This window comes from Ambystoma mexicanum, chromosome 9 (assembly GCF_040938575.1).
Source record: "Ambystoma mexicanum isolate Mex_15411 chromosome 9, UKY_AmexF1_1, whole genome shotgun sequence".
Lineage (NCBI taxonomy): Eukaryota > Metazoa > Chordata > Amphibia > Caudata > Ambystomatidae > Ambystoma > Ambystoma mexicanum.
The window spans coordinates 352,060,256-352,348,613 of NC_090931.1; the positions used below are offsets into that span (position 1 = coordinate 352,060,256).

At 45.9% G+C, this 288,358-nt stretch overlaps 2 protein-coding genes and 1 long non-coding RNA gene across 3 annotated transcripts; 2 read left to right on the top strand and 1 right to left on the bottom strand.

Annotated features, from left to right (window-relative positions):
• Positions 1-28,064: 28,064 nt before the first annotated feature.
• On the top strand, positions 28,065-204,897 carry LOC138488048 (uncharacterized). Its single transcript, XR_011274586.1, has 4 exons — positions 28,065-28,276; positions 69,507-69,580; positions 203,328-203,502; positions 203,742-204,897. It is a non-coding gene; the product is annotated as an uncharacterized lncRNA (long non-coding RNA).
• LOC138488046 (C-C motif chemokine 4 homolog) lies at positions 147,950-153,796 on the bottom strand. The gene is made up of 3 exons (XM_069614769.1): positions 153,590-153,796; positions 152,790-152,898; positions 147,950-148,669 (listed from the first exon to the last, which is right to left on the bottom strand). Exons 1-3 carry the CDS (start codon positions 153,660-153,662, stop codon positions 148,582-148,584), a joined length of 270 nt encoding a protein of 89 aa, XP_069470870.1. The 5' UTR covers positions 153,663-153,796; the 3' UTR covers positions 147,950-148,581.
• A 20,063-nt stretch (positions 204,898-224,960) lies between the features above and the next one.
• On the top strand, positions 224,961-240,566 carry LOC138488049 (C-C motif chemokine 5-like). Its single transcript, XM_069614771.1, has 3 exons — positions 224,961-225,119; positions 235,682-235,793; positions 237,619-240,566. Exons 1-3 carry the CDS (start codon positions 225,047-225,049, stop codon positions 237,704-237,706), a joined length of 273 nt encoding a protein of 90 aa, XP_069470872.1. The 5' UTR covers positions 224,961-225,046; the 3' UTR covers positions 237,707-240,566.
• Positions 240,567-288,358: the final 47,792 nt, after the last annotated feature.

Below are 288,358 nucleotides of genomic sequence, written 5' to 3' on the forward strand. Positions count from 1 at the left end.
ACGATCACGGCCGTTTCTGAACGGTGCTTTTCTTCATCTGCTTAACTTGGAAAGCAAAGAACTTAGGATACCTGGGATCCTGGGATTTTGTTGGAACAGTGATTTCTGTACTCGGACTAGAGACTGCCACAGTGTACTTAGGCGTCCTCGTGCCGTCGGGTTAGGGTGTGCTTCTTTTTCCTCTGGAAACCAGACCTGTCTCATCTTGCCTCTCTGCTTGGAACTTCCAAAGACTGCACATACTTTAATATGGTAAGCCCGTAAGGGGTTTCTTGTTCTTGGTGCAGCCTGGATTAGGGGAGGGGTCTAGATATGTATTGACTAAGGACAGCATTAGTACTATCGTTTACACATCTTGTCTAACTGTATACTATTGCAAACTACGTTTTTGTTCCGAAAGAGTGGTTGCCCTGCATATGCACATTGTGATTAACCTCGCACTTCGCTTGTAGGTTCACTGTGTTTCCTGCCCTACGCATCTCGTCTTGCCTTCTCGACACCGGCTTCTACGACATTGATCCCGTGGAAACTGTCTCCTATTGCGACACCTGGGTCTCATCTGGTATCCTTTCTTTTCTCTGATTTGCTGCTCTGGTTGTCTGATTACAGGACCAGAGGGGTACATCAGGTGGAAGAACTCGTCCACTACACTACGTGGGCAACTTGGACCCTGACAATGACCCCCAAAGACAGCAAGTAAAAGTCGATGAACATCACTGTCGGTAAGCACCATATGATTAACTGCTTAGAACAGGTATTCTCCACGAAATTAATCTGGATACTGATATCGTTTCAAATTTCTTTTTAAAAAAAAAATATTTATTACTGGCAAGAGAAGGTACAGGGCAACAGGAAAACAGCATGTATTAAGTTAAGCATACTGAGTTCTGACCACAGTGAATAATATGCAGCTCAAGAGGCAGAGGTACGATACAGTGTTACATACATTAGAAATGAGTCATCTTAGATCGATTTGGGTGCATCAGGATCCAAGAGGTAAGAGCGGAAGGCCACCCAGGCGTCGCAAGGTCTGGAAGAGAAGGGAAGGGTAGAAAGATAAAGGTCTTCACATTCTTGGGCCCATGTCAGTGACACCAGGCAGTCTTTCGCGGTGGGAGGGGGTTCTTATCCTTCCATTTTAATAGAATGACTCTCTTAGCGCTCATACATGCTGTATACAGAAAAGCTTGGTGACTTTTACTATGCACAGCTGCCCAGATGCCGAAGAGTACTCCTAGGGGGTTGGGCTCTAATGGGATAGTAAGCACCTTCGAGATTATGGGCCTCTTTACAGGTCGGGTGGTCCGGAATTAACAGTGGCGGTAAACCTGCCGCCACTGTTAATTCCGGACCGCCCGATCCCGAGTCCTGCAGGCGGGAGGTGATCTTCCCGCCAGGTCTGACCTGGCGGGTTGAACCCCTCCCGCCTGCAGGCGGACGTGGAAACACCAGCACCATCACGAGATGGTGCCAGTGTTTCCACTTCCCCATTCCCAATGAGTCCTATTGGACTCAATGGGAATGGGGATTTACACCATTCCGCCTCCGTGACTCCCTGGACACCGGTGCTGTAATGCCCTGGTAATTCCGGGAGTCACGTAGGCGGAATGGTAATACGAGTCCGGTGGTAACCAGGCGGTTTTAGCGCCGCGTTTACCGCCGGACTCGTAATGAGGCCCTATGTCTGTGATTTTAACCCAGAGGTTTCTTAAAAGAGGGCAAGCCCAGAACATGTGTAAATGGTCTGCGGCGGAGTATTGGCATCTTGGGCAGCCCTGAGGTTGTGAATGAGTCATCTTGGACAGCCTAGCTGGTGTATAGTAGAGCCTATTCAGGAGTTTGAACTGCATACATTTAAAACTAAAGTTTAATGAGAGTTTCTGGGTATGCCTACACATTTGTTCCATTGGTCATCTGAGTTCCATGCCTAGTTCGCAGGAAGAAACTTCACGGGCTTACGGGGTGGGGGTCGGTATGGTATCTATTAGCATTTGATATAGTGTGGAGAGGATGGCCCTCATTCCGAGGTTGGTGCTAGCACCAATGCCGTTACCGCCACCGACGTGGTGGTATGGGGATTTACCTGTCCATTCCGCCCTTTGCGGGACCGGTAAATCCCCATTTGAAATGCCATTCCCCATTCCCATTTGAGCCCCCATAGGGCTCAATGGGAAGGGGGAAGGCGGCAATAACGGTACCGCAAATTGCGGTACCGTTATCGACCTCAGTATCCCTTTGCGGGTCCTGTCCTTAACGCCTGCTAAAACCAGGCGTTAAGGAAGGACCCGCAAAGGGACCTCGGAATAGGGTGTAAAGGGATTACCGGCACCGGTGTCATTACCGGTGCCCGGTATCCCTTTGCGCCCGGGTTGTAATGACCCCCGATATGTCTACAGTTTCCCGAGTTTGCAATATAGGCCAGGGAAGCGGTTTCTGGAGGTTCAGTAGGGTAGGAGGGACATTTGGCCAATATAGCTGCCCTCAACCTGTAGTAGTGTAGAAGATCTACAATAGTGTTTTTGTGACCCTGTTCTCATATGGTGGGCGTGATAAATTTGCCTTCGGGGAAGACGTCTGCCAAAGCCCTATAACCCAGTCGTTCCCATCTCATCTGGATAGCATTGTCCCATGTGGGTTTAAGTTGAGGTAATTTCCAAAGGGGAAGCCATTGGTGATAGGGCTTATCCTTGGCAGTGTGGGTGAATAACAAGCACCATGCGTGCAGAGTAGAGGCGACCGGGTCGAACGGGCAGCTATCCTTTTAGCTTTGATCTAGTATTAGTGTTTTTAGATCCGAGTCTGTCGCGGGAAGTGCCTCCAGTTTTACATGTGGGGGGGCAATGTCATTGAGTACCAGAATGTGGCGAACTGGGCTTGGGCAGCAATGCAGTACAGTTGTAGGTTAGGAACAGTGAACCCACCCCTGTCATAATAGTACGTCATATCTAGCCATTTCTTATGCAGCGCACCAGAGTGCCACAGGAATTGCGCGCATGTATAATAGAAAAGTATGTTTTCCCGGCCATAGAGGGACAATAGTGAACATATATAGGAGCTTGGGGAGTATTGTCATCTTGATTAATGATAGTTTAGTGGCAGGGGAGAGTGGGAGGATTTTCTAATTTTGCATTCTAGTTTCTGTAAACGATATGAGTGAGGCGTAGTTGTCTCGTAACATGGAGGAATGGGAGCACGACTCCTCCACCAATCGGTTCGGTGACCATCGTAGAAAAGTAGTTCTGCGGCAGTCCAATGTGCTGTCTGTAAGGAGGAATATTTTGGATTTTGAGAAATTGATTGTGAAGCCTGAGAGTTCTCCTATACGTGTAATATCTACCAATATTGGTGTCAGGTTAGTTAAGGGGTCTCTAAGGTACAATATTACAACGTCCGCATATAAGGAAACAATCTCTGGTGGCTGTGGTATATCCTGATATATTCCGCCATTGGCTTGATGGCTAGAGCAAAGAGAATAGGGGAGAATGGACAGCCCTGTCGAGTTCCCCTCTCGAGTTGAAATGTTGTGGATGTACATGCATTAACCAGAAATTTGTCTTGTGGTTGTGTGTATAAGAGTTTGATGTATCTTAGCATTTGGAGCCGAATCCCATCCTATCCAATGTTGCAAAAACATAGTCCCAAGCGCCATGTCAAATGCCTTTTGGTCGTCTATCATTATGGCCACTGCTTGTGTCCCGGGGTCTATTCTAGCCAATATATTAAATAGCCTAATATTAAGGGCAGTGGACCTTCCTGGGATAAATCCGGCCTGGTCTGGGTGAACCAAATGTGGCATCAATGGGAGTAAGTGATTGACTAGCACTTTCGCATATATTTTGGTATCGCAGTTTATGAGTAACAGGGGTCTGTATGAGCCGCTTCATTGCTAGGTTTATCCGGTTTTAGCATGACTGCGATTAGGGATTCTGTAAGGGCATGCAGATGGAGCGATTCCTCCAAAACCAACAGGAGGATCGGGGATAGTACTGCTGCATACTCCTGGTAGAATGCGGCCGTAAGGCCATCAGGGCCCGGGGCCTTGCTTTCGGGGAGGGCGGAAATAGCCACGTCAATTTTCTCTAGGGTGTTTGGTAGTTCCAACTCTTCCTGGTTTGAGCACTAAGGCAAGATAATGGCATATTTTGGAGGAAATTACGAATGGTCTGTCCATCGCTTGGTTTCGGTGCAGTGTATAACGTGTGGTAAAAGGTGCAAAATACTTCGACAACATCTGTGTTGGACCCCTTATTATTCCCATGCATGTGTATGATGGAGTCCACATGATCTCTGCCGCGCTCAGAGCGAACCTCCCTCGCCAGCGTCCTCCCCGGCCTATCTCCTTCACCGTATTTCCTAGCCACAATCGGATGAGAAAAATATTGGGTTTCTCTCAAAGCAAGGTTCTCAAACCTCTCTAGTTCTGAGCGGGTTTCAGCCAGCAATGCTGGGTCGGAGGTTCTAGAATGTTCTTGTTCAAGGTATTTGAGTGGCCGCTCGGAGTTTTCAAGGTCTCTTCTAATGCATTTAAGTACCCCGGCCTCCCTAGACATCGCCATGCTCCTGATGTATACTTTGAAGGTCTGCCACCTGACGCTGTGAGAAGTATAGCCCGGTGCATCGGTGTCAAAGTAGGTGTCAATGTCAGACTAGATGATCACTCTGAACACCACTTCCAGCAGTGCTGTGGATTTAAACCACCAGGAGTAGCTGGATGGGCCAGTTTTAAATGTTAAGGTTAGCGAGACCGGGGAGTGGTCGGACAGGGTACGGGGGCCAATGATCACCTCAAGCACTTTCCCCATTAGTGAGCCAGAGATAAGAAGAAGATCTATACGGGACGACATGTTGTGTACCGAAAAGTAGAACGTATATTCTCTTGACAGCAGGTGTGTTTGGTTCGCCATACGTCTCTTAGATCGAGTGCCTGCATGACGGATAGTAGTTGGCGACCTGCTCGGGATTGGGGATGAATGGGACTATGTTGGTCTGATCAAGTATATCATCTAGAATAAGGTTCATGTCACCTCCCCATATTAGAGGTAGCCCAGGATACCTGGCTAGGGTGTCTTTGAAATGAGCGAAGAATTCCGGAGAGTTGGTTTTGGGACACTAAGTGTTCATGAGTATGAGCTCTAGGCCTTCATAGATGCTGTGTATTATCAGGAACCTCCCATCTGGGTCTACATGTATGTGTTTGATCACGAATTTCAGAGATTTGCGGACAATCACCATGAACCTCTGGATTGAGAGGAGAATGAGGTAAAGTATCTATTACCGACCCAAGAATTAGCTATATGGCAAAAAGTGTTTTCTTTGGCATGAGTTTCTTGTGTCTGTGGGCATAAGATATTATTTTGCGTGACTTGGTAAAAATTCCCAAACTCCGGATGTTCCAGCTTAGTGTCCTCACCTGTTGTGCCATACCCACCCTAATGGAGCCAGGTCGTCTCTGTCTATGATTGGAGGTGACATTCCCTTGTTGTTTGTGTCCCGGGTACCACTGAGCCCAGCGGCCAGGTTTTACCAGTGATAGAGCACAGCAAGCGCTATTGGTAGCATCTTGCGCAACGCATGCTCTTCATGCCATCGGGGTCGAGTACAGACCCCGTACTCCCATTCACTCCCCCTTCCCTCACTGCCTGCCCCAACCTAGCAGTGTGATTCCCCTCCCCCTCGCTGCCGCCAACCAATCCCCAATGCCAACTGGGCCTCGAGTCTAAAACCAACATACTACTCACAAGCAACTGCAAATGGGAGCACTGTTACCGCACGGCAATGAGCAATAAAGAGGGCATCACGTCCTAACTCTGACAAGTGTGCAAGTGGCGTAACTTACAGAGGGTTAGAATCGGCACATAGCTTTGCATAGGTATAGGCATCAGGTTTTAGCATCAGTGCTCAAGCGGGTTCATAAGAGTCATTCCGCCGGCCCAGCCTCCAGGCTAGCCTCCAGGATTTGCGCCTCTATGAACTTTACTGCTTCACTGAGTACTGTAAAAAAGTAGAGCTTGCCTTCGAATTGTAGTTTTAGGCGGGCTGGAAACAGCATAGCATATATTTCTATCGCACAGAATCTTTTTAACTCTGATAAACTGGCGCCACTCCAGTTGAAAAGGAATCGAGAAGTCGGGGAATATGTGGATAGTTTGAGACCCGAGTCTTAATTCTTTCTTTTCCCGAGCCAGTCAGAGGAGTGCGTCTCTGTCCTGATAGATCAATATTTTTGCTATAATAGGCCTGGGGAAGCCTCCTGGTTTTGGTTTGGGTGAAAGCGCTCGGCTCGCCTATTCCACAGAGAAAAACGGAGAGGGGGCGGGCTCATCCAGTAGGTCCCTGAGAGGATTTTCAACAGCCAGCTCCACATTGCCAGTCACAGCATTTCTCAGAACACCCGCTATCCTAATATTTCTTCAGGAGAGCTATTCAAGGTCATCGCACTTGGCTTTGACTTGCTTCATGTCTTTGGAAAGCGAGGCAACTGTGTCCTGTAGCGTGCGGATACTGTTTTCGTTAGTGCCAATCCTGTCTTCTGTGTCGGTTATCCGGGCCCCCTCATGCGCTAGCAGAGAGCGTATCAAGGCTACACTTGCATTGTTATCATCGAGTTTTTCATGTACGGCTGCAAAGCCCTTCACCATGGCTTCCATCATTCTAGAGAGGTCTGGTACATGCAGGGGCCCCAGGACAAAGTGGGTGGTTCTGGTGGCAGTTTCCAAAATTGGCCTGGATTGTCACGCGGTGCTGCCTTTGCAAACCTGTCCATTGCCCCCGCATTTTTAACCCCACTGGCACCCTTGGTCATATCCGATCGAGGTGGAGCAGTTCAAAGGAGTAGCTTGGCCGCAGGTCCAGTAATTTGATCCCGGTAGCAGGATTTCTTTGGTTGCCGAGATTTAGCAGGTGTTGCAGCAGGAATGGGTTGCCCTTTGTGGGTCCACTCTAGGGGGATGCCGGTGTAGCCCAGGAGGTCCTGCCCGGATCTTATTTGTGGCGAGCCCAGCCCACCAGCCCAGCAGCGTCACTCTTTTCGTGTAGTCTATGGTGGCCCGGGAGGACCGTCCCCTGGGGAGCACGAGGGGCTGGGGCCACCTCTCATCTGGCAAACTGGGCATGGATGGATAGAATTCAGCTCGGGGGGTCACACACTCAGTGGAGGGGTTCACAATGTGATTGGGTCGTGTGGAGGCGACCGTGTTTCCGCCCCTAGCTTCTGGCTGGGAGTTATCTGTTACTCACAGCTGTGTGTGAGTTGTATCGAGCTGTCGTGTGTATTGCACAGAGGTGTTGCTATTCCAGGGCTAACTTTAGTGCATGAGTCTGAAGGTGCAGCACACCGTCCAGCAGGAGGGGGTTGAGACCGGCTGGGCTCAGGTGGTGCAGAGGGCCTCTTCAGGGCCACCGGGGCATTCGCACACCGACCTGCTTCCCAGTGAAGATATCTTGGGGCACTCACAGCGGGGCAATCCGCTGCGAGCCCTAAGTGTGGAGTGCTCCCGAGTTAGGCATTACCTGTGACTGCCCTAAAAGCAGTGTTGAATGACCATGCATTATATAGGTGGTGAAGAGGGAGGGTTAAGGAGCCAGTTTCCTAATTCAGAGAGGTGGAGCGAGGAGGCCCATATCCCAACAATGGACGTTTTGAAATTGTGTGATTATAGCCTAGGGTTGGGGGGGGGTCTCACCTCACGATCAGATGATGTGCAATGTCCTAAGGAGGCTCATCTGATCTGCAGCTGGGTTGTAGATGTTCGCCCAGAGCTCGCATAGCAGAACCAGCCTGTGGTGCAGCGAGTGGCAGTGTCTCCAACAGTGGGGATGGGGTCCTCCCTGCCCCCAGCTATGAGTGTGCGCTGGGAGCACAGGATGTTCATACACCTTACATTTGTTGGTTGACTTAAATAAAGCAAACGCTGGGTCTCAGCATGGGCGGTCTGGTAGTCACAGCCCCGTGGTTGACTCACCTCGTGTCTCTGTTCGGGTTGGAGTAGCTTTAGTGTGTGGGTACCAAGAGGTTCAGGCGAGCAGCGCATCCCAAGAGCACTGCGCAAGTGCGCCACAGTATTGTCGCAATGAAGTTTGGGGTGCTTGGCACTTTCCTGGGGCCGTGGAGGCAAAGGGGACCGCGTCGGAATGTGAAGCAGGCAACCACAACAGGGATATACAGCACAAATATGGAGAATGTTCCCGCCAGGAGACAGCCACCTGGCGGGCATGTCAGATGCAGCGGCAGAGAGCCCGCTCCATTGTCACTGCTCCATCAGGTCCCGGCGGGTCACAGCAAGTGTATGCCTTCAATGGGTGAGGGCTCGGCAATCACAGGCCGCTTCAGAGGTTTGCAGAGGCTGTATCAGTATGTTGTTGGCGCCACTGGGTTGTCAAAGATGCCGCTGTGGGTTCCTCTGGCTCCCTCAAGCTCCGGCCCAGTCCGCCGGATGGTCATAGGTGGGTTTCGGGGCCTTCACTTCCTCATAGGTGTCTGGGTCATAGCAGCATAGCCGGTTGGTCCCACGCAGAGACCCGAGCTCCGAACCCCGGAACGGGAAGAGCCGATTGCATTAGGCACCCTCGGGCAGGCAGGCCACACGGGGAGCTTGCTTTCTCCTCTGCCACAGTCCCAGCATGCAGCCTCTTGATGTTCGATGAGCTTGTAGGGCTCCTCGAGACCCAGGAGTCAGACCAATGCTGCCCACACATTTCAGGAGCCTTATCTAGTTTTTGGTGCTCTGTCCATACATCAGAAGCACCACCTTATCGCCTCGTCTTCTGCCATAGTATGTAGCTGAAGAGCTAAGCAGCCATTTTGTGTGGCTGCTCAATAGAGACCCCCCATCGTTTCCAATTTATAATCAAGTACTGACGTTTAGGCATAACTCTGATGGTGCAATTTGTATTTCTAAAGTTCATTTTCAACCTACTGAAATTCTCTGCAAGTCTTTTCACTCACTGCTAAAATATCTATAATGAGTGTCCACTTGAATTTCAGTCCAAGATAAATCTGTATTAACCGCTGGTTGCTTTATTGTCCTTCTTTGTCATTAGCTGGGTCTGCACACGCTGAAATTCTTCTTCTTGCCTTGCTTCTGGATCGGCAATGGAGGGAGAGCAGGTCTCACCTTTATAGGCCTTCAAATTACCTAGGTGAATCCCAGCTCGTCTCCCTTGGATTTTCACAGCTGAAGGAGTTATATTCTCAAAGCAAAAGGGACCATTAAAATGTGGCTCATGCCACCTTCTAGTAAAATTCTTGATTAGGACTAGGTCTCCAACAAATAACTTAGGGGCTGGTAATAATTTAATTGGGTTGGTTGTTGAATTGTCTTCTGTGTTCTGAGACCAACCCCTGTTGCGCTTAACTTGATCTGAAATGAGAGAAATGCTAGAGGTCATACATGTCAAATAGTGGTGCATCTCATCACTTAATGTTTTAGCTACACTCTGGGCATCACTTCTACTCCTAGATGGATGTATAAGGGGAATTCTCATATGCTACCCTGTCACAAGTTCATGAGGAGTGAGTTGATGATCTGATGTGGCCTGGTAACGAGGGCATATAAGGCTAGAGGTAGGCAATATAGCCATCCCTTCTTCAAAGTCAATTTAATCTTGGCAATCCTTTCTTTAAGGAGGCCGTTGAGTCTCTCACATATCCGTTTGCTTGCAGGTGATAAGCAGAAGAGAACTTGTGTTTTATACTCAATAGAAGCCCTATTTGTTCAAATAGCTCATTGACAAAATGTGGCCCATTGTCGGATGTCAGCACATCACACACACCCCTTTGTGGAAAGACTTTGCGCACTAAAAACTTTGCTGCACAAGTGGCATTAGGGTGTTTACACAGACCTGCCTCGATCCACCTAAAAAAGGGACACAACACCACTAATAGATAACTATATCCATAACATACCTGCAGCATATAGACTTAGACGATATGTAAATGCTGAAATGGACCATTCGGTCAAGGTATCACCCCTCTAATCATGCTCAGTGTATGCCCAGCAGTAAGCTTTTGACACACGATGCAGTTTATCATAAATAATACAACGTGTTCCCACAAATTCAGAATGAACCAGTCATCTGCAATCATAGCAGAAAGACTTTCCCTTGTTACATGCATGGGGTAATGCAGCTTTTCAAGCGCAACCTTCAATAACACTACTGGCATCACCGGCTTTCCAGTACTGTCTTGTCACCATAATGCTTCTATGGTTCTCTGGGGGATAAAGAATGACCACTTTGTTTCCATAATTCCTTCTTTTCCTGTGGTGCACTCCTTTGAATCTCCATTAGTTGGATTATCAGTAATTTATTAAACCCTTCCTGCACTAACATGGTTTTGACTACTTTTTTTTAACATTCTCAGTATCAAAACTCAAAATGTGTGGGGAATATGCAACTCTTTTGGCTTCTTTGTCTGCGGCTTCATTCCCGCAAGAGATCAAATCTGTTTGTTTAGTGTGCGCTGCGCATTTAACAACCGCTATGGCTAATGGAAGTTACAGTGCCTTAATAAGCCTATCCAATAAGGATGCATACTGCACTGGAGTGTCATCTGTGTGGGGGTAGCCCCTCCTCTTCCAACGTGCTTACCCTGCGTGTATGGTTGAAATGACGTAGGCAGAGTCACTGTACACTGTCACTTCCTGTCCTTCGTGTTTCTCGAACATGACAATGTGTGCTACTTATTCTGCCGCTTGCACTGAAAAGTGAGATGGTAGCCTTGCACTTGCTACAACTTCAAATTCTCCATTTAATCTATGTCTCACTACTCCGGCACCTGAATGCCTCTCCCCACTAGTCTGAGCAATTTTTGTAGAACCATCAATCAAAAGAATTTCCCCGCCTGCTAAAGCATTCTCTTTCACGCAGGGTACATCATAATAAAATTCAACACCATTAGCACAATCATGCACATGATCGCCTTCTTCTAGTGGCTCAGCTATAAACATGGCAGGATTCACTATTTTACATCTTACAATTTTAATCATTGGGTTTCAAATTATTACCTCATATGATGAAGCTCTTTGAGATGTCAATGGGCCTTTGGGTTTCTCTAAAACAGAGCATGCTCCACAAAGAGGGTCATAGAGCAGACCATGACAATACTTGTAGATTTCTCAATCACGAACGGAGCAGCAGCCAATGACTGTTCGCAACGAAAGTGTCCTCTCATAACTGGTTCTAAAATCCCACTGTAATATGCTAAAGGTTTGTACCCTAATGTAGTTCTCTGCGTAAGCACTGCTGTCATGACTGCCCTATTTGTGTGCGAAAACAAATAAAATTCCTCAGATTAATTGGGTATTCCTAAAACAGGGACTGTACAAATTGCTTCCTTCAGTTCCTCAAACCCTTCCTCCATTTCTTCAGTCCATTCTATTTATACTTTTTCCACCTGTGCTTTCTTTAGATCTTGCAGAAGTGGTATTATATACATACTATAATCAAACACCAAGGCTCTGACATATTTGCATAACCCCAAAAATGGTTGAATCTGTTTCACTGTTTGGTTTTGAAGTTTCATTATCGCCACGGCTCTTTCAGGTCTCACTTCCTTTCCTTCATGTATTATCAATTGACCTATGTATAACACCTCTTCTTGACAGTATTGCAAGTTCTCCTTGTCTACTTTATATCTCTTGTCAGCTAGAATAGTCATCAACTGAACAGAATCTTGTCTGCACTCATCTTCTGTGGTGCTACAAATTAAAATATCATCTACATACTGTATCACTGCACTCTTAAGATCAATATTGCCTAGATCCATTGGAAGGACTCTATTAAAGGTTGATGGGGACACACAGTACCCTTGGGGCAAACAAGTATGTTTCAGTCAAGTTTGGTGGAACATAAACAACGTCACGTCTTGCAAGTCCTTGTGCAACTGGATTGAGAAAAGCGCATTTTTCAAATCGATCACTGTGAAATATCAAGCTTCCACTGGTATACAACATGGTATCATCGTCGGATTAGGAACTAAAGGAAACTCTGCATCTACAATCTGATTAATCAGTCTCATATCTTGTATAAATCTCCACGAGCCTCCTTTGGATTTCTTAATCAGATACACTGGGGTATTACACGACGATTCCGATGGCACTAGAATTCCTTGTTTCATCAGTGCTGAAATATATATCCTCTTCAGCTTCTCGAGACATGGGGTACTATTTTCCTCGAGGTAAAATCGCTCTTAGCTTAAGCTTTATATTAATTTCCCCTATTCCCTTTAATAAACCTATGTCATAGGGGCATGTGGCCCAAAGGACGCTTAGCGCCTTTTCCAAGCTTTCCTGAAAAAATGCTGGATGTTGTCGTATTATTGCCATTTGCTGTGGAACCTGCCTTTTCTTTATTCTTATACAGTATGTAATGCTCATGACGAACACTACTTCATTGTCTGTTTGGTCTTCCCTGAACATGTCCTCATAGGTTATGTCAGTCAATCTATACCCTTCCTCGAGAGCTATTACTGTTCTCCATGGTCTACCCTCATCATCTACTCCCTCAAGCATTGCCATTTCCTTTCGTACTATGGCGGCTTCCAATTCTATGGGGATAGTCTGTCCCCCTTCTCCATCCATAGGTATTCGCAGTCCTCACAATGTTTCCCATTAAACCAGGTAACCATGTCAGTAGAATGCTCACTCCATACAGATAAATCTCTGGATCTACTGGAATGCCTCGCAGAGCCACTTGCCCTGTAAACTCCATTATCAATTCTCCCAAATTTAAATAGTGTATTCATAGAGCGGAACACACTATTCAGTAAATTAAATTGTCATGTTACATTTTCTCATTAAATCTCTTCCCAAAATGTTGACTGGTGTCTGTTGTGAATATATCAAAAGAACAGACATGTCGCACTCTCCTATAGAGACTGGTAATTAATTAGTAAAAGGAACTTGACTCGTAGCTCAATAGAACGCTTGAGAATTCATTGCAATTCCTGACATTGGATATATTTTCCCTCTCGTATACATGAACGAGTAGCTCAAGTGTCGACTGGAGAAGAAAATGTTTTGCCTCCTATCTTCTCCTCTTGGGGGTCTGGTGTCACAGATAGTACTGAACACATCAAGTCACCCTGTGAGCTGTCCTATTTTGGGCACAGACTCATCCCTGTCCCTGTGAAAGAATTCCCTCCAATCACAGTGACACCTCCGATCCTAGGTGTCGGTACTTGTCCTGTATTTGCATACTGCTGTGTCTTCATGGAGGCTTGTTTCTACTGCGCTTGCAGTGGATTCATTTTCACTCATTCTTGCTACTGCACATACTGCAGTTGCGGAGCTTGCGTCTGATACAAAGTCTGATCTTGGCCAAAGCCTTCCCTAGTCTGTGTGGAGGATAAGCTGTCCCCCTCTTGAAAACATGCCATTTTGCACATTTCCTTGGCTCCCACATACACGTGCAATGTGCCCTGTTATCCCAACCCGTCTGACAAGCCCTCCTTGAGCACTCTGGTTCACATTTTGTGCACCTTGAAACCCACCTTGATTATTTTGAAATCCTCCTCCTCTTCCTCTATAGCCTATACCTCTGCCTCGCCTGCGATGTAGCCATTGCTTCCTGCATTCCCAATCCTTCTCCGCTTGTCAATACTGCCCCGTCCATGGCAAATGTTGACATTTTTTCTGAACTAACGTGGCTCCCTCAATTTTCATATTCTCATCTTTCTTCTTATTTTTCTCTTGTAATAACCAACAATGATGTACTATTGTGAACTGTATCTCAGCCAAAGGCTTTGCTTCCATCCCCACTTATTTCTTAATCTGTCTCTGTACTAGTTCAGGCAACCCCCGACATCAAATGTGGTAAAATAATGCCACTGTATTTTCCCATGGCTCACAATTTTCAAGTTGCAAGTTTCAAGGTGCCATTTCTCCTGAATCTCCTGAAGGTAAGCAATAGGGTCTTCATCTTACGTATCATGATTTCACCCATATATGATGTGTCAGGATACTGTACCCTGAGTGCTCTCCAAACATCTGTTCTACAATTATTAAACAGTGCTCCATCATGCACTGTATTCTGTGTGGTCAAACTTGAATACCCCCTCTTCTCCATATGTCGTCAGCTCTCTCCCAAGAATAGCTGCTAGGAAACCTTTTATGTCCCCTATGGCCAACGTATTTCCTCCTGCCATTTTTTCTAATTCAAATATCCATTTCACAGCGCCGAAGTCAAATTCGGGAGCTTACACCTTAAATTATCCTTGTCCATATGCGACCATGGAATATACTGTGGTCTTGCTCCCCCGTTTTCCAATAAGGAACACTGCATAAATCCTGCCCCACGGTCGGATCCTACTATTAGTGTATCCCTGGCAGACGATCAGCCCTGTCTGTCTCCTTATGGGTAACAACCTTAACCTGCTCACATACGGTGGCGACTCCCCCTTTTCACTGTACGATTGTCCTCAGGGACGCTCAGGATATGCTATGGGATCTGGCATCCAATCCTTAGGTTGTTCCAGATCAGACCATCTCACTTATTTGTCCATTTGCAGGCTTCCTTCAGGGGCACACGCTCCCTCCTCCTACCTCGAGGGTAGACTCTTTTTCCTCATCTGACATGTCTTGTCCCCAACTAGTGTGATTATCATCCCCTTCACCCTTATCCAGATTCAATCTACTTAAAGACAATGCTTGACGTTCATCACTGAACAGGCTTCCCTCCTCTTTTTGTGATCGAGGCATTGGGGACCGATCATCATTCCCTCATGTCTCATACTCACTACGTTCAGGCTCCCTTCCACCACCTCCTCTCCTTCTCTCATCTCTGACTGTCAGTCTGCTATCCAGGAGTGATGTGCCGCCAATGATCTCTGCCTTAATGCCAGTAAGACTGAGATTCTCCTCATCGGTATACCTGCTCCCTCCTTTCCTGTCACTCTCTGGCCGGCCTCTCTTGACCCTCTTCCTGCTCCCACCTGCCAGGCTAAAATCCTCGGGTCATCTTCGACTCCACTCTTTTCTCTACTAATATCTCCGACTTCTCTAAACAGTCGCACTACCCGCTGCACCTCCTCAGAGATATTCTTCCTTTCCTCTCCTTCCCCCAGAAGCTCCCTGTCTCCAGAACCCTGGTTCCCTCTAGGCTGGACTACTGCAACATCCTCTTCCTAAATCGGCCTGCCTCTACTCTCCAACCTCTGAAACTCATCCAAAACAGGACTGTGAGACTTGTCCTTGGCCTCAAGCCCAGGTATCGTATCTCCCCAGGAATAAAAACTCTGCACTGGCTCCCAAGTGGCTGTGAGGATTAAGTTCAAAACCCTCTGCATTATCCACAAGGTCTTCTGGGGCCTGGGGCCTGAATTCCATCAACTCTCTCTTCCTAAATATCTTCCTTCTCAGGCTCTTCACTCATACGCCTCCAACTCCCTCAGAGTCAGTTGGTTCTCCATGCGATGAGTGGGTGGTAGATCTCTTTCTTCTGCTGGGGCTTCCCTCTTGAACAGACTCCCTGCCTCTATGAAACTTGAAGAGAACCATCTCCAGTTCCGCAAGCACCTCAAGACCTTCCTCTTTGCTTCTGCTTTCTCTCCTCCTCTCCCCTGCTGATATACTGGCTGAAACTGCACTGGTTACCTGGCTACCCTCTGAACTCAAGCCCATGTCCCCTCCCCACTAGTTGCACACCTGCACTGCCCCCTGGCAACCCTTGCACTCTGGGACTCTTTCTGTATCTCTACAGCCCCCTTCCAGCACTTGACACCTGATGTCTGCATTTACCCTTTCACTTGCCACCCGCTGGCCACACTTTTATTTATTGGGCCTCATTACGAGTCCGGCGGTAACCGTGGCAGTAAAACCACCTGGTTACCGCCGGACTCGTATTACCATTCCGCCTCCGTGATTCCCGGAATTACCAGGGCATTACAACCCCGGTTTTCCGGGAATCACAGAGGCGGAATGGTGTTAATCCCCATTCCCATTGAGTCGTATAGGACTCAATGGGAATGGGGATCATGACAACACCGGCAGCATCTCGTAATGCTACCGGTGTTTCCTCGTCCGCCTGCAGGCGGGCGGTGTTAAACCCGTGTTAGGCAGAAACCTGTGCAGTTCCCTTTGGGAACACTGCAAAAGATTTAGGACTACAGGTGTAAGTAGTAAACCCAGTTGGTAGCAGTCTGTACCACCCAGATTTACCTGGTAGCTGTGGCTGAGCAGTCAGACTTCCCTCAAGAAGAGTTAGGCAGTATGCAAAGTATATACAATAGGCACTCAGATACAATAATACAAGCAAACACTGACCAGAGCTTTGGTATCAAAGTATATAATTATTTATTTAAAAACACACTGTTTGAAACACTCCAGCACTCTTATTGTAAAACACCCTAAACACAGTTACTATTATAATATATACAACCCTTATTCCTTATCAGATCAGCCTTAGTTTACACCACTTATTTCCATACAGAGGTGAGCGCTTAACTATAGATGGCACTCCAATAAGTTTATGAAGAAGGGAGGGAAAAAGACAGAATATGGAAAGGTACACCACTCTAAGATTTAGGAACACTATTAGCAAGGCAGAAGAGCAAAAGTCACTTGTGAGCCAAAGTCCATAGGCTGGGCCCCCTCTTAGAGAGAGCAGAGCACAAATGCGCCCAAGATCACACAGTTACACTAGGCTTAGAAAGTCTTGCAGAGAGTTCGAAAAGAGTTTAGAGAGGCTCAGAAAAGTTTAGCCAGGGTGTCCCAGGCTAACCCAGGTTCGAAAGCCGGGGGCTAAATCTACCCCGTACAGTCGGTGGCAAGGGAAGCCAGGCGGGACACAGTACCTTAAGTGGGAAGGCTCCTCCAGAGGTGGGAGTTGTTCCTGGCAGCGGGTGCAAGTCTCGTCGTCGTCCAGGGGAAGAGTAGATCTCGACTTGGAGGAAAGATGAAGGTCGTTGCACTGCCAGGGAAGAAACCAGCCACAGAGTTTTCCGGTTAAAGGTATTACCCTTTATTTCGCGGTCGTGGTAAAACGTAGTATTCCGGTTGCCGGGGTGCTTAGCACAGGCAAGGCGGCCACGAGATGCATCGGGAAGGCGAAAAGACGGTGAAACTAGTTATCCCCACCAGTCAAAGGAAGAAGACTCTCCGGCAGGAGATCTCCTCCGTCGTTGGGAAAAGTGGTGAGACGGTCCAGCAGGGCACCACCAGTGGTGTCGTCGTGGCAGGTCGGCTCAGCTTCTCCCTCGTCGGATTCTTAGGTCCTGTGGCGACTTCTGAAGTTACAGTCCCCAAAGCCCTGCTTTTATGCAGAAAACCCTGATTCACTCAGCCTAGCTGTCACTCAAACATGCTAAGTGGTTTGGGCCAATCAGGACAGAGTGCGACTTGAGTTGCCTAGGCAACTCAGCCCAGGGTGCCTAAATCCCCCTCCACCCCTCCTAAGTACCCCAGACAGAGTGGCACCACTTTTGAGGGCTTCTGTGGAGAAGCCCGCCAAAAAGTGGAACAAATGGCTCGACTTGGGTTGGAGTCACAGAAGGGAACACAAACGCCATTTTAGAACTGAGTTTTGGCAAAAAATACCAACCAGAGAATTAATAATAATTAAATAAACCGGCGGTATGTTCGAGGCTATCGTAATTAAATAAATAAAGATTGTAGCCTCGAACAATGGGAAAATCCCATAGAGAAATATTTGCGGTTGAATATAAAAAGGAGTATCCACTGCCACCAGCCAAAACTCGATCAGGGGGGACGGAGACGTGCCCCCTAGACTAACAGACCCCGGGGAAATCGAATTGCCCCAGCCAGTACTTCCACAATATGATGGTTTGTACTGGTTCTGTTCAGAATTCAAGACTAGTAAAGTCAATGGTGACTTTACATGCCCTGGGAGACAGTAGTCAGTCCCAGGGTATGGAGTCTATACTGGGGGGTCTCCATGACACCCCTGTGTTACTGCACTGAGGGTGCTGTGTAACTCACATCACAAAAACACATGAAGCCCTATGGAGTAAAAGACCCCATAGCCCATTAAACACATCTAGAGTTAAAAGAAACACACTCAAATCATGCCCACGAGTGAGGGTAAAAGAGTCCCACTCTTGGCAGGAGAAAAAATAAACCCCAAAAAATCCAGCAAAGCTGCTGGGGGACTCACTAGGTTAGGAAATTCAGCCTAAACAGAGAATTCTCCCTAACAACCCGCCAGGTCAGACCTGGCGGGAACATCACCTCCCGCCTGCAGGAGTTGTGATCGCCCGGCATGGAAACAACGGTGGCGGCTGGTTTACCGCCACCGTTGTTTCCATACCGGGCGATTTGTAATGAGGCCCATTGTCTTTCATTTATTTTATTGTTTATTTTATTTATTGTCTTTTATTTATTTTATCGTTATCCTATGTACTGCTCTTCACCCTACCTCTTTTCCCCCACACTTTTCCCTTCCCCCTCCACTTGCGTAATCTCAATGTCACCTGGCCTAGTAAGATAGTTGTCTCTGTCTTCCCTCTGTTCCCCCTCCCTCGCCTTGTCGCGCCTTGAAACACTTGTGTATAGGTGCGTTATAAATTCAACATCATATCATATCATATAATTTCTTCTCAACTGTTGATATACCTTTCGATCCTTTCTCTGATGCGTTCCGCATCAAATTTTTCTTCTTCTAATGCAACTTTAGATGCCCCTGGCGTTGTTTCCTTTATCGGAAGGAACTCTTTTATTCTATCCCATCGTATTTCTGGACTTGGCCCTACTGGTGCCTTACGAGTGAGACTGGTATCAAGAACTTGTTGCCTCCTTTTTCGTTCCATTTCTTCTTCTAGCTCTCTTTGCTTTCTCGCATACTTTCTAATGCTTTCTTCCTCTTGCCTTCATTCTTCTCCCTCCTTATTCCTTACCTTCTTTCCTCTTCTTCCCTTTGTCTCTGTAATCCTTTGTCCCTTAGTCTTTGCGCTTCCTCCTCTTCTTTCTTCCTTTCCTGTCTATCTCTTTCGTCTATCACTCTTGTCTATTGTCACACTTTCTTTGTTCTTCTGCCTATTCTTCTTTTCTCTCGTGCTCCTCCTGATATATCTGTCCAGGTTGCTCTCTGCTCTTCCTTTTCTGGTCATCTTCTCTCAATCTCTTCTCTCGTTCTTCTTGTTCTTCCTTGCCTTCTCTTTGCTTAACTTCCTCGCTATTTTTCCCACCTATTTTAAGTAATATCTGTCCTCCCATCCATTGGTTCTGCACAAGCGATATCTCATCAGCTTTATCCTTCTCTCCTTTCCATCTCTTAATTTCCCTATCTATTTCTGTTGACAATTTTGAACGTTGACTCCTTTCTTCTTATCTTGTTTGATCTTATAGATCTCTTCTTTTCTCTTATTCTCCTCTGGACTATCATCACTATTGTAAGTTGGGGGTTTGCGCGTATATCGGATTACTATACACCGTCGCAGCTTTCAACTCCTTTAAAGGGTACAACCCTATTTCTTCCATGCTAGCACTTTTTACTTCGGGCGAGGTAAGGGGAGCTGAAAGCTCAAAACCTTCCTCCTGTCGCTGACTAAGCATCCACTCCTCAGGTGGAGGGTCTTCTCTTTCTTCCTGGTACATTTTCCAGAGCTCTAAAATTGCTAATCTTTTCTCAAATTACTTCCCCGTGTATGCAGTCCAAATAATCGAACCAACTCAGGAAGATTGCAAAGGTTGCTGTTTACTGACAATTATCTAAAACAGGGAGGTTACAACAGACATCAACGGAAGTTTGCTCAGTTCTCGACAAATTTCACATAAAAACATCCTTATATGCAAAACATACATCAGCAGTGACGTCACACTACGTAGAAAATAAGAAAAACTACAACTGATTATAATTGGTTCAAGGGGAACATCTAAGTATACTTTCTTCAAGGACTGGGATTGTGATTGGCTGTCTACTGTCAGGTGGACAACTTATGCCGACCTATAAAACATGTCATCTTCAACACTATTAAGTACACGGTTTATCATTGGTCCTCAAACTATAAGGCCCTTCGTTATACAGCCCTCTTCAATTAATTGGCATGCTCGTACCAGGTCTGGAACATTTGGTTCACTTTGCAGCACATAAGCTCATACCCAGGTCCCAGGAGGTGGACTTGACTTTAGCTTCCCACCCAATCAGCCCAACAGCTCTCATCACCCATGCCTTCTACCATGCAGATTGTCTTTGAACTTGGCCTTGAAAAGTATCCTTGTCTGTGAGAATATATGGGAGCACAGGCTTTCACTATCGTTGTTCTAGGACTCCAAGCTCAACTCTATTTCCATCCTCAGGTCACGTGACAGGAGACGACGATTTGGTCTATTCTGCAGCATTTAAATGTCTTAAATGTTGCCCTTTAATATGGGATGATTCATCCTTCTAACGTTTATTGCTTTCAAGAATAGCTAACCAACCTTGGCTACTTCTGTTTTGATGCCAGGCCAGACAGCCTCACCAGACTCTTCCACAATTTCAGCTTATTCTTGCTGCGACACACATTTTGGTCTTTCCTCTCCATGGGTTCTGGCTTACTAAAATTCATGACAACGATGTCCAGCTTCTATATAATGGCGGCTTCGGCTGCAGTCTATTCACTACGTATAGCCAGCTTCTATAATCACTTAGTCTACTTGCATTTCTACATCTGTACAATTATTTAACGGTTGCATTTCTGTAGCACTTTGCATGCGTACAATCTTCTTTTCTAAATATGAAAGTTTGCTCGATTCTTAACTTCATCATCAGTTTCTGTAAAGTACATACATTCTCTTCAGTCAGTATTCTTAGTGCGTCACGCTCGTCTCTTGTAACGTCACTAACTTCTCTTTTTCACTCTTTTCATATTCCTTCAGGGAGTTCCTCCGGAAACGTACTGAAATGTCGCCCCATTTGTGCACCCCCGCAGTCACTGCGACTTTGAGGGTGCAGAAAATACTGACTCCCATTACTGCACCCAAGCAGAGCGGGGGTTGCAGGGGTGTCTCCTGCTCTCCTTAGGCGCAGTAACGTGAGTCAGGGGTTGCAGGGGTGTCCTCCGCTTACCTTTGTGGTAAGCGAGGGACAAGAAAGTAAAAAAAGAAAAAAAAAAAGAAAAAAGCCCCCTGCGGCATCAACTCCGACCCACGCAAGTGGAAGGAACCAATGCTGCAGGGATAGCGGGGAGTTGGCGGCGCACACAGAAGTGTGTGCTGCAAAGGTAAGCAGGGTTGCGGGGGTGGGGTGAAGGGTATGCAGGCTGGAGGAAGTAGGTGAAGTGATCTATTTCATCACTGCGCTGCGCTGTAATTGGCATCAACATTTTCATCGGCGCAGTTACTGGCGGTGCAGTAATCACATAGATTTGTTCCTCCCTCAGATTGTCGTCTCTTCGGGGATACATTCGATAGGGTTTTCTCAGTGGATACCTTTTCTCAAATACTCACTGCGGTATTGGCACAACTGCTTGTGTCAACATGGCACAGTCTCTGACTTCCAACATATAGGAGGCAGGGGGGTGGGATTTCTTGCAGAGGCATGCAGCTGCCCCTCTACAAAATGATGAACATGAAAGGTTTGAGTGTTTTTATAAATAAAGACAGGTCCCCTTTGGGATCCCAAATAAATACACATTGGTGTCTGTGTCTCAAGGAGGAGTCGGGTAAGGATTCAGGGCGTAGCGCATCTCCTGTTAACAGAAATTTTATTTTCCAGGTGCGGTGCTCCTCCCTATCCAGCTGGCCTGCGGGGTGTGGGGTTGTTGGTTCCTGTGGAGACTGCCCCTGGTCTGGAGTGAAGGAGGGGCACACCCTTTCCTGGACCAGGGCTATAAATCAGTGGCAACATATCCATAACTAGGTGATAAATCGTGTGAACTGAAACAATAGGCCAAACGTGGAGCAAGGGATTCAAAGAAGTTGGCCTCTGTGTAACCGCACAACACATGTGGTGAATAGCAACCGCTATCCGGAATGGAACAGGCTGTGCACAGGAAGCAGTTCTACTGCCCATTTAATGAAATCATGAAAGCAATGACAGAGGCAAGCAAGAGGCAATCATCTCACAAAACAGAAAACAATGTCCATTGTATATAAGGGGAGGATCAGAAACTGAGCTTGAGAGTAAAGAAACAGAGGCAAAGTTACTCGCCCTCAATGAGGAACAATGGAGGGGGCCCAAACTGCACTGTGTGATGTGTGTGGATGGAAATGACATTAAGCTATCAATTAATTCAGGCTCGGCGCTTATATTCACCCCTCTGTGGCATCAGGAATAAATGGTGGGTCAAGACGAAGTGTAATGAAGACAGTTACGTTGCAGCGAAGGTGTTCAGAGGACCTTGTGCTGACCTACTCAGCTACAAAATGGGCGTTATATAGTTTAAATGAAGAGTGGCTCCAGGGATCGTGCACATGGTGGAAGTGTGACCAACCATATGTAAGATGACAGGAGCAAGGGAAACTCAAAATAAGACTTGCATTTTTGTATCGCAAAGCAGGACATGAGAGTTGCCATGGAGACCTGGGAAGGCATAATGAACAAATGTAGTCTGCTGTTCAATCCTGGGGTGGGATACGTTAAGGGATATACCCACAAGATATGTGTGATGCATTGCCATGTGCAAGGGTTTGATGGACACTTTTTCTACTGACCTGAGACCGGTCTGGACTCCAGGCATTGCCTAAACCTAATGCCTCATGATCTCCCTTCGGCTCACGCGCAGCTTGGAAGCAGTAAACACAAAGCAGATAGAGCTTCCTGGTTCCTGCTCTTGCGCAGTAAAGCCAAGCATCACCATCTCACTGGCCCAGGCCATGATAATGTGCAGGGATGTGCCAGATCATCCCCTTGGCACAGTTGGCCCTGCTGTTCCCCAGTATCCATCCCCAATTGGCCATGCTAGTATAGGGAACCAAACAGCCCCGGCCGTGCATGGCCCATTGGGCATGCAAACTGGGGAACTATATTTGTGATAGGGAAACCACGTGTCCCGACACACTAAAACCAGCACAGACGCACGTCCTCAGCTGCAGCAAGCACCTGACAATGCGCTCAATGTTTTCAATTGCCTGGCTTTGCTCTTCGATAATATGTGGAGGGTCAGTGCCGCTCTAGCCCACTATGAAAAAGCCACCCATGCTTCTTAATGTGCAAGATATGGCGTATTAATACATGTGCCATATTTACAAACTGACATTTTAAAATGTGGTCAATACGGGGAAAGGTACAATGTGACCCTCGAAGTGCTGTTGACTGATTCAGGCTCAGTGCTTACAGTCATCCCTCTGTGACATCACAAAATAATGGTGGGGCAAGACAGACGAATTATAATGATAACAGTTACATATAGCTTGTTTCAAGTTGCTGACATTATACCTCTCAAAGAAAAATGCAAATTCATGCCGGGCACAGTGGTCTACCTGGGGTATACCAGAAGCGATTAGACCAAAGGTGGATCTCCTGAAAGCAATTTCTGATGCTCCACCTCCAGACATGAAGGAAAAACTAAAATCATTCATGGGACTTTCATAATGTATTATTCACAACGCACCACATACTTTGCAGAAAAAGATGGATGATTGCATATACTGCTAAAGAAAGGCTCTGGGTGCAACTTGAAGCTGACCAAGAGAGAACATTTGCCGGGCTGAAATCACAAACTGTGCATACTCCATGTCTCAAGCCCTTTGAGCTCAAGCTGGGCAATTAAATTGCAGTACACACTAGTTCATCATGGAGTCAGTGTCACCCTTATGTAGAGGACTACATGGGCAGACAATGTTGTGATCTTTGTTTGAATCCAAAAGACTGCTCAAGGCAAAGCATAATTATTCTGCGATAGAGAATTAAATGTCAGCTTGTTGGTGGGCCTTCAAGACATACATCGGGGACAGGAAGTTAGTTCACATTTCACAGTACCCTTCCCCTAAGGATCACAGCTCTCAAGAAACCAGGTGTCAGTGTCGCATAGTTGTCTCAAACCTGGCACTGCTCTTACTTGAGTGCTTGGGAAAATAAGTACTCTGCACTTCATTTGAAAAGAGATTTGTTTGAAAAGGCCTCAGTGCTTCAACACGTGTCCTTTGGAGAACATAATGCCAAACTTGGTTCACAACACAGAGTTTTACACGCTAGAAGGCATTAGCAACTCCACCTCATCTTCTCTTGTTATTTCACTGATTGTCCTTTATAACTATTGATGCTAATGATTATGGGGGTAGAGGGTGTCTTTTAAAGCCTGCCCCCCTCACAGCTATCATCTTGCAGATCAACTTCCACCATTGAAATAAAGTAGGTGTGGTGAGTTGACTGACCACCCTATCCTGACATGTGGAGGATGCAAGACAACAAAGACAGAGCTGGTTCTGCTGCTGCATGCCCTGCCTCCCAGAGGGTGGATGAGGAGGGATCCCATTGGCTCTCTGTCATTCCAGAGGCACAGTCATTTCACCACGGAGGCCATACTGTGGGATAGTGACCTGGAGGATTTAAACTCCCAGAGAACCTTACTAAGGGATCTCGAAGGTCCAGGAACCAGATCAACAAAGACTTCTGGGAGCCTTTAGAGTTTGAAAGTCATGGAGACAAAACGTTTGAATCTCACCTGAGAGATGGAGACAAAGCTCTATAAGGATGGGGTGCTTAGCGCTCCAGTGCTCACACATGGTATGATGTCCAGTAAAGCGGAGACTTTGCAGAATGCCACAGATCCACATACCTGGATGCAAGGAAATCCAGTATGATGCTGCATGATGCAGAGACAGTTGAAGCCCTGCTGACCAGCGATGAAGACCATCTTGTAATAATCCAAGTCTATGTTGATTTTCTAAAATCGATAGAGATTAGCCAATCAGTTCCAACAGGCATGTGGAATATCAGGAGCACTGTTAGAAACCTAAACACAGCCTAAGGTCTATAAAAAGTTCTGGGACGGTTCAGTAGATGGGAACAACCCAAACCATGCAAATATGTTCTCCCTTGATATAAGGGGAGGATCAGAGACTGAGAAAAGTGACAATGAAAACTGTCTGGAAGGAGGCAGTTTCAAACCTGGTAGAGGATCAAAGGAGCCAGACAGCAGAAAATGCAGTCCTAGTGGCCCTACAGAGGGAAGCAGACCACAGTGATTGAAACCAATCTCTCAAATGTTTTGGGGTATTTGAGTGTCAAAGGAAGAGGCTATGGTAAAGCCTAAGAGGAGGAACTTGAGAAGCCATTAACATGGGAGAAGTCTTCAGGGACACTGAGGGAGGAAGGCAACCCAACGAAGGCCAGCCTCTGAGTAGCTCTGCAAGATCCTTCCCAGGGGACATCTTTTCCATCTGTGTTGTATTAGGTTTGGGGAGGACTTTTGAAAAATAGGTATTATAAACTTTATGCTGGCCAAGCCTTGGACATTTGTGTAATAGCGTAGTGTAACTCAGAAGCTAAGAGCTTGCTATGATTTGACTTTTATAACTTATCTTTTGCCATTTCTTTTGGATGTTATTTATATAACAGTGTGTCCCAAGGAAAGAAGACTTGTCGAAATAGTTTATAACTTTATTTTGAAGGAGAGCTGACTGAGAAGTTGGATGCTGTGAAGAAAATCCCAGTTAGTGCTGATGCACCCTTTACACTGTTTGCTCTGGATTAATCCTTATCAGTTGTAGGAATAACCCTAGTTTGTATAGGCGTGTATCCAACCCTTATTGGAACACCATAAGTGAGCACCACATGTGTCTTTGCTCGGCCTTGCCATATAGGCCATTTGAAAGTAAGTAGGAAGCAAACAGATATATTATATACTATCGGATCTACGTTAAAAAACTAAAACAAAAAGCTGGAATTACAAAATTGTAAAGTCCACTGGTTCGCATTTTATGAGTTGAGCTTTTCGGATTTCGGTTGTTTGTCCACCACCGGGCATCTAATGTAGGCAGGGGACACCCCCGCAACCCCAGCAACACATAATACCGAACTGGAGGAGCGGGGGACAACCCTGCAATCCCTGATGCCCTTGTTCAGTATTATGGGATTCAATCTTTTATACCAGGCCGTATACGCACTAAGTGTGCATTCAACCATTTCTTCCCTCTATTTTGGGGTAAACCCATAATATCTATATCCGGAGTCTCATATGTCGATCTGGAGGAATTGCTACAGGTGAGGATTCCTTTAAATATGTGAAATACCTTCTGCCAGAGACAGGAGATATATCCAACTTTTTCCCTCCAAAGTCATACTACGATGGTGTGAACATTCTTTTAGTCTCTTCTTTTTTATGGCACTTCTGTGCTCTTATTTTGTCCCAGTGTTTCCTCTCTCATATCTGGAGAGCCTTGTTGAGGTTGGGAACCCTGTTCATTTTAGAAGATGGGGGGCTGGGTCTCAGGGTAAGAATGTGTGTGTTTATGGGGCTTTTGCACACGCCCAGCCAGTTAACAATGCACTGGTATCCTTAGAGAAATAAATAAATGCCTGACCTGATTTGTAGCTTGTTCAGACAGGCATGTATTACAGAGGTTCAAGCCGCCTGCATGCTGCAGTCTTCAGTGTTTGAAGCTCCCCCTGGTAATAATGCCAAACTCGAGTACTGCTTGCATTAACGGTGCAGTAACAGGGAGGGTGGGCATGATTTGGAGCTATTCAGACCCAGTAGTTATTCCCCATTTTAAAGTCCCATCGGACTCCATTGTGGAAATGCAATATTATACCAAGGGTAATGCTTCATCCATGCCTGCATTTGTTTGGCAGTTGTTACCGTTACACAAAACTGACAGACTTTAAAGAGTTTTGGTACTAAAACTCATAGATTGGAGATTAAACAGTTGGTATTTTCAAATGCTTCCTGTTTTACCACTTCTTCTAAACCAGTAATTATGCCCTCCGTTTCCTTCTCAGCTTCACTTGCTTTACTTTACATGTTCACTGTAGTTCTTCTGAGCTGTGGTAGATTTGTGTCCTCCTATTTAACACCATCATCTGTATGCAATTGTGGTGCTACTGCCTAGGGGTCTGGTTTCTCTCACCCCGCCTTGGAGTATGGTTTCTCTTACCCCACTTTGGGATCTGGTTTCTCTCACCCCACCTTGAATCTGGTTTCTCTCCCCCACCTTGGAGTCTGGTTTCTCTTACCCCACCTTTGGGTCTGGTTTCTGTCACCGCGCCTTGGGGCTGGTTTCTCTCACCCCACTTTGGGGTCTGGTTTCTCTCACCCCACCTTGAATCTGGTTTCTCTCCCCCACCTTGGAGTCTGGTTTCTGTCACCGTGCCTTGGGGCAGGTTTCTCTCACCCCGCCCAGGGGTCTGGTTTCTCTACCCTCGCCTTGAGGTCTCGTTTCTTTCAATCGGCCTTGAGGTCCGTCTCCAGTAGTGATCTCTTGGCTTTTACCTCGCCCTAGGTCTCACACCCCATTATGGGGTCTCGAATGGCCTTTCTGCCCACCGCCTGACTAATTGGAGTGACTGCATCCTTTGTCTCTGTGAGGTGCTCCTCTGAGCAGGTGGTCTAGTAAGCCAACGCGGCTCCTCTTATCTGGTTTCCTCCTGGTGTTCCGTTTCTGATGGAGCTGGCACTCCCTTCCTGCTGTCTTCCTGTGGGGTTTTGGTTCCTCGTTGTGCCTCTCCTTTGCCGCTCGGGCATCATCCGCTACTTAAGACTCTCCTGGGCTGTGTTTCTCTGGTCCGTGTCTCAACAGGGTTACTGAGCATTCTGCGGGTTTGTCTACGTCACGATCTGCCTCCCAGGAGGGGGTCTCTTCTCCTTTGCAGTTCCGTCAGCTACTATACTCCCATGTAGTAATGCTGATTGGGTCTTTATCCTGCATACAACCAGGGGGTGGGCGTATTCTCTGCTCTCTTTTCTTAGGTGTGAACTGTGCCCTAACAGGGTCAGAATCTATACAAGCTGTTAGTGTGAGAAATTACAAGATATTACACAGTGTAACTCCCATTTAACCAACAAAACTATTGCTGTTTAGTGAGTGCCTGTCCTCTAATGGGGGGAGGGGCTAGTCAAGCTTGGCAGGCTCACTTGCTTAGTCCCAGAGAGGGTGGCACCCCCTTGCGAGAGGGGAACGAGTTGTGGTCTGAGTTGGCAAAAGGTCAGGGAGTGTCGAAAGCGGCTGCTGTGCGAGCTTGTGTAACTACAGTGCGGCTTGAGGCGTTCATGCTTTTCATCCATTCCTCTATAAGTTTCTCACTGCAAAGGCACTGGCTTCATCTTGCTTTGGAGACGAGACGACTTTCGTGAGAATCCTGCCTTGTGTGTGGACCTTGTCGGTGGATCTAGTATCTAGTATCCAGTATCCAGTATCTAGCGTCCAGTGCCGGAGGTACCGCAGGGGCGAGAAGCGAGCTGGTAAGCTTACTTGTAATCAATTAAGGTCCATGAGGCTCATCATGTAACTTCAAAGAGACAGAGCTGTTGGTGTCCCGAGGGTAGCTTCTGGATAACGGGCTGCATGGCAGTAGGTGCAATTAGCACCCTACCGAGAGCACCTGGAGTAAGATAGCCTCTCTGGGCCTGTGACAAATTGACAAACTATTGTGAAGGTGACTGAATGCTGCACTCGGTTTTCTGTGGGTTTTTAAGTACTGCAGCTTTAGTTGTGTGTGTGTTTGTCACCTTTCACTTTCAGAGACTGTGGGGATCGGACCCTTTGATCCAAGAGGATAATTGTTCTTTTTTTTTAGAATGCTGGCAAAAAAAATAAGCGATATCGGCTTATAAGTGAAACCACGGCACCTAAGACCAGCCCTAATAGCGTTGTGTCACTTCAACCCAAACAGATCATGATCAGCTCTAGGAAAGCGAACATTTCAGCTCCCCCCCCCCCCCCAAGTCCCTGGGAATGTAGACACGGGCACACCAGCTCCAGGGGTCGGGCTTGAATAGCACCAAAAAAGAGGAACTAACACCACCATAATGGATTGCGGTTTATTAGGTTCAGTGTTGTCCCAAGGGGAGCAAGATGCCAATACTTCCATCTTTGAAGCATGCGCGAGTCTCGAGAGTGAAATCCAGGTAATTGAAGCGATAAGCACTTTAGTGTGTCTCCCGCCTTATTTAGAACCCAAGAGATGGCGGTGGAGGTACTATGTGATATTTTGCAATTGGATGCAGTCAATTCTGCGGAGATCCTGGGACAAGGTGCAAATCACTTACAATCACATGAGGTGAGCGATTCAAGTATGCACAACTTTTCTGAAATTGGTGAGAGCTCGCTAGCGCCACTGAATCTAGTTCTCCAGTCTTTTATCCGCTTATATGATACTTTGGCGTATGAAGTGAGAATGAATTCAGGCCTAATAATGGAAATTAGGTCACTCCTGCAGAATGCGGCAATGAACAAGGAGAGTAACCTGAAGTTGTTGCATATCAATGTAGCTAGTGTACTTCCGGTTGGAAGTCCTGCAGTCCTTATGAGTTCAGTACACGAGATGAACGATGAAGAGGAGGTGCAGCTTGCCAGTGTAAGGTTAGGTGATTTAGCGGAAAACAGTGTCGGAACTGCGATCCCAGTAATGAGAAAGAAAAGTGAGAACATGAAAGCAGAGCTAAAAACTAGGAGGAACGGCTCCTGAATATTTTTGAGGAAAATGATGGGCGTAGCAAATAGGTTAGCTCACCCCAAGGCACTTGATAAATCCTTCGACAATTTGCAAGGAACTAGTGGCGCCTTTTCAATAAAGGAAGTGAAAACCAACGACCCTCAGAGGATTAAAACCTTGAACTCCAGTCTCCCTTCTTTTCCACTTTCTTCTGTATGTGAACACAATAAAACAAAGACTAAGAAACCGCCTTAAGGTGGCAGGGGTGCTTCTTCTAGAGTCACTCAGGATGGGGAAGACAAGGTTCAGAAAGTAAACCAGAATGTACTGCAGGGCGAAAGTTTGTCAAAACGTTTGCAGAATACCTCCCTGGCCTTGGAGAAATATCAGAGTAATTACCCACCGGGACAATTGTCCTCAAAGAAAACCAGCCAGAGGGGCCACAGTTATGAAGCCGTTCAGAGGAGTCAAAGAATATGTACTCAACTCCTGCAAAAAAGTGTCCGATAGTCAAGAATAAGAGCCAGATTCTGATCTTTGAATCGGTTTTTGAGGCATTTTCCTCTAAATCATCAAAGACTGCTGGGTATCATGTCAACTATCCCTGATTTAAGTGCCATGTCGTTGACGGATCTACATTTTTTTCATTTATATGACAGAGATTGCTTGGCAAAGCGTGCTGTCCAATTCCAATCAAAAATGATTGAGACGTTAGTGTTCAGAAAGCAGGAAGAGTTTCTTTTGAATTAATTTGAGTGTTATCAAGCAGACTGTGCTGAGGCCACTTCTAAAATTCATCAGCATCCTAAGATCACCATCAGGCGTTACTTTAATCAGGATCAAAGGTCGTATGTGCCCCATGAATTTGAAAATCCGAGTTGGGGCTGGCTCTTGTGGGAACCCTACCCACTACAACAGGCAGACGACCAGGTTTCTAGGGTCTCCTCTCAAATTATAAGTTGGAATTCACGGGGCTATAACTCATTTACGACCAATGTTGAGAAGCTGTTTCTAGACACTTACGATGTGACATTACTTCAAGAGACGTGGCTTAGGATCAATCCCATTTGGGGCGGGTTTCTACTTAACTCGTCTCTGGCAAAGAAAGGCCCAAAAGGGAAACCAATGGGTGGCCTCCTTTCTGCTGTGAAAATAAAAATGTTTTGGCATCTCAAGCAAATACCTGTTAGTTCTGATGCTTTTCTAGCTACAACGATTTACAATATCAATGAACGTAACAAACAGTTATGCTGATTATTAATGTACATTTCAATCCCACAACAAAGGATGTGGATATGGTAATACACGAGATGGAAAAACCTTTAATAACATGGTTTGCAGATTACCCAACTGGCTCTGTAATTGTAGCAGGGGACTGTAACTGCAATTACTTGATTGGAGATGGGGCTGGGATAATCTAGACGATCTGTCCGGGGTCACTCAACTCACCCTCCTGTCGAGCAGAGCCAGTTGTGGGAAAATATAGTCAAATTTTCTGTCCAGATGGACTTTTGTTCAAGCAAACCAACTCTTTGGTGGGGCTTTTGGAGATGTCCACTTCGTCTAATGTTTTCTCCACTTCCATTATTGATTACATTTTTCTTAAGAATTTTGAGGTAGAAGAGGCGTTAGAGTCTGATATAGTATAGACTACATTAAGTGACCATGCGTTGTTACATCTAGCAGTGGGCTGTTCGCTCACATGGGAGCTTCCAGAGATCTCAAATGTGGGGTCAGTAATGGTATCAGTTCTGGGGAATAGGGTTGCTCAGTATAGCACCAATCTTAATTTAGTTAATTTAGATCTTTCTGTGTGGTTGGATAATCTATCTACATGTGACAAGCTTCTATATTCCGACTCTAAGAATTTCCTGGAAATTTTCTTGAAATTGGGCAAACGAAGGAATGAAACTCCTCTATTCCAACCTAAGATTTCTGCATCAGGAAAAGAACAGAATTATGATAGGGAAATTCAAAAACGAAAATCCCAAATTACAAGGGAAATTAGACAGCTCTTGAAATGCCCATTAAGAGAGTGGGAGGAAAAAGAAAGGGGGGGGGGGGGAGGTTGAAGCAGCAGTTTAGAACTTGGTGTTCAGTACACCATATGGGGAAATATATATAAAAAAATCAAGATATTGTGAGGAAAATTACCACGCACGATACTTGTGGAATCTGGTGGATTCTCAACAACAAGGGCAACAATCAGTCCCTCCACCAGTCCTTGGGAGTATAAGAAGTGGCCTGGGTTGAGGATTTTATAGGAAAATAGGAAGACATGCATGCCAACGAGCAGGGCTCAATCACAGTGAATACTCTGGTGGCCTTGTGCCTAGAGCCGTTCTTTGATCGGGCAGACATAGAGCTCACGATAAACAAATTAAAAAATTCTAGAGCATCTGGATGGCGTACCAAAATGGGATTATTAAAAGCAATCCCGCTCTTTGGTCGGATGTTATATACCATCTATTTACCAATATTATTAATGATCGCATCTGCCCAGCCTCCTGGTCTTCCTCAACGCTTATTCCAATCTTTAAAAAGGGGAGAGAGAGAGAACCCGGCCTGCTATAGACCAATTTCATTGACCGACGCTACATCAAAGATATTCTCTACACTACTTCTTGGTGAACTCACACAGTGGGCTGAGGGCACCAAGGTCCTAAGCCCTTTACAAAGGGGTTTTAGGAGAGGCAGTGGAACAGCAGTTAGTGGTATTACTCTAACTGCCTGTCAGACATTGGTCCTCCGACAGGGCGATCATTGTATGTGGCCACTATAGATCTGTTGGGCACTTTTGACAATATAAATATTTCAAGACTCTGGTTTAAGTTATCTAACTGGGGGATAGACCTAGATCTCCTGTCTTTGATCCAACTTCAGTATTCTGATAACTCAAGCAAGTTAAGTCTAAGCAGGCTGGGAGAATGATCACCTAAGATTGTCAACGGGAGGATAGCTCAAGGGCAATGCACTAGCCTTGGAAGCAAGACGACCAGGGCAACACAGGTTCAATCCCAGCTCTGTGCTTTGAAACCTCTGGGTATTAAGCGTGGTACAAATAACCAATTATAATAATTGTAATTAAGATCCCTCTAAAGAGAGGTGTTCATCAAGGGTGCATGGTCGCCCCTATATTATTTAACCTATACCTTGCAGATTTATGGGCAAAGAGTATAGAATGGGGTGGGTATGTCCCTAGCTTGTTACATTTGAAACTAAGGTGCCTCACGTACACAGATGATCTATTGTTTATGGATTATTCTCAATTGGAATTACAGCAGCAATTTAAATAATGACCTACAGATAAACCCGAGCAAATCATATGTAATGATCTCCTCAACTCGCAAGAACACAAAGGTCCTCATCACGAGTTTGACCTGAGCCTTTAAATGTGGCGGTAACACTATAACCGCCGCATTTAAGTGCTGGCCAAATCACGGGTTGGGTGGAAAATGGCATTTTTACCTCCAGGTTTTTTCTGGAGGCAAAAATGACAATTTTCGGGCCGTTTTTGGCACTATTACGACCGGTGCGATTACCGCCGGCAGTAATAATGCTCCCCAGCCCCATTGAGGATTTAACGCCCTGCGCACCTCATGATCGGAAGCAAATTGCACCGGACCGAGTTGCGGTTGCGCTATTACCATTGGCCGGTATCACAGTGGTCTTACCTGGTCTGGGGGTCACTACGAGCTTACCTGTTCAGCTCCCAGGGCCCAACAACCCTCCCCCTGTAACAAACGGAGGACTCAACCAAGGGCAAGTTAAAACTGTTGTTGATTCCAAAAACTGACAGGGATCATTAAGGACTCCAAATCTCCAGAGTCACCGCTCCCAAGCCTGTGTCAGGCCGTTTTGTTGCAAAGTAGCGTCACAATATAGGCCCTTCCCGAAAAACCTATCACTCTTTCTGGTTGGGTGATCGGAGTGTTATACCTTATAGATTGCGCCTATGAATCTTAGTTGATTGGCCCTCACATGTCAGGTGGCTGGCTTGCCCCTTCCCCAAAAATGATCTATTACATTGCTGTAGGGTCACAGGATTACCATTGGTCCTTGCCCTCTGCCATCCACCCCGGGATTTCTGTCCCCTGATTGGCTGGAACTTGTCTCTCCAGGCCTGGGACCCAGCTCTGTTCTCAGCGCTCGGTGCACCTCTTCAAGGTGATGGGAATTACTATGGACCTCATTACGGGTCCGGCGGTAAACCAGCAGGGTCAAAACTGTGAGGCAAAGCAGCTTGGGCAGGCAGACTTGTAGTTTGCCGGTCCGGATACAAGGGTGCTGGTGAGCTTAACGGCACCCTTGTTTCCATTTCGGCAACATTGTAATGGGGCCCAATGTGTTCCCAATGTATCTGTTAGCAGTACCACTTTTGCCTGTGAGAGTGCCCTCAATGTTCCAATGTTGTTAACAAGTTTATATGTCACTTCATGTCTGTGTTGCCGAGAACTGTTCCTCTTCCCACCGCAAGTGAATAACCATTATCTAGCTCGTCTCCATCACATGAATGAGGACCATGAAATCAAGCTCTCTGGTCTTCAATTTATGAGGATTTATTCTGTTTTTCTGCAGATGTCCCTTGTTCTTTTAGGCTTGGAATGTGTTGCTAGTCTCTGACCTTGGCTGCAAGCCCTGGCCTGCTGTTCTGTGCAACCTAGTTCTCCTTACCCTCATCTCTGGTCCTGCGGCTTGTGGCCTTATGTGATCCTTGTTATACTTGTATTATGATTTCTACGTCTCTATACCATGGAATATTTTCCATAGGCTAGTCGTAATTGGTCCTTCATGGCTCCTTATGTGATCCTGTACTTCTTATGGTTAGTTGCAATAAGCAACTGCACGCTTGCTCTGCATCTCTTTGTTGCCTTGTGTTCAGCGTTTCTGCACTTGGCTAATGAAAACAATAATAAAAGCTTTTGATAGTATGTATATGTATCTGTCCTCTATATACAGAACTGTGTAAGCATGTCTGCGAGTGTACTTCGTGACTAACGTGGCTATGTCGTGGTGTGAGTAATGACATCAGCACACTGGTTTCTCGGCATTAGTCAATGTCATCCATCGAGGCATTTGGGTCCATGACCACACTTGAAGCACCTGTATCCATAAAGACACTGGGCCTCATTATAAATTTGCCGGTCCGAAAATAACAGTGCCAGTAAGCATAACGGCACCGCTGTTTCCGAAACGGCAAACTACAAGTCTGCCTGCAGAGCAGCTTTGCCTGACAGGTCTGACCCTGCCGAGCGCAGCGGCCATGGTAGGCAGACTTGTCACGGGAGCACTGGCACCGTTATTAATGGTGCCGGTGCTCCTGTGTCCCCATTCCCATAGAGTCCAATAGGACTCTATGGGAATGGGGATTAACAAAATTGCCAGCGCCAGACTTGCTGGCTGACGGACTTGGATAGCCCAGTGGCACCGGGAAGTCAGGCACCAGTAATTCATTCCGAGTCTGGCAGCAACCCGCTGGTAGCACCAGCAGGGTTACCGCCGGACTCAGAATGAGGCCCATTGGGCCTCATTATAAGTTTGCCGGTTCAGAAACAACGGTGCCGGTAAGCCTACCAACACCATTGTTTCGAGACCAGCAAACTACAAGTCTGCCTGAAGGAGCCGCTGTGTCCAACAGGTCTGACCCTGCCAGGCACAGCAGCCATGGTAGGCAAACTTGTTACAGGATCACTAGCACCTTTGTTAATGGTGCCGGGGCTCCCGTGTCCCCATTCCCATAGAGTCCTAATGGACTCTATGGGAATGGGGATTAATGAAATTGCCGGCACCTGACTTCCCAGTCCCCAGACTTGGAATAGCCCGGTGGCACCGGGAAGTCAGATGCTGGTAATTTATTCTGAGTCCGGCAGGGTTACCTCCGGACTCGGAATGAGGCTGATTGATTGGATAAGGTTTGAATGGCTGTTTGAGAGAATATCTTTACACATACGTGTCAGTCACTGGTCCTCCTGGGGCTTCTTGCATTTTTGACTCTTCAGGCCATCATGTTCATGGGGGTTTGCAGGGGTATTCCAGGGACCCTCTCTTCAGTCCCCCCTTTGGTCGACCTGTCGACCAAACCTCCATACTTGGTCACTCTAGCTTTGGGTAGCCAAATCTTCGTTACTCCTCCAAGATGTCCATAGTAATTTGCATGGTCATCGAAACTCCAGGTCATATAGCTACAGTCTCCCTCCAGGTTGAACTATGCCCATTTTCCCCAATATCTGTTGTTGTCAAAGGGATTGTCGAATGTTACCATCTCAGTTGGGAATAGTGGACATTCCTTTAACCTTGCTCTCAGGTTATTTCTTTCTTCTACTATCATGTCTTTTTCTTCTTCCATGTTCACATCTACTAATAAATTCATCCCTATTGTCTTCTCTGTAATTTTGCGATATTGTGTAATGCATATCTTGACCACACACAGTCCCACTAGTACTAGTATTAATGCTCCTAGTAGTACTTTCAGTCCATCTGCTAACAATGTTGGCATCCATGACCATATGTATGACAACCAGCTGTGGTCCTTTCCTGTTCCTTTGGCTTCCTCCTCCATCTTGGCATGCATCTTCGATAACCTTGTCACTGCTTCTGTCAGTGTGCCATTCTCTCTGTCATTTGCAGGCACGAACGTGCAACAGTAATTGCTGATCTTGGCGCAAACGCCTCCTTCCATTGCTATGAAAAGCTCTAGAACATATCTGTTCTGGAGTGCTATTAACCTTACTTCTTGGATCTCTTCTTTTATCGCACTGAAGCCATTTAGTGTAGAGTTTATCTTTTGCATCAGCTTCCATTTTGTTATCTGCAACCTTTTTGCATATGTATATGTCTCTATATGTCTGTACAGCTGGAACTACTGACGCCAAAAACATCTCTGTCCTGCTGAACAACTTGTGCTCAGGTGGTACGTCGTCAGTGCTGCTTCCGATTTTGATGAGAAATAGTTGTCACTTTTCACTCTACTCACTTCTATTGACCGTTTCTTTCTTCCCTTTTCTTTCAATTCTATTGATCTGTTCTTTCTCTTGTTAGTATCTATTTTAGGGAAGTTGCCTACCTTCACATCCTTCTGTGGCACTACCACTGCTGGCATATTGATGTGCACCAACAAGCAAACTCCTCCCCAGTTGGGTGGCAGCTTTTCGATGGCATTGGATCTACATGCCCAATAGTGATCCATTAATACTGCCGTGCCAACCTTCATTACTGAATGCTTTTCTGTGTACCTAAACTCTGTTTTCTCCAACCTTTACTGCACTGTCATTCTGGTAACATAATGCTGGTTTCTTCAGTGGCATTTTGGGCATTGGTCCAGCTTCATTGTCCATCCAGGTCAGCAACTTGGTGCTTGAATCCCATTCTTTCAGGCACTTGTTGTTTTCTCATTGCACTGTGGTTACCGGTGCTTGTACTAGGGTGTATGCTTTATTTCCTACTAATCCCTCTTCCCATCCTTCTGCTGTGTATACTTGGCCATACACAAGCATTTGGGGCCTTTCCCAACATCCTGCTTCCCCTCCTATTTGCTTGACCTCCCCTCTTTGGGCAGGGTAATTCCTTCAGTGTTATTGTTTTTGTCTCCCCTTTCTGTGGGCCGTCAGTTATGTATTGTATAGCCTGGTCTAACTAGCAATAATTGCTCATCATGTGAAGAGTCTTTATATAGCTGTCTTCATAGGGGAACGTTGCCTTGGATATCCATCTCAATGTTGCTGTTTTCCCTTGGAATCTTTCTCAGGCTGTAACCATGGATAGGTACATATGTCATTGTGCTCTTGCTGCTGGTATTTCAGTTGCTACAAACGTTCTGGAGGCAACCATGGCATAGGGGATTAGTGAACAGACATAGCAGCTCTACCCAGTGGTTCCTTTACATGCTTGCACCACATATTGTTAGACACTCAAGTAGTATCAGTGAGATACAGGTCCACCCCTCCCATGTCTGTATGAGCACTGCGCTTACATCTCCTTATTGTGCCTACAGTGCTCCCCTGTCCACCTGACATGGTCGTTCCACCTGCTGAGGTCGGGGTAAAGTTATTTCTTTTTTTAATAACTGTCTCCATTACCTATGCTGCTTGGATCCTGTTGCAGCTTGAGCTTGATGATATAAATTGTCTGCCTGAAATGCGCAAAACTGAGCGTTAATGTATTAGTATTAAGTTAATTCAAACCCTGTGGACCATGTAGTCTGTCATGGCAAAAATGAATAGTTGTTCCCACACAGCTTTAATTGTAGGGTGTCTGAGGACTGCAAGGACAGATGGTTTTCCTCTTTCTAGTTGTTGGTAAACTTGGGCCAGGTATGCTATGAAGGCATGGAAATACACATTAGGATCCAGTCTGCAAGATCTGTTGGATCTTCTAACAAATTGGACAAATTGGCCTTGGAATGTTTCAGGATGGGAATCAGTGGGAAGCATGGAAGAAATGCAATAAACACAATCGCACTTTCATGATGAATTTGTGTGGAAAGAAAAATAGCAAACAGACAGTGTACCCTCACTCTGGATGTGTAGGAAGTCCTTGCCCTAACTCTGCTGCCCGTGAGCTAGTAACCATTCGGTGTCCTTGGCTCGGTAGTGCTGATGCTGAATGATTAGTTTGCTCTTCTTGCAGAGGATCGTTGACCCTGTCTATGTCAGTGCTACGAGAGGCCACTGTTTTGTAGAGCTTGATGTCACTGAGCTTATTCCAAATGTTTTTCCCGACTAGTTTAACTGCTCTCTCAGTCACAATTTCTACCACATGTCGGTTGGTAAACCGTGGGGCACCCCACTTGCGGGAAAGGTTTAGCAGGACAACTTGATCCCCTGGGTACAACAGTGGCTGCTTAAGTAAGTCCTCATTGTTCTCGTCGCTGTCGATCTCTTCTATGGCTTCAGGCCTCTCCTGTTGTCTTTGCAGCTGGCGAGAAATAAAAGAGGGACTAGCAATCAAGGAAGTTGTAAACTCATGCATTTCCTGACTCAGTACATCAGCCACATTTTCAGCATCCTTTATTGCCATAGTGGGAGGAGCCACGGTAGTCACATGTGCCATCCTGTCACCGCCCCATGTGGGGTTAAATGGTGGTCGGACTCAGGCTTATTCCGCAGTGCGAACAAGGCTACAGGAAGGCAATGCAGCCAGTTTTTGTTCAAAGTCTTTTTAGTTTTGGCTATAGCTCCTTTAAGCAAGCCATTGAGGTGTTCATGTACCCCATACGCTTGTGGTGATAGACACAGGAGAATCTGTGTTGGATACCGAGCGAAGTTGTAAATGCAGGAACATCACATTGACGAAGTGAGGGCCATTGTCAGACCGCTGAACCTCACACACGCCCCATCATGAGAATATCTCCCGGATCAGGAATTTCCCTGCTCTAAGGGCAGCAGAATTTCAGAACAAGGACCGGCCTTGATCCAACAGGAATATGGACACACAACCACTATCATGTAGCGGTACCCTTGGCAGACTTGGATCATATCAACATAGTCAACGTGTAGGTGTTGGAATGGACCCACTGGGGGAGGTATGGCTCTTCTCACTACCCTTAATGTATGCCCTACAGTATATTGTTTACACTCTAAAGTATTAATCATGAATTTGGCCACATGTTTCCGCCAAGTTAGGACAGAACCATGTTTCTCCAATATGAGCTGCAAGCACCTCCTTTCCTGTGTGGGTTGGATAGTGCTGTGTGCAATAATGCAAGTGGCATAACCACCATCCCTGTGTTGTTTTGCTGCCATAGGGCGGCTGTTGGAGCACTGTACCTCCCCTCCTAAGCCACAGTTCCTTTTCCTCCCTGGGCGCAACTCCCTGCAGCTCCATAATCTGTATCACTAGTAATATGTTGTACCCCTCTTTTAGTATCATAGTTCTTGCGTAATCGCGCACGTGCGACAAAGCCTCCATTTCTAAAATGTCCCCAAAGTAGGGGGCACCTTTTTCCTTCGCATTTGCTGCTTCCTTGCCCCTGGAGATAGGATCCTCCCCTTTTGTGTGTGCTTGGAATTTCACTATTGCTATTCGCTCTGGGAGATCTATGACCTCTACAAATCTGCCCAATAGAAGTGCATGCTGCATTGGTGACCCATCAGCATGCCTGAAGCCCCTCCTCATCCACTGTGACAACCCAGAATGCACTCTGGATGTCACATAGGCTGAATAGAAGTAAATTGTCCCTTCCTTCCCCTTGCTGCGCTCCATAGCCATTATTAAGGCCACTAATTCTGCTGCTTGTGCTGAGTAATGTGACTGCAGGCGTGCGCTCATCACTACCTTGCTTGTCCCGTCCTCTCTCAGTCTCACAACTGCTGTCCCAGTATGTCTTTCCCCAGTCATTTGGTCACTTGTTGAAGACCCTTCAATATAGAGCACGTCTCCCCCCTCAAGTGCGTTCTCCTATACCTTGCAAGTGTCATTGAATTCTTCTAGGTTTGCTGTGCAGTCGTGTGCATAATCACCCTTCTGTAAAACGTCAGCGAGAAAGGTTGCTGGGTTGACAAGTCGCATTTCACTATCTTGAGACCTGGGTTGGATAATAACACCTCGTACCCTGAAACCCTCTGTGTTGTCAGTGTGCTCTTTGGTCTTTCCAGTATTGCAAAACGAGCATGCTCCACAGAGAGAGTGGTACTAGATCCCATGGTAATACTTGCTGATTTGTCCTCTGCGAATGCGGCTGCAGTCAATGCATGTTTGCATGGATACTGTCCTCTCATCACTGGGTCTAATTTCCCACTGTAACAGACTAGTGGCTTGTGCCACAGGCTGTTCTTCTGTGTTAGTACTGCAGTCATAAATACTCCATCGGAGTGTGAGAATAGGAAGAATTCCTTTTAATAATCTGGGATCCCTAACACTGGAGCTGTGCATATTGCTTCCTTCAGTTCATTAATTGCCTCAGTCATAGCTCTTGTTCACTGTATTATCTTCTCCCCTCTCTGTGCTTCGTTCTGTGCGCTCAATAAGGGCCTAGTGTAAGTGCTGTAATTGAATCCCCATGTCCTGCAGAATTAAATTGTCATAAAAACTGCTCCATCATCTCTCTGACTATTGTGGGTTTTGCTGTCCTGCGTATTGTCTCGGCCCTCTCTGGTGTCACTTATCGGCCATTTTGGGAGATCACCTGTCCAATGTGTAACACTTCTGTCTGGCAATATTGTAGTTTGGCCTTGTCCACCTTGGATCCCTTTTCTGCTAGTACTGTCAGCATGTGTACTTAGTCATTTCTACACTGCTCTTCTGTTTTGCTACAAATCAATATATGATCTACGTACTGTATAACCGTGCTCTCATCTGTACGTTGCCTAAGTTCATTTGGAGTACCCTGTTGAATATGGAAGGTGATTGACAATACCCTTGAGGATGTCTTGTATGTTTCCACTTCTTAGAAATGAAGTTAAGTCCTATGAGTCTGGGTGTAATGGTATAGAGAAGAATGCATTCTTCAAATCTATGGCTGTGAAGAAGGCAGCTTCCGTGGGGATGCAACACAGAACCGTCGCCGGGTTAGGAACTAATCAATATTCTGCTTCTACAATATGGTCAAGAGGGCGCAAGTCCTGAATGAAACGCTATGACCCGCTGTCACCTTTTTGACAGAGTACACAGCCATGTTGCATAGGGATTCGGATGGCACTAGGATGCCCTACTTCACCAGTGCTGCAATGGTCTCATAGATACCTTTGTCTGCCTCTCTTGAAAGTGGGTATTGTTTAACGCGTGGTAAAATGGCTCCTGGCTTCAGTTTTATCTTCACTGCTCCTATCCTCTTCAGGAGCCCCATATCATAGGGACTTGTGGTCCATATGATGATGGGGACCTTTGCTAAATCCTCCTCGAGAAAGGTTGGCAGTCCTTTCAGTGCCATCACCATTCTCTATGGTACCTTTCTGTAATGTAACCTCACCCAATATGTGATGCTCATTTTGAACACCATCTCATGATATTTTCTGTTGTCTTTGAATAGTTATTCGTCTGTGATTGTAGTCAATCTGTACCCTTCCGCTATGGTGATCACTGCTCAGCATGGTCGCCCTGTGTCATCTGTCCCATGCACTGCTATCCACAATCACTCCCTCTAATTCTAGTGGCACTTTCGTCCCTTCCTTCTCATCTAGTGATATCTCTGGCCTGAATAAATACTCTTTTGCAAGGCAGCACATTTTCCCCTGAATCCCTGGAAGCCATGCTATTATTATTTCTGTCCCATATTGGAACAGCTCCTCCTCCACTCGCATCTCCTCTGTACTCTTTGTCCACAATAAGATTGAATGATTTCCCTCACATTTAGAAGGTGTGTGCCTTGTGTGCAGCACACTATGCCCTTGTGAGTGAATGAAATGGTCATGTTAAGTCTGCTCGGTTTAAGAGAGGAGGGAGTAACCCTGATACAAATTGTTTACCAATATAGAAAAAAGACTCCACGTCTCGTTAGGTTGGGTAAGAAGTTCACTAGATAGTGGGATACACATGTCACATATAATCACATCAACATTATAGGAATTTTATGGGCATGCATGGAGAATTAAACCAACTTGCACTTAAATATTGACAAAATCTAACATCTTTAATGTACAATTATAAAAAACAATGTAATAACACATAAAAACACATTACAAAACATCCCAAAGTGACAAGTGCAATATTTGATAAGGTGTAGTGGATATATCACTGATGTCTCACTGTGCAAAATGCAAAAATAATATGTACACACCTAGTAGTGATATCAATTTAAATACAATTTTATACAGCAGTCTTTTCTGAAAGAGCAGAATTTCAGTCAATCAATTTGAAAACCACACAAATAAAAAAGGAAAAGGCAAGGAAATTAAGGATAGGATACAGAGTACCACAATTCAAGAAGTAACTCTATAGTTGGTGCGTTAGTACTCTAATGCCTTGTTGACAACAAGTGTGGTTTTAAATACCACGCACAACACTTTGTTTTAGTGTAGAATAATACCTTACATGTTTCGTTCCTACACAAATTAACATGATTACAGGAACTTCTTCAGGGCTATAACATTTCCAAAGCATAGATTGATATTTGATGGTTGCAAGGGTAGCCAACACTGGGTTAGAGAGTGTCCCGTGAGTCTGTTGATATGTGACAACACTGGTATGTGTCCCGCGTGGAAAGGTTGTAATGAAACTAATTCCACCTGCTCTTCTCTGGTTAGTAGAGTAGTGAGCGTCTAGGCCAAACCTAAGTATACAAAACAGAAGAAAGGGACCGAATTAACAATGGTCACCATTCTAAAGACCCATGATATCAATTATACATGGTATATTAGGCGCTTACCGTATCTTAGTCACGCTAAAGCGTCCTCAGTGGGTGAGATTAGTCACTACGTTAAAGTCACCACTTCTCCCTGTGGACATACATAAAAGACAAAGCACGTACTGTAATCTGTCTATTTTATCAGTTATACAAAAACACATAGATCTTAAAGCACATCAACAGTTAGGGTATGCTTAAAGGCTCTTATGCACTTACTGTTGGTTCAGTGTGGCTTCAATCCCAACAGAAGATGAAAAGGTGTAGAGAATGGGATGAAGTATAGCTCGCCTATAGCAAGAGGGAAAAGAGAGGGAGACAAATGCATATGTTCTAGCTAACGACATGACGGGTCTATGTCTGGATGTTATATAAAGATATAGATGTCAATTATAACCATCGAATAATCAAGCGTCATCCGTTAGCATCGATAAACCTATTTCAGGTGTAAGCTAAGTGTGGTTCTATATATAAAACATGACCTTTGAACATTCCCAATGGTTAGAACAGTCGGAGGCCCGCGTGATTCTAGGTAAATAGGCACTCCGTGATTGATAATTAAGGTTCACGTATCAGGCGGCAATGTTGTGTACTTATGCCATTAGAGATTGAAGTTCTCATACGTTCTCATGCTCCCGATTCAAAAGAAAAGCGTGCGGTCCTGTACGTAGTATGACCCACCAAGGAATAGTTGCATGTGATAAATATATACAAAGTCATACTACCAACACAGTACGCCATTCAAATAATTTGTACCTCTTGGTTACATATAACCGCAGCGTAAGTTGATTTAATAGCAATTCAGTCGTCAGAGGATACAGCCTCAGTCAATTTACCGTAATTCTACAGTCGTGTGGGGGACGGGGCGTAGACGCGGATCTGCTCTTGTGCAACCGCAAAGGTCTGAGTACCATAGTTACTGGGATAAACCTATCGCGTGACATCTTGACTAGCGCATGCACAATCAGCTCGATAGGATCATAGAGATAAAAAAAATGGACTAATCGAACCCTATTTTAGTAGGTCGCCATATCGGTTGGAGTACCACTATCGTAAACTAAATGAATCACAGGGGAATGTGGTAAGTACAGTAAAACCGACATGTCGGTAATTCGTAATGACGGGGAAAGAAAAGTGCAAATTACATACACAAGTGGGTGACGAGGATACTTAAGAATATTTATTCAAAATTAGTGTCTCAATACTGTGTGCAAGTAAAAGCACTCCATCGAGTGGTGTTTACTTATGTGTCATATACAAAAACCCAGATGTGTGACAGGAATATAGGGCCTCATTACGACTCAGGCGGTAAGGGTTTTACGGTGGCGTAAACAGCGCCGACCCTTACCGCCTGAGTACGAGGTCCCTTAGCGCCATGGAGGTTTTAACACCTGCTTTTAGCAGGTGTTAAAATCCATGGCGCTAAGGGACCATGGAGTTAATTACGCCACCGTAATTTACGGTGGCGTAATTAACGCCTTCCCCACTCCCATTATGCCCTATGGGGCAAAATGGGAATGGGGAAGGGTAAATGGGTAAATGGGGATTTACCGCCCCGCCAAGGTTGGAATGGGGCGGTAAATCCGCCAACCACCATGGCGTAAATGTAGTTTACGCCATGGTGGTAAAGTCACGGCCCAGGCGGTAACTTACCGCCTGGGTCGTAATGAGGCCCATAGTGTTTGTTTCAAAAGGTGGACGATTACACGTCAGACTGTAGTGGTACCCTCAGATTGACCATTGAGCAAGCAGGGGTATTTAGTAGAGGATTCAGAATAGTGGACAGGTACAACAGAAGTACCAATGCACTATGCACGGACCTCAAGCATGTGGAGTGCTCTATTGACTCAACCAAAATATCCTTATTAGGTTATAAACACGCTCCAGTCGATGTTTTCATTTAGACCCATGAGGTGACTTTTCGTCAAGAAGATCATCTTCTGTTCTTGTATACTGAGGATTTGTTTACTGTTACAAGTGCTGCCAGAATGACCAATTTTCATCACCACTGTCCACCTTAATTCTTCAGGTTTGTGGCCCACACTGTTAAAGTGTCCACTCAGGAGTGCATTTAGAGTGTTATTTCTTATGCAACTTTTGTGTTCCCCTATTCTAATCTTTATTTTTCTTTCTGTTTTGCCAATATATAGTCTGTCACAAGGGCACCAGATCGCATAAACTACCATCGTAGAATTGCAATTGCTCAGAGATCTTTGTTCCCACAATTTAGGTAATCCTAAATCGATCTGCTTGGTCCTTTTGGTTTGTGAGCAGCACCTACACTGTCCACATAGACTATGATCAGTGGTTTTGGGTAAGCCCCATTCTTCAGTAAGGGTAGTTTGAATAGGTTTGATAAACACATTGTTCCTAGTTGTCAGCTCTTTTAGGTTTTTACATCTCTTAAAAGCACATTTTGGTTTTGACAGTGGACAGTCGCCTTCTTCGAAAACATGCCAATTCTGTTTTATGATCTTGGTAATTTCATTTGTTAAGGGACTGTACGTGCTGACAAACACTAAGTTGTCATCATGTTCTTTTTTCTGTTTATACTCCAACAGGGAATCTCTGTTCTTGTTTGAGGCCCTTTTGAAGGATTGTCTGATTATTCTTCTGGGGTAACCTCTGTTAACCAGGTTCGACTGTAGATGATTGGCTTCATGCACAAATTCCTCCTTAGTGCTACTATTCCTCTTCAATCTCAGGAATTGGCCAAACGGCAAATTTTGTCTGGTATGCTTTGGGTGAAAACTAGAATATAAAAGCAGTGAGCTCTTGTCAGTGTCTTTGTGGAATGGTTTTACTTCTAGTACTGCTTCAGTTTTGTTAACATAGATAGTCAAATCTAGAAAATGAATCTCATCTTGGCTTTTGGTGTTAGTACATTTTAAGAATGGATTTTGTGCATTCAGCCATGTTATGAACAATTCATACACAACATCATTACCTGACCATATCATGATGATATCATCTATCAACCTCTTCCACAGTTTTATGTATTGTCTGTAGGGGTTGGTTTGATTCAGTATCACATTAGTTTTAATTGTTTCTACATACAAATTAGCCAAGGTAGGGGCCACCGCTGAGCCCATCGCTGTACCATGTATCTGTTTGAAAAATTTTCCATTGAACACAAAGTAGTTTTCACAAAGAGCCATTTCTGTACACTACAGAATAAATGAGTTTGGTGTTCTCCGGTTTGTCTGGAATTTAACAATTTTTCTTCAATCATATTCAGAGTTTCTGCTTGTGGAATTTTAGTGTACAGTGAGACCACATCCAAACTTACTAGTGCATCATTTGTCTCGATCTTAAACCGTTCGACTATTCTAATGACTTCAGTAGTGTCCTGTATAAACAACATCATTTGTTTCACATAGGGACTCAAGTAGCGATCGGCAAATTTAGATGGCGGTTCTAGGAGGGAACCTGTGCCTGAGACTATTGGTCTACCTGGAGGGTTAATTAAAGTTTTATGACTTTTGGGTAGAGTATAAAACTTTGGCACATTTGGTTGAGGAGGCATTAGACATTCTGCTTCTTGTTTAGAGATCCAGTTTCTGCCTTTCTGCAGATGGCCCCTTGTCGTTTTAGGCTTTGAATGTGTTGCTTGTCTCTGACCTTAGCTGCAAGCCCTGGCCTGCTGTTCTATGCAGCCTTGTTCTGCTTTCCCTCATGACTCATCCTGCAGCTTGTGGCCTTATGTGAGCCTCCTTAAACAGGTATTATGATTTCTACGTCTCTATACATGGTATGTTTTCCATGGGTTAGTCGTATTTGGTCCTTCCAGGCTCCTTATGTGATCCTGTAGTTCCATAAGGTTAGTTGCCATAAGCATCTGCAAGCTTGCTCTGTATCTCTTTGTTGCCATGTATTGAGTGTTTCTGCACTTGGCTAACAATAAAAATAATAAAAGCTTTTGACAGTATGTATATATATATCTATCCTCTATTAACAGAACTGTATAAGTATGTTCTTTGTGTGTTCATGTGTGTGTTTGTGTAACGTTGTACATGGCTGAAGCACCTGTATCCATAAAGTCATTGATTGGATAAGGTTTGAATGGCTGTCTGAGAGAATATCTTTCTGCGTACGTGTCAGTCACTGGTCCTCCTGGGGGCTGGCCGAATAGTGAGTGGCTTTGTGCGTTTTTGACTCTTTGGGTCGTCATGTTCATGGTGTTGAGGCGGGCTATTCCAGGGACCCTCTCTTCAACCTGGAAACTGGATAACACTTTGTTTAAAAGAGCTAATTCATTCTGCTACCTGGGATTCACTATCTCAGTACGTAAGCATCGAGAATACCTGGTAACTCGATTAGATGAAAAAATCTGCTCATGCACTTCACTTTTGATGACCATAAATACTAAATTGTGTGCATTCTCCTTAACACCATTTATTGAGTTCTATAAAGTGAAGGTCTCACCAATTGTTCTTTATGGGTGCGAACTCCTAAATATTAGCGACAAGATGTTTTCAATGTTCTTGAATCCAGAATTCTTAAATTCCAGTATCAGTTCCAGTAAGTATCATCAGACTGGAACTGGGTCTGATCACCTGGTGCGCTCAAATCTACCAGGAGAGCACTCTCTTTGATGGGTAATTTTGAATGTGCAGGTGACTCTGCACTTGGATTCTGCCCCATGGCTTAATTGCCAACGGGTTCCATTCCATATTTAAAATAAGTTGGGAAACGAGTCAATAGGATGAGAGAAGAATTAGAGCTGACAGGGCTAGAGGCAGATGTAGTATTGAAGAGGAAGATCAAAACCTGGGATGGAATCATGAATCTACAAGATCTAGGTAGATTAATATTCTTTTCTTTTAAAGAGTTGTATTTTGTGCCTATAACGGTTCCCAGGGGTTATCTAGCGAAATGTCCATCTGCTAAAATTTGGCATTGGTATCTAAAGTTCACATTACAGTATATGCCCACTATGGAATATATGGGCCCCATGTTAGGTAGTCCAATGGATTTAAGAACGTGTAGAGTATGTGACACAGGGGCTATCGAAAATGTATTCCATCTTGTGATGAGTTGTCAGTTTTTCCTTGATCTGAGAATCAGGAGATTTGGCAGACTTTTACATTTGACATTGCAGATCCTATCGCAGGACCTGTGGTGCAGATTTATGACCACTTCTCAAACCTCACTCATTATTGCTTTGGTTAGAGTGTTAATGTTATTTTTATGGAACTAACAAAGGTATCATAACAATGTATTCAGGATCTGGTGTGCATAAACGCCACTCCTTTGGTTAATCATTATGGACAAGTAAGATAAAAACTTACTTGACCTTAGTGTAATAGAAATTGGTCTGTTTTTCTCTATTTTCTACTATCAGTATGGGGACTCTGCTTTATGTGTTTGCCCTGTTTCCTCTACTAATAATCGTTTTTTCTTTTTTCTTTTTTAATTTGTTCTTTTAACATTATTGTATGCTTAAAATTAAAATAAAAAAGAACGTGTCACCTATGCAGGTGTTCATCCACGTTTCAATACTGCCAATGCAGATAGGCTTAGCCTTTGCCGGCTTGTAATTTGTGTCCACATTTATCATAATTTGAATGTTGTTGGCATAGGTTTGGAATGGCTCACTGAAAGATTCAATGAGCATGGGGAGGGACTTCTTATATATGTTAAAAGAAGCTAGTACAGTCTTTCTTACAGGAAAAAAATGTAATCTATTCAAGATAGGGCTGCAGATTTCCATTGTAAGTGGTGGATCAGGGTGGAGAAGCCCACAACTGTTCTACGTTGTAGCTCGTTATTCCACCAAAATCAGTAAATCAACCCAGCCACCATCAGTTCTTCATAATATCCAGTTTATTTTGGCAAAAGTTTAAAAAGAGAAAAACACAACACGGAGCGACGCATTTCACAGCGGCCTTGCCGCTTGTTCACACACAAAGTAAAGCACACCGAGTGACACTTTTAACATCCAACAGTGAACTCTATGGTTAGTCTCCATTGTCCTTTTTTGCTTTAAAATGTTTCCCAGTTTAACATAACTCAAACTTTCTGATGGTTAATGGCGGCGGCCATTTTGTAAGAGGTCATTAATGCATATACATACATCTCTGATCAATGCCTCACCAGATCTTTCATGTATATGCAATTTATCAATCATTTCTTAGTGTACAAATGTATCTATTTCGCAGTCAAGGTGCAAATACAAAGGACAACCCGATTGCTTTTTAGGGAAACATCATTTCATAGGTTTATAAGTTTTGTCAAATGCTACGTGCATAGATTTCTTTGTTTTTCACCTTTTAGCCTTTGCACGCACATGATTGCGAAATCAATAGGAAATGCAAATGCTTAAATTCATTATTCAACTGTCGTGCTCTTCTTTCAATTGGGCCAAATACTGCAATAACATCCCCAAATTTTGGTATGTTTAAAGTGCATAATGCATAGCTTAAACACCTACCATTTAATTAATTCACATTTTACCCAGATGATCAAAAAAAGCCCAACATTTCATTAACAAATACGTTTGATAAAGTCCTTTGTGCATATATTTCTTAGCTGCCATAATTTGTGCCTCTATCCATACTTTAAGCGGAATTGGTAAAACATATATATATATATATTTATATATATAAGCAAATGCACATATTCGTTATTCAACTGTCGCACACTTCAAGTGTAACCAAGTACAACAATCATATGCGCAAGTTTTAAAATATTTAAAGTGCACAGTGCATAGTTTATACGGATGTCACCCAAATATTGCACATTGACATGTGTATTTGCAGATACTGCCCTATATTGCACCTTATAAATTGCCTGGTAGAAGCAAGAAAAAGTATACTGTCCAAATAAAACTATTTTGTTCTGCATATTTAAGATCTCTAAAACCGAGCCATGTTAAATTTAAACAGTAAAGTGCTTAGTGCTTACCATTGTATCATCTGTCCATCTCTATAGGACTATTCTTCTAATGAGATATATCACGTTAGCGGCCGTGTAGTTATGATTAATTTGCTAACCCATTGGAAGATCACTTTTTCAGAAGCTTCTAACTTCGCTCCCCATGGACGGAAAGTTGGGCGAGGTTTCGTGGAGGGGAGGAAACGTTATAGGGGGGGTCCCAAAAGATTTTTTTTTCCATAGACTGAATGGGGAAAAACTTTGCGCACGGCTACAGGCTGAACGGCTGGATGGATTTTGACCAAATGTGTGTCAGGAGCGGGGGCTTGGTTCGGAAAGCGTGCTTTTGTGTATTTGGTGGACATCCAACCAGTACTTTTGTTGCAAAGAACTGAAATGTACGTCTTAAAAAATTAGTGATATCTGGCTCCGCTCCACAGACCCATTTCCCTGTTCACTCCACGGACAAAAGTCTCATTGGCTTGCGGTACGTCATGATCTCGGCGAACATTGGACTCGGCCGGTGGATGGCTGGAGGGAAGCGTGCCATGCGTCAATGTTTTTGGGAAATGCTGCCATGGTGTATCGGAGGATAGTGTTGTGATGTGTGTGCCAAGCTCCTAAGGCATTGTGTGCATCACTGGGGCTCTTATACGTAACATTGTGCCCAGTAAAATTAGTGATATCTGGCTCCGCTCCGGCATCCCATTTCCCTGTTCGCTGCGCAGTGAAAAGTTTGATTGCACTGCAGTGTGCAGTGACGTGATGTACACCCTAAGTTTTCGATAACGGCAGCATGTTGTATCCAAGGACAATGCAGCGGTGAAAGGGTCTAGAAAACATATGTTACGGCTTCTGGTGGTGGAAAGAAGGGATGGAAAGGGTGGGGGAGTGAGAAGTGGTTCATCGGATGTATCTCATTAGAAGAAGACGGTGGTGTGCCAGCGGTATCCGTGCATAGTACTCCAATTCGCGGTTACCTCAACAGGCAATAACCTTGTGTGGTGATTGCAGGCAGCCTTCATTATGGCATGGTAGCTCCAGCAGCAATCTCTTTCTGTGATGAGTGGTGGCAGGCTGATTTGCAGAAGGGGAGTGCACGCAAAAGTATGTCCACTGGTAGAAAATGAATGTCCACTGGTTGCAAGTAGGTTTGCCACTTTCACTTTGTGTGTGTAGTTTGGCAGCCATGCATACATTGTTGGTTCCATGGGTGTGGTGATTGTTAGAACATCCTGCAGTTGTCGGTGCATGGCTGGAGATGCTGCAGTGAGCAGTACTGCAGCATGTCGAGTGGTTGCAGTTTTGAAATACTGTCCATGTAGAAGAGGGTACGGTTGAAGTGGATGCAATATGTGCATGGGAAGTCTGCATTGCGCAGATTAGTATGTTTTGTACTGCACTCTGCACTATTTCTTGTATGCAGTTACTTCTTATAGTTGTCGCTGCATGGGAGGAGATGCTGCAGTGAGCAGTCCTGCAGTGTGTCTACTGGGTGCAGTGCTGGAATAGTGTCCATATACAAGAGGGTACGGTTGAACTGGTTCTTATATGTGCTTGGGTAGTCTGCATTGCGCAGATTAGTAAGTGTTGTAGGGCACTATGCAATATTGGTTCTATGCGCTTACTAGAGTGTTGGGAGCAGCACCACTGTTGTCAAGAGTTTGTTGTTTGGTTGCCAATAATAGCATGCTTTGTGAATGGAAGTGGGTAGGGGTGCGAAACACTGTGGCATGTTTGTGGATTATGGTAACTGGAACATGTCTGCTTGCATCTCTGTATTATGGTGCGGCAGCCTATGTTGCCTTTGCGAATTCTGGCACATGGCCACATGTTCGACTGCATGGCTCTTTTATGTTGTGGTGGGTGTGGGCAAGGCCTAGACTGTTGGGTGCATGGCCGAAGGCCGTAGTCCGTATGCCATGCACCCAAGAGCCTAGGCCTTCACCACAGGCACCACAACATAATGCAGGCATGCAGTTGTCCCTCTATATGTATTTGAAGTGGGTGACCTTTACACATTGGTTGTGGAGGACATTGTAGACTTGGTAGAAGAGCAGAAGTGAGCTGCTATGCCTACAATAGCATATGCTGTGGATCATTGCACCTGTAGCACATTAGGGAGCCACATGTGCCCATTTGTGTTTGCTATGGCTAGGCCCTTATAAGACCTTTGCTTTAGGAAGTGCTTTAAGATATTGCGTCATGAAAGGAAGTGTTCAGCATCACACATGTAAAATATGGACAAAGTACACAGTCACCTACATACCATTCAGCACAATCAATGTTATGCAGCCATGCATGCAAATATGTGGCCAGGGTGAAAGCTGGCAGGCTCAATTGCAGATGGGTAGTGCATTGCACATAACATGAGTATTTAAACATAGGGTGTACTATGGTGTATTGTGTGTGGTGAGGGGCTAGCGCCTTGGATGCATAGCTGGAGTGGAAAGGGAAGAAGGACTGTCCCTGCTTTACTGGGGTGCGGTCCTCGCTGTAGCTGGGAAAACGCACGTGCCTTTAAAGCATGGTGGCCATGGAAATGGAACTGTGGGTATTAGCCAATCAGGTGTCGAGGGTGTGGCTCACAGGCAGTGGCGGTACTATTTTTCCCCATTACTCTGTGTAGTGCGGGTGGAAGGCAGAGATGGAGAGACGCAGAGTGCTAATAGTGGGTGATACCTTTGTGCGAGATCTGTACAGTTATGCCACACAAAGAGGCATGGCTGCTAATTTTGTGTTGGAAGGAGTGGAGGTTTCTGGGACACTGTCTATAAGGGCAATTTCGGCAGTATTGTTGACCTTTGCAGCAGATGTGTGGTCTCTGTTGGTACTGTTGATGTTGTTGTGCTGCATTATGGAGCTGTACATTTGGGGTACATGTTGTGTGGACGTTTACTGCGTCGTCTAAAGTTGATGGAAGAAGTGATGCAGATTTTTCCCACTGCAAAGGTAGTTTTCTCAAGCATACCACCAAGAGAAGCATGGGATAATTCTGGTGTAATTTGTTCCCAGCCAGAGGTCGGAAGGTGTTTCATTAACAGAAGCATGTGTCAATTTATGTCCACTGCTGGGATGTTCTCCACTGACTATGACATCATTAATGAGTGAAATTTGCACTGGTTCCATGCAAATGGGATTTTTTTGACCAACGTTGGCAATGCGGTTTTGTTTTACACTGTGCAAAAAGTGTTTAAGACAATCCTGTAACAATGTAAGGAACCAAACAAAATGAAACTCAGATAAAGAGCAAAAACATAAAAAGGTTCTTTGTAAGCATGAAAAAAACAAAAGAAACAAAAAAAACATCTTTTCTGAGGGACCACCAAAGACCCAATCCCCTAACCTTTTTCACATTTCTTTCCCCACTCCCCCCTTCCTCGTACGAAAACACAGCGGATTCCACTGTAGTTTCCGCATTACATATGCCACATCTGGCCCTTTTCAGGATGGTAGCCATAGAAATGGGACTGTGGAAGGGAAGGTATTGCTCAATAAGGTTTCTGGTTGTGGTGTGCATGGAAAAACTGTGGTAGACGGTCTCTTTGTACAGAGAAATGCAGAAGGCTATGGTGGAAGTGTGCAAGGTAAGGGGCAGGCATCCTGTTTGTATGCATGCACTGTACGTACTTGTTTGAAGTGGCTAACATACATTTCATGTTGCTTTTGTGCGATAATTTTTAATAAGATTGTAGTAAGTGGGGTGCTGTGGAAAACAATTCTGTGCAGTGTACAAGGTAAGTGGCAGGCATCCTATTGTAATGAATGCATTGCGTGTATGATAGGATATGATATGATGTGATATTGTATGATATGCCATTTACAATTCGCATATACACAAGTTTTGGAAGGCGCAACGAGGCAAGGGACCGGGGAACAGAGGGGAGACAGAGACAACAAACCTACTAGGGTAGGTGTCACTCAGATCGCCCAAATGCATGGGGAGGGGGAGGAGAAAGTGCAGTACATGGGAAGAAGAAAAAAGACAATAAGTAAACATACGGCCCGATGGTGGCAAGTGAAAGGATAAGTGCAGACATCAGATGGTTGTGGAACTGTTAGGGGTACATAAAACAGTCCCCAAGTGAGGGGTTTGCCAGAAAGTCAGTTCAGGGGTGTGAGCGGTGGGGAGATGGCCTGGGGCTGAGATCAGAGTGTGACCAAGTAACCAGTGCAGAATCAGTTTCCGTCAGGAAGTCTGCAAGGGAGAGTAGGAGGAAAAGCAGATGGAAAGAGAAAAGTTTTGAGATGCTTCCGGAAATGGCGACGGTTCTCCCCAAGTTTTAGGGGGGCAGGGAGGCTGTTTCAGAGGGAGGCCCCAGCCGAAGAAAGAGATCTACCACCAACTGGTTGCTTGCAGAAGCCAGTGACCTGAGGGAGTTGGAGGGGGATGAGGGAAGAGCTTGAGCACAGAGAAATTTAGGAAGTGAGAGTTTCAGGTATTGCTGCCCCAGGGCCCAGAAGGCCTTGTGCATAATGCAGAGTGTTTTGACCTTATTCCTCGCAGCTACTGGGAGCCAGTGCACACATTTCCATCCGAGAGTGATACGATCCCTACGCTTGAGCCCGAGGACAAGGCGCGCAGTCCTCGTCCTCTTCTGGTTGAGTGGCAGAGGGCGGAGAGTAGAAACAGGCAGATTTAGACCGAGGCTGTTGCAATAGTCCAGCCTACAGAGAACCACAGCTGTGGAGACATTGAGCTTTTCGGACCTTGCTTTAAGTTGGTAACATACATTCAGTGTTGGTTTTGGTGCCATAATTTTACTATTTATGTAGCTGATGGGCTATTGTGAAAGGAAATTCGTAGTACTGTCAAAAGGAAAGAAGAGAGTTCCTGTTTCGATATTCCAATGGGTGATATGGGTAAATGGAAACGTTGCAAGCATATACAATTGAAGTGCAACTTGATGGCAGTGAATGGGAGAAAAAACCAGTAACATTTTTAAGAACGTAATGGGCGCTCAGTGGCAGATACCGTGCACACAGGCACTTATAACAGAGCTGTAAACATACTGCACAAAAAGTACTCGCTTTGTGGTGATGGGTGCTCAAGCGGATGAATGTTGATGCACAAATCTTGCATTCTTTTACTGAACTTTCTACTGGACATGCTTTCCAATGCCACTACAGTTGGAGGCTGAATTTGTAATGGTACATATGAGGTGTTGTACAAAACTGACAGTGTTAGTTGGTAACGTCTCGGATACCATTGGTGGATGGGTGTTTGACTATTTAACAGTACCCAATGAAGTAGTGATGGACAAAAAATTGTGGAAAGGGATGAAGGACTGCTCCTGCTTTACTGGGGCACGGCCCTCGCGGTACTTGGGGAAACGCACGTGCCACATTCTGCACTTCTCACAATGCTGGCCAATGGAAATGGGACTGTGAGGATTTCCAATCAGGTACTCAGAGTGTGCGTCACAGGAACGGGCGGCAATGTTTTTTTTCATTACTCTGTGTTGTGAGGCTGGCAGAGATGGAGAGACGTGGGTGATGCCTTTGTGCTAGATCTGTTCCAGTATGCCATCAAAAGAGGCTTTTATGGCAATTTCGATTTGGAGGGAGTGGAGGCTTTTTTTCCGCTATTTTTACATGTTGTGGTCGTGCACTACGGATGCTTCCATTTGCAAACTATAAGTGTTTCCTTAAAAAATTCTATATATCAATGCAATTTTTGGCAAGAAAGAGAACGTATGATCTGTATGGCGATATCTGTGTTTATCTTCCTGGTTCTGTGTTAAGTAACGTTTTAACGTAAATGATAACAAAACACGTTTGGGAACGATGCCCACAAATGTAATAAAAACAGGTGGCGCAGATCGTTGGGACAAATTACATCAGCTTCAGGTGAGGCCTATCTGTATTGGTGCCGCAAGGGAGTTTGAATTTAGGGCGACACATCAACTGTTAACAGTAGCACAAGATCACTGCACCCAACCCGTTGTTTTCACATTAATGTAAGTGACTAAAAGTAAGGTAAGATGCATAGAAATACTTTTATAATTAATCACAGTATGCTTAACAGGAGATGCCCGTACGATCAGAACAATGACATTTTTGAGCGCACTTCCCCTTTCATTTCACAAAGAATGTGTCACTGTGCTGTACTTCCAACCAACACATGACAATTTGCCTTTAACTTCACAATGCAAACACAATCTACAGATAGAACCTATTTTTCACCTATGGAAATATCACCATATCATCTACATTCCAATCCCTACTCTAAAAATCCCTCTTCACTCAACAAATAACTCCAAACATGTTTCCTCAACTCCCCACCAAACACAGAGAAAGAAATAAAGATTTCTCATGCATTACAATGTACAACAAACACAATCTGTGCCCGCAATGTTACATCAATAGAAAGTACCATTTCCATTCAATGTTATTGTTTCACTGTGTTCCAAAAGATGTACACTTCCTATACAGTATGTGTACTCACTATACACAAATTACTGCAATACTTCTTTCCAATAGCCAAATTCCATTGCTGTACACATATTATTACAATGCTTATAGCCATGCACCCAAGAGTCTAGGGACTAGCCACAACCACCACAGCATAATAGGGCCATGCACCCAAGAATCTGACCAATGGTGACAACCCACACACATAAGCTAGGTGCCTAGATAAATTATTACTGTTATGGCATTATGACAGTGCAGTAGATGTGCTAGTGCCTAGATTCTTGTGAGCAGAGCCCATCTGTAACCATCCTCATATCATCTACATTCCACTCACTTACCCTAATGAAGCCTCCCTGAATTCATCAAACAAGCAGCCCAGCAATCCTGTCCGCAGACTACCGCTGTGTCCGCGGGCTGCTGCTCCCCAAACGGTCTTCTTCCACCTAAACAAATACATCATATCAACCATCTTTCACTCCCCCACCCTTCCCAGCCCCTTTTCCAAACACCAAATACCCTAAAACATGTTTCCCAGCCCTGTCCCCCACTGCGCTATCCACTGATATCTCTGAATACAACATGGCACCGTTTTGGGAAAATGTGAGGCACATCACGCTTTCCTCCAGCCAATCAGTGGGCACGTTGCATGTCCGCGGACATCACGCGTCGCCCGGACCAATCAGAGATCTGTTTGCAGACCGAACAGGGAAGTGGGTCCGCAAAGTGGAGGCAGATATCACAATTGTTTTGGCACCTACATTTTGCCTGTTTTAAAAAAAAACTACTGGACGGATTTCCACCAAATTTATAAAAGCACGCTTTCAGGACCAAGCCGCCGCTCCTGCCGCACATTTGGTGAAAATTTGTGCTGCGGTTTGGGCTGTAATCGTGAGCAAAATATTTTTTTCATTCATTCTATGGAACAAAATAATTTGTGACCTCCCCTATAACTTTGAACCCCCCCTTGACGAAACCTCACCAAACTTGCCAAATAAATTCAGAGTGGGGCTTATACTTTTTTTGCAAAGTTTGGTGAGGTTTCGTCCAGGGGGAGCGAAGTCATAAGCCACCCAAAAAGTGCTCTTCCTATGGGTTTAGCAACTTAACCATAACTACACGGCCGCTATCGCAGGCCGTGTAATATATATATATTTGTGAAAGTGTGTTTGTATGTTCGGGGCTAGCTCCAGCACCTTAACAGTTGATGGGCTGAAATGTTGTCCCACGGTCAGCATACCAGTATGGGTTGTACTGGCTATAGTGAAATTTGGCCAACCCCACTCATTCGCCCTGCACAGGGCAGTGTCCGGACCTGTGCTCTCAGTATAGTTGATTTCGGGAGATTGCCGATTTTGTGATTGTTGGCTCCAGTCCCACAACAGTTAGTGGGCTGAAGTTTTGGCCCGAGGTCAGCATACCAGTCTGGTGTGTACTGGCGATGGTGAAATCTGACCAAACCAACCCATTTGTCCTGGTCAGGGTGGGGTCCGTCCCTGTGCTATCTGTATAGGCAATTTCGGGAGATTATCGATTTTGCGACTTCTCCAGAAATAGGAAGTTAGGAGTTAGGACACAAGGTTGACTACCAGTCTGGTGTGTACTGGGAATAGTGAAATTTGAACATTTTGCGATTTTTCAAAAATATGAAGTTATGATACAATAATACATAAACAAGGCTATAGCAGAACCCAACATGCATGTCAGCTACTACAGACCAGTGCAACGCCATGTGGTACCGCTAGTATATATATATAGAAAAACAGTCTCAGCATATATATATATATATGTTGAGACTGTTTTTCTTACAGTCTAGGTGAGAGGCACTCCCCCACTCTTGGAAGAATCACCAGGAAACCAGTATTCTGTAAAGAAATGTCCTCTTCATTTTACAGACCATGCACAACACATGACTGTCAATTGTGGTGCTCCATAATGTATGGCCCCAATTATACATACCTTTTAGTTAAACGTCTTTAGCAACGGTTCAGGAGAGAATTTAATAAAATCTTTTGTCATGTGAAGGGAAAGAGTCAGCGTGTTCCGGAGTTGGGTTTCTTCATTGTAGAAGGGCCAACCACCAGAACTTTGTGCCAAGTTTACTGAAACGAAACATGCTTTGTGTAGCCAACATTAGGCATCTGGCATTGTAAACAGTGATCTCCAAGTTCTACTAAGGTTGCTGCCACAGGCTTTACACCCAGAGATACTTCTTAACATCTGTTCACAGCTCATTATCAAATCTTAACTTATTCATCCGGTTAAGGCTGAAACCACCCAAAATATATTCTGTGACTCATCATATCCTGTGCACCACTCGCTCCTCTTGTAGTTTGCAGACTGAGTGCAGGTGATGGTCTGCAGCTCATGCTCCTACCACCTACCCTCGATTTCCTGAGCAGCTGAAGCTGCCAGTTTTAGCTCTCTCCACTGTGCAGAGTTTCTGCCATCACATCATCTCTGTCTTTCCACTTTCAAACCTTCCACCTGATTACTCAGTAAATTCTACCTTCTCGAGAATTCCCCAGTTGTCTGGCAATACATAAGTAATGCAGGCAAGTAGTTCATTCTACCATGACCTCACACAATTATTCAGCTTTTCTGAGAGCTCAAGCCCAGACCTGAAGCTGTCATGAAGAAGCACAGACTCCTGGGTGTGCCAACACACATTCACAATTTTATTTATTTATTTATTCATAAGGCGCTGTAGCCCACAGGCATCAGGGCTCACCAAAACATAAGCACAAGGCAACAAACAGAATACAGACGGGACAAAGAAGCCTAAAGAAGTGGTTAGACCCAGTAAAGGGTTATTGAAATAAGACACTTTTCATCTTGCAACATAATCTGAGAGTATTTATGGCCTAGTTTAGCCTTAGATTGAGATAGACCAAACATCAGCAACTCAGTTTTGTTGCCATTAAGACACATCCAATTGGTATTCATCCAGGACTCAATCGAAGAATATATGTACTTCAGGGTGTAGTCACTGGATAGTTCCAGCACCAGTTGGGTGTAATCGGCATAATTAGAAAAAAGACCCCATATCTTCCAGAATGCTACACAAGGGCCTGATGTAAAGATTGAAAAGTATGGGAGACATGAATGCTCCCTGAAGAACACCACAGGAAATGAAGGCTTGAGAGATCTAAAAGGATTAATAGACCAGTATGACGCCTGTCGATAATACTTAACATATGGGTCTGGTGGTCTAGCAAGGCTGTTTCGGTGCTATGAAAGGTCTATATCCCGACTCTCTGGGGATCAAAATATTAGAGGATTCCGGCAATTGAGATGTAGCAATTTTGTCAAGGATCTTCAACAAGATGTTACAGTTAGTGAGAGCCTCAGATTACCAGCCTCCATAGGGTCCAGGCCTGATTTCATCATCTGCAACCACCTTAATGTCTTCCGGCACTTGTTTCTGATGAAACAATGAGTTGACTAGTCTAACAAGAAATCGGCAAATATCTCTTTATTAATGAGAATTCGTTTTTGGTGGAATCACATTTTCTGGACAGGAGGCAGGATGCATTGTAGACAAGAATTTGACCATATCGCAGATCGAGACAGAATGAACGTCAAAGTGCTGCTGTCCTACCCGGGAGGATTTCATGATAAAAGGGGGGGTCAGGCGGATGTATTGACAAAAAATGCTTGATCTTAGCACAAGCTTTCAAGATCTTAGTTAAAAAGGCAAGCTGAACTCTGGTACAATCCTGATCAGTAGGGAATACAGTTGTCAGCAGAGCTTTTGGAAACTCCAGGTGATTAAGGATCTCAAAAAGCTTTTTGGAGTTGCTATTCACCTCATCTATCTGATTATTAAGCAAAAATTATTTTGTTTCCAGAATAGCAACTCAGTAGACTTTCTTGAGAGCCTTACAGTTATTCTTATTTGCATCAGTAGGGTCTTTTAGCCACCTATCCCCTGCCTTTATTTTATCCCTTTACAATAAACAAAGTAATTGAGTGAACCATTTTTTATTACCTGGATTCTTTCTAATCAATTTGGGCTTAAGCAGGGCCACTGTGTCAAGCATTTGAGACATAACAGAATTGAAGATCGTAACCAAGTTAGCTGGGGGATCCGAATAATTTGAGGAAAGCACAACCTGATCAATACAGGTCTAAGGATCCATCAAGCAAAGTTTATTAATGTTTCGGCTAGACCCTTTCGTTAAAGGATTTTTGACATTAGGGGGAAGATCATGCAACTGAATCTGAAAGACAATCGCATAATGATCAGACCATGTACATGGAGTGGTGTTGTTAATGTGCACATCAAGGTTTTTAGCAGCAACCCAATCAAGAGTATTACCTTTAGCTATGGTGGGATCGCTGTTGGCCACAAAAAAGTCTATTTTATTTAAGGCTGCAACAAGTGTGGAAGCCTCTTTATCAGACTTGTGATTTAGCCAGCGATTAAAGTCACCAACTAGTAAGGTGGAACAGTTTGGGACATTGAAGTCTCCTAAAGCCACTAGGAGATCATCATTGAATCTAGGCATATCAACATAGGGTCTATAGATTAGGATAAAGTTCAGACAACTACAAAGATTGGGAGTAATTTTTAATTGAAGAATTCTAATAGTTTGACAAGCGCTAGGAGCCAGGAAAGATGTTAGATGTTTTTAAGCAATAATTGCCACAGCCCCACCATGTTCCAGAGCGCAGTTCTGGCAGGTACTGGTGTGTCCATCAGGAGTTGCAAGTGAGATCGTAAGGCCACTGGTATCTGTAATCCAGGTCTCAGTTAGGAAAAGCATGTCTAAATCTGACTCTTAGATATAATCATGCATGTTGATGGCATGCTTATTAAGTGACCTGGTATTCAGTAAGGCACATTTTAGGGTCTGTGATTGGGTGGTGCCCAAAGATTCAGACCGACATCAATTTTCAGAGATTGATCATCTGAATAGGGAAGAGTCTGAGAAGCCATTTTAAGTTCCCAGCTGAGACTTGGAAGTAAGGTCATAGGTTCAGAAAGAGAATTCCCAGTTGACCGGCAGAACCTGTATCTCGTGAAGACAAAGAAGTTGCCAAAGAGGGGGATTTGTCCTCATGGAAAAAGCTGGTATGAGAAATGGAGGAAACAAAATCTGCATCAATTTTATTAGGTGGGCTAGAAGTCAAAATCTCTGGAGTAGCTCCAGAATTATATAAAATAGCCCCTGGGACAGGATCAGTGCAACATTTCTTGTCAGTGGACATAGTGAGCCTGGTTCAAGTAAACAAGAGAAATTTGATTCTGGCACCAGAGACGAAGGATAATCAACTATCAGGGTTAAATATTTTTGTACTAAGGCCATATGTCCAGCTTTTTGTGCGGCTAGCAGGAGATTTAAGTCACATGGCAAGTCCATGCTGAAACAAAGTAACCAGATAATAAACTTAGTTGAAACAAGTACATATGGAGATATGCTAATAAAGGCAAGCTGCGCTAATATGGTAACGCAAATTAGTAAATATGCCTAGATCGATACATAAAGCCACTAGCTTACTAAGTACCTTCATAGACCTCAGGACGGACTAAAAAAACTGTTGCCACAATGCTATGGTCGGGCGCGGTGAGGACCGGCTTGACACAGAAGTGCCTGACGTTTACAGAAATAGTAACCCAGGCAAGCTGGGAAATGTAGTCACATGAGCTGGAATCCTATGCTCAACGTGATACGGAGAGTGTTTTTTCTCTCAGCAGATTTACCAACAAATAAGGCAGAAGGGCTCCACACAAAAGCACATTTCCACATGCAATTCAAAGTATGCAAAAGCAGTCAAATATCAAGAACAGGAGCAAGTGCTTACTCAAACAGGCAAGACGATCGTAAAAACAGGAGCTTTCTACTTTATACCAGCGGAGACCGGCTTGACACAGAAGCGCCAGCGCTAACGCGCTTGACATTTCCAGAAATAGTAACACAGGCAAACTGGGAAATGTAGTCAAATGAGCTGGAGCCTTATGCTCAACAGTTACGGAGAGTGCGTTTTCTCTCAGCAGATTTACAAACAAATATGGCAGAAGGGCTACACACAAAAGTACACTACCACACGCATTCAAAGTCTGAAAAATCAGTCAAACATCAAGAGCAGAAGCAGGTGCTTACTCAAACAGGTAAGACAGTGCGCATAATGATTAAAACAATAATAATAATATGTGTAGGGGCACACCACATGCTGTACTAGATGAAAGATGTAATTATGTTTTCAATCCACCTTATCTTTCACCTAGAGCAGAAAGAAGGGTGCAGTGCCTAGACCCTGACACACAAATGTACCCGCACTCTCTCTCTGTGGCCAGTAATATTAAAATGCACATGCCAATGGTGGCAGCAGCTTTTGCTGCCAGTTGGGTGGGTGGCCGCTGAGGGGGCCCTGAAATTTCATTCAAGGTGAGAGGCCAGAGGTTGCAGATGAGTATTTTTAATGAACAGGCAATGCCAGCTGCCATAAATGAATGTGTGTGGCCTAGCTTTTGGCAATGTAGATCTCCCCCTGAGGCATTTTTTAAAATAATGTTTTGAAATGGAACATTTTACAGCTCAGGTTTTGAGATAATTTTGTAAAAATACATGCAATTTGCATTTGGTTCTCTATAACACATGAGAAAATCCAGTAGATCCATGTTTACCACATTTACATGTCTGTCATTGGCCGCAGCATATGCCAGCAGTGTCATTGCAAGTCATGTTTAGGCAGCAACCACCTCAATATATGCCAGCATTTCCACTCTAAATCACTTTCATGAAGCTCTAGGCACAGTCTCTGCCAGTATTGTCACTGTAAACAAATCACTTTCATGAAGCTGTGCCAACAGTCTATGCCAGTATGGTCACTAAGGAAAATCACTTTCAAGAAGCTGTGCTGGCTATGTAAGTCAGTATGCCAGTGCCAACAATTATGCAAATATAGTCACTGTTGTAAAGCAACACTTTTGTGAAGCTGCAGCAACAGTCTTTGCCAGTAAGTCACTACTGCAAATCACCTTCATTAATCTGTGGCCACAATCATGCCTGTGATGGTCACTGTAAATGGGCCTCATTCCGACCCTGGCGTTAACCAAGGCGCTATTAGCGCCTTGGTTGACGCCGTTATCTTTCCGACTACGCCATGGTGAATGGCGGAATTACCGCCCCATTCCAAGGTTGGCGGGGTCGGTAATTCCCCATTCACCAAGGGCCCTTCCCCATTCCCATTTTTGCCCCATAGGGCTCAATGGGAATGGGGAAGGCGCTAATTACGGCACCGTAAATTACGGTGCCGTAATTAGCTCCTAGGTCCCCTTGCGGGTTGGTTTTTTAACGCCTGCAAAAAGCAGATGTTAAGTACCAACCCGCAAAGGGAACTCGGAGTAGGGCGGTAAGGGTTTAAAGGCACCGGTCTCGTTAACGGTGACAGTTAACCCTTACCGCCCGACTCGGAATGACCACCAATGTCTTTCATGAATCTGCAAACACAATTCATATCAATAATGGTCACTATAAACAAATCACATGAACCCCTCTGGTCCAAACTCTGCATGCCAAACACATGGATTCATCACTCTTGCACACGGCACGGCACAAACCCCAGTCTGACACAGACATTCGCTCACACAAACGCACATACACATGTGCATAAATATTCCAAACATTTCACAGACACACAGTGTAATACAATAAAACAGTCTTGCAACTGTACAGCTGCTCACGTGCACAAATATTCCAAACATTGCACAGGCACACAGTGGGCCTCATTAGGACTCTGGCCGTCCCGTAATGAACAGTGCCGGTAAGGGACCGGCACCGTTCATTACGGGCTGCCCTATCCCGAGGTCTGCAGTGGGACCCGCTAGCAGTAGAGGGTGCTAAAAACGGGCCCGTTATTAACGGGCCAGTTGTTAGCACCCTCCCCATTCCCATTGAGCCCATGGGGGCTGAAATGGGAATGGGGAAGTATCGGGTCCTGGTCCCGCAAAAGGGATTTACCGGGCTTTCCAAGGTCAGAATGGCCCAGTAAGTCCCCTTTCGCAGGACCCGAACCTGGAACCCAGTATGGAGGCACCCATGCCCTTATTAAGGGCATGGGTGCCTCCATACTCGTAATGAGGCCCATTGTAATACATTCAAACATGCACGCAAATACATATACTTTTCTATGTTAATATTCAACTTACCTTGGTTCACAAACTGCACTGCTACTGCTTCAGCGGTGTCTCGAAGTTTCAGCTGGGTATAGCCAGCTTTGTGGCATGATGCTCCAGAAGCAGTCAGCCCTAGCATGGGTGTGTGGGTTCTTGGTTGATAAGCAACAATCAATGTATGTGGAACCAGAGCTGCTGAGCTGCCAAATAAATTGAGCGTTTTAATTTTTAAGGCAGAGTTTTAGCACCCTGACTTTAGAAATAAATCTAAAGTCTGGTCTATTTTTGATTCAAATATTAATTTGAATCAGTCCGATACATTTTGAACAATCTGGAAGTACAATTCCCTTAGCCATTATATTATAGAAAATGTAGATACAAGTGTTCCCTTCCATACCTGAAGGCTCCACACGAATCAATCACTAAATAATAGATGGATGCATGTTAACACCCCCCAACCCCATGTACAGCAACGTCTGAAACAGTTACTTGTGGAAAATTAATGTAGGTCACCGATCTTAATAGACACAAATTTTTTCGTTATTGCATTGTAGTGTGGAGACTAAAAGGTACAATTTTAATCTAGCTACTTTGCTGGAGTGCCTTCTAATCTTTTTGCAGATAAGCATTATCTGTTGTGAACTCTTGCTGTTTCAGAGGGGATCAATGTGTTTATTGTCAGGTTGGTTTATGATCTGATTTCGTGCTTTGCAAGTCATCTTTAAAGAGCACACAGGACTACTATGGGCCTCATTACACGGAATGCGGTAGACCATGGTGCTATTAGCACCATGGTTGCCGTCGGTACCATACCGGTACCACCATGGAGAAAAGGGGAATTACCATCCCATTCCAAAGTTGGCGGGGCGGTAATTCCCCCTTTCTCCATGGCCCTTCCCCATTCCCATTTTTGCCCCATAGGGCTCAATGGGAATGGAGAAGGGGTTAATTACGGTACCGCAAATTGCGGTACCGTAATTAGCACCAAGGTCCCTTTGCGGGGCCCAATTTTAACGGCTGGTCTACACCAGCTGTTAAGGTCGGGTCCCGCAAAGGGACCTCGTAGTAAGGCGGTAAGGGTTTACTGGTACCGGTGCCTTTACCCGTACCAGTAAACCCTTACCGCCTACCGTGTAATGAGGCCCTATATCTTTTGAAAGACAACTATGCAGATTGCATTCAATGTTGTCATTAACTTAAAGATAGGATGTGAGGAGATATAGGAGGTCATTATGTGTATGGCAATATTTCCGGGGGGGAATACTTCATACTCATTTACAGTTACTATCACTTATATAAGCTGTGCATTTGCCTGATTACAAGTGGTGGTCAGATGGTGTCGCCCCCATTCATGGCATCCCACATGATTCCATTGCAGTTGTGGTGAAATTACCACAGATGATATTTACACCTACAGTAATTCTTCCAGTTTTTGGATGTAAAGTGGAGAAAATCAAACACTTCTACCGAAGTGCTAGAGATATTTCCCCCTACTTTTCCTCCAAATGCATAGTATGGCACTTTGCTAAAAGTGGCAATAATGCGTTACTGCCACATTTATCCAGCACCATACCACCATAACATTCCAGCTTCTTCCCTTGACCAAAGAATGTGACTCTAGCCAAATCACGGTGCCTCGCTGTGCCTTATTTTCATAATGTGACAAAATGGTTATTACCTCAAAGGGATTCTTTCAGGTATATATAGCGCTTTCCACAGCATGAAATATCTCTTATGTCATTTGCAGCTCCATCAATATTGAGCTATGGTTCTCTGCTCCTAAATTAAGTAAAGCAGGGGCACCACAATGCTGGTAATGTTGAGGAGACATGAAAGGGTATGAATTAGACTGAGATACACCCCAGCTGTCACCGTCATATATAACTATTGAAAGTATATACAAATGTGCTGGTTAACAGCTCGCTATGCTTTCTTTTTAGTTGAGTACACTGCATACGCATAGGGCTCAATGGGAAGTTGGAAGGTGTCAAATTGCGGTACCGTTATTGATTCCGGTATCCCTTAACGGGTCCCGTCCATAACGCCTGGTAAAACCAGTAAAACCAGGCGTTAAGGGAGGGACCCGCTAAGGGACCTCGGAATAGGGCGCAAAGGGATTACCGGCACCGGTGTCATTAACGGTGCCCGGTATCCTTTTGCGCCCACCTCAGAATGAAGCCCAATATCTTGGAGTGAGAGAGACTTTGGAGCTAAACATAGATTGCTGTCAACCGAGCATTGTGCGCCGGTGGCTGCAAATTCCCTGAAGCTCTCTGCCATAAAACAGATCCAACTTGATAATAGGCTTTTCAGGGGAACAAAGAGTACTAAACGTAATGCAGCCTTTCAAAAGCATGTAGTTTTCGTAATTGTAATTGGTTATTTACAACGTGCTTAATACCCAGAGGTTTCTAAGGTCAGACCTGGGGATCGAACCTGTGTTGCTCTGCATCATCTTGACTCAAAAGCACTTGAGATATCCTCCCGAGACATGCAATGAAGTGGTGAAAGAGTTTTAGAAGTCAGTGTTTGTTCAAGGAGTGTGCCAGGAGCCCTTACTAGCCCATTTTCGACATGCTGCAATCTCATTGGTAAATACTTTAGTAAGCCGAAATGTATTACATTATAGAAATATAATATGGATCAAACAAGGGTGTTCGCTCTTTGGATCTTGTGGATAAAAAATTACTTTAAAAGACGTTTTTGAAATGACTTACTTGCTGAAAACACAACCCCACTTCTTTTTTTATTTGTAGAATACCAGTGAGCTGGCTGTCAAAAATTACTCCCAGGTCTGACACTTTTTCAGATGGTTGGAGACAGACAGGATCCCAGGGCTTAAGGCCAAAAGGAGAAGTTGCAAGAGGTCACCTTAAGCCTGCCCAGAAGGATCTCAGTTTTTTGAGTTGTTGTAGGAAGAGTGGGCATTTCCGTCCAGATGTAAAACAATCTGGGTTTCGTCAGTGTAGGTGTGAAATGGTGTTGCCAAAAGAGTGAAGGACTGTCATGCCTGTGCCATGGGCGCATCCATTTACGCTCAATTTGGACTATATATTTATCATTTACTTACAACAGACTCTTACTTTGGGAACTTTATTTCCCATTTGCGAGACTTTGGTGCTTTATTATTATTTCCAACAAACTACGCATACCATAATGCACCTGGCTACAAGCATCGATTCCTGGCTGTTCCTATTGGTTATCAAAGGAACTACACCCCCCAGAAGTCCTAGAGACTTGCCCTGCTTCCACCAGCCCAGGAACAGAAAGGGAGGTGGCCGATTGCCTGCAGGTGTGCTTAGCCAGGTGCAACCAATTAGCCTGCCTCTGTGCTGGGCTAGGCAGTATAAAGGCTGCTGCCTGCAGTGGCTCAGCCTCTTGCATCTGAGAGTCCTTCCTCCACCTTTTGCGTCTTCCGACGGATCTTGTATGCTGTTTACCTTCTCTCCTGCTTGGACCCTGCCTTGTTGCTTGCTCCACCCTGCTGCCTCCAGCCATAGCCTTCCAGGCTCCCTGCCTCACAGCCCTGCTCCTTTGGGCTCTCCACACTGCAGCTGATCACGCTCTGCTGCCTTCCAGCCTCCGCCCTTGCCCTGCCGGGCTCTCCACATTGCAGCCGATCACGCTCTGCTGCCTTCCAGCCTCCGCCCTTGCCCTGCCGGGCTCTCCACATTGCAGCCGATCACGCTCTGCTGCCTTCCAGCCTCCGCCCTTACCCTGCCGGGCTCTCCACATTGCAGCCGATCACGCTCTGCTGCCTTCCAGCCTCCGCCCTTGCCCTGCCGGGCTCTCCACATTGCAGCCGATCACGCTCTGCTGCCTTCCAGCCTCCGCCCTTGCCCTGCCGGGCTCTCCACATTGCAGCCGATCACGCTCTGCTGCCTTCCAGCCTCCGCCCTTGCCCTGCCGGGCTCTCCACATTGCAGCCGATCACGCTCTGCTGCCTTCCAGCCTCCGCCCTTGCCCTGCGGGCTCTCTACATTGCAGCTGATCACGCTCTGCTGCCTTCCAGCCTCAGCCCTTGTCCTCTGGGCTCCCTGCTCTGCAGCCTGCCTCACTCCGGCTGCCTTCAGCCCTTGTCTTCTGGGCTCCCTGCTCTGCAGCCTGCCTCACTCCGGCTGCCTTAGCCCTTGTCCTCTGGGCTCCCTGCTCTGCAGCCTACCTCACTCTGGCTACCTACAGCCCTTGTCCTCTGGTTTCCCTGCTCTGCAGCCTACCTCACTCTGGCTACCTACAGCCCTTGTCCTCTGGGCCTTCCTACTTTGCAGCTTATCACGCTCCGCTGCCTACTACCTACCTTTTTCTGCTGGGTTCTCGGCCTAGCAGCCCTCTACAGTCCTCTGCTACCTTCTACGTTCAGCGGCCCTGTCCCTCAGGGTTCACTCCTTACTGCCCGGCCCTTTTTGGGATCCTTGCCGTGCAGTCTGCTTTACTCTGCTGCTCTAAGCCCTTTTCCTCTGGGCTTTCTACCTTACAGTCCCACTCCTGTGGGCTTACTCATTGCTTTCCTGCTCCTCTGAGCTCTCAACCTTGTTCCTTACTGTTCTCTGCTATCCTATCCTGTTACACGACTTTCCCTTCATTTCCTTCTGCTAGTTTGCTATCACCTCCTTCCCTGGATTTGTCTGTAGTATCTTCTCTTGTACTGTTTGTAGACCCTTTTGTACAGAGCTTGACTGTTGGTTCCCATCAGTCAACCTCTGCCCCTTCCCTTGTCTCGTTTCTACATTACAGACACCCATAGCTGCTGTTCCAAGTCATGAGCAAACAGCGTGGGCCTCTGTTATAGCAAACTGTGCAGAAGGCTAGAGTATTTCCAAGGTTCGTGGAATACTCTTTTCCTATATCTGCATACACCCCAAGAGGGTATTCATTCTGTATCTATTCCCTTGCTACTCTTGCCTACTCTTCGTTCTCTTTCCTTTCCGCTGTGTGTGTTCTTGTCTGTCCACTTTATTTGGCACAACCACCCAAACTCTTTCTGGGTGTCCTGTGCCACTCTTAATAGAGTGCCATCCCTGACAAGGACTTTGGAAAGCGGTTCAAGTTAGGGATTAATTGGAAAGGGTAATTTTAAGGGGCTAATAAATAACTTTTTGGGACAAGTGCAGTTAGGCTTTCAATCCTCCAGGGGGTGGTGTGAAAAGTTCGTTTTTGGGGCCTAGTTGAGCCTGGGTAGGAGCTAGAAGGGGCCTGTTAGGGCAATTTGGAAATATTAAGAGGGGTTTTAAAAAAAAAAATGTGTTAGGGTAATAATTATTATAATACTTATATCTTGTAATTATAAGGGGGGCAAGAGGTCGGGGGAACTATTGGCTGGGTGAGTCTGCTGATATGTTTTTGTCCCCACAGTAGGAGCCCTCTAAGAAAAGAGATGAGGAGCATCGGTGTGGACGCCGGACCACAGACGGGCTGTGTGGAAAGAGGTGAGCGGGAAAGGGAATGGTCATCTGCATGGCAGAGAGGGGACACGAGAAGGGGGACGGGAAATTAAGAGTCTGGTGTGCAAGGGGTAAGGAAAGAAGTTGGTGTACAGGTCATTGGAACCTTGAGGGATGAAAAGATAATTTGCTCAGTGGAGGTTCAAACGGACAAGGTGGTGGAGCCATTGGTGCTCGAGGTGCAAGTTGGAAAAGAAAAGGAGGTTGAGTGAAAGGAAAGGGGAAAAAACTGCCATACATGGGTATCACAAAACCTTTGGGGGCGTACTTGATGGCAGCGACCAGGGAGAAGATTCAGGTGGGATTAATTGAAGCTCTGCAGGTTACTGGGAAGACGGCAGATTCATGGTTCACCATAGCAATTGTCAGAAAGAAAATTCTGAGCCTATGCAAGGACATGTCCCTCTATCCAAAGCGGTGGTGATTGACTAGGAAGATCCCATAGTCTACGGTGTCAAAGACTGATGAGAGGTTTACAAGGGCTAGTAATCCCAGACACTGCATTCATCTTCCTGATGCTGGCTGCCATTGAGGCCACTATCTACCCGGTGCCAGCACCGGGTCGCAAGCCTGACTGCCCAGAATGAAGAATTCCCACTGATGCTATGTGGGATAGGAGCAACAGGCTTACTTGAAAACGGAAATCTAGAAATTGATAAAATATTGTCACAGTCTGTGGGGTCAGTGCCCTTCTTTTTAAGAAGTGCAGCACCAATGCATGTTGTAAGGAAGGTGGATGCCCAGTGTTAAGAGATTTATTGATAACATTTATAAAATGTTCTACAACTAACAGTAGCACTGACTTTGCTATTTTTGCACAATAGATATCTCTGGGAGAGCCCGATGGCTTAGATTCACCAAGAAAAGTACCAAACTCAATAAAAGGTCAAGGTAAAAATAGGTCAAATGTGTGGGGGTTAACTAATCAATTTAACCGTTCATAATATCAGGTAACAAACATTTCATTCAAACAGGTTTTGTTAGAGATCTTAACTTTTTCAGAAAAATAATTTGCAATGTTGATGGTTCAATTTCAGCTTCTATGTACGTTTGGACAATTCTTTTGACTCATTACCAGAAGTAAGAATGCTGTCGTTCATTTTAGCTTTTAGCGTTTAGGATTTTTTTGTTATGCTGGTAAAAGAGTTGCTGGAGAAGAAAAAAGGTCATCAGTAGACTTAGTGGTGAGCCATTTCCTTTTGGCTCTGAGCATAAACAGTTTTTTACTCAACCATGAAATGTGTGTACCAGGGCTGTTTGGTTTGGGATTTTTAAATAGCACTTTTTGGGGTTCTAATATTTTAAAAAAACAGGGGAGAGAGTTCTGTCAATCAGATTCCAGGTTTCGGCTGCATCTAGCTTAGGTAGTGTAGGTGTCTCACTGGAGCGTGATAGGAGCGACAATAGAGGTTAAAGACACCACTGGCCATTTCCTGATCTCTTTTTATTGGCTGTTTGATTTTTGAAATTCTGGTCTTGATACTGAAATTAAATTAAAAAGCAATTACTTTGTGATCCGTCAGCCAAAAGGAAGGGGTTGGCTGTCCGTAAATGTTGAGGTATCATAGAATTACTATCTAGGGTATGGCCTTGACATTGATTGACATTTCCCACTTGCTAAATTCATAAAGGACTAAGGTGCTGAGTGCCTACAACAATTGTTTAGTTTTAGGAAGCGCGTTTGTCAAAACAATGACTAAAGTGACCAGTAACACTAAGGCGGGCACCGGAAGTGCTACGTAACTGACAGAAATTCAGTCAATGCTGAATCATGGTCGGGGTCTACATAACATAAGAATAGAGGGGCTGGGCTTGTCTAATATTACAAAAGCTACTAGATGTGTTGAGCAGTTTCTGAGTATTTAATATTCTTTTTTTTGTTTCTTCTTTTCTTTGCTTTATTAAGTACTTATGGTTGTATGAACAGCCTTTTACACTATACATAGCATACAGCACATATTAGCGCATCATAAAACATCACATAAAAACATTTAATAAAATTAGCATACAAAAATTCTATACTAACATTCTACCTATGACGGGGGAGGGGACAGTCATCCAGTCGCTTCATGTATTGGGTAGACTAGTATCTGTATGCAAATACAGTACTACTGCACACCTACCTCAGAAGTATTAATCTGCCTAAATAAAGGACATATTGTTGTGTCTAAATACAAACACTTCCTAGCAAGATCAGCCAGGATACTACTAAAAAAAGCATGCTATTTCTATTCCAATACATTTATAAAGTGAAAACAATCAGTGTAAGGCTTCTTGGGGCTGTTGAAGGGACTATTTGTTAGGCAGAAACCTGTGCAGTTCCCTTAAGGACCACTGCAAATGGCTTAGGATGTCATGATGCCTACCCCCGGGGACCCAGACCAGGTCCAGCAACCCCGGAAGCAGGCATCAAGTTATTTTGAGCAAGCCCAAAAACCCCTGCTAGGGACTGTTTGGGTGCGGTCCTGGCGCCTATGGCGCCAGGCTCATATGGAGAGTCAGTCCTGGCGCCATAGGCGCCAGGCTCATAGAGTAGAACTTACCTAATGCAGACCATGCTGCAAGCTTACCTGATGCAGACCATCTGTCCTGCAGTCCTCAGACACCCTAAAATTAAAGCTGTGTGGGAACAACTATTCATTTTTGCCATGACAGACTACATGGTCCACAGGGTTTGAATAAACTTAATTCTAAAACATTAACGCTCAGTTTTGCGCATTTCAGGCAGACAACTTATATCGTCAAGCTCAAGCTGCACCAGGATCCAAGCAGCATAGGTAATGGAGACAGTTATTAAAAAAAGAAATAGCTTTACCCCGACCTCAGCAGGTGGAACGACCATGTCAGGTGGACAGGGGAGCACTGTAGGCACAGTAAGGAGATGTAAGCGCAGTGCTCATACAGACATGGAGAGGTGGACCTGTATCTCGCTGATACTGCTTGAGTATCTAACAATATGTGGTACAAGCACATGACCAAAGTAGGTAAAAAAAACACTGGGTAGAGCTGTGTCATGATGCCTACCCCCGGGGACCAAGACCAAGTCCAGCAACCCCGGAAGCAGGCATCAAGTTATCCCAAGCAAGCCCAACAACCCCTGCTAGGGGCTATTTGGGTCCAGTCCTGGCGCCTATGGCGCCAGGCTCATATGGAGAGTCAGTCCTGGTGCCATAGGCGCCAGGCTCACAGATTAAAACTTGCCTGATGCAGACCATGCTGTAAACTTACCTGATGCAGACCATGCTGCAAGAGCTCCAAGCCAAAAGAGGCTTGGAAAGGACTACTTTACTTAGGGACTATTTTTTTACTCGGGCCGGGCTGGGGAGGAATACTTACCTGGGACTACTTTGGAGGCTATTTAAACCACACCCGAAGATCAGCACACGCTTTGCGTTATTCTGCATCCAGCAGCGTAACGCTCACCGTGCCTGCAAGTCTGCATCCAGCCTTCTGCCACGCCCGCCTCGAGTTTGAAACTCCTAGAAAAAGGGAGAAAGAAGGAGAAAAGGTTAGAACAAGAGCAATACCTTTGATCCTTACCTAAATTCCCGATCCATCGCGCCTTCGAGCTGGAAGAAAGAAGTTATTTATGCATGTCGCCTCGCCTGCTGCAGCGCCGCGCTGAACTCACCGGCCTTCGCAGCATCTTCACATTCCACCGCATCCTCCTGCATGTTCCCGCCGCACTCCGGCACCTAAGGAGAAGACAAGAACAGCAAGGTGAGCCAAGGGAATACACAGAGGAATATTAGTTACCCCCCATAGACTTACCTGCTTTTACCACCGGGGGTACTATTCCTCTTCACGGGTCGGCGCAGCTTCCACTGCATCTTCGCCGAACCCCGGCCCCTAAGGGGAAACAAAAGGACAGAAAGGTGAAACAAACGGACTATCAAGGGGAACCCTCCTCACCACAATAGACTTACCCGATTTTACCACCAGAGGTATTATTCCCCGAGACTTCATACTTTCTCTCAGCGCCTGAATAAGGGAGAAAGCAACAGGTTACATATTGACAATATTTATCGAACTGTGTTGGAAATACAAATCCTTACCAGAATATTACCGGTTGCCACGAGGAACTTTTCACTAGGGTCAAGCTGCAATCTGCAAGGAATCGGACAAGAGTGAAAGTCAGGCATTTGAACTATTACGAACTACATACTTTTCGGAGTCAATATTGTTCTGGAACTCACCAATTCCTTCGAGCTAGTGAAGCAACTGGTTATCAACGCGCCCCTGCGCTCAATGCAGGATGGAGAGCTCATCTTTTCAAACCATCAGGTGAGACTATAAGAGGGGACATCAAAGGTGATCCGTGAGGGGAACAGCGGGGGTGGGGGGATTTACATTCAACTCCACGGGTGGTTAATTCCCTTTCTCCATTTGCAGAAGAATATTCCTACGGTCCAAGCAAACGAAGCTAGGTAGGCCAGTTCAGTCCGTCATCTCGGCCCTACGCGTCACATTGGTGGAGACCGTAGCTCTCCAGTTCAGATCGATGCCTCTGTGGGAGCCAGGTGAGCCTAACATAGGACTACAGGTGTTGGCAGTAAACCCAATTGGTAGCAGTCTGTACCACCCAGATTTACCTGGTAGCTGTGGGTGAGCAGTCAGACTTCTCTCAAGAAGAGTTAGACAGTATATAGAGTATACAAAATAGGTACAGAGATACAGTAGCAAAAGCAAACACTGACCAGAGCTTTGGTATAAAAGTATATCATTATTTATTTAAAAACACACTTGTAAAATACACTAACACTAATATGGCAAGCAAGTTCAAACACAGTCACTATCAATATATATACATCCCTGATTACTTATTGAACAAGTCTTAGTTAAAACACCACTTATTTGCAGACAGAGGTGAGTGCTTAACCCAAGATGGCACTCCAATAAGTTAGTTAAAAAGGGAGGGAAAAGGCAGAATAAGGAAAGCACACAATACCAACACTTTTGAAAGAACCACAGCAAGGCAAGAAAGGCAGAGTCTACCGTAGAGCAAGAAAGTTCATAGGCCAGGCCCACTCTTGGAGAGAGCAAGGCGGAATGTGTCCAAGATCACACAGTTGAATTATACTTTAAAAGTCTTTGCAGATAGTTCAAAAAGAGTTGGATCAGTTCAGAGAAAGTTAGTTAACAGGTCCCAGGTCACCCCAGGATAGAGAGTCAAGGATTTACGGGACACCTTGAACAGTCTGTTGCAAGGGAGACCAGGCAGGACAGAGTACCTGAAATGGTGAGAAAGCTCCAGCGGGGGCAGTTGTTCCTGGCAGCGGGTGCACGTTGGTGCTTCGTCCAGGGGAAGAGATGATCTTGACGTGGAGGAAAGCTGGAGGTCGTAGCACTGTCAGGGAAGAAACCAGCCGCAGAGTTTCCCGGATAAAAGGTACTACCCTTTATTTCGCAGTAGTGGTGAAGCGTGGCTACCCGGCCGCTGGGGTGCTTGGCATGGGCGATTCGACCACTAGACAATCCTGGAAGGCGAAAAGAGGGTGAACTGGTTATCCCCACCAGTTCAAAGGAAGAAGACTCTCCGGGATGAAGATCTTCTCTGTCGTCGGAAAGTGGTGAGGCGGCTCAGCAGGGCTCCACCGGTGGTGTCGTCGTTGCAGGTCGGCTCAGCTTCTCCCTCTTCGGATTCTTTGGTCCTGTGGCGACTTCTGCGAGTTCCAGTCCCCAAAGCCCTGCTTTTATGCAGAAAACCCCCATTCATCAGTCCTAGCTGTCACTCAAACATGCTAAGTGGTGAGCCGGGCGGTTCACCACTGGGCCAATCACATAAGAGTGCAGAAGCCCGCCAAAAAGTGGAACAAAGGGCTCGACTTGGGTTAGAGTTACAAAAGAGAACAGAGACGCCATTTTGGCACCGAGTTCTGGCAAAAAATCCCAACCGGTGAATTAATATTAATTTAATAAACCGGCGGTATGTTTGAGGCTATGCTAAAAAGTGGTAGCCTCGAACAATGGGAAAATCCCACAGGAATATATTTGCGGTCGAATGTTAAGACGGATTTCTGAACTCTGTCCTGGTGGCGCAGAAGTTCAGAAGGCCAACCTAATTACTTGGAACAGGGTAACCTCTGGACGAGCCAGACCAATCAAGGTAGCGATCGCGGCGGTCAAGACTAAGTCTCAAGAGGGGTGAGGGTGACTGAAAGCCCGCAATGAGCACACAAAGCAAGAGCGCTTACAAACTACTCCAAACAGTTGTTATATCAAAAATATATACACATTTATTTTAAGGCCTTTAAAACAATGACCGTAGCGAGAAAATCACAATATCACAATATTAAACCAACACATACCATATCAACACAATATATATACAAATACGACAGTCGCAAGCGTTATAAGCACGAAATGTGTAATCCACCTGAAAGGGAAGGAAAACAGGCAGTGCGATAATGCTTTAGACTCCGTTCGCCTTCAGAGGCACCTAACTAGATGGAAGTCCGAGCCCTGTGAAGAGTGGAGCCTTGTGCTCAAAGTACCTGCACACGCCGGTGCCAACGGGCAAAAGGAGAAGCTCTTCGGAGGAAGTCAGGCAGTTCAGTATAGTGCACAAAGAAGAAGAACAGGTTCCGCGACTCAAGCGCAGCCTCCACAGCGAGCAGAAGCAGAGCGCGAGTACGGACAAAAGGGTGCTGTTTTTACACAGCGGGGAAAAGCAATGGGCTACTGCAGGAGGGCGACCAGATCCTAGCTATACTACTCACCGGTCCCCCAAGCAAGCAGACCCAGGCTTCTCCACGTTAGTTTCAGCAGCTGGCTGTAACGATCACCTGATTCCCGTAGAGGCGCCGGTCTTGACTGGGCGTATACCGTATCTTCAAAGGTGATGTGTAACACACGGCTGGCTCTTTGGGCTGGACCTCTGTGCACTGTATGTCTGGCTCGAAGGGTAAGATGTCTGCAGATAGAAAATGTGGGATTAATGAACTGGGTTATTGAATGTCTCTCTCTTCTTCCCTTTCTCTTCTCCTGTAGAATCCCAAAGGTTAACACTCTCACCTTAGGTAAGTGAACGCCGTGCTCTCCATCTGCCTCGAGGCAGGGTGCTGTAACCAGTTTCTTCACTGGATAAGGGGAGCAGGCCTCTTGACTTCAGAGGACTGCTGTCCGTCGTTTACTGCACGAACGGTAAGTTTCGAGTAATTCTAATGTCTTTAAAGTCTTTAGTAATGATGTCTCTTGTTTTGCAGGGTTCCGGCGATGGCGGATGGCGGGCTGAAGTGAGTTGAAGATGGAGCCCGTGTGATGAATAGAAGCGCCTGGAAGCACGTAAGTAAGCGCTTGCTGCCTGCTTCAGGATGCGCTCTAACTGTCTTTTTATTTTGCAGGTACAAGTTCGGGGCAGCTGCAGGGTGCCGGAATACCCACTGGGTTAGATGTGGAAAGGAGTAATGGCACGTGAGTATTAAAGTTCCCCAATGTCTTTAAACGCACCTTGTTTTGTCTTTCAGATGCGGGATGCAGCGCCGAAGGCCTCCGGAGCGTGCGAAGAGTTGGTAAGCTTTTGTCTTTCAGATGCTGGAATGCAGAGTGAAGACCTCCGGAGCGCACGAAGAGTAGGTAAGCCTTTGTCTTTCAGATGCCGGAATGCAGCGCGAGGCGTTGGTGACAGCCGATGGACCAGGTAACTGAAGAGCTGTCACTGAAGACCGTAATGCTAACCTGTTCTTTCTTGTCTTTATAGGTGTTGCTGAAGACTGGATTCAGAATGGTAAGCCTTTTTCCTTAGGCCCAGGATCAGATGCAGAAGACACGATGAGCGTTCCAGTGTTCTGAATCTAGGGAGTGGCCCCACCCAACAGGAAAAGTAGTTCCAAACAGAAGAGGATCAGAGACTCAACTGGCAGGCAAGTAAGCAGCATGGTCTGCTGCAGGTAAGTCCACCCAAGCATTATGAGCCCGGCGCTTCCAGCGCTGGGACTGGGCATATTTATGAGCCTGGTGCCACTGGCGCCAGGACTGGGTCCAAAAGGTCCCAATAGAGACTGGTTGGCACTCGGAACCTGGGTTATGGATCTGCTTCCAAGGGACTTGGGAAAACCCTGACCTTTTGGAAGCAGAGATCATGACACTGGCAGGTTCAGAAGAGTCGGGAATGCCTCGTCGTCGTGTAGAGCAAAAAGACGTCCCAATCGAAGAAACCTGCACAGTTTGTTGCCGCAGCAGGACAACGGAGCGGCCGGGTGTATCTGAGCCAAATGTACACTCCTCCCTTCAGACCTGGGAACGCCAAGTGCACGAAGCGTGGGAGAGTGACAAGGACTCAAGATACAACACAACCTGGCGGCGGTTACAGAGCAGGACTCCCTTGTAAACTGGTCAGTCAACTGGATGGCCCAGAGACACTTCCGAAGGCTTACTTGGCAGGAGATGATGAAGCCGCCGGGAATAGCTGTTCCTGCTATTCCAAAGGTCGAAGCACCAGTACAGGCCTTCTGGTTCGATCAAAGGAGGAAAGGGTTTCACAGGACGACAGCAGTGCAAAGGAGGAGTCCTTCAGCGGGTCACCAGCGATTCCTCGGTCCAGCCTCGTGGTTGCAGGATACTTGGCTCCTGTATTCCTTTGTTCGTGAGAACTCAGGAGATCGACATGGTAGTGGTGTTTCCAGCCCCCTCTTATCCACGGTTCCCTTCGCGCCAAAACGGAGGGGAGCCAATGGGAGATCCGCTCATCAACACAAACACCATTCGTGGACCAATCACGGACCACGGTGGTCCCAGGCATTCACACCACCCTAGACTCTCTGGCACCCAGGATGTGTATTGGGACCAGACATCCCAGCCCACACCCTGGAGGCACACAAAAGACATGTAGAAGCCCGCGAAAGCAACCACGTTTCGCGGGAAAGTACATGCCCAAATAAGGAAGGCCCCGGGTCGCTCGACCTGGGGAAGGTGAAGGGAGCAAGACGGTCAGTGGACAGGACAAAGGAGCCTCGTGGTCTGGCCATCTTGGGAGCCAGGCCACCATTTTGGGTTCAGTGCGAAAAACGTGCTCAGAACGCCAAAAGGAGCTCAAAATAAACAAAACGATCGCTGCCACCATTCCAGTCCCTGAATGACTTGCACCGATCAAATACCATCCTAAAAGAGTATCTAGGGCCCGTAGAAGGCTAGAGACCCAAGAGAGCTGTAACTTAGCTTACAGTGCCCTCTTGTGTCATGTTGCGCGAAAGCCGCAACATGATAGAAGAAACTACGGGAAACAGCGTTCCCCCGGTACTGACTGTCTTAAGGGCATGTCAGTTTCCCTGTAAGAAAGGAGCGAAAGCCCAGAGGAGTGCGGCAGAAGGCTGCACTTCTCTGGCAAAGTCAAGAACAAGGTGAAAAACAACAGCAAAAAGTTTAGGGGTTGCCACATGGAAGGAAAATTACCTACAATTATGAAATCTTTCCTAACACTCGCCCCTCCCAGACTATGGACAGGGGGAACTAATCCACCCCTGGATGAGTCTCTTGTTCAGGTTGGTTAAACATTCTGGACAACCCATCAGCATTGCTATGTTGGACACCTGGCCTATGCTCAATAGTGAAGTCGAAGCCTTGTAGATTTATGGACCACCTAAGCAACTTTGGATTCTCCCCCTTCATGTTCATTAGCCACTTTAACGGCTTATGGTCAGTCTGCACAGTGAAGTGGGTCCCATAGAGGTAGGGCCTCAGCTTCCTTAGGGCCCACACAACAGAGAAACATTCTTTCTCTACCGTGGACCATCTGAGCTCTCTGTCCTTAAGCTGGCGACTAATAAAACCGTTAGGGTGTTCCTTACCCTTCTCATCTACTTGTGATAGTACAGCTCCTATCCCAGTGTCAGAGGCGTCCGTCTGCACGATAAAAGGTCTTTGATAATCAGGGGCCCTTAGGACAGGGGCCTGGCACAAGGAATCTTTTAAGCCATTGAAGGCCTTCTCACACTCGTCGTTCCAAGTTACCTTCTTGGGTTTCTTCGGAGTTGTGAGGGCAGTCAGAGGAGCAGCTATGGTGCCATAGTCTGCCACAAAATTGCGGTAATACCCCGTGAGTCCTAAGAAGGCTCTCACTTGGGTTTGCGTAGTGGGGGTAGGCCAGTCTTGTACTGCTTGTACTTTACTGGGTAGAGGCTGTATCCTCCCTCCACCTACTTCATGTCCAAGGTAAACCACTGAGCCTTGTCCAATCTGGCATTTACTAGCCTTTATGGTCAAGTGGGCTTTCTGAAGAGCCTGGAGCACAATCCCGAGGTGTTTCACATGGTCTTCCCAGGTGGCACTGAAAACTGCTATATCGTCCAGATATGCAAGACAGAATTCGTCCAACCCATTCAACACATGATTCACAAGCCTCTGGAAAGTGGCAGGTGCATTCTTCAACCCGAACGGCATTACCCGGAATTGGTAAAGGCCGTCTGGCGTAGAAAATGCTGTCTTCTCCCTGGCATGTTCTGCTAAAGCTATTTGCCAATAGCCAGCAGTGAGGTCAAACGTGCTGAGGTACTTGGAGGCACCCAAAGTATCCACCAGCTCATCTGTTCGAGGCAAGGGGTGGGCATCTGTCTTGGTGACAGCATTCAGAGCCCTGTAATCCACGCAGAACCTCAATTCAGAAGTGCCTGCTTTTGGAACCAACACCACTGGGCTGGACCAAGGACTACTAGAGGGTTCAATCACCCCAAGGTCTAACATCTTGTTGACCTCAGTCTTAATATAAGACCGTACTTTGTCTGACATCCTGTATCCCCTACTTTTGGTAGGTACACTGTCTCCTGTGTCAATGTTATGTTTGCACCAAGGTGTCAAACCAGGGGACTGTGAAAACAGGGGGGAAAACTGCCTAAGCAAACTTTTCACCTCAGCCTGCTGATCAGAAGTCAGGTGAGGGGCCACTCGGACACCCTCAATGGAGCTATCTGAAGGACCGCTTTGGAACAGGTCGGGGAGAGGTTCTGACTCCTCTTCCTCAACGTCTGAAGCCAGTAGCAGTGCTGCGATTTCGACTCTTGGGACAAAAGCCTTCAGCCTATTCACATGGAACACTTTTGGAGCCTGTCCAGGCCTTCCAAGGTCCACTAAATAGTTAACCTCACCCAGGGGCTACACCACTGTGTAAGGGCCTGACCATTTGTCCTGTAAAGCTCGAGGCCTTATGGGATTCATGATCAGGACTTGCTGACCAGGTGTAAAGTTGATGAGGGAAGCTTTCTGGTCGTACCAATGTTTCACCAGCGCTTGCCCTGCCTTCAATTTATCACTAGCCAAGCCCATCAGAAGTACCATCCGTTTTCTGAGCCCTAGCACATAATCAACTACATTGGTAGTAACAGGGGGAGTGGGCATCTCCCATCCCTCTTTGACGATGGCTAAGGGTCCCCGTACGGGATGACCAAACAGAAGTTCGAAGGGGCTGAAGCCAACACCCTCCTGTGGTACCTCTCGGTAGGCAAACAGTAAGCATGGTAAAAGAAGATCCCATTTTCTTCTCTGGGGCTCCTCCAGAGCCCCAATCATGCTCTTTAACGTTCTGTTGAAACGTTCCACCAGACCATTGGTCTGGGGGTGGTATGCAGAAGAGAACTTGTAGGTGACCCCACATTCTTTCCACATAGCCTGCATATACTTCGACATAAAGTTGCTGCCACGATCGGACACAACTTCTTTAGGGAAGCCAACCCTAGTAAAGATGCCGAGTAAAGCTTTTGCAACCGACTTGGCAGTTACAGTCTTCAATGGGATGGCCTCAGGATACCTGGTTGCATGGTCGACCAGCACCAGGATAAACCTATTGCCCGAGGATGTCTGCGGGTCAAGGGGACCAACGATGTCGATCCCTACCCTTTCAAATGGTACCCCCACAACTGGGAGCGGTACCAACGGAGCTTGGATTGTCGCGCCAACCTTACCAGACAACTGGCAGGAGGCACAACTCCTGCAGTGACTTTCTACTTGCACCCCCATCTTGGGCCAGTAGAAGTGCATGGATAACCTTTGCTTGGTCCTCTTCATACCAAGGTGACCAGCAAGGGGAACTTCATGCGCCAACTGCAGGAGGAAGGGCCTAACAGCAAGGGGAACCACCAACCTCCTATGGTCTCCTTCTGTAGACTCTGTGGGCTCACTATACAGGAGTCCACCTTCCCAATAAATCCTATGCGTCCCAGGAGGTTCACCCTCAAGCTGGGAGCAGGCCTGTCTCCTTAGGCCTTCCAGAGATGGGCACTCACGTTGGCCTTTACTGAATTCGTCCCTATCAGGACCTCCTTCAACTAACAAGTCTTTTAGTTCAGGATGATCGTTGGGGTCGAATACTTCAGGCATCGCCACCTCCTCGTCAGGTCCGGGCGATTGACCAACTTCCTCCACCGCAGTGGTAGGCGAGCTCGGGGGAATATTCTCTTTCCCTCGTCTTGACTTGTCGACTCCTTTCGCCTTGGGTTTCCCCTTCGGCTGGGGCGGCTTATTGGACTTGGCCAATGCTGCCCGTGCTTGAGACCGTGTGTAGGGTCTTTCGGCAGTGTCTCCTACGAGCCCTAAAGCTCTGAGATCATTACCCAACAAGACCTTTCCCGGGACGTTTCTCTGAATGCTCACTGGAATCCTGACTGCTGTACCATTTAAAGTAAGATTTACAGGTATTACGGGAAACATACGGAGGGGGCCGTCAGCCAACTTAGTGGGCATCAGAGTAGCTCTGGCAACTTCCTCTGAGTCTACCAAGGTAGAATCCACTACAGTGCGACTGCACCCACTATCCCTAAGAGCTGGAGTATCCACTCCATTGATCAGCACACTGTCTTTAAAGTAGTGCTTGGTATTATCCGGAATCCTAGCATAAGCCTCTGCGACTTTAGGCTCCCAGGAACCCAGGGACACTAAAACTACCTCAGCCTCTATTCCGCTGGGAAATGAGTCTGAGGAGAAGGATGCTCCTGTAAACTCTTCTTCCTCGTAGGAGGAGAAGGCCAGATTAGCGGAGTGGACCCCCAAAGGTCTAACCTTACACCGGGGATCCCCCTTCACGTGGTCAGTTGCTCCACAAGAAAAACAAGCCCCAGTGGGTCTGTTTACGTAGGGAGGCTTATTGTAACCAGAGTTCTGTTTCGGAGGCTGACCTCCACTACCCTGTGAGTTCTCTTGTGTCTTACCCTTGTTTTTCTTTTTGTGGCCCTTTTGGGAAGAAGATTTAGCAGATTCCCCACCCTCCATATCTTTGGACTTTTTCCCTTCCTCCTGCTTACCAGGATGAGTTTTGTCCTTATGGGACACTCGATGTGACACCCATAAGTCTGCTGCAATGGCCAGCTTCTTAGGATCTATCTCCTTCGAATCGGCCAAATGCTGCTTAAGCTCCGGGGAAGAAGAAGCAAAAATGTGTTCCAGCATGACAAGATTTATCATGCCTTCGAAGGTAGAAACCTTATAACCTTCGACCCAGCCAGTTAAGTTTTTCAAAGATTCAGCGACATAAGATACCCAAGTACCACCTTCCTTTTTCTTATACTCTCGAAAACGCTTTAAATATTGGGCCGGAGTCTTCCCAAACTTTAAAATGAGAGTTTGCTTTAACATTGCGAAATCAGCTCGCTCAGCCTTCGACATTTCCATGATGGCACTACAGCCAGAATGGGGCAGTCTACTGAGCAACCACGCAATCTTATCAGCATTGTCAACTTCTTGAACTTCGCATGCATACTCAAACGCATTCAGCCAGTCCATAATGTCATTCCTTTTTTCATACACACTGAGCAGATCTTTCGGAAACCGTGGATGAGAGGAGGCCCCAGACCCATGTCCAGGACCCTTGGACCCATTTGCAACCTGAAGCTTGGCCAGTTCCAACTGGTGATCCCTGTCTTTCTGTTTTTCTGCCTGTTCGATTTTTAGTTTGGCTATGCTGAATTCAAGCTCCTGCTGCCTAAACCGCAGCTCTTGCTTCTTGAATTCAAGCATAGCATCCCCATCAACACTGGCAGAGGAAACATTAGACATCTCGTCCTCACTGTCCTCGTGGTCGCGATGGATCAGTGCAGCGGCAGAACCGTCGGTTCTACCAGTGAGAGCAGCCCCACCACCTTCTGCACTGTCCTCAGAAGTTATAGCGTCAAGCTGCGCTTCTTGCCACGCCACGATTCTTTGGATCATTTCCAATTTCGTGCCTTGAGAGGAAACACCTCTCTCCGCACACATCTTCTTCAATGTTTCTGATTTGGAAGCATTTAAAGTTAACAAGGTATTTGTTTCCATACTGTGTGATAGGACTATGGCCTTTTTAAAGTTATACTACAACAATTCACTACGTGTACTGGTTGGAATAACCTGAAATGCCTTAGTTCGAGCGCAACACTGGATACCTTCAGTCGTATCCCACCGCTGTACACCAATTTGTTAAGATGGATTTCTGAACTCTGTCCTGGTGGCGCAGAAGTTCAGAAGGCCAACCTAATTACTTGGAACAGGGTAACCTCTGGACGAGCCAGACCAATCAAGGTAGCGATCGCGGCGGTCAAGACTAGGTCTCAAGAGGGGTGAGGGTGACTGAAAGCCCGCAATGAGCACACAAAGCAAGAGCGCTTACAAACTACTCCAAACAGTTGTTATATCAAAAATATATACACATTTATTTTAAGGCCTTTAAAACAATGACCGTAGCGAGAAAATCACAATATCACAATATTAAACCAACACATACCATATCAACACAATATATATACAAATACGACAGTCGCAAGCGTTATAAGCACGAAATGTGTAATCCACCTGAAAGGGAAGGAAAACAGGCAGTGCGATAATGCTTTAGACTCCGTTCGCCTTCAGAGGCACCTAACTAGATGGAAGTCCGAGCCCTGTGAAGAGTGGAGCCTTGTGCTCAAAGTACCTGCACACGCCGGTGCCAACGGGCAAAAGGAGAAGCTCTTCGGAGGAAGTCAGGCAGTTCAGTATAGTGCACAAAGAAGAAGAACAGGTTCCGCGACTCAAGCGCAGCCTCCACAGCGAGCAGAAGCAGAGCGCGAGTACGGACAAAAGGGTGCTGTTTTTACACAGCGGGGAAAAGCAATGGGCTACTGCAGGAGGGCGACCAGATCCTAGCTATACTACTCACCGGTCCCCCAAGCAAGCAGACCCAGGCTTCTCCACGTTAGTTTCAGCAGCTGGCAGGTTCAGAAGAGTCGGGAATGCCTCGTCGTCGTGTAGAGCAAAAAGACGTCCCAATCGAAGAAACCTGCACAGTTTGTTGCCGCAGCAGGACAACGGAGCGGCCGGGTGTATCTGAGCCAAATGTACACTCCTCCCTTCAGACCTGGGAACGCCAAGTGCACGAAGCGTGGGAGAGTGACAAGGACTCGAGATACAACACAACCTGGCGGCGGTTACAGAGCAGGACTCCCTTGTAAACTGGTCAGTCAACTGGATGGCCCAGAGACACTTCCGAAGGCTTACTTGGCAGGAGATGATGAAGTCGCCGGGAATAGCTGTTCCTGCTATTCCAAAGGTCGAAGCACCAGTACAGGCCTTCTGGTTCGATCAAAGGAGGAAAGGGTTTCACAGGACGACAGCAGTGCAAAGGAGGAGTCCTTCAGCGGGTCACCAGCGATTCCTCGGTCCAGCCTCGTGGTTGCAGGATACTTGGCTCCTGTATTCCTTCGTTCGTGAGAACTCAGGAGATTGACATGGTAGTGGTGTTTCCAGCCCCCTCTTATCCACGGTTCCCTTCGCGCCAAAACGGAGGGGAGCCAATGGGAGATCCGCTCATCAACACACATACCATTCGTGGACCAATCACGGACCACGGTGGTCCCAGGCATTCACACCACCCTAGACTCTCTGGCACCCAGGATGTGTATTGGGACCAGACATCCCAGCCCACACCCTAGAGGCACACAAACGACATGTAGAAGCCCGCGAAAGCAACCACGTTTCGCGGGAAAGTACATGCCCAAATAAGGAAGGCCCCGGGTCGCTCGACCTGGGGAAGGTGAAGGGAGCAAGACGGTCAGTGGACAGGACAAAGGAGCCTCGTGGTCTGGCCATCTTGGGAGCCAGGCCACCATTTTGGGTTCAGTGCGAAAAACATGCTCAGAACGCCAAAAGGAGCTCAATGACTTGCACCGATCAAATACCATCCTAAAAGAGTATCTAGGGCCCGTAGAAGGCTAGAGACCCATGAGAGCTGTAACTTAGCTTACAGTGCCCTCTTGTGTCATGTTGCGCGAAAGCCGCAACATGATAGAAGAAACTACGGGAAACAGCGTTCCCCGGTACTGACTGTCTTAAGGGCATGTCAGTTACCCCGTAAGAAAGGAGCGAAAGCCCAGAGGAGTGCGGCAGAAGGCTGCACTTCTCTGGCAAAGTCAAGAACAAGGTGAAAAACAACAGCAAAAAGTTTAGGGGTTGCCACATGGAAGGAAAATTACCTACAATTATGAAATCTTTCCTAACATCGAATATAAAAAGTAGTATCCACTGCCAGCAGCCAAAACTCGATCAGGGGGACTGGACAGTGCCCCCTCGAACAACAGACCCAGGGGCAATCAAATTGCCCCTACCAGTACGTCCACAATATGAAGGTTTGTACTGGTTCTGTTCACAATTTAGGACTAATAAAGCCAATGGTGACTTTACATGCCCTGGGAGACAGTAGTCAGTCCCAGGGTATGGAGACTATGTTTGGGGTTCACTATGACACCCCTGTGTTACTGCACGGAGGGTGCTGTGTAACACACATACCAAAAACACATGAAGCCCTATGGGGTAAAAGACCCCATAGCCCATAAAACACATTCAAAGGCAAAGGAACACCTTCAAATCATGTCTAAGAGTGAGAGTAAAAGAGTCTCACTCTTAGCAGGAGGAAAAAAAAATAATAAACCCCAAAAATCCAGCAAAGCTGCTGGGGGACTCACTAGGTTTGGGAAATTAGACTATACAGAGAATTCTCCCTAACACTATTCACTGAAAGATGCCACCCTAGAACAAATGCCACCCATAGGAAGATGAGATTAAACAGAATCAACTAGGTTTATAGTTTAGACAAAGACATTAGATCAAAAGTCGATCTAATAGACAGATGCAGAGAAAAGACCTTCGATCGCTGTCCGGTGAAGGCGCACCTCCACCTCTGGCACTTCTATATGCTTTAAACAGCAATAAATTGCTCGTTGAGGCTCTCAGACCTCGTGAAGCGAGTGAACCAATTCCATAGTTTAGCTTAATAAACAGGTCTGTTTCCATAGAGTGCTTTGTGGACAAGGTACAAGGCCTTGTACTTTTTTATTTTTTTTCTACAGGTATCCCATGTAATCTATGAAGAGGATGAGACACATGGTCTTTCTGCACTAGCCAAATGCAGCCACCCTCTTTTTCAGATTCGCCAAAGCACCAAGAGACCATGCAAGTGGCAGCAGAGCAGTGCATAAAACCCAATAACATAATAACTGGCGTAACATATGGCGCCAATGCAAGATAAGGGCAACACAATACCTATACAACAGACAGACGTAATGACTTTGTCGATGCTTGTTTTAAATACATCTAATAATGCACATGTATATATGGTGGCAAGAGGGCTTCCACACTCAGAACGGAGGGAATCTGTTTTGGGGTGAGTGTATCAGTAACAATTTTCCAGGCTGCACTCCAAGTCTCCCAGAATTTCGCCTACATCTAAAGTGAACATTTGCCTGCTTAACAAAACTGCAACACCAGTTAATACATTTCACTTCCGCTTCTCCCTGCCTTCCTGTTGACCTGCATGTTTTGAGACTCCGTTTCTGCTTTATTTACTGTGCGCTTCCTGATTTTCCCCGCTCTTTTCACTCCTCTGGCAAATTGCAGAGTGAAATATTCAGGGGGATTTCCCATAACGTTTAGGACTTTATCGCTTTCTTTGCTACTTGAGTGGAGCCTGTCGCAGAGAGAATAGCTTGGCAATGGACTGGGGTTCCAGTAAACAGGAACAGAAAGAGCAGTTGCAAAAGGGAAACCGAGAATGAAAGCCCGGGCATTTGCTGAGGACAGGAAGTTCATGAAGTAATTGTGATGTCTACAGCCGCCAGGACGTGGGGGGCGGTAGGAGGCAGAGGGAGGGCCTCGGGCTGAGGCTTACGCTGGCACGCGATGCGCGGGGCCGGCGCGGGACAAAGGACACGACCACTCGCTTGGCTGCTTAAACCCGGACTGGCGTAACCCCGCCAGTTCCGGTGATACCTTTATTTCTCTTACCCACGCACTGTGTCACATGACTTCGTCCGTCAGGACACGTGACACCACATTCCTCCTCAACTTGGAGGCAAATTCACAGTGGCTAACAACAACACTTAGACTAGGTCTTACTTCTGAACAGGCAGGTGTCTCTGCTTCAGTCTTTGACGATGTATTCCGTCCACAACATATCCCTGGAGGCGGGATGACGGCTTGGGTTTTTCTCTCAGACTGTATCGGGTGTTCCTTTCCCGGGGCGGATCTTCGGTGGCGGCCTCCGCTTCAACCTCTTCTTCTTGCGGCGCTTCTGTGCTCCGTTGTGGTGTGGGTCTTTGGGGTGTGCGTGTCACTTCTCCTCTCTGGGGTGACGGGTACTCTTCCCACATTTCGTGGGGCACTTTCCTGAAGTGGGACATGTTCCTGGTTACGGTTTCTTCTCCTCGGGTTGCGGTGACCATGCTATGGTTGGTGGTCTTGACGGTCCATGGGCGAACCTCGAAGTTGAGGGACATCTTCGGCGGTGCCCGGTTCCTGACGAGGACTGTGTCACCCGGGTTCAGTTCTCTGTGGCAGACCCGTCTGGCGATGCTTTCTCGCTCATTGTGTCTTTCCCGCTTTGCATCCATTTCGAGGATGTCCGGATCTGGCGCTGTCCAGTTGGGGTGCACAGGGAGTTCCGCCTGTATTGGTACTCCAAACATGAGGGCAGCCGGGCTGACTCCAGTGGCTGAGTGTGGGGTTTGCCGGTGTGTTTTCAGAAACCGATACACCGTCTTCAACCAGGGGTGTCCTTGTTCTTTGGCAATCCTGATAATTTTGTTCAGTGACCCCATGAAGCGTTCAGCGTCACCATTTGCTTGAGGCCATCTTGGGGTAATTCGTTGATGCTTGACGTTTACTTCTTTGAAAAACTCACGCAGCTCTTGACTGGTGAACGATGGCCCGTTGTCACTTTTTACTTTCCTCGGGATGCCATGTGTGGCGAACATTTTCTCCAGTGTGAGGATGGTGGTTTTGGCGTTGGTCGAAGCTACATGTTCCACTTCGGGGTATCTGCTAAATTCATCAATCACTACTAGCAGGTACCCTTCCCCTGCAATGGTGCAGTGGTCCATGCTGACGGCGTCCCACCGTTTTCGGCTTCGTGGGGCGCTGCTGATTGGTTCTGGGTTTGCTGGTCTCCGTGACGCTTGGCAAGCTGCGCAGGACTCTACGAGCTCGGTTATCCTCTGGTGCATGTTTGGCATCCACATTTGGGATTTTAGGTAGGCTGTTGACTTGACGATCCCCTGATGTCCACTGTGGGCCAGCTTGAGCGCTCTCTCTTCGAGGGATTCGGGCAGTATGATTCTGTTTCCTTTCAATATTACTCCTTCTGGGGCTACTGAGAGTTCGTGTCTGATGCCGAACAGGGCCCTGAGTTTGGTTTGGGCTGTTGCTGTTCGGTGAGTCATTGACATGAGATAGTTTTTCCAATTTCCCGATTGGATGGCAGCGGTCGTGTGTTGCAGGACGGTGTCTTCTTCTGTTTCCTGCACTACTTCCTGCAGTGTCAGGGCCCGCGGTCGGGCACAAGCTACCACATGACAGACGTGCTCGTCTGTTTCTTCCGCATGGTGTTGCTCTTTGTCTGTGGCCGGCCGCGGATGGCGGGACAGGTAGTCTGCCGGGTTGTCCGATCCTGGGCGATATTCTACCTCGATGTTATACGGTTGCAGTTGCAGCATCCACTTCTCTATGCGGGCTGGAGGATGCGGGGCGGAGCCCCGGAATATCGGGACTAGGGGCTTATTGTCGGAGAAGACCTTTGCCTGTTTTCCTAGCAGGTATACCTTGAAATGGCGACACCCCCACAGAATGGCCAGGGCTTCCTTTTCGATGTGCGCGTAGTTCTGTTCGTGCTTTGTGAGAGCTCTGCTGGCAAATGCGATTGGGAATACTCTGCCATCTCTGTCTGTTTGGGTCAGCACTGCTCCCAGGCCAACCGGGCTGGCGTCGACAAGAAGCTCGGTCTGTCGATCTATGTTAAAAAATGCCATGGTGGTGGAGGCAGACAGGGTGTCTTTGCTTAGTTGGAATGCCTGTTGGTGTGCCTCCGTCCACTCCCATTTTTGGTCTTTCTTGGTTAGTTCCCTGAGTGGGCTCGCGATGCTGGCGAGATCGGGAATGAACCGTGAACAGTAGGTGGCCATCCCCATGAAACTTCTCACTTCGGAAGCGGATTGCGGTGGTTCAAATTCTTTTATCTCTTGTACCTTGGAAGGGTCAGGGGACACACCTGCTGCGCTGAATATGTATCCGAAAAAACATAGTTCCTTTTTGTTGAACTCACATTTTTCTGCGTTGAGGGTCAGGCCTGCGTCCTCGAGCCTCTTTAGAACTGCTGCTAAGCGTCGATGGTCTTCGTCCTTGTTCGATGCGTATACTAGGATATCGTCGCTGATGTTGGTGGTCCCTTCGAGCCCTGTGATGACTTTGCGGATTTCGTGCTGGAATACTTCTGCAGCAGACGATATCCCAAAGTTGAGTCTCTTGTACCTCATCAGGCCAAGGTGGGACGAAAATGTTGTAATGTACCTGGATTCTTTGGATAATCTCAGCTGGTGGTAGCCAGACCGGAGGTCGAGTTTGCTGAAGATCGTCGCTCCCGTGAGGTCTACGATGAGTTCGTCAAATGTGGGAGTGACGTGGCGTTCACGGCCGATGGCTATGTTGGGGAGCCTCATGTCGATGCATATTCTTACCCCGTCTGGTTGTTTCGGTTTCTGGGCTACTACCATCGGTGAGACCCACGGGGTTGGTCCAGACGTCCTCTCGATGATCCCTGCGTTTTCGAGCTTGAGTAGTTCCTTTTCTACGGCATCCCTCAGGTGGAATGGGATTCGTCTATGTGATACTGCCTTAGGTTCAATAGTGGGGTCTATGTGGAGCTTGATGGTTCTCCCTTTGAGGCGTCCGATGCCCTGGAACAGCTTCTTATGTCGTCCTAAGAGGTTGTGTAGTTCATCGTGTTGCACACTGAATGCGAAGTGTATCAGCTTCAACTTTTCGGCCGTTTTGCAGCTCAGTAGGGTCTCGCAACCGGCATCTACCACATATATCCGTGCACGGCAGTTGGCGTTATTGTGAGCAAAGTCCGATTTAAACGACCCTTGCACTGGTAGTGGTTTCTTGGATCCATAGGCGTACAGCCTGACTTTCCTCTTGAGGAGTTCTGGTCTTGGGTTGAGTCTGTTGAACGCTGTCACGGGCATGACGTTTACTGTTGCGCCAGTGTCAATGATTACTTTCAGTGGGTCTCCGTTGGAGAGGACAGTGCATGATGGCCTCCTCTTCCGGCGTGATTTGCTTGGGTCAACTGCCGATATTAGGTGTACTCGGTGTACTCGCTTTTTCCCTTTTTTCTTCCTCTCCTTGCCTTGCCTTTCGGGAGAGGAGTCGCTGTCACTGTCGTCGCTGTCGCTCGTGGCTGGGGACCTTTGGGGTTCATCGACTGCTCTGGCTTTGCCTTTCCGCGTGTGTTGGCAGGAGGATCCTCTGGGCGCGAATCTCCTTCGCGGTTCCTGTGTTGGCCGCGGGTCTGGGTCCTTGTCATTCCTGTTCGGCGGGTTCAGGCAGACTGCGGCATAGTGATTCAAACGGTTACATTTCCTGCATGTGGACCCCCACGCAGGGCAGGATTCGCCTTTGTGCCATGGACCTCCGCACCATTTGCAGGCTTGATCTCGTCCTTGTGATGGGTGAGGTCTCTGGTTCTGTTTTGGGCGAGTGCTTTGTTGTCGGGAGATGGCTGCCACGTCTTCCGCGGGTCCGGTTTTGTCTAGCGGTAGTTTCTGGATGGCTGCTTCCATTACCGCCACCTGGTCTTCGGTTTGTTCGCGGAGTCGCGCCATCTCGAGGATGCGGGATAAGCGTACATTTTTCTCTGAGAGTATCGCCCTCCTCAGTTTCTCAGAGGAAATTCCATTGATGATTTGGAGGCGGATGGCGAATTCCTCGTCTGGGAATTCACAGCCTACGGCCATTTCGCGAAGGCGAGCGTGAAATTTGTCCACTGTCTCTTTCTCCCGTTGTCTCGCCATGCAGAAATGGAAGCGCTCGTAGTCCGGGTTGAGGTCAGGTTTGAACATGTTGGTGAGCGCGGTTTCTGCTGCGGCGTAGTTGGCGTCGCTTCCGCGGTTTGGCGTGGCGTTGAATAAGCACAGGGCAGCAGATCCTACATTGAGTAGGAGAAAGTTGCGCATCTTTTTGGGTGCGGTGATATCTCCTGCATCTAGGTGCATCTCAAACTGCTGTAACCATATTTCCCACCTGATGGCAGCTCCATTGGTGAAAGGGTCGAATGGCGGCATGAAGGTTGTTAGCGCGGGGTCAGTGCGCTCGTCAGTGAGGCTCCTCCTTGACGAAGACCAAATGCCGGCCCCTGTTGGGCTAGAGGTCGGGTCTGACATGTTATGCCGCGCAGTGTCTTTGGAGGCTGTGCTGACGTTGGCCTTGTTGCCGCTGTTGGGCAGTGTCTTTGGAGGCTATGCTGCTGTTGGCCTTGTTGCTGCTGTTGGGCCTTGTGTGCTGCAAGGGCGCGTGATCCCACGTGGGGTGTTGTCGGCAGGGCGGGTCGCATATCATGTGTGGGCTTGCAGCTCACATGTGGCATGGGTGCTGCTATTGCCTGTTTCAGCTGCCGGAGCTTTGGAATGCTGCTCTGTGCGCAGCTGATGCGGGTGGATGCCGATGAAAGTGGGCGGGGCCGGCGTCGGTGCTTACCGGCACTCGTGATGCTTTTAGAACGCGGGTCCGTGGATGCGATGGCTCCCTTTGATGTCGGGGCTCGCAAACCACTCACCGCCTCGTCGCCAGTGTGATGTCTACAGCCGCCAGGACGTGGGCGGCGGTAGGAGGCAGAGGGAGGGCCTCGGGCTGAGGCTTACGCTGGCACGCGATGCGCGGGGCCGGCGCGGGACAAAGGACACGACCACTCGCTTGGCTGCTTAAACCCGGACTGGCGTAACCCCGCCAGTTCCGGTGATACCTTTATTTCTCTTACCCACGCACTGTGTCACGTGACTTCGTCCGTCAGGACACGTGACACCACAGTAATGCATGAGTTTTGAAAGTTACGAGGACTGATTATGCAATGGCTTGCAAACAGCAGTGTATACTGAAGATCAGCAGTGCAACATGTGCAACTCAAGGCAATGCATGAACAAACATCATCCCCTGTATAAGAAGAGTCTGGGGAGTAGGAAACCAACTCGGCCTGTGTCAGGGCTTTAAGTGGGCCTTGGCTAGCTCTGGCAGATCCCTGGCAGTCTGCACTTCAAAGCCCCATACATGCAGAGCCTCTGACACAGGCAGATTAGCCAAAGTGCTGCTTCGTCAAAGGGCTGCCTGTAAGTGGCAGCACTTCTGATTGGATGCCTCTTCTTTTTTCGAATCAGAAGCTCTGACACCTGCAGGCAACCCTTTATCCTTGCAGCATCTTGAGTAAAAGGGCCGCCTGCTGGGGGTTAACTCCTCACTCTTAAGAAATAAAAGGAGGGGCCAGGAGCCTCAACTGTCCTTCTGTTTCTTAGTGAGAGGAGCCAGCCCTCAACAGGCATCCCTTTAACCACGTGGCTCCTTGAATGAAAGGGGGTTAGGTCATTTCATTAAGAAACAAAAGAAGAGCTCATACCTTTGGTGCAGCTGGCCTCTCCTTCTATTTCTTAATCCCAGGCTGTAAACCACCCTCCCCCCCCCCCGAGGCAGCCTGCAAGCGAGACTTGCAGTCTGTAATTTAGGAACAAAAAGGAGAGGCTGCTGGAGCCAAGCAATTACCAGGCCACCAGCCCCCTAAGCAGAGGCTCTAGTTACGGTGTGTGGACTAAGTACATGTGGGTGGTGTGACCCACCCACCCCTACTTAGGACAAGCCTCCTAACTAGAACCCCCACTCGATTCTGCCTCCCACTTAAATCACTAGCCTGTGTGAATGTCTGCATTTGAAAAGCCAACCATTTTGGATAATTTATTGGCATAATAAAGGAATTTTCCTACATTTGCAGGACAATGCCATCCTAAACGCAGGTATATACCCAACCTAACTGCTGTTGCCATGTCATGGGCTGGCACTACCATCATTTGCCAGGCAATGCCGTTTGTGAGTGTAACAAAACCAAAAGTTGATGGCAGAAAGGTTTTGAATAAATCATAACCAAAGGCAGAGCTCTGGGCAACCCTCCGGACCATCGTTCTTCGCCTGCCAAGCCAATACAGAAGGGGAAAGACCATATGCAAATCAGGCTTGGTTCCACACTAAAAGGGGCAGTCCAGCTCGAACTGCTAGGCCACATCTCATCTGCACAAGACCACAAGCATCCCGAGACATGTTTTGGGCTTGTTGGGCGTCATCAGTCAGGAGTAGCTTGGGTTTCTAGGCCCAGCAGGCTCAGGACCTAGGTCTGGGCATACCCGTCCCACTTGGGGTGACTAAATCAAAACGAAAGTGGCTGGCTGGAAAGTTTTGAATAATCATAACCACAGGCAGTGCTCTCGGAAACCCTCCAGACCATCATTTTTAACCCTGCCAAACAATTACAAAAGAGACACTACCATCATTTGATGCCTTTCTGGATGAGTGGGCAGGCTGCAGCGTCTCTCTACTTCAGGTGGCATGGGTAACTGCGCAAGTGATGGCAATACTAAGAAAAAGAGTAAATGCTGGCCCAATGTTTTCTGTCCTTATATAATTGGATGAGGGGCATCTACGAAATTTTGAAAGCCTTGGCATGCACCACTGACAACATGTCTTATCACTGAACAGTTCAGGTCATCCATTGGGCACCCTGATGGACAACCAGAACTCAATGCCACTCCTTCCACAATCTCAACTAGTACTAACGTTAGAATGTGAGTGAGAAAAGAGAAAAAACAACCCTTTTCTCTCCCCCCATTGTGTACTCCAGTCAATCCCAATGCCTCTATTATCGTTTGCCACCATATCCCAGTATCTAATTCTATTTCTTCCAATAATTGTTGACTAGTTGGGACCTTCTGCACTATCCAAACTACTTAGTTTCACTTCCATTAATATATATTGAACTTAACCCCAAACTAATTACTATTGGGCCTTCGTCCATATTTGCAGTGCATAATGATAGCAGTGTTTCTAAAAACTCCTACCAGAAACCTATTAATTTGCAGCAAGTTGATAACATGTCTAGTAGTTGAAAACGTGGTGATCTTCTTTAATTTGAATTAAATAGTGTAAAGTAATTAAGCTTCTGAGGTAAATTGTTTCATAAGTTTATGGAGTGATTGTGTGGGATGTTTTCACCCACTCATCCAAGCCCTACAACAGAACTGTGCATTATTGGCAGCGGAAACATCATAATGGCTGCCGGAAAGCATGCTGCTGGCCAGAAATCACCAGAAAGTGCGCAGTGAAAACCTGACAGATAGGCCACCATCCACTTTTGCCTCTGTCAGTGTTAATACAGGAGACCATTGCCAGACCCCATCCTTTGGCTGCACACAGAGCAAAATCAGTGCAAAGGAATACAGAGTTGTTCAAAAATCCATTTTATTTGGTGTCAAAATTGCTAAAATCATGGCTCACAAAACCACCAAAAGGATAGAACTTGGGTGTTCTACATTATTCTACTGCAAGAATCCACATCAGTACAACGGCAGAAAGAATCATATGTTATTAGGACAAAATCCCATGTTAAAGACATTAGATTTAAAGACAGCTGTCAAAAATGGGTGCAATACCGGTGCTCGCCACTGACAGGTGCTGGGGATTTCTAATCCTGACAGGAGAGCTGTCTTGCAGAAGCTAAATATGCCAAAGCAGAGGAGTCTATCAAAATGCCATATAGAGTGCACACATTCATTTAATGTGGAAAAAGACTTGATTAAAGATATGTTGCTTATTTTCAGTTTATGATGTTATATTTTTTTCACAAGGAACTAAGTTGCAATTGATTAGAAGGCAGTCTGATTTAATTAAAAGTTCAAGAGGCCTTCTGTCCCTGGAAAGCCTTCACACCTGGTCTTACCACCAACAGCACAGGATATCACATTGACATGTAAATCAGGAGAGGAGGAGATTTTCTCTGCAGCCTGGAGGAATGAACAATGGGGGCTTTGGGATGAATAGAATATGCTGATTTGAGGTGTAACTGTCAACACTGCTCTGGGAGTAGCAAGACATGTGACCATCTGACTCACCAAGCTTCTAGGGGCGGACCAGACTGGGTTGTGGATTTAATATTTCACCAAATATATGTTTAAGGAAAATGCCTCTAAAATATTGTATCAAGCTGACAGAAATGTACAACTTTGGGATTCTTAATATGACAAATGCCCTCCCAGTTTGAGACTAAGCTGAAATCCGTACGATGTTCTGAGACAAACCCCGGGATTTATTAATATTGTGGGTGCGGTGTTTATGCTAGAAACATAACAACTTATAGTAATATGCTCAGAGAGGGTGTGTACGTCTGTGTAAGATTTGGTGCAAAACCAATCTTGCAAAACCTACCAAAATCGCAAATAAGCTGTCATTTCTGAACCCAAGCTCGTAGAAAGATCAGGGTTGAACAGAGACCTGTCTTTATTAATATGTGATATGTACATGAATTCTCAACAACTTGTGTATCTTGGAAACATGTTTGATTATGAAAAAATGATTTCTAAGTAAAAGCAGAGGGGAGGGATTTCAGCTTCAGCCATAAACATGACACCTGATGACTCATTCTGACTCCCTAATCCTTTCTCCAGTCAGGTAACAGGGAATCCTCTAACCTATCAAATTCTTAGTGGTTTGGGCATAGAAAGTCAGCCTCTACACCCCCTTTGGAAACACATAAAAAGAACTGTGGAGACCCAGATAGGGACACTCACTTTCCACTTCAACTGATTTCTTGCGCAGCACTCTGCCGGACCGGATCCTGACAATATCCAGAAGAACTTAGACTCCAGATAGATCCAGAACAAAGCTCTAGAACCCAGCTCTAGAACCTTAAGCAGGGGCCTAACCCAAAAGCAACCTAACCAAACTATTCAACAGCCTTGCAGTGCTGTTTGTGACTGTCTAGAACCCTGTGCCAGAACCAGATCCAGACCCAGAAAGCAGCGCTGTATCCAGAACCCACTTGATCAAGTCCAAGAGGCCAGACCAGACCGCCGTGCCGTGCTGTGAGCAGAACCAGTGCCTGAGACCGTCCTGTGGCGAGTGAAGTCCAAACCTGACCAGATCGGTGACGGGGCCCATTTCCATTCCATTCCAAAACTAGGAGTGAGTATTTAGTCTAGAACTGTGCATAGTCATCTCGTAGTATAAAGTAATCTTATCCCTTCCATTTCAACCTGTCTAGAACTGCATTTAGAATTTTTTTGTCCATCCTGGTGATTTTAAATCTGTAACGCGCATTTGTCATTCTGAAAGATTGACTTTATTTTTGAAAATCTGCCTCCACAAAAACGTCCATATCGTTTGAACCGCACGTCCTAGAAGCGAAATTTAACTGTCATTTTAAAACTGAGATCCTCAGCTTTCCAACAAACCCAAAACAACATTCCTTATAGTTTTTCCGTAATCGGGATTTATACACGCGGAAAAAGTGCCACGAATTGCAATTTAGCTCCATTGCATTTTCTGTCAAAATAGCTTTCGCTTGCAACTGCTGAAGTCGTTTTCAATCTGATAATCATTCATGAATCCTTGCTAGCGTTGACTTGAACTAATCCAAAGTAGTTATCACTTATCCTGAATCTCCTTTAGTGAATTAAAATCATGTTTAGCATATTTTCACTTCATTGCAATCACATTTAAAAGGATTTTGCCTGCTTTAAAATCAACCCTGTTTTCTCTAAGCTTGCTGGGGGAACTGGAATTGAACTGTATAGTGATTGTATTCTTGAAACCTGTGTGCTCTCAATTCCATCTCTTCATATTGCATAGTGGGGGGGAGTGAGTAATCACAGGGGAAAAAGTGACCATATTATCTTGTGATTGAAAGCATATCAAGTTTATTTCTGTGTTGCAGTCTTTCATATCTTGCATTTCCTTGAAACCATACAAAGTATTCTCTGCTACCTTATCCTTTCTATACCAACTCCTCATTGATTAAAGAGAGTGTGCTATTGTGATATCACCCATTGTTGACCACTATTAAATTCATAAGTGTACTATCAGATATTATTTTGTTCATAAAAGTGTGATATAGATAAATTGTTTAATTTTTCCAATAAACCTTTTAATTTACAAAACAAACCTACTTCTTGGCTCAGTGAGGTCAGGGGGATTCAAAGAGAGGGGAGTTATATAAGGGTTCATCATCCAGATTCAAAGAATTTGATATAAAGAGATATTAATAAGGGCTTCCTCTACAATTGACTTATTTTCCCAGGCATGCACATGTTCCATTGATTTAAACAAATATAAAAGTTTGATGTACTTAAATTGGTGGTGCATAGTACCGATAAAAGCTTCCAAGATTTATAAAGATTTAACAGTGCTTTAACAGTGCCATCTTTTATGAAATCTCCCATTACCTCCACTCCTGCTTCTCTAAGTGACCCAGATAACATGTCACACAGCGCTTCCTGAAAATACAGTGAATTCTGTAATGGCAGATAGAAAAAACATAAATATAAATAGTTACATATCTTTGTCCAAGCACTGAATTAAAGTTCCATACTCTTGCCCTTAACGTAAAAAAAGGGTTGACTGTAATTCTTAGGCGGTATTCACCGGATCAAAGCCCCTGGCATACGATTAGGGTTTTGAAGAAGCACGCTGTATCTGTAATGACAAGTTTGTGTCCCAGGAGATAGGACACCACAAATGAGCACATTGACAGAATGCCATCTAGTGAGGGTGGAACAGCCCAGCCTTGGGTCTCATGCAGGAGGGGGTAACACCTTCCCCATTGAAACAGGAACTTTTCCCAAGAGGTCTCCTAGGAACTGATGCCTCAAAGGCAGCTCTGACATAAAAAGGACACTCTCACAGCAGGCTGCTGACTTTTGGAATCCCTTTGAAATCAGCAGGCGTGGGAACAGTGCAGAATAGGAGTAGCCAGAAAGGAGAGGTGGGATGACAAAAGGATCACACCCTTTTGGGTTCTTTTAGGGCTCACTTCTTTTTCTTGTCCCCTACATCTCCTGCAGGGGTTGGACTGGACCACTTTCAGCAGGCTTGCTTGGTGCCCATCTCCTGTGGCATTTTGCCTTCATGAGGAGAGAGGCAGCCACTCATTCCTCAATTTAGTATTGAACTCTTACAAGGACAAGTAGGATCCACTGGACTTCTTTTGGAAGTAGTTGCCATCTCAAAGTCCTCGGCCAAAGAGGTGAAGACAAAAGGCATCCAAAGCAGAGGAGAGCTCTGCCCCCTAAACATCCCCATGGAACAGAGGTGGTAACTGCTATTGGACCAAGGCCTCACAGCAAACTGAACTGGAATCAGAAAACTGTCCACTGCAGGTGAAGGATCTCCTGTAGGGGCCAGCCAAGATCCCTGAAGGGGGAGTGTAGAACCCAAATTACTCACCTTGTTCTGAAGCCCCTGGATTAGGGCTCCCTGTTGCCCCCAGCTCTAGAAGCAGTGTGAAATCGTATTTCCACGCCTCAAAACATAATTGTGCTGTGCTCAATGCTTTTGAGGCACCATAGAACCGACTGTGCTGATTTTCCACTCTAGATCGCTTCAAACCACTTGCTGCATTTCAGGCCTTACATACACCAGTGTGTCGCATTCCCACAGACCATCTCGAACAACTCAACTGCAGGCTTGACCTTTGGGTGAGCAACTGATTCAAGCAATGACTCAACTTGCTGGAAGCCATCGAATTCGCCATGACAAATACTAACCCAACAGAAGCCATTGTCTGGCCACCGACTCGACTGCTGTTACAACTGTTGGAAGACATTGGGCCTCATTATGACCCTGGCGGCTGCGGTATGAATGGTGCCGGTAAGGTTCATACCGGGACACCACATAACGAGTTTGCTCGCAGGTGGCGGTATGCACGTCTGGTCTGGCCAGACTTGCATACCGGCACCCGCGAGCAGACCAGGATGCTAACAACGGACCCGCCATTAACGGGTCCGTTGTTAGCATCCTCCTCATTCCCGTTGAGCCCTAAGGGGGCTCAAATGGGAACGGGGATGTACCGGTCCGGGTCCCAAAAATGGGAATTACCGGGCCCTCAAAAGTCGGAATGGCCCGGTAACTCCCTTTTTTCGGGACCCGGACACGAGTTTGGAGGTAGCCATGCCGCTAAAAACGGCATGGCTACCTCCAAACTTGTAATGAGGCCCATTGTCTCATTGTCTCGAAAGCCAACTTGTCCCTTTGGGAGCCTTAATCTTCCATCTGACTAGACCCCGACTGCCAGTGACATTGCTTCAACTCTAAATAATTTCACATCGTCTCGACCACAGGTAAAGTGCTAAGAAGGCCATCTGTTCGCTGTCGAGCCCTCAATCCTAGAAATAAGGTACTGTGAAGAGGCTGGGCTACTTTTGGGACCATACTGACTATTAAGCCCTCCTTGTTTACCTTTTTCTTCAGAGAAATATTCTTGAACAGTGACATTGTTGCCAATTGATTGCCTGAACACAACTGCTCATCGGCCCAGAATGCCCTTTTTTCAAAAGTATGCATTCTCTGTGTTTCTTTTACAGGGGTGGGCTTTTCCTGGATTTTCCAGCTAGTTGCTTTGATTAAAAGTTCCTATTTTTAAAGAACCTTTAATTGGACATTATTCTATTTTAGAGCCTTTTGTACTGTTGATGTTAGGGTTTCTGCTCTCATCAGCTCACACCCCTCCTGAAGATATATCCAGCCTTCTAGGTCTGCAAAATGAAAGGAGACAAAGGAGGTAGACCTTTTGGCCTGTGCCTGAAGGGTCTGTTGAAAGTGTGCCAGGGAGGTTGTGGTCGAAAATGGGTGGAGTAGGTAGGAGGGATATTGTGAATTGTTAAAGGGTGGGTGCTAAGGTGTATGGGGGGGTTGAAAGGTGGTCAGATGGGAGATGGTGTTAAACCGTAATTATATAGTGCCTCCTTATATTTAATATTGGCCTAAACCTCTTCACATTACACGGAAAGCAGCGTTGCAAAGTTCAGATTTTTTAATTTTAACTTCCCAGCCATTTTAAGATTCGTCTGCCATTTTGATTTTCACTTGTGTTCCATATTCTAAAATTGTGGTCTGTGTTTTCGTCTTGCAGTCGAGCAGACCGACCTTTGAGTTCTGTTAATGTTTAGGTTGTCTGCGAGCCGACTGTTTAAGCAAAGCAAAGAAACCTTGTGCTTCATATGAACTGCTATTAGAGTGTTGTCTGCGCTCACAAGCCTCATCCTTGTATAAACACTGAAACAATGAAGAGTAAACAACAATTGTATGTTTTAGCTGAACTACATTGTGAGAGATTCTTGAAATAAGGCTTACCGCCTAACCGAGAACCTATACCACCATTGTATTGTCATGGAAATGTAAATTCATGTAATCCTTTGTATAATATTGTAAAAACTGTTATGTGAACTAGGCACGAACTCTAGACCACAAATTATTAACACGAAGAGAGGCTGGACAATACTGTAGGAAATGTATAAAAATACCAGTATTTAGATGTCCAGTACCTCACTCTCCTCACTGTATCGACTGGTACACACTGCGAGGTGTTGGGTCCAGATAGCTATCTGTTTCTTTGTAAACTGTACAGTAATAAAAGATACTTGTATCTTTTTAGCCCCTGATTGGTGTATTTCATTTGTGGTACTCGGCCTCGATAATTCTTTGTTCTTTCAGATGGCACCTGAATAGGGACCCTCAAGTTTGATGCCACCTCGTTGAAGAGAAGACGTGGCTATCGGACCAGGATTGGACAGTGAGAAAAAGGGGGTCCCTTTGTATGAGACGCGATACCGCGACAGCACTGCACGATCCGTTCCCTGGACAGTGAGCACATGGTCCGAGGCGGCATCTTGACGAGGGTCCACATATCGAGGCGGGCAGTTTTGCCGAAATCACCAACCACGAGGGTCCTTTGTCCTTTGTAATCCGATCGGACCTCCTTAGTCCTTTGTAATCAGGTGAGTCATGCCCCGATTCCTAAGTATCCTGATATTTGGTTGCAGTTTTGTACTCGCAAGCACAAACGACGCCAGGTAACACCAGTAATCTGACATGCCTGGAAAATTGTCTGCCTGTTTCAGGGGATTATTCCGCAGAGACAGACAATCTTTGGAATTTGGCCGACCGGCGCCACAGGAGGGGTCGCCAGCATGTACTATGTACTGTAAGTACGGCATTGGTAGTATAGTGTTCAACGATATTTGGCACAGACAAACTACACATGCTTCAGAATTTCACTGGCCAGTCAATGGTAGTTTTGAGATTGCCCGAATAGAATATTTAGAAATTATATTGTTAAAGAAAAAAGCTAGACCTGCAGCATTTGATGTAATTCAGAATTGTAAAAGAGAAGCTATGCAGCAACTTAAGAGTAAAGAGAAGCATTTACGTCGTCATATGTCAAATTCAGACAAAGCATTACTATATGACCAACAAAAACAGTCAGTCTGTTAGAAACCTGGCTTTTCAGCTTGGTGTACAGAAAATATATCCATCTAAAGATTTTAATGTCTCAGATGAACTAATTGATGAACTCTTAAATTAAAATAGGTCTGGTGCCACTGCACCACCTCCTTATGTACCTATTCCTGTTGTCTTACCTCTTCCCGTTGACGCACCTCCTCCCTTAGCAATTCCTGTTCTTCCTGTTGCTCCTCCGCCACCAGTTATTGCTCCTCTTCCTATTATTGTACCTCCACCTTAACTGATTGTTACTATTCCAGTAATTCCATCTTTGTTACCAGCGGTAGTATCTCCACTACCTGCTGTACAGTATATGTCTACTCTCTATTTCCAAGCGGTTCTGCTCCGCTTGTAGCTGATGAAGGGGCGGATGCTGAATCAAAAGTGGGGCTCGAAGTGCAGTTTCTAAAGATAAGAAGGAATTGTATGCCTGGGCTAGGCAATCTATAGAGGAAGGTGAAAAATCTATTGTCTTAGCTATGCTTCTTAATTTAGCAAGTATTCCCGAACAGAATGTCTTTATTGAGGGGATGGGAATACATTTGGCTGTAATGTGGAATAATTTGACGGACATAGACGTCCCACAAAGGTTGAGGGATTTGAATGTTTTAGCTTAGTCAAGGGATTCTGCGGAGAAAGTAAATGAGCATATCGAGAGGGTTTTTGAGTTAAGAAGGGAGTTAGAACGGTTACAGAATGATGAAATAGATGGTGATAGTTTGGACGCTTTTCATGCGCAGAAACAGTTCCTTCCTCCCTGTAAGTCAACAAGTGAAGAGACGCAAATTTGCACGAGAGATGTGCTTAGAAGGATTTTGGATGTGTCGATAGCTCCCATAGAAGTATATGATACATATAGTCAGTATACTCCAGATATGCATAGGAAAGTGTTACAGGTAATGTTAGAATACCTGCAGGATGAGTGTATAAAGAAAAAGATTTGTTGTCCCGCAGAATTGATGATTATTTATAAAAGAGCCTTTGCACCCAATACTGTTTCTACCACTTTAGCGCTCGATCTAGCTTTATTGCTCAACAAGCGTTCAGAGTCGCCTACTACTCAGTTGCCTATGAGAGAGGTTCCTCCAACATTTGTTCCTAAAGTTGAGATTCCAGCTAATGTCGCATCAGGTACAGTAGCTACTACTATTGAAGCTCACTATGTATCACAATTTGTTCACGTCCCGTTCTCTAGACAGGAAGTGAACACTATCAGACAGTCAATTCCAGACATTAGGAAAAATCCAACAGGGTTTTACAAAGAAATAGAATCTGTCTTGCATTCGTCAGTTTTCACTTTGGGTGATATAGACTTGATGTTTCCTGTGATCCTACCTGCTGATTTATGGAAACAAATTAGGACTGTAGATGATCAAGCAGGGTTGGCTGACACATGGGGTAACTTGGTGAGGATAGATGGAGAAAGGAGAGCTGGTTAGAGACCATCACAAGTGATACTGACTTTGCCAGACAGAATAGTAGTGAAACTAAAAACTTTGGTTCCCGACAGAAGGACTGTTTGGGACAAACTCACTGCTTGTACCCAAGGAAAACCTGAAGGTGCTACCGAATTCTTTAATCGGCTCAAACAAGTATTCTCAGATTTTAGCGGACAGGATTTAAGCAACGAGTCAGGGAAAAGATTGTTTGTGGATAAGTTTGTGCATGGATTGTTGCCCGATATTCAGTCACAAACTATGACTTCCGAGAGTGCTTGGCAAGGTAAATCGCAGTCTGAAGTGTTGCAAATGGCTGAATATTACGAAAATAGGGTCAATAATGAAAAAGAGAGGATTGAAAAGAAAAAGGGAGACCTAAAAACCAAAGTATTATTGCAACAAATAGAGGGAACAGAGATGGGAATACACAGTTTCGAGGTCAGTTTGTTCCACAAAGTAATGTGCAGTTGGGTCCTGTACAGGTGAACCAATGTTCTTATTGCAGACAAGAGGGTCATCAGAGAGCACAATGCCTAATCCTTCAGCAAAGGTCGAATAACACATATGGTGTCATGGATAGACGATCCAGAGGCTGCCCTGGGGTAGGGGGTCCTGGTAGAAGCCAGTTCACTAAAAATCCACAGTCATTCTCGCAAGATAATCAGCAACCTAGTATAGATAGCACAAATATTTTCGATAATCCTTCAACTGCCTTTCTTTCTGAAGATCTTGTCTTCGACAATATATTGTGTTGTCTGGACAGTCCGAAGCAGGGTCTGGAACCGACGCCTATTCCCGTCAATCAGAGAGGTCCCTATGTTGAGATGAAGGTGGGGAATAGGAAGCATCTATTTTTGATAGATACAGGAGCACAGAAGTGTTCCATTGTTCATACACGGGTTCCAGACATTCCACTGTCAGGGCAGAATAATGTTTCTGTAGTGTTTTCTGGCACACCAGTGGTTAGTCCGGTTTCTCTGCCGGTACCGATTTCACTGGGGCCATTTACGGATTACTGTCTGTTTCTTTTGACAATGAACTGTGGAGAGAATTTGTTGGGGTTGAATCTGTTGAAGGAATTAAATGCGGTAATTCATTGTTCTTCAGATGGAGTACGTTTGAAGATTTCACCCCAGCAATTTTCTGCCTCACAGTTTTTGACTAGACTTTTACCACTAAAATTTCAGGAAGTTGCGACGTGTTTATGGGCGGTTGACGACAATAATGTTGGTGTTTTGCAAATTGAACCTGTTAAAATTGTTTTGAAACCAGGAGTTAGGTTGCCACATATTCCACAATATAAGATTTCATCTGATGGTGAGCAAGCTTTGAAGAGTATAGTTTCCGATGTTTACATCGTGGAGAAATTGCAGGAAGTTTGTGCAATAGCCCGATTTTACCAGTGTACAAGAAAGGGGATAATGTGATTACTTTTTTGTTTCATTATCGATTTACACGCTATCAATAAGGTCGTTGCTCCGCACTTTCCAATTGTGACTGATGTAACTACGATATTAACAATGATCCCAGTTTGTACTACTCATTTTAGTGTGGTGGATCTTAAGAATGCCTTCTTTAGCATTCCCATTCACGTGGATAGTAGATATTTGTTCGCCTTCACCCTATGGGGATGCTTGTTTACATTTACACATGCACCACAAGGGTACACAGAGAGTACGAGCATTTATAATAGGGCTTTGAAAGAGCAGCTCGACACACTTGAGTTGCCTTCCACTTGCACATTGTTGCAGTACGTTGACGACTTTCTCTTAGCTGCAGACTCAGAAAGTGCTTGCAAAGAGGGTACTGTGTTATTGCTTATTCATCTAGCAGAGCATGGCCATAAGGCTTCATTAAAAAAGTTTCAGTATTGTCGACAGGAGGTCGCCTATTTAGGCTATCTCCTGTCAAAGGAGGGAAGAAGATTGACACCTGAGCGGATAAGAAGCATTTCTAGCATGTCTGGCCCAAATACACAGAAAGAGGTCAGAGCCTTGATAGGAATGGCTTCTTACTGTAGACAGTGGACCCCAAACTTCTGACTAGTGATAAAACCAATGTTGGCATTGACAAAGAAGGGCATTTCTTTGCCACTACCGTGGAACTTGGAACACCAGAAAGCTTTTGATCTGCTCACGACTTCACTGTGTTCAGCACCAGTTTTGGGCACACCAAATTATGATAAGGCCTTCGTGTTGTATGTGCATGAATGTGATGGATGTGCTTTGGCTGTGTTGACGCAAGAACATGGGTGAAGAATAGACTGTGCGGTTATTTTTCCTCCACACTTGATCCTGGTGCATGCGCTTTGCCGAGATGTCTGAGAGCTGTCGCTGCTGCTGCTGTGTCTGTAAAACAAAGTGAGGGTATGGTTTTAGGTCACACTTTAACCGTAATGGTACCCCACTCCGTAGACGTTCTATTAAACAGAACGCAAACGCAACACCTTTCTTCTGCACGATTAACAAGATACAAACTGATTCTATTTGCACCGCATATTCAAATTAAAAGGTGTTGCATATTGAATCCGGCTGAATTGTTACCTCTTGCGCAAGAGATTGCTTGCAGTGACAAAATGTCACATGACTGCCTCTATACCACAGAGCAAGAAACCAAAGGCAGGATTGATCTAAATGATACACCTCTGAATGAACCACAAGGGGAGCTGTTCTGTGATGGCTCCTGGTTTAAACTTCCGGATAGTACATCCACTGCTGCTTATGCCATCACTATACTAGGCATGATTGTGGAAACCAAGAGAATTTTGCATAACTCTGCGCAGGCCGCAGAGATTATCGCACTGACTCGAGCTTGTGAACTTTCCAAAGGGCTTAGAGTAAACATATTTACAGATAGCCAGTATGCCTTTGAGGTGGTTCACAACTTCGGTAGACTATGGGCAGAATGAGGTTTCTTGACCTCACACGGAACAAAAATGCAACATGGCACCTTGATAGTTCAGCTACTTTCAGCACGTGCGCTTCCTGCTCAACTAGCAATCATGAAGTGTGCCGCACATTAGGAGGTAGTAGATGATGTAGGGAGAGGAAATGCTTTTGCTGACAGGATAGCTAAACAGACCGCCACTGATTTTTACTCAGAAATGTATGTCAGGAAAGAAACTATAAATATCTGTACAGTGGATGAAGGGATTGCCTCGATGAAGAATATCCAAGCTGACGCCACTCCAAAGGAACTTAAACAGTGGGCTGAGAGTTTAGCAAGTTTGGATGAGGAAGGTTGTTGGTGGACAACAAAAGGAAAAGATGGATGCTACCCGATGCAGATGTCACTGCCATGGCTACAATGGCTCATGGTCCCACTCAAATATGTGGTAGGAAAATCTGTAAATTGCTGGAACCTGTCTGGGTAAAAGTAAACATTTAAAAGACTGCTGAGCGTTTTGTTCAAAGCTGTATGGTATGCTTACAGCATAATGTGGGGAAAGGTACAACAACACCGAGGGGTAGTTTTGGCCCCCCTCTGTGCCTTTTGAGGTGATTCATTTCGACTTCATCGAGATGGAGCGCTGCTATAACTACAAATATGTCTTAGTAGGGATTTGTGTCTTTAGCAAGGGGGTCAAAGCCTTCCCTGTGAACGATGCCACAGCAATGAAAACGGCAAAAACCATGCTGAAGGAATATTTTCCTAGATTTGGGTTGCCGAGGGTCATCTGGTCGGATAACGGTCCACATTTTATCGCTGCTGTAATCTTGCAAATATGCACAGGATTACAGATCGATAAACGGCTCCATTCGGCTAGACACGCTCAGAGTGCTGGACTTGTAGAATGCCATAATGGTACCTTGAAGAACAAGCTTGCAAATGTCTGTGCCAGCAGTAATCTAAAATGGCCAGACGCCTTACCTATAGCTCTACTGTCCATGCAGACGGCCCCACAGACCAGAACTGGACTCTCCCTGTATGAAATAGTGATGGGAAGGCCAGCTAACATTTGGAACCTACCCAAACCCAGAGCATTGAAAGATGTGGAGCATTTGCTTCTTACTGAATACTGTGACTAGTTAACTAAAACTTGTACTTTATTTATCAACAGGTGCGAGAAGACCCTCCCAGTTAAATACGAGAGGCCAGGTCACCAAATTCGACCAGGCGACTGGGTGCTTATGAAAGTATTTGAAAGAGCATCCAGTCTTGCACCGCGCTGGAGAGGACCGTTCCAGGTCTTGTTGGCCACACAGACTGCTGTACGAGTAGCAGACAGGAGACACTGGATCCATGCGACACACATCAAGAGAATACATTTTCCTTTGCCACTCGACGAAGAAGAAATGAAGGAAACCACTTGTTCTGTTTCCGGTGATCAATCTGTCTCAAACAAAATCAAGGGTGTTTTGGAGATTCTTCCTGAGCCCGTGGGGCCTGGGGAGACCTCTGCTTTGTCTTCAAATTCTTCTTCGGATCTTTTTGCACCCTTGAGCAATCTTGCCTCTGTTTCACCACTTCCATCAGGAAGCAACAACACTCTGTTCGCAGATCACGCCGTACCTGGAGTCTTAAGGTACGATCTGTGTCCACAGCACTAGACTTACAGCACAGCACGGCTGTACCCACGGGAAACAACTGTTGAGCTAGTCCTTTGTCACTCTCTCGCTGAAACATAAGTAAGTGGCTGGGACCGGCAAAGCTATCTTCAATCAAGATACATCACGTGGTCAATAGATCACCAACGAACAAACTTAAGGAGTCCTTCGCAGAAACCTTCCGGAACGAACTTTGAGGAACAATGCTTGTGGCTACTCCTACTCGTACGAAGCAACCAATTGATTGTGTGGCTAACAAAGTCATTCGGCATAAAAATTCATGGGCCTTGAGGACCTATATGTTTTCTCGTAATTTTCTTAATTGGTCTAACAGTAATCATCGCTTTAGGGTTTTGGTATATTGAGGGGGTGAGTCCACTTGAAACTTTGATACCCACTGAGACTGTACCCACTACATCTTCTCCTTTCGTGCATCTGCACACTCTATCTCCTAGGGATTCCCAACACGGACAGAGTTATCACAACAATACACTTTTGTTAATTATGAATGCGACCCATGCAATTTTGAATAGAACTAATAGTTCGATATGTTCGCATTTGCCACAACATGGGGAAAAAGTGTTGGGCTGGTATATTGATCCTTTGCCTTTAACTACTGCATGTTACGCCTCTCTAAGGGCACTATTCTTTGGTCGTTGGATTTATAGCATCTCAGGGAATTTCGATGGGACTAATTTGAACGAGTTTCAAAGGCGAGTCTTGACGCCTCTGGGATGTTCTCTTTTTGCAAATAGGAGCAAGCTTAACGTTGCTTCTATTAGGCCTTCTGTTAGACTTTCTAGACCTTTCCAATCGTTAATCTCTTTCAAGATGGCTCCCGTAGGCAACTGGGATGTTACGCCTCCTTCCTACACTATTAATCACAGCCGCAACTATGTTTCCTTCTGCATACAAAGCAATGGTTCTCAGTCAATGGGTACTTTTGAGGGTTGTACCAATAATGCGAATTTGACTAGTGAGGACAGACCTTTGTATGTAGGTGATCCTGTTTATTTTCTATGCAGTAATGAAGCTTATCCTTGGCTACCTAGAGATTGGCAGGGTACTTGTTATTTGGGTACCTTGCTACCAGGGGTATTTGTAGCTAGCACTCCTGATGTCTCTAGAGCTTGTCCAAGGCCTGACGAGAATGGAGATACTCCTTCACAGGTCATGGGTGATGTAGCAAAATCCTTTGTGCCATTTTGGGGACAGATCATGAATTCTGAGGATATTAGGAGATTGGCAAGAGTATTGGAGAAAACCATCAACCGGACCACTGATATACTCTACAATATGACGTTAGAACAGAAAGCAATTAGACTAGTAGCTCTACAGAACCGGATGGTGTTAGACGTCATCCTGGCTGAGCGTGGTGGAGTATGTAAATTAGTGGGATTTGCTTGTTGTGTTTTCGTACCTGATTCCTCCCCTACCATATTCAAGGCAATACAAAATCTGCACCTCCTAAGTACAGAAGTACATGTTCCCGAGGGAAATTAGGATCTTAGTGCTTGGTTCTGGGGCTCTTTACGGTCTTGGGGATGGAAACTCTTTTCGGCCTCAGTGGTAACCCTTGGTATTCTATTGTTCTGTTGTTGTTGCATACAATGCTTTCCTGCTATATGTTCGATGTTAGGGGGATGTTGTGCACAAACTGTAGGAACATTAGGACAGAAAATACACTCACCTGAGAAGATGACTAAAGTTGTTGTAATGGAGGATATTACTGTTAAGGATTTAATGGCGAATGGCGATCGATATATCTGATGAATGTGATTCAGGATGTACGAACATTGAAACGTGGAGTTGCAAGTAAAGCGAATATTTTTTAGTAAAGCTCTTGGCTTAGGCCAAAAGGAAGGTTTGTTAAACCGTAATTATATAGTGCCTCCTTATATTTAATATTGGCCTAAGCCCCTTCACGTTACACGGAAAACCGTGTTGCAAAGTTCCGATTTTTGAGTTTTAATTTCGCCGCCATTTTAAGATTTGTCCGCCATTGATTTTCACTTGTGTTCCATATTGTAAAATGGTGGTCTGTGTTTTCGTCTTGCAGTCGAGCTGACCGACCTTTGAGTTCTGTTAATGTTTAGGTTGTCTGCGAGCCGACTGTTTAAGCAAAGCAAAGAAACCTTGCGCTTCATATGAACTGCTATTCGAGTGTTGTCTGCTCTCACAACCCTCATCCTTGTATAAACACTGAAATAATGAAGAGTAAACCATGATCGTATGTCTTAGCTGAACTACATTGTGAGAGATTCTTGAAACAAGGCTTACTGCAGATCCGAGAACCTATACCACCATTGTATATTCATGGAAATGTATATTCATGTAATCCTTTGTATAACATTGTAAAAACTGTTATGTGAACTAGGCACGAACTGTAGACCACGAATTATTAACACAAAGAGAGGCTGGACAATATTGTAGGAAATGTAATGCAAGTATTTAGATGTCCAGTACCTCACTCTCCTCACTGTGTCGGCTGGTACACACTGCGAGGTGTTGGGGCCAGATAGCTATCTGTTTCTTTGTAAACTGTACAGTAATAAAAGATACTTGTATCTTTTTAGCCCGTCATTGGTGTATTTCATTTGTGGTACTCAGCCTCAATATTTATTTAATCTTTTAATGGGTGTGAAAGAGGGTGAGGCAGAGTGTGTTGGTGAGTGTCAATGAAAGAGAGGGAGGTAGGGTGGTTGGGTGGGTATGAGAGGCCATGAGGTATACTAAGTGCCCATCTGCCACTCAAAGCAACCGCCTGCTCCTCAAACATCACATCAGAGAGCCACCCTGCATAGTCAGCCCCAACTGCTCGCAGTACAGAAAGGGTTAGGAGAAATTGGGCACAAGTGGATGTTAGGAAAGATTTGTAATTGTAGGTAATTGTCCTTCCATGTGGCAACCCCTAAACTTTTTGCTGTTGTTTTTCACCTTGTTCTTGACTTTGCCAGAGAAGTGCAGCCTTCTGCCGCACTCCTCTGGGCTTTCGCTCCTTTCTTACGGGGAAACTGACATGCCCTTAAGACAGTCAGTACCGGGGAACGCTGTTTCCCGTAGTTTCTTTTATCATGTTGCGGCTTTCGTGCAACATGACACAAGAGGGCACTGTAAGCTAAGTTACAGCTCTCTTGGGTCTCTAGCCTTCTACAGGCCCTAGATACTTGTTTAGGATTGTATCTGATCGGTGCAAGTAATTCAGGGACGGGAATGGTGGCAGCGATCTTTTTTTTGTATTTTGAGCTCCTTTTGGCGTTCTAAGCGTGTTTTCCGCGCTTAACCCAAAATGATGGCCTGGCTCCCAAAATGGCCAGACCACGAGGCTCCTTTGTCCTGTCCGCTGACCGTCTTGCTCCCTTCACCTTCCCCAGGTCGAGCCGACCCGGGGCCTTCCTTATTTGGGCATGTACTTTCCCACGAAACACGGATGCTTTCGCAGGCTTCTACATGTCTTATGTGTGCCTCCAGGGTGTGGGCTGGGATGTCTGGTCCCAATACACATCCTGGGTGCCAGAGAGTCTAGGGTGGTGTGAATGCCTGGGACCACCGTGGTCCGTGATTGGTCCACGAATGGTGTGAGTGTTGATGAGCGGATCTCCCATTGGGTCCCCTCCGTTTTGGCGCGAAGGGAACCGTGGATAAGAGGGGGCTGGAAACACCACTACCATGTCGATCTCCTGAGTTCTCACGAACAAAGGAATACAGGAGCCAAGTATCCTGCAACCACGAGGCTGGACCGAGGAATCGCTGGTGACCCGCTGAAGGACTTCTCCTCTGCACTGCTGTCACCTTGTGAAACCCTTTTCACCTTTGATCGAACCAGAAGGCCTGTACTGGTACTTCGTCCCTTGGAATAGCGGGAACAGCTATTCTCGGCATCTTCACCATCTCCTGCCAGTAAGCCTTCGGAAGCGTCTCTGGGCCATCCAGTTGACTGACCAGCTTACACGGGAGTCTTGCTCTGTAACCGCCGCCAGGTTGTGTAGTATTTCGGGTCCTTGTCAATCTCACACGCTTCGTACACTTGGCGTTCCCAGGTCGGAAGTGAGTAGTGTACATTTGGCTCAGATACACACGGCCGCTCCGTTGCCCTGCTGTGGTAACAAACTGTGCAGGTTTCTTCGATTGGGACGTCTTTTTACTCAACACGACAACGAGGCGTTCCCTGCTCCTCTGAACCTGCCAGCTGCTGAAACTGACGCGGAGAAGCCTGGGTCTGCTTGCATCGGGGACCGGTGAGTAGCATAGCTAGGATCTGGTCGCCCTCCTGCAGGAGCCCATTGCTTTTCCCCGCTGTGTAAAACAGCACCCTTGTCCGTACTCGCGCTCTGCTTCTGCCCACTGTGGAGGCTGCGCTTGAGTCGCGGAACTTGTTCTTCTTCTTTTGTGCACTAAACTGAACTGCCTGATTTCCCCTGAAGAGCTTCTCCTTTTGCCCGTTGGCACCAGCGTGTGCAGGTACTTTTGAGCACAAGGCTCCACTCTTCGCAGGGCTCGGACTTCCATCTAGTTAGGTGCCGCTGAAGGCGAACTGGGTCTAAGCATTATTTCGCACTGCCTGTTTTCCTTCCCTTTTAGGTGGACTACACATTTCGTGCATATAACGCTTGCGACTGTCATATTTGTATATATATTGTGTTGATATGGTATGTGTTGGCTTAGTATTGTGATATTGTGATTTTTTCGCTACGGTCATTGTTTTAAAGGCCTTAAAATAAATGTGTATATATTTTTTATATAACACCTGTTTGGAGTAGTTTGTAAGTGATCTTGCTTTGTGTGCTCATTGCGGGCTTTCAGTCACCCTCACCCCTCTTGAGACCTAGTCTTGACCGCCGCGATCGCTACCTTGATTGGTCTGGCTCGTCCAGAGGTTACCCTGTTCCAAGTAATTAGGTTGGCCTTCTGAACTTCTGCGCCACCAGGACAGAGTTCAGAAATCCGTCTTAACAGTGGACAGGGCAACAAAGGAGATTGAAGGAGTGTAAAAGAGAGAGAGGGAGAGCTAGGTACAGAGATGGAGAGAGAGAGAGAGAGAGAGAGAGAGAGAAGAGAGCAAGAGAGAGGTAGAGAAAGAAATACAATTGGGGGAAAAGTGTGTGGCAAGGGAGGGAGAGTGTGGAGAGTGCAACAATAGGCAGGAAAGGTGGAGCAAACATGCAGGGGAGCGGGCACAAAGAATGGAGTGCATGGCAAGATGGTGGCGCCGGTAATGGAGGGAGTGGGGATGTGTTGGAAAGTGTGTAAATTGATTGGTGTTGGAAAGTGCATGGTGGGTGAAGGGACGGTGTGTTGGAGAGGGTAGTGGGGATGATGAAAGTGGAGAAAGTAAGTGGTAGAAAAGAGAAGAAGGAGTGCAAGGGAAGAGGTAGATTAGGGATGAGAAGAAGGGTCTGGTGAAAGTGTGCTAGGGAGGTTGAGGTTGGAAATGGGAGTGGAGTGGGTAGGTTTGGGAAGGAGGGGCGGGTTGAAGTGGTAAAGGGTGTGTGGTGTGTGTGAGTGGAAGCGGTGTTGAAAGGAGGTGACATAGGAGATGGGTATGAAAGACGGTGAGGTAGAGTGTGTTGGTGAGTTACAAGGAAATAGAGTGAGGTAGGCTGGTTGGGTGGGTAAGAAAGGCAGTGAGGTTGCTAAATGTCCTTGGCTTAGACCATATCATTGTGGAAGTTTAAGGACTACTTAACATGTCAAGCATATGTCATCATTGCATCACCCGTTTGTAGCCTAGAGCAAATGGGAACATTGTACCCGTTTTTATAGGAATATTGCACAACCCCAGAGAGTATCAGCAGCACAGGGGTATTGGCGGACTTTGAAGTGTTCCGTTAGACAAGCGGTGGGTTATACATCATTGTCACATTGTATTGAGCAGAGCCATGAAGACATATGATGCAATGGGGTGTTATGATGGTTCCTTTTTTTATAAGTGTTCATGCCAATTTAAAGGACCAAGTTAGGCACGAGGGTGGCAGTGTCCAGTAGCCAATACTGAAAGGTATCTCTGTGTATCAGTGTTTGCCACACACACGGGTCGTGTATGTGACTGTGACAGTAGAACCACCCCTAACAGAAGGAAAGGCTCATGCACGTGGGGCGTATGTGGGCCAGGAAGAGTGCACGTATCTCCTGGAGAAGCGGTGTCTCTGCCCAAAGGCACCCCTTCAGGCTGTCAGTCCTAGTCTCCAGGCACCCAGGCACACCCCAGGCCCGGGCAGAAGCCTGTCCCTCCAAAACCTGTGCACCTTGCAGTCTCAGGACAATAGAGGACACCACTGCATACTTGCCAACCCTACCGATTTAGGCGGTAGGATACTGCTTTTTAAGCAGTCCTACCGCCTACCGATTTAGTGGCAACAAATACCGATTTCTTTTTAATTTTTTGGCCTAGCTGTCTGAGGCCCGGCACAGCATGATCAGCATCCTCTGGTGTAGGAGGGGGGCAAGCCGGGCAACCTCCTGGGGCGCCATGCCCCCCAGGGTGCCATTAGCCCCACCACGCCAGCTTGGGGGCGTCTTTCAAGGGCTCCCCCGAGCTGGCGTAGCGGGAGAAGACGCGGCATGCAGGGTTTTTATGTAAAAGGCGACCATGGGGCGGGCTAAATGCACCCCTCCACCGCGGGTGCCTTTGACAAAAGGCGCCATTAGCCTCCCACCACGCCAGCTCGGGGAGTCTTTCAAGGGCTCCCCCGAGCTGGCGTGGTGGCAGGTGCCTCATTGTCATTTAATGCACCCGTGGCGGCGGGCTCATTCAATGACAATGGGCTGCTGACGCGCCCTATTCCTATCATTACCTCCTCGCTGGACTATTTTTAAAACTTTAGGATTCCTACAGATTTTTGGTCACAGAATGTTGGCATGTATGCCACTGGGGCCAGTCCAAGACCTGCAGCGTCCGCATGAAAGGCAGAATCACACTTGCTATGCTGCTCATATGGAGGGAAATCTGGGGACGCAGTAGCGGGGCCGAGGTCGCACTAGGAAACTGCATGCACAGCCAGGTAGATTTCTTCAGGCCGGAAATACTGAACACCGTCTTCTGTTGACATTTGTCTCATAAAGCATCAGGTTCCAAGCGCAGTCCATGACTTCCATTCCCCAGGAGCGGATGGAAGATACCAATAACACTTCAATAAATCTATACACATATGTGATCGACACCCTCTACTGATGCCATGTTCAGCAATAATGAAAACATACTTGCTTGTATGTGTTGTAAATGATTTTTTTACATGTTTGTGTATTATGCATGCACTTGTATGGACTGACCTACTGCAAAGCTATCTTGCACGTTGCCTCTTTCTGCACTAGTCAAATGCAGCCACCCTCTTTTTGAGATTCGCCAAAGGCCATGTCGATGCTTGTTTTAAATACATCTAATAATGCACATGTATATATGGTGGCAAGAGGGCTTCCACACTCAGAACGGAGGGAATCTGTTTTGGGGTGAGTGTGTCAGTAGCAATTTTCCAGGCTGCACTCCAAGTCTCCCACAATTTCGCCTACATCTAAAGTGACCAGTTTCCGGCTTAACAAAACTCAACACAAGTTAATACATTTCACTCGTGCTTCCTCCCTGCCTTTATGTTGACTTGCAAGTTTTGAGACTCCGTTCCTGCTTTATTTACTGTGCGCTTCCTGATTTTCCCCGCTCTTTTCACCCCTCTGGCAAACTGCAGGGTGAAATATTCAGTGGGATTTCCCATAACGTTTGGGACTTTATCGCTTACTTTGCTAGTTGAGTGGAGCCTGTCGCAGAGACAATAGCTTGGCAACGGACTTTGGTCTCCAGTAAACAGGAACAGAAAGAGCAGTTGGAAAAGGGAAACCGAGAATGAAAGCCTGGGCATTTGCTGAGGACAGGAAGTTCATGAAGTAATCCATGAATTTAGGAAGTTACGAGGCGCACTTGTGCAACTTCTTGCCAACAGCAGTGTATACTCAAGGCAAAGCACAAACAAGCTAACTTCATCCCCTGTATAAGAATAAACTGGGGAGTAAGAAACCAACTTGGCCTGTATCAGGGCTTTAAGTAGGCCGGGGCTAGCTTGGACAGAACCCTGGCATTCTCCAAAAAGAGCTACTGAGCCGGCACCCTCAAGACTAGCCCCAGATATGGCGATCCCTCAGGCAGGCCATTTAGCCAAAGAGTTGCATGGGCAAAGGGCTGCCCGTAGGTGTCAGCACTTCCGATTAGATGAAAGGAGAGGCATTGGCTGTCGATGAAAGAGAGTGGGGAAGGGTGGTTGGGTGAGTAAGAAAGGAAATGAGATATAAGTGCCCATCTCCCGCTCAGTGCTACCTCCTGCTCCTCAAACCTCACATCAGTGACCCACCCTGCACAGTCAACCCCAAGTGCTCGCAGTAGAGAGTAGGGGTGTATCGGAATTCAGCTTTGAGTAAGTATTAGTCCCAAATCCGGCTGAAAATGAGATATTCATATTCAGCCAAGTACTTTATTAATTATCACTCGAAGCCAAAAATGTTCCTTCAAATACATTAAGTGCTGCTTTTACTGCATGCCTGAAATCATGCAGGCATGTCATGTTTATTCGTTAAAAGGATCATTGAACAAATGCTGCTGTCACATTTGTGATTGAGTCCAGGCAGAGCAGAGGTGTGAAAGTGCAAAGTCGCTGCCCTTCATGTGCTGGGCAGACATACTTTCATCTGGTGGTTTGCTGGGGAGGGGTAAACTGAATCAAAACTCTCAATATTTTTTATGCAAATCTGGTCTCCGCTACATTTTGCAGTTGAAAAACCATTGAGAATGAAGTTGCTATTGAAAATGGTATTTTATTTAGGCGCTTAATGATTTGCTGATGAGAAATCTGAAAGTTGCAGGTACCAATCCCACCAATTGCCAATCCAAATAATGTAATTAAGTTGAATATAGCTGTGCAGAGATCCCACTAAGTTCCAAACCCTGAGTAAAATAGCTCAGGAGGTAGTGTGCCTGCAGCAAAGAACTGTATTCAGCCTGCAAGCTAAGGTTATAAATCAAGTAAGACAGCTCAGTGGGAGGTGTGCCTATGGCAGAGATGTGCTAATATCGAAAGTATAGGTTACAACTCCTGCCCTCCAACTTTCTCATGTTCCCAAAATGAGCTTTTTTGAATTGTGCCAAAGTGACAGATGTTACTAATAAACGTGGCTATCTTTTTTTAACCAATGTGTCCCAGTCTGTGCAGAAGAAATATTCCTCTGAACATTAGAGAGTTAAAAAGAGGGATATTTCTGTAATAAAGACAAGGAGATGCAAGTTTACAATTCAGAAAGATTGGACCAAATGGAGGTACAAGTGAAACAAATAAACAAAATAAGCCTGCACATGGCAATTAAAGATCTGAAAATCAGCACTGCCCCTTCCCTACATGCTTAGCTGAGAACCATGGAGAACTCAGCATTCCCTATATATTTTCAGGCTGGTGTCCTTTGCCATGCCCCAAAACAAAATAAACATACCCCACCCAAAAAAGAAAAAAAAAAATACTATTGTTCAGGAGGAGAGGAATTCACTGACGGGCCTATAGGTCAGCGCTCACCCTCTAGAACTTGTAAGACAAGATAGCTGCACCATGTGAGGACAGGGGTTGCAGGATTTACTTACAACACGACTCAATAATGAGGACTCAGTAAGTTGGCAAAGGGAAGTCTGTTTAATGATAAGTACATCAAACAGAGAAACAAATGGAAATCAGCAGCATTGTGATCACCTGTCTCGCTCCGACTTCCTCGAACTTCAGTTGAACAGAAATTCTTATAGGCAATATTCGTCATCATTGACGTCTAACTCGACAAAAACTCGACATGCAATATAATTGGTTGGGAAAGGTAACTTAAGTATAGGTGCTATATCTGTATATGATAATAGGGCATGCGGATTGGATAACTCTTATCGGGTGGGTGTTTACGCCCATCCCACTACACTACACGTGATTGACATCACTACAAGTACAACATCTTATTGGTTCTACTATCTATAGGACTCCAGATAACTTGGTCCATTGTGATTGGGCAGGTTACACCCCTAGACATAAATCCCCATTTTAATTAGCGGCATGCAGAATGGACACCCAGGTGCCTGGTGTCCCAGGTTTCACCCTGCCTCCCTTCTATCAATCAGTATTTTAGGGCTATGTGTCAATTAGTTGACTGGGTATGGCCTTGAAACTGTAGTCTCTTATCAGGAAACGTTACGGCATCCTCGGGTCCTGGATGACATCAGACAGTGGTACTTCTTCGTGCCTGGCTGGTCACGTGTTAGTTCACCATGAATCTGCTTCAGTTTCCAGCTTGTAGTGCATTTCATTCTAAATTAGACTCTCAGCTCTTCTTTGATCGCGTTGAATCATTTTATAGTGGTATTGATGGTCTGTAATAACTCCCATCTGGTTATCTGCAACCATTTAGCATTCACTCCAACTTGGATGTTGGGCAGGAGTAGTGTTGTGAATACTGTTGAGGTGAGGCTGAACAGCCTGTGTTCGTAAGGGAGCATTATACCGTGGAGAAGTGTGCCCATGTGTGCGGCGTTGGCCGGATCTCTAAGGAAGGTGATGATGTCAACATCTGCAGGCCTCCCCATTATTTCTGGATAGTCTGTGACTAATCTAAACAGGATGTTCTGTAACAGCCGGGTGTCCTCGGGTGATAGGGACATTTGCCCTGTTTGGCTGTGTCCTCATCACAAGTTTGCTTTTGATTTGCAAAGTCTTTGCACCTTCCCGTTGCGTGGATTACCACCAAATGATTTAATATAATCCACATCTGGCTCAGTTGAGCTAGGTTTCTTGGATCTCTGATATAAGTGCGTGTATCAGTTGTTCTCCCGACGAGCACTGGGCATTTCTCGATTATTTGGAAGAACAAATTAAACTTGAGTTCATCAATGTCTATTGGCGTTGGAAGCATTTGTGTCCTCCTCGCTGTGTTCGGGTAGTTCGGCGAAGGCTTCCTTGTTGACAGTCAGCAGTCGCCTGATCACTTTTTTGTTGGCTGGATCTTGAATAAAGTCTGTGACACCGGCTTCTCTCCCTATGAATGACGGATAGGATAACACCACGAGTTGGAAATAGGTGAGTTCATCCCACTTGAGACTTCTGCTGGTATGTACCATACATTCTGTGAAGAAAGTCTATCAGAGTCTTGATTCTTTGTAATACTTGGGCATGACATGCTTTCAAAAGTTCATTTTATCAATGTTGTTGTGGATTTGGATGTGCTTCTCTTTACCCTGCAACTGGGATGTACTGAGTGTTCGTTATGTCCTTATCCCCCTTTGCTTGGGGAACCTGTCCAGTTTTATGCCACAACTTGCATCCGGGTTCTTTGTCTTGGTTTTCCTGCTCATGCATCCTTCTTCTCCTGGATCTTCTCATCATGTGCTGAGGTTCTTCCGCGTTGTCTGTGGTTTCTTTGCTGTTGAATGCAGCTGGAGGGCTCTCACCTACATAATGTTTAATGTAATTTATGAAGATCCATGCCCTTCTGCCCTGGAGCTTGACGGCGGAGGGGGTGCAGTCCTCTACGATGAAAGAGCCATTTAATCTTGGCTCGTCCCACCTCTTCCTGGTAAAGTTCTTCACGAGCACGCTGTCACCAGCGAAGACGAAAGGCGCATGTAGACCTTGTGCGGGGTCAGCTTCAGCACTTCCTGATGTGTTTTGTGCTGCACTGTCCCCTTTTTGCCGTCGCTGCAGCTGGCCTGAAATGACAGAGGCGCTGGATGTCATATAGTTAAGGTACTCCTGGATCTCTGTTCCCAGAACCTCTCTTGTTGGCTGGGCATCACATCTAGCTCTATCTCGGGGGGTAAGAGGGGTCCTCATCCTTCTGCCTGTAACTATCTCGTGCAGCGTAAAATGATGGTCGGAGCCGGATTGGTTCCGAAGTGCATACAATGCCCATGGTAGACAGTGCAGCCATCCCTTTCTTAATGTGAGCTTCAACTTGGCTATCCTCTCCTTTAACAGGCCGTTGAGCCGCTCACATATTCCATTTCCCTCCGGGTGATACGCCGACGAGAACTTGTGCTTTATACCAAGCAAAAAGCTGATCTGTTCGAACACTGCATTAACAAAGTGAGCCCCGTTATCTGATCTCATTACTTCGCACACCCCCCATCTAGGGAACACTTCCCTCACTAGGAATTTGGCAGCATAGGTAGCGTCTGGGTGTGTACAGGGACCTGCTTCTATCCATCTAGAGAATGGACAGACCACCACAATTAAATACCTGTACCCGTTGCACACTTGAATCATGTCGACGTAGTCGATATGAAAGTGCTGGAATGGTCCCTTCAGCCGGGGGATAACTCCTCTCATTACTTTTAATGTGTGCTTAGCGGTGAACTGTTGGCAGATAATGCAGTTCACCATGAAAAAAGCAACACGCTCAGGTAAATTTGGTGTGAACCAGTCTTCTGCGAGCGTTGCAGCAAGATTTTCTTTTGACATATGGATGGTTTAGTGTAGTTGTTCTAATGCTACCTTTAGCAGGGCGACAGGCATCACTGGTTTACCAGTGCTGTCTTGCCTCCACAACCCGTCAGAGGGGTTTAAAGAACACCCTCGATGCTTCCACAAATGTTTCTCTTCCTAAGGTGCCTCCCCTTGGAGTTCCATTAGCTGAGTCTGCCCCATGTTACTATAGGCCTCCGGTGTGGCTCGCACTACCATCATCCTCTCATGGGTACGTGCCACCTCCACGTCCATGATTGTTTCAGTTTTGGATGCCATGCGCTTGGCTTCCATGTCCGCTTCATGGTTTCCACGTGACACGATATCTGTCCCCTTGGTGTGGACGGCGCATTTCACGACCGCTATGCCCACTGGGAGCCGTAGTGCTTTTATCAACCTGTCCAATAAGGCTGCATGTTGCACTGGCGTGACGTCTACTCGGAGGTAGCCCCTCCTTTTCCAGCACGCTAGACCTGCATGTACTGTGGACGTCACATAGGCTGAGTCACTATACACAGTTACTTCCTGGTCTGCATGATTCTCAATGGCGAGTATCAGCGCCAACAGTTCTGCAGCTTGCGCAGAATAGTGAGAGGGTATTCGCGCACTGACGAGTACTTGGAACTCTCCATTCGCTAGGTGTTTTACCACGGCCACGCCTGTATATCTTTGTCCCTCTTCTTGGTCGATTCTCGAAGACCTGTCAATAAAGACGATCTCTCCACTTGCCAGGGCATTTTCCTTTACCCTGGGGATCCCATCATAGAATTCCTCATAGTTCGCGCAGTCGTGTATAGGTTCTCCCTCTGTGACTGGCTCAGCTATGAACGTTGCAGGGTTTACAGTCTTACATCGCACTATTTTGATCGATGGATTAGAGATAATCACCTCATAGGCGGATGGTCTCTGAGATTTCAGTGTGCCCTTTGGTTTCTCTAGTATGGTGAACAGCGAATGTTCAACATACAATGTCATGGAGCACCCCATCACGATGGATGAAGCCTTTTTGATAGCGAATGCGGCAGCTGCTAGATTTTGTTTGCATGGGAAGTGGCCCCTCATGACTGGGTCCAGACTCCTGCTGTAATATGCTAGGGGTTTGTACACAAGCGAGGTTCGCTGCGCGAGCACTGCCGTCATAAGATTACCATCAGAGTGTGAGAACAGGTAGAATTCCTCTGCATAGTTAGGAAAACCCGAGAACTGGGACCTTACAAATTGCCCCCTTAAGTTCTGCAAACCCCTTCTCCATTGCCTCAGTCCTTTCAATTTCTCCTTTTGTTGCCTGGGCTTTCTTCAAAGCCTGAAGCAGGGGCTTGGTATACGAGCTGTAGTCGAAAACCCATGCTCTGACATAATTGGACAGGCCTAAGAAGCTTTGCATTTGTTTTATCGTGAGTGGTTTAGCCGTGTTCATGATAGCTTCAGCCTTTCTGGGGTTACCTTTTTCCCTTCGTGTGAGATTAGCTGGCATATGCACAGCACCTCTCGTTGACAGCATTGTAACTTTTCCTTATCAACTTTGTATCCTTTCTCAGCCAGGGTTGTCAGTAGCTGGACAGAGGCGCGCCTGCATTGTTCCTCAGTGGTGCTGTAGATCAGAATGTCATCCACATACTGCAAAACAACACTGTCTACTGCAATATTGTTTAGGTCCATCTGCAGGACTCTGTTAAAAATGGATGGAGACTCACAGTACCCCTGTGGCAACCTTGTGCTTTTCAGGCGCATTTGTCTGAAAGTAAATGACGTCAGATGTTGAGAGTCATGGTGCAACGGGGTTGAGAAAAACGCATTTTTCAGATCAATCACCATGAATTATCTTGCCTCATTTGGTATGTTGCACAGAATTGTGGATGGATTAGGGACTAGAGGGAATTCGGCTTCAACTATATCGTTTAATGCTCATAAATCTTGGATTAAACGCCAAGACCCTCCCTTTGATTTCTTGACAGGGTAAATAACCGTGTTGCAAGGTGATTCTGACGTCACTAGAATGCCCTGCTCCATCATGGCGGAAATTGTCTTTGCGATCCCCTCATCTGTCTCTCTGGACATGGGATATTGTTGCGCTCGTGGTAAAATTGCTCCTGGTTTCAGTTTAATTTTTACCTCACCTGCCCCCTTCAGGAGGCCCTTCGTCATAGGGCCCTGTAGTCCATACCGTGGCAGGCACTTGGGCCATGTCGTCATCAAAGTATTCTGGACGTATCAGCGCCAACATCATTCTCTGTGGCACCTCCCTTTTGATCATTTTGACCCAAAATGTGAGACTTACTTCCACCCTCGTCTCTTCCAGATCACGGTGTTCTTCGAACAGATCATCATCGGTGACATCAGTCACTCGATACCCTTCTTCGATGGCGATAATAGCACACCATTGTCTGCCTTCGTCATCATATACTTCTACCAATACCACTTTCCCTCGCACTGCTTCAGATTGTATCATTAAGGGAAATACTTGTCCCTCCTCTTCGTGCATAGGTATTCTGGGTCTGAATAAAAACTCATCAGGTGTCCTCATAGTTCTATCTGCGAGGCCTGGCAATCCCGCCATGAGCACCCGCACCCCATATGCAAAGACTTCTGGCTGTAACGGTATAGCTCTCATGGCTATATGTCCGGAGTATGCTCTGATCATTTTGCACACATTTGAATAATGCATTCCTGGAGTGGAGCACACTATACCATTCTCGGTAAACGGGACTGTCATATTCAACTTAGTCATTAAATCCCAACCCAGGATGTTTACTGGGGTCTGACGTGAGTATAATAAGGGTACAGTCATTTCGCGCTCTCCCACAGAGACTGGGAGTGCGTCTGTAAAGGGAACTCTACTGTGAGTTCCTGTGAAACTCTGAGTATCTATGGCCTTGCCGGACAAGGAATACTTGCCTTCTCGTATGCACAAGTGTGTCGCACCCGTGTCAACTAAGAAGGAATATTCTTTACCCCCTATGACGACATTCACCCTAGGTTCCCTATTAGAGTCTGGTGTCACTGATAGGATAGAACACATCAGAGTCCCCCGTGAGCTGTCCTATTTCATATATAAATTCGGCCCACTGTATACTTGTTGATTTCCCCCATCCCCATGGTTGACTCCCCCTCTGGAGCTAGTGCCCTGTGACATTTGCGGTGGTGCCTGCTGGGATTGTCCCTGCAGTACGTTCCCCATGTGCGGGGGTTGAACCACTTGCTGTGCACCTTGCTGCAGGACTGGCGCCTGCTGCTGCACTGTGTGATTTTGTGCAGTGCCCAGCTGCGGGACGGCAGGCTGATTCACCATGCCTGCCCCCATCCCTTGGCTATTTTGCCACATGCCTTGGCTTCTGCATACACGCGCCACATGTCCTGTCATTCCACACAGCCAACACACTGGCAGTGGTCAGGCCATCTGTCCATCTGGCATAGCTGGACTGCCCATCTGCGCGTTCTGAAAGCCATATTGATTATTCTGAAAGCCTCCCTGGTTACCTTGAAACCCACCCTGATTACTCTGCCATCCTCTTCCTCCAAAACCTCTACCCCTCGGGCAAAATCCCGCACTACCCTGGTTATTCCGCGATGGGTTATTCGCTTGCTGCGTGCTTGGTTCAGCTGGGCTTGTCAGCATGGCTCCCTTGAGAGCATACTTTGAGAGTTTCTTTTGCACTAGCTTTGCCTCCTCTCCCTTACGGGTTGCTTCCTTTTTCCGATTCTTTTCTTGCAGCAATCTACAGTAATGTGCAATTGTCAACTGTATTTCGGCCCATGGTTTAGCCTCTATTCCTACTAATTTCTTGAGCTGTTTTTGCACTGGCTCAGGCAACCCTTGGCATAATATATGGTAGAATACAGGGATAGATTTCATCTAACACTCATGCGTTTCGAGCACCCACGTGTCTTGAAAATTCTGGATATCAATCAACAGATCCTCTGACTCTTTCATTTTCCGAGTCATTATAGCCCCCATATCTGACGTGTCTGGATATAGTATTCGCAGCGCTTTCCACACTGTTGCTCTACAGTTATTAAATGGCGCTCCGTCATGGGAGGTGTTAGGGTTACCCTAGGATAGCCTGCCCGTTTCCATACATCATCTGCTCTTTCACCAAGTATGGCAAGTAGGAGGCCCTTAATGTCCCCTATAGCTAAGGTGACACCCCCCGTCATTTTCTCTAACTCATGTATCCACTTTCCGGCTCCCGATGTCAGCATTGGAAGCTTATTTTTTAATTTCTCTCAGTCCATGTGTGGCCATGGAATATATTATGATCTTGCTCCCCCCTATTCTAGCAACGGGAATTGGAATGTGCCGTCTTCCTTTTGCTTCCGCATAGTTCCTCTGTCTACCGCTGGAGTGGCATTTCCGCATTGCCGTCTTCCTGGCAATTCCCTTAATCTGTCTGCATAGGTAGGTGCTGACGCTCCCCTCTGACCATGGGGTGTGCCTTCTTGTCGGCCGGACTGCGCGGCAGACATCGGTGTCCTACTTGTGGACCCGCTAGTGTCTGACCATCATACCCCTCGGCCCCCTGGGAGCCGTTTTTCGCACCGTCTCCCTTCCTCGAGTGCCACATCCTCCGTTTCTCCACCGGAGTCAGATCCTGAATACTCCCAGTTTACACAACTTCTTGCATCTTCTTCGTTCTGCCCAATCTCCAGCCTGTCTAGGGACAGTCCCCTGCTCCCACTACGTTGGGTGACATCCTCAGTGTCATATAGCTGAGTGCTCTCTAAGCGCTCATCTTCCCTTCCCCCTTGGGAAATTAATTCCAGCCCCATCTCGTCATAGATTTTATCAATCGTTTCCCCGATGCTTCTGGTGCCAAAGTCATCTTCAATATTTCTCCCGCTTGTACCTGGTACCACATTGCTTGCAGGAAAGAATTCTTCTATGTCTTCCCATTCTACTGTAGGATTGGGTTTCATGACTTCCGCTCCAAATATTAAAGAGCCCGTGCCCTTTGTCTGCGTTTACGTTTTACTTCCTCGTCTATTTCCTTGCGCTTCCTTGCTTCTTCTCTAGCCTTATCTACTTCCCTCGTTCGTCGATTTCTACGTTCACTTGCCCTTCTAATCTGCTCCTCTTCTCGTCCCTTCGCTCTCTTCTCACGTGTCCTTTGCTCTTCTTCCATCCTTTGCTTAGTCTGTCTATACCGGTCGTAGGCTACCTCTTGTTTGCGATCGAGCTGTTCTCTTGCCCTTCGCGATATAGTTGTTCTCGCCTTAGCCTATCTTTCTTTCTTGTCCTTTCATCCCTGACTTCCATCTCTTTCGCTCTCTCTCTCTCTCTCTCTCCTTTGCGTCTCATCAGACCTCTCCCTTGGCCTCAAATCATCACTTCCTTTTCCATCCAACTTCAGTAATATCTGACCTCTCATCCATTCGTCTTTCACGAATGCTATCTCATCAACTCTACCTTAATTTCCTTTACGTTTATTTCCCTCTTTCTCCTTATCTGGGGGTGCACAGCTCCGTGCCCAATCTTTTCCTTCATCTTTGAATCTCTCTTTGCACCTTGAGACCGCAGAGGCGATATTGTTTTCCTGTTCCTTTCCCTTATTATCGTCACTACTGTATGTAGGCGACTCATATGCGGGGTTGCTATACCCGGTGGCTGCCTTAAATTCTCTTAGTGGGTAAAGCCCCTCTGTTTTACTCCCTTCAATGACTGGCTCGGGCAGGGCTGGTGGCGTGGTAGGCGTCTCACGCCCCTCCATACATACATTTAGTATCCAGTCTGTGGGTGGTTCTTCCACCTTCGTTTCTTCAAACATCTTCCACAATTCTAGAACAGCAAGACGTTTCTCTAGCTTCTTGGCTGTATATGTGGCGTCTAGGAAGGTCGTCATATGCTGTAAAACAGCCTTAGAAAGGGACCCATTCTGTGGCCAAGGCATCAATATTTTGTGGCGGTACCCTTAACCCACTCTGTGCTATACTTCTTCAGCTTAGGTGCATGCTTGTGTAGCTGCTTGCACAAATGCGCAAGCAGGGTAACTTCCTCCATTTTTAATTTCGTCACTAACAGTATTTATACAGTTCTTCAACCTTCCAATAGTATGAGCGAGCACCACATACGCAAACTCCAATCCAATCTTTTCCCGCCAAAATGTATACCAAGAATTTACTCAAAACCCATCAATTGAATGGCGATTCCCTCTTAGTTACAGAATCGCGTAAAGCCAAAATGTATTTCAAACAATCATTAATACAATTACTTTACATTTGACATACAACAAGACACGAATTACAGACACTTGACAGACAAGACGAACACCAGCTGGTCATACGTATACCTGCCTTCTAATCAATACCCCATCATGGGATTTAAATGAACTCCCTTGATGACGTTTTTAAACGTTATCGTAGCCTAATTGTCCCCCCCACTGTGGGCTCTGAGTTCACGTTTCTTCTGACCACTGTATTAAAGCGCAGGAATAAGGCGAATCCTTCGTTTTTATCTCAGGTGCCTCCCTGGTAATCCTTACATTTTTATCTCAGGTGCCTCCCTGGTAATCCTTACGTTTTTTATCTCGGGTGTCCCCCTGGTAACCCCTTGTTTTTCTCTCGGGTGTCCCCCCGGTATCCACTCTTTATCTCTTATGCTTGAGTCATTACCCCCTATATATAAACAGTCTTCTCTACTTCTGACTATTTTAATTTTTCTCCGCCACCCACCGTTACCTTTCCCTTACTGGCTCTAATGCCTACACGACATCTGCCAAAGTAACGAGTTTGTTGTTTCACTCACCGATCGTATCTTTTCCTCTCTGGAACTTCGGGATCACCACCCCTTCCTCTTCCAGCCTTTTAAGGTTTTCGTCTGATTTGCTGCCCGTGGGAATGAGAAGGGTTATGCTTGGAAAGGCGGGTTCCTTCAGACCCACTGCAGATTTTTTATGGACTTACTCTATCATTGTCCACGGGGAGCTTCTCAGTCTACTCAGCCAGAATGGCGAAAGGACTCGTGATATTGCCGAAGGCCCGGAGTTACTTCGTGCCGTCGGTCTAAGGTGTCTTAGTATTATATAATCAATAATTAATGGCCGAAACCATACTCACACTACCAAGTGTTCAGGAGGAGAGGAATTCACTGACGGGCCCATAGGTCAGCGCTCACCCTCTAGAACTTGTAAGACAAGATAGCTGCACCATGTGAGGACAGCGGGGGCAGGATTTACTTACTCCAACATGAATGAGGACTCAGTAAGTTGGCAAAGGGAAGTCTGTTTAATGATAAGTACATCAAACTGAGAAAAAAATTGAAATCAGCAGCATTGCGATCACCTGTCTCGCTCCGACTTCCTCGAACTTCAGTTGAACAGCAATTCTTATAGGCAATATTCGTCATCATTGACTTCTAATTCTACAAAAACTCGACATGCAATATAATTGGTTAGGAAAGGTAACTTAAGTATAGGTGCTATATCTGTATATGATAATAGGGCATGCAGATTGGATAACTCTTATCGGGTGGGCGTCTACGCCCATACCACTACACCACACGTGATTGACGTCACTACAAGTACGACATCTTATTGGTTCTACTATCTACAGGACTCCACATAACTTGGTCCATTGTGATTGGGCAGGTTACACCCCTAGACATAAATCCCCATTTTAATTAGCGGCATGCAGAATGGACACCCAGGTGCCTGGTGTCCCAAGTTTCACCCTGCCTCCCTTCCATCAATCAGTATCTTCGGGCTATGTGTCAATTAGTTGGCTGGGTATGGCCTCGAAACTGTAGTCTCTTATCAGGAAAAGTTATGGCATCCTCGGGTCCTGGATGACATCAGGCAGTGGTACTTCTTCGCACCTGGCTGGTCACGTGTTAGTTCACCATGAATCTGCTTCAGTTTCCAGCTTTTAGTGCATTTAATTCTGTTTCAGCCTTGCCACCTGCATGGGCCCCCCTTATCTTGACCTTCATGAGGCAGGCTGGTATGCTCTGAAGTTTGAGTCTTGTTAGCTGACGCTCTCCTCCCTTTCTCTAGTTGACCTCGATTTCCTAGGCATGAGCCACTCTTTGTTGAGTTTCGATTCCGCTCCTTCTCTTGCCTTTGGCTGGGTTACGAAACTTGGCCTGTCTGGCCTCTGGCAGCCTGGGTACATTTCTGCTTTTACAAAATGGAGTCGCACTAGTATAATGTGCCTTACTGAGATAGATATATGGTTGGCGTTTGCCACTCTATCTTCTACTAAGCATTGCAAGCAGTATCGATATCTTTAGCTTTTTGCGTTCCAACCCTATTTACACACGTTTAATAGGTCGGTTGCTTCCATCTTGTCTCGTAGCAACGTTTCCTCACGTTTTAACATCGTCTCTTCTCTGTGACCATTACATTTATTTTCCTAGTTACTCGCACTGGCGTGCTATTTTCGATAGCTGCTTTTGTTCATTCATGAGTCTGTTCGGGCCCTTGAGTCATTTCCACTGGCCTTCCATTAGGGCTCTTTGGGTCTCTTCATAGACCGTCTGTAGGTACTCTTTGTTTCGTATCAGCGGCTGGTACGGCTGTCTGATAGGGTACCGAGCTGCCCAGGGTTGTCTGGTTATGGGCACTTCAACAGGTATGGATCTTCTGATGTATACTGGGCAGAGTCCCAGTGCAGCTCTTTGTTGGTTCATTTGCTCTTCATAGGTCACATACCTTGGCGAGTATGCTCCTGGTACCTCGAAATGAGGGAAAGGGGTGCAGGCCATGTCTGGGACCTCCTCTACACTATCTATTATTGAAAAGACATTTTTCACATGCCTCCTCCCCACTCAGTACCACAGGTAGAAAGCATGGCTATAGCATCCCAAAGGTTTGTATTCAGTAGCTCGTCAGCCTGGTGCTAATTGATGTAATGGCTAAAGATGGGCAGACCCAATAGGCACATCCCAATCTCCCCTCAAAGTGATAACATACATACATGCATACTATACTTTTGTGCTAGTCTTAGTTACTTGGGCGCTGCCCAACAAGCAACACATATTAATGCTCAAAAATACAAACTGTGCCGTTATTGAAAAGTTTATTTTCTGATAGTGTATTCCTTTTATGGTTTACAATTTTATTTTCTGTAGACAACAAAGAAAAGAAATGCAAAAAAGTATGTAAATTAAAACCACAGTATAAAATATGTATACCCAAAGTGTTTCTCTTGTCTACATAACTGTATTTATTTAAAAGACAACTACTCAGCTCTGTATTCGGCTCCAGACGAATACTTGTGCAACTATTCACTTCAGGCTGACAGTCCTAGTCTCCAGGCACCAAGGCAAACCCCAGGCCCGGCCAGAAGCCTGTCCCTACAAATCCTGTTCACTTTGCAGTCTCAGGACAATAGAGGACACCACTGGGCCCAGTTCAAGACCTGCACCTTCCCCATGAAAGGCAGAAGCACGCTTGCTATGCTGCTCATATGGAGGGAAATCTGGGGACGCAGTAGCGGGCACCAGGTCGCACTAGGAAACTGCATGCACAGTCAGGTATGTGTCTTCATGTCGGAAATACTGCAAACCGTCTTCCTGTTGACATTTATCTCATAAAGCTTCAGGTTCAAGCGCAGTCCATGACTTCCGTTCCCCAGGAGCGGATGGAAGATACCAATAACACTTCAATAAATCTATACACATATGTGATCGACACCCTCTACTGCTGCCATGTTCAGCAATAATGAAAACATACTTGCTAAGAGTGGAGCATCCACAGGTGTTAAACGCCAACCGGCTGGTAAGGGTAATATTCATTCTATAACGTGTCATGAAAAACAAACGGAGGATGCCCTTCGAATCTCTGTGGACTGAACATGGGTTGCTCGTAGAAGAAAAGGGAAGATATTTGCAATTGAAAAGGGCCTTACCGCCCCGCACCCCCAAACACTGCAACCCTTACCTGGCCACTTTCCAGTTGATAAGAACATTTTCTAAGTATCAGTCATACCGGGCTTTGTGGTCAGTGGACTTAAATCTTCTGACGGCTCCGATAACCAGTTAAAAAAGATGAGGATATAGCTCTTTTCCATCAGAAGCCACTATCTCATGGAATTCTTCCACCTCTTGTTAGGAGGGAACATGACTATTTGAAGTATATCCCGTTTTTGAAGAGTTTCCTTTTTCCTGAATAATGGATATGCTCTTGAATGATGAGTATATAATGTTCCTAGCAACATGGTTCTCCTAGGGGTGTAAGCTGCACTTTATAAGCAACAGATAATACAACATAATACAACACTGTATTTAGATTGCATTACACCACTTTTTGGAGAAACCACTTCTTGGGATCTCCAGACTAATGGAAGATGATTTAAGAGGGAGGGGTCACTACAGGCTAGATCAGTTGAATAGGGAGCAGCCCCAAAGGATAGCAAGATGCAATGCAAACTCATCCAGAACAAAGAGGAAGGATGTTGCAAGAGCAAAATGATCTTATTTCTGTCAGATAACCTTCAAGAGACTTTTTGAGGGAAGCATAAAACAAAAGGTCAACATCAGCAAAAGGTAAAGCAAAAAAACTCAAACTCATAGCCAACAAATCAAAACATGTTCTTGTCTTCAAAGTGTTCATAACACTGCTGTTAGACCTGTTAGAAGCTTCAACAACTATGGTCATATTGCAACAGTCTTCATCAATTCCACTGCCTTCACATTCATCTCAGAGTGCACATCAAAGTACTTTATCTTCTCCATCACTGCTTCTATTCAACTGGCCCCACATTTCTCTCAAATACATGGCTTCCTGTTCTCTTCATGCATCCAATAGCCTTCTATTAATGATCCCCCACTTCTGTCCAGCCCATTAGGGGAGCAGGGCATTGTCTATACTTGCTTTATAGAATGGAGTAATCTCCCTCATAACTTTGCTGGATCTGTAGATTCACTCAGTGGAAAAAATACATCTCAATACTTTCTTGTTTCCTACCCTTTGCCACCTCCCATTTCACACTGCAGCCACAGCTACAGTAGCTACAGCAGCAGCAGGAACACCCATTGCTGATGAAAGTGCACTTACAGATTCCTTGACATGACCTTTAGGGCACTGACAATCGAGTGACCATGAAGAACAAAGCCTTGTGAAAGATGCAAAGGGTCAAAGCAAACGTAAACTTTCAAACCTCCCAGCTACTGCAAAGCAAAGAAGAAGAAACAAATACCACTGGTGTTGTGTGCTCTTAAGGTGGTTGAAAAAACCTTGCAGTCTTGGTATAGTCTTTCAAAGCACATAATCAAACTTCATTACATAAACAAACGTGTGGTCAGATATTGTAATGTGCATAAACTTCATTCTGAACAATGAAGAAACAGACATAACAATGGCCAGTGCATTTCGGGCAAAGTCTTTGAAAAACAAAATATAAGCGACAGAAAAGACATGTTGGCGATCCTTCAATGTTATTGACGAAAAATGTATAGTATACAAGTACATGATAACCACATACCTGTATTTATGTGTATAAAACATACAAAATCTGTATTCCTGAGTGTCACAGTCATACCATCAAAACAGCACAATTACCACCTCATGGTATTCAAAACTCTGAAAAATTGGATACCTGGACCACTTAAGAGCCAACTTTAAGTAATACTTTACACACTTGCCGAACAAATTAATTTAAAGTGATAGTCAACTGATCCTATCAGGAAAAATTGCCAAGGAGAGGCCGCCATTTCGAAAAGTAACAGCCATATAAAGCTGGCTTGCAAGTATATTAACGCAAGGACAGCATTGTGCAAATACGGGGATAGGAAAGAAAAAACAAACAGGAATAAGGAGGAAAAAACAAACAGGAATAAGAAGGACAAAGGTAATGAAATACTAGTGGAAATAAATTAATTAGAGAAATAATTAAGAAACAAATTTAAATTAAACAATTACATACACAGCAATTCAAGAGCAAATATATTTCTACTAATAAATAATAAAATGCAAAGGCAACTTGAGTAAAAACATGCAAATATCAATATGTGCTCAAAGAATGTTGTTCTACAGAAGTAGAATTAGCCACGTAGATATAAATTAAACTTTTAAAATCCATAGGTATTACCTATCTCAATGTCCTCATATATCACAACATATATCAGTCCTCATTCATTCCACCTGGTGTGACAGAATCCAATCTGTAGATCCAGTAAGTCTTTCATCATTTCAAATTGTTGCATATGTCATCATGAGGTCCACTTAATGATACAATTTACAGGATTTGGGACAGAATCTGTGAAATGTGATGTTGAGGTTTGTTGAAATCCCTGGCAACTGAAGAATTCGGCTTATTCGTCTGAATGTTCGATTTGTGTTCATTACATCTCAGTTTTGCTTGGTCTAGTGTATTGCCCCCCATAATAAAGATGGCAAGGGCATTCTATAGCATAAATAACATTTGCAGGATTGAAGATAGCAAAATGCCTCAACAGTAAAACAGAGATAACTTAATCCAGAACAGGAATAGCAATTTCATCTTCAAATATTAATGAGTTAATCTATAGCACAACATTAATTACAATCTTTTAGGAGCTAAAAGTGAAAGATGCCACGATTGTCCTCTTGCAAGAAACTCAGATTGTCTATAGTCAAAGGAAAAGTATAAATAGGCAATGGCTAATCAAATCAAACATCTAAGTGCACATCGACTATCAGCGAAAGTTGGGTTCAATAGCCATTCTATACTAATGCATTTCCTTTAACTATAGGCAAAATACATTTATTCCAGAAGAAAAATCGAAGCCTCGTTAGCCTTCAGTACCTCAAACATATTATTTCTCTGATTCACAAAAATCTAAGGACCAACATTATGAAGTCAGTCGCAGATAAACGTAGAGTATGGGCCATCACTGAGCTCAAACTCGATCAGGATTGAGACAGTACTGTGGGGTGTTATAAGGACTGAGCAGAATAGGCCCAAATAAACCTTTGCGACCATTGAGTTTCTGCTGGTGAGAGTGGAGGAGCACTGATAAACCGCTTTTGCAGCGCAGCACCCATCGCGGAAGGGCGGCATGGAAGTGAAGTCACTCATCAGGCAGTGTGGTGGCCAGCCCCCCATGGAAAGGACCATTGAATCTCTCAGGGTGACAGCGCAGGAGGGCTGGTAAGCCTGTTGGTGGCACAGAGTGCTGGCGTGGCAGGGTGGCGTGCAAAGGCAGTGACCAGGCAGTCTACTGGCAAAGACACTGGCGGTAGCATCTGTGCACTGCATTCCAGCTTAACGTTTAAAGATATCCACAGATGTGATTATAAAGAGGTGCGCAAATAGAATTGTCTAAACAATCTAATTAGTCAAAAATGCAATTCACTCTGATTTGCTATTGCATCGATGGTGGCTCTATACTGAGGAAATGGGATAAAGAAAAGCATCAACCACTACATTGCCTCAAAAAATGCTAAATGGTCCATGAAAAACACAGCACCAATGCACAAAGCCAACCCCCCCAAGCGGTGGCGTGGAAGGAGGCATGCAAGGGCAGTCAACTGGCAGAGAGTGTGGTGGCCAGCCACCTGTGGAAAGGACACTTGATTCTCTCATGCTGAGAGTGCAGAGCACTGATAAGCCCCTTTGTGGCACGGAGCACCTTCGCGGATGGGCAGCCTGCAAGGGCAGTCACCTATAAAGTAGTGTGAAAGGAAAGGGCCCTTGAGGCTCAGCTGGTGAGAGCGCAGAAGTGATGATAAGCCCATTTGTGGATGCCCCATCCCCCTTGCAGACCCACACCAAAATGCCCATGTGCCTCTCCCGAACCACATGCAAATACCCCCAACCGACCCCCTCTAAAACCACCCATCCTACCCATCTCATCAAACATTAATTCCCCTTTAAATCAGTTCTCTCAAATATGTTTTATTAGACCCCTTTGCAATGGCATCACTAGGGTTGGTGACACCCAGTGCAGTAATTCATTCTGTCACACCCTCCGGAGGGGTGGTGACACCATGAGATACCGCACCGGGCATCACAGGTGACCCCACTACTTGGAGGCACTCTGGAATTGCCCAGCTCTGCTTTAAAAAATCCTTAGTACACACATAATAAAGGTAAAATAGCTGGCACCTATCTCGGATGGACCAGTTCTGGCAGACTGACTCACATGGGTGCGTGTGGCTACACTTCGCCAAGTAGTATGAAGTACACCTTACGGTGCAGAGATGGACCATTTGAAACGCAACTGGGTCTGGTGGAAAACCACAAAGTTTACATCCCTCAAGTTGTAATATGACCCTAGATCTGAGAAAGTGTGTGTGTGGAGCGGGGGCTGGGAGTTGAAGGAAGGACCTGTAATTAAGGTTCCCCTTTGCACAGCAATGCGGGCATAGCTGCCAAGTGGCACCATGTCCTGCATCACACCTTGACCCAGTCCTGACTTTACATTCTAGGACTTTCTAGCCCCATACATCAGTACACTATCAGATGCTGCAGGCCCCATAATTACTGCTAATCACTTTCTTTGCTCTAGCCTAGCTTTTAAAGCAGAAGCGATTTACACGTCATGGCTCATTTAAGAGACCATTGTTTTGGACAAGGCGTTTCTGTGTTAAGAAATAAAAAGGGCCATTTTTATTCTAAAAGCACACACAAAGTGCTAGTTAGCTGCCTACATTTACACCATCCTCCAGGCCACTTAAAATATATCCCACAGAGTGTTTTTAAACAAACTACATTATTTTCAGATGCTCATATTTAACACACCAAAATAGTTTATTTTTGGTAGCATGTAATACTTTCATCAGACCATATGTAAAGCCTGTATCTGTCGAACATTGAAACACAAACAGGTACGTAACCTTTTCTCACTAAGTCTTGAAAGTACATTTTCAAAATTCCAAGGCCATGTTTTGCATTCTGGTATTTGTAGTCTCCCATTCAAGAAGAGGAGCATAATGCCACAAATGAACAATTTTTGCCTAACATGTTTCTATATGGATTTATATATTTGTGTGAATACCTTACTATGTTGTATGTACTTTTTAAGTCATATTTATAAAAGTAGAGTACTGTTCAAAGCCAAACATGGGTGTAAGGGCAAATGATGAGCAGGCAAGCAAGTCATTTATATATGATTAGAGGTTGCAATTCTGGAGATATTTTCCCTCATTGTGTCCATGTGTTGTTTTTGTCGGGCATAAGTAGAGGATACATGTGGGTGGGCACACTTATTTCAGAGGGTGGCCGCTACCCCACTTGGGTATTTTTGAGTCCGACAAACTTTCCCCAAGTGTCCAGCTACAAGGATTTCACCCAGGTTAGCCAAGTGCAGATGCTTATCCTCAAGACCACATAAAAGTACCATGAAAACACATGTTTCTTACTAGGACGTTGTTTTCTTGGGAATATTTCACTATAGATTGTTGCGATTAAAAAGTGGTCACCTTTTCCACGTTGCCAGCGTAGGTGTAAGGTCATTTTCCAGTGTTGATAAATGTTTTTTAAGTGCCAATGCTCTTTTGTCAGGTGCACTTTCTTCTAAGGGAAAAGGTGTATTCAACTTTAAGATATGTACACTTACTGTGCGTATATTCATAGGTGCCATCTTTTGATTTTTGCTATGGGGCCAGAGGTTTTCCCACCTAGTGTTGCAAGGGAGCCATATCCATCCCATTGTCAAAACACCACATTTTACAGCAGATTTTGTAGTAGCAATGGGAAAAAAAGCCATGATTTACAAGAAGATATAAACAGAACATCTCAGCAACAGTCACCCAACTTGCTCAGTTGCCATTGCAACATTCTGTTTGGGATTCCCTGCATCCCCATCAGTTGTGGCCTGCTCAACCCCCCTCCAATAAAGGATCAGGGGGTAAATTGATGAGGCTCCCTTCACATTTTGATACTACTACAAAATAAAGCCTTACTCCTAATATTGCCACATAGGTAAATGTTAACAGTGACAAATCATAAACTGGATGTCAGATTGTATTTGTCTACTGCCTTAGTAATGGCAACATGTTTTTAATGTAACTGCACGTGATATCTTGTATTAAACACACATTCTGTGAAATAATTTTCAGTAATATCACAGGTCACCATTTATATAATAAGGGGGCCGAGCACATTTTATGCCATCCAGGGCCCCGCAAATACTAGGGACGGCCATGTTCCCCGACTCTAATGCGCCCAGCCTCCTTCATGGGACCCCCTACATGGTGGTATTTAACTGATCAAATGGGCCCTTCGATCAGTTAAATACTACCATCCATTGTTCCGTTTCCTAGCCCTCCATACCTCTCACGTCCAGAAGAAAATGCCCTTTTTAATCTCAGCGACACACGACCACGCAGCTTCGCTTGCTTTTTCAGCCTGGCAGCCGAAGCCTTCAAGGTTCCCGCACACGAAATGTACGAGGTACAAGATGAAGTGCAACGCTACGTGCATGCTAGGGAAAGAAACGTGCCCAAAGTCACGTGAAGAAGAGTAGGTGGGGCCATGGCATGGTCCGTTTCTCTTAACTACCCTCTTTGTCCATGCAAACTGTACAGAGCATGTGCTATTCACAAGGGCAAATGGCAAATACATACATGCCAACATTCTGAAGCAACTGAGAGGGAGATTTCTACAGCGAAATCGGGAGACAACAATTTCGCCATAGAAATGCATTGGGGAAATAATTATTTTAGGCGGGAGAACGTGAAAAATAGCAGTATTTTTCACTAGAAAATCGAGAGTCTCCCGGCTAAATCGGGAGGGTTGGCATGTATGCAAATACCACACATTCTGCACAATTGAAACTGACCCTCTTGTCCTTATAAATTGTATAGAGTGTGTGCATTTATCCTTGCAAATAGACGACCTTTAGCATAGCTCCCAACCTTTTTTTGTCTCGCAGGCGGGTGAAAACACCCGATTTTCTTTTTGGTGGGTGAGAGGCCCATAGAAGTGAATGGGCACCTGAGGGACTTGGCGGGTGATTCATCTGCTTTCAAGGCGGGTGACAGTTGAGAGCTATGCCTTTAGGAAAACGCATGCATCACGGATTTAGGCTGTCGCTGCTTCTTGTCCTTGTGGGGACGATAGCAGTTTCCTTCCCCCAACCACCTATCCCAACTACGATGCCGCAGTATTCAGTCTAGTCTTTCTGCTTCTCAGGGCATGTGCCGGTTGGCGAACCGTCTTCCTGGTTCCTGATACCTGCTCTGGCGGCATCCAGCGTCAGACCTCAGTTGCAACTGCCTATATGCTTTGGTTGTATGTGATTTTAACTAAATAACTACAGAGAAGATGTTTCACCTAAAACAAAATCATTAAATGTTTTTTTATTCTATTTGGGTGGGTCACCACCCAATTCCCCTGTTTCCTGTACAGGCCCCCTCCAATCCCTTTTCCCTATGAGCTTAAACTCAGCCTAACCCCCTCTCCACCCATTTTATCCCCTTACCCCACCCCATGTATATTTTGTAAAATATTCAGTGTTTTTTTCATTGTTTTCGTTCCATTGAAAAATCCCTCTATGTAACTGTGTTCGCTGAAATCACAGGATATCGTGTGCTTCCTGTTGTACTCTTGCTCCCTGTCGTCCTATGCCTTTCCCTATTTCCGACCTCGACACCTGTCTTCATTCTCACTAATCCCTTTGTCTTCCTTCCTTTGCTCCTATTGGCCTTTCTGCTGCAGCCCAAGACCAGGAGAAACCTTTTCCCAGTATTCATGCACTTTTTGAGCTTCTCCTGTTCCTATAGACCACTGGAGCATCTCCATTCCCGGCATTAGCGGTTTTATTTTTTACTCTTTGTTTCTTTTATTCCTGTTGGGTCTTCCAATCTTTCAGTTGCCCCTGGATGTTAGCTGTATTCCAGCACCAGCTGACAGGATGCTGGCAGGGAGATACTGGGCCTCATTACGACCCTGGTCTGGCCAGAAGTGCATACCGGCACCCGCGAGCAGACCAGGATGCTAAAAACGGACTCGTCATTAACAGGTCCATTGTTAGCATCCTCCCCAATCCAATTGAGCCCTATAGGGGCTCAAATGGGAATGGGGACGTACCGGGTCCGGGTTCCGAAAATAGGAATTACCAGGCCTGCAAAAGTCAGAATGGTCCGGTAATTCCCTTTTTTCTGGACCCAGACACGAGTTTGGAGGTAGCCATGCCGGTAATGACGGCATGGCTACCTCCAAACTCGTAATGAGGCCCACTGGCCTTTCCTTCACAAAATGTCCACGCTCTATTCTGAGGTAATGCAGTTCGCTGAGAGTATCGGTCTTCCATTTTAACATTAAGGGCTCTTATCACCTCTGCTTATATAACACTGCCCTTCTATATAGTTTAGAGAAGGTGATCATGCTTTCATCAGATAACTCCTTTGACTTGATTGGAGTCTTAGAAGATGTCTTGACAGTATCTGCAAGGATACACTCTTGGTTCTGGGCATGGAAAGGAGAGGCCTCCTAAAAGGCCACGCTGTTTAAACCTCCCTTATTTAGCAAAAAGCTTCTGGGACTAAAATTGAGGAATGAATGGCGCAAGCAGGTGAGGAGAATACATTATCTATTCGTATTAAGCCCAGGACCGCCCTGTCAAAAAGAAGAGGCTTTAGGCACCAGTCAACCTTCACCTTCTTCTAGAGCAGCAGTGTCTAAAAGAGGGCATTTGCAAGGGTGTGGCCCCTTTTATCCCATCATGAGTGAGAACATGGGCAGCCTTTTCCCCCTTCTTATTCATGGGCTCTGTTAACCCCACTGACCCCATCACACCTAGGACACTTTTTCAACCTCTAGACCAGGATATTTCCAACATGAGCACAGGGCATAGTGCAAGTGGGTCTTATTGTCCATCACTGCCCCAGGGATCTACTTACGAATGCAGCGATGGTGGAGGGCATGCAGAGACTCAATTATTCAGGTTCCACAGGGAGACTGGGAAAAGGATGTCTTTTCTATCCTGTTCTTTGTGGCAAATGCCTCTGGATAATGGTGAAGTTTGATAGACTTGACGAAGTTGATCAGATTCGTCAAGCACATATCTGTCAACATGGAGACAATGCAATTCATCATTCGCTTGGCCGCCAAAGGCCAGTTGCTAGAATCAGTCGATATGGAACACATCTTCTTTAATATACCGATCCTTCAATCCCGCTATCAATATCTGGGGTTTGCATTCCAAAGAGCACAATACCAGTAGCTTCAAAGGTTCTGGCTCCCCTCGTAGGGATGCATCAAAGGCGTGAGATTGCATTTCACCCATGCCTAGATGACTGGCTAACCAGGCCTCCTCACTAGCACATGCCTCGGGGGACACCAGTCAGGTGTGCAGTCTCCTGCACAGGTTCAGGTGGCTCTAACACCACAAAACGTCCTATCAAGTCTCATGTCAGTGTATGGAGGTCAGTTGCGGCTTCTACACTACAGACTGCCCCTGACTAGAGCTCGGAAATTACAGACCCTACTGCACAAAGAGTTAGCAATGGCTCATAGTCCTCGGAGACATGGAGGAAGCAGTTTTTGTAGTACCCTGCCACCAGCAGACCTTTCTCACTGTTAGAAGAATACTTTCTGTGGTGCCTCAACCCCCAATTTATGGTTGATTTGGAAAGGTTTGAGGTCCCAACTTTGGGCCTTTTTGTTTTGAGACTGTATGCTCTTTCCCCACTCTCCCGCTCTCCTTGAGGGACAACCAGTCCATGGTCAAAGAGGCTCTGAGGTTCCGCCGGCCCGACGCTTCTATTTGCCCAAACTCTCTATCCTATTCTACACAGGGTTTCCTATGCATGAAGATAGAGAGGGCATTGCTGATACCAATGGCTCCACATTGGCCTGGAAAGAAATGGTTCACGTTCCTCTTCCACCTTCCCTCTGGTACATTGTCCCTACCCCTAGAAGCATCCACCTCAGGTGGCTAATTCTTCTCTCAATTACATTGAAGCACTTATAGTTGATGGTTAGCCACCGAGTGGATGTTGCTCGATAAAGGAATACTACTATCCAGGGCTCTCCAGCCAATGCCCATCATTGCCGGTTCCTCTCCATGTGGTGTAATAAGTCACACTTGGATCCTCTTTCCTGCATCACGATTCATGTGCTTGAATTGCGACAGGATGGATCCAAATTGAGTCCTTTGAGCGCCTCCTTGAGGCCTAAAATGAGACATTCAGGCCTTCAGGGTCTTCTGCTTGCCATTAGAGACAGTTGAAGTCTTCACAGCCCACCTCCTTAGGCGTTTGTTCCCATTTCCCTACCTTAGACCTTCCTTTGATTCTCAAAGTGATATTTTCCCCTCATTTCATCAAAACGGAAGAGTTAGAAATGGATGGTTTCGAATGAACCACAACCACTGACAATGCTCTCGGCAACCCACCAAACCTTTGTTTTTTAGCCTTCCGTGCCAATGCAGAAGGGGAAAACATTTGGAAATCAGGCATATTGCCATCTAAAAAGAGTCATCCCATTAAAAACTGCAGTGGCACCTCCCTTCTGCAAAATACCACATGCAACCCGACATATTTCTGCTTCATTGGGTTTCATCAGTGAGAGGTAGCTTGGGACTGCCTATACAGCAAGCTCAGGACCCACGTCAAGAATGTCTGTCTCACATAGGGTGCTGGATGATAGGTTACCAATGAGCAAAATCAATCTAAGACACCAGGGATCCAACCACATTAGGGCAAATAATGTATGTAGGACACCAATAAGGCAACCACAGTAAGGAAAACAATATATGTGGAACCCTAGGGATCAACATAGCAGTAAACAATCAATGTATTTGGGAGACCAGGAACAAAACAACTGTAGGACATCAGGGAGCAGAAGCAAAATCGGTCATTCTGGATGAAACCACAGCAGGCTAAACAAGTGATGTGGGACAATGTGGAGCAAGATCAATGTGGGACACCGAGGAGCAAAATGGCAATTTTAACTATTTCATATGGGGCACCAGAAGGAAAAATCACAGTAAGGCAAACAATGTATGATATGATATGTTATTTATAACACCCTTAATACCCAGAGGTTTTAAGTGCTCAGTGTCATTTTGCTTCCAAGGCGAGCACGTTGCCCCTGAGCAATCCTCCCTCCCGAGTTTGTGGAATAGCAAGGAGCACATTCAATAAATTCAACATGGGACTCCAGAGAGCAAACTACAGCAGGGCAAATAACAAAAACAATTTAAAGGGGGCAGGCGTGATCAAAATCACAGTAATCAATACATTTATTTGGGAAACCCGAGAGCAAAATAACTGTGGGACACCAGTGAGCAGAATCAATATGTGGCACCAGCAACCAAACCACTGCAGGGCAAACAAATGATGTAGGACACTAGGTAGAAACTAGGGAGCAAAATCACAGTGGAACAATTAATTCATGTGGAACAAAAAATGTATGTGGTACACCAGGGAGCAAAATCAATTTGGGACACAGAGAGCACCACGCAACTGTTCAGAAAATGTATGTGGGACTCTGGGAAGGCAACTACTATAGGGCAAACAAGTTATGTGGGACACCATGCAGTAAAGTAACTGTGGGACATCAGAGAACCGAATCAGTATGGGGCGACGGGGACCACACCACGGGCAGGCGGAAAATGTTTGTGGGACACCAGGGAGCAATATCAATGTGGGAAGGCACGGATCAAAATGACCGTAGGGTAACTCATTTTATGTAGGGCGCCGGGAAGCATAATCACAGGAAGACAATACATGTATGTGGATAGATAAGGAGCAAAAATCATTGTGTGACACCGAAGAGCACAGGGTAAATAATGCAAACAATGTATGTGTGATAGGAGTGATCAAAATTATTTATGTGTATTACTGAGGAACAACATCAACTGAGGGACAAAAGGGAGCAAACTGTAGCAGGGCACACCATTTTTGTGGAACATCAGGAACTCAAATCAATGTGGGAGTTCAGCTACCAAGATAACTGTGGAACAAAATCACAGTAGGGCAACTATGGTATGTGGAACACCAGCGAGGAAAATCACAGTAAGATGATTTAAATGTGTGGTGCCCCACAGAGAAAAATCCAAGTGAGACCGGGAAGCAGATTCAAGGTGAGACTCCAGGGACGACAGCTCAGAAAAGCTATACATTGTTATGGGACAAAGGGAGCAAAACAAATACAGTGGGATACTAGTGAGCAAAATCACAGTAAGGTAATCAATGTATGTTGGACACCAATGAATAGAGTGATGCTGGGCACCGGGCTAGAAAATCACAATAGGGAAACTAATGTATGTGGGGCATCAAAGGGTAGATCCCAATGAAGTAAGAAATACAACTACAATGTGTTCTTTAGTTTCTTTAGTTGTGTTGCTTTTAGCCTGTCATTACACTGTGATTTGATAGCTGTATTTAGCCTGCCACTACATAGCATGTAATTGATAGTCGCACCTAACCCATTAGTACATTCCTACCTGAACTGCCTTCAATACCAGGTGAACATCTAATGTATTGTGCACTGTGCCGGCCAATAGCTTCACAGTTACCATCGCCTAATGTGCTACCCCTGGGATCCTGAATTCTCAGCCTACCTATCTATACATCACAGTATTTAGTATAACATCCTCTACTTCAGCAGAATGCATTTTCGCACGTCTCTATCAACATACACCCCACTGCTGTTATTACAATTAATACTGGTAACTATGGACCAATTTAAACATATACCCTGCCCGACTCTCCATAGAAACTCTAGGCTTTGCGCTAGACTCTCCACCCTCTACGAACCACAGGTACTACAGGTACCTAGCAAAGCCTACTTGAACCGTCGCACCTTTCCCAAAAACCAGACTAGGAACCCAACGCATCCTAACCCACAATTACCAGCTAGCACCATAACGAAAGAACCCACCCTGGTCACCTCTGACACCAACTGTCTTCCTAAAACAACTTCCATAACAGGAGCACTGATCAATGCTAGATCAGTCGTGGCCCACGCCCCTGAAATAGCCGACCTCCTTACATTAGATAACCTCCTAGCAGTCACAGAAACCTGGCTACATGACGCAGCAGGTCCAGCCCTCTCCCTAGCAATACCCAAGGAGTACCAACTACTAAGACTAGACCGCCAGAACGCCAGAGGTGGTGGCCTAGCCATCATCTCCAAATCCAACCTGAATGTAAGACTAACTACACCGCCCACCCTAAAATCTTGCAAACTCCTCACCGTTAAATTATCCCCTTGCCAAATCCTAACTATCTATCTCATTTACAGGCCACCAGGGTCTTTAGGCCTATTCGAAGAGGAATTATCCAGCCTCTTAGCAAGCAACACAAAAAAGTCATCCCAGACAATAATCCTTGGTGATCTTAACCTAGGTCTTAACGAACCAGATGACAAACAAGTGCAAGTTATTGCCACCATGCTTGAGGGACACAGCCTCACCCAAAAAGTTCTCACCCCCACCCACGACAAAGGGAGAAATATTAGACTGGGTAGCCACTTCTAACTGCCCTACTACTATTACCAAAATTACACCCCAGCCCTGGACTGAGCACTTCCTCATTAATTTCTACTTAACATTCAACAAGATGCTCAGAATTGAAAAAATAATGGCACCATCGGTCCCCCATGATCCAGAAAAAACATCACACCCAACAATATTTTACCCCTGCTCCTCCCAACCATCAATGCCCTGCCAACTGATTGTGACCCAGATACCATAGTCAAAATATACAACGACACCATGGCCATAGCCATGGACACTGTTGCCCCACCGAAGAACTGTAAAAGTAAACAACAATCCCACCTCAATACCTGGATCACCCCCCACCTAAAAGAACTGAGATTGGAACAAAGGAAGCTTGAAACTGTATGGCGACACACCCCTACAGCTGAAAACAAACTTAAACTCAAACTATGCGCTACTAACTACAAGAAAGCAATCATCCAAGCTAAGAAAGACATCTATAACGATAGAATCTCCAATACATGCTCCAATACAAATTATTTGCTATCCTGCGAGAACTTGAATTTCCCATACCAACACCTGACAACGTACCCAAAGACAAGCACTGGTGTACCAATATCCAAAATGCCCTCGCAAATAAAGTGAAAACACTACAATCTAAAATTACTATAAAAAAAGCCTTGCTCCCTCTCAGTGAAACCCCTAGTACTCCGATGCCCACGCCCAAACCTAGCCTAACACCTTTCAAATTCACTAAGTTTCCACCCATGAAACTGAAAAAATCATTGGCTCACTAAAACCTTCCAGTTGCAAAGGTGATTACTGCATGGCCCAGATAATTAAGAATGCCGCCAGAGACCTAGCCCCCTTGGTCACCAAACTCATCAATGCCTCCTTCTCATCTAGCACAGTCCCAAGCAGTTTAAAAGAGTCCTGGGTTCTCCCCTGCTAAAAAAAAAACCTTGGACCCTTGGACCCTTCCATCCCTACCAACTATAGGCCCATCACCACTGTCCTTTTTCTCCTGAAGATAATTGACAGAGTGGCCTATCTCCAAATCCAAAAATACCTGGAAACTAACCAACTCCTTGGCACTCGTCAATCGGGCTTCAGACCTCAGCACGGCACTGAGACCACACTCATAGATCTTAAAGCCCAAATCGACAAGCTCAACGACAAAGGAAACACAGCTATGCTACTCCTCCTTGATCTGTCGGCGGCTTTTGACCTAGTGGACCACGCAGTACTCTGCAAACACCTAGCGTCAGCCGCCCACTTCTCAACTGAAGCTATAGCCTGGGTTCAATCCTTTCTCGACAATAGAAGTATGCAAGTCTTCTCTACATTAGACTCTGCAGACCCTATCCAGACAACATGTGGAGTCCCACAGGGCTCCTGTGTCTCGCCAACGATGTACAATATCTTTACTAAACCTCTATTCGACAAATTGGACAGACTGGGTGTCACCTACACAAATTATGCAGACGACACCCTCATCCCCCTTTCGGGCAATTTCATTACGGATACAGCTTTAGTAAACAAAATTTACACCCTCATTCAGGCATGGATGGCAACCCATGACCTCTGCCTGAATGACGAAAAAAGAGAGATCCTTATTCTAGGCTCACCTAACAACCTAAAAAAACTTGATTCCAACTACAGCTCCTTCAATATCGACGGCAATATAATCCTCGTCGCCAAAGAGGTGAAGACTCTTGGTTTCTACTTGGCCTCCACCTTGTCCCTAAGGAAACAAGTGAACTCCCTGGCCTCATCCACGGCCTATACTGGTAAACGTATCAAAGCATGCAGACCCTTCCTCTCACCAGCTAGCTGCATTATCCGAGCCAATGCACTGATCCTCTCAAAATTGGATTACTGCAATGCACTTTATGCAGGCGCTAACAAATACATCATCAACAAACTTCAAACCTTGCAAAATAACGTGCTCAGAATGGCCCTGAACCTCCCAGTCAGAGAGCACATTTTGAATGTGCGTAGAAACTACAACTGGCTGAAAATTAGCCATAGGATCACCTTCAAAATTGTCACACTAACATTCAAATGCCTGAACAATGCAGCCCCCCCATACCTCAGGGACAGAATAATAAGAAAAACCTCTGCACGACCAACCAGAACAGCCAACTCTTTCTGCCTCCAAACCCTGAGATTCTGACTGAAAAAAACAGGAGGCAACAGCTTCCCTGTGCAAGCAGCTCAGTACTGGAACGCCTTACCAGTTGAACTAAGAAGGGACCAGCCCCACAACAGCTTCATGCACCATACCCGCACCTGGCTCCGACGTAATGACCTTTTAAACCTGAGACCATGTGCATTGTGATCTCTTGCTATACGTACCCCTTCACTCTCACATGTAAACGTACATAATGTATTTACTGTCTATGATATGTTACCCTCTATCCTTACATGTAAAGAAGGTACATAATGTAATTACTGTATATAACATATGACACCTGTAATCTGTAACCTGTAACCAAGTTCTAAGTATTCTTGTTATTCTGTGCGCCCAGCTACCCAAGGGTTTTTTGGCACCCTATAAATAAACAAACAAACATGTGGTACACCAGAAGCAAAATAACAGCAAAGCCAGGCCTTTATGTGAGGCACCAGGGGGCCAGCCACGGTGGGGGGAAACAATGTATGTGGGACAGCGGGGAGCAAACCATAATAGGGTAAATAATTTATATGGGACACCAGGGAGCAAACACATAGTAAACAATGTATGTGGGACATCAGGGAGAAAAGTCAGTGTGGGACACCATGAAGCAAGATCAATGTGGGATACCAGGGAGCAAGATCATGAGGTGCGACGTACAGTGGCAATGCTGCCATACATTCTAAGCGAATCATGCACGTTTGTTGGAAAATGTTCCTGCATGCAGTTGGCGATCTAACATCTTCTGGATGTTTTCATGTAGTACCATACAGATTTAACATTTTGTGGTATGCTACACAATTGTTCAGAAATGGTGTGCAGTAAAATGCATAATTTCAACTGATTATTTTAAACATTTCAAAAAGGGGAAAAACCCTAAACCCTCTTGTTGGTTTGGGCTCCTCCTTGTGTCTCATTACTCCTTGGTCTCCCTTGTTCATTAGTGGGAAATGTAGACACCTCTCCAGTAAAAAAAAGGGAAATGCAGACATCCCTCCAGTGAAAAAAATCCTCAGCCACCGTATGTCGATGGTGGATTGTGAGATGGAGAAAATAAACACATTATTTAGTGGTGATCATTTAATATGCTATGAGGAAGGAGGTTTTCGCACCTACTATAAAGAAAGAACAAATAAACACAATACATGACACAATGAGATTTCTGATGTTTTTTTAAAGGAATCCTTTTTAGTGGATTTTGATATGTGTAGTGACATTTCGGTTAAATCAGAGGCAATTTGAAGTGGTTCTGTTTCTTTTTGGGTGTTTCAGGTAATCTTTTACATAACGGCTTTATGTTTATGTTCTTGTTTTTATTATACTTTGTATATGGTTTTAATTAATTACATTTGATAATAATAAATACAATTAAACTATTGTTCTCCAGTACTCCAATAAATATCTGTTAATCAAGCCCAAAGTGTTTCCTTTCAAGCTGGAATTATTAGTATTGTTAATTCAATTCAGTTTACACCTTCGATCAGGAACATCGCCCCCCAACATCACACTTTTGCCTTTTTCCTGTGTACTTTTGTACCCCTGTGTTTTCTCCACTTTATCTTCTGCCACAGTACACTGGTAATGTTGTGGAACCAAAATTCTGCGTTTTAAGTAAAACATGAACTCAACATGAACACAATAGCCAGTATATGAAATAAATATTTAATATTTTAAAGATAAATATCATAAAAATAAGAAGTGAAAATAATCCCTTGTTTCATATCTTGCCAAAATGCCCTAAACAAATGCACAAATTGCATTTCATATATAATAGGAATATTCACTGAAACATTTACTTACAAACACATGAGGCCAGCTTATTGTTGAAGTTTGATCAATGAATGTATGAATAGTTATAAATTAAAGGAAATGACTTTGGCTTTTTTAACAAAAACAAATATATAATTTAAACAACAAAAGTGCAGTAGACTGGTTTGACATGAGGAAGTGCTGTCTTGAAGGTTTGCTACGTCCAACAACAAATTATCATTGTGAGACTTGCTGTTTCTAGCAGGAAGTGATGTCAACTGGGTTGCTGTTTCCAGCAGGAAGTATTGTCAGCAAGCCTTGCTGTTTTCAGCAGGGAGTGATGTCATAGATATTTGCTGTATCCATCAGGAATTGATGTCATGAAGGTTTGCCACTTCCAGGAGAAAGTGATCATTCTGAGACTTGCTGTTTCCATCAGGAATTGATGTCATGGATTGCTTTCTGACATTGCAATACTCCATGATCCAGATGTCTTCGGGTGGGGTACCAAGGACGGGCATAGCTCTTCTCTCAGTTCTGATTCAAATCATTTACATATCCTTGGACCCAGCTCTGCTTTGGGTCGGCGCACACCTCATGGCCTTTCCTGGTAATGAATCTGTGAGGGACAAGAAAGAGATTAAGGGTTGCAATTATCGCAGCAGCATCCATCAACACCATGAAGCCGCACATAACTGACAAGATAAGAATTAAGAGAATAACACGAAATAATCAAAATAATCACTCCCGGTTCACTGTGAAACCACAGAATGTCACTGTGTCCTCAGCAGCACTCCATTCGGATACCAGAGAAGCGCTCTGTATTCTGAAGTTAAGTCCGCTATGACATCAGGGAGTATAAATGTTTCCTCAGTGCAATTCACTAGGGCTGTACTGGCACCCCCAATCCCCTCCACACCCCCAATTCACCAGAGTACACAGTCAAGCTGTCAGATACAGCATAGGCTATACAGTCCCACGGTTGAAGAGACTAGTGGTTCGATCAAGGATATGAATAACATATTAAACAGCTCACATCTTAAACAGTTTCCATATTTCACAGGTCTGCTTGAGCACATCTCAAGCCAATCACGTAACCACTCCCTATTGACTTGCACCTCACTGAACTAAGTATACCTAACAATAACTAACTTTTTTCGCTCACAGTAGTAACCCTATTACCTGACCAACACTTCTTGTCTGGTCCACCGTCTGCGAGGTCCCACACATCCCAGTAAAAGCAAGTATCTCCCATCTTCCCGAGCTATGGAAATTCCATTCCACAACCCCACCTACTCGTTCTTCCATACCCCTTTCCCTGTCCCCATTTCCCTTTTCACCTCTGCATACCTAGGTCTGGTGACCCTTGCCACGAGTAAAATATGCACAGCAGGCAAGCCTCAGCACTAGGAAGCCACTATGGTACTAAGTGGCCACCCATAAATGACTATTGCATGGCATCAGCAATGCAGAGAAATGTGGTATCTTCAATTCAAAGCCGATATCCAGCATGTGTGGGTTACCCCAGGACTCTGCTCTTGCACCGTGGACTTTCAATACACCCGCTATCCTCCCCCCAAGGACCCAAGTGTTTGACGACTTCCATTTCACCTTTAAGATACATATGCCGATGATGCACAGATCAGATTCCATCTGGATGCCAGGGCCAATACTAACCCTCAACACGTCACTTCCTGCCTGTCTGCGGCCCATAGAAGGGTGTCAGAGAGCGAACTGTGCCTCAACCCCGACAAAAACCTAAATTCTAATTTGTGGCCCATTGAAAGCAAATAATTTACCACACATTTGGCCCATGACCTGATACTATTCTTTACCCTACTGGCAAGTTAAAAAATATAAGCATTATATTCGACCAGAACCTCACATTTTAACAACATATCTCGACTGTGGCTGGTAAGTGTCACTTTCTTCTTGACCTGTTTCGCAAATTGCTACCAGCCCTTGATATAAACTTCAATATCCAAATCACCCAGCCCTGGGAACCTGTAAGATAGACTTCTGTAACAGTCCCCTATTGTGCTCACCCTAGAAGGAAATTGCTTGCTTACAGGCTGGTCAGAATACAGCAACCTGATTAATCCTGGATCTCAGGAACTGGCTACCAGTCGCCTTGTGCATCGAGTTTAAGGCCCTGTGCATTAACAGAAAGCTATTTTGGGATAGTCGGCCCAAAAACCTGTCATGCGGGGACGTCATTTAGGGGTCGCCAGGTGTCGCATCTGCGACCCTTGAGGTCTCCCTTGCTAACCCTAACAAAAAAAGAAAGAACAAAAAAGTGTTTTTTTTTTAAATTGAGGCTCCTGGGCTATGGCCAGCATAATGTGGCTCTTTGTTTCAGGAGTGGTTGGTTTTCTGATAGCTATAGTGGTAAGATAGCTCAGTGGGCTAAGCGCTCACTGCTTCAATGTGTGTGTGATCTTCGAGTTGCAGGTTCAACTCCCATGAAAGTCAACTAAGCCTTTCATCCTGCTCAGGTTGATAAATGAGTAGCAACAAAGGTTGGGTTATATTGTATGTATATGTGTTCTATATGAAGCGCGTAAGGGCTATATAATAACACATTATTATCGTTTGGCCTTGGACGTCTGCTTACATTCACAGTAATTTGGTAATATGGGCCTATACGCACTGATATTAACGATACATATGGTATTCCATTGTTGTATGACATGTATATCACTTTACAGTGATATTGTAACAATATTTTTCGTAGTGTACTTAGAAACAATGCTATGTGATGCAACTTCCTGGTTTGTCAAGGGGTGAAAGGTTGTGCTTCATCGCTTTCCGTGATATCACTTCAGGGTAGCGTCAAATGACATCACTTCCTGTGATGTCATCAGAGGTCAATGGTCGTGTAATGTCACTTCTGCGACCCTGGCATTTTGGTGAAATGACATCCCTGCTGTCATATCGGCCTTCTCAATACTATCCCCAAAGACTCTTGTGTTTCTGAGCTTCCAATACCCTTGTAGCAAACTTGGTAAACGCAAGACAAGTGGGCACAGAAGACTGGCAGTTGCAGGACCTGGGCTATGGAATTTCCTCCCCCGGAGATGTGTCAACATCCTGAATACTCGAAATTCAGGAAACCCCTCAAAACATTCCTGTTCCAGAAGGCCTTCCCAGGGCAATCTTAAACAATATCCCAGCACCTCTACCCACTCTTATAATGCACTTACCTTGATCGCCATTAAATTCTACTGTAAATCCAGGCTGGAAAAATCTATGATAGTGTATCTCTTTCAATCTTGGGGTGCAATTCGCTTGTCCTTTCTAGTACTAGGCTGTTTGCTAGTCACCCTAGCTCTGCCCCATCCCTCTATGTGCTGTACTGCCCCCAACATCTCTCCCCTCCCGTGCTTTTTATGTTTGCTCTAGCGTATCCTGTATACATGTGACGCTTCATGAAACACAGCTAAAACAGTCCGAGAATATTCCATTAACCTCACTTCAACTCCACTATCACTATCACTATCACTGAATATCACTGTATCCTCACTGCAACACTGCTATGACATCACACAATGCCTCTATAACCTCACTGCAATAACACTATAGGCTCAGGGAATATCTCGGTATACCCACTTTGAATCCTCTGTAGGATAAGAGAATTGCATTGCACTGGAGAATATCTCTGTAACCTCGCTATAACTATACAATGGCATCAGAGAATATCACAGTACTGTCCCTTCAACACCATTATGACATGAGAAAATATCTGTGTAGCCTCAAAGCAACGGCAGTATTGCCTCAAATACTATAAATGCACCCTCAGTGCAACTCCACTGAGATTTCAAGCAATAACACAGTATCCTCTATGTAATTCTACGATGATATCCGGGAATGTCATTGTATCTTCACTGCAAGTCCACTCTGACATTAGAAAATATTGCTGTAACATCAGTGCTGCTCCACTATGAAAGCAGAGAGCATCCCTGTATCCACACTGTCTGCCTCATCACAAGTTTGGCGGTAACCCTTAAATGCAGCAGTAACGCTATTAACGCCTCTAATACCGCCGGCAGTAGTAGCACTGGAAATTCCCCATTGGGCCCAATGGGGAATGGGGAATTCCTGCATGGGCACAATGGGGAATGGAGACTTACTGTTCCACCAAACCCGTGATCCAGCGGTAATAGCGCCAGGGGTTTGGTGGTAACGCTAATAGCCCTGGCGGTAATACCGCGGGGGATACTGCCCAACTCGTGATGAGGCCCTATGACAGTGTAGAAAGTCACTGGGTGTACAGTGTCATTCCATGAGACATCAGGAAAGAAGATGGCGTGGGTCATTTTAGTTTGAAGAGTAAATTGCACGGAGGGGACCACATTCATTTACAGTTCGGCCCTCGCCCCACCCCCCACAACCCCCCCCTCGTAATGCTAAGCTTTTCTGACAGAGTGGTAAAAAAAGGTGCACTTTTTTTTCCACTACTTGTAGAAAAACCTGGAATCTGCCTGCTTTTACAAAGTGTAAAAACCAGCTGAACACGGGTTGTTTTAAATAAGAGCTGGGAGCTTCCCAGATGCAGTCACTCCGTGGCTTTACACATTTGTGTCTAAACCGTGGAACTGGTAAAATAAATGCCCGGGTATTTTACCATCAAAGACCAACACTCCGCCCCCACCCCCCGCCCCTCTTTCCCCCTCTCCCCCTCCCGCCCCCACGCCAATCACTCGTTTGCTCTCCAGACACACAAGATACTGTGAACTTACATGACAGCTGGCCTGGGGCACTGGCTGCTGGTGACGAAATAACGTTGCACGTGGCTCTGCGGGACCTTCCGCACGGCGTAGGAGAAGCAGCATTTGGACGGGATACCAGCTGAAGAGAAAGGAAGCGGTTTGTACTTAGTGGCGGACACGTGACTCATCCCTATGCTGTAATAGGGGCGGAGAATCCATCCCCAAATGATACAAACAGACAGAGGTGGGGCAGATGCAAGACCTATTCTCTAACACTTTGCCCCTCCATGCCCCCCCCCCACCCTGGTTCTGTTTCCTTTGATTTAGCATCAATCCTCACTCACCTCTCCCATGACCCAAAATGAAAGTTTACAGCATGGTGATCAGATAATCCCTATCCCATGTAAATAGAACGCCATTTTGCATGTGCTACACATCATTGCTATCAGATGTTTGACTCCAATTTGTTTCATTGAGGTTAACCAAAAACGACAGCAACCAGAGTGCAGTTGATTTTTTTTTAAGACAAGCCCATAGTTAAAAAAAGGTTAAAAAAGGGACTTGTATCAGGGACAGAGTCCGCTGGTCACCCCATCAGTCTTTCAGCCCTACCATTTAACTATGAGACCCTCCTTTGGGCAGGAACAGGAGCAGTTACTCACATGTTAAATGCCTTCATGGAATACAGCCACACAGACACACTCCTCTACTTAGCTGTAGTTCCAGAACAGCAGATTAAGTAAAAGCCTACATTCCTAAATAGAACAACTGTGGGGCAGTTGCTCCTTCCCAAGGTCGTCACTGTATAAAGTGAAAGCATCTGAACTCACCAGGAGCAGCGAGACCCTCATAGCAGAAGGCAGCAAGGACGAGGACGCAGACAGCTGCCAGGGAGATCTTCATGTCTGCTTTGGGTCTTGGACTTAGCTCTGGACGGCAGTGGATCAGTGTGTGAGTTGGCAGCAAACTGATCTATCTGTCTGTCTGTCCTTCTGCCCCTGTATTTATGGGCAGAATGCGGGGCCTTCTCGAGGTGGTGGAATTTTCGGAGGATATGAGATGGAAGGTTTGAGGGTGGAAATACAGAAGTGGGGTGATGTCAGAAACTGTGCACAGTGGGGAGAGCTAAATCCAGCAGCTCGTGCAAACCAGGAAATCCGTGGGAAGGGGGGGCGGAGGGGGGTGTGAGAGTTGCTCTAACTGCAGACATTCGCCTTCACTTACTGTGCACATTTGAAGAGATGCCAGTGGAGGATGTGACGAGGCAACGCATCTATTCTGGGCAGTTTCTGTCTTCCCCCAATGGAGAAGTTAAAATGTGACAAGCTGTGACTGTTGATATAGGCCAACCTAGTGACAGCACTGAACGCAGGCAGCGAAGAGGCGCTGTACTGCTTTTACTGCTAGGGGGACCCAGAGGAGGGCCACACTCATGTGTGAAACTGCAGCTCAGTGAGAGATGACAAAGATATGGTGCAGTCAGAGACATAACCTGGGCACTTGTCCCACATATTATATCATAATACTTGCATATCTCCATTTCGTACCCATGTAATAATAATTTCTGAGGGCTGCTTCTTATTACCCATGGTGTGTGGTGCTCATTTATCGAGCTCGGAAGGATGAAAGGCTGAGTTTGGCCCCTGCGTTTGCAGGATCTGCACGAATGTCAAAGCAGCCTCTACTCGCTGTGCCACTTGACCGGCTGTACTCCTGGAGTCAGAGACACATACTCGGGCTAATCCAAACCTGAGCCGCTTAAGCAGTTCACTCATGCATACCTAACAATGTAAACTAGGTGGGTGTGGCGTAAAAAGAACCTGTACAATTAACACTACAAGAGCTATTTTACAGATGGCCCCATTGCTTCTGGGTCCCTAGGCGAACCATGCCAGTGTTAACCAAGCTTTACATCCAGGTGTCACAAAGCGGTTCCGCCCATTAATTACTTCTGGGTTGCATGCCCGCCGCTAGTAGTTGGCAATATTGGGTTATCATCTGTTCACTCTTGTATCATATGTGGATCATGGCCTGTTGTTGAGGTGTTTAAAGGTCCTTATCTGTGAAAGCTCCCCCCCCTTGTATCGGCTCAAGGGATGCTCAGGATTGAAAGCCCCCCAACTGGGCCCCAAAGGGTAGGATATTGGGGTGCGTTGATTCTGCAAGACCAGTAGTAGCAACTATGAATCCCCTTTTTGAACCACCACATTTTGCTGACAGAGTGAAGGAGAAGAGGGGTGACCCCGTCCATCCGCCCACCGGGCACCATCCTGTAAAACATTGCAGAGCGGTGGTGCCCAGATCCACCACAGCTGCACTGCTCAGGATTGCGATGCCACCCTATTGGGCATGAAGATGGACCAAATATGTCTTTGTCGCCCCACCCCCCCCCCCAAGTTGAGGTGTTCATACCCAGACAGCTGGTGAAGGGCAGATGGTCAAGGGAAAACCTGTCTTTCTGCTCACTGGCTCACCCTCCTATGTGCTCTACAATGAACTCAACATCTAAAGATAGAGCCAGTACTAGAATAGCACCGTAACTAACGTCATGCCAGCTCTAGATTTCCACCTTATATTCTATGGACTATGTACTTAAGACACCCACATAAGCCCTTAGAACGCACTGATAGCCATAGAATTTGGGGCATGTAGATGGTGATATGACCTACAGCTTGTAGTCGCCTGCTTAGACCCCACACTGACCTAGCCATGTAACCCAAACCAGCCATCCATAGGCATTTTTTAATTCCTACCTTAGGCGGGCATTTCATTCAGATCCGTCAACCATAGCCTGCCCTAAACAGCAATGACCTTTATTAGGGATTTCAGAACACTTTCCTACCCCTGTGCTAAACATCTCAAAGAAGTGCTTGACCTACAGCATGTCACTATGCCATAATACTGTCTGGTTATAGTGGGCCTGGATTGTCACACTACACCGACCCCGACCCACACAAACCCTTCATGTAGAATTCCCATGATGCCCTTTCTCCACCTATTGGAATATACAGCAGACCAGCTCTGTATCATTGAACCATATTTTGTTATGCCCTTCAAGCAACTGGTATGAAATCACATCCTCCCATGAATCTTGTTAGAAAAAAAGAATACACATAAATATAGGAAACACGTGCTTCAGGTACATCTGGAAACCACTGTTGTAGATATTTTTGCCCTCACATGAAATCTGGTTTGACCAGTACAAACATTATTTGCTTATCCAACCATAGCATCGCTTGGAAAACTATCCCAAAACACACTATGATGTTTTTACATCCTCACTACTGCAAGGCAGAGAAAGAATTATAGCTAAATAACTTGTACTAAATAATTCAAAATCACAATCATCATCTGCCCTAAAGGATATATACTGATCCACAGGTGCTGTTAAGAACTACAGCTATTTGACCCAAACTACCATGTTTTACCAGGCTGAGAAGTCCATTTCCCTACTACATCCCACTGAAGGGGTCTAATAGATCCAATACACTGATGCAAGACAAGGCACACAACCGGTGGCACTCACCATTGCTTCACTCACACAGGAACTGAATTACACATCAACAAAGAGTCACAACACAACACAGCCCACAAAAACAATAGAGCGCCAAGATTAAGAGGCCAGACACATCTAAATATCCTGAGGATCAGCACCGCGCCACCTGAGAACTGAACAGCCATAAACCTGAAACCACCAGGAAAGACCTCAGACCAAAAACGAAGGCCCCTTTTCCCACCACTCTAATAATTGGAACCATAAATGCCAGGTCAACAAACAGTTATGCTCAAATGTCCACCGCCTCAGCGCTGATTGCAGTGCATTGGCTTCCGGTTAATGCATGAGTTGAATATAACACTCTGCATCCTTTGCAGAGCATTCTGGAACCCTGTTCCATGCTGTTCCATGCTATTCATTCCAGAAGGAAAGGATGTGTCCGATCCTCCAGGTAGGTAAAAAACTCTTATCTCGTTGTTGCAACCGATCGGATAAGAATCATTTCCTCCTCCATTAAAGACTGAAGACTCTTCTTTTTCAAAAGTGCAGTGCACTTGCCTCTTGGGCCTCCTCTGCTCAGAATGAACTGCGCCTGTGCTCAATACACTACCATTCATCACAGCCTTCCTTCCTCACTATTGGATTGCGCTTACTTCCTGCTTTTGTCTTAGTCCTGCACTGACTATTTCCCTCTATTGGTTTGCATTTATTTTTCTTTTGGCTTAACCATCACTTACCATATAATGACATGCTCATATCCCTCTCGTTGCCTGATGTGAATTTCAGTGCTGGAAGATCAGGTGTCCTGCACCCACTCCCCTTTCTTTGGAGGTTCTATAAAGTGACGGTGCTCACAGTTGGTGCCTTATAATTCACCATGTACGGTGTGTACAGATTTTGTGCACTGCCTGGTGAATAGTCTCTTGTAGTTGATCTCTAGAAATGTACTTCTCTGCCCACACTTTAACCTCTTGAATCAATGTTTTAATTGAGATTCCCTGATGAATTGTTGGTCACTTAGTGACTCGTGTATCTCCATATGACTTACTCTGTACTGTAAAAGGAAAAAATGCCACAGACTTCCAGTGAAAATGCACATATGGAGCTTGCAATTTGGTCAAGTACTCCACGTGTAATTACACTTCATCCTCGGATCTTCTTGGAATTCATAAACATGGAATTTCGAACAGATTGTGTCCTTCCACTGATTCATCATCTTAGATATAATCCTTATCCTGCTTTGCAGTCTTGGAAATTTTTCGACAGCAAAGGGCACTGTGTGGCATCGAGTCGTTGTCCCTTGATGGTTACCATTCCTGCGTCCGGACGTGACATCAAGAGTATAAATGGCATGCACTGCATCTGTTTTCTCAGTTCTGTTTTACCACATGCACAGCCCGCTCTCGGAACGGTTCGACTCACCTCAGATATTCTAACTTCGTAATTCTTTGAATTCGCAATGTCTATGCCGAAAACAGGCTTTAAGAGATGTGTGGATTGTGACACGAAGATGTCGATCACTGATCTGCACAGGATATGTCTCTGGTGCCTCGGCAAGGAGCACAAGTTCATAGATTGTGGCTCCTGCCAGTTGATGACCAGCAAGGCCTTAAAAGAGAGCAGATCGAAACTTTCCCTAGGTCTGTCGGTTTCAAAGTCTGCCCTCCACTCCTTTGAAGAGAAAATCTTCCAAAGGTAGCTCTACTGGAGACTAGTCTCCAGAAAGGCCCAAGAAACGTGCCAAACATACCAAGTAGTCGACATCCAGGAGCGATTCCCGTCACTCTTCGTCTCCATCACAAAAGAAGTAGAAGAAATGGCAGCATCATTTCTCATCAATTTTTGCCAAGATTACTACGTTATACCCTTCGGGTATGGACGTTTTGGAAACGCAATGTTCCAGAAGGGTTGATCTCTGATCAATGATGCCTAGAGTACCAAGTATTAGGAAAACATTCTCTTTTAAGCAACTTTCCTTCCATGTTCTATGGACCCCCAAACCTTTTGCTTGTGTTTTATACCTTCTTCTGACTTTTTACAGAGAAATTAAGCCTTCAGCTTCACTGGCCTTGCTAGTTTGTTATGGGGAAATGGACTAGTCCTTCAGACTGTCAGTATTGGGAAACTGTTTCCATTTTGACTTTTGACATGTTACCTGTTTGGGTAACTTTCATATTGCACACAGCATCTTCCAATGCAGTGCAATAGGGATACGTTCTGCATCACCCTAAACGTGCGCCAAAGGGATTTTTGGTTACTTTTAAAGACAAGCTGGTGGCAGCAGTTACATTTTTACAATTTTTGCTATATTTTTAGTTGCCACATTTGCTTTTACAGTGGTTACCTACTAATGGTGGCTAGTGTCCAAAGATGGCCATGCCACAGGGTTCTTCACTTGTTCTTTGGCCATTTTGTTCTTTGGCTTTCTTCCTGCCACCTCAGGTCAGCAGTTCCCTTTTATGGTCAGGCATTTGCCCAGGAAAGCTTCTTTTTTGGCGAGCTAGTGCATGGGGCCTACAGATCGGAAATCATAAAACAAAGAAAGCATTCTATGGGAACAGAATCCTGAACTTTCGTAACCCAAGCAAGGAGCTGCATAGAATCTTTTCTGAATTTAATTCTCCGGGTTGCTCTACCCCCCTCCACCCAACTCCCAATCCCTATGCAATACCTTATCATAACACTTCCACAACATTGCCATCCACAGACATTCTAGCATCCACTCTAAAACAGAAATAATGCCCCCGATATATTCCCTGCCCACCACCCATTCACCGGCCACCACCCATTCCCCGCCCATCAGTTTCTGCTGAAGATCCTTGCCGCCCACCCTCCTCAAAAACATCCTAGTCTCAACCTGTGCAGGCAGTATCACACGCTCAATCCTTAACCACTCGTTATCATCAGTAACTTTCCCTGAAGCCTTAAGAACCTCCTACATCAAACCTCTCCTCAAAAAACCTAATCTCGTCCCACTCCTTCCCCAGAACTACCGGCCCATTTCCAACACCAAACTCATGGACTGCACAGCATACAAGCAACTCTGCCATTTCACCGAAGTCAACAACCTCCTTGAGCCGGCGCAATCTGGCTTCAGACCCCTCTGAGGAACGGAGTCCTCTCTAGTGTCCATTTCGGTTTACATAAAAAGAAAAGCAGATGAAGAAGGATGCTCTGTACTCATCCTCCTTGACCTCTCTTCCGTCTTCGATACCATTGACCACACCATTCTCCTAGACAGGCTACACTCTTTAGGAATCAAAGACACTACCCTCGCTTGGATCGCCTCATTCATCTCTAATCACTCACAAATCATGCCCCTCCACCTTTTCACCTTCTGATCAGTACTGAAAGGGGTCCCACATGAAGCATCCCTATCTACCCTCCTCTTCAACATCTATCTGAACCCTCTCCCCGCACTCATCCGCTCCCACAATCTCACCGGCTACAACTATGCAGACGATACCCAGAACATCCTCAAAATCCCAAAATCACCAGGCTCCAACCACCCAGATCCATCATCATGCCTCTCGGATATTGACTACTGGATGACGACCAACCACCTCATCCTCAATCCTGGGAAAAGAGAAATCCTAGTCTGCGGGAAAACAGAGCTCCTTCCCCAACCCTATTCCCTTGTCTCGCTCCCTAGGCTCACCCCCCTTTAACCCCCTCTCCAGCAACCTCCCCCTCTGTGAAAAACCTTGGATGCACACTGAACATGGACTTATCCCTCTCCCAAACCATCAACTCCATATCCAGAACCTGATTCTTCCACCTACGCATACTCAGGCGTCTCTTCCCATCCCTCACCTATCCTTAAAGTTTCTATGCAATCATCTCCATCACTCTCTGCCGCTTAGATTATGCAAACTGCCTTTAACTCGGCACACCAGCGTTCCAGCTAATGAAACGGAAAAGAATCCAAAACGCAGCGGACCGGTTGCTCATTGGCCTCCCACCCGGAGAACACATCAGCCCTACACTAAGAGTCCTCCACTGGCTCCCTATTGGTCAATGCAACTTTAAAGCCTTGTGCATGAATCACTGTGCCATCAACAACACTGGCCCAGAATTTCCCCAAGACAAACTCAGTTACCACCCATCAGATACTCAAATTCCGTACAGTATCTCTCCTAGTTGTCCCACATTACAACTGCACCAGACTGGGCGGATCCTCCTTCTCAGTTCAAGCACCGATCATGTGGAACTCTATACACCTCCACATCTGCAACATTTCCAATCACTTCACATTCAGAAAGCCCCTCAAAACAAGGTTCTTTCCTTCCCCCTCTTAAAACCTTGAAGCACTCTATACTGTGATACGTGCACAGAAGCACTGGCCCAAACCCGACAACACACCAATCAACCAAACCTCCACGGATGCTGGCAGCGTTCGCAGTGGCACACCGTGATAAACCCAGCCACCCCCCGCCACCCTCAACCCCAGATGATCATGCATCACTCCCCATCCCTCTGGGGCCCCCTCCCAATGCTCAGTGCCCCTGGTAAATAAATACATCTTCCCAGTGAATGAGGCAGTACACTTGACATATGCTGCGGGTTCCATGACATTTTTAGCAGCACACCTCTTCTGTTTATATTTCACTGGTGTCACTTTCTGTGATGCCATCATAATCACATCTCACGTAGTCCACAGCACACCCTAGTGCACACTAAACAGACCATCAAAATCTCCAACTACTAAGACAACCTGTATGCACCTTGGTCCTTGTCCAAACCTTCCAACCCCTGCATAGCAAAATAAATAAGGCGCTTAATTTCAATACCCTCACAGTCAAACATTACCCAAAGTGCTCAGAGGCTGCTTTTGGACACCATAAGCACTACATAAATTACATTATTGATAGAGCACCTACCCCTTTGACCTTTGGATAATGATACCAATGTGAACCAGATATGAATAAATGCTATTAGGAGACCTCATTATCTGTCCCCAAGAGGGGATTCTTAAGATCTGGCCTGAGCTTGTTCACAACGCCCTAAGTGAAGGGAGATTGGAGACAAGACCAGCCCTGGGGCTCATCCTCAATGGTGGCAGTAGAACTTGCAACTTCTTTTCTGTTATCCTGGTCCTTCTCTAAGGACATCATTGAAATGTAGAAAGAAGCGGTTCCATGGCACTTTGCAGCATTTGTGAAACATGCTGACATTCATCATATACACTGCTTTGCATATCATATGCCACAGGATCACCATCATATGCCTGGTGAAATGCCATCATATCTCAGAGAGGAAACAGGGAAAATGAATGTGAGAAGGGATGATAGCTGGTCAAAAACTATCAAGACCATTCAGGGATATTCATCGAGAGACAAAAATCATCTACTTTTATTATTACTATAGTGTAATTGGTTAAATGTAACCTTCTAACACTGCATCAAATGGATACAAAAAACAATTTATATTACATTGCTTAAAATATAATCACATATACATAATTTACAAAAGTCAATTAAATAATTATTTTATACCAACATTCTTTACATACAATTCCCCAATAATTCGCCATATATAATACATGGTAAAATTCAATAAAAGATTATCCCCATTAAATAAAAATTCCCAACATTGACCTGACTCTATATCCTGCCAGCATCTATATGATACACTGCTCCACTATGAAATGAGAAAACTGAAGCCAGTTGTCAACAAATGCTACGAATCTGACTATAAATGTATCGAACAAACAATGGATTATCTTGGTGGGGTATGTATTGATCGTGATCCTGGGTCTGTTAAGCAAGAGAGCAGTGTACATCAGTAGCAGTTATATAGACATGCATAAGATGGTTTGAGGGGAACTGTTCTTACAATATAGCATTTATTGACGGCCTACCATGGTAGGTAGCATTGAATAGTAAAGATAGACTTGATTTTCCTCTGAAGGCAGGAGATCAAACTTTAGAAAGGCAGGCTCTCACAGTGCCCACAAGGGACAAGATAGATTTCCATATGCCCAGCCATGCCAGAAACCAACCATAATCCAACAATACCACTGCACACCACCACACATCAAATACCCGTCCAACCTAACTTCGGCTATGTTCCTCCGAGAGAAAACATGCACAAGGTAAAGGATAGGAAAGTCACTAACAAAACAGAGGAACACATCCAAGAATTGTTTACGGTGAAGAAGCGGACACAAGAAGCACCAAGTAGCCATGGTTTTATTATTCCAATGGCTGCATGCAGCAAACTGTTATTAATATATGATGGAATATAACTTAAGTAAGCCGACCAACAACAAAATCACGGCCTGTGCACGGAATTCAAAGCATAACTCAACAACCATCCAAAAATCACATAATGTGCACAAAGCACATAGGCACAAAAATAACATTATTGCAACTGATGTCAGACTGAAACATAGGAAACTGGGATCCCAACACGTAGCATAACCCTGAGGACACTCACTCAAACACAGCACACACCACTCTAAACATGTCTGAACTAGCAGACATACACCGGCAACACAATTACTGTATACCATGAATCCCCGCACACAAAGAGCAGCCATGCTCGCAAGGCTAAAACAAATTACATGGAACCCCTTCACTCAAAATACATCCATGTGCTTAAAACCACCATAAAACTCTGCACTACCACACTCAAAGTGCACCCAAGGTCATACTAAATACCCAAGATCACATGGTCTCCATGCACTTAAAGTGCTTCCATGTTCGTAAGACCAACATGAAACTCTGAACTACAGCACTCAGGAGCACTCATAGTCATACTTAATTACCAGACGTGAATGCCAAGCAACACTAAAACAAATTGCATGGATTAAGGCATCACTGAAAAGACAACCACCATATCCAACTCCTCGCCCGATCTGTCTCATCCGTCAACCCTGGAATCCTCAAACACACACTCACTACATGCTGCCCTCAGTATTCCACATGCACCCAGCCTCACTTAACACTCAGATACATGGATACTACAATCTGGGACAGATAGTTTTTAATTCACAACATTTTGTACCTGGCCCTAAATTACAACTGTAAGTAAATGACACTGCAAGCTATTATATTGGGAAAATTCACAACTATCATTTTTTGTTGTTGTAAAGAATGACTTCCTTTCAAAATTTTGGAATGTCGGCTGTTGTTCAGTGCATGCTTTTCAAAAATGCATGCAGCCATTTAATAATAGCCGGATGCATGCAACCACCATAATTTATCGACCCAAATGTTTCAGGATTTGCCGAATGTACCATTTCTAGGCTTTAACCTGATTATAGCCAATGCATTTTTCCTCTCACACTCCGCGCTTTAGAATTTGCCAAATGCAAGGCCACACCCCTGCATGCATCTGCTTTCACATACAGCTCTAATGACACTTTGCACAACACTTCTGCCATAAGAATGTAGCTACCTTTCACAACACAAAATGTGAACAGCTACACACATAACTGAATATCCTTACACACTCCCCCCTTCAGCTTATTTCCCTAGTGTACATCTCTCCACCCATGCACAGACCAATTAGACATGGGTGGCTAGCAGAGACACGACCAAGCCCTCGTAACCTTCAATGGCCATTATGGACACACGGATACCAGCACCTCCTATCGTTCCCATACTTCGGACTACGGTCCCTCCGAGGTTGTTTAACCTACAGCACGTTGTGACCATACCCATGCTGAAAGACGTTAGACAAATGACGAAATGAAATGAAAGGACATTTTTGAAGGGCATGTATCTAGATGGTTGTCCTCAGGTTTCTGTTGTTTGCTTATAGTAGTGTGTTGGAGTCCTTGTTTTTGGGCCTCGACTGGTCCTGAGTGTGTGGTGGTGGGACCAGTCAGTTTTTCTGTGAGTGCTCATTAAAGGACATCGTTACATGATTAGGATGTCTACTTGATAAGCTTTGATTAAGTGTTGTTGATTGGGGTGATGTTATGGATGATGATCTAAACAGCAAGCTGATCTGACTAGTCAGGACATAAGGGTATATGTTTTGTTTGAGGTAAATTAATTCAATGTAATTGACTTAGTGGAAATTACTTCGCCAAAACTTCGAAATGTATATGTATTTGAGGGGTAATGCGTAAAAGGGGGGATAGTGAAGGGAAGAGGCGGCATCAAGGGAAACCCCCAAATTATTATTTTTTTATTGACTTTTTTTGCAATGTTGTTGCCACATATGAGGGGATTGGCTGTGAATAGGTTGGTGAAGTCATCAATGAAGGAAGAGATGGGATTAACTGGTCCGTAGATGAGGTTGAAGGGGACACTGTGGGAGATAAGGAGGATTTGCCAGAGAAGGATCCACATGAGCTGTTGGTGGCTACTGCATATCTGCATGAGGGACAGGATGACTTGTGGTTGAGGGTCTGTGTCTGAGCAGAATTCTTTAGTCAGTGGGGGTGAGCATATCCAGGAGCTGTCTTATGGGGGTGTTAGCCAGAATTTACTTATGAAGAATGGGGTTGGCTGTGGGTGGTGGTGATGTCTGTGATCTTGACTGCATGTGAGATCGCCGAGATGGCAATGATAAGCATCAGCTCTTACCCTTAGAACGGGTTCTTGCAGCAGATGCTCTATGATTTGTTTCAAGGTTGTTATGGCTAATGTGGTGTCTGTATTAGTATCAATGTTTGTGTTGTCTGCAATGGCCAGGGGAGTAAGTGTGGTGAGGCACATGGTACATGGCTTACCTTACGGGAGTGATGAAAAGGTCCTGGCCCTTTCCAGGTTATGACAGCAGTTTGCAGGAATTACCTTTGTCTTTGCCCCTTGCTTCACACATCCGGGTGAGAGTTGCTCTGGGATATAACAGATAAGAGGGGCACTGGGGAGGCAGGATAGGCAAAAAGGTTGAGACATTGAATAAGATGCAAAGGCAAGCAGAATTTTGTTGGGCAGTGGGGCAGAGATCACATGACCTTGCTGTATGCACTGCTAAACAACTGTGAAAGAACAAAAACACTTGCAGGCAGATTTGGATGGCAGGGTGGGATGGGTACAAAGGCAAGCATCAACTCCTACTGTGCGAAGCAGAGCTCACATAGCTTGCCCCATTTGCACAGGCTGAATAACTGCAAAATATAAAATTCACGCTGACAGGCAGCTGAGAAGGAAATGGAGGGGCATTAAAGCCAAAAAGATAATGGTAAAGAAGATTGAAATAAAGATAAGCAGAGTTCGGCGGGTGAGCAGGGCAGAAAGCCTGTGGGCTTGAAATACTTGCACAGGGTTATTAAATGCAAACAAAAAGAAGGGTAGAAGGCTGGTTGAGAGTCAAAGGGCAGGACAGGGAAACACCAGGGAACAGGAAAGAGAAACGAAAAGAAGCAGCGATTGGTTGCTGGAGGCAAAGGTCACAATATCTTGCTGCATATGCACTGGCTGCACACCTCCAATAGAAAAAAGACTTGAGGACAGGTTAAGAGTTGAAGGTGGGGGGCGGGGGGTCAAAAGATAAAACAAAACAGGAAAGGAGGGAGAACACGTGCATGTTGAAGATAACTGTAAATACTTAATGTGTTCATTCAATGCTTTGTAATGTGCCACATGTACACAAAGAGCATAAACGTAAGGGTTTGGGAGGTAAGGCAGATGGGAGACTGCAGAACATCCAGAGGAAAGAGGCAGAGTAGAAATGTAAAATTGTATAATGTATAAAAAGTGATGTAAATAACAGCAGATTCCCTTCTTGGTTATAACATTTGTTTTACATTACTTAAAATTAATAAGTGGAACATCAGGTGCTAAGCACATAGGATAGTTGATTGATATCATGCGACTAGAGGTGATGTCTTAAATACCAGTGTTTTTAACACTTTCCTTGACATCAGGTGCCTAGGTTTGATTCATAAATACAGTCAAAGGGTATTTCAATTGGTCTGGCCCAGCCACTGTATTTCTCAAATCTTTCTAATCTTTAAGATGCCTGGGTCATATTGTTTGTGACACTTGCTCGTAAGTCTATTTGTAGTTTATGTATGATGAAGCAATTTGAAAGATAATTTGACCTTCTGCCCAAAACTGCGGTTCTGGTGATGCAGAAGAATGTTAAGATGATTAAGGCTTGAATTGGCAGCCAGTGAAGGTTTTTCAGGGATTTATATACATTGGGCCTCATTCTGACTGTGCCGGTCTGGTAAAAATGGTGGCGGGTGGAACAGCACCCGCCCACAGAGTTACACGGAAGCACCGGCACCGTTATTAACAGTGCAGGTGCTTCCATGGACTCAATGGGAATGGGAATGGGGATTAACAGTTTACCGGCACCTGACTTCCCGGAATGCCAGTAAATATTGCAAGTCCGGTGGCATCCCGCCAGTAGCACCGGCAGGGTTACCGCCAGACTTGTAATGAGGCACATAGTTGTCTTGAATAGATATGAGTTGAGCTGCTTTATTTTGGATGGAAGGAAGGCACACAATCTGTTTCTCAGTGAGCCCTAATAGCCCTGTTTCAATAACACCACAGCTTGACCTATTTGTACTTTGTAATTCAGGTTTAGGACAGAGAGGATCTTGTACAGCATGGCCAGGGAGAAGTTGCATCTGATCACTGTGGCTAAGAGGTGATGTGAGAAGCAAAGTTGTTGAATCAAGCTCTCCCACAGTTTCTTATTTTTGGTCACCTTGATCTGAGCTGGCATTAGGTCTTCAGGTCAAAACCTAGGAATGACTAACAGCAGGCATTACAGCACAATAGGATTTCCATTTTCATTGGGTTAAGGCAAAGCTGGCTTTTGTACAGTCACGATTGTAGAGCTGTGAGGCAAGTGGCAAAGGTTAATGCATTGTATCGTTCAAGTTGTAGTTGTCTTTCATCTGCATACATGTTAGAAGCTGTTTTGAAATTGCCTGGAATTTCTGTTAAGGGGTGAGTGGAAATGTTAAAGAGCCATGGGGAGAGGATGGAGTCCTGCGGTACACCTCACGGGATGGGGAAAGGGCTGGATAAGAAATAACCTGATTTAACAGTAGCAGAATGATCCTTCAGGAACAACACAATTGTAGAGGAGCAGCCTCTGCCCTACTCTCTGGTAACAGACAGGTGACTATGCCATTTAGGGGCCATATCCCACTCCCTGGTCCAATAGTGCAAATATGAGAAGAATTGTGCACTCAGACAACTTTATTATCCATACCCTAAACAGAAACAGTGAGGATAAACATGGTGTGGACGAAGGATGATAGAGTGATGTCATTTCACCTATGACATCATATAGTTGCATAAGAGACAGGCTAAATATGTATTTATTATAGAATAACACAGACATTAGGCCACACTGTGTTTAGATATAAAGGATGTTATTCACACTCAATAGACTCAAAGAAAACTGGTAGTGCTCAAATATATGCAGGAAAGTAGTTCCTTGACAAAAGAAATGTGACCACAGCAGACGTCCATTATCTTAAAATGGACTCTATAGTTTGCCTTTCAAATGAATAAAGGCTTTTTAAGTCTGATAGGAATTTACAAGTGTTTAGAAGTGCTGAGAGCACAGAAATGTAGTGCTGTGTGCATCTCAAGAAAGGGAGTGTCTGGGCAGGAGCCAAGGTACAGTGATGTGGTTGCATCAAATAACAGAATATGTGATTTCCAATGGTGTGACTCAGAAAACAAATCTGGGATACAGTCAGAAATGATAATTAACCAATAGAAAACCAGACGGTTTATTTATGTCTTGAACACAGTGTGCTAAAAAGTCTGAAAACGTCATTTCTAGAAACTTGTTTTGTTCAGTTTTAAGGTTTGCGACATATATATTGTGGTTCAGTAAAATTTGGGAAATTACCAAGGCTTGCTAATTTGCAAAGAAAGTCATGTGTTTCTGGAAGTATTTATGTCAAATGAAAATCAAGTGATGTTTGACCTTTAAGTAAAATGACCAATCAAAACCCCATTGAAATATAAGGTCCATGTTAGCATAAACGATTGTGCAATGTGCTGCCGTTGTATAAAACCCATGGTGTATGTATTACAAAGTTGTGATTTCCTTTTTCAGCTGTAAGAAGCAGTGATTAAATTAAATTTACTCCAAGCTGGTTGTGTATATCCCTCTTTCTCATGATGTATGTCTCCAAGAGGTGGCTGACTGCAGAAGGGTATGTCGGGGAGGAACACTCTGTGTTTACACAATCCAAATCATAGTCACTTCATTGAGCCCCTCCCTGATCCCAGACTTAATAGCAGGATATTGTGGTTCAGAAAGGGGAGTTCAAGAGCAGTGTATGCGTTGGCATGGCAACTTGCCAACACTTGGCGATGACATGGCCTTTGCACCAGCTGAGCATTATTTTTTTCTATTTGCTTGGCTTGGTGTTAAATCCATGTTCTTCCGCCATTCATGCTTTAATGAGTGCACCGATTTCACTGGTAACCACTGCTGCCTATCACACTCTGTGCATGTCCCTGTAAACACACAAACATTCACATGGAGGCAGCGAGCTGCAACATCTGGTGTGTTGCTGTACACAAGTCTTGCAATCTGCGACAGGACCCGTTATGTTCTTAGAGCAGAGCAGATCAGCAGCAGCAGTCGGCTGTTCTGTCCCCTGATTTACACTGTTCTCAATCGAGCACTGACTGTGGAGCTGCCAGCTCTAAAAGTTGGGTCAAAGTTTGCCATTTATCCTCTTACCGACTCTTCATCAAGGAGGTGGCGCTGGGAATATATTTAAACCAAGCTAAGCAGTCCAAATAAAAAAAAAGAAATTGAAACGTCTGTTTCCACTTGATTGGAATTGCATGAAATGTCAAAGGCTATGCCAACTAAAGAAAAGGCATCTTCAAACAGCTGGGAATTTCATCCTTTCAAGAGCCATTTGCCAAGTAAGAAATACGAGTATTGAATTATCCTAGAGACCCCTTATTTTTGATTTTCCTGTGTGCACTCCCCCTTTCCTTTTTGATGTTATTAACTCGGTTTTGTTCATTATAAGCAACACCCTGGTTAAGATCAGAAGCAAATAAACTAACGAATGCTACCAGGCAAAAATGCATTACTTTAATACTGTTTTGATGGGCGAAGGCCCCTCCCTTTTGTAATATTCAACCCCTTGGGGTTTTTCAGTTCCGCATGTTACCCTGCCCCTTCTCAGCTCATGGCGTTTTTTGGTGCCTGCTGCGGGGCTACCACAGCATGGAATTGAGAAGCCGTCTGCCTTATGTCTGTACGTGTTCATTAGCCCAAGCACATGCTGTTAGTTCGATACTGCATCAAAGAACTTCCCATGTTCACAGTGCACCAAATGCGCCCTTAAGTGCACAGCGAAGCGCTATCTTAGTGTGTGCTTCACAAGGTTGTACTAGGAATGTGTTAAGTGGAGTCACACTATTAAATTATTAAATACTTTAAAAAAAAACACTGAAGGTTGGGAGAGTATCGGATTTACGCCAGTCCCACTAGCCCAAACTAACTGCTGTCGGAATGGGGGTTTAGCAATACCAAGTCTGCACCTTTCATTTGAAAGGTTAAAAATAGTGAACCCACCATTACGCGAATTTCAAGTATTTGGGGTTGCAGTTAAAGTAAAAGGGAGATGTGTACGGGGGCAGAGAGAGTAGTGTTGGGGTAACTGGTCACAGTAGCTGAGGCGATGCATAATAATGAGTAGTGAGTTTCCCAGCCATTTGGTTCATTCATAGTTTTCTGAGTAGTGTTAGAGGAGGGTGGGGGCTTGTTAACAGATCTTAAGGTCTAAGGTTCTATTGCTGTAGTGGGGCTGAAGTTACTCCCTACCCCAACTCACTCTACCCCCACCCACCTACCCTACCGCACTCTCTCTACCCACAACATTTCTACCCCACCCACCCTACCCCAACTCTCTCTACCCCCACCAACCCACCATACCCCCACTCACCTGCCCTACACCCACTTTCTCTACCCTGTCCACCCACCCTACCTGCACTCACTCTACCCCCACTCTCCCAGCCTACCCTACTCTAACTCTCTCTATCCCCACACATCACCCTACCCACACTCTTTGTACCCCCACCCACCCTACACCCATCCTCCCTACCCACACTCTCTCTACTCCAACGACCTATCCTACAACCACACACTACCACCACCCACCCTACCCCCACCATCTCTACTTCCCACTCACTGTACCACTACTCTCTGTACCACCATCCACCCTGCCCCACTCTCTCTACCCTCACTCACCCTACCCCCACTCCCTCTACCTCCAACTACCTACCCTACTCTCACTCTCTCTACCCCCACCAGCCCACCCTCCCCCACTCTCTGGACCCACACCCACCCTACCCCCACTCTCTCTACCCTCACCCTCTCTCCCCAGACCTCCTCTCTCTCTACCCCAACATACCCACCCTACTCCCACTCTCTAACCCCACCCAACCTATCCCCACTCTCTCTACTCCCACCCAACCTACCGCCACTCTTTCTACCATCACCTATCCATCCTATTCCCACACTTTCTAACCCCATGAGCCAAACTCAGACTCTCTCCACCCTCACCCACTCTACCCGCACCCAACCAAACCCTCTCTACCCCCACTGACCCTACCAGCTCTCTCTACCCCATCCACCCAGCCCACCAACTCTTTGTAACCCCACCCACCCTACCAACTTTCTCTACCCACACCCACACTACCAACTACCTCTACCCTCGCCACACTGCTCTCACCCTCTCTACCCAATCAACCCACCCCATCCCATATCTCTCTAACCCCATCCACCCACCCTACCCTCTCTCTCTCGCTACCAACACCCATCCTAGCCCCTCTTTCTCTACTCAACCCCGCCACCTACCTTCAACCCCACCACACACCCTACACCCTTTATTCCCCCACCCACCCTACCCATCCTACGTTCTCTATTCCCCCACTCATCCATTTTACCCCTTCCCTATCTCCTCTCCTCCTTCTCACAATCTTGCTTTATTTCCTAGCCTCCCTTTCCCGCTCATATTTTTCTTGCCCATCTTCGATGGCACGCTCTAGCAATGGCTTCCTCCATGCTCTATTCCCCTTCTTATTCTATTGCATCCGACTTTAAAGGATTGCACTCTCCTCGTTGCACCCTGGTGCCTATAAATGCAAAATGCCGAGAACAGCAGTAAATGCCAAAACTATTGCCATTGCCAATGCTTGTTCTAGTATGCTTGTGACACATCTGAGCAGGCAGCCCCTCACCAGTGTTACTACCAACTATGGCTGTTCCCCACAGTGTCAACATACTTGGGATTAAAGCTGTAACTCACACAGACTAAATGGGGTTGATGGATGCACTCACTATGGTAGAAATGCGATTCACAATTACCAGTCAACATTATGCAAAATAACATAACATACGAGATGTGTCTAGAAATGCAACACATGTTCAGGTGCTTCTTTAAACACATAACCAACACAAACATTTTGTAGTGGTTGTTTAGTTGGCAATTGAAACTTATTGACCACTTAGCTGCAAATAAGATAGCAAACCTGCTTTTCTCCTATGGTAAATTGATGAACAAATGCAGGCAAAATCATTACTGAACAGATGAACTTTCCCGTCAAACACTGTTACAAGATCTTTTTCTGTAGGTTGTCAAGACAAGCTCCGCTCTTCGGACAGTTATTGCCCTGGTGTTGGTGCTGCTGGCTTTCCTGATTTTGTCAACACGCCCTCAGGAATACAGCTGTGGCAGTGATTGTGGTTATTGCATAGCAAAGCTGTGCCAATGTCATGCAGACTGACTGAGGCAGTGTGCGGACATGACCAGAAGGGGTCCCCAGCATTGTCACCGTCCAACTTGTCGTTATTCATGAAAATGGATAGCTAGCCCTACCACATCAGTGTGTGTCATCAGGTTCATGAATTACAATGAGCTGGCCCAGGATGCAGAGACGTGTGTTAGTGCGCACTGTTGTTGCTTCTTGCGTAGTTACTACTGACTGATAGACACAATAAAAAAAGGTGCTAAAACGCCACATAATAATCAAACTGAGTCTGAGAAAATAAGGGCTTGGGCTCAAAAAGAAGTGCCACGGCTCACATCACCACAGATTAAGCACTGTCTGGGTAGCACAGGAGTAAGCCTGGCTCCTGGAGGGTTTCCTTTTGATGATGTTCAGGGTGTCAGATAGCAACAGCTGTTGAAACTCTTCAGAACAAGTGTTCAGCCTTTGAGTTTGGGCTGGAGGGTGGAAGTGGCAGTTTCCTTTTAGGATGGAGGAATTGTTTTGGGATCTGAACATTGATTTTCTATTGTCTGCTAACAATTAATGTAAAAGCTACACTTACGAGGTTGAGTGGAAGAAGTTGACCTTGTTGAATATGGTGAACAGTTCTCTGGGTTTATGTAATGCTTGGTCAATTCGCTGGTGGATGAATGAGGATCTTTGGGGTTTATAGTCCCTCTGTGGTTTCTTGCACGATGTATGCATTACCTTTTGTGTAAAATATTCTGGGATTTAATCACTAGAAGAGTGGGTTTCTGCTCCTCTCTTTAAATGTTGAACTAGTTGGCAGTTAAATAATGTATTCTTGGTTCTTGACTGAATTTTCTAGTCATTTGGAAGGAGGGGGATGTGGCAGAATTTATATAGTGTCTGGGTGATACCTTTGTGGAAACAGTATCTCACCTGGGGTGTTCGAGTTTCAATGCTTTAGGGTGAAAAGTCTTCTCTGGTCTGAAGGTAATGGAAGCTGACATTGGGATAGTATGCATTTTGACCCTTAATACTGGGTTATGGAGGTAAGTGTGAATCAGGGAGTGATCAGAACAAAATATTGACATGCCTTGATATCCGAGATGTTGCAATTCTGTATGAGTAGAACACCTCATGCGTGGCGATAAGAGTTGCAGGACCTTAGATTGTTGAGTGAAACCTAATTCTTCCATTGTGACCATCGGGTTGTATGCAGGGGCATTTTCTTTGCTGTTCAACTAGATGTTTTAACACCGCATTATCAAGCTGTTGCTGGCTGAGTTTCCCAGGGTCGATATCAATTTCATCCATTGTGGGAGAAAGTTGGGCAAATGACTTGGGGACGATAGGCAATGATAATGAGTATTCATTTTCTTGGATTATGGTGTAACTTTTGTGTTAGGAGGTCAATGGAAATGAATTCACTGTAATACATGATGTGGCATTTAAAACTATTAGGCTGGATACAATTGATACATAGGTCCTTTTTTCCCTACAAGTTCTTCATCAAAATTTGGGAGTCAATGAGCAGGTGTGTGCCCTAGAGAGCAGTGAAGTCATTCAAGAACCACATTTTCATTGTGATCAGGCATGCCAGCTCCTCTTCTTCGATCATGTGTATTATTTTCAAGGCTTTCTTGTTTTCTGACCTAGCCCTGATTCACCCAATGGGAAGGTTATTTAGGTTGAGGCCTAGGTCCCGTCCTCTGCGGTGTCACCTAGAGATGTGCTGATGGGGTGGTGTAGATGTGGTTCTTTTCTAAGAAGGGTGCGTGAGGTAGACGTACACACGATAGGGGCTGTGGTTGATCAGAAGAGAGGTAGTTAGATATGATGGTGGATCTTGTTGTATCTTGGGTTGTGGTTTGGAATGGCTTTGATGGGTCACTGCTCTGTGCCATTTAGTTCTCACTTGTCCAGCTGGTTAGAATTGTTGTTTTGTCACCTAAGGGTTGGTTTGTCCAAGCAGAAAAGTAGTTGTAGTATCTGTTTTTCTTGGTCTGGATGGAACGTTGGGTGTGTGACAGTGTGATGCTGTGAAGTGTTGATGTCTGCATTCCATGTCAGTGTTCCTAGCCTGTCAGTCAGGGCAGTTACATCTAGCTATCCTGGGTGTGCAATGCTGAGTTCTCTGGCTCCTCGATACCACAGTTGTCTTGAGATAATGATCCTGAAGATTTGAGCGAAGCTTCTCAGGGCTGCAGAGTTAGCTTGGAGTTAGCTTGGATCATTATTAGCCCCTTTCCATTGCAGCTGACTATGTAGTGTTTGGGCATTAGGATATTTTGACTCAATTCTGTGTCCCCCATTGATTACATTAATGGGGACCACCGTAAACATGAGCTGGAGAAGATTCATGCTGCTTTTTACATGTCTGAAAAGGTATATTGGACATTTTACCTCCGTATTAGGTCATACGTATAAGTCTGCAAACAATATACAGGGGAAAACAAATACAAGTCAGCTGTGCATGTCAGCCATCCTGTGTTAAGGTGTCACGATCCTACTCACCTGCCGCCCAGCACCGATACATATGCACTTTCAGAGTCTCTGTTTATGATATACTTGCAAAGTTAAAACCTGCAAACTGCCTCTGCATTTATTTACTTGTTTTACCGCTGCAGTTTTGGACCAATCTAATTTCATGTTCCATTCTGGCTTTTGGGTTAAACCAGCAGATGCATTCTAGTACATGTATGCTGTCCAAAAGGCAGAGGGCTGAAGGAGGCATACTAAATACATGTGTTTGCAGCAAGCTACTAAGAGCTGCAAAGGACCTTATTTCATTCACATGTTCCAAGCTACTGCAGGCTAGGCTGCAGAGAGCTGGAGAGCCCTTAATTAGAAAACACAGCTGCAGGCTACTGAAGCCAGGGCTGGGCTTAATTGAACACAGCTGCCTGAGACTGCAATCAGCTCCACCCTGTTGGCCTGCTGGCTGGGAGGGCCTTTATAAGCTCACTTTGGACAGAAGCAGTTGTCAGTAAACTGCTTCCACTGGGACTTTGTGCTTGTGCTCCTGTTACCAGTTTTTGACATTTCCTGAAAACCCTCATTTTGGCTTTTGAATGCTGTTGCTGTCGCTGCTTGCAGCACCCTCTCCAGGCTGCTTTCATCTTCTGCCCTGCACCTCTGGGCTCCCTGCCTGGCAGCCCTACCTCTCTCCCCTGCCTTCTGCCCTGCTTCTCTGGGCTCCCTGCCTGAAAATCCTGCCACTCTCCTCTACCTCCTGCCCTGCTCCTCTGCGCTCCCTGCCTGGAAGCCCTGCCACTCTCCTCTGCCTTCTGCCCATCTCCACAGGGATCCCTGCCTTGCAGCCTGTCTGTTATTCAAACTTTCTTTGATTTCAAGCTTTTGACTTCTAATACCTTTCGAGACATTCAGTTCTTAACTGTTACCTTTCTGACTTTCTGTAAACACCCTGTTTTCTGTATTTCTGCTTCACAGACTTGTCCTGTTTCTGCCGTGCTTTCCTCTCTTTCTTTCTGCAAACCCAGCCTTTAGAATTGTTCCTGTTTGTTCCTTGCTCACGATATTTCCCGACTTCAGTCCATAGTTCTAGTGCCTGTTCTTAAGTACTCTGAGTTACCTACTTCTTTCAATGCTGCTTTCTACCTGTATTACATCTTGGTCCACTGTTGTGCCTACGCTTTGAATCTGTTCACAATGTGGCCCCTGGGTTGGTCTCTGTTCAGATCAGATAAGGGAATTACTTCTGTTGCCTTCACCTAGTCCGTTGAAGTCTTACCTGCCTCAGTATATGGTCTCCAGTTTTACCCTTGCACTGAGTACAATAGTTTCTTCGGCACGCCTAACTCATGACGCTGCTGTATGACAGTTGTTAAGAGTAATCTTCTGGTACCTACCCCAAGGGCTTTCCCTTAATCCCTGGAGACCCCTTATCATATTCCAGTACACCCTTTATTCTGATCAATTTGTGTTGTCCAGTGTATTTGCTTGTCTTTGCTTTCTCTCTCTCTTTGTTTATAGCCAGCTTCTGCCCCTGCAGTTCCTGTGAATACCTGTTTCAACTAAGATCAGCTTGGTATGTACTCTGTTTCTGTTATATGGTAGCATTGCCTCCGGAATCTCCCCTACTATACAGTGCATAGCCTTTGCCCTGTGCTCCCCGGCCACACTTAAGACATAAGGTCATTCTTAGTAGACTACCTGGCAATGAGATAAGGCATGGACAAAGAATAAATGGATTGGTTGAAATATTGTGTTAGATAGGAGCGTCGACTCCTTTATTTACAATGTGCCTTTCCTCTAGCCAAGGGATCTTTGACACGTATGTGTGATTTCTGTGGATGCTCTTCACAGGTTAATCAGAAAAAAATGAGTTATAACACAGTGCTATTAGGGAGGGACGTGGTTGGACAGGTTAGAACTCGTCTCCTGGCATCCAGTAAGATTGAGCAACTGAAAACCTTTCTCTGGAGAGAGGTTTGGATTGGGTATGTAAATTGGCCAAGAGAGAATTATGTTAGTTCGTTAATACCTTATTTCGGCAAAAATGCCACAAAAGCCAACACATACAATACATAAAAGTACAAAACATCCATAAAAACCAGCCGTGCATTTACGATGAATTTGATAATAACTAAGTGATAAAGCATTCTTCATAAGGTACAGCAAATACATGTCAATACGACTTAATGAAACAATAAAGTAGAAGAAAAGATCATTAATTACAAATAATTTGTTTCAATACACAAACAGCACAGGTTTCTGCAATAACAACAAAGAGTCCTACAAGACTTACGATTACAATATTTTGGTTAAAATTCATAAGAATCTAAGAGTTAAAATTATTAAGGTTGAGCGAGCCCTAACAATTACCCCTACACAGAGAATAATAGAATTTGAAAAACCAGCATTCCTTCATCATGCAAATAACCTTCATATGCCAAACTTAACCAACAGAAATTAGCGAGCACATGTTGACCATCTTCTCCATGCCATGCGTTGATAATTGCCCATTCAATTTGGTTGCAAGACTGTTTAGCAGCAATAGACAATATCATATCCTGAGCAGTAGTTCTAACAGCTCGCATATTGAAAAGATGTTTCAAAGAATGTCTTCTCAAATCTTCATATTGAGGGCAAAACAGGACAAAATGGAACATATCCTCAATTACATCAGAGCAAAAAGAACAAGTAGGCATAACATTAGCGTTACATTTATTCTTAACAGCTACTACAGGAAGAATACCAAGGCGGGCTTTAGTGACCAAGGATCTCATCTGCTTGGGATATATCCTGTCCATATAGTCCTCATAGCCCAGTGTCTGCTTGAGCATCCAATAGTCCAAAAATTATTAGAGTGGGCCAGCTTTGCACAGATTTCATCTTCCCTTGATTTCACCTTCCCATCGCTAACAAGGGTTTTAAACTACTGCAAATTATATCAGGTTTAATCAAGGTGTCACAGAAACCAAGGACTTGAAATTCCTTTTAAAGGTGCTGGCACCATAGCAATTACATGCCTACGTTCTGGGACAGCACATCCATTACAGCCTGCCATAACTTAATAAGATTTTCACCGGTCGACTATCTTGCCGAGTAGTAAATTGGCTTCGCCTTACCAGCCACTTCAATGGTCTGGAGATGTAATTCAAGGCTAGCAGGTAGATTAGGTGCACTAGTGGGTAAACCTAAAAGGTTCTTTAAAAATGTATTTTCCACCACTGCCAAAGCTTAGCTATAGGACCAACCGCAGAGCTCAGCGCTGTAGAGTGCTGCCTGCATAGCTTGAGCTTTATAAGCCTTGGGGGCAACCCTAACCACATTTCCCCCATACTCACCGGTGAATCTAGCTAGAGCACCGTTATACCAAGCCTGTGTGTTCCTTGCTTTGGCAAGCTGCTCATTCCATGTGCAGTTCTCCCGCACTCCGTCACCTAAGTAATCGTAAGTAGACACTTGCTCTACTGGGCCACCTGCTAGGCTAAGTCTTAATCCAGGCTGCTTTTTGAATGTATCCCGCCCTAAGGACCATTGTCTTAGTTTTTTATGTATTGATAGACAGACCATTTATCTTGCAGAATTTAGCAAATGTTTCCAGCTGTCGGCGCAGTCCTACTGGGGTGAGAGAGAGTAGGACTGCGTTGTCCGTAAACATGCCAAAGTACCAAAGTGGGGGCATTCGTCGAGGTCGCTAATAGTTTATCAATTACCGCATTATTGAAAACACAGAGGAGACTGGGAGCCAACACACATCCCTTTCGGACCCCCATTTCTATTCCCACTGTGTCAAATGTAGCACCATCGAGCCCCCAATGAATCGCTGCACCATTCCCTGAATAGAGAGACTTCATTGAGCTAAGTAAACCTATGAGGATGCCCAACTCTTCTAAAATGTCCCATAACCTTACCTTTGACACAGCATCAAATGCTGTCTTTAAATCAATGAAGACGGCAAAAATATGCATTATCTCAGAGTAATGTATTCAGCACACAATAGGCACAACCTCAAACATTGGTCCACTGTGCTAATTCCCCTTTGAAAGCAAGCCTGCATGTGACTCAAAATTCTACCCTTCTCAATCCATCCCTCCAGATGGATTTAAATAGTTTTTGAAAATATTTTGCCCCCAGCATCAAGAAGGGAGATTGGCCTATAGGTAGCTGACTGACTCCTATTCCCCTTCTTGAAAATAGGCACTAGAACTGCCTGAGTCCAAGATAGCGGGACCTTATGCAAGGCTGCATTGAACAGTCATGGTACCCATATCGCAGGTTCGACTACAAAAAGGTCTAACAGGGTCAAGTCCGGGTCAGGGTCCTTGCCTATTTTGGCTCTCAAGCACAAGTCTAACTTCCCCTTACCCAAGACCAATGGGAAGGCTGGTGCACCTGCTTTGACACTACTAGTGTCGTATACACCAATTGATCTTGTCTCTATACAGGTCCTCAAAATATTTGACCCATATGGCTTCTGGAATGGACCACTGCAAGTGGATATGCTCCACTGGCCGACCCCTACCCATAATTTCCCAGACCCTTGTCATATTCTTGGTGTCTGCAGCATGAAGTAAAGAAGCGCAAAGGTCTTCCAAGTACTCTAACTTCGTAGTTTTGTGATTATGCAATAGGTATTCCTTGCTTTGTGTAGTGCCATAACTCCCTCAGTGGCCACTAGTTTGGCCAGCCTTATTAAGGTGCCTTTTGCATGGCAGCAATCGCCATCATACTAAGTGGTTCTACAAAGAGATTGGTTCTTTGTTTTATTGAAGAATCCTGTCAGGTAAATCATTCAGCCCACATGGGCCATTATGTTAGTATCATTCTGTCATCACTCATATCAAATAAAGCTCTCAAGAATTGGCAAGATGGAACTATAGATTTCTAGAAGCAGGACAGCGTGATTCATTTTCTCCCATTTCAATACTTGTTTATAAAGTCCACTGCCTGCCAAAGCCAACTGCGGACCAATGTTCCTGCTCAGCCATTACCCCTAGCATCATACCCCGTAATACTGCAATTATTGGGTAATGATCACTCTCGGCCCAGAGTTGGACGTTAAAGTTATTTACAAGAGACCATGCCTCCAGATTAACCAAGATGTGCCTCATTACAAGTATGCAGGTGCAGAATTAACATGCTGGTAATTCCGTTTATGGCCAGGTTTCCGCACAGGCATACTACAAGTCTGCCGGTGGGGTGGCAGGAATTACCACCAGCCAACAGCTAGAGGTATTTTTGCCACTTCACCAGCAATAAATAGCCGGTATTACCGGCACCAGTATTACGGGTAACAGTAATACCGGCAATCCCCCCATGGAGTCCTATTGGGCTCCATGGAAAGGGGATAAACCACTTGCCAGCACTTACTAATGGCAGAACACGTGTGGGTAACGGTATTACCATGTGGTGGTATCCCTATGGATTTACTGGCGGGATACCACCAAACCTTTAATGAGGTGTTCATGGTAGATGACATTATTAAACATGACACTTCTTCAACATTCTTATATTTCTTTTTTGGTTGAAGGGCCACTAGTTCTCCTATGCCCCAGACACTGTCTTCGTCCTCCAGTAAGTTGGCCTTGATTTCTAAAGGCTCAGACTGGAGGTTAAAATCCCCCATGACTATAATCTTTGGAGGATCATCGCGCTTGGCTCTCCGATTATCGACTCAATCATGCAAATCGATCAAAAGTCTGTTTGATGGGCACTGTTGAGCAGCCAACAAGATGGCTGCTTAGTGAAACTACTCCACAATTGGGCCCGCCTAATCGGTTAATAGTGGCGGTTCTACTAGACAGTTGATGTTGCAATCCTGAGTATAGCATTCCGGAGCAGTGGAGAACGCTCAGCGCAAGCCTGAATGCCAGAGGTGAAACCAAGCGTCTTCTGGGACACAGAGAGCTTGAAGGCGGGATAGCATGAGGAGCCGACGGAGCCTGCAGTGTCTATATCGGGCAGGCAGAGGGACCCAGCTCCTGCGCTGCCCTCTGAATGGAGCAGAAAACGTTAAAACGCCGGATCCTGCGCAGCTTGCTTGAGCTGAGGCCGCGAGCAGCATCTCGACATCTTTTGGAGACCAGGAACCGGGACCAGGACAGCAACGTTGGTGGTACACTCTACCTGGAAGAAGACGGCCTCCATCGGCCGCGGGGGGGAGCACCCACAGAGCACCCACCCTATCTGGTGAGTGTGCCTGCTTGCACACCCCCAGGCTGGGAGAGCCCTGCTGCTGATCCCTGTGCCCCTCCCACTGCTGGACCCATGTGGATGGGCCGAGGGTGGACATCCCGCTCTGCCCTTTCATCAAAGGGTGCCCGGACCTATCTACACCCTCAACCTATAACTTACAGCGGGTGATATGCCCATTACCCAAACTAGCTGGGCGCACTATTGCAGGAATGGTTTGGGGGGTGCTATTGAATACTCACTGCCCGCTGTGGATCTTGGCCCGAGACACACACCTTGGTATCCACACTGCCTGAAGAGTGAGAGGCACAGCTGTGGGAGCTACTCGCCTTGAAGACAATAGGAGTGCTTTTGGCCCTGGACTGTATCCAAGAGGAGGGGCGCTGCTTGACACCTGGGTGTCATACTGGAGTGGTGGCAGAAGTGTGCCTGACTGGGGGTTTCCTTATTCTACCAACCCTGAGCCCCACCCTGTGCATAATTTGAACACCCGCCCTTCATGACCAGGGGCACCAGTGGTGAGAAAAAGTCAGGGGCAGTGGATACTTTTACCGAGGCAACCCCCCATGAGAACCCCCGCCTCTCATCTGGCTCCCAGCTTGAATTGACTCAACCCACAATGGCGTCAACCACGGATCTCACGCACATGATGGAGGCCATGGCGAAGGGCTTTGCTGCAGTACATGAAAAACTGGACAACATCACGGCTAATGTGGCCTCCATGCGATCACAACTGGCAAAGGAGGGGGTGCGCATAACAGAGGTGGAGACAAGGACTGGGGTGACAGAGGACACAGTGCAGGGGCTCCACGTCACTGTGACAAATCTTGCGAAGGAAATAAAGGCAGTCAAAAACAAGTGTGGGGACCTGGAATAACGCTCAAGGAGGAACAACATCCGAAAAGCAGGGGTCCCTGAAGACGCACTAACGGGCGCTATGGAGCAGGTGGTGGAAAACCTCCTTAAAGATCTGCTAGGTGACCCTGTGTTGTCCCCCCTATTCGCAGTTGAGCGAGCACACCAAGCCCTAACCCCCAGACCAAAACTGGGGGCTTTCCCCTGCCGATCATCGCAGAGATCCTTAGCTATAGAGACAGAGACTAACTACTCCGACTCACCAGAGACAAGAAGGAACTGCGCTTAGACTCTAAAACTATCCTATCTTCCCGGACTTTTCACTTTCAGTACAACAGCAGAGGCGACAATTTATTGGGGTCAAGAAAATGCTGCGTGACCGCTGCATACAATACGCAATGCTGTTTCCGGCCAACCTTTTCTCAGCCTGTGCATTCGGAGGGGGGTTAGTTGTTTTTTTGCTAGTTCAAGCACACAACTCTTTCACACCACCTAATAATGGAGAGAACCTCCTTTAACGCCAAACCTCTTAGAGTTGTAGACTCAACATTCAAGCTCCACCCTTCCTCCAGCAGTGACTCCAATTACCAGAATATCATAAGCAACAAAGAAAAAATTAAAATAATAATAAAAGCAGTATAAACGATCCCAGGAATCCGTCTACCCTCCTCGCCCGTAACTCGAGTCCAATAAAATCACCAGTCCTCCAACTTCACACTCCCCACACCCAATGCTGTTGAAACAGTCACTTGAAGTGCTACAGCAATAATGTGGGTAGTAAAAACAATAGAAACAATCCCAGGAGTCCCTGCAAGGCACGCTTGACTGCCTGGGAGGCCCCCAAAGTCTGTCTCCCCCCCTCACCCGCAACTCAAGTCCGATAAAAGCACCAGTTAGAGCCAGTCCTCCTACACCACAGTCCCCACACCCTAGAGCAGTTTGAAAGGCTCTTGAGGTGCTAAAATATTGTTGTGGGTGGCAAAAACTGGAAGCAACTGGCTAAAATAAAAATTATAGTAGTCTGCAAGTTTCGGAGTGCTCGAGTTGGGATTTATAGAATGTTATATATTTGCAAAGCACTCTCGCTGTCTGGTGAGCTTTGTTAAAACCATGGAAGGCATGCAAACTACTAACAGCAAGTCAAAGAAAACAGCTGCGCCAGCTGCACAGAAGGCTATGGATTGTAGTGATTCAAGCAGGGTAATAGTCTTTGAGAGACACCGCATCACAGGATAAGCTCCTCGTCTCCCATGGCTCCAAACAGCCTACGGCTCACAACAGCCACACACCCTTAGGCGCGTGGGCTTTGCTGGCAAGGGCTACCAGGTGGGGTTTGAAGCTCCTAGGGGAGGGGCTGATGTCACTTCTCTCCCAGCTTCTTCTTCCCAAATGCAGCCTACGGGTCACAACAGTTGCATCTGCATGGGCTTCACCAGCAGGGGCTACCAGGTGGGGTTTTAAGCTCCTGGGGGAGGGGCTGATGTCACTTCTTTGCCATCTTCTTCTTCCCAAATGCAGCCTATGGCTCACAACAGCCGCACACCCTTGGCCACATTGCTGTGTGAATGCTGTTTGAATGTGTGAATGTGTGTTTGAATGAGCAGGTAAATGCTGTGTGAATGCGCAAGTAAATGCTGTGTGAATACTTTTTTAGATGAATGCTGTGCGAATGCTGCATGAATGTGTGTTTGAATGAGTGAATGAATGTTTGTGAGCCTGTGTATGGTCATATTGATCCAAAATGATCAGACCAAGAACAAGGCTGGATATCTATGGCTGAGCTATATAGACTTTGAGTCATGATCCAGTCAAATATGTGACCGCCTAGATGGGTTTGATTTCTTATCATTTGGAAGTAGCTTCGATGGGTTTGATTTCTTATCATTTGGGAGAAACCTCGATGGGTTTGATTTCTTATCATTTGGAAGTAGCCTCGATGAGTTTGATTTCTTATCATTTGGGAGAAGCCTCGATGGGTTTGATTTCTTATCATTTGGAAGTAGCCTCGATGGGTTTGATTTCTTATCATTTGGAAGTAGCCTCGATGGGTTTGATTTCTTATCATTTGGAAGTAGCCTCGATGGGTTTGATTTCTTATCATTTGGAAGTAGCCTCGATGGGTTTGATTTCTTATCATTTGGAAGTAGCCTCGATGAGTTTGATTTCTTATCATTTGGGAGAAGCCTCGATGGGTTTGATTTCTTATCATTTGGGAGAAGCCTCGATGAGCTTGATTTCTTATCATTTGGCAGAAGCCTCGATGGGTTTGATTTCTTATCATTTGGGAGAAGCCTCGATGGGTTTGATTTCTTATCATTTGGAAGTAGCTTCGATGGGTTTGATTTCTTATCATTTGGGAGAAACCTCGATGGGTTTGATTTCTTATCATTTGGAAGTAGCCTCGATGAGTTTGATTTCTTATCATTTGGGAGAAGCCTCGATGGGTTTGATTTCTTATCATTTGGGAGAAGCCTCGATAGGCTTGATTTCTTATCATTTGGGAGAAGCCTCGATGGGTTTGATTTCTTATCATTTGGGAGAAGCCTGCCGTTTTGAGGGAGGATAATAATGATTTGGCTTGGGAGTCAGATAAATCTTCGGCCCATAGGTTAGAGTCCCCTAAGGCAATCATTGGGGAATTGGGCTTTGTGACACTATTCAGTAGAGCAAGAAGCTGTTCCTCAAACAGGGGTATGTTTTGGGGAGGTCTATACAGAGGTAAATATAGGCAGAGAGATTTTGGGGGTGATTTTCATTTTTATGAGTACAGTTTCACATCCCTCTATGTTCGGAGTTTTATTATGTGACAATCAAAGTGTTCTTTCATTTCGAGTGCCATACCTCCGACTCATTGCCCAACGCGGTCTATCGTATACATTTTATATCCTGTTGCCACTGAGTCATCCACGGATATCTGGGTGGTGTCACGTAGCCATGTCTCAGTTACTGCTAGCATGTCAGGTGTGTGCACCATAATGTGATTGGCAACCTCTGTCCTGTGTTGAACTAAGGAGCGGGTGTTGAGAAGGGAAATATTTAATAGATTGTTAGATGGATGCTTCTTGGTATCACTATTAAGATCTGGGTTAGTATGGAGGGGCTTAATGCATATTCATGCATTCAAACAGCATTTACTCACTTATTCAAACACATATTCACACATTCAAACAGCATTTACACAGCACATACTCGCTCATTCAAGCACACGCTCACGAATTCAAACAGCATTTTCACAGCACACACTAGTTCATTGAAACACACATTCACGCACTCAAACAGCTTTTATATGCTCATTCAAAGACACATTCACACATTCAAACAGCATTTTCACAGCACATACTCGCTCATTCAAACACATTGACACATTCAAACAGCACTTTCACAGCACATAGTCACTCATTCACACATGCATACATACAACATACTCATACACCAACAAAATTATATTTCAATGTCACTTACCTCCGATCAGCGCTTGTCCGTATGCTGCTTCTGAGGTCCTCTCTGCTCCTGCGCACAAGAATAGAAATCCGGAAGCACAGAGCGCTTCCTGGTTTCTGCACTTGTGTGCAGGAGCCCTGCCTCTGCACTCTTTCAGCAGAGATCGCCGAGGCAGCGGCACGGGACACAAAAGCATCACCAGGGGTCGCAGCTGTGACCTCTAGCAACCCCAAATGACGTCCATGAAGGGGACGCTCCCAGGCAACAATGGCTGCAATGTCTGGGGGAGGAGATCTGTGACGCACATTGGAAATACATGCTACTCCAAATAAAGAAGGTCTCTCTGAATACCAGACTTAAACTAATATATTTCAATTTCATACATCTAGCATACCACATTCTGTCCAGGCTGCACAGCTACTACCCCGAAACACCCGATGAATGTGCCAATGAATGTGCACGATGCAAAACAGGTTCAGCTGACTTTCTGCATCTGGCTTGGGGATGCCCACCAATTGCCGCATTCTGCGGGGAGGTTCTCGCTTAGATCGCTCTCATTGTTGGGGAACAGGTTGGGTTGGAGCCACTGGTGGTTTTGTTAAGATGTGCGAGAGCTCTGCCAAGACATGTACGTTGACTGGCTTGGCTCCTCTTAGTGCCAGCTCGCAGGAGGGTGGCCATGGCATGGTGGAAAGGCCCCCCCACTCAGGTGTCAGCATGGCTAAAAAATGTGGTCTACTGCTACGACCTTGAAGTGGTGTTCATACGCACTATGCCGCTTCATTCCTTCCCTCCTGACATTTCGGAACACTATGTGCAATATCTGCTGTCGTCCGCGGACTCCACCTCTGACGGTGCAGGTTGATAGAACGCTCTATCTGTGATACTGTGGATTATGATAATACTCTCTTGCGTTTCACTGATGAGATATTATGTTGTATTTTGTATGTGCCATTGTTATTATTGTTACATGTTTATGAAAAAAGCAATAAACAAATTGCAAAAAAATATATTTTAGTGTAGGGAGCTTGCTCCCAACATTAATGTATGACAGTGGCTGGATAGAATATGATTTGCACTGTAGTACAGATCCCTTGAAATATGCAGGTCACCTTTGTGAATAAGGTGGCCTGCACATGTCTCAAAGCAACACAAGTTATGGATTTGACCCTAAGTGTTTTCAATAGATAATTTTGGTGTCAGCTGGAAACAAAAAGTTAGCATTGGGTTCAACTCTTGATACCACTGTAATTTAGCATGATTGGGATTTGGGCCAAGACAATCAACATTGCAACCCATAATATGGCAAATCTGAAGAGTAAAAGGCGGTGCTACACTTCTGCATCTGAGAAATGGAAGACTATGAGGGGTGCATGTGTCACTCTCATACCATTACCTACATCCAATAAGTGCATATCCCTACTCCTGGAAATGTAACATCATGCCCCGCATTAAACAGCCCAGGCTTGGTGGAAGGACAGGGGAGGAAGAATTGCAAGTATTGACTCATCATAGATAGATATGTCAGTATTTTCTGAAGGCAAAACCATTTGGGATTTTTAGTGAGATTAGGAGAGAGAGGTGGGCCTCAGGTTGGTCAGACACAGGCTGTATGAGCCTTGTTTCAACGGCAGAGAGTCTGGCATTGGTCTCTAGATTCTCACCTACATTTGCAAAGAGCAACTCCAGGTCAGTCATGTTATGTTATGTTATGTTGACTAATACCGCACACCACTACCACCGAGGGGCAGTCTCCAGGCTCATGAGGCACTCATTTGGAGATGTTTCAACTGGAAAGGGAGTGTCCACAATTGCCAAACCCCAGGTATTGTAAAGGGATCTCAAATGAAAAGAGCCTTGCTCAGAATTGGTCTTTAAGGCCTTGGCACGCGGGAGAAGTCGACATCCAAATGCTAAGTAGGATGATACATTAGCTGCAAAAGTGAAAAGGAAGACAATCTAAAAGAATGCACACAATGCATACAAATATGTACAGAAATCAGACTTTAAAGGTGCTGATATACATGGGGGGGCAATGAACAGATGCAGTGGGATCAGTGACTTTTCTTGCTGCCACTCAGTATGTACTAATCAATACTTCTGAGGGCATGACAAATAACAAAATCCAGACAGCAAAGATTTGTATGAGATGCCCCTTCACTGAACCCCGCCCACAGGCCTGCACTGAGAGGGGGGCATAAGCCTTATGAACATGGGAGATTAAAGTCAGTGTTTTAAATGTTTTCAGTAAGAGGAAGCTCGACAGAAGAGTTATGGATGGAGGTATATGCAGCAGTCATGATATTGACTAGACCTAATTTTATGAATTAGATCTATCTCTCCTGTTAGGTTTTGGCTCATCTGTGCCGCTTTAGAAATACCTAGTGTGGCATAAACTATTGGCATGGATAGTGATAGATGGGAAATGATTATGAAAACACATCCGCTTTAGTGATATGTATTGTTACTGACTTCTGTATGTTTCTAGCATTCTTATGTGCTGAATGGTGAACATTTGGTTGCAACCTTATTGGTATAGAACGTTGCACCAAAGCCCTTAACAAATCTGGACGGTACAAATAAAATGTACAATAACATTACATGGCTGGACATTAAAGGAATGGTTCTCCCAAAAATTTTTATTTAAAAAATAGATAGGCAATATAAAAAAAAAAACGATTGGCATTTTTTTTCTTCAAAGTCCCTATTTAAAATTTTGAGCAATTCAAGCTCAAAGATAGCACATGGGAGCATCCATTTTGTGAAATGGATGCCCGCCGCTGTGCTCGCTTTGGCTTTTGCGGCACTAATGAAGGAAAAGCCAGCCAGCTGTAGTAAACAAAAGCTACCACTGGGTGGCTTTTCCTTCATTGGTGCTGTACACGGAGGACGGGGAACGGAGACTACAGGCAGAAAAGCTGCAGCTGCATCTCGGTAAGTGCTATTTTTTAAATAAAAATAAACACTAGCTGCGTTTTTTTTTCTAAGTTTTCTGGGCTGGAGGAGCGTTGTATTTATGCTTGCGGTAGCTTTTGAAGCGACCGCAAACATAAATACAACGTTATTGTGTTTGAAAACGCTGCAGTTTTTCTTTCTAAGTTTCTCAGGCTCCTCCGGCTCGGAGGAGCCTGAGAAACTCAGAAAGAAAAACCGCAGCGTTTTCAAACACAACTGCGTTGTGTTTCTGCCTGCCGTGGCTATCACTTTGGGTCTCCGGTGCTTCCTCATGGGAGCACCGGAGACCCAAAGTGAAAGCCAAGGCAGGCAGAAACATAACACGGTTGTGTTTACATGCCGTGGTGTTTCTGCTTACAGTTGATTTCCCATTTGGGGCTCTTGGGCTCCCCACGGGGAGCCCTAAAACCACAAATGGGAAAGCAGATTTAGGCAGAAACACAATGCGGCTGTGTTTGAAAACTCTGCGGTTTTTCTTTCTAAGTTTCTCAGGGTCTCCAATGCTCTCCTGGGGGAGCACCGGAGACCCAAAGTGCCGTGGCTATCACTTTGGGTCTCCGGTGCTCCCTCAGGAGAGCACCGGAGACCCAAAGTGAAAGCAAAGGCAGGCAGAAACACAACACGGTTGTGTTTACATGCCACGGTGTTTCTGCCTAAATCTGCTTTCCCGTGGGGAGCCCTAGTGCCCCAAATGGGAAAGCAGATTTAGGCAGAAACACTACGCGGTTGTTTTCCGCAATGCTAAATGCTGCAGTGTTTCTGCCTAAATCTGCTTTCCCATTTGGGGCTTTCCCATTTTAAAGCCCCAAATGGGAAAGCAGATTTAGGCAGAAACACAACGCGGTTGTGTTTGAAAACGCTGCAGTTTTTCTTTCTAAGTTTCTCAGGCTCGGAGGAGCCTGAGAAACTTAGAAAGAAAAACCGCAGCATTTTCAAACACAATAACGTTGTGTTTATGTTTGTGGTCGCTTCAAAAGCTACCGCAAACATAAATACAATGTTTTTAAAGCTGCGGTTTTATTTCTAAGTTTTCCGGGCTCCTCCAGCCCGGAAAACTTAGAAAAAAAAAACGCAGCTAGTGCTTATTTAAAAAAATAAATAAATACCACTTACCGAGATGCAGCTGCAGCTTTTCTGCCTGTAGTCTCCGGTACGCGTCCTCCGAGTCCCGGCACCAATGAAGGAAAAGCCACCCAGTGGTAGCTTTTGTTTACTACAGCTGGCTGGCTTTTCCTTCATTAGTGCCGCAAAAGCAAAAGCCAGCACAGGCGGGCATCCATTTCACAAAATGGATGCGCCCATGTGCTTGCTTTTGTACATATTTTTGCTTGAATTGGTCAAAATATTACATAGGGACTTTGAAAAAAAAATGCCAATCGTTTTTCTTTTATATTGCCTATCTATTTTTGAAATACATTTTTTTGGGCAAACCATTCCTTTAAGAAAAGAGAAGAAAGCTCTTGAGGCGAGTGCAGAACATAGAAAAAGAAAGAGGACATAGAACGGATGTCAAGAGGAATGGTATTCCAAAACTTGTGAGTTAGTAGTGCTAAGGAACTTAACCGAGATTGGGCACATGGATTAGGGGCAGTAAGAAGAAATTGAGGTCCGGAGCATAGAAAGTGGTAAGGTACGTAGAAAGAGAAAAGAGAGGAACGATAGAGAGGGGCCATGCCGTGGAGGCTTTTAAAGTCAAAACATAGAAAGTGAAACAACAGCAGGGATTCAAACGACAGCCATTGAAGGGATGAACATGAGCAATTGAGTCACTAGCAGAGAGTCGAAAGAGAAATCTAACTGAAAAGTTGTAGCTAGATCTAAGTGGTGCAAGCTGATAAGAAGGAAGGCTAAGGAGAAGTGATGAACGGTAGAAAAGATGGGAGATAAACTAAGAGACATGGGTTTGTGCCATGGGAAGAGAGGAAAGAACAGGCGCACCTAATATTATCGAGGTGATGGCGACAAGAGCGGGCAACATCAGACATATGAGCAAAGAAATATCAGGTGGGGTTGAGAATAACTCAATGATTGCGTGCTGAAGGTGAGAATGGGAGAGAAGAGGGAGGCAAAAGAACATAAGGAGGGGCAAAGATGAAGGAATGGAGAGGATGAGTTGAGATGTAAAAAGTGTTCAGACATCCACGATTGGATAGATAAGAGACAGGTTGTCAAAGTGGAATGAATAGTATCTGAGACGGTAGAGAAAGAGAGAGAGGTCTGAGTGATCTGCCTAGAAATGGTGCCATAGGCCGAAGGACGTGATAATGGATAACAGGGGAATTATGTACAGAGAAAAGAGGAGTGGACCCAGGACTGAAATTGAAGAGGAACAATGGGAAAAGACAAACCAGCCTAAGTGACAGAATAAGTGCGATTAGACAAGTCGGAATAAAACCATTTGAGAACAGAACCCCACCGCCTAGGTGAGAAAGCGAACAGAGAAAGATAGTGTGATCAACAGTGTCAAAAGCAGCGGAAGAGTTGAGTAAAATATGAAGTGTTGATTGTTTAGAATATTGAGCTGGTGAGAGGAAATTGCAGTCTTTAACGAAGGGTGGTCCTTAGTTACAAAATGCTGTCCCTCCATTTTAATATAAAGAGTCCCTGATGTGCAGGGCTTGACGCAACAAAGTTTGCTGGTCAAATGTATTTGTTTGAAATATGTACCCATTGTGTTGAAGTACAATAACTGTCACTGTTAGTGGCATGATTTGCATTGCTGTCCTGGCATAGAGTGTATTGGGGAAAGCAAAAGAGAGACTGTTGGAAGGTTTTGAATTAATCATACCTCTGGGTAACGCTAGACGCCATTGTTTTTTAGGCTGCCATGATCTTGCATAAGAGTTACGATCTTCTAGCCATAAACCTTCCGATTTGCTAATGCCACCCAGAGTGCCCTAGGTATGCCAGATGCGGGTCCCGAATAAGCTGCGCCTATGGACCCAAGCTACACCTCCCTAAGGATAGGCCTGAAACATGCCTGGGATGCTTTTGGTCTCGTGTATAAGGAATGTGACCCTGCAGTTTGGGCTGCAATGTCCCTGTTTGGGTGGCTGGTAGGCTGAGAAAAATGGTTCGGAGGGTTGCCTAAGGCAATGGTAGTGGTTATGATTCATTTAACGCCTTCCAGCGATAGGCATTCAGTTTTGCTAATGAAGATTATTTGGGCACTTGAAGATGCTTTGACCTGCAAGACCTTCAACCAATTCTTTGCTTTGCCAGTATTTGTTCTGTTTTCTTTAATTGATGTTATTGATCTGGGAAGTTAAGTAGGTTCTGCTCAGAGGACCCAAGTAAGGTGAGAAATGTTTTTGAAGCTGGTTTCCGCCAGAGCCTGTTTCTGTTTCACTCTATGTGCCAGGAAATGCATGACCTAAAAAACACCACAGGACGTACACACCACAGGGACACAAATCAGCAGACAGCGGCCACCGAAGAAGAGAGAAACATTAACACTTGGCACGACATCAAAGTTTTTCTTTTATCTTGATTCTAGATTGTTCTTAAAGACTCCCTTAAGGCAAACAAACAACACAGATGCCCCACAGATTTTTGAAACGGCTGCCTTTATTTTGAGGCAAGTCCAATTCTACAAAAATACAGCATCCTCTGCCTCTTCTTCCCTTTTCACACTATTTCACCACTTATCAAACCCATGTGTAAATGTGCCATACTTCCTAACACCCTCAAACAACTCCTCCCCTCCCGTAATGGCCAGACCTTCCTCCTCTGACCCCCTAACACAATGTCCATGTCTGAGTGCCAAGTCTTTGGCAAGCTTCGAGGCCACCCTCAACTCTCTCAAACCCATTTAACAAACTTTCTAAAAGTAACATACCTTCTACTGATGCTCTAATAGTATCCAGAGCAATATGCCCAAGTAGTATTTTATCATCCCCATATCAGATGCCTTTGATTAGCTTGAATGTATGGGATTTATACAGTGCCATCCAAGATGGGGAGCAAGAGAACGCTGTACATATAGGTTATATATGAATGGCATAGTTGCCAACATGATCCACCCCACTCTGTAGCTGCTTATGCACTCCTGGTTTTTCTTTGAATTCTGTAGTCTGAGTTTTGTAATGGGAAAAGTGGAACTACAAATCCCACAACGCAAAGAAAACAACAGGACTGGATGAACACCTGCAGAATGGAATGGATCATGTTGGCAACTATAGAATTGTGCAGGGCTAGCAGAGGAGCAATGCTGGGTAGGAGGAACTCTGGAAGGAAGATGCCTGAGGAGAAATTAGGGATGAGTGGCGTGATGAGGGTTTGCGGAGATGTTCTTTGAAGAATAGTTGTCTTCAGGTCTAGGATACAGGGGTGCATAAACCTATATGTTATGTTATGTTATTTTATGTTATGTTATTGAGCATTTGTATAGCACCTTTCACCATTGGTATGAGCACAAAGTGCTGTGGGTTAAATGCCCTCGGGGACTGTAGTCCAGATCAATGTAGAGGGTAGGTTACTGAGTAGTGCTTGGGTGCTAGGAGTGGTGTGGTGGTTGCGTGAGATCAGTAGAATGTGTGCAGCAAGTCCGATTTGACTTGGGATTAGCTGCATTCTGGCCGAGGGGGGGGCACTTGTATGTGTGATTATGTGTGCAGCTAGACCGGTTTTCCTTGGGGTATAGCTGCGTTCTAAAGGTTGTTGAGATGTTGATGGTGTTGTGTAATTATGTGTGCAGCTATGCCAAGTTAATCGAGGGGGTATAGCTGCATTCTATTGTTTGTTGGTGCAGAGGAGAGAGTCAGCATATTGTTATGTGTGGGTATCAGTGCAATTCCAGGAGGTCCCTGTTTCTGTAACGCTCACCTGGTATCCACAGGGACGCCACCCGATCTGGTTGGACTGCTTCCGACCTGAATCCACCTCCCTGGGTTCTCGTTCTACCGAGGATCTAGTCTGGAATACAGGAGTTTTGATTTAGCCCACAATCTCTTCCTTTCTGGGCCCACCTCCCTCGTGAACCCAACGATCCCTTTAGAGCCTTCCTCACCTTGGATTTCGATATGGTGCGCTCTCCGTCCTGCAGTTCTGTGCAGGGGTGCATCGTGGCTGGGGCGCTTCGCCTCTGAGTTACTTCACTGGCGCGGGCCTGTGAGTCCAGACCTGCTGCTACTCAGTTCTTCAGGTAAGTCTATTGTTTTGATAGTTTTCCGTACTTGTAATTGCCCATGTTAATGTCTTTTCATCGCCCTTAGGTGTGGGAGGAATGGTGAAGTCGCCAAGCTGGCTGGGGCTGTGCTTGAGATGGTAAGTGAATGCGCGCATCGCAGCGCTATGTGCGCTTTTGTGATGTGCTAACCTGTGTGATTCTTCTTTACAGGTCGCCGTGATGTTCCGGATGGTAAGCTGCCAAGAAGATGCGGAGCGATGGGTGGATGTTGTCCGAATCGCCGTCGAGTAAGTATGCGGCAGGTTGATGGAAGGCCGGGATGAGAATAAGCCAACAGCGAGTTCCGCTCAGGTAAGCTTGCTTCCGAATTGTTGTTTAAATGTGAAATGCGAACGCTTACTAATGCTGTCTTTCTATTTCTTTCATCCCCAGGTTGTGGTTTCCAGGAGATGTTTGCTGGGATGCTGGAGGTTCAGACACTGGAGTGAACAACACGAGTTGGAGTACTAGCAGGTAAGGATGAATAATGATGTTCTTTTCTTCTTCTCGCAGGTGCAGGCCCAGAATGCAGAGAACAGACTGCGGTGAACATCACGCTGCGAGTGCAGAGCAACTTGAAGCTTGTTCTGCAGCTCGAGCGTGGCTTATATAGTCTGCAGGTATCCCAGGTGCCTTCAGGCCTGACCACACCCAAAGAGGTAGACCGCATGGTTCAGTTCTGTAACTGGACCATGTGGGGGCATCCATGTTGTATTATTGCCATTGAAGGCTCCAGGCCCTCTTCCTGCTATATGAGCCTGGTGCCAAAGGCACCAGGACTGACTCCAAGAGAGTCTTTGGGGGCATGATTGGGCCCTTGGGCCATAAAGGAAAACTGTGATGCGGCCCAGAGGCCCCGAATGCCAGGGCCAGGGGCTATGATCATGACAGTTTCAGATTACCTTCTCGTGTCTGCCAAGGTGACTATTTCTACCTGTTTTAGGGGTTTGCAGCTTTAGTTCTCCTGGAAGCCTTCTCCGTCTGGTATGTTTAATTCTGTTTACCAAGCTTGGCTATATCATTCCAGCTTAAAATGATCATCAGTGTTAAATCAACCAATTTCAAACTTTTACTGGGCCAAGTTATTGCATGACTATGGTCATCCCTGTGTCTAATTGAGTCTGAAATTGCTTATCTGTAAACACTTTCTTGATGTGCAGTTACATCCTGTTCTGTAGGAATTACAAATACATTCCAGATACGGGGACTGGTGCTCAGTAAACCTGAAGGTCCAGCATCAAAACCAGGCCATGTTGTTGGTGCAGTGCCTGTCTGACATTATTACATGCATGGAAGTTTGAGTAATACAGGTCGAATGAATAGTTTGGGTATTGATAACAGGTGACAGCACATCGTTGACACTTGCAGGAGCTTGTTATGCCAGATTCCTCAGCTGATTAAGAGCGTGAAACCTTTATGGTGAAGCAATGCCAAGTCCATCTCTAATCCCAGAGCATAAGTGCTAGTGGGTCAATTTTTTAGGTGCAGTGTATTTGTTTATAGCCAGTGGCTTGGTGATCCCGTACTAGTTTGAGTTGCGAGTTACACTACATTATTGTCCCTTGCGACAGCTGAACGCGCTGGAGAGCTCACCTGATCAGAGAGCGTAGTGCTATATGACCACTGTGTGCTGAATTCAGAGTTACAAATGCAGCAGTGGGCAGGCAGTTGCAGGGGAGAATTATGGGGAGACAGGTGTGCCCTCTAATGCTCTGGACCAGTATGTCATGTGATAAGTATGAACACCTGATGCTGCCAGCAACAAAGGGCAAGCCTGAACTGCTCCTCCACTGGAAATATGCTAAAAGCCCATGGCCACACAGAAGTGTGCAAAGGTCAAGAAGATGCCAGAGAGAGCAGCACACAGGTGCAAATATCACTCCCCTAATCAACAACCAGACCAGACGGAGAGTGGTATGGGTGGGTGGAACGAGTAGGGGGTTGGGAGCATTGGTTGGAAGGGCGGAAAATGAGGATATAGGCATTGCATTTGGAAGAGCATGGGGCGCATAGTACATGGTAGGAGGGACGTTGGAAGCAAAATTCAAGGAATGGAAAGGCATCTGTCCAGCAATACTAGAGGACTTGAACGAGACCGAAGATGATCTATTAAGGAAACCAGATAAAATCAAAAAGAAATTATACACAAGGGACTGGACTGAGGCTCAAGAAGACCTTTGGAGGTATACAAATGATGATGACTTCTGGGCAACCCCTCGCAAACTGAACAAAATATCGAATGACCTCAAATTGTTTCCAAACTGGTATTGGCGAACAATCTACATGCGATTTCGCATGAACATTTTAACCACAGGAGAAATAATACAGGGAAGAAAGAGATCAAGTGGCGAACCTCGATGTAGGCTCTGTGATGACCCAGACACCACAGAATCTTTGAAACATCTCGTTTTAACTTGTCAAGGACTGAGACAAGAACGAGAACACTGCTTGGGGGACAACGTGAGAAAATACATATGAGACATCGACGATTGGTGGATAATCCTGATAGAAGGGGATAAAATAAACATTAACTTAGCTTTGATAAGACTGGTTATAGCAATCTTCAAGAGGTTTGATGAAAGGCCGCATGATGGAAAACAGGCAGAAAATCTACAATAAACTCTGCCAATGGACCATCTAATTAACTAAGATCTTACAGACAATAGCACGTCGAGAACTCGTTGAATCGACTTGGATGTGGTCTCTTCTCTCTTTTCTGTTCATTTTAGGTTAACAAAAATGGACATTTTATGTTTTTTGTTATAGCGGTATGAAACAGGTTAAAGGTTTTCGATTTGTAAACCAATTGACCTGTAATAAAAATAAAAAAAATAAAACATTTTTTATAGATGGAACGAGGGATGTGATGGAGGGGGTATGGTATGGGAGTTTGGTTGGGCAACCCCACAACAGAGCAAATAAAAAGAGATAGCAAGATCCAGCATTAAAGAGGGTGGCAATCATTTAGCGAGTTACAAAGGGCAAGTAGGAACATTTGCAGGTGGGTCAAAGCAGGATGTTTATAGGCATAGGATGACTGACTTGACCTAACTCAGTATATCCGTGGTCAATCTCTCCTTTCCGAGTATTGGCTGATAGGGTCACTTTAGGGATGCCAAGTGGAGCTAAAACTACGGATAGTGGATGATGGCAAATATGTATGACTACACATTTGTCTTGGTGATGTGCTATTACCTTGTGGTATGTTTCTAGCATCGTGATTTGCTGAAAGGGTGAGCAGACTGTGCATGCCTTAGCTGTGATTGGCAGCCTCTGCTATTCATTTAATAGAACGAGTCCCAAGCTTCAGATGCTTGCTCAAACACTGTTTTCACTCACTTCTTATTTTTTTGCAATGTGTACATGTTTTTGCTGTGCTCTGATGCTGGTATCACAATTGAATGTGTGAACTGTATTACTGTTCTTCAGTCGTGGCATGAAGTCTAATGGGTCATTTGGAACTTCAGGTGCATATGACAGCCAAAACAGATTGCTTTGCTGATGTTGGGTTTGCTTTTTTATTTTGTCTATTAGGGGGTGCTGTAAGCACAGTCCATAAAATGACACCATTGGTATGGGAAGAGAAGAGAGATGAGAAATGGGGTGTAAGAATGTACACACAGACTGTGGGTGTTGTTGGAATTTGTACCCACCCACTCACTCTTTCCCCATGGCCATGCTAGTCCCTGTGCCCACTCCCACTCACCACCTGTCCCTGCCCAGCTAAACACACCCTTGTGATCACTTTGAGCTAGCTCTGTGCATTTAAGGCGATGGAATTGGTGTTTTAAGTAGTTTTCTGAAAGGAAATGGCTTAATTTCAGCTGAAAACTAGCTCCTGGTGAAATAAAGTATTAAGCAAGTTTGCCTTCAGCCACTTGATTTATAAGTTATATGTCTGTTCTTACATCTGTTCCTAGCACTCAATTCACCTTAAACACACCATTGGCTAAACCAAAAGTGTTATTCTTCAATAGGTATTATATAGGCATTTGCCAGGAATTGCTGCCAACCTATGGCCTGGTAGCATTATTATGGCAGTACCTGATAAATGCCTTGCCCGCCCACACAAAAGCTAAAATCATTGGCTTTGCCAATTCTTGCTTGTTGATGCTATTGAGCAATGAAGTATGGAGCTCATAAATGTTTGCACAACTGGAGGTTGCAAGCTTCTGTGTTGGTTGCATTCTGCATGTCAGGAAATGTGGGGCCTGAAGAATGCTCCAAAAGATCAACCGCCAATCGTCTTTACCTTTAACCCTGCTTTTACAATCGTCAAACATGTTATCACCTTAAGAGATGCAGGCATAGTTTTAAGGAGAGTATTTGGAGATTGTATCTCAGTGTGATGTTTCCCAAGCCCCATCAAACTATTTTCTATCTATATATATATATATAAAATGCTTAGGTATGTTTCCATACTCAGCTGATGCAATTTATCAGTGTTAGGTTTCCCTCTGATGTCAAACTGGAAAAGTGCACCTCTGCGTGCTCTTCTGCTTCAACAACAGCTATCATTTCAACAAACAGCTAATGCAATTTATCAGTGTTAGGTTGCTCTCTGCTGTAAAAATGGCAAAGTGCACCTCAGTGTGCCCTTTCCGTTCAACAACAGCTATCATTTCAACAAACAGAATGAGCACTGTTCTACATGGTCACATTCCACTATCGCAAACATTCAGAATAATTTCAAGTTAATTCTTTCCAACCCCACCTCTCTTCACACAGGGCACAGCGACTCCAGTTTAAATTCCAGTTTAAATTAATAGTTAATCACTGGCTCAAAGTTTCAGTCTCTAAAGAGCGAAACGCTGTAGGACGAATGACTCCTCATTAGCTAAACCTGAAGGTAGGTGCTGTAATTATGCTACTATGCAATCTTATACCAGCATGGGGACTCTGCAATGGAACAAGGTTGACAATTGCGCGTCTACAAAGACACGTCATAGAGGCCTGTGTAATCGGTGGATTAAACTAAGACACTTTTCTTATCCTGCGCATACCTCTCATTCCATCTGATACAACTATGCCTTTCAAATTCAAAATACGACAGTTTCTTATATGTTTAGCCTTTTCAATGACCATTAATAAGTCACAGTAACTTACGCCCCCTTTCTGGAAGCTATCAGTGGTAATTCGATATTTAACAAGGAGGACAGAAGTAACACTATTAATTACCGGCTGATATTGACCTTTAAGATATGCTAGAACTGCATTTGTTACGCCAGGAACAGCTAGTCATGTTCTATTTGGTTTAGGGACAACCGTTTTGTCTTTTCAGTTAGAGTTGCACAAGGACGGTTTATACAAAAACAATTTCTTTTACGTGATACTTGGAGGCTGATAGGGGAGTTTCAGTGCAGAATACATGAATTAGGCCTGCTGATATAGGGACCCCTCCCTATCACCTACTTCAGAAACATAGAACCTGGAAATCCTAAAAGACCTCATCAAAAAAACAACTTTGTTCTACACATCCTCAGAAGGATACTGCCCTCTTGGAACTTCAGCAAAATATCATCACCAATGCCTAATCCTCTCCAAATTAGAATACTGTAATTCTCTCTATATGGGTCTGTCCTCAGAAAACATAAAACCGCTCCAAATTATCCAAAATAAAACTGCAATATATGTACTAAGCCTCAAGTATTACGACCATATCAAACCAGCTCATAAAAAAACACTCAAGTAATTAACCATCAAAACTAAAAGAGTACTTCAAATCCTAAATATCACCCATGAGACCATCCACTCTTCTCATCCCTCATGCCTCCAATCATTCCTTAAGCTTATCATCCCATGCAGATACCTATGGGTATCACATAATACTAAACTAACACCTCTCAAATGGTGTCACAAAAACATAGAGGTACTTCTCTCACTTCCATTGACTCCACACTATGGAATACACTTACAGACTAAATCTCACACAAACCCAAATGTAACACTTTCAAAAACTATCCAATACTGTTATACTACCAACCTGCAATCGAAAACCTAGCACAGCACCTTCTGCAACCATCATACACCTAACACGTTACCCACATGACTCCACTCCATCCATCATCCGGACATTCCCTTTTCCAACTAAATTAGAACATATCACCATCATGGTGGAAGGCACCCAGAAGAATCTCTTAGTCTTTGCGTCTTACACTGCTGTCCTCCTCTTAGTTTCCCCTTCCTTGAACCTTGCCCCTGACCACCTCTTCCAACAAGACCCCTCCTCTTGCTACCCTACTATGTCCCGTTCAGGTCTTACTGGCACCATCAATGATCTAAGCTCCCTTTCTGCCTACCTTCCCAGTACTGACACAGTCCTCCTCAGAGCCCTTCCCACCTAGACCTTGTAAACGTAGATCCTACAGGAGTTTACCACCTCTTAAGGATTACTATGCTGTCAAATGTGCCATCAATATTAATGATTTCTTTAAATTCTTTAAAGCTGACTTTTTACCCTTAACAGAGAGCTGGTTCTCTAATACTCTACTCTGGTTGTCACCCAGTTTCTTTCTTTATATAAGATTTAGGTCTACAACAGGATGTCCAAAACCGGGAGTGGCATGGCCATGATTTTCCCCTCTTCTGTTTCCACTACTTTTATACACACTACTGTCTCTCTGCTTGCCAATGGCTGGCCAACCCAAACACCTACATCACCTTTATCATCGTGTGTAGACCTTGGCACAGCTAATCTTACACCAAGCAGTTTAATTTTACACGTCTTGCACACTTAGTATTATTTTTTGCTGTTTAACGGATGACATTTTGTAATGTTTTATGAACGATTTTTGATATTCCTAATAAGCATGGATGAATGAATGTCCTCCTTGTGGTCCTGCCTCTTTTTTCACAGAATGAGCAAATTTAATTTCCAACATGCATGCCACTTCGAACATGATTCTGGTGATGGGGAACATTAACATCTGGACTGATTGCCCTAAGAACAGCCATACCACTCCCTTTCTCTTACCCCTGGGACTCTCTTACTGTGTGGATTTGGCCTTCTAGCTTCACCTAGGTGGGAGCCGTACATGGGATGCCATGCTTATTTCATCACAACTGCTCCAGGCAAATACCACAGTAAATAATTCTCTGCAGACCATTATATCCTGCAATCAATGCTGCCCAAAACTGCATACTCTCCATGCCTCATTCCAGGGCTGGTTGTCTATATTCCTGAGACCAATGAACAGTGTCCTCTGCCCTTTCTGAGGAGATCTAGACTAATCACCCCTGTGTTTTCGGGCACACAAGACATCATTTTTCCAACTTCTACCAGTAATGTATATGATCATTAAATGTCTAACCCCGGTTATCAAAATTAATATCATGCTTTGCACAAACAACAATCATTGGTTCAACTATGAAATTGCTCTACTAAATCATTAAAATGGAGCCCTGGCCAGAGATCCTACTGATATAACTGCCTTCTTACTACACTAGAAAGGATATCACTCCTTCATCCATTGGAAAAAGAAATCTGTTCTCCAAGACCGACCTAGCTGAAGCATCAAAGCCATCTCCTGAGCTCATTCCAATTTACAAGGAACTGTGATCCCCACATGAATGTGCCTTGACCCTGACTGACACTCAGGCTATCGCTGATTCCCTTAATTCCTCCTCCACTTAAACAATTGTATTAATGAACCAAACCAGCTCAAGACAGGCCAGTTCATCTGCTCCCCCTGCCCATGATGTCAGAAAACCTGCCCTCTCATCTATTGCTCATACTAATCTGGTTACTATGGTTAAAAAGATGAGAGACTCCTCCGAACAGGTTAACCCATGTACTGCAAAAACGGCCATGGTTAACATCCTTCCCATTCCACCGGCACTTACTACCACTGCACTCCAGGTAAATGCATCACTCCACATCTTCTGAGGAAAATCTACATCTCCTGTCTACATCTCCTGTCTCCTCATAAATCCTTCCCGAGTTTGCAAGGGGGTGCAAAGTGTTGTAGGATCGTCCTTGCCCTCCATAAACTAAGCGGAGCCGGTGACGGCATTACAACCGGTAACTGTGGGCGTTTTGGTGGGGAGACACTGTGACAAGAATACTTTATAGCAAACAGGGTGCGCTTTCACTTTTGCAATAAGATTTAACCTTATCTTGGCTTCGACATGGTAGTGGTCGACCAACTGAATGTACAAGAAAACTAAGTGATTCTCCTGAAATTTTTGGAAGGTTCCAGTTGCAGAGTGTGGCATTTGCGTGGACAAGCTCATTCTTGGCACAATGTATGGCCATAGTGGGCGTGCATTGCTTAGAGTACTGACCTCCCTGGGAAATTACAAACTCAAAGTTTGAGCGTAATGTGCAACTGTGGAGAGCACCTGGTCCCGGACCCAGAGAGTGTGATTTGTTCGAGTGTGTATATCTCAATAGAAATACAAACAACTTCTGGTGTATAAGTGTCTCGGTGTCAGGAGGAGGAAAACACGTGTTTTAGGAGGGTCAGATGTTTTGTGTGGGCTCGCATCCCTCTTGAAAGTCTGAAGAGTGACGTGATGCACCAGGGGAACACTTGAAATGCAGTAGATATTATCGAGGGGTGAGGGGATTGGAGAGGCAATATTTGCCGTGAGGAAAGTAAGTTCGTCCTTCGTGGGAATGCTGGGAAAGGGCCACTTGTAGATAGATGAAAGGCACTCAGAGCTGCAGGCGCCGTGGCCGAATTAATGTTTTTCTGTTTAAAAGCTTATTTTTAACTAAATTCCTGAATGTCAGATGTAGGCCCCATTTTATGCTTTCAGGCTTCAAGCTGTTGCAAAGGGGTTTCATGTGTGCAGTGTGCAATGGCTGCTCGATTTACGTCGCTTGCTAATGGCAACCACTCCACTATATGTGTTATGTCCGCTTTCTGAACCACTCTCCCACCCAGCCCACTGCTATATGTCTGCGACGACATGCATAATCTTTGACAGAGGTAGCAGGCAAACACGTTTTTTCTTCTTCATCTAGTGCTTTATGCAGGATTCCATCTGCTTTTCAGCGCTATAATGAACGATGGAATTACTACCAAAACGCATCAGCAAACCGGGATTAGACCAAGGGCGGTGGGTAGAGGAATCCAGTCTTCACTCTTAGCCAAGAAATACTTGGCTATACCACCCTCAGTGCACGTTGCTGTCTCACTCCCTACTGCTGAATGGTCTGCACTGCACCTTGAAAAGGGTGAGACTAAGGGGGAGGCACATCTGTCCAGTGAAAGAAACAAGAATTGCACAAAAATCCAAACTAAGCAGACCAGAGCCTTCCGTTGTTTAATATTGGTTATCATGTGGCAGAGATGTGTTTTGCTGCCTACTCACTGTCAACTCAGTAGATCAGTGTGTGAGTCTTAATGCTTGTGTGCTTTGTTCTACCATAGTGATAATTCCAGGGCCAATATGCATGCATTAAATAGCTTTAGGGGTGGAGCGAAAATTAAGTTGTCTGTTAAACCCATCCCTTGAAGTTTTCACAAATTGACAAAATTTGGCTTGTCCAAGTGAAATTGACAGTGCTACATGTTTGCCCAATCTGCTATAGATGGATGTCACAGGACCCCTCTTCTATCAACAGCAGATGGTAATGATCTTGTAAGCTCCTAATGTAGGTGGCGACTATTGCCACTGAAAAGCAACAGGACCCTCTGAACAGGGGCAACACTCTATTCCCTCTCTCAAATGTCTGTTTTTCGTCCAATACTTTAACACATTGAAGCCAAAATACCAAAGCACAGTGATTGGTAAAATTGCACCGCAATGGGAGTGATCGAGCAGCTTGGTGGGTGGGTGGTAGAGGTTTTGCGTGTGCGAGTGTCAGTAGAGGATATTGTGTGCACATTGTTGGAAGATGTTGTATGTATGGGGTGTAAGAAGGGTAGGGCCAGAAGGGGAGGTAGTTGGGGAAAAAGAGGAGGACCGGAACCACTGAGTGCCTGATCCCAGTCCTGATCCAGCAACAGCATCAGAAGTAAGCACCTCTTGAGTAAAAAGAATGTTGGTTGACGTCCCTATTAAATAAATATGCTTTTTCTCAGTCAATATGCAAGTTCCCTCTTCCCCGGGCATTCCTGTGAGGACATCTTGCGGTCGATACCCATGTATAATGTGCAATAGACTATTGGCCTAAGCCTACAGCACTATAATTTTATGTATTGTGCTTACAAAGCTGTTTCACCAAAGCATGAAACTATGTAAATAAATGGCCAGTTAGTAACTAGAAAAGCAAGAAGGAAACAAGATAAACAGACCACCAACAAGGGATAATACTTGTGGATGTGGCTTTATTAAATATCTTGATATAGATTTTCAGTTTTGAGAAATCTAATCATTTTTCATTTTTATATGCACAGAGGAAAATTGCTGTTACAGACTTAATGGTAAGCAGTGTGAAACCAAGTGAGATTGTGATGACGGCAAAAAGACAGACGAGCAACTTGGCACGCTACCTGCTGGACTTTGAATGTAGCAAAATGGCAGAAAGTGGAAGATTAACATTGAATTGTCATCGACAAGAAGCTATAAAAGGTACATAAATGCCATTCAGAACATACATGTTTAATATATTTATTTGGAGATTGTACACTGCAAATTGTCTACTGTGCTTCCTTTCATCCATGCATCCCTGTGCCAGGCACATCTTCAGCAAAGTTATAATGCTTGTTGAGCAGTTGAGCACCTCCTTTCAAGATCTATCTGTTGGTTAAATGTTTTTTGCTAGCTCTTTTCAAGCTATCTCTACAGAATTCTTCCTTTTTGTATTTCAGAATTTATCCGTTAAAGCAACGGAAATGGTCTTTGCCGAACTCTCTGCTGTTGAGTACTCAAAAGCACTGCCAAACAAAATTGGGATCGAACGACTGAAGCAGAAGGCACCGACTGCAATTTAAGGAATACAAAATGTGTCTTATTTTTCAAAACATTTAGTTATTACATTATAAAATGCTACCTTGGCTTTTTCAGGGGATCTCACCTGCTGCCTGGGCTTAATCTGCCCCCCTGTCGTGCAGGCCCTCTTGCTCCCTGCGTTGAGGCAGGGTCCCCTCCTCCCCTTTACTCTCTTGCTGCATGGGCCTGTGTGCCTCCCCTTTGTGCCCTGTGCTGGGTCTGCATTTTCCCTCTCCTCTGCTCTCTGGACTAATCCTGGGTCACCCCCTCACTCTTTTGCTCCCTAGGATGGGTCTACGTCACCATCTCCTTTACTCTCTGGGCTGGGTCTGTTTCCCTACCTCCCCCTTGCTCCCTGGGATGGTTCATGCCCCACCTGAGCTCCTTGGGCTGAGTCTGTTGCCCTCCCCCAAACCCCCACCTTGCTTCATGGTCCCGGTTCTGGGTCTCCATCTGACTTCCTTGCTCCCTAGGCTGGTTCTGGTCTCCAGCTGACTCCCCTGGCCTGGGTACCCATCTGGGCTTGTCCCATGCTCCTCCTTCACCCTTGCTCCCTGGGCTGGGTCCCCACCTGACTTTCTTGCTCCCTGGGCTTGCCCTGCGTCTCCATTTGACTCATTGACTGGTTCTGGGTCCCCACCGGACTTCCTTGCTAGCTGGGCTGAGTCTTGATATCTCCTTCACAATTGCTCCCTGGACTGGGTTCTCACCCTGACCTCCTTGCTCTGTGGACTTGTCCTGGGTCTCCACTGGACTCATTGTCTGGTTCTGGGTCCCCACCAGACTTCCTTGCTAGCCGGGCTGAGTCTGGGTACCTCCTTCACAATTTCTCAGTGAGCTAGGTCCCCAGCTGACTCCTTTGCTCTCTGGGCTTAGCCTGGGTCTGCATTTTACCCCCTGGCTGGTATTGTTTTTTTTAATCCACACATGTCCACAAATTGTACAGCACCCAGTTCTGGGATTGCTACAGTCATGCTTGTGTGCTATGTACACAGTTTCAGGTTGAACTTCATTGTGCCTCTTTTAATAAATATAATTGAATAAAAAGCAGTTGTTGGATTTTTAGTGTATTGTTTGGGAATTGGATTGCTTGGATTGTTTAGGGATTGCAATCCACTGCAGATTGCTAATTAACAAATTTCGGGTGTATTATGCCAAAAGGAAGCCAAATGCAATCCACTGAGAACAATTGGATTTTCTGCATTTAAAGAGGATTTAAATGTTTGGGAAAATCCAGTAGTAATGCACTTTCAATCCAGATTTGTTTGGTAGGGCTTGAGTATATGGAGAGCAATGTTCTAGTATCTATTTCAGATGTGGGCACTGGGATTCCTTCTTAGAGTGTCCCTCTTACGTATGTGAGGCGCCATTCAGTAAGTCCAGTTCCTTCAATGGAGAATCGACTCATTTTAGTGTGGATGCGGTCCATTTGCTTCACTGGACTTTTCAGGTTCAGTGCGTGTGATGTCATCCAATTGATTCACTGAACACTTTAAATGCAGTTTGTGCACAGTGCGCTGTATTAACTATGTCTAAAGCAGTTTGCGCACTGTATTAACTATTTGTCCAGCACGGTAAGTGTGCTTTGGAGCTTAAGTGTGATTCGGAGCGCATGGCAGGAAGGGCGGTTACCCTGTTGTAGTTGTAGCTGAAGAACGAGGCTCAGACAACTATGAACCAAGAGCACGTGATGGCGGCCGACTAAAGAGTGTTCCTTCTTTGTTTTTTTGCAGGTACGGTCGGGAAGAGCGGATCCAGTAGGGAACACAGGTACGTGTGGACTGGCCTATAGGGAACTCTGGAGATTTCCCAGTGCGCCACTGCACCCTGGGCCCCGTTTTCTGTGGTACCCCATTCTATTTCCAAATGTTCTCATAGGAAAATGGCTGTGCTTGGTGAAAATGTATAATATAGGGCCACTTTAAACATTATTTCCATGGCCTCTTTTGGTTCCCAGTCCACCGCTGAGCACAGGAGACCAAAGGTGAAGGTAAGGTGTGCACAGAGAAGGTTTGGGCGTGGCTTAAATAGCCTATGCTGATGGTAGGACTGCTGGATTCCTGCAAAGGCTGCTGGGTTTTGTAGTGTGTGCTACTTCACGTGCCCTTTCTCCTCTGCCTCCAGGTCACCATCAATTGTGTCCATGTGATGTGGTGTGAATGTATTCCCTCTAGTGTCTGGTAATGCTTACTGCTTACCCGTGAGCTAGCGAAGGGTGCTTGATGTACAAGTGTGCCTTCAGCAAAATGTGCATGGGGTTCAAGGTGATGAGTAGCAATTGCGGGTGTGCTTTCTGTCCATAAGTGCTGACACATGGATCCTAGGGGTGTGGATCTGACACTGTGTCAGCCGCATAGGGAAGGATTGCTCAACATCAGCTAAGCAAGCTTCAAGTTTTGGCATATGTCTATCAATGTATAAAGAAAACAAAATCGGAGCCATTACACACCCTAACGCCAAGCTCCATTGGGAATGATTCTGTACAGTGCACATTTCAACCGCTTTTGATGCAGGCTTGAAGATTATGATGAAAGAGTATGTTAATAAGTTCAGACAATTGTACTCTCTAGGGCAATGCCAGAGCATATCTCTGTTTACCCAGTCAAAAGCAGTCTTCAAGTCCATAAAGGGGAGACAGATTCTCTCCCTCTTCAGGAAAATCGAATTCACCACCATGTATAAATTCAGAGATTGCTCACTAGTTCCTAAGATTTCCCTAATCCACAGTTGGAATTTAGACAAAAGGTGTTTATGTTATGTTATGCCGAACTTGTAAAGTGCAACTTTTTGCCAATAAAGGCATCTGGCGATAGAGAACTATGAGGAGAGCAACTACAGAACCATTACGAACAATCGGAACAGAAGAGTCTTAAGTTGACGACGAAACAACAAATGGTTATCAGTCGCGTGAAGGGAGCGTGGCAAATAGTTCCAAAGAATTGCCGCAACCACAGAGAGGCCCGACCTCCCACCTACGACCGCTTAAACCTAGGCACCTGAATGAGGTAAGCATGCTCTGATCTTAGAGAACGGGCATGTCTATAAGGCAGGAATTTCTCCTGCAGGAACTCTGCACCCACTCCATAAAAGGCATGGTGGACGATACAGAGAGCCTTAAACTCAATCCGGTGAGCCACCGGCAGCCAGTGCAGATGGTGAAGAACTGGCGAGATGGAAACATGCAGAGGGGTACCAGTTGCAGCCCGCGCTGCAGAATTCTGTTGCACCTGAAGCCTGTTCAAAAGAAAGAGAGGCTGAGCCAAATACAAGGAGTTGCAATAATCGAGCAGTCCAAAAATGGAAACACAGAGATACACTTGCATGAAGGGAAGGACCTTCCGAAGGATCTTAAGTTTGAAATAACCATTTTTGCAGAACATGCTGACCTGGGCTTCTGCCGAGAGAGGTGCAGAGATTTTACAGTCCAGGGCCTTCACCACTGCAACAGGGGTCAGAAGATGACCCTGGGAAGTGGGCCAGAAGGCCTGAGTCCAAAAAGTGATAGATGAAGGGGGCCCAACCACCAGAACTTCTGTTTTGTCAGCATTCAGTTTCAGCCAGTTTGGATTCATCCTCCAGGCAGCGGTGTAGACGAGCGGCTGTGTCTGCTGCTGCCAGGTCGAGATGCATAACAATTTAAATATTGTCGGCGTAAGATGATGAGCATGGCTAAAGGCTGAATGTGGACATTGAACAGAATGGGAGAGAGAGCAGACCCCTGAGGAGCCCCACAAGTGATAGAAATGGGATCTGATTTGAAAGGGACAAAGAGGTAGGGACTGTGAACGGTTATCAAGAAGGATGCAAATCAGGAGGACAGGACCAAGCCAGAAATACCAGTGCTCACCAATCGAAGAAGCAGGATAGATTGGTTAACAGTATCAAAGGCACCTGAGAGATCTGAAAGGATCAGCGCTCCCACCCCGCCCTGATCAGACAGACAAGAAAAGTCATCCACGACTGAGACAAGCACTGACACATTACCTCACCCCGGCCTGAATCCAGATTGAAAAGAATCAAAGAAAGAAGACTTTTCCAGATAGGCAGAAAGTAAACAAGAGACCAATGATTCCAGGAATTTCATAGTAAAAGGTCGTAAAGAAATAGAACAATAGTTTGAAGAGAGAGATGGATCCAGAGAAGGATTTTTTAGAAGAGGGATCACCAAAGCGTGTTTAAGAATAGCTGGGATGGAAGCTGAGAAGAAGGATTGAGAGACCAATGATTCCAGGAGTATCATAGTAAAAGGTCGTAAAGAAATAGAACGATAGTTTGCAGAGAGAGATGGATCCAGAGAAGGATTTTTTAGAAGAGGGATCACCAAAGCGTGTTTAAGAATAGCTGGGATGGAAGCTGAGAAGAAGGATTGATTAGCTGCCCCCGTCACAGCAGGAGCAATGGTCGCAATTGCGGTTTCAGGATGGCTAAAGGGATAGCATCCAATGGCGAAGCTGACCTCATCTTCTGAGTAGCCCTTATAATATTTGTTGGAGAACAAAGTGGAAAAGCTGACAAGCAGGACAGCACATCACTATTAAAAAGACCAGCCTGAATAGAAGGCGGCACAATGGCAGAGGCAATCTCCTGATGAATATTCAGAATTGTATCCATAAAGTATATAGAAAGAGAGTCACATAAGGCTTGTTAGAGGGGGACAAAGGCATCCTCAGTAGCCAAAGAAGACAGAGACCTAACAATCTGATAGAGCTCCTTAGGCTGATTCAGAGCAGCTACATCCCGCTTAGTGAAATGCGAGCGTTTAGCCTCAGAAATCGCTTTACGATATATGGTAAGTGCACTACGAAATGGGGCTCTGAAATCAGCCCGATATCCAGCTCTCCATTTCCGCTCAGCCTGCCTACAAAGGAGCCTGAGCTCAGCCAACAAAGGGGTGAACCAGGGCTCGGTTTAGCATGAGCGCAGACAGGATGGCCTCACAGGGGCTACATTATTGGCCGTCACAGTGAAAATCAAATCTAAAACAGGCCTTCAAGGTCCATGTCAACCAATGAAAAACAAGCATTTGCAATCAGAGCCAATATCTCAGAGGAATTAGCCATGTGCCATTTGCGCCGAGGCAGGCCTTGTGTAGGCCTTGTCACCCTGGTCACTGTCGTATTGAAAGAAAAAGGTACCAAAACGTGGTCAATCCAAAAAACAGTAGGGCGGGGAAAATTATGACAGAAGTATTACCAGCAGAAATAAAGTCCAATGTGTTGCCAAGGCTGTAAGTAGGCTGGGAGACCAACTGGGGCAGGCCTAACTCCTCCATGGCAGCAACAAAAGTCAATGTGGAACGAATGTCTGGGTCATTGGGATGTAAGTAAAAATCTCCAATAATAAGAAAATTAGCCGCCAGCTCAGTAAAGGCCAGGGGGGAAGGTGGAATCAAATGTAGGAGGACAATAGACTGTAAGCACATGAAAGGTTTGTGAGGCTGATCAGCATGGCCTCCATATTAAGAGAGTGCCCAAAAGGCACTGTCGCACAGGTTAGTGAGGATTGATAAATAACTGCTAGACCGCCACCAGGCCATGGCGGACCTCTATGCTGACAAAGAATTGTAGAGTTAGCCAGAAGAGTTTGGACCATATCTGGACCAGATGAATCATTAAGCCAAATTTCCGTGATGAAAACCAAATCAGACTGGTGTTCATGCAATATCTCATAACATTCAGTGCGATAGGCTGGAAGAGAGCCGAACATTCAACATAAAACACTTAAGATGCTGGAGGTTTACAGTAGAAATTCCATACAGTTCCCGGGTCCCACATCAAAGGAGACAAGGAACCTGGTATTTATAGTGGCAAGCAACAATAAATCTGTCCTAGAGTAGTACTTACACAGATTCTTCATGGCAATATCAGCCTGGGCCCGTGGCTCATCCGAGGCCTGGACAAGTACAGGCAGGCTTGCCTTTTAGGTGCCTTTGGTGCGCAATAGGCGCGCCCGCTGCGCTACCTTGACTGCCTGCGCACATAAGTGCTGGCAGGAGGGTCACATGACCGCAGGAGTTATGGCCACAGATAAAAGACTGCTGCTATCAGCAGCTAGTAGACCAAGCTCCAACTGAGCAGTTTAGAGCCCTCAATCAAATAAAATATAAAAAGGCACAAAACGTTGGGGTTAAGGAGAACAAGCAAAATATTCAAATACAGTTAAAACAAACAGCATGCAGCAGAGCTGCAGCTACCTCCTCTGCCCATGATTGCAATTTTGCCGAAATAATCCTACCAAAGATCTTAAACTGAGAGTTAAGCAAAGAGATGGGGCTGTATGACATAGGAAGATCTCTGGGACCCTTCTTATATTTCCAGCTATCCTGAAATGTCCTGCTTGCCAAAAATGTGTTGAAGAAAACGACCAGAACAGGATCCCAAAAGTCAGTAAGGTTTTTAAAAAGGCTGACAGGTATACTGCCCAATTCAGGATGGCGAGCCACATCTTGGGATATTAGTGTCATGACCCTTGCCCCTGGCCCTCACTGGCAAGTCAGCCTTCCAGTTAGGGCCAGGTCAAAGGACTTAAAACCTCATCCAAAACTCTCTTGGAGTCAGTCCTGGTGCCTTTGGCGCCAGGCTCATAACCATCTTGAAGACCAATATTAGAATGGGACTATTTACTTGGGACTATTTAACTTGGGGGGGTTCAGCCAACATGGAGGCACACACATAGCTCAGTTACAAGGAACTGAGCTATGCGGTCTAGTCTTTTGGGTGTGGCAGGCCTGGGACTACGTTACCTGGAATACTTTGTGTGTGGCAGGTGTGTGGCAGGCCTGGGACTATTTTACCTGGACTACTTTACCTGAGACTATTTAAACCACACCCAAACAGCAGAACATGCTTTGCGTTATTCTGCTGTGGGCAGCGTAACGCTCTCCGTTTCCAGTTATTTGATGCCATCTTACTTGAAACCAAGGACCTGCAGAGAGAGAAAGAACACTACAAAACTTTCCTGTAACCTAATCCTGTCTTCAATCCATTGCCGACTTCAGTTCCACTCACCTGAAGGTACGAACTCCATCATCTGGCACCGCATGCATCCTGGAATACCATAACCTGGAAAGAGGAAAAAGAAAGACAGCATTAGTAAGCGTTTACTCACGTTTCCTTCTGAATGAAGAAAGCCACACAATTCTTACCTGGGTAGTCATCTCCTGGTCAGTATCATTGCTGGAACATTATGGCGCTCGGCGAGGAACATTGCAACCTGCAAGGAGAGAAAAGACACAGGTTAGCAATATAAAAGGTGAAACAGCGCCACGCATCGCGCATTACTCACCGGACAGCATCGCGCACACCGCGCTTTCGCCTACCGGCCAATGCTCATCTTCAAACTGCATGACAACACCAAAATACCTTTCCATACCTAAAAGGAAAGAAGTAAGACATTATTATTCGAACTAAGAGGAACATAAGAACTGCTAAGAGGAACATAAGAACTGCTTATAAAGACTGTAAAGCAGCAAACCTATGGAGTCACAGCAGGCCTGGATTCCCACAGGGGGGGCTTGCACCAGTGAAGTAACTTGGTCGCTGCACGCCCCCACATCTATGCGCCCCTGCCATGAGGAGCAGGACGGAGAATCCACCTTCTACAATATTAAGGTGAGGAGAGGGCCCAAGGGGGAGGAAGGAGCTGAGGCCAAGGGAGGTGGGAAAACATAAAGACAATCTGGTATTAAATCCAGCTCTCATATATTGCAGACCCATCTTTAACCAGATGCCTTACCAAAGGACCGGGAGAGGGTTTGAGAGTGCAAATCATTCAACCAGAGCGTAACAGAATGCAAAGCCTCAATAATATTATCCACCTGGGCGTCATGGAGACTTCAGAGACTGACCAGTTAGTTCAGTTGTTGGGACAATTACGCGCTAAAGTACATTCAGCCAGGCAAGAAACTAATGCTCTTAGGAGGGATTTGACTGTTACTAAGGATCGTACCGACGAACTAAGAAGACAATTGCTCCAATCACAGGCAGGACAGACCCCATTGCCTGGTAACATTCCGCCAGCACCTGTACCAACTTCTACCAATCCAGTACAAATAACCCTTGCAGGGGCAGTTCCTTTAGCTCCACCTGAACGATTTACAGGGGACCCCAAGAAGTATGCAACGTTCATGAACCAGTGTCGTCTTCATTTCCTTTGCAGACCTGGGGCTTTTCATAACGACCAAGCGCGGGTTGCTTTTGTTTTGTCATATCTGAGAGGCAGTGCTGCGGATTGGTCAGTACCATTGGTAAGTCAAGATGACCCATTGTTACATGACTTTTGGGGGTTTCCAGATGGAAATGGAAAAACTCTTTGCTCGTCATACCGAAGGCCAAGCATTAGACAATTAACTTTTGTCACTCCGTCAAGGAAGTCAAGACTTGCTTACATATATAGCAACATTTAACAGACTAGTCGTTGAAGCTGGGTGGCCTGAGGAAAAAAGGACCACACTATTTCATCGGGGTCTATGAGGGGAACTAAAGGATGTCCTTGCTCAAGTGGTTAACCCACCTAAAGTATGTGCAGAATTCATCAACCTTGTGGTGCAATTAGATCACAAATTACAAGACCGAAAAGCGGACCGGTTAAGGTTAGACACTCGAGCTGTGGATGTCCGGTCAAAGGATAATGTTCCACATACTTTGGGAAACACGGTAGAACCTATGCAAATCAGAGGTGTATGGCCCCCTTTAACTAAAACTGCAAGAGACAAGAGAAGGCAACAGCAATTATACTTATATTGCGGAAAATCAGGCCACTTCCTCAAATAATGTCCAGTGAAACCACCAAGGAGAACTGTTGGAGCCACAGAGAAGGAAGATAATAACAAGGAGTCGGAAAACTACCAAGCCCGGCAAGCATAGAGGTCTGCTTGTCGAGCGAGAAGGATGAGCCACAGACCTCACACTTTGCATTACCAGTAATTTTGATCAATCACCAACAACCGTCTCGGATGCATGCTGTGGAAGCATACATAGACAGCCGAGCAGTTGGGAATTATGTAGACCAAGATCTGGCAGCAGAGATGGGGCTTCCCTTATGCTCTAAGTCGACTACTGAAAAAGTTACTACTGTTGATGAGACAGAAATAGCTTCCGGACCAGTAACCCAATGTACAGCAGCACTAACCCTAAAGAATAAGGCTCTGCAGTGTGAGGCTCGGTGTGGCAGTGTGACGGGCCGTGCAGCCTGCTGAAACAGAGCAGATACCCAAGACAGGCCCCCTGCAGGGTCGGCCTGCAGTGCCCAGCAGACGTGAGGGACCGGGTCAGGAGATTCACCTGTAGCAGCCTCAGTGCTTGGAGATCATGGCGCGAGGCATGGAGGGACAAGGCTAAGAACAGCCCCCCTCGAGGATGTTGTGTGTGGAAGGTGGACCCAGACTATGGTGGTGAAGTTGCGGGGAGTGAGCCACAGCGCCATAGGAGAACCCAGCGCTGACCGAGAGCGGCTCAAAGGAGGAGCGGAGCACAGAGAAGTGCAACCTGCTGGTGCCTGTGAGACAACCTAGCATGGAGGGCGGGCTAGCGCCCAAGAAGAAATGCAAGAGAAGTGAGGCCAGGAGCCAGCACTCGTGGTGCATGGTGAAGCAAGTAGAGGGCTCCCAGTGAGAGCAGGCCCAGCAAAGTGGAACAGCCTGTGGCAGCAGTGCAGGGAGGAACTGGAAGCCTGGAAGAGATGGCTCCCCAGGGGTACTGAGTGGAGGGGGAGCCAGTATAGAGCAGCTGCAGGCCCTTAAGTGAGGGGCCCCACATCATGAGCAGCCACCCCAAGCAGCTATCCCAAGGAGACAGGGCCTGAAGAGGAGTCACAGGCTGAAAGGCGGGGCAAGAGGTTAGGCGCAGGCCGGCTCCTTAGAGACACTGGTGGAGTTGGAGCGTACCAGGTGCGCGCCTGCCGAGGAGAGGCACGGTTGGACTGAGGTGCAAAGAAAGCATTGGTGTGCGGAAGCAGTGAGAAGGGGCCTAGTGTGGGGGTGTGCACCCAGAGGCCAGCCACAGATTGAGGAGCAGAGGTGATAGTGGGCCTGTGTACCGGAGTGTACTGTAAGCACCCCAGTGGTACTAGAGAGTTGTACAAAGGTGAAGGGGGGATCTAGCAGAGGAGCAGCCCTAGGGTGGTGTTAGAACTGATATAATATTGTTTCGTCCTCATTGTATATGTTGGCCTATGCCCAGTCGCTTTGCGAGAAAATCCGTATTACAAGGTCGTGACCTCAAGTGAATAAAGCCTCCACTTTAGGTTAGAGCCGCCATTTTAGTTTATCGTACAAAGTCACCCTGTAGTCTAAAAGGGCCGTCTCGTGTGCTCTTGTTCTTGCTTTAACCTCTCCAACCTCTGTAGGGGAGTTAATGTCCAAACTGCCTTCAGACTACATGTTAGGGTCATGTAGACCTTGTCCTTCGTTGACCTCGGGATCAGGGGATTACTTGAATCAGCGATGTTAACCTACAAGTATACAAGAACAATAACGCTATCCAAATACGACATGCAAAACGTTTGTTTGATCTGTATTAAAGCAATGTGTAAAGAGTGTAACGTTAAACTAAAGAATAATAGTGTGTGTTAGTAAATATGTTGAAAAGTAAACCGCATGCACAAGATATGTAAATTAGGAAACGAACCTGGCGCGACCCTAGCCCAGTATATAATTAACTTGTAAGAGGCTGGACATCATTATAACAAACTGCATAAATACGCTGATGTCCAGATAGCAAATCCTGCTCACTGCTCACAGTGAACCCTGCTGGTGGTCTCTGTGATGCATTGACGGACAAATAGCTATTTGTGTACTTTGTTCAATACTGTTCAGTTTTGTAATAAAGATTCTGGGAAACTTTACAAGCCTGTGTCGGTGTATTTTCCTTTGCATGGTGTAAAAGCCTTAATATTGTATTTTTCTGATTCCACAGTGGTATAACGGTGGGGCTAGAACAGGTGGATGAGCTGGAAAGTTACGCTTTTGCAGTTCTACTATCCTGACAGCTGAGACATGGCAAAGGCCAAGGGAGACAGAGGACCGCACCCCTGCACTGCAGAGATTAGCACCATTAAAAGCGGCATCTAGGTGATTCTGGAGGAAATTCACAGAATGAGAACAGACATTGGGGCGAAGGTGTCAGACCTGTCAGCGAAGGTGGTCACCCTGGAAGAACAGATTCAAGGGGTGGAGGCAAACCACGCCTCAGCGGTGGTTCTTGAATCACAGATGGGGGTTCGTCTCCAAGAAGTTGAGAGGAGAAAGAGGAGGGAGGAGGAACTATGTCTCAAAATGGATGAAATGGAAAATAGAGAGGGGCGCAATAACCTCTGTTTCTTTGGCCTACGAGAGAAAGAGGGGGAATCCCTGGCGGGACTGGAATGAAAAATCCAAGAAATCATAGGGATGGTTCTAGGATCTAAGGAAGGTGAGTGGGTGGCCTTGAACAGGGTGCACCGAGCGAGTGGCAGAAACAGGGGGCCCCAGGCTGTGCCGGCCTGCCTGCATTACTACCGTGACAAGGCTGAAATGCTGGAGAAGGCACAGCGCATCGGAGATATAGAGTATGAAGACTCCAAAGTAGCTATATTTCAGGGCCTCTAGGCCCAGACCCTTGTGAGGCGTAAGAAGTGTGGCCCTCTTACTAGGTGGCCTCAGGAGAAAGGGGTGAGGTGTAGGTGGGGAACCCCCTCTGTGCTCGTTATTGAATGGGAAGGAGAGAGGCATCAGCTTGTGTCGGAGGAGGACATCAAATGGGCCATGGAGGACCTCATGGGGCCCCGACAAGATAACCTTGGAGGGGAAAGTGGGAATGGGCCCTCATCAAGGTGAGTAGTCAGGGGCCCGAAGACAGACCCTGGATGGCACAGAATTCATGGGTCCAGGAAATTCCAGAGACTTAACACCCTTTCCCTCGCAAGGAGACCACATGAGGAGGGCCAAGTTGAATGTTGAAAGTAATTTCTTCCTTTGGGGTCCATGAACCACGTGCCTGGGATCTTGCTATGCCTGGTTGTTTGTACTGGGGTGGACAATAAGAGGGGGAACACAAGTGTTATGGAGTGACCAAGTTCAAGGAGAGTTTTTTGTTGATTTTTGCATTGTAGAATTTCAGGTTCGTAAAGGGGGAGGAAGGGCAATGCGATGTGGGGGAGGAGGAGGAGAGCAGACGAGGTTGCTCAAGGGGGAAAGTGCTGCTGGAGGAGGCAGGGATGCAACATATTTGGGGGGGAGTAGTGGAGGCTAGTTCGGTTATGCCAGGGGGCACAACCCTGGTGGTTCGGCCGGTGTACCTGTTTTTTCAGATGCGTGTGGCTGAATGCCCAAGAGAGGGGGAGTGGTGGGTTAGGGAAGAACGAGGGAGGGGAGGGGGCGTTAGGGATAGGGGAGAATAATGGGGATTAGGCAGGAGCTTGTGTAGCTTTGAAGAGGTGGGGGTGGGTACAGGTGGTCTGGGGTGGCAAATTACATGCATCACGTCATCACAACTGAGGTGGGAAATGGGGTTGACCAAGGGCAGGAAATGGCAGTGGGTCTAACAGGGGGGAAATGACCGATTGGAAGGTAGCAATGTTTAATGTGAAAGGGCTGAACTCCCCGAATAAAAGGTCCCTTACCGTGAACATGCTCCGTAAGGCCTGGATAGTTGTACTCTTCTTGCAAGAAACTCACTATAGGCAAGGGAGGGAGTATGCCTTGAAAGTGACAGAGGTAGGGCAAACATATTGGGCCTCGCACAAAATGAGTGAGAAGGAGGGAACAGGGATCGCTCTGTTGCGTGCCATGCAACTGAGGGAGGTCCAGTTGAGGAGGGGTTTTGGGGGCCGGTTTGTGGCAGTGAAGGGGCACCTGGAGGGGAGGTTGCTGATCCTTGTGTCTGTATATGCACCTGATGCAAACCAGCTGCCCTTCGTTTGGAGGGTGTTCTCAGTGTTTGAAGAATGGTCAGAGGGTATGACAATGGTAGGAGGTGTTCATCTTGGTTCCGAATCCTGCAGTGGACTGGTGGTCGGTAAAAGGTGACAAGGTTAAAGTGGTTGGGGAGCATAAAGCATTTTAACAGCTACTGCAGGATCATTTTGGGTAGACGTCTGGAGGTCCAGGATCCCCCAGGTTGGAGGATACACCTTTTCATCACTTCTGCACCAAACCTACACTAGAATGGACCTCCTGCTGGTACCGAGGGAGCAAAAGACAATGGTGTCATCACCACGCATAGAAGCAATGACCTGGTCGGACCATGAAATGGTCACAACTGAGTGGTGGATAGACAAGGGGTGGAAGGGGACGCCACGTTGGAGGTGTAATGATGGCCTCTACTGAGACACAGTTTTTCGGGACTTTTTTACAGAAAGAGATCACACAATATTTTGAAACCAATGACACAGGGGAGGTTCACTGGAAGACAGTGTGGGAAGCAACCAAGGATACAGTGCGAGGCCTTCTTATTGCGGAAGATGCCCGAAAAAAGAGGGAGAGAGTGCTGATAGAGGGGCAGATATGGGAGGAGCTGAGGGGCATGAGGGCAAAACTAACGACAATGGCGGTGGCCCTTGAGGGATTACTGGAGGCAATGCGGGACAAACGGCAGGAATTACACTCACTCCTGATAGGGAAGGTGCTGAAAAAGATGTGCTACACCAAACAACGGTAATATGAGAGGGGCAACAGTGTGGGGATGTTATTGGCGAATAGGGTTAGGGAATGCAGGTCAGAACGAAGAGTTCACAGCCTAAAGGATGAATGAGGGAGGTTGATTGGCCCCACAGGGAGTATCCCAGATTGCTTTGCGGACTACTATGAGGACTTGTATTCCCAACCGGATGCGCCTTGAGAGAGGGAGGTAAAAGAATACCTGATGAAGCTTCCTATCCCGCGGTTTATGAGGGAAGTGAGGTCCTTGGTGGAGGCAGACATCACAGGGGAAGAAGTCCAGGGGAGGATAGGCCACCTCAAGCAGGGTAAGGCACTAGGGGAGGACGGCTATAAATCTGATTTATACAAGCAGTTCCAAGAGGTCCTGGTGGACCCTTGGCTAGGGTCTTTCACTCCATCCGGAATGCGGACAATATGTCCCCCACATTTCTTGAAGCGTTAGTAACAGTGATCACCAAGCAGGGTAAGGACCAGACGAGTTGTGCCTTGTGTAGGCCGATATCTTTGCAAAATGTTAATGCAAAGATATTCACGAGAATATTGGAATCTTGGTTGGAGAAACATCTCCCCCGATTGGTGCACCCAGACCGGACAGGATTTATCCAAAACAGGCAAGGATCTGACAATCTAAGTAAGACCCTACACATACTGAACGACTCGGGGGTGCAAAGGGAAGGGGTCTTGGTCCTCTTGCTGGATGCTGAAAAGACATTTGACAGGGTCAACTTGTCCTTTTTGTAGGGGGTCCTGGAGGAGATAGGAATAAGGGAGCGATGGATGGGGTATATCTCTGCCCTGTACTCTTACCCGAGGGCGAGAGTGGTGGCAAATGGCAAGAGGTCTAGGGCAAAAACGCTGAGCAGAGATACCAGACAGGTGTGCTCCCTGTGGCCCTTGTTGTACACGCTGGTTATGGAACCATGGGTAATTGGTCTGAGGGGATGTAGGGGTATAACAGGGGTGATGATGGGGTCACAGGAATATAAAGAGAGCTTGTTTGTGGACAATGCACTGCTCTACCTCACAAATCCACGGGACTCAGTGTCTGCCCTGCTAAAGAGTCTGTGGGAATATGGGGAACTGTCAGGGTTGAGGGTCAACCTCGACAAGTGAGTGGTATTTTTGGCTGGGAATTGGAGTTGGGAGGACAGTGAATGGGTAAGTGAATGGGGATTCAAGACGCGACGGGAGGGATTCTGCTATCTCGGGATCAAGATTACGAGAGATGCAGGGGAACTGTTTGAAAAGAACTGCCTCCTGCTATGGGGCAAAATACAGGCAGACTTGCAACACTGGGGACAAATCGGCCACTCGTGGGTGGCTCGATTAAATTGCATCAAGATGACGGTCTTCTGTTTCAGATGCTCCCCACCACTGTTCCAGCTCCCTTCTTGGCCAACGCCCAGAGGGCGCTTATGCATTTCTCATGGACGGGAGCAAAGCCCCGGGTAGCGCATTGGTGTTACCGAAAGAGGAGGGGGGCTAGGATTCCCATATCTTGTGACCTATTACAGGGCTGCCCAGCTGAGAATCATGGTGGACCATCTGGACCCTGACTCACAGAAACAGTGGTTTCACATGGACAACACGCTCCTGGAACTGGTATCACTGGGTAAATGGATGTGGGTCTAACGCACCCTATTCTGGCTGTGCTTTGGTCGATATGACATGAGAGAGGTGCTATCCGCTGGCTGTTGACGTGGCCGTTACCCCTCAGCTGTATCTGGGCTCCACCCCAGAGAAATTCCATTGTAGAGCCTTTAAGGATTCAGTTGTGGTATGACGCAGGACTCTCAAGGGAAGGGCAGCTGTGGAGGGTGGGGGGGGGTTCATGTCCTTGACCGTTTGTAATAATGCCTGTGTATGAGAGGGATTTCAGCCTTCAAGTATTTGCAGCTGAAGGGGGTTCTGTTGAAGCCGAATTGTGGAGAAACTTTACACTGGCACCTCAGCTCCTTCAAGAAAGCACTATTGCAAGAAACTTGCACGAAGGGTTGGATATCCCGACTTTATGGGGAATTGTGACTAAGCGAACACATTGGTATACTACCGGCACGTGCGAAATGGACCAAAGACCTGGGAATAGATTTAACTGATCAGTTGTTGAGCAAAATATGTAGGAGGGTCAAGATGTCCAACCTGTCGCTGCAATACCGTATGCAAGCGTCAAGTTGATACATAGGTGGCACTACCCACCAGCAACTATGGCGAAAATATTCACGGGGCTGGACTTACACAGTTGGCACTGCAGACAGACAAATGGTGGTAATTATCATATGTGGTGGAGCTGCTCGCTTATACAGACATACTGGGCGGAGGTCTTGGGATGGCTTAAAGATGTGGATGGGGTGCAGAGGCCCATGGATCCAAGTATGATGTTGCTTGGGGTGCATGAGAAGGAGGAAGATGCACAGAGATGGGGCATATGGTGCGAACACTACTAGTGGCAGCGAGGAGCTTTGTGGCACAGCATTGGAAGAGAGGGTGTGTGCCCACCGAGACGGAATGGGTACAGAAGGCAGGGTCCATATACGGCATGGAGTACCTGACACACCTCTTGGATGAGGCAACAATGGATTTAGAGTGGATCTTTCTACCTTTCTTTAACAAGTATGGTTGTTAGCCTGCCTTGGGAAAGTAACAGAACGATGGAGGAACCCACTTGTTGGGACAGTGATATAGGTGAAGTTGGTTGTAATGCATGAAAGAGGGGGAGGATGGGGAGGGTGGTGGGGGCTCGAGAGCCATTTATTGTGCATGTTGATGAAATTCTTGATGATGTTTTGAAAAATGACAATAAATATTTGATTTTCCAAAAATAAGGAGGAGTGGGGATGATGGAAGATGGGATCCACTCAGGAATGATCATTTTCACTCCGTCTCCGGGTCTATTGGGCCTGGACTCGGAGAGGATCTTGTAGCCCTCAGTGAGGCGTGTGTCAAAACTTGTGACAGAGCTGGCCTTGAACCATGTCTCTGTAAGAGCAAGAGCATCCAGGTCCAAGAGTTCAAGGAGGTGGCAGATGTCATAGGAGGGTTTGACAGCAAAGCAAGAGATAAGAGTAGCCACGTGGAGCAGGTTGCCACTTTTGAAAGACTTCCAGAGTCGGGTACAGGGGAGAGGAGTAGTTATCGGAAGTGGCAGAGGAGCCAGAGAGGTGGAAATAGGAGGCGGCAAAGGAGCCAGAGAGGTAGTGGATGGCAAGGGAGCCAGAGAGGTGGAGGACGGAGGTGGCCGAGGAGCCAGAGAGGTCGTAAATGGAATGGGAGCCAGAGCAGTAGAGGAAGGAGGTGGCAGAGGAGGTGGCAGAGGAGCCAGAGAAGTGGTAGAAGGAATCACAGGAGAAGGAAGGAAGTTGATGAGGCGCGGGAGGGACCTTTCATATAGGAGAAAATTGGGCTGAGGGCCCTGGACCATGACGGTGCTGTTATGAGACATTAATGATGACTCCGGAGGACTGGAATGAGGCCAAGAGGACCTCCCACCGTGTGCCACCATTGATGGGAGAAGAGGAGGAAGGAGAGAGAAGTGTGACCATATGAAGGGTCCATGGGTCATGAGGAGGAATGACAAAGAGGATGTCAGTAAGAGTCTGTCTGGAGAAAGGACTGGCATAGGTGTCAGCGATGGGAAGGCCTGGATTCGAGACCATGGTGTCCTTCTTGGGCTTCTTCCTTCCAGTCTTAGTGAAAGAATAGGATAGGAGATAGCAAGGCAGTTAGAGAAGATGGGGGAAATTGAGAGGATTATAGTGGGTGTAATAGAGTAAAGAGTAAGGGCAGGCGAGAGGAGCAGAGGAGTAGGAAACACTGCACAGAGCTATGCCTCACATGGTGCAAAAGGAGGCGATATGGTGAAAAGGGGGGTAAACAGAGGGAATAAGGGACAACAACAGAGCACAGGCAGAGACAAGTAACAAGGGCAGCAACAGGCAGTGAGTGGAGACATCGGTGGGTGCCAACCAGGCTCAGCTCAACCTAGAGTGGAAAAAGGCCTGGAGGGCAACAGTAGTGATCACAGAGTAAGAGGGAACCTAGAGAAGAGGAGAAGAAAGGCCTAGTGGACACAGCAAGCCATGTGCAAACACATCCAGGAACACTGGCCTTAAGGAGAAATGCAGAGAATACAGGAGAAATTCAAAGTACAGTGATAGAGGCCAATGCATTCATCTAGCAGGAAAGAAAATGCAGAAAAATGCAGGGGAATGCAGTGAAACAGTGATGGAGGCCAGAAACATTCAGATAAAGGGAACAAATGCGAAAAATGCAAGAGAAATGCAGATAAACAGTTTCAGAGACACAGAAAAGAGAGTATGGCTACCTGGGAGAGGGGCAGTTTAATGGATGCGTAGAGACAGTGCAGGGTGAGAGTAGCATTGAAATGAAAGTAATCAAGAGGTAGGGCAGATTAGTAGGATGCAGTAATGGCTGCACCCCCTGCCCGCACCTGTCTTACTTTGCGGTCGCTGAATGACGACGGTTGCTGCGCATGCTCGTACTTTGCATTGCGACCACTTTGTCCCCAAACACCTGTATCGCACAGCACTGCGGCCTTGTCCTGCAAAGTCTTTGCTGCAGAGGGTCCAATCCTCAGCTCCCAAAGGTTCGGAAGCGTGGATGTAGCGCAATGTGCTACGTATCGACGGGCAGCATCCCCTGCAGTCCTGCGTCACACAACACTGTGGCCTTGTCCTGCGAGGGCTTTGCCGTAGAGGATCAGATCCTCAACTCTTAAAGGTTCGGAAGCAAGGATGTAGCGCAACGTAGGACGTATCGACGGGCAGCATCTCCTGCAGTCCTGCGTCGCACAATGCTGCGGCCTTGTCCTGCGAGGGGTTTGCCACAGAGGGTCCGATCCTCAGCTCGAACACGTTTCGGAAGCATGGATGTAGTGCGACGGGCAGCATCTCCTGCGGTTCTGCATCACACAACACTGTGGCTTGTCCTGCGAGGGCTACATACAATCGTACATTCCCTACATCCATGCTGCGACCTATGAGCATGTACTATTAAGGTTGAAATAGTCTAACTAGAATCCCAGCAGACAGTTTCTCTCACGATAAATATATTTTGTGACACATGGTCTGGTTCAGCAGTGTATCTGTCACCATCCAGATGTTTTGACATACAACTACAATGATCCCTTGCCACTGGCAAAGCTGGCTGGCGCAGCTAGAAGTTGCAGTCCAGAGCATCTAGTATTTGATAGATTGGCTACTCTGCGAATTACAGGCTACAAAATCAGTAATGTCATATGTGGTGCCGTCAGTGATGTCAAGGATGATGAAATTTGTGATGTCATCTACAATGTTATATGTGTTGTACGTGGTGGGGACGCATGTCATGGTTAAGCAGCTACCCATAACTGGGAAATATTATTGACTGTTCGGTATTTTGCGCCAGCAACTATAATGTTAATTTGCCAAAGCCTTTTCACTAAATATATGTATGTATTTATTTATTTATTTATTCATTTATATAGCGCACCTAACTCTCAGGTATCTGGGCGCATTTCGTAAGGTTACACAATGAGTTACATAAAAAACAAGAACAGCAGTACAGAGCATAAGTTAGTTACAGTTACATCACATAGATAAAGGAGGTATAACAATTAAATACAGAATAGCAGGATGAAACAGACATTTATGCAGCCTCCTGGGTAAGGAGCCAGTTTTTTACATTTTTCCTGAAGCAGGGGAATGAGGGTTCTGCTCTTAAGGCTAGAATTGTTGCTAAAACAGAGAAGCTACTGCCCCCTGATTTCTGTAGCTTGATTCTAGGAACCCTAAGGCAGTGTAGTTGTGAGGTCCTAGTGGGGTCTGATAGGTTTCTAGTCAATTTACAGGTCTGATATTTAGGGGCTGAGTTAGAAAGGCATTTATGGGTGAGTGCTAAGGTTTTGAATGCTATTCTGTCTTTAATGGATAATCATTGGGCAATGTGTCTTGTTGATGATATATGATGAGCTCTTTGTATGTCTAGGGCAGTTCTGAGTGCATTATTTTGAATTGTTTGTCATTTTTTTAGGTTTAGCTTGTTAGTTCCTAGGTATAGAGCGTTACAATAATATAATTTAGATAAAATGAGCGCTCTAGCTAGAGTAATGCAGCTTGCTGTCGAACGAAAGGGTCTGCAGGCATTTATTAATTTGCAGGTATAAGCTGTGGCAGAGGCTGTCTCATTGACTTGTCTAGACAAAGTCAAGGATGAGTCGAGGTAAACGCCAAGTGTTTTGACTTCCATGGACACGATTATGTTGATGCCATCTATAGTAAAGGATTTCAACTGATTGTCTAGTTTATTTATTTTTGATTGGGAACCAACGAGAAGTAATTCAATCTTATCATCATTGAGGCAGAGGCCGTGTGTGGGCATCCATGCCTGGATGATAAGATAAATTGTATTCAACAATTTTGTGTCCGAGTCGTAGTTCCCAGTGATAGGGAGGAGAATTTGGGTGTCATCTGCATAGTTAGTGTAGGTGACACCCAAATGGTCGAGGTCATCAAAAAGGGGCTTGGTAAAAATATTATACAGCGTCAGTGACACGCAGGACCCCTGAGGTACTCCACAAGTGACCGGTGCTGGATGTATGTTTGTATTCTCAGAAAAACCTTTGTTGAAGAGATGCTGTGCTTACAGCCCAAAACAAAAAACAAAGACATTCTGAAGTTTTGTAAATCAACCGGAACTGTGTTTTATCTACCCTCAACTCAAATCTAAGACTCAACATAGGCAGTCTGGGGTACCAGTAGTCACAAATTCAACTTGCAAGCTGCTAAGCAGCCATCCCCACCGATCAATTCTACAGACAGTACGCCAATTCTTACTTGCCAAGTGGCAATTATCGTTAGCCAATGGCTACTGGCGAATGAAAATTGTGCACCCTGCAGGGTACTATTTTTGTTCCTTATCTGTGGAACTGTTGGAACATGCATGTTATCTGTGTTGTTATGTGTGGCGTCGTGAGCAGTGCAGTTTATTAGTATCTGGGGCTTATTTTTGGTAAAATGTAATACAAACGGTGCACTTTAAAGCACACTGGCCGAGTAACATTGTTCAATACTGCTGGTTGCACAGTTCATCAAGTCATCAAACCCGCACACTCACACAAAATTGCTCCACACACTAGCCGGTCGTGTGTCCTGTCTGCATTTCCCTACTGCCCAATAGTCCAGTAAGCCCATGTCACCTGTCCTTGGTGTGATTAATTTGTCCACCCACAAACAAACCAAAAAAACCTCACCTGGCCTCGCAGCATCCTGCCTGCACGATGTCTTTCCTCTTAGCCCCCCTTAACACCCAGCAATGGAACGTCACTTGAAGTACACACATTTCAAACCTCCACCACATCCTGTGCTTGGTGGGTTCCACTGCACTTATCTATGTCTACTCTGGAAAGCACGTCATCTCCTGTCAAAGTTTCCCCTCCTGCACTAAAGGACAGTGATAAATAGAAGAGGGGAGGCATGTAGCCGCAGACAGACTGTGGGTGATATAGCGTGCGCTTGTTGCTCGCTGAGTTAGACTCCCGGTTCCACTGCTGCCATGAAGGCCTCGTTGGCTGCCCTCGCTGCTCTCCTGCTTATTGCCCTGTGCTCTGAGGTCCATGCTGCCCCAGGTAAGTGACATGCATGAGAGCCAGGTTCACTGGATTATTTGTGTGGTCCAGATCAATTGAAAAATTCCTAATCGGAGCAGATCGTTCTAGCAATAGTGCTGGCTAGAAGAAAAGGCAATACCGTTTGCTCTACTGATTGAGGATGACGAGTTTTAATATGGAAAATACTGCACCAGGAACAATGATGTGAAAAAGCCTCAATGACTCACTGTCTGGTTATGAAAAGGCCTGCTGTGTTACAAAGCAATCAATCCTAAGATAAATGCATCCTTTGCCCGACACCTTATGAAACTAAGCCATGCTGCAAAACGTGTTTTAAGCTTCTCATTCTTTCCACCCCAATCCTTTTCCTGATATCGTCTGGGTCAGGGTTCTCTGAGTCTGCTCCCCAAGACCTAAATCCACTCCATGTTTTCAGTATATCCACACAAGGCTCATTATGAGTTTGCTGGTCTGGAAATAAGGTGCTGGTAATAACCTCCAAGTCTGCCCATAGGGGCTGTGATCTACTAGCAAGCCTGACCTGCGGGTAGTTCAGGACACTACTGGCAGACAATTGCCACAATCACTGGTACCGTATTAACAGTGCTGGTGATTGCGGCGTCCCTATCCCATGGAATCCCATGGGACTCTGTGGGACTAGGGATTTACCAGTGGCTCCGCTACCAGTAATATCCTGGTAATACCGAGATATCGGGTGTCAGAGACAGTACGGTAGTCCCCTGGTATCCCGGTGGAATTGCCAGTGGCATACCGGGAACTTGTAATGAGCCAGAGGGCCTCACTACAACTTTGGTGGTATACTGTTGGTAAATTACGGCGGGATACCACCAAACTGTATTACCATTACCGGCACTCGGTCCAGTGGTGTTACTGCCGGATTGTGAGTGCCGGCAACGATTGTTAATCCCCATTCCATGGAGTCAGGATTTGCTGGTATTAGCAGAACCGGTAATACCGGTGTCAGTAATACCAGCGATTTTTGCCAGTAAGGCACCTGATTTACCTCCAACTGTACCACTGGCAAACTTGGACTTTGCTGGTGCAGTAACGTGCCAGTGAACGGAATTGCTGGTACGTTGTTACCGCATCGGCAAACTCCTAATGAGGCCCAGTGTCTTTAAATTAGAGTTATTCATAATGTTAGATGTTATCCTGAAAATCTGATGGGGTTGGGAATCTTGACGCTAAGACTTGGAAACACCTGCTCTAGTGCCACCGGTCAAGCCATAGACCCTTAACCAGTCACCCAGCACATGTGGTGTCTCTTTTCCGCACTATCACTGCCTGTCTCGCCTACCTTTTAGCAGATCTGTGGCCATTACTACCTTAATAAATACGTCCCTTGCAGAATTCGTAGCTTTTACCTCTAGCTTCTTAATTTAAAAACTTGCAAACTGATGCTTCGGATCCAAACTTACCCTGGCTAGGAATTCTGATTAACATCATGCAGCAAGATTGTCTTTATAAGTAACCTGCCATGGCATGCGCTGCTCTGCTCTGTCACAATCCATCTCGGGAACCTTGATGGGCACACCTAGCAACCTCTAAGAAACAGGATGGAAGAGCGGGCTTAGCTAGTCAGAGTAGAATGTAAAATGGCTGCCCAGCTGGCCTTACTTCTGAAACCCCACAGTGCCTCCTGACCAATCAGAAGGTCGCAGCGGCAGAAAGCAGGAGAGGAAAGCATGAGCCCATTCGCCAACATCACAAGAGTTCTGAAAATATAACAGTTGTCAGAGATCACAATGCTGCACTGCATGTCAATCCCTCCCCCTCCTAGTGATGATTACCCCTCCATACTCCCCCCACCTCCCAGTGCCTATCAGTAAGACCTTCACAGAGAAATTTCTGTGTGATGCTCTGGTCAGCAGCAAAGAAGAAGGGCTAAAAACAGGCAAAGCATATGTACTTGCCATCACGCTGACAGCACACATCTTAATCTATGATCTATCGTTGCAGCCAGCCCTGTCCCATTTATGGGGCCTATGTGAAGTAGCCCCGTGGTCACATTTCTCCAAAGGTAGATAGTCACCCTTCTGTGGTCGCAGTTATAAGATTACGTTTTCTGGCTCAAATACACTCTATTGAAGTGGAGTGCGAAGAATGGGTGGTGTACTGAAGTAAAGTGTGGGTGATTGGAGGGTTAGGATGGGTATGTGATGTGCTAAACAGATATTGTTAGATTTGCTGTCCTAGGAACTTGTATCCATTAACTGTGTGCCTTGGGGGATAATTCTGCTGTCTAACAAAGCTGCCTGAAATATTTCTGCCCATACAAGAACAGCTCTTCTATCTAAACGTTGACGTTTATAACGTATGTGATCTGAGCAATAGGTATGGCTCTGTGGAGTTACTTTGTAAGGTTGGTGTGATCTTGGGGTTAGCACTGCTGATACCAGGGCCTGTAAAATATTCATAAATGGAGGATAGCTCTGCTGTCTGTGCCCGAGCCTGTACAGCTTTTGCAATCTGAAAGATAATTAACTGTTTAAAAAACAGGGGCGGCTGCAAATTTTGGCTCAATGTCTAGATGTATACGTTTTTCGTAACGTAGGTGGCATTTAGGTTGGGAGCGTGTGTGATTAATGTGAGGACGTGCACGGATAGGGAGGCTCAGAAGTGTGGGGCCGCGACTTCGGCGGGACATGGTGAGCTTAGAGCTCTGGAGCAGGGCTTCTGAAGGACAGGCTTAATGAGAGAACAGGGGGCACCTGTAGTAGAATCGAGGGACTGCGATGATCAGGGGGCACCTGTAGTAGAATCGAGGGACTGCAATGATGGCGGCGAAGCTGTGTGGGGCACGTGCTCCGGCAGGACAGAGAGGCTCGACAGAGAGGCTCAGGGGTGTGGGGCAGAGACTTCCGTGAGATACAGAGGCTCAGGGCTGTGGTGTTAGGCTTCTGTAGGCCTGGCAGCTCAGAGATATGAGGTCTGGCTTTCGCAGGGCGGGGCAGGCACTTCTGTGAGATACTGAGGCTCAGGGCTGCGGTGTTAGGCTTCTGTAGGTCTGGCAGCTCAGAGATATGAGGTCTGGCTTCTGCAGGGCTGGGGCAGGGACTTCTGTGAGAAACTGAGGCTCAGGGCTGCGGTGTTAGGCTTCTGTAGGTCTGGCAGCTCAGAGATATGAGGTCTGGCTTCTGCAGGGCTGGGGCAGGGACTTCTGTGAGATACAGAGGCTCAGGGTTGTGGTGTTAGGCTTCTGTGGGTCTGGCAGCTCAGAGATATGAGGTCTGGCTTCAGCAGGGCGGGGCAGGGCCTTCTGTGAGATACTAAGGCTCAGGGCGGTGGCGTTAGGCTTCTGTAGGCCTGGCAGCTCCAAGATATGAGGTCTGGCTTCAGCAGAGCGGGGCAGGAACGTCTGTGAGATACTGAGGCTCACAACTGTGGTGTTAGGCTTCTGTAGGCCTGGCAGCTCAGAGATATGAGGTCTGGCTTCTGCAGGGATAGGGCAGGGACTTCTGTGAGATACTGAGGCTCAGGGCGGTTGTGTTACGCTGCTGTAGGCCTGGCAGCTCAGAGATGGAAAGTCTGGCTTCAGCAGGGTGGGGCAGGGACTTCTGTGAGATACTGAGGCTCAGGGCTGTGGAGTTAGGCTTCTGTAGCTCTGGCAGCTCAGAGATATGAGGTCTGGCTTCAGCAGGGCACGGAAGCGACTTCTGTAAGATAATGATGCTCAGGGCTGTGGCGTTAGGCTTCTGTAGCCCTGGCAGCTCAGAGATATGAGGTCTGGCATCTGCAGGGCGGGGCAGGGACTTCTGTGAGATACTGAGGCTCATGGCTGTGGCGTTAGGCTTCTGTAGGCCTGGCAGCTCAGAGATATGAGGTCTGGCTTCAGCAGGGCGGGGCAGGGACTTCTGTGAGATACTAAGGCTCAGGGCGGTGGCGTTAGGCTTCTGTAGGCCTGGCAGCTCCAAGATATGAGGTCTGGCTTCAGCAAAGCGGGGCAGGGACGTCTGTGAGATACTGAGGCTCACAACTGTGGTGTTAGGCTTCTGTAGGCCTGGCAGCTCAGAGATATGAGGTCTGGCTTCTGCAGGGATAGGGCAGGGACTTCTGTGAGATACTGAGGCTCAGGGCGGTTGTGTTACGCTGCTGTAGGCCTGGCAGCTCAGAGATGGAAAGTCTGGCTTCAGCAGGGTGGGGCAGGGACTTCTGTGAGATACTGAGGCTCAGGGCTGTGGAGTTAGGCTTCTGTAGCTCTGGCAGCTCAGAGATAGGTCTGGCTTCAGCAGGGCACGGAAGCGACTTCTGTAAGATAATGAGGCTCAGGGCTGTGGCGTTAGGCTTCTGTAGCCCTGGCAGCTCAGAGATTTGAGGTCTGGCATCTGCAGGGCGGGGCAGGGACTTCTGTGAGATACTGAGGCTCAGGGCTGTGGCGTTAGGCTTCTGTAGCCCTGGCAGCTCAGAGATATGAGGTCTGGCATCTGCAGGGCGGGGCAGGGACTTCTGTGAGATACTGAGACTCAGGGCTGTGGCGTTAGGCTTCTGTAGGCCTGGCAGCTCAGAGATATGAGGTCTGGCATCTGCCAGGCGAGGCAGGGACTTCTGTGAGATACTGAGGCTCAGGGCTGTGGCGTTTGGCTTCTGTAGGCCTGGCAGCTCCGAGGTATGAGGTTTGGCTTTTGCAGGGCAGGCACTTGGGGAGGGGTTGCAGGCCAGTCCCGCAGGGGAGCAGAGGGACGGCGGCCGCAGAGTTGTGCGAGGAAGGCCTTCTGGTAGGGCATGTTAGCTTTGAACTGGGGGCAGGGCCGTTAATATGGTATCAAGAGTGAAACACTACAGTGTGGTTCCCTCTGCGCATTCTCACAACAACCAAACGGCACACACAACCCCTTAACAATACCATGAAATCATTGCAAGTTAAATAAAGTTTTATAGAGCAGTACTTAAAAATACTATATAGACAACAACTTAGAGAGTATTACAAGAGGGAGTTCAATTTTATTATCTCATGTCTATGTTAATTGGCTAAATTAAGTCACACTCCTAGATTTTGCTGTTGCAAAAGCGTTTCTTCCTGCAGTGTAATCCATGTTTCCCATATAATGGTGCGTTATCTAGGCATATAATTCGAACATATGGCGACTGATGGCTATCCCTGACATATGTAAGTATATGGGCAAATTCTTGAAATAACTAGCAAATTGTGTGCGCTACAGTAGGTTAACAGCAAAAGCTGGCAATTTGAGTGAGTAGCTGGCACTGATGTCAGTATCTCCTTTTCATTTGGTTGCAACACCTGCTATGTGACATAAGTATGTCAACATATCATTCTCAGTATCACATCATGTTTATTTCGAAATATTGATATTTCATAAAACAGTTATATTTCATAAAACAGTTAATCAGCACATTAATTTACGAACATCCATCAACAACCATGTAAATACACAAATGTAAATGAACATATCATGACAAAAACTGGCAACCTCGACATGTGATCGCGATGCCGGGCAAATCGGGTGGGCGCTTGGGCACGTGATGTCAACACTTGCATGTTTACGATTTACCCATGCACATGTTTATCACAGTAAACTGCACACAAATAGCACATTGCCCTTTGACACCTGCCACAACAACAAATGACAGCATCAGCTTAAGCACAACCCTCTCATTTGTATGGCCCACCTCTACTTTACCTCATTACCCTCCCATTTTCCCAACTCCTAGCCATTTTGCCTAAGCCTTGAAGAGCAGCAACACACATAAGGGGCCTGATTCATGGAACGTTTTCCTATGGGACTGCGCCATTATAAAACAGTTCCATGAATCAGGCCCAGGGGAATGATACTGGATCTTTCCCAACTTGTGCAAACATTGGTTTCCTCTGTTTCCTAGTGAAGAGTAAATAGAAAATAAATCCCCATGTATTGGGAACTCTCGCCCACTGCACAATTTCACAGGCCAATAGATAGCCAAACTCTTAGAAATAGTTTCCAAAATATTTTTAGATATGTCAGGTTATTCATTCAAAGATCACTGTTCCGTAATGTGGTGTTTGAATAGTAAATTCATACACCTAGGTAGGCATTTGTATACAAAAAGATTTACATTTTATTATTATCATGAGCCGACGCGTTTCAAATTAGAGGTTGAAACACACCCCCCATTTGCATGTTCTTTTTTTTCCACCACCAGCATTTGTACTGGTGTGTTTATCCCTCACTGCAACCTCACACCAGTTGGGTATAAAGTTTGACTCATCGCTGGTGTATTTACTTTTCTATTCATGACTTTGTGCTAAAGATCAATCTCTGCATTTTTTTTAAAGTGGCTAATTGGTCTAAACTCGTAGTTAAAGGGATTCGGGTTAGTGGGCACATTAAGGGATGGACACCGCAAAAAAATCGGTCCTGGACTGTGGTATTATATACAGCGTTAGTCGGCGTCAGGAAACAGATAGAAACGAGAATAAAAAAGTCTATATTCATCCATAAGAGCTGCCTTGCCATGGATTTAGGAATAACCCACCTTCATAAACCCCAGCTGGGCCCAGAACATAGAAAGTAAGGTTGGGGAAATTACAAGAAAGGAAGATGAAGGTAAGCTTGACTCCAATTCCCGTACTTATCTTTAATCTTATGATCAAACAGCTAATCACCGAAATCATAACAGTGCTAATCTCTAAAATCATAATAGTGCTAATCATCAAAATCATAACAGTGCTAATCAACGAAATCATAACAGTGCTAATCACCAAAATCATAATAGTGCTAATCATCGAAATCATAACAGTGCTAATCACCGAAATCACAACAGTGCTAATCACCAAAATCATAATAGTGCTAATCATCGAAATCATAACAGTGCTAATCACCGAAATCATAACAGTGCTAATCACCAAAATCATAATGGGAATCGGGAATGGTTTGTTCAATGGGGACTTACCAGTCCCCCCAGGGTCGGAATGGACCGGTAAGTCCCCATTGAACGAGACCGGTGCCGGACCCAGTATTGGAGGCAGCCATGGCGCAAATAGCACCATGGCTACCTCCAATCACGGAATGAGGCCCCATGAATATGAAAAAGGAGAGCATATATTTGGCATTGATGGACCTGCGCACTGCAAAGTCAAGTGCATCGGTCAAGGTTGTAGCAATGTCTCAAGGACATGAATTTCCCGGATGACCTGACACATATTTTAACATGTACACACAAGGGTAATGATGCATGTGTCCCATCTGATACTGATGGGCATTGTACCTCCTGATTCACACTGGAAACGGGTGATAGACAAGGCTTTGTGTTATCCCCAATACTTTTCTCCTTGTACACAAATAGTCTCACTTGCGCATTTTGGCACTAAGCATGTGCCTCCACTCGCCTATGCTGATGATATTGTTTTGTTGTTTAGGACCTTGCTTTCTCTGCAAAAACACATTGATGCATATACAAAGTTTATGAGGGGACTTGACTTGAATGTTAACATTTCAAAATCAGCAGTAATGGTCTGCAAACCAGGTGGTCATTTGAAAAACAAGAGGCCATTGGGGCTCATTCTAAGTTTGCCCGTCTGGAATTAACGTGCCAATAATTCTGTTTACTGGAACGTTTCCTGACCGGCAACCTACAAGTTTGCTGATGGGGTGGCCTGATTTACCTCCAGCCAAGAGCTGGAGTTAAGTCAGACACCCCAGTGGCAAAAAAATAGTCGGCATAACTGGCGCCGGTATAACCGGTGCAAGTAATACCAGTAATGCCCCCATGTAATCCTATGGGACTCCATGGAATGGGGATTAACCTACCGTTACTGGGACATGTAATCATCTGGTAATTCCAGCAGACCAGGTTCCGGTAACATATTATCGTCTGGTGGTATCCGATCAGATGTATTGGCGGCATAGCCACCAGACTTGGAATGAGCCCCATTGCCCTTTTGGATGAACAATAAACAGATGAAAATTGTGGACTCCTATGAATGTTTAGGGCTAACTGTCACCTCCAGTCTCATTGGCAAATCCCATGTAGAGAAACAAGAACACAGGATTCAATAGGCCATTTGGGGTATATTCAGGTTCGCTGAATCGTATAAAGCACTACCAAAACCAATGATGCTGTGCATATATAAGGCAAAACCAAAAACTGTTGCATGATATGGAGCAGGAATTTGGGGCTTCACCAGTGTTTTGGCTCTATGCATCCAGGAAAATTCCTTTTTGAAACTATTTTAGTTTGACCCCTATCAACCTCAAGCGACGCTATTCCCAAATAATCAGACAACACCTTTCTTGAGGATGATTTGAGGTTGGAACGATTATAGCTTTGGGTAAATGAAAGGGCAGTTTTGACTAAGTTAATAAGGAATCACATTCAAGGTAGTGAAAAAAATCATTTTTTTGCTTCGGTTGTTAACCCATGTCAAACAAAGCCTGCACAGTGGTGATGCCTCAGTACGGGTCCGGATGATACCAGCGGGTTGCCGTCAGGCCCGTAACGATTTACATGCGACTGACTTCCCGGTAACACCAGGGGATTACAACACCGGCGGCCCGGAAAGTCAGGCGCTGGTAAATTCTAAGTCCCCATTGCCGTAGAGTCCCATAGGACTCTATGGGAGTGGAGCCCATTGAAGCACCGCCACCGTTAATAAGGTGCCGGCGCTTCAGTGAAAACTCTGCAGGTGGTTGCCGTTCCGCCCAGCAGGTCTGACCTGCCGGGCAGGATGGCACCCACCCGCAGAGTTGTAGTGTGCCGGTCCGGAAACAACGATGCCGGTAAGCTTACTGGCATGGTTGTTTCTGGACCGGCACACATAGAATGAGGCCATCTTAGTTTCACACTACAGCAGGGATAATGGGAAATCTAGCCACTGATATTAAGTCTAACTTACGCTAATGATTTCGAATGGAAAGAGAAGCGAGGGACTTAGGAAACCCATTAACCGAACACATTTATCTTTGCTGACCAGCCTGATTCCTGGCTATTTATTATGACGTAACACTAAAATGGTTAAGTTTCAATAACGAGAGCCTGTTTTAATGCTCTGTTTTTAAACGTGGCTTCTGCAAATTGGACGGGAACGAATCTATCTGAGTATAGCTGTCGCATTTGCAATCCCTCATAAGAAATTAGAGATACCCTGAAAAACTAAATAATGTTGACATTCAATTACCTTGAACCTTTTTGAGAGGGATGGTAATTTTATTCTGGAATGTTTCAACCACATTTTTTCGAGCAGTTTTGTTATTGTTCATAAGCAGGCAAACTTTATGAATCTTGGGAACTCATTTGGATGCATTGTTGATTAGAACTACGTATTTTTCTTTTTTCAATGTAATCGCTGTCATCTTATTATGTGGTTTAATGGAAGTATTTCTGAATTAACTTTGACAACAACAATGAGGAGACCTAGTCCCAGCCTTATCTAAAGTTATATTACAGCAACCTGTGCACTCTAACCAGAAACTGCTTTGCTGAGGAGGTGAAGGAGAGTTGGAGGATCCGGATGTCATTGTTTTTAATCAGAGGACCAGAAAAACGCCGCTCCTTTAGAAATAAGGGCCAGTTCAAGATATGGAGTTGTTGAGTTAGACAGGAAGGGTGTTCGTTTGGTTCCGTGACATAGTTGGACATTTGTAATTGTAACACTAGAACATTGGAGATGCCTCTTTAGAATTGAGGTGTGTGGAAATGATCTTTTAGAACTGATTTCAATTGCATAGTTTTCAGCCACAGGACAAGAAAGACACCAGTTCAGGGTGTGCAGTAATAGGGTTAGTTATGGGGGTGCTTCTTTGCACAGTTGTGTAGTTGTTGCACCAGAGAGGGCAGCTGCCACTTTAAAATTAAGCTACAGAGGAGATGACTGTTTGCAAATGAGATGCAGGTCATGGTTTTTGGTTGCAAGCTGAGAGAGATGCCGGTCCTTTAGAAATGAGAACCAGTTTGCAGTGTGCGATTGTAGGGCTTATAGGGTGACCTTTAGAAAGGAGGATGCGTCCAGAATAGGAGGTTATACTGTGAAGGTTAGGTGCTTCTTTATAATTGAGGCGCATTGTAAAATGTGGTTCCCTCTCACCCTGCCAGAACTCTTCGTCCTTCTGGCAAGCTCCTTCTTGAGGGTCTGTGCTTTACGAGGGGCAGCACTGGCAGAAGCTTGTTGCCTGTGCTAGCTCTCACCATGTGAAATGCTTTCTCTTAGATGAGTATCGGGCAGCTTTCTGCACATTTCCAAACATTAAGCTCTTCTATCAAATTTTATCTTAACTCTTATTTTCTTTTTTTCTTTTTACCCATCCTCTGCGCCAAGAGGCCCACATATGGGGTGAATGAGTGCTCAATACCACTATTGTGTGATGGAGTTGCAGCTCAGGATTTGTGGTCTTAGAGAGTGGTGCTGTTGCATTAGATTTGAGGGAGAGTGGTGCTGCCCCTTGATTATGTGGATTTCGTGGTCTGGGTTGAAGAATTAGAGAGCGCCCTGGTGCTTTAGCTCAGGGATAAAGTTCCTAAGTTGGATTTGTGGGGTTGGAGGTCTGCAGGTATTTGTCCCTGGAAGTGTTGCACGGGACGCCAGTCTTGCACTACCAGGTACTGATGCTGTCCCTGTTTTCTTGCAGTGGGATCTGACACAACACCCTGTTGCTTCTTCCACGCCAAGCGGCAGATTCCTCTGAGACATGTGAGGGAGTACTACTACACCAGCAGCCGCTGCCCAAAGCCTGCCGTTGTGTAAGTGCCACACCGCAACCAAGTGTTTTTTGTGTCTACTGGGCACAAGAGTAAGCGCCCCAAAAGCAGATTTGGGGTGCGATTGCACACATACAGTTGGTATGCACCTCTGACATTGGTAAAAACAAAAGCGCAGTGTGTGTAAGTCGCCATCATTCTGGAGCGTCATGCGATCCATGCACACAGGTGTTGTAGGTGGAGAGTATGCTGGGCGTCCATACTTCTTCGTAGATAAGATTGCTTTTTCTCTTAAAAAGTCCTCCCATTGTCTGATTCGGAATCAATTTATATGCACACCTTCGAGGCAAGGAGCTCCAGTCACTAGCAAGCCATGGCAGACACCACGAAAGAATGCAGTGTATATGCACGCCTCACAGGGCTGACAGGTCAAAATATCAAGTGAAAATAATGGTAATCCAACATATTGGGCCTCATTACGATACTAGTGGACCGGCACCCGCGAATGGGCAATTACCGGATCATTACAGCCTTGCCAGACCCGGTAATTGGCCATTTGCGGGCACTGGAAAAAAATGCTCCCCATTCCCATTTGAGCCCCATAGAGTCAGACTTGGTGGGCAGGAAGGCACCCGCGAGCATAACTTGTAGTTTGCCAGTCCGCTAAAAACAGTACCGGTAGCTTAGCAGTACCGTTGTTACCGGACTGGCAAACTTATGACGAGCGAGGCCCATTGTCTATGTACCACCATAAAGTAAGAAATACAAATTTAAAAAAATGATACCTGGCTCATTCTTGATGTAGGGTAAGAGGGTGCGAGGGACGGAGGTGGTTTGCAAATATTGAATTTGTAGATCAATTTTCCAGTACATTAGCAGTAGATCCCATTTTTCCTCCATGTGTAATGTATTTATTAGATGGTCGATATTTGTGCCCTTATTAATAGGTCAGTATTGAGGTTCTCTTTAACTCTGTATGAGAGATTTTGGCATAAATGCAGCAAGCAGACTCTCGCACTAACAAACACATCTCAGGACCAGAGGTGTCACCACAATGCTGAGGCTAGAGCTTCTAAATTACAGACAAACCACAAACTATCACTGCTACCAAAGCTTAATGCAGCGTGTCTGCACACACTAAGAAGCCAACTCTGTAACAAGAGTCTAATGCAGTGGGCCTGGGCACTGTAGAGACAGAGAATGCTTCTCACTAATAAACCTTCCTTGGTACCAGAGTCTAACTTGATCATGTCTGCATAGCTCAAAGGCAAGGAACATCTCTCACCAGCCAATCATGTCTGTCATCATCATGCTCTAATGCAATGGGTCTCCATACCTCGGAGGCAGCGAAACATCATTTACTAGCAAACCTGGCACCGTAAACTATCCAGCCAACCATGGGTCTCCACACCTCAGAGGCAGTGAAACATCGTTCACTAGCAAACCAGGCACCGTAAACTATCCAGCCAACCATGTCTGTCAACATCAGGCTGTAAGGCAATGGGTCTCAACACCTCGGAGGCAGCGAAACATCATTCACTAGCAAACCTGGCACAATAAACTAATGCAGGGTGTTTTCACAACTCAGAGCCATAGGGTAGGTATCAGAAATAGGCAGGCCATCTCTGGCCCCGGAATTCAGCAAAGTGCATCTGCATAGCTCAGAGGCGGGAGTTGGGTGGGGGGCTTTCTCACTAGCAAACAATGAGTGGCCCTTTAAAGAATCTCATACTCAGTAGCCATGTCCCCATTTCAACCTATGAAACTATAATGACAGAACCATCATATCAGGTGTGGGGGCTTGCCACATGGCTGTCAGCCCTCATCAGCAAACTTGCCTTCTGACCTGATCTTTCTCTTTCCACAGTTTCATCACCAGGAAGAACCGCCAGATTTGCACAGACCCTGAGTCGGACTGGGTCAAGGACTATGTTAACAACCTGGAGATGAACTGAGCGGATCACGAGTAAAGGCTCCGTTGGAAAATGTATCTACTTGTGATTCAAGTGTCGATCATTACACCCTGGGGGATCCCCCGAGGGCCGCCTTCTCTCACTGGAATTACTGTGGCTTGCCAATATTCCCAAGTCCAAGCTTTTCTGCAAATGTCCTGTTATCCGCATTTAGGCTATTGTGGGCGCTTTCTATCTACATCAATATCTGAAGTTCTTGCCACGTTCAGGGAGTAAAGCCCAGGCTTTGGTTATAGGGGGATTTGCCTAAAATCCCACAAAGTATGACAAGATTCTGTGTCATGAAATCAGGAACACTTTCCAATCCCTTCCCATTAAGTCCATATCCATCACCTCCCCTCCAACCCGGTCCTCCCACTCCCCCCGGGAGCTTGCAGGTACATCATTCACATGCTGTCATTGACACTCTAAATCATTACTGAGGGAGTCAAATGGTGAAATATCTCCATGCATGGGATTTTACTGCTGACATGTGCCCACCTGGCCCAAGGGGTGGGTTTGGGCACAGTGGCTCCAAAGCCAAAGGATGCCCACCTACTCTCTATAGGAGTTTGTGTTGCCTTGCTGTTTGGCAAGACCTTTGTCTGAGTCAGAAGGTCCAACTGCCCCTTGAGGCTAATACCCAGTCTTCAGTAAGAGCAGACATTTATATGTTAGAGCAGGAACAACTCTCACGCATAGGCCCATATTGTGTTTGAGTCTGGAGAAAGCCTTCAGTGCCCCCTTAAAACGTGTATTGTGCTAGTGTCTTCAGAAAGCTTTCTTTGATTTGCAGAGAACACCTGTCCGACCTTGGACCGTATATTGAGGCTATGAGACGATTTTGTATGTGGTAGAGAGAAAACGTGCCTCTTACATCCGGTCTAGAATGGTGCTGGGGCCTAGGGAAAGCTCTCTAATGTTGAGCGGAAACAGGTGTGCCTCATGGATCTATATTGTGTTTGGGTCTTGTGAAAACGTTCCTTGAGTTGAAAGGGTACACCTGCATCGCTGGTCTGTTTGTGTCTGGGTCTAGAAAAGGTTTGCTATGGTTGCCTGGGATCCCCGCCCCATTTTGTTGTGGATTGTACTATGAAAAGCTTTGTGTAGGTGAGAGAAAGGATCTGTGCTGTGTTTGGGTGTGGAAAAAGCTTTTATTGAAGAGAAGGGAAGCCTGGCCCACAAGTGCCTGTATTGTGTTTGGGTGTGGAGAAGCTTTCAATGGAAGAGGGGATGCCTATACCACAAGCAGGACCTGTGGTGTGTTTGCATGTGGAGAAAGCCTTCACTGGAGGTGAGAAAACGTCTGTCCCATATGGGGCTGTATCGCGTTTAAAACTGGAGAAATGGTTCATTGGAAGAGTAGGAACACCACTCCACATGGGCGTCTGTTGTGTTTGGGTGTGGAGAAGCTTTCAATGGAGCAGGGGATGCCTACACCACAAGCAGGACCTGTGGTGTGTGTGCATGTGGAGAAAGCATTCACTGGAGGTGAGAAAACCTCTGCCCCACATGGGGCTGTACCACTCCACATGGGCGTCTGTTGTGTTTGGATGTGAAGTAAGCTTTCATTGGAGTAGAGGAGCTCCCCCTAAGCCTATATTGTACTTGGGTCTGAAGAAACATTTCTTTGGAGGGGAAGAGTTGTCTTTCCTAACATAGGCATGTATTGGACATTTGGACTTGTATTGTGTTTCGGTGTGGAGGAAGCTTTCATTGGAGGAGAGGGTATACCTGCCCCACAAGACGCTATTTTATATTAGGGCCTGAGGGAAGATTTTATTGGAGGAGGAAGAAGAAGGCCTGTCCCATATAGATCTGTGTCGTAATTGGGTCTTAAGAAAGTGTTCTTTGCAGGAGTAGGGTTGTGCTGCCTCAAATGGGCATACATTTTGTTTGGGTCTAGAGAAAGCTTTCATTGGAGCGGAGGGGCTGTCCTCTACCACATGGGCCTGTTTTCTATTCTGGCTTGGAAAGCCCTTGTTTTGGTTGAGAGGAAAGAACTGACCTATGTATGCCTGTATTGTATTTGGGGTTGAGAAATCTTTTTATAAACGAGATTCGCACCCAGCAAAGGGCCATTAGCCAATCAGGTATCTGGAACAGCAGAGAATATACATTCTCTGCCCACTGTTCGAGCCAACTGAGGACCTCCCCCGGGTGGCGCCATTTTTCTTTTTTTGTATGTGGGGGGAAATAAGGAGTCTGCCTGTTTCGCTCGGGCTGGCGGGCCGTTACCGGCCATGACGGCCCCCTGCCCAGGCGTGAAAACCATAATATTTACCCAAACGAAACAAATGGACAGAACAGAAAGTGTAATGTTTTTCACGCTTTTGTTACGTCACAGTGAGGCCTGTACTGGTCTTTAAAGCAATGCCAAAAGAACAAGCTTAGCAGGACAGTGTGTGCCACTTTTATGGATCAATTAGGCCACCTATTGGCCTGCTGCACCGTGCATCTCTTTGTTTTGATCCATGTTACCTGTCTAACGTGATTTAAATCCTAGCATCTGCCGCAAATGTTCCCAAAATTGTGGCACCAAGGAAAACCCACCCAATTACACTGAAAAAAGACACAATTTTTAATTTGTAAATGTGAGGCACTTATATTGCTGCCAAGGTCCACTGTTGATGGGAGTCCAACCCTGCTGCCAGAATTCACTCACATTAGAAATTGTGAAGGTGGGATCTGAAAGGGAGTGGGTGCAAGAAGGGGAACAGGTGGCATATTAGTAGCAAATAAATGTTGATCTGTTTTTCTCCCAGAACCTTCAGAGCCTATGGGTCATTCTACGGTCAAGACTCTCTGTAATATGAATCTGAAATAAAACACGCTAATAATGTCAATGGTTGGCAAGGTCCAAGCCCGGCTGCTATATTGTTTTTAAAGTATTGCTCGTGAGCACTGACTTATTTAGAAAGCATTGTTGGGGGACCTGCAACGATTAGAAAAAAAACTGAGGTAAGGGATCTATCTTTAAGTATATATTTAGAATACAAATTGAACTAAATAGTGAAATAAACCATGTATTTTCCTTCTCACTGATAAATGGGCCTCAGCTCCCAAGTTACAATAATGTATGTAGGATTACTGTGTGCATTTAATAATGCTGTTATGGCATTCAAAGAACAATGGTTGGTGGAAAGGGGGTGCAGGAGGTAGGAAAGAAGGGAGAGCAAGAGGGTGTGATGTTGGAAGAGATATGTGTGACTATACAGTGCCTAGAAGCAGGGTGTAAACATGAGGTTTAACGTATGGAGACCATTGAGACAGGACAATGAGAGAGCAGTCCACAGGACACCAGTTCTTTCCCCCTGGCTTCCGTCACAATTCTATGCCAAGAGACACTTCACTTTATGGCCCTCATCAGGAGGTTGGAGGTAACCATGCCGCTTTTAGCGGCATAGTTGCCTCCTTACCGCAATCCGGCCCGGGTCCCTCGAATGAGGATTTACCGGGCCATCGCAACCTTGGCAGACTCAGTAATTCCCCGTCCGAGGAACCCGGACCCGGTCCATCCCCATTCCCATTCGAGCCCCCATAGGGCTCAATGGGAATGGGGATGGAGCTAACAACGGGCCCGTTAATGACGGGCCTGTTGTTAGCTCCCTGGTGTCCTCGCGGGACCCGGTATGGACGCCTGGTTTTTCCAGGCGCCCATTGCGGGTCCCGCGAGGAGACCTCGTGGTAGGGCGGAATGGGTTTACCGGCACCTTTAACGGTGCCGGTAAACCCATTCCGCCAACCTTATGATGAGGGCCAATGTCATGCATTATATAAATGGTCAGTATATTTATGTCCTTATAGCTCCCAGCTAAGAACAACATCGGCTGTTAAAGGCCTCCAGTCGGAATGAAGCCAGGGCGTTAACAAGAACAAAGGCACTTTAAGAGGCTGCTCTTGGCTACATGGCTGTTAACATCCGGGTCGCCCACGTGAATCTGATCAGAAGTGCACCATAACACTGTGGTATCTTAGATATATAATTGTCTTAGAATGCCTGTGCATTGGGAAGCAAGCATGCATACAACCATCCTTACTTTGAGACCCTGGCTAAAATGCAACACAGAGAAAGGTACCATTTTCTCAGGACAGACTTGGCACCCTCATAGAGTAACTGATATCACAGCCATTGTATCTTTACATCCGAATCATAAGGCGGTCCTCATCAGTCTGCATGCTTCAATGTCACAAAATTGTTAATGTTGGGGAGAGTGTTTTGAAAAATGAAACGAGCACCAGGCCCAGTGTGCATTATGGACTCAAGCATACAATTCTTCCATAACAGACATATTTGTCAAATGCAAAGCTCTGTGGTCGTTGCTATGTTGCGAAACTGCTCTTTGATGTCATGGCCACTCACTGTTACTACTTGTACACTTCCCTTTTGACATAAGGGCATTTTGAAAGAGTACAAGATTAGTGTACCAAACCGTCCATCTTGGAGTGATAATCTTCTATTAAATAATACTTGTTCTGGGGATTGTAGATTTTGATAATGTGCTTTGCTCAGTAAGACAAATGTAAAGTTCATAAAATGACAATATACGCTGGATATGATTATTAGAAATAAATATTGTAAGTTGTTAAAAAGAGCAAGTTTGGAATGTTAGCACAATTAAATAATTTCATTTTTTTAATAGCTGCTTTTTCTGCAACTATTCCTCCCAGCAAGATATATGTTTTTGTCCTCTGGTCGCACGGCTGAGGTGGCTCTAGAAAACATACACCAGACTACATGACTCTCACCCACATAAAAAGAGACAGAGAGAGAAAGAGGAAGAGCGAGAGTGGAAGAGAGAGAGAAAGAGATTGCAGAGAGAGAGTGGGGCCGAGAGAGAGAGGGAGAGGGCGAGCGCTAGAGCACCGTATCTTTTGCAGGTTGCAGCTATGATATGATATGGCATTTATAACGCGCCTATACACAAGTGTTTCAAGGCACGACAAGTCAAGGGACAGGAAACAGAGGGAAGACAAACAGCGATCCTACTAGGCCCGGTGACATTGAGATCGCACAAGTGCATGGGGGAAGGGAAGGAGAAAATTGCAGGGGGAAAGGGCAGGGGCAGTGCAGTACCTAGAATAACAGTCAAATAAATAAAGACAATAATTAAAAGTGCGGCCAGCTGGTGGCAAGTGCAAGGGTAAGAGCAGACATCAGGGGTCAAGTGCTAGTGGGAGCTGTAGGAATACAGATACAGTCCCCAAGTGCAAGGGCTGCCATCGGGCAGTGCAGATGTGCAACTGACGGGGAGGGGACCTGGGCCCAAGATCAGAGGGTAGCCAGGTAAACAGCGTAGATTCAGAATCAGCCAGGAGATCAGCAGGGGAGAGGAGGAGAGAAAGCAGAAGAAAAGAGGAATGTCTTGAGGTGCTTCTGGAACCGGAGATGGTTCTCCTCAAGTTTCAGAGAGGCAGGGAGGCTGTTCCAGAGGGAGGCCCCAGCAGAAGAAAGATCTACCACCAACTTGCTGCTTGGAGAAGCCACTGATCCTGAGGGAGTTGGAGGTGAATGAGGAAAGAGATTGAGAGGGAAGGTATTTAGGAAGAGAGAGTTGAAGGTATTGCGGTCCCAGGCCCCAGAAGGCCTTGTGGACAATGCAGAGGGTTTTGAACTTAATCCTCGCCACCACTGGGAGCCAGTGAAGAGATTTAATTCCTGGAGAGATACGATCCCTGGGCTTGAGGCCAAGGACAAGTCTCGCAGTCCTGTTTTGGATGAGTTGCAGAGGGCGGAGAGTAGAGGCAGGCAGATTTAGAAAGAGACTGTTGCAGTGGTCCAGCCTAAAGAGAACCAGAGCTCTGGAGACAGTGAGCTTCTGGGGGAAGGAGAGGAAAGGAAGAATACCTCTGAGGGGGTGCAGCTGGTAGTGTGACTTCTTAGAGATGTCAGAGATGTGAGGAAAGAAGGAAGGTGTGGAGTCGAAGATGACCCAGAGGGTTTTAGCCTCACAAGTGGGAGCAGGAAGAGGGCCAAGAGAGGCCGACCAGAGAGCAACAGGAAAGAAAGGAGCAGGTGTGCCGATGAGGAGAATCTCGGTCTTACTGGCATTAAGGCAGAGATCATTGGCGGCACACCACTCCTGGATTGCGGACAGATAGTCAGAGTTGAGAGAAGGAGAAGAGGAGGCAGAAGGGAGTCTGAAAATGAGTTGAATGCCAACCGCATACCACTGAAAGTTGGGGCAGTGAGCGGCAATGCGGTGGGCAAGAAGTTCCAGGTATTGGTTGAACATCCAGGGAAAGAGGTTAGACCCCTGGGGAACACCACAAGTAGAGATAAGATAGAGGAGAGGAAGGACCCAAGTTGGACCTGTGAGGATCTATCGGAGAGGAAGGAGGTCAGCCAAGCCAGGGCCTGGTCGGTGATACCCAGGTTTTCACAGAGACAGTTGAGCAGGATGGCATGGTTGCCCTTGTCAAAGGCAGACCAGAGATCAAGTAAGATGAGGACACAGGGGGTGTTGGAGTCAAGGTTGGAGAGCAGGTTTTCACTATGTTTAGGAGATCAGTTTCCATGCTTCTGGCAGCTCTGAAGCCATACTGATGGTCATGGAGACAACCAACAGATTCAGTGTGAAGATTAAGGTGGGAGATGGCCAGCTTTTCCAGAAGTTTGCCCAGGAAAGGAGTGATGGATATTGGATGATAGTTAGCTGGGCATGAAGGGTCAGCAGAGGGTTTCTTAAGAAGAGGGTGCACAAGGGAGTGCTTCTGGGCAGAGGGGAAGACTCCAGTGGCAAAGGAATGATTGCAGAAATCAGCCAGAGCAGTAGCCAGGGTGTCAATGTGGTCCTTAATGGTTTTGGAGGAACAGGTGTGAACCTGTTTTGACAAGACTTTCTCTTGTTTAGAAACCTCGTCTGAGGAGAACAGGGGAAAGGCAGAGAAGGAGGTAGGAGAGATGGCCGAAGAAGGGTCAGAGGAAGAGCATATGTATTTAACATTATTGTTATGGAAGGCGGTCGACCAATATGTTCTTCAAAAGATAATAGCAATGGTGTATTTTAAAGCATACATTTCCAACTACACTGGCTGGAAAGCTATAGGTATTACAGATGGTTCTGAAGTCGAGCCCTACAGCAGAGGTTGTGCCCCTATTAGATTAAACCTCTGCTCAGTCAAAGGGTTTTCATTAGGTTATTAGTTTATCCAGTGCCATTTGTCACCCGGAGGTTCAGAAGCAGGAGCGGACACAATGAATGCATGTCCATATGTGCAAATAATGATACAGTTCTATCCTGGGACATGAAAAAAAACTTGACCACAAAATGTGCCACTCTGGAAATCATGTGCAAAGAGTATATATATTCATCAGAGTCAATGAGCCTAAAAAATGCGATATGCACATCATAATTCCTGTTCCAGAGAACAGGACACTGAGAATGTCTGTTCACATCTGGGTCATTGTATCCAAAAACAGCAATATTTTTAAAATGTTCCTGGGGCAGAACCAAGAGGAACCACTCTAAATTACTTCTGATTACCTTGCTATGCTCGATCACTCGCGCTAATGGCTGTGAGATGTTAATGCCTCTCCACTGACGGATATTCACCTCCCACCAGTGACCTTGAATCATTTGCAATGGCAGTACCCTTCAGGAGCCGCCAATCTCCTGCACCAAAAGCTGACTCTGCTGCACACATATCAAGGATTAGCCATGCACAGTGGCGGATGGTAAGTTTGGGCGCCAACGGCAAGGAGCCTCGTGCTTGTTTCTACGCTAGCTGAATGATCATTCAGCGGTTATAGGTTAAAAGTTCGAATCAAAAGGTTCGAAATACAATAGGTTCAAGTACATTTGCTCGAAAACAAAAGGTTCGAAATTCTTTTTTTTATTGTATTTTTTTATTTTTTGGGGGGTGGGTCCCCACAACCCCCGTTTTTGTGGTAAAAACACTTTTTTTACCAAAACGAAAACCCCCCAAAAATATATAAGCAAAAAAAAAAAAAATTCTAACCTTTTGTTTTCGAGCAAATGTACTCGGCCCTATTGCATTCGAACCTTTTGTATTCTCACCTTTAACCGGACACCGATGTTTCACTTAAAAAAAGAATTAGCATCCTTCATCAAGGGCCGCATGTGTAGAGACCTGTGCTAGCATGACCATCATGTGCATTGCTCATGAGTGATGTCCCAGGCTGACCTCGGAGTATGTGGCATGCTCTTCCTCAAGGAGCATGAGGAGCCCCTCAGCAGGGCTCAGAGGGGCCCTGTCATTTTGTCCGATTAACAGGCATTAATGTTAATTGGAATCATGTGCTGGCCTGGCGATAACACAATCATCATGATTAGATTGTCCAAAACTGTTCATGTGGTTTTTAACAAGCTGCTGCCTATATTTGACTTATGATGACTGTTTTATTTATTGTGCCTCATCTGCTGCAGTGGACTATTACTTTACAAACTCAACATACAGCATCCTGTGCAGAGGCCTTCCATGGCACCAGCCTGGCCTATGAGAAATTGATCTGAATGTTTCTGAGTTGCGCAAGCTCATGCAGAACTATCTGCGGCGTGCATGTGCAAGACTCTGGCCCACACACTATGTATGCCCACTACCACAGTGCCAAGCCACTGAACCAGGTACAAGCAGAGTCAGACACTAGACTGAGGCATAAGAGAGCCGAGTCATCGCAGCCCCAGCTCAGCCAACATCAACCCATCCTAAAGTTGGAAGAAATGTGTTAAAACCCTACAAAGCACTGCCTGTGCTGACCATCTCTCCCTCTTAATAGGTATTCAGGGAATCAATGAGAGGAATGCTTTGGGGCTTCTCATGTTCTCATGTTCTCATGTTGTCAGACTGCACGGTCCACCCATCACAAGTCACGCAACCAGGATCCCTCTCTTTGTTGGCGTCTTGGCTTTGATGGACAACAGTCACCCTTCCCTGGCTTCTCCTCGGTAGCCTCCTGGCACTACCGGAGTATGTCACACACCTCCCACCAGTCTTAGGCTTTGCTGCACTGTATATATCTATAAAGTTCACTTTGGGTGGTCTTAGTCTTGTCCCACCTTTATATGGCACTCTTTCACACTGGTGCCCCTTTCTTGTGTGATGTTGTCATATGGGCACTTTCCCTTTAGCTGTCCTTGGTGATTTGCTTTTCTCACAAAGCTGCACTTAGTTTTATATTCAACAAGTTTAATTGCAAGATTTATTCTGTTGATATTCACTAGATAATCAAAAATGCTCATCTTCAAGTTTCCATTTGGTTCGGTGTTCAACAAATGCTCAAAATGTTACATTTCATTTTAAGTACCCATTTGGTTTGGTATTCAATATGCATTTAGTGCTTTTATTTTCAGGTTTTTCCTTCAGTTCGGTAAAGTATTATGCCGCCACCTGCTAGTGACACCCCGACTGCTGCGTGCCTCTCCCGACACTCACCAGTCTTCGCCGTGGTTTAGCGCTGGCTTCTGCTGCTTCTCCCTCCCTCGCCGGGTGGAGGGTCAGCTGTTGCGAGCCCCGCTTGCAGTTCAGGGCTGGTCTTGGCCTCACTGGTTGTTCCACCACTTTCTTCTGGACACAGGCAGCGTCCCGCTCTCCCTCGTATTCCCGCAATCCCAGTTGCTGGTTTCTTCGCCACGGAGGCTCCTACCCCTGCAGCAGCCTAACGTCTCTACTCACCTTAGGATGGGAAGGTTTTCTAGGCACCGTGCCGGCGTCCTGGCTCCTCCACAGGTTCCATCCTGGCTGCCTCTTCCAAACATGGGTCTCCTGCTGGTCGCCTTCCCACAGGTCTCTCTGTTTCCCCTCTTGCTACACATTCTGTCTCCTTTTATAAACCTGTAACCTTTTAACAAGTTGCAGGTGTGTACTTCCAATTGAATTTTTTTCCTGACCATGATTAAGAAGACATGTCTGACCTTCACTATACTTTGCAGGGATATTCCTTGTCCCAGTACTGAAGTGGTGGTATGGTCTAGTGTGCATTACTCTTAGCCTCTTCTTCCTTGTCTCAGTACTGTCAAGTATCACATGTGGGGAAATGAGGGGAGCTGGTTTATAATAGCCTATAAAGGTCAGGGGAGCGTTAGGTTGGTCGTCAATGGGAAAAGTGGGAACACTATGTCCCTCCTGAAGGCACCCCACTCCCAATCCTTAAGGAGCTTCCACCCAGGTGATCCTCCATCGCTTCTCCACCTCCAGGGTCAAGATCCAAAAGTGATGGCCTTTCCCTGGCCACCTGCATAGAGGATCCAAGGGGAGCATGAGGGAGAATGCCCTCAGGTTTCTCACAAGGTTTGCCTGAATATATGAATAGGAAGTCCCCATGCCTCTAGTGGAACGTCCATGTATCATTGCTGGAAGAGGAATCCCTGCAATATCTTAGGCAAAGGAAATGGTCAGTCACATCCATCTTCTACTGATGGAAATTACTGATGCCCTCTTCCCAGCCACAGTGGCTTGAAATTTGATATACTCTGCCAACTTCTCATTGGGACAGTTCTGTACAGTTAAAACAGGACCAACGTTCTTACATCGGTGATGATAAGTATCTTCTTCCAAGAACGAAGGACTGGGATATATGACTGGAAAAGCTGTGTCATGTGACTGATGAAATAGGGATGAAACCTTTGGCAGACAAAGTAGGATTGCCATCAATCAGTACGTACATCAAGACTCAATGAAATATTGCCAATGGGTAAAGTGTGTATAGTGCCGTCCATTCACTTACAATTATGGGATCAATAATCTAAGTGCATCCACAGAACCAATGCACACTCATAGAAGTGTAGATGCACATACAGACACATGCATGTGTACAGACACACATCTGACCAGACATTCCCTGAGACACAAGGCTAAGTCAAGATGTGCACTGCATGCAAATATCATGGTGACCAATAACACCGACACAACATGGGAGACATAGCACATGTTTACCTGCTGAACGAGCTGGCATGATGTCATTCCCTCATCAAGCCAGTCACTGCATCCACTGGTGGTCTGATGCACCATTAACTCTTCCTCCTCCTCCTCCTCCTCCTCCTCTGCTTCTGGTGCATCCTCACCTTCACATGGACAGAAAAAGACATATTGGGCCTCATTACGAGGTAGGTGGCAAGGGATTACAGTCACTGGTAAGGACACCGGTGCCGGTAATCCCTTACCACCCTATTCCGAGGTCCCTTAGCGGGTCCCTTCCTTAACGCCTGGTTTTACCAGGCGTTATGGAAGGGACCCGTTAAGGGACTTCAGAGCTAATAACGGTACCGTAAATTGCGGTACCGTTATCAGCTCCATCCCTATTCCCATTGAGCCCTATGGGGGCTCGAATGGGGAATGGGGAATGGTTCCCAGAATGGGGATTTACCGGGTCCTCCAAGGTCGGATTGACCCGGTAAGTCCCTATTTTGGGAACCCGGACCCGGAATGCGGTAAGGGGGTAGCCATGGTGCCTCGTAATGAGGCCCATTGACCCATGTTCAAAGAGACAACAATGCACTTATGCTTCAAGGTGCACTCTAACAAGAAATGGCAGGACACTTACTCATCAGACATGGTGCATTCACATACTTGATCCTATATGCAACAAATGCATGCCATTTGCTGACCAGTGACTCCACCCTCCCTACCCATCAGGTCCATTCCAGCAGTGGACACATTGACATTCAACAGTGGGGTAAACGCACAATGAGGGGCCATTCCACTGTCAAGTCGCCAGGGGAAGAGAAATGCACATGTGATATTTGAATGTTCAATGAAATCACATGGGAATAGCCAGACACCCATATCCACAGACCACACCACAGTCAAGACATGACACACTAATCATGTTTGGGACAGGGAAATGGAGACAATGAGTACCTGCAGGAAGGCGTGGAAAGGAAAGAAGCCCATGAGTAGGTGCACCCGAAAGTGTGCGTTTTAGTCAAGGTCTGTGAAGTGCAGAGAGACAGAGAGCATATTGGGTGAGCTAAACAAGGTCCATTGATCCACAAGAGGGTGTGGGAAGTGGCCCCATGGAGTGGGCCCAGAGGGTGGGAGTGTAAAAGGGAGCATGCATCACAATGAGTAGGCTCTTTGTGTCATTGGAATTGAGTTAATGGGTATGTGGTCTGTCGACAACTATGCAACTACACTTTGGGAACATGACAAGGTGCATTGACAGACAGCTCAGATATGCATCGTGACAAGGAAATATTTCTACAGGGGTACTGCCCCACACAAATCTGGTATTGACCCCTCCTACTAAGTGGGGATATAATCAATTTAAATTACAATCAAAGGAGGAGTACTCATCCTTAATATACATTGATATTGTCAGGATTGCACAACAAATGGTAGTTACCTAAACACCACCACATACACTCAAAACTCATCAGTATATGTCTTCAACAAAATGTTCCATATAACATATTTTAATATTCAAGAAAATTCAAAAACATTCAAAGCTACAAGACCCTGACAATTAGATCTAAAAATTTAAAAAGCATATGCACATGTTACAATACAATATATACAAAGCAATAAACGACAAATTTAGACATTTAAAAAACACAGGAAACAAAAGTTAGAACCTGAAAAACCGAGTACAGTGCCAAATTAATTGTTATTGTTACACACTGTGCCCAACATAGCCCGACTTATATTAGTTTCTGTCCTTAATGTTGTGTGTTAACTGGACATTCCTCGGGGGCAATCATATCTCTTGTGCTCTGAAATGGCGGTCTTTTTCCACTCAAAATTCTATTCTTAGGTTTCAAACAATGGTACTCCAAAATCTGTGGGTGCAACAAAACAACACAACCATATCAATATGTGGACGTCACAGGTTTGCATTACTCCACCTAGCCCTACCCCTCAATACCAGAAAGGGAAATGAAAACGGTAGGAAAATATAACTCTTTCTCTACCTGAAAAATTCGTCCCAAGAGAACAATTTTCTTAGGCCAATTAAGGTAATAACGCCTGAGTTCTGTTGACACTGGTCGTCCTGTCCAACAACAGTGCACACGGTCCCACTGTACAAAAACACAATAAAAGGGCAAAAAAAAAAAACAGACTGTAAGCAAGCATCAAACAATTCCGTTGTACGGCTGCACACCTAATCTCAAAGCAACCCCTTCGGATACAACATGTACCAAAACAATGTAGGTTCCTCACCTTGGTGGACCCATTCTGAAATGTAGCAATTCCAATAAATTGTAGGTGTCCCAAAAGTCTTCAACCGTCCCCAAATGGATTAGGTAAAAATGGTGTTCAACCTCCAGAGTTGGTCCTAAACACTGGACATACCAATAGTCCATTACAAACCGTCCAAACCCAAACACACTCTCTTGAGACATTAAATTTCATTTCGCTGGTGTCCAGGCTTACCTTCCCAAACGCTCGTAGTGTGTCTGTATGTAAACACCCTTTACTACGACAAGAAAGCAACTTCACTCGCTCACTCCCTTTGGAACAACGCTCAAATGCAGGTATGTCCCGTGATTGTACGGCATACCAGCTGCTGGGAAGTACGTTGCTAAGCGACCCCTTTCAATACAACGTGATACGGTCACGTGATTAAATCACGTAAGGGTGTATGTACAAACAAAACACGCCTCCACAAGCCATCATCATTGAGGCAGACCCAGCCTCTATTGCCCGAGAACGAGTCGTTTAAAAATCCGAAGTCGCTCAGCAACCCACTCCCGTCTTAACATTGCAGCCACGTGATCCTCTCACGTCCTAGTTTGTTAACACGTACCATTCCCGGCCGGGAAACGGAAAGCTACCTGTGACCCCCGAATCGGCCAAACCAATGACCAAAATATCAACACTGGCAACACCAACATCCACCAAGGTGGATCGAGACGGGGAAAAAAACAGCCACCTTCCTTAATGAATAGCTATAGCCATAGTGAAACATACAAAGAACACCACCAGGTCAGAAATAAATAAGGTCCATGATTGGGCCCCAACATTGGAATGGAAAAACTGTTCCAGAATGTGTGACATACAGTGTAAATATCTGGTCCCTAATCCCCAAAGGGGGACTGTACATGTTATGTTAAACCTGTCCAAATACGGGTAACAAAGGCCTCGAGAAGAACCACTCGGAAAGCCACAGAAAACGGATAGAATCAACAGAGGAAATATTCATCTAACGTTGTGCCATTCAATACTTCCATTGAGCCCACCAAGATAGCTTTTGGTCATGAAAATCAATTTCTGTTCTAAATTGACCAATTTTCTATTAATAAGGTCTTGGCATTTCCCTGTTACCTTCTTCAAAATACACCATTCAAAATCATTTTCTGAGTGTCCCAAACTTCTAAAGTGGGACACTAAAGGTGCAGTTTCGATATTATTCCTAATGCAACTCCTGTGTTCAATCATCCGTGTCTTGCATTTCCTGTTGGTCTTGCCAATGTATATCAAAGAACACAGACATTTAATCATGTAAATAACATTGTTGGTATTGCAATTAGTATGTTCTTTTAACACCCATTCATGTTTCAAACCCAAATTCACCTTCAAAACTTTTTTAGTCAGAGGACACATTACGCAATTACCACACGGGTGGTGGCCCAACACTAGTGGGAGATTCCAAAGAGTACTTTATTTGCGTATACACACCGTGGAACGTTGGATGTCATTTTTCATTACCAGGTTCCTAATATTAGTACTTTTCTTGAAAGCCACGATAGGTACAGGAGACGTCATGCATTTTTTCCAATTTTTACAAATGATCCCCTTGATTTTATAGGACAAATTGCTGAAAGTGTTGACCAGTACCAAAGGCGGATTAGAAGAGTCTTAGAAGAGTCTTTAATCCTTTTCTCAAAAAGGGAACCCCGATCATTATTAAAAGCTCAGGTGTTTATCTGGTCCGTGACACACTGCCAATGCACCAAACATTGTGTGGCTTTATGTGTGCTACCCGCATACACGCACATGTCACAATGGTGATCGGTCATGTAGTAAATGAGGATCTGGCGCTCCTCCTCTGTTAAGTTCTTCTTCCTCTGTGGGCCAGTGTCCAGTTCCGGGTCTTGGGGTTGAGCCTGTTCCTGCTGTGCAGGACATCCCTTCCTGCCACAAGTGGCATGTGGTGTTGTTGCTACCCCTGTCTGGCTGGAACTATGTTGGCATCCAGGACCCACGGCACCTGTGGACTGGGGCCTGCCATGTCCTCCTGGGGCTGGGGCAGATGTCTACACATAATGTCCCCGACCCCCTGGGGTTGGTGCAGGTGTCCTCACACCACATCCCCACCCCCCTCGGGCTGGGGCAGATGTTTCATCACCACATCCCCACCCTGACTTCGCCTGCCCCCTTTCCCTCTTGGGGTCTTTCCACTCACGTCACATGTGTAAGGGATGAATGGAAGGCACACCAAGTTATTGTCCTAGGTAAAATGACTAAGGGAACAGTCTACGTTATGTGTGATGTAGATATGTGGTCCTGCAAGGCTCAAATGGACCCCAGAGTGGACAAATATGTGGTACGCTATATGCAGTGGCACACAAAAACTGAAAAAGTTGGTACGCGACACCCGGAAAGCTTCTGATAATGAAAAAAGAGGTACACGATACGCAAAAGCACAAAAGCACAAAAAATGCATAAGTGCATACGTGCACCCAGAAAGCTTCTGAAAATGAAAAAAGAGGTACGTGATCCTGTATGCTACCTGAAGGGAACAGATTGTGTGGCACCCCAAAATACATGGAAACGACACTACTCTGTCTTCGTTCCTTCATGGGCACAGCCAGTGATTAATTTCCACATCCTTACGTATCCCTGTATGCCGTGAGCCATGTAGGCACGCTGCATGCAGCGTGTGTCGCGTAACCTATGCGCTGAGGCCCTTTACTCTGTTTTCGGGTGCCTTCGTAGTGAGCCCCCTCCTGCCCTGTGCTGCCTCCCACATTGCCATCTGCTGCTGCAAGTCCTGTGCATGTGCCTGCTTCCCCCCTGCACTGTGTTGTGAGTGCCTGTCATCCTGCCATTGCCTATGCTTCTGTTACCGGCCCTGTAACCACCTCAGCATACCACCACCATTGCTCTATGGCCCAGCTCCAGGACCGCCTTACACACCCACACCTGCCTCTGGGTTTGCCATGTCTGCACCATCTTCCTCAGACCAGAACGGCAATCCCATGGCAGCAAGGCAGAGGGCTGTCAACTTCAGCTCCAAGGAAGTTGGCATCCTGGTGGAGAAGGTCATGGGGAACTATGAAGCCTTCTTAGACCCAGCAAAGTGACGCAGCTAGGTAGGACGTTGCCAGATCTGGGAGGACATAAAGGCTGCCATCAACATGGGGGGGTGGCAGTCCGCTGCTTCAAGACAGTCCACAAGTGCTGGGACGACCTCAAATACAGGACCCACAGCAAGGCCCTGTGCACCCTGAAGTGTGGTGCATCTGTGGAGGGGCACAGTGTGGGCAGGTGCCAGTTCTCCACAACCAACATTCGGGTCGTGGCCAGTTTTTACCCAGGCGCTGCAGGCCCAGGTCTGTGAGTGGCAACAATGTCTGGAGTCTGCCTGTGAGTAGGCATGTGGTGCAATGCCCGATGGTGCATGTGTGTTGTGCATGTGCATGCATGTTTGTGCTGTTACCCTTGTGTTGGCTGCATGTGTTTTTCAGTGTTCAACAATAGCAAGTAGACCATGGACAAGGCGCCCCATGTGTGAGGTGTGACATCTGTAGATTGGACATGCGCTGCTATTTTCAGTGTGTGTTGTACAGTTGGGCCAACCGTGCACATGAAATGTGACTGGAGGACAAGTGTGCCAGATGAGTATGTGGTGCCCATGTCATGTGCATGGATGATGTCGATGTTTTTGTGTTTTTGTGTTGTGTTTTTGTGCCGACAAAGGCACTGTGTGATTATGCATTCCCTTCGTGTGGGGGTGACATGTGCATTTTGATGTTTGGCGTTGTTACATTGCAGCATTGGTTTTGCCAGGACTCTGATATGAATGATCATGGAGATGCTTGTGCACTCATAGTCAATGTGTGTGCATGCCATGTGTTTGTGCCTGTGGCTATGGCATGACAATGTGTGGCTATGCTATTGAATTGAGGCATGCATGTGTTGCATGCACACCAGACGTGTTGTGACAGAAGCAGGTTGTTTGTTGTGATTGTGTGGAGAGGTACGCACACAGGTGTATACAGGGCCATACTGGGTGCAGTGAAATTATGGTTTGCTACTGGTGGACATGATTCCACTGTGTGTCTTGTCCACAATGCGGCCACAGCAAGGGACCGGCACATCAGTGCTTCCATGCATTTTCTGCGTGTGCATCCCTATATATATATAACCAAAGGAAGGAAACAAACAAATCACTCTTAGTATGATATTCTTAATATGTCCTCTAGATCAGGTGTCAAAACACAATTATTTGAAACTAATATCGGTTACATCTAATGCACATAAATCAAAAAAAATCTGCATTGTCTAGGAAGAGCCTAGGTTCATTCCGGACTATCAAACCTTGAGGTAATGCCTGATTTTTTAAATATTCCAACATAATTATGGCATGTAATTCAGTTCGTACCAATCTTTTACAGGTTTGAGTGAGTTCAACCCATTTGTCATCTTTCCCCATCTCACACAGGTCGCTGTCCAATCCCAGCTCTGGTATTGAATTCAAGAGTTGCAAGATGTAATCTTCAGTATAAACCAGACTTTTATCTGATGCTGTAGCCATGGTATTGTACTCCAAAGGTCCCTATCTATTAGTCCGGTGGATCCCTACGAGACTAAAGTAGCCTCACAACTAGATACTATCATTCAGGGGTTACCTCACACTTGGGTGATAATCCCTCCTACCAAGTGAGGATAAAATACATATATATAACCAAAGGAAGGAAACAAGCAAATCACTCTTAGTATGATATTCTTAATATGTCCTCTAGATCAGGTGTCAAAACACAATCATTTGAAACTAATATGGGTTACATCTAATGCACATAAATCACAAAAAACATCACCTAAAATTCAGCTTTTAATTCATTTTCCAAATTAAACACATATCACATAAACATGTTAAAAAATGTTTTTACAAATTACAGGAATATTCTATATCATAAAATGATTCCACCTCACAAAATTAAAGTCATAAATCACTTAATTCCCAAACAACGGTGGCAACTCAATTCATCTTATTCCCCACCATGTTCCAATAGCCCAACTTATATAAGTTTCTGTCCTATATGTTACAAATCACTGGACATTCTTCAGGGGCCGAACAGTAGTCTTGTGCTTCAAGTGGATCTTTTCTCATTCCTTTCACACCAGATTTTAGTATCTAATGACACATGAATAAACACACATTACCACATGGGCATCTTTGGTCAACAAGTAGACCTAACCAATCCCTAATCACCCATAGGGTAGACAGATATACAATCTATTAATATACCTGTCATAAATCCGAAGAAATAAATGTCTTCTGACTCAATAGCAAAGCCAAATCTTGCTCTTCACCTCTCTAATAGACAAGGCACTCATTCGGAGTATCAGGCACCTAAAACCAATACGTACAACATCTTTGTCACCGGCCATTTAGAATAGCAATAGTCCCTCTAACAGGCATTAAACCCCCATAAGGATCCTGTCCCTGGACCATTCGATGCAGCACTGCATGCCTTACAGGATGCCTACACTCAGACCAGCATCCCATTACCGGCTGATGTGTCCATCACTGAACATGTGCTACCCTGCTGGTAGGCCTCATGAGGCACACCAGAGGCATGCGCAATGTTAGCCAGGCTACTCATGACCTGCTTGTCCATCATCACAATGAGCTGTACTGCATCGTTGCCTTGCTGGCAGCAGGCCTGTTCCCTGGTGGACTCTGTGGGCTGGTCACTGCTGCAACCTCCTCCTGGCTTTGTCCTTTGTACACCAGACATACTCCAGGTGCCTTCCGAGCCACATACCAGCACAGCTCCCTGTGCACCAGTCCCACCCCCAACACCCCGTCTGGTGGCGCTTGTATCCCTGCCCGAGGTGGGAGTCACAGGTACAGAAGCTAAGGTGGTCACTGTGCCTACCCAGGACCGGACAGGGGCACAGGCAATGGAGGGACAGCAGGCAATGCAGATCAGTTCAGGTGCTGTAAGCCCCCGACAAAGATAATCAGGTCAGAGTGCATACCAAGGCAGCATGCACAGGGCTCAGCGACAGCAGGTGGCAACTAGGAGGAGGCAGAGTGTTGCAGGGCAGTCCACCACAAGGAGGCAGGAGGCTACTTCGAGGCAGGAGGACCATGTGGCAACGCTCAGCGCTATGTCTTCTGTGTTCTGTAATTACAAGAGGCAGCTTCTGGCAGAGAGGCAGCGGGCATGGGAGGCACTGGTGATGGTGGCCAGGGCTGAGGTTGTGCTGCGTCGAGCGAGGCGGCGAGCTGCCATCCTGGAGGCCACTTGCAGGGTGGCATTGGACACTGAACTGCATATGCTTTCCACCTGGCAAGCCCTTCAAGAATCAACAGAGGCTGACCTGATGGAGGAGGACTTGGCATGTGACTCAGCCCTGTTCGACAGTTTGGGTAACATTGGGGGTGAGGACTATCCCGCTGCCTTTGTATATAGTTATTTAGATACAGGTTTCATTTAAGCAATATTACCGACTCAGGTAATGCCCCGGGCCCATAGTTATAGGCCTGAGAGAAGCAAGGGCATTAACAAAGGCCCCAGGGCATTAACAGAGTCGGTAATGCCCCTGCCGCGAGGGGCATCTAGCTATTACTACCCCGGCCTGCAAGATCGATTCGGGACAGGAAAAAAAGAAGACCAAGAAAATGGTCGCCGGGAAAGGGAAAACAGAGTCCGTTTTCCCTTTTCATGGCGGCCATCGGGAGCGGACGCGCGGGAACAGAAGTGTTCCCAGCACGTCCGTTTCCAAAAGACTACAGAGAACAAGGTAAGTGGGGTTGGGAGGGAGGCAGGGAGAAAAAAAAAGAAAACAAAAAAACGTACCTGGGCCCCCGGCGGGGGACGATGGAAGCCTCCAGCCATGTGGAGGCTCGGAGTGGGGATGTCCCTGCTTCAAGTCTCCAGACGGCTGGAGGCTGCCATCGTCCCCCACCGGGGATAAAGAAGGCAGAAGGTAAGTGGGGGTAGGAGGGCGGGGAGGCCAAAAAAAAATAAACATGCCTGAATCCCGGCGGGGGACGAAGGCGGCCTCCAGCTGTGTGGAGGCTCGGAGCAGGGATGGCCCGCTTCGAGCCTCTCCATTGGCTGAGGGGCTGCCACGCCCCCCGCCGGGGGCAAAGGCATGGAATCCGGGGATTCCCGGCCGGGTAATGCCTCAGCGAGGGCCAATTAGAATGGTCCTTTAATTCTGATTCTCCCTCGCCGGGTACTAATGATTATTATGCATCTTTAGCCCCGGACTTTGGTGAATTTCCATCCCTATTTTTCATGTATATAGTTATTTAGGTGTAGGGTTCTTCTCATTTTTCATCATTTGCCACCGACTTCTCGTACCTTCCATCCCTGATTTAGTTTTGTGTAGTTATGTTTAATACAGATTGTAAATGGTTCCATTCCACGCTTCTTGCAGATCATTTGTGTGTCTGCAACTTTCATTGCTGACATTTCACACAGTGCATCTCACCGTTGCAGGTCATGTGTATTGAGGCGTGCCTATGTGTGATGTTGTTGCTGTGATGGTTGTGGGGGGAGGCTCGCACATAAGCCTGACATGTGGGGGTGGGTTCATCAGACAAATGGGGATTGCACTGCATGTTTTGAATTACGTGTACATGTGCAGCTTCACTGTGTGTTTGGACTCAGTGTGGTTGGGGAGGGGGATTCTGGTGTGACTGAGATGATGTGCATCCGGCTAGGGTTGCATTGATGTGTGGATGTATTTTTAATTTTGTCTTTAACTCCGATTTTGGATGTAATGCCACCTGTTCCTGTGTGTTTGAACAATTTCAGATTGTTTTCATTTCATGACCACTGTTGTTCATGTGTCCCCTTTGCACATGCTTGGAATTGTGTATGTGGCCACACTCTGTTCACTGCAATGTGTATTTGGCATTGCGGTTGCTGTGATGGGAGGTGGCCTCACTGTGGATGGGTGGCCTGGTCACGTCACTTGCACATTGGTTTATCATTGCTGTGTCATTCCCATGTCATACGCACACACCCACCAGCATGTGCAGTCACATACTGCCTGCTCTCATGTCTTGCTCCACCTCTGCCCCTGGAATGCTGTTGTGACCCATGTTTGCTCATTCTGTGTGACAGCACATATGTCCTGTCTCAGTGAGTCATATACTCTCTGACTGCCCTCTGATCACCCAAGCACGGGCCGGTCATGTTGTGGTCCCTGACAGGGAATTTGCCACTCCTTCCACCCAGAACAATTATGCTCAGGCTGTAACGTGCTAGGTCATTATTTGCTGATCTGGCTAATGTTTCAATGGGTATACTTCTGTCCTGAGGTCACATTCATTTGCTATGCTTTGGTACCTTGGCAGTGACCTATGGGCAACATGCACATGCCACTTTGCATTGCATTCACTTGTCACATGTGAATGGTGTGGCCACTATGTTGTTGGTGCAATATAGTGCTGCCTGGCTGGGGTGCTGCAGATTCAGGTCTACCAGGGAGTGATAGCGCAAGGTCCGGTCCTGGAGTGGTGTTCGGTGCTTCCTGCTGGCCTTGTTTTGGCTCAGCTTCATGGTGGAGGCAGCGCACAGAGGTTTAGGTGACTTACAGCCATGCATTGTGTGGGAGACTGTTAGGGGGCTACTGGGGGTATTCCCGGAGGTGAGGGGGGCTTGTGGGTGGTTTCTGTACTTGAGGGGGTTAATGTGCAGCAGGGGTATATTCCAGCAGATTGGGTGCTTAGGGTGTAGGGGGATGGACTTGCAGTTTCTCAAGGTTGCTGCCTTAATTTACGAGGTAGCCTGTGCATTTTCATAGGGGGTGCAGCCTAGACTTACGAAGAAGCTCTCACGTTTTCGCAGGGGGCAGCCACGGCCTACATGGAAAGCTGGGCGTTTTCGCAGGGGTGCTGCCTCGACTTACGTGGAAGGCTGCACGCTTATGCAGGAGTGCAGCCTGGACTTACGAGGGAGCTCTCACATTGTTGCAGGGGGCAGCCACCACTTATGAGGAAGGCTGCACGCTTTCGCAGGGGTGCAACCTCGACATACTAGGGAGCTCTCGCATTTTTGCAGCAGGCCGCATTGACTTGTGAGGAAGGCCGCACTCTTTTGCAGGGGTGCTGCCTCGACTTACAAGGGAGCACTCGCTTTTTTGCGGGTGTGCCGCATTGACTTGCGAGGAAAGACGTGCGCTTTCACAGGGGTGCATCCTCGACTTACGCGGGAGCTCTCTTGTTTTCGCAGGGGTGCTCTATGGTGGATCGGGGTGGACGTGAAGGGTTGTGCACAGGATGAGATATGGCTTGGTTTTTGGTTTGCGTGGGGGCGTGTTGTTGGCGTTCCTCACGCAGCTCATTTTTAATTGCGGGTCGGCTAGAAATTCGTGTTTGGATCCATGAATACGTGGAGCGGGCAGATTTATTTATGCGTGGAGGCTTGCAAAGTGTCGTTCTCTGCACGTAGCCCTTGCAGGATTCATTTGCTCTTTTCCATGGCTATCTATTGGTATGTGCTCGGCTCCAGGGCTTTTGTTATCATATTCCTAAGTACAATACTAACTACCACGTGTTAAATTGGAAAGAATCACAAATTCATTGAACTTTCTATGGAGTCGGAAAGATGGGACTGCTAACGCTTTCTTGGTTTTCGGACAATACAGCTCAGTAAAATGAGATATCCAGGCATCTTCCGTGACATTTGTTTCAACATTCTTAATGTCCCGGGACCCTGCACCACAGGTAACAAGTTCCCAAAAACACTTGGGGCCTCATTACGACCCAGGCGGAAAGGGTTTAACAGCGCCGGTAAAGGTGCCGGCGCCGTTAAACCGATTCCGCCCTATTACGAGGTTCCCTTGCGGGACTCGCTCTGGATGTCTGGTAAAACCAGACAACCTTTGCGGGTCCCGCGATGGGACCAGGGAGCTAACAACGGGCTGTGTATTTACAGGCCCGTTGTTAGCTCCCTCCAAATTCCCATTGAGCCCTATAGGGGCTCGAATGGGAATGGGGATGGGTAAAGTGAATGAGGAATTACCGGGTCCTCCAAGGTTGGAATGGCCGGGTAATTCCTCATTCAACGAACGCAGGTCCTTGAGGCTCTTGATATTATTCAAACTATCTGCTTCCTGAAACTCATCCCACGCCTTTTTAATACAGAGGTTTTCGGAGGTTAAGTCACGTTTTCTCTGTTTTAAGTGAGGACAAGAGGGCTGATTTTAGGGAGATCCATTAATTAATGACTCGTTAATTAATTAATCCATTCATCCATTATCATTATTCATTGCACCAAGGGCAACTCTGCCTGTTTTCAGATATACCCTTCTTTAGCAATTGCCCCAGGGGTATTCCAGCCCCTGCTGTAATACCCTGAAACGCTAATACCAATGGCAACGGGTCTTGCAAGTTGGTTAAGCTAATTTCAAGACCACTAAAATGTTTTGTAGCTAAGATTATCTGAAAAGTCGTCTTTATACGAGACCCCCTCAAATAACGTTGATTATTAGATAACTGGCCAATCAACGCTGCATTTCTGGTTTGTTTTTTCTATCACTCTGGATTAATACACATATTATTTGTGCATAATCATATATGGCGTATGTGTAGCAATGACCCTCCTGAGCTGGTTCTGTGGACAGTACAGTCGGAATGCAAGAAGCAAAAAGACAGGAAGAAGCGTAGGCGAAACATGACTGCAATCCTCTCTCTTCTGTAGCCATGCCTTTGGAGAAGCATTGAGTGCAGCCCGCTAGGGTTTAAAACGTTATGGCATTATTGCACGCGTTTAAAATCACACAGTGAGTGCATTGAGAATTACATTTTTGGAGAGCATAAGCAAGATTTAGAATACATTTGGAAGTGCTCACTGGGCAAGTGAATAAGATGAAAAGTTGCACATTAAAGAATGATATAAAAGTAATTTTCTCCTGACCGCTTCATCGCTTGAATACCCAATCCCTTGTTTTTGAAACATGATTATTTTGTGTTACGTGTTTTAACTCAAATGCGTTGGCTTTGGCAACATCGCCATCTGATGGTCACAAATAAATTGACTGGCACTATGGGCACTTTAGAAGCGTTGATGGCTTGTAAACTCCCTGCCGGTGCACGTTCTGAAGGCTTACACGGCCTAGTAGCATCGCCCCTTTCCTGTTCATCATTTTATTCTATTTGCCTTTGTTTCCCATGTTCCCTCCCCTTACAAATGCACAATAAATAAACTCAGGGAGCTTACAGTAATGAATCATGAGAATGACATTTTAAGTGGACCAAGTATCAAATACTCATGGAGGTGCCATGACAGTAACAGGGGGTGGGGTGGGGGAGCAGGGAGAGGGGGCTATGCAAAATGTCCTGGCATTTATGGAATTCGGGTCTGCCAATATGTGGTCCAAAAAAAGGGAACAAAACCTACCCTTCTAGGGTTTCCATGTCCCAAACCGACAACACCACTATAGTCGAGAGTGTACATGGGATTAGGTGTAAACCTCACTGTATCATAGTAATGGCCAATAGCATCATGGCATTGTAAATATCAGTTATTACTATTACTTAACTAAATAATACACATCAACTACAAAACAGGCATTGGCAATGGCAACAGTTTGGGCTTTTGTGTAGGCATGGGAAAAGCACTTGCCAGGCACTGCCATTGTGATATTAACTGGCTATTGATGGTAGCAGCTGTAAAATGGTGCAAGTACATGGGCCTCTAATAGCAGTGACAGACACTTGTCTAATGCTTATACACAAGCCAAAACTGTCGGCTTTGTCAATGCTGTTTTTTACAGGGCTTCAGTGAAGGACATGCCTAGTGTTTATAAATAGAGTGGCTGAAAGCACACCTGGTTAAGACATTTTAATTACACCAGTAGCTCCTTTACAACTCCAAATAAATCATTAACTCTCAGAAGACTACTTTGAAAAAAAACACTGCCAGGCACTTTGAGTGCAAAGTTTGGTGGTAACGCTTGATTAAAGTAGCTCAAAGATTTCCCATTAGGAGGTGCTTTGGGTCGGGAGGGGCAGGAACAGGGTGGGAATGGCCATACGGATTTGCGTGGCCATGAGCAGTCAATGGGTTGTCAAATAACCAAACAACACCTACAAGCTGTGTGTTCCTCCTCATATGCCATTTCTCCCTATCTGTAATGCAATAGTGTTGACTTATAGGTGGTGCTAAAGCATCACCTAGTGGCCCAACTAAAAGTATAGGGCAGAGACATCCAGGCAAGACATTAAACATATGCATACCTGTTGCCCAAAGATCTATGGAGATCTTGATATTTGTGTACCTGTGCCCCATAGGATGAACCCAATTACATAGATGCCCATGTCAATCGAGAGGAACTCACACAGTCTTGTTTTTTCTAACACTTGTAGGTTTGATGTTCACATTGTAAATCCAGAACTACAATTTCCAGAATCCAAATACAAAATACAAAGGGCTAGATGAGCATCTTCTGCATGACCTGGGACATGTTAGGAAGCCTTGCCCAATTGATTCCAAATTGCGGTCCCTGCATTTGCACCTCGACATAGCGAAACCTGCTGGTGTGTGGCATAGCCTAGCATCACAAAATCCAGAATCACATAATCACACATCCAATAAATCTTGGTACTCTGCAGCCCCAAATGGCTTCTCATAGTTGATGCCCTTCTTCCTTGAGCTGCACTTGCACAGAAGGAGAGGGTCGATTGACCCAAACCTCACATTTACCTTGCATGAAAAGATAATATAACCTTGGCATAGAATTACCACCTGGACCAATGAAATACCAACTCCCCTGCATACTCTCCACTTCAGTTGCACCCTTGCATAATTCAGAGACTTCTGCAATTAAACAAGAACCTCCCAGCTGAGTACATCATGTTGGAATATAATATGATGAACAAATAAGCTAAAATTGACCAAAGCTGGTTACGCATGTATTGGAAAGTTATGAAAGCCACACCTGGAACACTACACTGGTGTCTTAAAGACGTTCTTATGAGTAAAAGAGACTGCATGAAATCGAGTGTCATTTCCATACTTGCTGATACCGCTAAATTATAGAATCAGCAAATCTCCCAATGCTATATTGGCACTACCATATCTAGGGTTAAAGAATCAGATTGACTTGATATTGAGCGAATATAGCAGAGAGCAAAATTTGGTGGACCTGACTGGTAAATCGAATGCTGAATTATATATCATGTGTATTCTTAGGTATGTCAGTGTCCCTGCTTATGTCAAACACTTTCTTGGGAACCATCTTGTTGGGTCATACATAATAATTAAATTCAACAGTGTACAAACCTATGAAATAACAGGAACATATACTGGCTTTTTCAGAGGGGCAAGAATTTGTCGACTATGTGATGACAAGACCATTGAGACAGCTAAGCATCTTTTGTTGGATTGTCCAAATTTGGAAGCTGTAAGGAGGAAGTATTTACTGGCCTGTGGTAATCATGAGCAAACTGATAACCACGATATATGGGAAACCTTTATGTCTGGTAATGATTAAGCTTGCATTTTTTATTTGATGAAATTATGGAAAATAATTGAAGACAGTTTACAGATTATTACTTTTTTAATTGATTTTAAAAATGTGTATGAATTTTATCTGTGGCTAGCATTAAAAGTTGACTATATGTTGAACTGTATAATACTAAAATAAAATAAATTTCACCCTTGGCTTCACTTGAGGCCATTGACGCACTTTCTTTCTTTGAAGAAGCCTTCCAAAAAGATTGCTTGAAGAGGATAATAGCCCCTTGGCATAGATTGCTGTTTGAAACCAATTGAAATCTGCCCAACCCTAATTGCTGTTAGACGGTGACAAGATGGCAACACACCCCGCAAACTGTCTTGTAGCCTCAGCACAATTACTCACCCATCAAATGGCTAACCCGGTCTAGCCGGAGCTGCCAACCAAAGTATGATTGATGCAACAGGCCCGCCCAGATCTCAAAAGACCTGTGACAGTAGCCTGTCGATCTGATGGGAACGTTGACAGCTGGTGAAGTTCCCCACCCAAAGATAGAAACTCTGGCCCAATGCCAGAGGACCCGACACATGGCAGTTGAATCCACTTCTGCAGGTAACGGGCCAGAAATCCTACTGTGTCCAGAGTTTACGATGAGCACAGTCCCGGTTTTTTAAAATTATTTATTTTTTAATAAACAAACAGGCCTGGCATGCCACATGCGGCTGTGACGCCTCTCCTCCATACCATCCACCGATGACCCCCTAGCTTACCTGGTCTAGCCTGAGCCGCTGATCTGAAGTCATGCAATATAACCCCACAACATTGACTTTTCCCTTCTGCTGCCACTTCACCATCCAGCATTCAGCCTTTCCGGGTGGGTGGCATTCTATAAACCTTTGTAAGTCTCCAACACTGGTAGTATGACTTTGCCAATGTCCACACTCTATGGAACTTGCTATTGGTATTCCTCCATCCCAAGAAACATTGATCCAAATGTCCTCCCTCTGTCTTCCCTCCCTTGTCTTGTCGTGCCTAGAAACAATTGTGTACAGGCATGTTATAAATGACATCATACCCAAAGACTTCAAGTAGCTGACTTTTCATGCTGTTTTGTTGTTGGGTGCTTAAGTCTTGAAAGTAGAGTTACAAAAAACAGGGATTTATAGGCAGCCATTACTTGCATTCGGGCATGTGCAAAGCTCCATTAAAGCTGGTAAAATTAAAACGATAACAGCTCTTTCGCTTAAAATAAGGTTGTATATATTATTCCGGTTTGTGTGTAGTTTGGAGTATGGCAGAGAGCTGATGCACCTAAATACCAGTGCAGAAGCAGAAATGCCCCTTAAACTTCTCATGCCCGTCCAGGTAACAGCCCTCTATCCAAACTTCCCATCTGTCTCCCAAACTAAGCGAGACCATTCCTCCGAGCTGTGCTGCTTCAGGCCCACAATTCTCTAATCCTACTGCCTCACACCCACACTCCGATCCTCCCCTAAGCAGTAGGGACCTTGCTAATGCTGCTGGGTGCCACGGGAGGGAGGCCACCCCCCTGTCCTCCTTAGAAAGGTGGCATTGCCAGTGGTGTTAACCACCAATGGGACCCCTGCTGGCAGGAGGGGTTGCAGGCAATGGGGGATTTCGTTCTAAATGTGTGGTAGCAACCTCAGAGTGATTAGCATTCTGAGGGACTGCACTATAGGAGGCCCGGCCAGGATTTGTTTGTTTGCCTTGGACAATGTGTCCAAGGCATAGGGCCTCATTCCGAGTATGGCGGTAAGGGATAGCGGCCACTGGTAACGAGACCGGTGGCAGTAATCCCTTACCGCCATACTCCGAGTTCCCTTTGCGCCCTCGCCCTTAACGCCTGCTTTGAGCAGGTGCTAAAGTCGAGGGCGCAAAGGGGCCTCCAAGCCAATAACGGTGACAGTAATGAACGGTCACCGTTATTTGCATCTTCCCCATTCCCATTGAGCCCTATGGGGGCTCATTCGGGAATGGGGAAGAGCCTTGGTGAATGGGGAATTACCGCCCCGCCAACCTTGGAATGGGGCGGTAATTCCGCCATCCACCAAGGCGCTGCCGGTCCGGGTACGGCGTCAACCAAGGCGTTAATAGCGCCATTGGTTAGCGCCGTACTCGGAATGAGGTCCATAGTCATGAAAACACAAATGACCAGGGAGATGGAGGGCTCTGCACACCTCTAAGTGAGGTCGCACACTTGCTCACGCAAGATGCCTGCAACTATGTAGCAAGATAATGGGTTGCTTTTTTTAACCACATGGTTCATCTTACTTACATTTCCAACCTCTCAGTTACAAGGTAGCTATTTTTTCAAACCGATCAAGTTGATTTCTACATTTTAAAGTATGTTTCTTTTATGTGGAAAATATAACTGTTGTTCCCATCATGCTTAATGAGATGGTTAATAGTATAAAAGAAATAAAAGACAGGAGACGATGCTTGGACACAGATTTCTGCAGCAGATGCATAAACGGCTGAGGAATCTCTCAAATTACATTCAAAGTATATATTCTGCTGCATTAACTACTTGTTTAGAAGCGAAAAAATAAAGCTGGTAGTAAGAAGAATGTAATTTGTAGGAGAGAGTGCAGTAAAATCAAAAAGTTCTTGATGCAAGGCTTTGGGTTAAACATTAGCACTATAATTTCTCTGGGCAGCCTTCAATTTCATTATAATTTAGTAGGTCCGTGCCATTACAGAAGGGGAAAAGCCATTAGTTTTGGTTATTTCTAAAATAGAGCAGTTCCATCTCAATTGCTAGGCCACGTCCCCTATGCACTGGAACACAAGCCACAACAACCATTGTTAGGCATTGTGGTCTAGCAGATTGGGCAGGGCAGCTCCCATGAGTGGCAGGGCCCAAGGTGGTTTGCAAAAAATGGTATGGAAGGTCAACAAAAGCTATGTCAGTGGTTGTTAGGGAGAATTCTCATTTATGGCTAATTTCCCTCACCTAGTGAGTCCCCCAGCATCTTTGCTGGACTTCTGGAGTTTATTTTTTCCACTTGGTAAGAGTGAGAGCTTTTCCACCACTCTTACCTGTGTTATGCTATGTGTTTCTATCTGTTTTTGTGATTGTGGACTCTGAAGTACACCAGTTCAGTAGCCCTCTTCTTTTTGTGTGTCACACAGCACCTTCAGTGCCGTGGCACAGGGTTGTCTTTGAGACTTCTCTCAACTCCATTTCTGAGGCGACTACCGTCCCCCAGAAAAGGGTAAAGTTACCATTAACTTTACTTAGTCAATCTACCACAGATCCAGTGCACCCCATCTTCCATGGAGTACTGGAAAGGGTTAATTCGTATCCCTTTGTATCTGTACCTCCTAGAGCATTGTTTCGCTCTTTTAACATGTAGACTTGGCTGGTGGCAGTGGTATCTACCCTAACGTTTCTACCGCGATTATATTAGATAAACGTGGTACTGTCCTTGACTATTATATTAGCCTCGAACATAAACCCGCTTGACCAAATCGTCTTTCTTTTGGCTCCGGTTGGGTTAGTCGCCATTTCTTTTTGTTAAAATCCTTCTTGTGTTTTACTTTGCGCGGCAAACTAGGTTCGCCTTCTTTGTTCACTGTCTTTTGACGGGCTTCTGCTCAGAAGCCCTCCTCAAGGTGCTTGGGTGTCTAGGTGGGCTGAATGTGAGGGAGGGGTGTAGTCACCCCCTGCACAGGGTATCCTAGGAAACGCAAGTCACACTTTGTCATGATTGGCCAGGGTAGTTGTCCTGGCTGGAAAACCCCCATGCTGGGAGATTGACAGCCAGGCTGTGTGAATGGGGGTTTTCCGCATAAAAGGCAGGTCTCTTGGGCTAGAAGTCAGAGAGTTGCCACTGGAACTACAAGGAACCGAAGAGAAGCGGAGAGAACGACGACTGCTGCAACTACCCCGGCACGGTGAAGCCCTGCTGCAGTCCTGAGCTATCTTTCCTTCAACGATTTAGAGAAGATCCAGTCCGGAGTCTTCTTCCCTTGAGCTTGGTGGGGATAACCAGCTCATCTTCCACAGCCAGAGGATCCTCTTCCTTGGTCAAAATCGCTGCACACTGCTGTAGTGCTCCGGATAGCCACCTGAAGAGCCTCTCCTGTTGTTAAAGAGCACACCTTTTATTCTTCGTCGCTGCTGCTGGCTTCATCCCTGTGTGGTGCAGACCCCCTTCAGACGTCCTCCTTCACAACGAAGCTCCAGGAATCGTGGGTCTGCGGGAAACCAACAAGAACAACTGCCAGGGCACCAGCTACACCATTGGAACAAGGTACTGTGTTCTACTTAAGGAAACTGGGTGAATACCTTTTCTTCATTTTCCAAGGCTTGCCCTTGTCTTCCCTCCTTCTTATAACTTTTGCTTCCGAACACTGACAATATCGAAGTACTTTTGGCTACATTGAATCGTGAACTGTCTGACTGTGTGATCTTCGGCAACAGGCCCCGGTGTCTTTCGACCCTGGCTCCGGCCCTTTGACTTTTGAACTCCTGTCTCTGAGTTTTTCTTGATTCTGCCTGCCTAACCAAAATATTGCCTGTGATTTTTGCCTCCAACTCCCTCTGGGTATCTCAGGTGCTAAGTGTGTTTTTGCCCCGGTAGCATTTCATGTCACGGATACGCGTTTATTTAGTAGACCGAACTGTCAAAAAGTGATTGCAATCGTATTCACGGTAACGTGTTTTGTTTGTAATACTGGTTCATTCAAACACAGGGTACTTACCTTGAGACTTACTGTACAAAGTGAATTGGTTAGTTGTGGTGTTTTTAACATGTGGTTTTTATTTGAGTTTAATTGAAGTGTTGTGTTTATAACGAATGGTTTAAAAATAAATGTACTTATATTTTTTTACCTGAAACCTTGAGTCAGTGTTTGCTTGAGTCACAGTAATTGTGGTCCATTTGTGTAATCTCTGCTACTGCTCATATACTCTTGAGATAAGCCTGGCTGCTCCGCCACTGCTACCACTCTGACATAGTAGTACAGGTTTGTACCAAAGGTAAAACTTGTATTTGCACCTATGGTCTTAATTGTGTGTAGTGGTCCCTAAGGGCACTGCACAGGATTCTACCTAACACTGATTATGAATTATTCAGAAACGTACATCAATCAGACTGAGAGCCCTTACATATTACATTCAAAGTATATATTCTGCTGCATTAACTACTTGGGTATAAGTGAAAAAATAAGGTTGGTCCTAAGAAAAATGTAATTCTGGAGGGAAAGATGTAGTAAAAATCAAACAGTGACTTGATGCATGGGTTTGAATTAGGCTATTAGGTGTAAGCCAGAACGATTGCATTGGAGCACAGCTAGGATGGAGATGGGGTGTTAGTAGGGGCACACATCCTATGGGTGCATTTGTCCATTTACCGACCCATTGCCATGTCAATGCCTATGGCATTCCCACCAGCTACCTTGCCCTTCCTGCTGAAACATACCCTCTTGGGTACTCTTTGAGCTAGCTCTGTCACAAAGTAACCCCAAACTTTGTGCAGTATAGGGCCTGTTAGTCTAATATTTAAACATTCTTTTTAGTGTCTAATGCCTAAATTGCCACTTCAAATGAGCTCCCGTCGTAATAAAAATCATTTAACAATGTTTGGCTTCATCCAGTTGATTTATAAGCAATATATATGTGTGCATCTGTTGCTTGCACTGGATTTATGTCTAAAACAAGGAATCACAAAGCCGTCATATGCCTAGGGGAGGAAGGATAGCACAGTGGCTACACATTTTGTCCTGGAAGCAAAACAACGCAGTGCAATCCCGCGATTGAAAATCCCTTGTTGGTATTAAGTGCGTTATAAAAGAACAATCATAATAATACTCGCAATATTTTCCAGATGCTCCCATTTTATGGCCATACTCTTATGCCAAGGCCTGGCATGCCTGTTCCATGTGCATTCAGAAGTCCAAGCTGTTGGCCTTGCCAATGCGTGTTGATTTCTGTTTGTTTCACCAAGTGAAAGTCTACATGCCCAGAAGTGCGTGCCATGTTTGCATAACATGCGTTTTTTTAGAAACTATTAACAGTGTATGCAAACATAATACATCATGTGTATTGTGGGTCCCTGCTCTGCCTTTCTAACCTCAAAGTCAGCCTGGGTTGCACAAGCCCTCCCAGTGAGGCCTTATCTTTTTAATATGTCTTAACAGCAGATTATTTACAGCAGGAAGTGATTAGAGAAGGGAAAAGGTAAATGGCAGTGACCACAACTGTGACACTTTTATAAAAAATGATATAAGGTTTTAATAGACTATTTAAGTATGGGGGGAAAAAGCTACTATCATTCATAGAGGGTACAATTTCAGGTCCTGTAGTGTGGAAAAAGTGGCAGTAAATTTTACTGCCACTTTTTTCACTTCGCAGGACCTAAAAAACAGCATTTTAATGACACGTTTTCCACTCCACAGGTTTACAGATACATTGTAGAAAAATGTTTAGAAAAGGTGATTTATCCTGTGTTTTACTATTTACGTTTCCAGTACTTAGTGCAAACATTTAAAATTCATTGGAGGGTCCCTTTTACAGAAATGTGCAAACAGGAGTGGCCCCCACCATGCAATTTAGGATTCAATACAAAATTACCCTGTTCTCTTTTTCATCAACACGTTTCTACAATGACATGTACATTGTCAGGGTTGTTTATCATGTGGCTTGTGCATTTTTAAACTAATTGTACCAAACAATGACTAAAAGGGTGGTGGCAGCAGAACAGCAGCCCCTCATACCTGCCAGCCCCCCAAATATAGTTAACATCTGCACCCGAATGCAGTTCATTCTGCCTGGTGCGGGTAAGAAATATCCAAAATCAAAATCAATCAAACCACCCCCGGAGTGGTACCAGGAGGCCAGAAACTCCCCAACCTACACTGTCTGCCTCCTGCTCCCATTCCCCCACCCTGGCACTTTCTCCTGCATGCCAGCACTTCTGTCATGAACCATCGAACTCGCCCCTTCTGGGCCACCTGGTCCCTGACATGTCAGGGTTTACACTCTATAATAATACCAACATGGCTGCAAGCTCAGAACGCTGCTCACCAGTCTTCACGTTCTACGCAGCGCGCTCTATAAAGAAGCCACACCCCCGTGGCCCCACGCGTCTCAACGCTGCTGTTAGCTGTGACCAGACATGTGCTCCGTACTTCTCCCTTGTGCTAATCTGTTATTTCCCGGTTCCTGGAACCCCCTCTTCCAAACTATCTTCCCTCCTTCTCTTCCAGCCTTTCCTGGATTCCCTGCACCACCTCCGAGTGCGCCTTAACCTTTTCCTGATCTTCCTGGAGTTTTCCATTGATCCCAGACATCGAAGCTGAACGAACACTGGAAGCCGAAGACGGCTGAGCGGGCTTGTATAAGACCCGAACCATACGAAAGAAGACTCCTCCTAAAGAAGTCATCAGGCAACAAAAACAGGTGAGAAAGGGGGAAACCTGTGACAGATTGAGACGCCTCCTGACCGAAGTCGATACAGACAAGGAGGCGGCCATCCAGGATCTTATGCGCAGCATTCAAGAACTAATGACCGAAGTACAAAACCTAAAGGCTGAGAACGCTGCGTTAAAACAATTGGTCCTATCTCGCGACTCTGCCACAAAGGACAGTGTGCTATTGGGCAGCACTGTAGACAAATATGATGGGTCTGCAAAAACCCTTTGTCGATTCCTGGATTCTTGTTTGGTCCACTTTACCTTTAAACCTTATTATTTCTCCACCCCCAGGGCTAAAGTGGGCTTTATTATTTCACACCTTTCCGGGAATGCATTAGCCTGGGCCACACCATTAGTTAACTCCGGAGATGCCCTTTTGGATGATTATGACGGAATCATTCAAGCACTTAAAACCATGTTTGACCGCCCAGAACAGGTCTTTAGTGCTCAAGAACGTTTACTCGATTTCCAGCAAGGCTCTCAGGACATGCTCACTTATGTGACTCGATTCAAGCAACTGGCTAAAGAAGTGGATTGGCCTTCTGAAGCTTGCTTCACTCTCTTTCGAAGAGGGCTAAATGAAGACATCCAGGATGAATTAGCCAGGGTGGCATGTCCAAGTTCTTACCAGGCACTTATGGATATTGCTCTACAGATTGATTTTCGCATCCAGGAAAGGAAGGCAGAGAAAAGGAAGACCAAGTCACCCCTCCAGAGGAACCCCTTAGAGACCTCCTCGAAATCCGAAGATCCTGCTGTTCCTACAAACGAACCCGACCCCATGCAACTAGGGGCCTTTCGTGGACCCATAGCCCCCCAAGAAAGGTTGCGAAGGATCCATACTGGCTTATGCATGTACTGTGCCTCGGACAAGCATTTAGGCAGAGAGTGTCCAACAGCCCCTCCGCGGCGTTCGGGAAACGCCAGCTCCCGATCCTAGATGGAGTGCAGTTTCGGGAGAGAGATGTTGGCTCCACATCTATACCATCCTTGAACTCTCCTGGACAAAACACTCTGGTAATTTTACAGGCCTTTCTATCGCCATCTAAGAATGAAACCTACCCCATTCTGGCATTAGTGGACTGTGGGGCCATGGGAATATTCATAGATCAAGAATGGGTCCTTAAACATCATATTCCCTACGAATCCCGAAATATCTTGCAACCCGTAGAAGCAATTGATGGGAGACCTCTCTCTTCTGGACCTATAACCCTTTAGACCAAGGAAATCGAGCTTGCAATAAACCATCATCGAGAGAGGATGAAGTTTGATATCATAAAATCCGCCCATTACCCAATGGTATTGGGAATGCCCTGGCTACAAAGACACAATCCATACATCAATTGGACAGCAGGTTCCTTGTTCCTAGGTTCCAAATACTGCATGTCTCATTGTCTACTCCTGGATCCCTCTCCGACACCATCGGAAGAACATTCAACAACCCAGCAAGGTCCTCTCACGGTCTCCAACATCATGCAGGTTCCTAAAGCCTACCAGGAATCCCTCGATGTGTTCTCTTCTGCTATTGTTCAAGCCTTACCACCCCATAGGCCAGAAGACTGTGCTATTGAAACCGAACCTTCAGCTGTGATTCTCTTTGGAAGGATGTTTATTCTGTCCGAACCCAAGAAAAAGGCCCTTCGTGAATACCTAGATACTAACCTAGAAAACGGCACCATACGCCCATCCAAGTCTGCAGCCGGAGCCTTACTATTTTTTGTTCCTAAGAAAGACACCAAGGAGCTCAGACCTTGTCTTGATTCTCGAAGTCTAAATCAGTGCACCCTTAAGGATCGTTATCCATTGCCATGGATCTCAGATATCCTGGAAGCCGTAAGAGGAGACGTAATATTCACCAAATTGGATCTCAGGGGTGCCTACCATCTGATCCGTATTAGGCAAGGAGACGAATGGAAGACAGCCTCCACAACACCCTTTGGTCATTATGAATACTTGGTCATGCCATTTGAACTCGCTAATGCTCCGGCGGTCTTCCAACGCTTCATGGATCGGGTGTTTTTGGATATGCTGGTTCTTTTCGTCATCGTCTACCTGGACGATGTCTTGATATTCTCTAAGGATCCTCTCAAGCATGAAGGACATGTTAAGGCAGTATTACAACGGCTACGTGAACACAAGCTTCTAGCAAAACCCGAGAAGCGCCTTTTTCATGTTTCTACTGTTCACTGTCTAGGATTTGTCCTTAGCCCAGACGGTATTGGAATGGATCAATCCAAGGTTAAGGCCATACTATCCTGGCCAACTCCGACCACCGTAAAACAGATCCAGCCTTTCCTGGGCTTAGCTAATTTATATCGGAAGTTCATACCATCCTTCTCCGAGATTGTTCAACCGATTATTGCCTTGTTGAAGAAAGATAGTCCCTTTCATTGGACATCAGTCCAGGAGAAGGCCTTCCAATGCTTGAAAACAGAGTTTACACAAGCCCCCATCCTGGCTCAATCTGATATAAATCGGCCCTTCCTAGTGGAAACAGACACCTCTAACTATGCCATCGGAGCAGTTCTGAAACATGAACTCGATGACAGACTGGAACATCCTACTGCCTATCTTTCACGGACATTGACCCCCAGTGAAACCCATTACTCGGTTTTAGAAAAGGAACTGCTAGCCATCCGTCAAGCCTTCACCGAGTGGCATCATTTACTTCTAGGAGCTAAACATCCTGTCCAGGTTCGCACGGACCATCGAAATCTCCAAGTATTACAGGCCCTGGAATGCATGAACAGCCGTCAGGCCCGTTGGGCCTTCTTCTTTGCCCAATATCAGTTCCAGATTCACCATGTTCCTGGAACACAGAATATAATTGCTGACGCCCTGTCTCGGCGTCCTGACTATGAACCCCCTGAAGACCGAACATTTCCTAAGATGTTTCCCCATACAATATTTGTAGCTCAAGCAACCAGCCTCCTGGATGAAGTCCACATGCAAACTCAGTCCTCTGAGCTCTGGAAAGACATCTTGAGCAAGAACCAGTGGAATTTGAAGACTAAGAATGGATACTTGTTCAAGGACAACGCCTTGGTCATCCCCACACAAAAACTACAACAAAGGATAATAAACCTCTGTCACGATACCCTTCACTCCGGACATCATGGTATTACCAATACCCTCCGACTAATACAAAGGCAATTTTGGTGGCCCGGACTGAAAGCTAACGTACAACTGTACGTTCAGGCATGCTCTGTCTGTAATCAAAACAAACACGACAACAAAAGACCTGCGGGTCTCCTACAGCAACCTCCACTACCAACGAGGCCTTGGGAATTCATAGCTACAGACTTCATTGTGGAATTACCACCTTCCAGGGGATACATGACCATCATGGTCACCATTGACTTGTTCACTCATATGGCTCATTTTACACCCCTGTATAAACTGCCACCCTCGTCAGAACTTGCTGGAATTTTCCTGGAAAACATATTCCGACTACATGGACTCCCTTCCAAGATTATATCGGACAGAGGGCCTCAATACATTTCTCAGTTCTGGAAACACCTTTGCCGGATACTAGGAATTCAACGTGCCCTCTCCTCAGGTTATCATCCCCAAACCAATTGAGCTACAGAGCGTGTAAACCAAACCTTAGAACAATATCTCCGTTGCTTCACTACCAAGGTCCAGGACGATTGGTCCCTTTTAATACCAGTGTCTGAATTTGCTTATAATAATTCGGATCACTCGGCTGTTAAGACCAGCCCTTTTTTCTGTAGCCAAGGATTCCACCCTTCGGTTCTACCTTCTGTCCTTCCACATCCTACACCAGTTCCCACAGTTGACTCCTGGATTGAAACACTCATTAATGTACAAAGAGAAGCCAAAGAACAGTTAGAGAAGGCGAGGACCCAGACCAAGCTTTATGCGGACTCCAAAAGAAGACTGGCCCTTCCTACGCAATAGGGGATAAAGAATGGCTATCCTCGAAACTGCTGCCCCGGCATCTGCGACCAAATAAATTGGTTCCCCGGTATTATGAGCCTTTTCCTATAAAAGAAATCATCAAACCAGTGGCCTTTCGACTGAAATTACCAGACTCCTGGAACAAAATCCACCCAGTCTTTCATACATCCTTAATAAAACCATACGTCCAGACCTCTCGAACTAACTCCGGCCTAACCCAGTGCTCGTCAATGACCAACTGGAATATGAGGTCTCCAGAATATGTGATTCCAGATATAAACGTGGCCAACTCCAGTACCTGGTGGAATGGAAAGGATATCCCCCCAGTGAACGCATTTGTGAACACATCTCAAACTTAAATACCCCCAGGTTACTCAGAAGGTTCCATCTCATACACCCGGACAAACCCGGCGGGACGGGTTTTCGAAGGAGGCATGCTGTCATGAACCATCAAACTCGCCCCCTCTGGGCCTCCTGGTCCCTGGCACGTCGGGGTTTACACTCTATAATACTACCAACATGGCTGCAAGCTCAGAACGCTGCTCACCAGTCTTCACGTTCTATGCAGCGCACTCTATTAAGAAGCCACACCCCTGCGGCCCCGCGCATCTCAACGCTGCTGTTAGCTGTGACCGGACGTGTGCTCCGTACTTCTCCCTTATGCTATTCTGTTATTTCCCGGTTCCTGGAACCCCCTCTTCCAAACTATCTTCCCTCCTTCTCTTCCAGCCTTTCCCAGATTCCCTGCACCGCCTACGAGTGCTCTTTAACCATTTCCTGATCTTCCTGGAGTTTTCCATTGATCCCGGACATCGAAGCAGAATGAACACTGGAAGCCGAAGACGGCCGAGCGGGCTTGTATAAGACCCGAACCATACGAAAGAAGACTCCTCCTAAAGAAGTCATCAGGAAACGAAAACAGGTGAGAAAGGGGGAAACCTGTGCCAACTTCTTTGCACCATCAACTCAAAAGAATGTGCTGCAAAATTGCAAAACAAATTAAATGTTGTCCTTCAAACTGTTATTTTGTAAGAAACAAAATGTCCTATTCCTTGGTTCGGTATCGGTGGGCAGGGGGAAGAGGCGTTTGTCTTTTACAACAAGATGGCCTGACTACAAGGGCCACCTCTGTGGTCTGCCAGGAGAAACCACAGTGTTGTTGGAGGGATTGTAGACCGCCCACCATATGAGATAGAATACAGACTGGGGGCCTTGTTACTCTGCTCTGGATGAGGCATCATCCTGGATTCACCCCAGCCAAGCCAAGAAGAAGATGGGGGTAGGGTGAGGTAGGGGTGAGTGGTGATAAATAGGAATTGTGGTCAGGGGGGCTGATGGAAGGTGACTGGGGATGAAAGGTAAAGGAGGAGTGGCTAAAATAAAAAGGGGATAACAGATCTGTACTGTTTTTTATAGCTCAATTACATATTATTTATTATGTTAAAAAACAGGTAGATAGGGAAAACTCACCAGGGACACAGGGAAAATAAATGATACATACCGGCAATACTACGGGAAACTCTATGCGACCCAGTGTGCAGCAGGGCATGATGATATCACGCAATACCTAGATAGAATAGCCTTGGGTTGGCTAGACCCGGAACATGGTACGCTGCTAAACGATCCCCCCTCAGACGATGAATTCCTCAAGGTAATCCGATCTCTTCCAAATGGTAAAGCCCCCGGAACTGACGGCATTACAGCCGAACTATATAAAACCTTTCCCAACTTACTATCCCCATCTGCGAAGTATGTGTGAAGCGTCCAGCTCGACAGGCGTTCTCCCTGAGTCCACCAGAAAGGCACTAGTGACTGTCTTGCTTAAACCGGATAAAGACCCCAGTAAGTGTTTGTCCTATAGGCCGTTATCTCTGGTGAACACCAATAACAAGATCCTAGCGAAGCTTCTGGTGGACAGGCTATTGCCATTCATGCCCAGCCTGGTCCTCCCAGACCATGCAGGCTTCATTCCCGGCCGCTCCACCCAAAACAACTTGTGGAGATTCTTCACCCTGATGCATAATGTAAACCCAGAAGTTCCAACAGCAGTCGCTGCCCTAGATGCTGAAAAAGCATTCAACTCTGTCGAATGGCCGTTCCTGTTTGAGGTCCTCTGCCAGGCCGGACTGGGCACCACATTGCTACATTGGGTATGCTTGCTATACACGTCCCAGAGGGCCTTCGTGTATACGTAATCAATACAAACCTATTCTTCCATCCCGAGGTACTAGACAGGGCTGCCCCCTCTCCCCCATTGTGTTTTCCTTAACAATCAAGCCAGTGGCGTGCGACCTGAGGGAATATCACGCCAGTAGGGGTATAAAACTACGCTCACATACCGCCAGCCTCTCTTTATACACGGATGATATGTTAATATGTGTTAAATAGCCACAAACGAACCTAAACCCCATTATGGAAGAGATCACCAAATTCCGGGCCCTTTCGGGTCTACAGATCAATTGGACCAAGTCAGAGGTCCTCCCACTCACCACAAACGTATCGCCACTAGACGTTGGTATTGCCTTTGCCTGGTACCTGCAGGGTATCCTCTATCTGGGCATTTGCGTGTCCACGTCTCCAGTTAGGCTATGCATGGAGAATTACTTGATAACTGTACAGTGCTTGGAACACAAGGTGGACACATGGGTATGCCTCCCCCTTTCCCAGGCAGCTAGGATCTCCGTCTCAAAGATGGTAGTCCTGCCAAAACTATTATAGGTTTTCAACAACATCCCGATCTGGCCCCCTGTGAACTTCTGGGACAACTGAAGAGCATGATGAATAAATTAATTTGGGCCGGCAGGCAACCTCGTATCTCCCTAGACATGTTGTGTCGACCGAGCTCCCAGGGAGGCCTGGATGTAGCAGATCTTTTTTTGTATTTTTTGATTGACCAAGTTCAATATGCCGTGTGGTGGTGGTCCCCCACAGGCGAGCTGCCCCACACGCTCCTTGAGAAAGCTCTTATGATATGATATGATATGGCATTTATAACACGCCTATACACAAGTGTTTCAAGGGGCGATGAGGCAAGGGAGGGGCAAACAGTGGAAGACAGACAACGATCCTACTAGGTCAGGTGTCATTCAGATCGAAGCAAGCGCAAGGGTAGGGGGAAAGGGAAGAGTGCCAGGGGAAGGGAAAGGGGAAAGTGCAGTGCAGTACATGGGAAAGAAGAATAAATATGATAAATAAAATGGCCTGATGGTGGCAAGTGCAAGGTAAGAGCAGACATAAGTGCTGGTAAGGGGACTGAAGGGATACAGAACCAGTCCCCAAGGAGAGGAGAGGAAGAATACCTCTGAGGAGGTGCAGCTGGTAGTGTGACTTCTTAGAGACGTCGGCGATGTGAGGAGAGAAGGAGAGTGTGGAGTCGAAGATGACCCCGAGGTTTTTAGCCTTGCAGGTGGGAGCAGGAAGAGGGCCAAGAGAGGCCGGCCAGAGAGCATAAGGGAATTATCCAACCTAATGACCTGAGGGGACTTCTATGGGGCACGCGGGAACGAAATGCTAAGGCAGAAGTACAGCCTCTGGAGATTACTCTCAGGGCATGGGATCGCCTGGTGAAATGGGCCGGTCTGGATTGATGGTACTCCCCCACCCTGGCCATATAGCACGTTCGGGGCAAACCACTCACGCATGAGGCTATTTTCCTACAACTTTTCACGAATCTTCAGATCAACACAATAGGAGACATAGCAATGGAGGGCAGATAAATCTCCTGGGATGACCTCAAAGCTAAGGGAGAATGCTGCGCGAGGTGCTATGAACTAGATGGCCGGATTTTCCAAATGCGCCCCCACGTCGCCATAAATGACATACACCTCTACCCTGATTTCCACCAGGAAACTGCTATCAACCCTATATGGTCTAGCCCGCTCGCTCAGACCCCCTTATGCAAGCCACCTCAGGGATAAATGGTAGGGTAACCTGGGGAACACACTAACTGACGATCAGTGGAGCTCCATATATGCCTAGACCAAAAATATATCCGCTAAGAATAGATTTCGCCTAATACATTTCAAATTCTTGCATCAAACATATTACTCTCCACTTCACCTGAATAGGCTTTACCCACTCAGACCCTCGAACTGTAAACGCTCTAGCCAAGCCTCAGCGGACTTCTAGCACGTTGCTTGGCTCTGCCCCCAGGTACAGACTTTGTGGTTCAGAATTGCCAGAGCAATGTAAAAAATGATCGACACTCACATATCACTATCCCCTGGGATTTGGCTTCTAGCCCTAGTGGAGGCAGGCACCCGGAGTGAGAAACGTCTCGTAGGTGAGGCTTCTGTGGTGGCTAGATCGCTCATTGCACAAACATGGGGAGCCAACAGTGCTCCCACTTATCAGCACTGGCTCAATGTTATGTCCAGCTGTGAACAGAGGGTGACGCAGTACAATCTAATGCTTCCGCCTAACAGCAAATTTAGGGACTATTGGGCAGCCTTCAGGAGCTATATGGCCGAGGAGACAGACCCAGGACCCGACCCCGAAGCACAGGAACCCACAGGCAACACCCAATAACTACTCCCTCCGGGCCGTCTCCTTGTGAACATTGATCACCAAGGGCACTGACAATTTAAAATGTTCACAAGTGTTGGAAATGACTAGGTCCTCTTTCCAAGGATAACACCCTTTTGGTAACAGATTGTCACCAAGCCCAATGAAGGAATGATAACTAACGAGATGTCTAGAATATCTAATGTAACTTATTGGATGTTAAACACTAATACAAGCCTTGGAAGAAGTAGGAGGGAGGGAAGAAAGCGGGGTGAGGCATAAAGCCCCTAGTTGGGTGATTGTGTTTGGTTTTTGTATGTAAACTATATTAATAAAAACAGTTTTAAAAAAATGATAACAGGTACATAAAGTTTATTCTTATGGCATGATTAATTAGGATTCATATCTCAGGCACTTGTTCAGGAGTCTGCAATATACCGTTTTCCTTTTTCATGCATTGGCACTAGTTTTCCTCATGGAGATGGAGGAGCGGATGTAATTTGAAAGTGAGTAGCCAGTGGAAGGTCAAAGTAGTAAGGGAGCTTATAGAAGGAAACAAAGGAGCAGATGGAAGAGGCGAGCAGAAGACTTTGGAAGGGGTACTGGAGAGCATGTGATTTTGGAAGGGATGAGGTGATGGAAGGATAAAGCAGATTTCCCACATAAGCAAAGCAAGTGATCCTGGGCAAATCACTTTATGTCAGGTCAAACTGTTGAGGTAGCCAGGCTGTTAGCCAGAGTCATACACCTAAACACTGACCTCCAATAGCAGAAAAACGTAAAAGAACAACTTTTAGACAACTTAAAAATATTTAACATTTGTTGCACTCGGGACAGCCATTAAAGACTCCAGCCATAAACTCTACTCCCATGCCCCGCCTACGCAGGGCGGATGTACTTGATTATTTCGAATACGAACATTTCGAAGACGAAAATCTCGCATTCTAAATGTTTGTATTCGAAATAATTACCCCACTACTGAATGCCCTTTCTACACCCCGTTCGCCAACCCCCTTACTTACCTTTTGGCTGCACACTTCGCTGTATGCCGCCGAGTCCCTGCAGTGCCAGTTCCCTTCACTTCCATGGATGGGAACTGGCGCTGCAGGGTCCTTTTCTTTCTTTTTTTTTTTTTCCCAAAACTTTGTTTTGGATGCAGGGGTCACCCCCGCCACCCCTGATTCCATTATAGCGAACAAGGGTGCAGGGGACAAACCTGCAATCCCTGCAATCCCTGCTTCCCTTATTTGGTATAATGAAAACTGAATGGCAAAAATGTTTGCCATTTTCAGCTGTACGTAATTTTGGTTCAGCCGAAATCCGAACATTTCAACCATTCATTTTTTTATTTATGATATATTTAGACGTTACCACGCAGGGCCATCTGTAAGTCATGCCAAAGAATCCCTTTGCCTTAAATCTACCACAGAGTGCAATCTTAATATGCATTATTATCGAACATTGAAGTGCTCTTGCGGGTGAATGTGCCAGCCCTGGTCCTAACAACCTGGGTTTTAATCCTGATTTCTACACCTTTTAAAGCAGTCTAACAGACTAAATCAATTGAAGAGTGGGAATGGATTTTTCCAGATCCGGAAATACATGTATTTGCTGGATCACGGATCTGAGAAATCTGGCTCAATGGCAACACTTTGTTTAGGGTACTCCTACACCCATACCCAAAGGAAATTGCCACTCCCCTGATCACAAACCTGGCCCACCCAGTAGAAAATTCCTGGAGTAGGGCACGCTTGTAGGCTACGTATATCGGGGCACTGATCCCACACGGGGTTGATGCTGGATTTCCTTGGAAAGCTGCGAAGTTAAGGCCTGTCAATTCCCAGCGCCCGTGTGCATGATGGTCGTCTCATTGTTTTGCAGAGCTAGCTGTGATCACTGAAGCCCGGTCGCTTTTGATCAGTTCACGATAAAGAGTGGGAGAGACTTAAAGGGAAGAAGGGGGGTGGCAGGCGCTTGATGGGTGTGGCTTAGTTGCCAGCAATATTTGAGGTTCTGAAGGGGCTGAGAATGTGAGCCACAACTCCCTGTTTACAGCAGTGTTCTTGTGGGCCTTTTATGAGGCTTTCAGAATATGCACTGGCATATGGGGTCTAGTGAAGGAGGGATCACTGTGTTTCCCAAGAACAGAGGAGATTTGTTTAGGTTGGGTTCAGCACAGTGGTTAGTTTGCTGCCCAGTGCAGTCATTTGGCGTGTATTTGGGGTTAGGTCAATGGGTAGCAGCAGACCTATTTCTGTCCATCAGGCCAGGTCATCTCAGTTTCGTAGCATATTGAGAGGGACGCTATTGGTGGTGGGAATAATAGAAATGTGGGGTCCCCCCCACGCGCAAAACGGGAGGTCCAGTGGATTGGGAAGTGGAAAGCCGATGATTTTAGGCATTGCGTGCGTGCAAACGTTCTCTGGCAACTAGTGGGCGATAGTCACCATTTCTCAGATTTCTCCCAGCAGAGCCGATGCAGCATGAGGGCGGGGACGCTCACCAATCACCCATTTGTCAGGAAGGCTGTGCCGTGCCTTTGTGACGCAGACTACTATGAGGAGAAGGGGGCGCTGGTGGGCGACATGGTGTTCCATTGTTTTGGCATCATGGAGTTAAGACTCCTGCATTCTTCTCGCTTGATCGTGATGGACATGATTGGGAATGGCGTGGTCACCATGAGCAGGAGGGGGCTGGACCTTGCAGCTGGTGAAACTCGGCAGGTTTTCTAATACGCTCCAGAGGACTGTGGTTGCATGCTCCGAGTGAGCGGATTCCGCTGGGATACTGGTAGATGCCAGTAGAGGCATTGCTAGGTGGGGCTGAGGGGGCTATAGCCCGGGTCTTTTGGTTGTTGGCCCGGATAGAAGCTCAGGGACTACAACCAAAAGGCTATAGCTAGCCCCGAATCCCGCCAGTCCCGACATTAGATTAGCCCCTGATCTTTTCCAGACCTAGCAACAACCCTGGATGCCGGGCAAGGAAAATGCAATGAATGCGTCAGCGGGGCAGCTCAATGGAGAGCTGGCCAGGGTAAATATTGGCAATGGGAAACCTAAAATGTATTAAAGTAATGTGATGTTTCATAGAGGAGGAGTTCATCTATCAAAGGGGTCATGGACATTTTTATAGTCAAGATGAAATCCCTAAGGTGGCAGTAGGGTGAAACATAGGATGATATATCAATCCTGCGGTGCGGTGATTGGAATAAGACTAACCAAAATGGTAGTTAAATGTTGAAGGTCAAGATAGGCTGTGGAATGTTTCCCTGGGACTGGGGCCCGGGGTCTCTGGTGGGTTTGTATGTCTATTTGTGCCACTGAGCTGCCAATGATGTCGCAGCCTGTAGTCGTGGATGCGGATGGGTCCATGCTGAATTGAGTGGTGGCTCTGGACCTTGGAATCCTCTCCTATGGGTGGATGGATCCCAAGGTCCCGCCTTGGGTGCTGTGAAGCCAAAGACATAAATTGCCAGGACATGTTGCAACCCGGCACGAGATGTTGGGAGCTGTGTTGGAACTGGTTTCACAGTGGGGTCTGCTGGCAGCTGATCAATCACCAGATAGAAATGAAGAATGCGCACACGTGCTAGACTCAGTGTCATTGGATTGGTTTGTAAGAATGAAGATGCTCTGACGTGTATGCGTAAGGAATTCTGTATCATTTGATTTGCTGTGATGTTTGATTGGACGAATGGAGACGCTTTTATTTGCATGCGGGGAGAATTGTGTGCAATTGGACTGGCTGTGAATTCCGGATGCAGTGAATGAATGCAGTCAGAGGCCGCGACCAAAAGTAATGGGGTGCACTATTAAAACTTTAGAAAGGTGCTGATGGTATCTCTGTGTAAGGAGGGCACCGCGTTGAAGAGGGAGACGCCCTGAGAGGGGCAGAGTGGGGGCTTGTGCAGAAGAGGGAGCACTGGGTGCGTGAGGGGGGACAACACGGAGGCTGGATGAGCGAAACACAGAATAGCTGAGGCTTAGTGGTGGACGAGGACACCCTGAGTGGTTGAGTGGGCTCACAGTGGAGGGGGCAGACGTCCCATAAATGGTAGGGCAGTTCTATGAGGGGTTTCTGAACACCTCAGAACTTTCTGTGGGGTTCGGAACACACGAGGATTGGCTCTGGAGACCCTGGGATGTGGCTGAATTATTAAGTAACGTGCTACAGGAGCATACAGAGGACTAAGGGCCTCATTAATGGAATTTTTAGTGCAGTGCAAAGTGACTTTGCATTGGTGCGAAGTCACTTTGCACTGCCAACAAACACCCTGATTCCCAGAGCGGTGCAAAGGGTATGTTTGCAGTGCAAAGTGACTTTGCACTGTCTTTGCACTGTTGCAAAGTCACTTTGCACTGCAAAAATGCACTTTGCACTGCCCTGTGAATCAGGGTGTTTGTTGGCAGTGCAAAGTCAATTTGCATCAGTGCAAAGTCACTTTGCAACGCACTACAAATTCCATAAATCAAGCCCTATGTGTGAAGGTCAAATTACTTAACTAACGCCTACAGATCCTTCCACATTTGTATTGTATGTAAATATGTGCTCTGTAAAGCGCTTCGGATTAAGGCGCTATATAAATAACACATCATTATCATTTTCGTTTTGCTCCTTTGGTAGCAGTTTAGCGGCACCTGGTGAGTGAAAATAAGGTTACAGGGAAAAAGGCATAGCGTACGCCAAAACTAACACATCAGGTTTGCTCAGAGGCGTTGCTGGGGGGGAGAGGGGGGTAAGGGGGTTATAGACCCTGGTCTTTTGGTCTCAGGAGCTACAACCAAAAGGCTAGTTAGCCCCCAGTCCCGACAGTTCCGACATCAGAATAGCCCTGGGTCTTTTCCAGACCTAGCAAAACCCCTGGGTTTGCTCTTCGCTTTTGTAGTCCTGAAAGACTCAACAGCACAGCGGTCGTTTGTTGTTGGTTTTGAAGGAGTGGTCTTCAGGTGCAGGCAATTTACAGGGTTTGCAAGACTCCAAACAGTGAGACTGTTGCGACTTTCCAGGGAGAAAAAGACCAAGATGTGCCTTGTCTGACAGTAAGCTGGCCCTGCACATGCTCTCTGACCAGGCCTCAAGGCACTTGCATTAGAGCAAGGGGCTGTGATGCAGCCAGGAAGTGTGCATGATTTTTCTTGGATCGCATATCCTACCTGCGTTAATCTCTCTTGGCGTCACTCAAACCAGTTCCTGGCCGAAACGAGGAAATATGTTCCCATTCCTAACCTGCCTGGTGTGGGAAATATCTATAGAATATCGCAATTACTTTTTGCAAGCTATTACAGACCATCCACAAAACTATTCGACAAAGCTACAAACACATGCAGTCATTACTTTTCGCTTCAGAGAGGTTGCAGCGCAATGTTTGTGCATTACAAACTTGAAACATAATACATTTTTCTTTGCTGTGTTTTGTTGGGGCCTCTTGCCATCATGGGAGTCTGCTTCATTGATTACAATGGAAGATGGACAACACTATTCGGAAGAAATGAGATACACATCGTAGACCCTGCGTGCCGAGAATGACTCTGCGCGAGCCTGCACAAAGAAGTTTTGCTGAGCACTCCGCATATTCATGAAATTGTTCACGCCAAGTAACCGTATATGCAAGTCGCGGTCGGAATGCCCACAACACGCCCCCATGCAACCCACACAACAACCTTTGCACCTACCTTTGCCCAACCATCCAGCACCCCTGAGAACTGCGTGTGATCACCCTTTCATTTGCGTGCACCCAAGTTATGATCAGCACCACTCAATATACGATCAGCATGACTGAATTTACGACCAGCATCACTGAATTTACGATCAGCATCACTCAACTTGCATGCCCTCTGTAATTTACGATCAGCACCACTCAACTTGCGTGAACCCAAGTTACGAGGTGCTGATCATAACCGTAACTTAAAGAGGGCATGCAAGTTGAGTGATGCTGATCGTAAATTGAGTGGTGCTAATCGTGACTTACAGATGGCATGGGAGTTACGAATGCTTGTAACTTGCGTGCACCGATGTGATTGTACGTACCATCACCCGTTAGATCAGAGTTTTGAGCGTGCTCATTGTTTCCTATGGGCCTTTGGACTTTATGCCTCCTATCATGTGGCGTATGGGTCCTGGGATTTGTGTCTAATTTGTCATGACACAACGTTCCGAGTTCAAGTCCATGAATACGGATACATTTGCATTGGTATGGGCGTGCGATTGCTTGGCCGTGGACCGCCCCTTAACACGCCCTCATTTTCACATGTTCTTTCTCATTCTGCATATTCCACCTCCTATTAGGGTCGCTGCGTAGGCCCAGCCCACACTCTGCTTGGAGTCTCGCGCAATGCGCTCGTCCACTCGCAGAGATGTGCCGGGGCTGGGCGGAATCCACACAAGTCCCGGAAAAGTCCTGCGCATTCAGTTCTGTAAATCGCTGAACTGGGATGTATACACAGATTGGCACACAAATCCCCAGTGCTCCACACAAATATTTCCATGAATCAGGCTTGGTGTCCGTTATCACACATTCGTGCGCCTCTGCTCATTCACATAACTCCATAATACCAGTAGGTGGCGCCCAACGTGTACTGTTTGCCTGATAGCCAGCCAGGCCTTTCACACATATTTCTTAAGCGCCAACATTCCTGAAATACACTAACCGGCAGACCACAGTTAGTCATAGGAATTGGCAGAAGAAAGCTTTCTATGGATCGATTCTAAGGAATCAATGCAAGACAAGATGATCTAATTTGAGACTAAATGGGAAGTTATTTTAGAGGAGTGTGAACGTGTATTCAAGACCAGATCGCAGGCAAAGGGAGGGCAAATTCCGCAGGAGTGATAGAAGAGGGCCATGCGGGGGAGGGAGGCGGTGTCTGGAGAGCAGCGGGATAGTTACTGAAATGAAGGGCACGCTCGAACGATTGATTTAAACAAAACCGAGGGTCTCTTGCAGTGCAATGTTAATTTATGTCCTTACATTCATATATTGTGTAACTCTTTAAAACAGCCCGCGACTATGGGGGGTTGGCACAGCTTTAGTCTTGGTTCTGGTAGAGCTTTATGATTCTAAGTCCTGGAATATAAGGAGGCGCTACAGGATAGGACTGGGCTGCACTGGCAGATGTGTGTGCGGGTCTCGATGGTCCTGAGTAACAGCCTTGGGCACGCACTTCGGGAAATCACCACATTTTCCACAATAGAATACACCTTTTATGGGCCAGGATCATGGGCCAATGTGTATTGTTCATTTCAATTGACATCAACAACAAATGTGGGTTTTATTTGTTTGAGTCAGACACACTGAGCACACCTTCTCGCCACTGAGGGGGCATCAAGACGCAGAATATTAAGGCACACTGCTACACTCTGCCATAATAGGTTGACTGCCTCAGCACATGCATTGTGGCATTTTCTACAGGAATCCTACCCAAAGCCCTGCACAAATAGCACTGCTCGCCTGCTCACTGCCTGTCAATGCTGGTGTCAATTGTGGGATGGGATTCCAAAGGCAAAGTGGAGTAAGAAATACACATCATGTGCCTGACTGCCCACTGTTCATGTCACAAATGATGCCTACAGTCTCTCACAGGTTCTTGCAGTGCCAGCCGACCAGTCCTTGGAAAGTCAGTGCAACTTTTCGCTGCACTGATGGAGTCCCCACACCCTCTCCCTTGCTGGGTTGTCCGATAAGCCTTGTTTAATAGCGGTGGCCACTGATTCACCGAAGCTTACAGCCACAGAAGGTATGGACCCCTTGAAAGCTGTTCCCACATTCTTGTTCACAGTGTGCCCAGAGGCCTGAGACACTGTGTTGTGAGTTTGCACCCCAGTAGCGGTGGAAGTCCAGGAGGTTGCGTTCAGAGGGAGGAGAAGCAACTAACTGAACCCAGAGAAGGCAGATGGGGGAGAAAGGAACCCCTCAAATGTCATAGATGCACCAGTACAAATCATTTGGCCAATGACAGAGAATATCCCTCGAGGGACAAGGAGTGCTCCGTCTGCAAGAAGATCGGGCATTTTGCAGCCGCATTTAGGTGGCGCAACAAAAAAGTGACCACGTACAAGCGGAAGAAGGGGAGGATGGCGACAGTTCATCCGAAGAGGAAGGAAGGCCCACCATCATAATGGTGAACAGCTGGAGAGCCAGTAGGGAAAATCCCATTGCATTATCAAGGTGGATGGGATGGAAACGAGAGTGATGTCTGATTCAGGCTCCGATCTAACAGTAATACCCATCCACATGTATAAAGA

Excerpts from the sequence above, each read along its gene's own strand:
- LOC138488046 (XM_069614769.1), bottom strand. The coding sequence starts at position 153,662 with ATGAAGATCTCCCTGGCAGCTGTCTGCGTCCTCGTCCTTGCTGCCTTC. Across the intron at positions 152,899-153,589 it reads TGAGGGTCTCGCTGCTCCTG|CTGGTATCCCGTCCAAATGC; the intron begins GTGAGTTCAGAT and ends CTTTCTCTTCAG. Across the intron at positions 148,670-152,789 it reads TGCCCCAGGCCAGCTGTCAT|ATTCATTACCAGGAAAGGCC; the intron begins GTAAGTTCACAG and ends TGTCCCTCACAG.
- LOC138488049 (XM_069614771.1), top strand. The coding sequence starts at position 225,047 with ATGAAGGCCTCGTTGGCTGCCCTCGCTGCTCTCCTGCTTATTGCCCTG. Across the intron at positions 225,120-235,681 it reads TGAGGTCCATGCTGCCCCAG|TGGGATCTGACACAACACCC; the intron begins GTAAGTGACATG and ends GTTTTCTTGCAG. Across the intron at positions 235,794-237,618 it reads TGCCCAAAGCCTGCCGTTGT|TTTCATCACCAGGAAGAACC; the intron begins GTAAGTGCCACA and ends CTCTTTCCACAG.